This window comes from Pinus tabuliformis, chromosome 7, assembly GCF_031772625.1.
Source record: "Pinus tabuliformis cultivar Carrire ecotype Pingquan chromosome 7, CPIR1, whole genome shotgun sequence".
Lineage (NCBI taxonomy): Eukaryota > Viridiplantae > Streptophyta > Pinopsida > Pinales > Pinaceae > Pinus > Pinus tabuliformis.
In genome coordinates, this window is record NC_142293.1 from 1,665,847,780 (window position 1) to 1,666,136,137 (window position 288,358).

The window sequence follows — 288,358 nt, forward strand, 5'->3', positions numbered from 1 at the left end:
GTATTTAATTTAGAAATATACAGACCAGTTCGGAAATAGTTCCAGAGTTAGGTTGCATACTGCAGGAATTGAATAGGAGTCAAAATATTAAATTTGAGAGACAAAACAGATATCAAGAGACCATGAGCCCTCCGCAACCGAGATCAAATTTCGAAAATTTGATCAATCATTTTGATAATGAATCTTAGAGGGTTTGAAACTTTAATCAACAAATAATTATGAAAAATATTATAAAACATATATTCCTCGAGACAAACATATAATTATAACGTGATTATTAATCCGAAAATATTATATAACATATATATTGTTCAACTAGATTGAATCCATAATTTGACTGGATTGAATCCTATGGAAAGCCTTGTAAGAAGACCCACACCACAAATAAATACAATGGATTGAATCCTATCAAGGTAGAGAAACCAGTGATCATGATCAGACACAAACCTAGAGAAATGAATGAGGAGTATGAGAGTTAACTCGGAAAGCTCTTAATATGTTCAGTAAGGCAATCCCTGTAAAAAAGGAATAGAGCATACGAACATAGAATGAAGGAAATGCATTGAATGGTGCAAATTTATAGAGCTTGAATTGTGAATCATGGTTAAGGCCTCAACCTGGAGTAGAGATTAGTCAACGTCCATACACTACATTGGACCCTAAAGGTTGAGCGCACACAAGTGTTAATTTCACGAAAATTTCACTCTGGTGGAATCCTCATCTTCAATGTACACACGGGTAAAGTTTAGTCACCATTCCTACTCTGCGTTCATTGTTCATTATCTGTTGGAATCCTCATTGTCAACGTACAACACACACATTAGGTTGAGGCCTCAACCTTAGTTGAGTTAAGTGGTCAGGGTTTCATATTTTAAGATTTCCCTTTCAGTGGTGAGACGGATTGGTTTAGTGTTAAGGTAAACCGCCCTGACTCCATCCGCCGTGGCATGCAGGGACTCCAATTCTAGCCCCTCAAGGCCCACTCACCGCAACCCTGCGCCGGAGGAAAACGACTTTTATATATATGTATATATATAGAGTTGTCCATTAAAAGTGTTAAGGTAAACCGCCCTGTCTTCATCCGCCGTGTGGAAGGCAGGGACTCCAATTCTAGCCCCCTCAAGGCCCACTCACCACAACTCTGCGCCCGAGGAAAATGACTTTTATATATATAGAGTTGTCCATTAAACTTTTAGAAAACTTTGTCTTTATATTAAGAGGAGCGATATTTGCTTATATTTTTTTAATTTATTAAAAGAATATTAAATTGGGAAAAAAATAAAATTTATGCATTTTAAATTATTTTATAAAATAATTATTTTTATTTAAAATAAAAATACATTAAAAATAAAAGATTTGATAATTGTTTAAATAATTTTACATAGCTCTCTATTTATGTATACTAGTAGCAAATTTTCTTTCTTATACATTGTTTTTTATTTATTAAAATAATTTACATTTTCTATTTATAAAAAAAAATTATTATAATTACATTGATGCAAACAGCATAATAATAATAATAATATTTATTTTTAAGGTCACAGCCAAGCCAGACACCAAATTGGTGTATGAGAACCCCTTGTTTGTGGGACAAGGGAGGTTGCGCAACGATTTGACTGCTAAGTCTACGAAGGCATACATACTCTACCCCCTTGCAATTTGACCGCTGCTGCAAAGTCTACGAAGGCATACATACTCTACCCCTTTGCGATTTGATTGCTGCCACTAAGTCTACGAAGGCATACATACTCTACCCCCTTGCGATTTGACTGCTGCCGCTAAGTCTACGAAGGCATACATACTCTACCCCCCTTGCGATTTGACTGCTAAGTCTACGAAGGCATACATACTCTACCCCCTTGTAATTTGACTGCTGCCGCTAAGTCTACGAAGGCATACATACTCTACCCCCTTGCGATTTGATTGCTGCCACTAAGTCTACGAAGGCATACATACTCTACCCCCTTGCGATTTGACTGCTGCCACTAAGTCTACGAAGGCATACATACTCTACCCCCCTTGCGATTTGACTGTTGCCATACTACTCTACGCGATTTGACTGCTGCCATACTACTCTACCTTGTGATTTGACTCTACCCCCTTGCGATTTGACTGCTGCCGCTAAGTCTACGAAGGCATACATACTCTACCCCCTTGCAATTTGACTGCTGCCATACTACTCTACGCGATTTGACTGCTTCCATACTACTCTACCTTGCAATTTGACTGCCATACTCTACCCCCCTTGTGATTTGACTGCTAAGACTATGAAGGCATACATACTCTACCCCCTTTGGTTTTGAACCTGTGACCTCTTAGGAGGAAACACATGCTCTTAACCATTAGGCCCACTCAAGCTGTATATATGAAAGCATATGACATGCTCCATATAGTAAGGGCTTTGATGACCAAAAAAAAGAACATTTGTACGGGAAGGTCCTCACGGGGTCCCGAATCCCGACTGAGTCATTGCGGTTAGGTCTTGTTAGGTTGTGTATACTTGACACCTTCTCTTGTCAGTGAGAAAATCTCTTTCATTTTGTTTTGTTAAATGTCTTACAGATGCCTAAGGGTATTTGTATTTATATTGTGGTTTCATTATCAATATTGCAAGGACTAGATTTGGAAGCAATTTTACAAAGGCCCAAAGGGAAAAAAATAATGTTAAATTATTTCAGTTCTAATCATGTATTTCATTTCGAGAATCATGTTGTAGAATATATCAAGTTCATGTAGCACCAACAACACTAGCCAAATTCATGGAGATGTAGCACCAACAATACTAGCCAAATTCACTGAGTGTGTGATGGGCCTAGCAATAATCCAAAATAGTGTGGGCCTATATCTTGATGATTGGAATAAAGCCTGGACTGATAGAAAACATCACATCCTTGGCTTCGTTTCATGCACAAAATTGTCATTTCCGGAGAGTTCACATGGCCTAGTTGGTCAAGAAGAATGGAGGGCCAAGGAAGCTCCCTGATTGCATAACCTTCTGAACAATTGTAATTGATTTAGGTTGTTTGATAGGATTTTTAAATTGGAAAAGTTGTACTTTGGTTTGAAATAATAATTGTTGTATTAGATTTAGGTTGTTTAATGTATTTATGTTAAAATCGTAATACACAATTAAAATAATAATTCAAATATTGAATGAACGTTAACAACCATATTATAATAAAATCCGTCATCTTTTAAAAATATATTCAAAAAAATTACTATAGTACATCTAAATGTATGAAAGGATATTAACAAAAATTATTTATAAAAGACATGATACTTTCTAAATGTATGAAAGGATATTAACAACAAAATGTTAATAAAAATATGAAAAAATATTAACAACAACAAAATGTTAATAAAAGATATAATATTTCATATCAATAAAATTTAAAATTTTGTTCATTTTAAACAATTGTTTAGTGAATTTAATTATCCATGCTTCTACCCACTAAGAAAAGTACCTCTTTAATTGTCACATAAACCATCATTGAATTCAAAATGGCACATTACTTCGAACGTTTATATATTTTTCCAAATAAAAAGAGAGTAACTCGTAATCATGAATAAAGCACGACCATATGAAAAGAAATATCCCAAATTCATTGGCTGGTATCAAGTTCACACTAGACCTTTTCATTTTTTTAATTAAATATGAAACAACATTGTCGAGCCTTCGAGCCATCTTATTGTTTTAAGTTTGACTTAGATTTCACACAAAGCAACAATTTCGAGCCTTCACGCCATCTTGTCGTTACTCTTGAGGCTATCATTGCATCGTAAAATTTTATGTTACATAAATCTTGATTCTAGATATTAAAAATATTAATATTTAGTTCTATCTACTCTACAGGAATTACCATTCTGTGTAACTAAGGTGCACTATAAATCCATAAATGTCAATAGATTCACATATAGGGAAAGCAAAATCAAGTGCTTTGACTACTATGACTTTGGTTGAAGATCCAAAAGATGTGCCTAACATCAAATACATAGGATTAATTGGAACATCCTGTCTTCGTTGAGACCATATTAGTGAAGTGTATAAGCAACTTAAGTGGCATTCGAGGCATGTGAAGCAATAGAAGAAAGGCTAGATGAAAGTTTTGAAGTTAGTTATTATCCTGTAATAATACTTTTCAAAGAAATATCTTAAGTTGAGGTCAATTACCTACCCAAATAATTTTACTCATAATGTCATGGATGGCGGTTTTAATAATTAGAACTTTCCCATTTTGTGCAAAAAGATAAACTTGTCATATTATTAGAATAATGGAATTGTCTTCAGTTGTATGATACATTAAGATTGTATTTGAATGACATGAAATCAATATGAAATATAGAATATAAAACGCTACCATCCAATTCTGTAACTTTATCAAGGGCCTTGGCTAATCCCCTATTGAAAAGTTGAAATATACTTTTCATCCCCACACATTGCAAATAATTCTAAATTTGCAGAAGACATAGAATGTGACTGGATATAAAAGTTCACCACATGGAGAATACTAGAGGATTTCATCACATTTTAACCCTTCATTCTAATAATTTATTCTTAGTCCGAATGGAAAATATCATGAAGGAAAATTGAAATGCAACATAGAGACATGATTTTAAGCATACTAACCTTTGTGGGAGTTCCATTCCCTTGTATGACAACATCAAAATTGTCATCTCTTTTCCAAAGCTTTGTTTTTAAAAGGTCCCCTAAATTACCATTCATTGCACAACGTCCATACTGTTGTGGGATATAAGGTGGTATATCTGGTAGTAACAATGCAAGCTTCTCCATAGAAAGTATTTTTCTTTGACATTTATTACTGCACTCCCAATCCTTAAATTTGGGACTTTTGCTGCAAATGCACATGCAATTCACATATTTTGGTGATAATTCATTGAGGATGTTGTATGCAAAACCACAAGAAAAAATTGGCACTTCAAGCACAACAATGAAAGACAATCTTCCCAAATCTTTGCCACATGATCTTCCCAAATCTTCCATACCTTCCGTGTATCTTTGCACCTTTAGGGGAAATTGCTAGTTATAAAATAATTATAGTGGGCAGACTTGAAGGTAATAATTTGGCACCTTCATGTTGGCTTTTATAGGTTATATCTTAAACTTAATATTATTTTTAAAAGGATCAAAACTTCTTTGAGCTTTATGGTTGACATCAAAGCCATGCATGTTTTTAGATATAACAATTATGAAGTGGATATACTAGCAAATTGAGAAACCTCATATGAAATTGGAGTTCTCCTAATCAATGATTGGGATACTCATCACTCAATTATGTGATATGTGCTTAGGTGGTAGTAGACATGTTGGGTTATACAAACTCTATAATGAAATAGGTTGAAAGGGTCTAACACATAGCAATGGAATCCATGGTTTAGGACATTGTTGAGCAAAGTAAATTGTGGGAGGATAAGGTAGATTTGATGTAGCAAAGAAGCTATATGCTACAAGCAAAGGTTTCATACCTTGTGGGAGTTGATGTAGCAGAAGGGTTCTTGTGTGTGTGTGTGTGTGTGTGTGTGTGTGTGTGTGTGTGTGTGTGTAGATATCATTAAAGAAAAAACAAGGTTATAACATTTAAGTGCATGTGGCAAAAAAGTTGGGATTATTATGTTACGTGCACTTTATATTTATATATATATATATATATATATATATATATTCTAAAGGTTTCATGCAAAGTTGATAAAGGTTAGATGATGCATGCATTGAAGTGTTGGATCATCAATAATCCATAAGAGCACTAAATCCAATGGCTTATATAAATCATGCCCCCATTTGTGGTTGATGTTTAGTGGGGGAGAGGAGTCATGGTTGGGATTCACACCAAATCACCTACATCTGATCAACATATGAGATTGATTGTAGGGGCCCCTCTCCCCAAATTAAAACCACTAGGTGGGTGTGCATTATCAACTGTATTTCCAAGGGTGGTTTCACATATCATGATAAGATTTGGAGCAACGAGCAAGGACAACGTTGGCGCACATCCATAGGCTAGAAGGGAAGTGTTATCACAAAATATGACCCTGATAGGCTGCTAATCAAGTAGACTTTGAGTAACTATTTCAAACCAATCTTTTGGTTGAGGTTTAGCCTCCTCAACTTGAGAGGGCTCTCTCAATAGGTTTAAGATTTTTGATTAATGATTAGATGACTAACTCTAGGAACAAAATGGACAAATGTATAACTAGTTGACTGGTTGAATCAAAGATTAGAAAACATCTATTGGGCTATGGAGTCAAAATAGTCTTCAACAAAACAACATGGTCAACAAAACATGGAAGTCAAGGCACTTAGAGTTTAAGTTTATAAATAAAACAATAACATGGTGAATCAACACAGTTTACAAGCATGTGAAGGAAGTTAGAGCATTTTCCAATGAATTCTAAGTATCACAAGCTCATACCACTGCAAATAAGTAATTGAAAAATTCCATAAGAACATAAAACACATAAACTCCTTGTAAATCTTGAGTAGTCAAACTGATCTCTGTATTAATTTTGAAAAACCACAGTTTCTTACAATAACACAACTTTCTTTTGCTAATGAAATTACCAACCATGAGGAGTTCAACCTCATGCTTCATATAGAGTCTTTACAACCTTCGATTCTATGATCCATCCTTAGGAGAATTCGAATTTCTAAAATTGACACCTATGTACTCATAAAACAAACTCTTAATTACAAGCTGACAGCTAACTGTCTTTTAGGAGTCCTAATACAAATAGGAGTGAAACTCCTAAAACATGTTTCAAAAACCTTATCTAAGACTTCAATACATTCTTTGAAAACTGCTAATCTATGTCTTCGACCTTTATGATGCCTCTAACATTGTTACCAACCCTATTGATCCGTGACCTAGCTATCCAGAAACTGTCTTTGAGCAACATGTGTAAAACTGGAAAATTCTAGTTTCTGAAAATATGGCTTCAAAGAAAGCCTTGTTTCTCTCAACTAGTAACACTTTTGAGGAAATTGAGAGAGGTTATTGTAGACGGAGATTTAATGAAGAGAAACCTCTTTCATAATTCTAAAATACTTTTTAATTTGGCCAAAAACTGATCATGAAGTGAACTACTAAAACCAGACATCAGTGTTTTTCTCTCAATGACTTTCAGTAGTTTTGTAGCGCACGTTGGGTCAGCAATTTCTCCCACCTCATAATGAATTTAAAGAAATTGAGAGAGATTTTTATGGTTAAGTATGTCCAAAAGAAAAACCTCTTTTAGTTTTAAAAAATGAGTTTTAAATTCCTCAAGAAACCCCTTGGAATTTGACTACTAAAAACATAAAAACAGGGTTTTTGCCTCATTAGCTTGTTTTCGTAGTGCAGATTTTATACCACTGTGAAACACTTCTTTGACCATTCTTTATTCTGCTTTTCAATCTGAATCTTCATCTATGATCTTAATCTTTCCATAAGCAACACCAAAATTTGAAAACTAACATTGTGTCAACTCTGCTTTTAGTCATGATTTCAAGGAGGTGTAAAAGTCATTTTAGTCTTGATAAAAGGGTAGGTGATGGGTTAAGAGTCTCAAAAGTCTCATTTTCATATCAAAATAAATTTTAACAACCTTATTCCATGTCTTGGAAGTCTCACATTTTGTTTAGAACTCACATCTTAAATAATTTTGAAATATTTTTTTGGAATTAGCCCCGAAACCACGTTTTCATAGCGCAGACAATGTAAAAGGTCTATTTTGCACTACGAAAATGCTGCTCTTTTCATAGCACTTTTCCACGAAAATACTAAGCGCGCTACAAAAGCATAGACTCGTAGGTACTCCTGTCAAAACATCAATTCGTTCAAATCTCGTTAAATTTTTCATTATTAGGTGTCAGCTAGGAGTCAGTTCTTAAGCATGAAACCATCCAAATCCATCATTTCAAATGTGGGGGTCATCATGATAGGTAATTTCAAATTCAAAAGGGTTGGCTGGTTTCTTATTGCAGTTTGCATGCAAACACTCAAATATACTGTTTTCAAATGATAAGCTTATGGTAATCTCTTACCAAAGCTTCTCTCATCTGTAAGTAAATGAGGCTGATAAACATAAATTAAAGAGAGGCTAATTTTCTACAAGAATTCAAAGGCAAAGATGGCAGATAAAGTGCAAATGAAATCTCAAGGACATGAAACCTCCCTTTTTCATCATGGTCTAATTAAACTGATAGTTTTACATGAACTCAAAAGGATCAACAGAGAATGGTCTTCATTTTTGTTTTTATATGGTTTTGGAATGGAAAATCAAGATACAGGCATTAAACCTAAGGCTAAATAAACTCCACCCATAGAAATCAGTAAGTCTGTAATGATCAAGTCAAAAATATTTGTCAAGTTGAAACCTAGAAATCATGTGAAAGAGCAAGTGAGTAAAAAAACAACGGTTATTCGCAAGACTCCTCAATATACAAAGCAAAAGATAGCTGAAGTTAAAGAAATGACACAAGATCAGTCAGATGTCACCTTTGAAAAGTTAACTTTGTGACAAACAACTTGCTATCCAAATAGTTCTTTACAACTATCATATTTTTAAGAGGGTAGTTTGGGTTATAAAGGTAAACTGCCATGAAGGTTAAAGCATAAAAAGAAGGCTATGTGTTTGATAGGAGCCTATAGAGCTTTATGATCATCGACGACCTCAGCTTCACACAAGCTTTCATCCAGACAGGTTACACGTATTTCTACCGAGAGCTGCAAGGGGATTTGTGTGTTTCTTGGACTGTTTTCGGCTGTTGGTTTCAAAAGGAATTTTTAGGCAAATGAAGATAAGTTTCAAAATATGAAGGAGGGTTTTTCTAAGAACATAACAAGGAACAAAAACCTCTTTCGAATTTCTCCTAGGTGCCACCAATTTGGAGATTTGAAGTTTCCTTTGAGACCTATTTTCAGAATTCTGAATTTTTCCTGTTTTATATATGATTTTATAATGCAGATTCTGGACAAATGAATCTAGTTTTCAACAAACCGAGAGAGGTTTTTCTTATAAACATTCTTATCTACAAAATCGCCTCCATTTTTGTAACAGCTATCAGGGATCAAAAGATATAAGCTCTGTCTCAACACCTATTTTTCAGATAAAAATAGTGCAGAAAATGATAAATTTATAGGTCAGTCTTTCATTAAGGTGAAGACCAAATTTTGAGGAAAAACACTTTTAAAGGTCAAGTTGTTATGCTTTTTGATGTTGACACCAATCCTTGAAGAATGTTAAATATCTTCAAACTGTAAATTTCTGAAAACTGTGTTAAAGGGAGCATACACAGCAGTTTCGTAGCACGCTACGAAACTGCTGAAGGTGAATTTTGGGCATTTTATGCATGTATTTGGGAGGTAAAGACTGTTGGTTTTCAAATTTTGGTGTTGCTGATGGAAAGATTAAGATCACAGATGAAGACTCAGATTGAAAAGCAAAAGAAAGAATGGTCAAAGAAGTGTTTTACAGTGGTATAAAAGTTGCGCTACGAGAACAGGCTATTTTCGTAGCTCAAAACAGAGTTTTGACAACAAGGTTAGATTTCATCATTAATTTTGGGTAGAGGGAGAAAGGTAAAACATACTTAAAATCAGTACCACATCAACAGACAAAGAGTATCAGAGCATGACAAAGAGTATTAGATCAGTCATTTGACAAGTGGAGATATTCATTTAAAGGAAGAGTTTGAAGACACTAGTCTACATGTGCCAGGTCATCAAACAAATATCTCCTTAACGATAGGCAGAGTAACTTCACGAAGGTAGTCAAAATATTAATGTTTGGTTGATGGCCAGCATGGTTAAAAGATAGGATTCCTTTCGAGGAAGATTTGGATCAGTTTGGTTTAAATGTAATAATTAGGTGTTTGAGTCATAGTAGGACTCTAACTCTTAATTTGAATAGGTGTCAGTCCTAGTTTTATGAATCTAGTTAGTAGTTAGATTTGGTGTCAGTTGTAAAGTCTAATGGTCTAGCCACTTGGCAGACTTGTTGTAAAGGCTAGATGCTTATAATTAATGTAAACTTCGATGTACACAGGGTTGGAAAATGTTATAGAAAATGACTACTTTTGTAAATGTTGTGAAGGGACTGATATATACAGAAGCAGTTTAACTTTTCTGAATCTGAGATTCTTAGTGCACTTCAGTGAACTTTATCTTCTATCTTTGATATGTTTTATTTCCATGGTCTTAATGCTTATTACTCAGAATTCATGGAGGAACATGCTTTGACTTCCTTTAAGTGTTAAACTATGGTAAATTGAGTTCTTGGGTCCTATCTTTGGATGTTTTTCTTCAACGTTTTAATACCTATTACTCAGAATTCATGGTTATTCATGCTCTGACTTCCTTTAAGTATTAAACTTTGATGAATCGCTTTTAATACTTTCCTTTTGAAATACCTTGATGTATCATTACTCAGAATGCGTGCCCACATTCTTTGACTTCTATGAACTTTGAGTTATTGAGACTTTCCTGAATGTGTTACTCTTTCATTGAAGTCTATACAAGCCTTAGTTTTAAAAGAAGAGCTATTTGTTATCTTTATCTCTATCACTGACTCCATAGCCCAATGGTAGCAAGTCTCCATCTTTCAACCTATAAACATATAGAATCACAAACCATAGAGTTAGCCATTTATCTATATCTTTAATCAATATCATTAACCCTTGAGAGAGCCCTCTTAGGGTGAGGAGGCTAAGCCTCAGCCAAAAGATTGGTTTGAAATAGCTACACTAAGATTGACTTGATGAGCAGCCTATCAGTATCTTATTTTGGTGATAACATTTTTACCTTAGAAATTCAAATTCTCCTAAGGATGGATCATAGAATCCAAGGTTGTAAAGACTCTATATGAAGCATGAGGTCGAACTCCTCATGGTTGGTAATTTCATTAGCAAAGAAAGTTGTGTTATTGTAAGAAACTGTGGTTTTTCAAACTTAATACAGAGATCAGTTTGACTACTCAAGATTCACAAGGATTTTATGTTCTTGATGTTCTTATGACCCTGTTCAATTACTTATTTATAAATAAAACATCAAAAAAACTTCTAATAGGCTGACCCTGATAGGCTGCTAATCAAGTAGTTTATGTGATAGGCCTATTAGGAGTTTATGTGTTTGATGTTCTTATGGCCTTCTTTTGTTTCACTTGCTCTTTCTTTAGATGGTTGCATGCTTAAGAACTAACTCCTAGCTGACACCTAATAATGAAAAAATTAACGGAATTTGAACGAATTGATGTTTTGACAAGACTGCCTACGAATCTGTGCTTTCGTAGCACGCTTAGTATTTTCATGGAAAAGTGCTATGAAAAGAGCAATGTTTTCGTAGTGCAAAAATGACCTTTTACACTATCTGTGCTACAAATACGTGGTTTCGAGGCTAATTCCAAAAAAAATATCAAAATGATTTAAGATATGAGTTCTAAACAGAATGTGAGACTTCTAAGAAATGGAATAAGGTTGTTAAACTTTATTTGGATATGAAAATGAGACTTTTGAGACTCTGAACCCATCACCTACCCTTTTATCGAGACTAAAATGACTTTTAGACCTCCTTGAAATCATGACCAAAAGCAGAGTTGACACAATGATGTTTTGAGAATTTTTTGGGTGATAACAGGTAGGTGGCGCAATGGACAAGTAATCAAACACGTTGAATATATACATGAACAAGTGCAAGGAAGTTTACATGGACAATTGATGTGGCATCCCATGTCAACATGATATTATCAATGAAGTCACCAATGAAAATACTTTTTGAAAGGATTTTGAAGTTCATTCCCAAAGGAAAAGAAATGAGTTGATAGAGGAGAAAGGGGGGAAGGTATTCTATTATTTTATTTGTGAAAGGGAATGACAACAAGGGTCATTATTGTAATTGTTAGACAATAATTCTTGTACAAGCAACCATTTTCACTCCTAGTTATGGACATCAAGTCATCTAACATGCAATTAGTTTTTACCTATCTAGATTTAGTGATACAAGATACTTCATGTATCCATCCTTTCTTGTATACCTCATGTTGTATTTCCAAGTCATAAATTTTTCTGGTTTGAGCCTACAAGTTCATAATTCTAAGGGTGAGCAACAATCAGTGATCTACTAGATTTCCATTATGATAACAAAGAAGAATGATGAAGCTTTTTTCAAGCTATCTCACACATTTTATGTCTATAGCATTTGTAATTTTTTTAGATATCACTAAAGAAAAAACAAGGTTATAACATTTAAGTGCATGGGGCAAAAAAGTTGGGATTATTATGTTACGTACACTTTATTATATATATATATATATATATATATATATATCTATATCTATATATATATATATATATTCTAAAGGTTTCCTGCAAAGTTGATAAAGGTTAGAGGATGCATGCATTGAAGTGTTGGATCATCAATAATCCATAAGAGCGCTAGATCCAATGGCTTATATAAATCATGCCCCCACCTGTGGTTGATGTTTAGTGGGTGAGAGGAGTCATGGTTGGTATTCATGCCAAACCACCTACATCTGATCAACATATGAGATTGATTGTAGCCCCCTCCTCTCCCCAAATTAAAACCACCAGGCGGGTGTGCATGACCAACTGTATTACCAAGGGTGGTTTCACATATCATGATAAGATTTGGAGCAATGAGCAAGGACAATGTTGGCGCACATCCAAAGGCTAGAAGGGCAGGTGGCTCAATGGACAAGTAATCAACCACATTGAAGATATACATGAACAAGTGGAGATAATAATGTTGACAAGGAAGTTTACATGGACAATTGATGTGGCATTCCATGTCAACATGACATTATCAATGTAGTCACCAATGAAAATACTTTTTGAAGGGATTTTCAAGTTCATGCCCAGAGGAAAAGAAAGGAGTTGATAGAGGAGAAAAGGGGGAAGGTATTCTATTATTCTATTTATGAAAGGGAAGGGCAACGAGGCTCATGGTTGTAACTGTTAGACAATAACTCTTGTACAGACGGCCATGTGCACTCCTAGTCATGGAAATCAATTTAGTTACAAGCCAACCATCTCCAAGAAATATTTTCGAGTATCTTCTTTCATTGCTCTTTGTTTTTTCATAATTACTAAGTTTAAATATGAAAACCTTACTCCTCAAGACCCTATTAATTTAGATAATATACCATTAATTGATCATGAAGTAGACATATATGACACTCATTGTCACCTTGACCTATTTCAAGTTAGATAAGAGCATTTAAGTAAGTTTGACCATTCAAATAATACCTTTAGGTGTGAAAATATGGTCTAACATTTGTCACCATTCTTCAAGTGTATGAGTTCCTCGGTTTGTTTCTCGATGTGGAATTTCTTACATACTAAATAGTCAAATTATTGTTTCTAGTGATGGTTGTATTCTCCTTTAAATATCATCTGAACATATCTATGATATATTACATTTTTCGTCTGTTGAAAACCTCTAGTCACTCAGAAACATAAGTTTAATTCAATTATATAGGGATTTATTAGAAGTTGGAAAGAAAATTATGTTGGAGTCTATGTTACTTGTTGGTTGCACTATCCCATAATTAGCCCCAGCATGCCAATTGAGTATGTTCTCTGAATTTGTTCAAGAAGTCCCCTCTACCATTTTTGTATTTTGGGCCTTGATGATATACATTTTGTTGATGAAAAATTATTAGGATTTTCCAGTGCTCTTCCTTCCATAAGAAAGACAAATGCAAATTATTATTTCGCTATGTACATCTGACATGTAATTAATTTTTACCTATCTAGATTTAGTGACACAAGATAGTTCATGTATCCATCCTTTCTTGTATGCCTCATGTTGTATTTCCAAGTCATAAAATTTTCTGGTTTGAGACTACAAGTTCATAATTCTAAGGGTGAGCAACAATCAGTGGTCTACTAGATTTCCATTATGATAAGAAAGAAGAACGATGAAGTTTTTTTAGGGTATCTCGCACATTTTATATTTGTACCATTTGTAATTTTTTTAGACGAAGTTCCCCAAATAATGTTTCCATAAATCAAGCAAATTATATAATTAAGTCCTGATACAAGTGTGGGGAGCTGGTACATGTATAAAAACCACACTAAAAAATAAGAATATATGGTTCATAAGTGCCTCCTTATCAGTCTTGTATTCCTTCCTATTAAAATTTTTGCATTATAATATATCAAGAAAAGGATAAATTTGGGCCTTGTGCATTTTATTCCAAGGAAGCAGGAGGTTACCTTAAAGCTTAAGCAATAGGTGGGTCCATTCATTGTGAACACTAGACATGCTTTCAATATTATTCTCAAATGTTAGCCTTAATGAATTTTTCCAAAGGAAAAGTGTGGGTTAATGATCCATACAATATTATCTCCAAAAAATGTTGAAGTTTCAGTCAGCCCCATATGAGCATGATAACCAGCTAGATATTAAAAAAATAGAAAACAAGGATTCATGGGTTGAAGAATAATCAAATTTAGAGAAACCTATAGAGATTTATTTGGATGGTCAGAACATAGTTATTAATAGAGAATTTAGATAACGATTCAAACAACCAACCTACAAAGAGCCAGTGGGAGAATCCATCTCAGGAGACTTTGGTTTTCAAGTAGAATTATTGAGTCCTATAGTAACCTCTTCCTCTATAGAAAAATTGGAAAAGGGAGTATCCAAACCTATTCCTCTTCCTTATTTAGAGTGGAAGGTTCATATATTTTTATATTCTCTACACTAACCATTGGGTACATGTTCACTTATCGGGGTAGACTAAATATATGCATGTTATCTCCAAAATTTTCCATTATCTCAAAGGACCATACCAAAAAGTCTCGATTTTCTTACTAGGACTACATAGTATGTCCTTGTTCAATTATAACCATACTCTATTTTCCACTCTAAATGAATTCTTTGTTATATGTTGATTATGCTCAGCGTTGTACTTTTCCCATGACTTCTACAACATCTCTTGTACCTATAGATGGATTTGTCATATCTTCTCAACAATTTTGTTTCCCTTAAAATATCCCTATGAAATCCTCCCTCACTCCTCGTTGTTTCCCATATGTAATATCCAAAGGTGAAGGTGGTATATATCAAGAATAAGTTTCAAACAGGGACTTACCAATATAAGTGTAGAATTCTCTCTTATAAAAGTGTTGTATATATACCATATTTTCAACCAAGGCCTTTGAATTCTTTTGATTATAACCCCTCAAAAGTTTCACCAAATTCCTATTGACTACTTTTGTTTGTTCATCTTTCTATGGATGAAATGTCTAGACCTATTAAACTTTGTTTCAATATTCTCCCACAATGTAGTCTAAAATACACTAAGAAATCTTGTGTCCCTACTGAAATGATGCTCCTTGGTAACCCAATGTGTACGAAGACTTGTCAAAACAATAATTTTTCTACTTCTCACCTGCTTGTGGTATTCTTACAAGGCATTAGAATACACATTACTAAACCTATCAACTACCATGAATAGGTTGTCATGTCCCTTCCCGGTTTCTGTTAAACCTCCCACAACGTCCATGGAATTTTTTTCCCAAGGATAATTGGGTACAAGAAAGAGATGATATAGACCATATTTCTGATTACTAGGCTTGTTGGTTAATAAATTATGCATCCTCTTATCAACCTAGCTACCTCTTCTTTCATCCTGTGTGAGTACACATTCCTTTGCAAGGTTTCCACTATGTTCCATACACCAAAATGATCTGCAACCTTAGAGGTGTGAGCCTCTATGATTAGTTGTAGTTGATCATGTTTAGTAACATGTAACTTATCTAACCTATAGAATAACCCATTCTGGAGATGGTATTCAATTTTGTTGTCACCATCGAGCACATGCATCATCCTTTGTATATGTGTTCTTTATATGCATCATGGAAGAAAGGCTCGATGTGCACTAAAGTTCCCAAGGTTGTGATCTTTGACGTGGGTGGCCTTGAAAGGATTCCAACCAACCTATTTGTGCTACATTTCTTAAACTTGATCACCAAATGAAAATGTTGTATAAATCCCATCCACTTGTAATGCCTAGCCTATGGTAGATTACTTTAGGCTTGTAGGTATTGTAGTGGATGGTGATATGTGTGGATTATTTTATTCTTTCCCATCATTTAGTGTTTCCACTTCTTCATAGCTTGCACCAAGGCATAGATCTCCTTGTTGTAGGTTGGGTAGCTGATAATTTCCCCATGAAATACTTGTAGCACACAAGCCATCCTCCTTGTATCAAGATCGATCCCATAGAATATCCACTCGCATTTGTCTCCACTTCAAAGGGTTATTATAAGTTTATTAATTCCAAAACCAATTCTTTAATGATTTTCTTCTTTAACTCCTCAAAGGCCTTGCACTAACACTTTCCTTAATGGAAACTCTTACCACTTGTTATTTTGGCGTGAATGGTGCTACAACTATAGAAAATGAGGATATGAATTTCCTTAGGTATTGTGCTACCCCAATGAAAATTTTGACCTCAAAAACATTGGTGCGATCTATTCAGTTCATGATGGCCTCCATCTTGGCAAGATATATCTTCATCTATCTTGCGAATCACATATCCTAAACACACTAAATACTATTGTGCAAACTCACACTTCATGAGATTTTCCAACAGTTGGTGATTCTTCAATGTCTCTAGCACCTACATTAAATGTGAGATATGCTCCTCTGATGTAACATTGTATACTAGCATATCATTCAAATAAATAATAACAAATGAATCTATAAAATGTCCTGGTATATCATTCATTAACGTCATGAATACAATTAGTCCATTACATAGGAAAAATAACCTAACTAACAGCTCATACAAAAATTTCTTGGTTTTGAAAGAAGTCTTCCTAGTATCTTCTTCTATGAATCAAACTTGGTGATACCCTAAATTTAAGTCCATCTTGGTGAAGGATTTGTTTTGGTACAACTCGTCCAACAAATCATCTATATTGGTGTTGACAGTGCTAAAAATTCATCAACTAAGGCGGTCTCCCATGTCTTCTTCTTATCCTTCAGAACCTCCATTACGATGATTTTAGCAACCCATGGTGATAGAGGTTTTCTTCCAAATTGGTTGCCCTTTCCTTAGTAGCTATTGACATTTTCATCAGGGACATCTTTAAATAATATGGAAAATTCAAAGGTTGACATTTTCATCAGGGACATCTTTAAATAATATGGCAAATTCAAAGGCTTATCTTGAAAATGTGCGAGAATCCAAATGCGAAATAAAAACGTGAGCCCAAAGCTACCTTCGCATGTTATATATTTCTGCAGGAAAAATAACAGGTGTTGATACTTATTTCTCAAGAAGTCCTGCAAAATCCCTTTGGTCCAATCAGGGTTTGAATGCTCCTTCCAGAGAAATGACATGCACATACCCTTATTGAAATATTGATTCTTAAACCAACATTCCCCCTCCTGTGGAATTCAGCATGCTCGAGCCACGAAACCCTATGTTAATTTGAACTGGACATTCCCTAGTTGTGCTTTGTCACCATTCAAATTCAGGGCGAAGGAATTCGTAACCACACAGATTATCAGATAAAGACAATCAAGGTAGAAAAACAAGTGATCATGATCAAACACAAACCTAGAGAAAGCTTACAGAATGATCATGGTCGGTACTATTATAGATGAAGGGGCTTCTGTGAGTATCCTTTCCTCAACTGCTTGGAAAGAACTTGGTTCGCCATCGCTTTTGCCTGAGATTCGAAATCTGGTAGGCTTCGACAAAGGAACCAGTCAACCGTTAGGGATCCTTCCAAGTTTGCCTATAACTTTGAGAAGGAAAACCGTTCATCTAAACGTGATGGTAGTACAAGGACCTTTAGATTACAATCTACTCCTTGGGCGTGACTACATTTATAGCATGGGAGCTATCATTTCCTCACTCTTTCGAGTGATGTGTTTTCCACATGAAGGCAGAGTGGTCCACCTAGTTGACCAGCTTTCATTCCCTGTTCAAACACAGCTATTAGTCAAATGCCATCCCTAACTAGTCTTTTTGCGCAAGGAATGTCTAATCAATTTCCAGTCTGTCCACCTCATGATCATGAGTGATTCGGTGATTGTGACTGAAACCCAGGAGGCATGCGCCCTGGTCTGCTTCGGTAGGAAAACCCCGGATATAAGGTAGGTTTCCACGTAGGAATATGACTAGTTTGACAATCATGTCCGTTTAGGAAAATGGATCAGACTGGAAAAGGATTCCCCCTGTACCAGGTTATGTGATTGGCACTGACAAAAGTCACCTTTGTCCATTCCGATGGACATCGCCAAGGAAGTGTTTTGTCTGCAATGCAGATGGAACAATCTTTCTAATGCGAGAACTTCCATATGGTGACCTAGAAACTCTACTTTATACGTGGGGGCATTCAAACCTTTTTTCATGCAAGTGAAAAGGGACCATTTATTTTCTTAGTTTGTAGGTTCTTAACCCTTTAAACTCGTAGGTTGGTCATTCCTAGCTTGCATAATGAAAGGCTCCAAGAGAAAAGTTGCAAACAGGGCAAGCTCCCTAAAAGATGAACCTACTGATGAGACATCCTTATTATACGACTGGCACGAGCAGTTTTACACAAAGTTCAAGCTCGTAAAAAAATAAACCTCGCCATGAGCAATTTTACACGAAGTACAATCTCGTTAAAAAATAAACCTAGCAATGAGCAAGTGTTCCCATAGAGTTTAAGCTCATTAAAAAATGAACCCCACCTTCGGTAAATACCATTGCGATCGCATAATTATCAGCTTTTGAACCTTGGTCGTGTTCTCACCATCACCTCCACTTTTTTTTAGCCAATCATACGCTTCCATTTGATTGTTTACCCTTTTGAGGAACAACTGCGATGAGTGATTCTATTAGCCACCTTCTTTACACTGCCATGATTGAAAATTTCCAAACCTTACCTAGAACCAGTTGCTATCCAAAAACATCACTCGTTCCTCAAAAAATGAGTCTCCTTTAAGCTCTTTTCAGCTGACTCATAAAATATGAAAAGATTGTCGAGCAATTGGCCTCTCCAGCTCATTAAAGTGATTGGAAGTGCCATCCCTCCTCTAGATTTTAATATTTTTGGACCTGAGGGATCATTACACAAAAAGATTGAGCACTTGTCTTGCTCGACTCGTTAAAACTATCGAAAAGACATCCCTTTCATATTATTTTATAATTTTTTGGACTTAAGGGTTTACATTACGAAAAATGACTACTGGATTTGCCTTTACGTCTCTTTTTAGACTCTCTAAAATTGAAAAGGACCAAGTTATCTTTGTCATTAAACTCGTTAAAACAATAGCGACAAACTTGTCCATGCAGTGAAGAGAGAGTTTCACTATTGCTAGGCTCGTTAAAACATAGCGACAGGTTTGCCCGAAGGGAAAATTATAGAACAAGCATGTGTTATCCTCCTCAAGCTTGACAAAAATAAAGAGGTACTGGTCAGCAATGACAAGGGAAAAAGGGAAGAAAACTTGAATAGCTTCATTGGTAGCAGGTCGCTCTTGAACATGACACTTTCACTCTGTCACCATGATTGAGTCGAGTTGGGTTATTCCGTTCACCGGTCATATCACCATTGGTCCACCGTACCATTAATTTTTGGGGTCAACGCTACCAATCCATTTCAGTGTTTCCGATATGTTCAAGAGAAGTCGCTCAGAGAATTCACCAACCTAGCTAACGTCTTATCCGCTGCAATACCTTAACTCTCCATTTTTCATGACCGCCACCGTGAACCTTGTATCATCAGATCATTTTCACCTCCACAAAATCATTTGATCCGTTTTGTGTCGTAGATGTGAGATTCATTAAGACCCTCCTATGATGGGTCACTTCTTGTCCACATTAGCTCATTATCCAAGAAGTTGACTTAGGGACAACCCTTTCAGTACTTTGAAGATTGCATGCCTCAATGGCAAGTTTCTCACTTCCGGCGACAGGTTTACATCAATGGCCTTTGACCGAAAGATTTTACGTGGTTTTCAACATCAACTCATGTATTCACACCACTTGAATTGTATTGCAGTACCTTGAGGGTCATCATCATTATTAGTGATTCCTGTCGCGCCTGTTAATAGCTTACATCATTGGGTGGTAATCAGGCGATGTCTTTCCATGTTCAACATCAGAACATCTTTTCACATGGATCAACTTATACTTCAAGCGAAGATTGAACGAGTTTGAAGACCCCAGATCTAGTTTCATCCATCTGGGCTACAATATATTCAGGAAAATAAAGACATCAAATGTACATCACAGCTACACAGATAATCATCCAAACTAAAGGATGATGGCTCTACCAGAATCATCAGTCTGCCACACAGACGATTGTATGTCTTATGTACACGAATATGAATTTATAAAGGCGAGCATGGGAATGCCCGCCTCAGCTAGATCATGAAAATATTGTGAAGATAACGCATTGTGTTGTATCTTATTACAGGTCACCTTCCAGTTCGAAAAACCTTGGATCCTCATTATAAAGCATTTCACCCGACATCAAAAGATTTACGACCTCATGCTTTAGGGGGCAACTGTTATAGACATATTTGGGCACTACAACCCCAATCACATATGTCCATAAACCAAGGGCTTATAAACCCCTAAAAGTGTTGTTTCATACCCTAAAGGAACAAGGTCAGCTGACTAAATCATCTCCCAGAAGTTCTCCATGAAAAACTACTCAAAACTGGTCAAAACTGGACCATACAGACTGCTCCATGCATAGGGTACGATTCATCTCACCTATTACACACGGGGGGTGTGATGCATACTGAAAATCCCTTCTATAGGGTGTGATGAGCGAGAGCAGACAAATGGCAGAAGCAGTTTGCTAGGTGGAAACCCAGAGAATCTTCTAGAAACTGCTCATATGACACTTGCCTCTCTGAATTCATCCAGGGATGAGTAAGAGATCTGAAATCTCCAAGTGGAACAAAGAAATATCAGTGAAATGACACTAATCAAAATCCTAGAAGTTGACTCACTCTCCTGTAAACATCTATATATGTATCCCTCATCCAAGAGATCCAAAGGCTGGAATTTTGTAATTTGCAAGGAGTGTTGTTGGTTTCTCTTTGAAGACATTGTTGGGTGATCTTGCTTTGTATGAGGTGAAGATGGATTTCATGCTGGGAGGATGATGCTGGATTAGACAACCTGGTTGTAATCCTCTCTTCTACTACTTCTATCAATAAAGCTATTTGAGTTTTCCTCCATATGCTTGTATATCTCTGAATCTTGTGTTTGTATATGCATCTATATGGTTAATGTATATATGATCCTACATTATTTATGGTTATAGATCTCTATGCTTTGATGGTATTTTGCTGCCTTGACTCTACAGGTGTTCTTTGAAGCAGGATGAGTGAGAAAGGAGTGGCGAAATATCTATCAAGGGAGAGAGGAAACAAGCAAGGAGACTAGCAAAAGATTGAGGTTGGTACTCTCTGCTTCTCTCTCATCTATCTCTCATAAATGAAAACACAAGTGACTTTAGTTTGTTTGTTTCTAAGATAGCTACCCATCTTAGTGGGACTAGCAACTCTGAATGGACACTAGTTTTCCCAATAACACCTGGGCTGTGTTATTACAAGACTTCTTTTCCATGCTTGATGAGGAAGATGGATATTTTGATGAAGAGGCCAATCTGATTCTTGCATACATACTTCACGAATCCCCACAATGGTGGTGTTGCATCCTACCAGCTAACAACGTACACTCACTCGAGTAGTTCTATGATATCATTGAATCTACTTTATGTCATTTTGATCCAGAACCTCTTGATCGAAAAATATTACAGCAACGGAAGGCCCTGCATGAATCACCTATGGATTTTTGGCAGCGCTTCCATGTTTTGCAGTTTGAAGCTCCGAAAAGCCAGATGAAATTTCCTTATCTTTAGGATAGATTTGAGTATTGTGTTAACAAATAAGTCCATCCCAAGAAGAATTTTGAGCTCAAGCCTCGCTCAACATACTTCAGTGATGGAGCTACGCAATCATAGACGGATACAGTCACTGTCACTAGTGACTGTGCATTGTCCCCTCATCAAATAGCTCCATCACTGCAGAGTGATGCGGGAGAATAGACACACATTTGGTGCTAGATATATGAAACAATAAAAAAGTGATGATAATTTGTAATTGATGAATTTATGGGTACTACTTGAATCAATCGACATTGTTACCTTTTTCATTTTGATATATCCTTCTATCTTGAGGGTTTGTGGAGTATTGATTCCAGTTGATGCATGACAAGATATTGTTGGAGTAGTCTATTCTAGCTCTAAATATTTTGATGGGACCAATTCTTGATCTTCTTCATTTTCAGAGTATATTTATAATCAATTCTTCTCATCACATAATGCCTCTTACTGTACATTCTATCATAGTTGAAACATAGTCCCTTTTCTCTTCTTCCATCCATTTGTTAAGGAGTCAACCTTGTAGGTTTAGGAGAGGGAGCATGATCTTTGCTATAATTATTAGTGACTAATTTTCTAGTGGCCATATTTTTACTTTCAACTTTCCTTACCAAAATGAAAGCACACTTTATAGATTTAGGTTCAAAGAGATGCACCTCATGTTGGATGATTTCCTTTAAAGTTCCCATGGACAGGTCTAACGTATTATCATATGAAATATTCTTTAACTTGAGACTCAACTTTTGGAAATTTTAAATGTGCTCTATAATTCAAATTGTTTTTCTAATATTTACCAATTGATCGAAGAATGTATTGCTCTTATATCGCCATAATGTGCTATTAACTCCTCTATAGAAATGGAACAAGATATAACATAGCTCTTTTTCCTTTCATAAATCCATTGATACCATATATGTTGGTATTTTCCAAAATAATTGATGTGATATTTATCTATTATAAGGATGCCACCCGTTGTCAATCAAAGTATTACTCCATCTGAAATATCCATGTTACTGGATCATTACTAACAAATGTCCTCATATTGATCTTCAAAATGTAGTAGTTCCTTGGTGCTGACTTGAAGACTCGATGATGTGGATCTTGGATTGAAATTTCATGATTATGGGTTTCATGATTAAACATTTTTTCCCTCCCATTGTGATCACATAATCCTCATATGAAATTAATTCTCAGCATCATGCTTCTCCTTATGTTCATGATTTCCTTGTATCTCCACATCTCTCTTAGGAAGATCCTTTAATAGAATATTTTTTCAGTTCTTTTACTTCTTCCCTGAAGGATTTTTGCATTTCTTCATTATTTCTATTCATCTTATTTTCTATTTATCTTTTAACATTTTCTGAAGAACGAGATAAATACACATTTTTCAACATAGTACCATCTATTTCATTAAATTTATTCTCTAATTGAGATAACAAAAATTCTAAGTCTTCACTTTCTTCATGAGTTAAGGATGAGCCTTCAGTAGATTTAATTGGTGTAGTAACTTTCTTTGAAGGCATATTGGAAATAGTAATAGTACTCCTCTTTATCATAATTTTCAGCCACCAAATAAAAGGGATCTTTTAATCAACAATTAGGTCAATTTTTACATACCTTAATTTGGATAAACTTTGAATTGATGGAGTTTTTCTTGCTATATCTCTAATATTTGAGCCCTTCCAGATATGAAAATTTGTTTTGTAATACTATTATATATATTTTCTACAATTCCATGGGTGTGACTATAATTTGATTTGTCGAATGAAAGTTATAGTAACTTTCCCTAAACATTTTAATTTTTGGCCTCTTCCAATGAGCAACTTGTATAGCATGCCATGTGTCCAATTATTCAAGTATATTTTTGAAATTTGCTTTTGAGGAACTTATGTTTGTCTCCTAAACTTTCGGAATATTTCATAGACTAAGAAGTCTTCGACAGGAATATATAGAAAAAATACGGAGCGTACTTGTTTAAAATTTATTTCAGGATTGTTCACAAACCATAACTCCCACATGGTCTAACTCTGAAAGTATATCAACCCCAATTTTGAAAATTGAATCAGATGTTCCTTGAGATTTATCCTTAATATGGTCCAATTTTCACTATCTAAAACCTCATAGACAAAATATATTGTGAGAAAGTGAACTAAGATATGAAATTATAGTGAACTAAGATATGAAATTTGAACTAGATGTTCACTAAGGTTTCACCTAAATGTGGTCCTAGTTTCATGGTCTGAAACCTCATAGAAAAAAGTTCTAGTGAAAATTATGAACTAACCCATTTGAGACTAATTTCAGAAGCATTTAGAAAGCCTAACATCCTTGAAACATATCTCAAAAAATATAGTGAAAAAAGATCTCTCGTATGCTTTGGCTAACATATTTTAATATTTTCCCCCTTTCTACTTATTCTTCATATCCTTGGAAGCTTCTTGACGCACCTTCTTCTTTAATCCACTTGATTTCCCTTTCTTTGGTGTATGTTCTCTAGGTATTGTTTCTATAGGCATGCCTCATATTCCGTTCTAGGTTTGAAAAAAATCACTTGCTTCTGTACATGGCTATGTAGACCCCCCAGATACTTGAGATTTATGGTTGGGTTCTTTGGGGATATATCTAACATTATTACCATCTTCCTAAATTATGTGATGTACTCCTATCCACTCTGCCCTTGTCTTCGTCTAAAGTATGCCACCAAATACACTGATCCTCTACATACCCATTAGGGTAGAACTGTGACCTTATGAAAAGTTTGAAATGCATCACTTAGTCACTAAAGGATCTCCATTTAGTATTGGATTTTTTGGGTAGTTTTTCCACCAGGCTATGATATGGCCCTCTAATTTTAGATATGCAAATGAAATTTTATGTTCTTCCTCTATGAGGTGTACACTAAAATAAAAAATTAACTATTTCTACTAGGCATTTAACTTCGAAGTGTTCATATCTATAGATATATATATATATATATATATAGATATAGATATATATATATATATATATATATATATATATATATATATATATATATATATATATATATATATATATACATACATATATCCTCTTTTAGCTACTTTTCTCATCTATGTAACAAAAAGCACTTGAATAGAATGAAACTCCTTTTCCTCATGGTGGTCTAGTTATAATATTAGATGACAACCTACTAATGGTTAAATTTGACCCATTTAACCCTTAATCTGAGTCACAAATCGAACCTTCTAGAGTCTTCTTCATAGTGCCCCTTTTCCATGAGTAATGGGGGATCATGTGGCATCCTCTCAAATTATGGTTTTCAACTTTGATAGGTCAAGTTCTAGGAGGCATAAATTTCTCATACAAGATCTGATTAAGGTGATTCTTATGCCCTTGGAAAGGTATCGATGTGTATATTATGGAATATAGGTGCTCAGTTAGAATTGGACAACAAAATGTGGTAACATAAGGCCTCAAAATGGCTCCTAAAGTTTCTCACACTAAAGTTTCCAAATCAAGATCGTTGGTAAAAATGACCTTGCAAGTTGACACCTCCAAGTTTCCCACTCTAAAAATAATCTGTATATGAAACTTCTTGAGGATTATGATAAATTGCAATTGATTAAATTAGAGCTTTTAGCCTCTTATGTCAAATTTATAAACACATAAACATGAATTAAAAGTTTATTTTTTTCAAAAAATAACAGAAAACATCACCATAACAGAAAACACAACACAAAAAAATGATGAAGGAGTTCACCACTCCTGGGCTACATCGTTTTTCTCCCAAAAACCTGTGTCTAGCCTCTTTCTGCTCCCAAAATGACCAAAAATTGAGAAATTTATGCCTCTTTCCTCCTTTTCCCGAATTCTGCACCCAACTATCCTACAATTCAGCCAAAACCTGCCTTGAGAGCCCCAAATGCGAAACTGTCACAATGAACCTAGCACAATTCCCACTAGGTGGGTGAATTGGTAGGATGGATAAGGGCGCCTTTAAGCCTCCAGTCCCGAAAATCCTGGTCGCATGACAGCCATACGACCACAAAATGTGTCGATATTACAGGGCCCTATCTATCCCCCTTTGCTGGTGCATGCCCTTGGTATTATGCTCCTACATGTGACCTTGGCTTGGCCACTAGGGGCTGGCCCCTCTGTCCCCCACGCTCCTTGCCATATGGTGGCATGTGACTGTGGCTAGGGCTAAAACCTAGCACCTTCCAGATTTGAACCTTTTCCTACATTGTTGGTCACGTGGGGGTCTATATGACCTGGTGTTGGCCCCCTTCAAACTGCTCTCCACTTGTCTTGCGCTATGGGCATATGGTGGCCCACACAACTTGGGGCTAGCCCCTGTTTCTTTGTGCTTACCTCATCAATCCTGTGGTTCCGTCTGTCGATCGTGGCTGGTACTGTTGAGGGCCGTGACCTTGACTGTGGTCTGGGCTAGGCCCTAGCGCTTAGCCCCCCGCCCACGGTCCTGTGGTGCTGGGGTGGCTAGGGGCTAGGCCTTAGCTCAACCCCCTCCCCAAATGCACCGAAACCAAACTTTATATAACGTTTTATTCCCATATATAACAAGGAACAAGTGTGAAATACTGGTGAGGGCCGCGGTTAGTTTGAATGAGGTGATGGTTTTGAACCTTGTGGGGTGTTGTTTTCCCTTAACAAAATTTTAGTGGCTACCAGGAGGTCATGTGGCAGCCTTTGGTTGGTCCACCTCAACCAACACATAATTAATAAAAATGCACAGATTTCAACCAATCATCCAACCAATGAAAATCGACCACCTTGCAGCCAATGAAATCCTGCCAAGTGTCAAGCAACCATAGGCCATTAAAATTTGAATGTTTAAACCAATCAGGAGAGGCCACATGGTAGCCTGCGACTCACCCAAAATGCAGAGTCAGTTGTCCTTTTTTGGCCAAAATTTGCATGTTTGACAAGTCGATCAAAACTTGTTTGTGGGAGCATACGACGCTCTTTTTTCGCGAAAAAAATGGCAACATATTCAGAATGATGAGCTATACGCAGTTGTTCAGGTTTCGAACCATTCCGACAACTTTGAAATTTGAGCTTATTTTTTATCCACTAGATCAAAAAAGCACCTAGATTAATGAAATATAATATATTGATCATATCTAGATCACATACATTATGTCTACTTGTGAAAACCCACACTCTCTTATTCTAAACCTGTATGGAGAGGCTTGTTTGAAGGAGACAGACTTTTGAAAATATCAGACTTAAATTGTTGAAAAAAGTGGATAATGTCATCTTTATTAGGTGACATTGAGACTCCCTTATTCTATGAGGTCACTTTATCATCAATTTAAAGTTTTGGAGGATCTTCTACTTATAGAACTTCATTGATAACATGTTAGGTTTTTCCATGTTCATAGTGTCAATATCAATACTTATATCCTTTTGTTGGTACTTTTGTTCTTCCTTCTTCTCTTTCTTTAACTTCTTCTGATAAATTTCATCATCTTTGGTTGATATCTTTTTATTGATACCTTTTTATTGACACCTTTAATCTCTCATTTTAGATCATTTTTTATGTTGTTAATTTGTTGCAACCAATTTATTTGTTGTTGGAATTTGTGAATTTTTCATTATTCTCCAATTCCCTTCAAGTATGCACAAATTTTCCATCTTTGTTGACGATGGTTTTGTTCAAATCTTTAATTTTCCTTTCTAAGTCATCATAACTCTCTTGTGATTCCTTTGTCATATTGGATTCTCACAATTTGTATAGGTATATATATTCTAACGATGGAATTTTTGTCTATGACTTCACCGTAGAATCATGTAAAGTTATCCTCTTTCCCTCATAGGACATTGTCAAATATTTGCTTTTCATATTTAGAAAGAATGTCTTGAGTGTTTCTATCCAATTAGAACCTAGAACAATGCTAGCAATATTAAAACTATTAAAATTTTAGACATTAAATTGAGATATGATTGTATAATCATTAATTGATGGTATTAATTCATAGATTTCAAATTGTTTGTAACCATGGATACAGTTTTTAACAAATATACTTATCATGGAAATAACAATCAATTTGTCAAATTGACATCAATATATTTTTCTTTATTTTATAAACAAATATCAATGATTATGCTTGCTTTTGAATAGTCTATTTGAATTTTAAGAATCTAAAATTCTATATTTTAATGCTTATATTAGAGAACCTTCCTTCCTTCTCTTTATTAAAATCCATTTTTCTAAAATATTCCACATAACATCAAATTGATACAGCTTTATAGGACTTAAATAATACATTCATACTGGTTTCTTTCTTCACTTAGAAACACTTGGAAACACCCTTTTTTCAATGGCTTGTTTTTTATTTAAATTACTTATACTAACAATAACAATTATTATTTATTTTATTTTATTTTTATTTTTATTTTTATTTTTATTTTTATTTTTATTTTTATTTTTATTTCCTTTTTAAGTTGACTATTTTCTTTGAATTTGTGAAGAATATAAAACTTAGAAATTATTATTTATTTTATTTTATTTTATTTTTATTTTTATTTTTATTTTTATTTTTATTTTTATTTTCCTTTTTAAGTTGACTATTTTCTTTGAATTTGTGAAGAATATAAAACTTAGAAAACTAAATTTCCAAAATTTTGTGCCAATTTTTTTCAAAATCCTGTCCGAATTTTCATTATTTTCCAACTAAATTGTAAATTTATTAGAATATGGCCATAAACATATACTGTGATAACGAATTGTGAACTCGGTATACGGCGACCATAAACATATACTGTGATAACGAATTGTGAACTCCGTATACGACGACCATAAACATATACTGTGATAACGAATTGTGAACTCCGTATACGGCGACCATAAACATATACTGTGATAACGAATTGTGAACTCCGTATACGGCGACCATAAACATATACTGTGATAACGAATTGTGAACTCCGTATACGGCGACCATAAACATATACTGTGATAACGAATTGTGAACTCCGTATACGACGACCATAAACATATACTGTGATAACGAATTGTGAACTCCGTATACGACGACCATAAACATATACTGTGATAACGAATTGTGAACTCCGTATACGACGACCATAAACATATACTGTGATAACGAATTGTGAACTCCGTATACGACGACCATAAACATATACTGTGATAACGAATTGTGAACTCGGTATACGACGACCATAAACATATACTGTGATAACGAATTGTGAACTCCGTATACCCCCGAAAACAAAAAAAACATATAGTGTGAATTTGGCCAGCGCCTAACGAGCCATATATAGGGTATTAAATGTCCTTGAAGATGCACGAGACATAACCCGTTAACACAGGAATTGCGAAATTCGCCACTAAATAAAAAAGGCAATTCGTGTGTTAGCGGGCTATGTCCCGTGCATCTTCAAGGGCATTTAATACCCCATATATGGCTCGTTAGGCGCTGCCGTGAATTTGAATCGTTTAAAATACGTACCTTAATTTGGTTAAAATTGGAATTGATGGAGTTTTTCTTGCTATATCTCTAATATTTGAGCCCTTCCAGATGTGAAAAATTGTTTTTTAATACTATTATATATATTTTCTACAATTCCATGGGTGTGACTATAATTTGATTTGCCGAATGAAAGTTGTAGTAACTTTCCCTAAACATTTTTATTTTTGGCTCTTTCAATGAGCAACTTGTATAGCATGCCATGTGTCCAATTATTCAAGTATATTTTTGAAATTTGTTTGTCTCCTAAACTTTCTAAATATTTCATAGACTAAGAAGTCTTAGACAGGAATATATAGAAAAAATACTGAGTGTACTCGTTTAAAATTTATTTCAGGATTGTTCACAAACCATAACTTGCACATGGTCTAACTCTGAACGTATAGAGACCCCAATTTTGAAAATTGAACCAGATGTTCCTTGAGATTTATCCTTAATATGGTCCAATTTTCACTATCTAAAACCTCAAAGAAAAAATATATTGTGAGAAAGTCAATCTGACATGTTTGAAATTGATTTCCACAACATTGAGGAACCTGGAAATCCTTAGAACATATATCTAAAATTATAGTGAACTAAGATATGAAATTTGAAGTAGATGTTCACTAAGGTTTCACCTAAATGTGGTCCCAGTTTCATGGTTTGAAACCTCATAGAAAAAAAGTTCTAGTGAAAATTATGAACTGACCTATTTGAAACTAATTTCAGAAGCATTTAGAAAGCCTAACATCCTTGAGACATATCTCAAAAAATATAGTGAAAAAAGATCTCTCCTGTGCTTTGGCTACCATATTTTACTATTTTCCCTCTTTCTACTTATTATTCATATCCTTGGAAGCTTCTTGACGCACCTTCTTCTTTAATCCTCTTGATTTCCCTTTCTTTGATGTATGTTCTCTAGGTATTATTTCTATAGGCATGCCTCATATTCCATTCCAGGTTTGAAAAAAATCACTTGCTTCTGTAGATGGCTGTGTAGATCCCCCAGATACTTGAGATTTATGGCTGGGTTCTTTGGGGATATATCTAACATTATTTCCATATTCCTAAATTATGTGATGTACTCCTATCCACTCTGCCCTTGTCTTTGTCTAAAGTATGCCACCAAATACACTGACCCTCTACATACCCATTAGGGTAGAACTGTGACCTTATGAAAAGTTTGAAATGCATCACTTAGTCACTAAAGGATCTCCATTTAGTATTGGAATTTTTGGGTAGTTTTTCCACCAAGATATGGTATGGCCCTCTAATTTTAGATGTGCAAATGAAATTTTATGTTCTTCCTCTATGCGGTGTACACTAAAATAAAAATTTAACTATTTCTACTAGTAATTTAACTTCAAAGTGTTCATATATATATCTATATCTATATATATATATATATCTATATATATATATATATATATATATATATATATATATATATATATATATATATATATATATATATCCTCTTTTAGCTACTTTTCTCATCTATGCAACAAAAAGCACTTGAATAGAATGAAACTCCTTTTCCTCCTGGTGGTCTAGTTATAATATTAGATGACAACCTACTAATGGTTAAATTTGACCCATTCAACCCCTAATATGAGTCACAAATCGAACCTTCTAGAGTATTCTTCATAGTGCCCCTTTTCCATGAGTAATGGGGGATCATGTGGCATCCTCTCAAATTATGGTTTTCAACTTTGATAGGTCAACTTCTAGGAGGGATAACTTTCTCATACAAGATCTGATTAAGGTGATTCTTATGCCCTTGGAAAGGCACTGATGTGTATATTATGGAATATAGGTGCTCAGTTAGAATTGGACAACAAAATGTGGTAACTTAAGGCCTCAAAATGGCTCCCAAAGTTTCTCACACTAAAGTTTCCAAATCAAGATCGTTGGTAAAAATGAACTTGCAAGTTGACACCTCCAAGTTTCCCACTCTAAAAATGATCTGTATATGAAACTTCTTGAGGATTATGATAAATTGCAATTGATTAAATTAGAGTTTTAAGCCTCTTACGTCAATTTTATAAACACATAAACATGAATGAAAAGTTTATTTTTTGCAAAAAATAACAGACAACATCACCATAACAGAAAACACAACACAACAAAATGATGAAGGAGTTCACCCCTCCTGGGCTACATCTTTTTGCTCCCAAAAACCTGTGTCTAGCCTCTTTCTGCTACCAAAAGACCAAAAATTGAGAAATTTATGCCTCTTTCCTCCTTTTCCCAAATTCTGCAACTAACAATCCTACAATTCGGCCAAAACCTGGCTTGAGTGCCCCAAATGCGAAACCGTCACAATGAACCTGGCACAATTCCCACTCAGTGGGTGAATTGGTAGGATGGATAAGGGCGCCTTTAAGCCCCTAGTCCCTAAAAGCATGGTCGCATGATGGCCATATGACCACAAAAGGTGTCGATATTACAGGGCCCTATCTGGCCCCCTTCGCTTGTGCATGCCCTTGGTCTTATGCTCCTACATGTGACCTTGGCTTGGCCACTAGGGGCTAGCCCCTCTGTCCCCCATGCTCCTTGCCATATGGTGGCATGTGACTGTGGCTGGGGCTAAATCCCAACGCCTTTCGGATTTGAACTTGTTCCCATGTTGTTGGTCACGTGGGGGTCTATATGACCTGGGGCTAGCCCCCTTCAAACTACTCTCCACTGGTCTTACGCTCTAGGCATATGGTGGCCCACATGACTTGGGGCTAGCCCATATTTCTTTGTGCTTGGCTCGTCACCCTGTGGTTCCGTCTGTCAGTTGTGGATGGTATTGTTGAGGGCTGTGACCTTGACTGTGATCTGGGCTAGGCCGTAGCGCTTATCCCTCCGCCCACAGTCCCATGGTGCTAGGATGGCTAGGGGCTAGGCCTTAGCCCGATCCCCTCCCCAAATGCACCGAAACCAAACTTTATATAACGTTTTATCCCCATATATAATAGGGAACAAGTGTGACGTACTGGTGAGGGCCAATGTTACTTTGAATGAGGTGATGGTTTTGAACCCTATGGGGTGTTGTTTGCCCTTAACAAAATTTTAGTGGCTATAAGGAGGCCATGTGGCAGCCTCTGGTTGGTCCACCTCAACCACCTCATAATTAATAAAAATGCACAGATTTCAACCAATCATCCAACCAATGAAAATCGACCACCTTGCAGCCAATGAAATCCTGCCAAGTGTCAAGCAACCATAGGCCATTAAAATTTGAATGTTTAAACCAATTAGGAGAGGCCATGTGGTAGCCTGCGACTCACCAAAAATGTAGAGTCAGTAGTCCTTTTTTGGCCAAAATTTGTGTGTTTGACAAATCGATCAGAACTCGTTTGTGGGAGCATACGACGTCCGTTTTTCGTGAAAAAAATTGCAACAGATTCAGAATGCTGAGCTATACGCAATTGTTCAGGTTTCGAGCCATTCTGACAACTTTGAAATTTGAGCTTATTTTTTATCCACTAGATCAAAAAAGCACCTATTTAAGTCATTATTTAAGTCGTATAAAGCTATATCAATTTAATGTGTGAAGGCATTATTTAAGTCACTAGGTGTGAAGGCATTATTTAAGTCACTAGGTGTGAAGGAATTATTTAAGTCCTATAAAGCTGTATCAATTTGATGTTATGTGGAATATTTTAGAAAAATGGATTTTAATAAAGAGGAGGAAGGAAGGTTCTATAATATAAGTAGTAAAATATAGAATTTTAGATTCTTAAAATTCAAACAGACTATTCAAAAGCAAGCATAATCATTGATATTTGTTTATAAAATGAAGAAAAATATATTGATGTCAACTTGACAAATTGATTGTTATTTCCATGATAAGTATATTTGTTAAAAACTTTATCCATGGTTACAAACAATTTGAAATTTATGAATTAATACCATCAATTAATGATTATACAATCATATCTCAATTTAATGTCTAAAATTTTAATATTTTTAATATTGCTAGCATTGTTCTAGGTTCTAATTGGATAGAAACATTGAGGACATTCTTTCTAAATATGAAAAGCAAATATTTGACAATGTCCTATGAGGGAAAGGGATAACTTTACATGATTCTAGGGTGAAGTCATACACAAAAATTCCATCGTTAGAATATATATACCTATACAAATTGTGAGAATCCAATATGACAAAGGAATCACAAGAGAGTTATGATGACTTAGAAAGGAAAATTAAAGATTTGAACAAAACCCTTGTCAACAAAGATGGAAAATTTGTGCATACTTGAAGGGAATTAGAGAAGAATGAAAAATTCACAAATTCCAACAACAAATAAATTGGTTGCAACAAATTAAAAACATAAAAAATGATCTGAAATGAGAGATTAAAGGTGTCAATAAAAAGGTATCAATAAAAAGATATCAACCAAAGATATCAACGTAAGACCAGTGGAGAGCAGTTTGAAGGGGGCCAGCCCCAGGTCATATAGACCCCCACATGACCAACAACGTGGGAAAAGTTTCAAATCCGGAAGGCACTGGGATTTAGCCCCAGCCACAGTCACATGCCACCGGATGGCAAGGAGCGTGGGGGATAGAGGGGCCAGCCCCTAGTGGCCAAGCCAAGGTCACATGTAGGAGCATAAGACCAAGGGCATGCACCAGTGAAGGGGGCCAGACAGGGCCCTGTCATATTGACACTTTTTGTGGTCGTATGGCCGTCATGCGACCAGGATTTTCAGGACTAGGGGTTTAAAGGCGCCCTTATCCATCCTACCAATTCACCCACCGAGTCGGAATTGTGCCAGGTTCATTGTGACGGTTTCGCATTTGGGGCACTCAAGCTAGGTTTTGGCCGAATTGTAGGACAGTTAGTTGCAAAATTTGGGAAAAGGAGGAAAGAGGCATAAATTTCTCAATTTTTGGTCTTTTTGGGAGCAGAAAGAGACTAGACACAGGTTTTTGGGAGCAGAAAGATGTAGCCCAGGAGGGGTGAACTCCTTCATCATTTTGTTGTGTTGTGTTTGCTATTATGGTGATGTTGTCTGTAAGTTTCTGCAAAAAAAAAAAATCATTCATGTTTATGTGTTTATAAATTTGACATAAGAGGCTTAAAACTCTAATTTAATCAATTGCAATTTATCATAATCCTCAAGCAGTTTCGTATACAGACCATTTTTAGAGTGGGAAACTTGGAGGTGTCAACTTGCAAGGTCATTTTTACCAACAATCTTGATTTGGAAACTTTAGTGTGAGAAACTTTAGGAGCCATTTTGAGGCCTTAAGTTACCACATTTTGTTGTCCAATTCTAACTGAACACCTATATTCCATAATATACACATCGGTACCTTTCCAAGGGCATAAGAATCACCTTAATCAGATCTTGTATTAGAAATTTATGCCTCCTAGAAGCTGACCTATAAAAGTTTAAAACCATAATTTGAGAGGATGCCACATGATCCCCCATTACTCATGGAAAAGGGGAACTATGAAGAAGACTCTAGAAAGTTCGATTTGTGACTCATATTAAGGGTTGAATGGGTCAAATTTAACCATTAGTAGGTTGTCATCTAATATTATAACTAGACCACCAGGAGGAAAAGGAGTTTCATTCTATTCAAGTTCTTTCTGTTGCATAGATGAGAAAAGTAGCTAAGAGAGGAGATATATATATATATGAACACTTCGAAGTTAAATGAGTAGTAGAAATAGTTAAATTTTTATTTTACTGTACATCGCATAGAGGAAGAACATAAAATTTCATTTGCACATCTAAAATTAGAGGGCCATACCGTAGCCTGGTGGAAAAAATACCCAAAAACTCTAATACTAAATGGAGATCCTTTAGTGACTAAGTGATGCATTTCAAACTTTTCATAATGGGTATGTAGAGGATCAGTGTATTTAGTGGCATACTTTAGACAAAGACAAGGGCAGAGTGGATAGGAGTACATCACATAATTTAGGAAGATGGAAATAATGTTAGATATATCCCCAAAGAACCCAGCCATAAATCTCAAGTATCTGGGGGATCTACACAACCATCTACAGAAGCAAGTGATTTTTTTCAAACCTAGAATGGAATATGAGGCATGCCTATAGAAACAATACCTAGAGAACATACACCAAAGAAAGGGAAATCAGGTGGATTAAAGAAGAAGGTGCGTCAAGAAGCTTCCAAGGATATGAAGAATAAGTAGAAAGGGGGAAAGGATTAAAATATGGTAGCCAAAGCACACGAGAGATCATTTTTCACTATATTTTTTGAGATATGTTTCAAGGATGTTAGGCTTTCTAAATGCTTCTGAAATTAGTCTCAAATAGGTCAGTTCATAATTTTCACTAGAACTTTTTTTCTATGAGGTTTCAGACCATTAAACTAGGACCACATTTAGGTGAAACCTTAGTGAACATCTAGTTCAAATTTCATATCTTAGTTCACTATAATTTCAGATATATGTTCTAAGGATTTCTAGGTTCCTCAATGCTGTGGAAATCAATTTCAAACATGTCAGATTGACTTTCTCACAATATATTTTATCTATGAGGTTTCAGATAGTGAAAATTGGACCATATTAAGGATAAATCTTAAGGAACATCTGATTCAATTTTCAAAATTGGGGTCGCTATACTTTCAGAGTTAGACCATATGGAAGTTACGGTTTGTGAATAGTCCTAAAATAAATTTTAAATGAGTACGCTCCGTATTTTTTCTATATATTCCTGTCTAAGACTTCTTAGTCTATGAAATATTCAGAAAGTTTAGGAGACAAACATAAGTTCCTCAAAAAGAAATTTAGAAAAGATACTTGAATAATTGGACACATGGCATGCTATACAAGTTGCTCATTGGAAGAGGCCAAAAATAAAAATGTTTAGGGAAAGTTACTATAACTTTCATTCGGCAAATCAAATTATAGTCACACCCATGGAATTGTAGAAAATATATATAATAGTATTAATGTTATAGACATATTTGGGCACTTCAACCCCAATCTTATATGTCGATAAACTAGGGCCCTTTAACCCCTAAAAGAGTTGTTTCATACCCTAAAGTTTCATGGTCAACTGATTACATCATTCCCCAAAAGTTCCACCTGAAAAACCATCCAGAATTGGCCTAAACTGGACCACACTAACTGCTCCACTGTCAAGGTGCGATGCATACTGACTTCTACACTAGCCAGGTGCGATGCATACTGATGAGGCATTCTGTAGGGTGCGATGAGCGAGGATGGACAAATGTCTGAGACAGTTTGCTAAGTGGATGCTCATGGAATCTTCTAGAAACTTCTCCTATGACACTTGCCTCTTTGAAGTTGCCCAAGGATGAGTAGGAGATCCAAGAAATCTCCAAGTGGAACTAAATGCAACAAGTGGAATGACACTAATCAAAACCCCAGAGATGACTCACAACCTTGCACACATCTATAAATGGATCCCTAATCTAAGAGATCTAAAGGATGGAATTTTGTAATTTGCAAGGAAGTGCTAATAGTTTGTGGTTAAGAAAGATCATTGTATGGTTGGTATGATCTTGCTTTTCATGAGGTGAAGAGGGCTTTGATGCTGGGAGGATGATGCTGGACCAGACAATTGGGTTGTAATCCTCCCTTCTATTTAATAAAGTTGTTTGAGTTTTCTTCCATATAACTGTACAATTTGTGAATGTTATTGTTTATGAATGCCATTGTATGTTCATTACATTTTTGATTCTATAATGCTTATGATATAATAGATCAAGATGTTTTGATGGTTCCTTGTTACTGTGTTTTTGCAGGTACTCTCCAAGTGGGATAAGTAAGGAGAGGAGTTGCAAGCTCTGTCAAGGGGGAGGGAGATCAAGCAAGGAGTTAAGCGGAAGATCCAGGTTGGTTCCTTTGTCTTTCTCTTGTCTATTATCAATAGGAGAAATCGCAAATTGATTTAAATTGTTGTTTCTAGGGTAGCTGCCAAACCTAGAGGGCTAGTCGATCGAAAAGACACTAGTTTTCCTAGAAACAAAATGGCGACTCCACTAGGGATCGAATAGATGTTTGTCTGTTGTTGTTGTTTGTTTTATAAAATATAGACGGAGCATGAATTCGTCCAGATAGCCTTCGAACTTCTCTTTCTCTACAATTGCATAGTAGATGAATGTTGCTTCAGTTAATCTCCAGTTTAGTTTATGAATTGAACATTTGAATTACAAGCATTCTAGATGCCCTTTTGGTAGCTCAGTAACCTCCCAAGATCATTCCTCTGTACTTTTCTCTTTACTGTCCATCATAGCTCAGCTTAACTCACTGAAATCAGCTGCAAATTTGAGCCAAAACCCACCTCAGATGCGCTCCCTGGCCCATCTCACTGTCTGTCACTGTCAACCAGTATGCGTCGCACCTCCCGAGCCTGAAAAGTTCGATTCATCCCTGTTTCTGTGAAGCCCAGGTGTGATGACTCACTGATCCTATTTCCCTTCTTGAAATTTGGGGATTTTGTCCTTGTTTTCAGTTCTGTTTAGTTGATTTGCTGCCTATGAACAGTGCCTTCTTACTGAAGCCTGCTTGCATCACATAGATTAGCCTCTATTGATTAGGATTAGTAAATGTTTTTATGTATTTTTCCATCATTTACAATCCTTTGTCTAAAGGTTGCTTAAATCAATTTGTCATTTTGGTACAAAAAAGTGTCGTAACTATCGTTTTGTGTCAAAAAAGAGAAGTGTCATGGAGTCTTCCTTCCCTGAATAGTCTATTGAACTTTTTGTCAGGTATTTGATTTGATTTGTTGTTATTTGAAGTCTCGAAAGCATTTTCTATTTGAAATTGAAAAGTGTCATTTAATCTTCCTTTCTATTTTGAAAAATAAATTGTCGAAATGTTGCTTTGAATGAAATATTTCAGATCTTTGCTATACTTAGTTTTCCTTTTTGGCATTTTTCACATTAAGGGGAACGAAAAACAAATACATGCATTTGAATTTGCATTTAGCTTGTGTGCGAAAAATGATTTAAGAAAGTGCATTTAGTGTGTGCTCTTTGCTCTTTGTTTGAAAGAATTGTAATTTTCTTTCCCTAGTAGCTAGGATTTTCATTGATCAAAATAAACAACGATTGTTTATCATTGTAGATTGCATTTTTAGGAATTTTAAGTCAACATCACGTAGTGAACCATTGAAAGGAAAACTTTTAAACAAGATCAACCCTAAAATAAATCTCAATGAACCTAACAATGCTTTGGAACCTAACGCAACACATCTAGAGGTCTAGGCTAGAGACGTGTTCCGATGTCGTAAAAACTAGTAACTATTGTTTTCTTCAAAGGTTGGGTGATTCCTCATCCTTGATATGACAAGTGATAGCACGCACTTGTGTTCCCTGTACCGTCGAGTATATATTGGGAGACCACAATAGGCTTATATCCTTTATCCATAGGAAGCCGTGTCTGCCACCCTATCGATCACAATGCACTGAACACAGCATTCGGGAAGATTGACTGCCATACATAAGTCCTTGGTAATTTCTCTTTAATTTATCACCAAGGTGTATATTGCAGTTTTGCGATTGGTTTGGTAATCCCTCTGTCTAGATTTCTAGAGTAGTCACTTTCGTTCCTTTTCGACTCTTTAAAAGAAAAGGTCCATCTGAGCACTTGTCACTTCAGGCTCATTAAAAATTGAAGGGGACTAGAGTCATCTTTAGCTTTTTCTCGACTCTTAAAAATTGAAAAAGCAAAGTTGTGTCCAAGCATCTTTAAAATTTATTAAATTCGGAATAACATCATTTTCCCCTTAATTTTGAGTTGACCAAGTAATCTGCAATCATGGAAGAAAGTCAATCAAAACCTCGTCGTTCACGGAGACTAGCGAGTCAACCGTCTTTGACTCCGAAAACGAGACCATTTTGGGCAAAACGGTCTCGTTTAACTGAGTCCAATTCATTTGGTTTATTTGAAACTTTTGTTTCAACATCATCAGAGACTACAATTACTCCGATCTTTTCTGGTACATTTGCCTCTAGAGAAGAAGTTCCACAGTTGCAAGAGGACATTAGAACTAATACTAGTGTAATGGTAGACACTTCTATACATGAAACAACTCCATCTAGAGTTGATCCAAAGACTGAAGTTCACTTACCTGAACATCCGGAAGTTGAGTTCCAGAATTCAGAAGGTGTCACCCCTCCGGTATCTGTCACTACAGAAGTTATACCTTCTTTGGCTCGAGAAATATTTTACGGACCTGACGGTCTGCCTCTTCCACCTGGACTAATTGCTATAGAGGAGAGAGTATAGGATCCTCCATCTAGTACCCCATTACATTTTGGGACTGGGATTCATCTATATCCTTCTACTCCTGAAGTTGGTTCTTTTAATCATCCTTCATCGCAAGTTCCTGTCGAATTGCTAGGAAATCTTTTGGATAGACTAAACATGTCTGAGAAACCATCAACATCTAGGATTGTGTCATCTGATACAGCTACAACAGAACTTCTTGCTGCCATTCCTACAATGTTTGCTAGTATACCATCTATCCCAGCTAGTTATCAATCACTCGCTGGAGTACACTCAGGGACTGTTTCGATGTGATGGTCTGCTCCTATTTATTCATCCGAAGTCCCATATGGTATTTCTTATGTTGAAACTCAACAAATTGATCCTGCATGCCAGTATCAATTTGGATAGACCAGTCTTCAAAGACCGATATATCCTTTGAACACTGGATTGCCACCATATGGAGGGCAATATGCTTTTTCATTGTTCCCTCCTGGAGAACAGCCATATGAAAGTTTACAACAAAATTCAGGTCAAACTGGAATTACATCCAGCGGTTGGGTACCAATACTGCCTCAACAACGAAGGGTTGTATACTCAATGCAACTAATCCAACATGTGTCAAATATTCCCACTACACCTGCTATTGTGACTGTGTCGCAAGTACAAGCACTGCCTATTGTGTGTCAACCTCAAGTCTCTCAGGTTGCAATACAGTAGCCTCTTATTTCTATGGCTCAATCACAACCTCAAGTCAGTGCTTCCTTATTGGGAATGACTCAGGCTCAAACGGGTATTATCACTCCACATCTTGGTCAATCTTCCAGTATTGCGCAACAACAAATGGTCTAACAACCATGGCTGGTACAATACCAACAACTGCAATTCCAGCAAACCTACCAAGGGCCTGAGCAATAAGGCTTTGGAGGTAATGGACAACCGCATTTTCAAAACGGTTATCAACAACCACACTATACTGGTTATGTCCAACAACCTTATCAAAGTTACCAGCATCAGATACATTATGCTGGTATGAAAAGACCTACTACTCAGGAGATTCCATCTTATCCTGGGTATGCTTCACCCAATCTGAATTAGCAGTTGCCTTTTGTAGCAACTCTAGAACTACCAAATTTAAACTGGCTAATGAATGATCCAATTGCATATGCCCCTTGGTGGCCAGCGATTCATCATAAACTTCCCTCCGATATTCCTAAATTCAATGGAAATCCAGGTGAAGATCCATCGAATCACGTAATGAATTTTCATTTGTGGTGCTCATCTAACACCCTAAATGATGATTCGATTAGGCTTTGCCTTTTTCAGAGAATGCTCACTGGTCCGGCAGCGAAATGGTATATTGAATTGCCTAGAGCTTCGTTTGATAACTTCAACACCCTTGCCACTACTTTTCTAACCCACTTTTAGTTACCCATAAGGTACGAAATGGGAACAGAACTCCTTACCAACTTTAAACAAACCACGACTACTCACATATCTGATCATATTCATGAGTGGCGACGTTGTCATCGAATGATAAAGACGTATGTTCCTGATCAGTGTTTGGCTGAGTGGTTAATTAATTCCTTATTACCATCTATGACTAAGGACGTGGCAAAAGGAGGAGTTGTCACTGAAGAGCAAGTCATTGCTCGTGCCCAATATTTAGACATGATATGTACTCAGTCTTGTACACTCTACGAAAAAATTCCTAACACTCCTAGACTAGAACTTTCCGTTCCTCCCCCTCCTAAATCGAACAGGGACTCTCACGCCAGTGATGGCGTGATCGGTACCTTAAGCATGCAAATTGCAAAGGCTCCATCTGGTAAAGCCCTTGCAGTTTCTAGTCAAAAAGAAAATGACAAACCTCTTGCCTTGGAGATTAATGCCGTGTGATCTGACAAGGGCAAGAATCCAAAGCAACCAGGGGGCAAGAAGAAAGGGAAAAATAATAAGAAGAAACAAGAAAATTCAACTCCTAAAAAATCTTCTGAAAACCCTACTGGGCCAAAGAAACCTTGTGTTCCTTGTTACATATGTAATGAGGATCATTGGACAAAAGATTGTCCACATCAAGCTGAGGTCGCGAAATTTTTAAAGACTTCAAGTACCTCAGCGATGTTGACTGATCCGTTTCCAAACCCAGAAACTAATCTAGTTGCTATCGATCATGCTTCCACATCACAAGTGCTTATGCTATCCGTCTCAAAACATCAAAATGATGCTTTGATATCGACAAGGAACAAAGATTATGGGAATCCACTGTCGTTAAACAATAAGGCTACAGATCAACCTAGTAGTTTGACGATGACTTCGCCAGAAGTTGTTCCACCTGTTATTCCTGAATTAACTATAAAGCCGCCAAAGGGATTCGTACATAAATTGACATTTAATCCTCGTGCTCAAGCTGCACAAAATTATAATATAGTGGAGGACCTGGCTCAATCGCCATCCGCTATGTCGACACTTGAAGTACTGCAGAATTGCCCCTCCCAAAAGCAGGCTTTGTTATCAGCAATAGGTGGGATTGATCCAATGGATTCCAATCTTGTGGCCTTTAACCATAAATGATACGCAGCTCAGTTACCAGCCCAACACACTTTCCTTATATAGGTAAAAGCCCTCAATAAAACTGTTCATCAAACAATCATTGATGACGGGGCATCTACCTGCATTATGTCAATGAGTTGCTGGAAAACTTTAGGTTCACCACCCTTGTCACGATCATCAACAACATTAAAAGCATTCGATGGAAGAACATACACGCTGTATGGGATTTTAAGTAACTTGCAAGTTGAACTGGGGGGCAAAACAGTAGAGATTGAAGTCGAGGTCATTGATGGAAACCTTGACTACAATATCTTACTTGGAAGGCCCTGGATTTATGCTATGGCTGCCGTTGTGTCTACATATTTTAGAAAGATTGCATTTCCCTTCCAAGGTGGAATTACAATCATTGACCAACTAGCCTTCTTTCCTAACAATTCACAAGCTGCTGGAAGCATTCCATTGATCCATGTAAGTTCTCAATCACTTCAAAATGTCGGAGTAGGTCTCCTAGAAAACCCTTCCTTAATGGGTACTTTTGCCCTCCCACCTCCAACTGGACTTGCAGAGGTGGCCACAGTGGAAACCTGTCATATGATCTCTTCTACATCATCTAAGATTAAGAAGAACTCTGACCATTTTGATAGGCTGGATGAACGCGAGGTGTTGCCCCCAAGCCCCATAGAATCTTTGTAGCAATCAATTTTATGGGCCTGGGCGGAAAACCCAAATCAGCACTCAATGAGTGCTTGGATAGATAGGTCTCTAGAGTATGGTACCTCTTCCGATCCTTGGTCTCGTATACATTCTACAGACGAAGGAATCATCCAATCAATGATGATAGGAGAGACGTCATGGGAAGATTGCCACCATCGTTCCCACCTTCAAGATAACAGTGAAGATTATTCAAGCGACCTTAATCATCCTTCAATTTTTTATTTTCTATCAAATACTGTAAAGATAGTGGATTCCGAGCGAAATCTGTCCAATATTGAAGAAACTATCACCATTAATATCTCGACCAAACCTAATGTCGTAGAGAATATTCATGTTGGCAAATCTTGTTCTCCATCAAAACTGGAAATTTACTATGCTCTCTTTCGTGAATTCAGAGATGTCTTTGCATGGTCATATGAAGAAATGCCAGGCATTGACTCGAGAATTGTTGAACATGAAATCAAGATGTATCCAGATGTCAAACCAATATGACAACGGCTTCGACCTGTCCATCTGAAGAAAGCCACTGCCATTAAGGTAGAAGTTGAAAAACTTTTGCATGCTGGTTTCATTTACCTTGTTCCTCTCACTGATTGGGTATCGAATATTGTTCTTGTAATGAAAAAACAAGGAACAATTAGAGTGTGCGTCGATTATAGAGATGTAAATCAAGCGTGTCCAAAGGACAACTATCCTACACCCTTCATCGACCAGATAATTGATGAATGTGCCAGATGCAAAATCTTTTCATTCATGGATGGGTTTTTCAGATACAATCAAATCAATATCTACGCACAAGACCAGTCGAAGATTGCATTTATATGTCTGTGGGGCACATTCACGTATCGTAAATTACCTTTCGGTTAGAAGAATGCAGCGGCAAATTTTCAGAGGGAAATGAAATATGCCCTCCATGACATCAAACACATTGTTCAACCGTATCTCGACGATCTACCGACTCATTCGCGAAAGCGGACTGATCATCCATAGCATTTGAGAGCCATATTTCTATGTTGCTAACACTATAAGATACGACTCAATCCACACAAGTGTGTGTTTTGTGTTGGTTTTGGTCGATTACTTGGTTTCATATTTTCTAAGGACGGAATTTGACTCGACACATTTAAGGTTCAGGTGATCCTTGACATGCCTCCACCTTCAAATTTGCTTTAGATTCAGAAACTCCAAGGGAAAGCTAACTTTATGAGGAGGTTCATTCCACATTATGCTGAACTCGCTAAAGGTTATACACATCTGTTGAAAAAAGGAGTACCCTTCCACTGGGATTAGGTTGCGCAAGCTTCCTTTGATGCTTTAAAAGGTTCCCTGATAAAAGCATCATTAATGTATGCTCCTGACTATCAAAAAGACTTTAACCTATATCTTGCCACTACAGATACAACCATCGCCATGGTTTTAGTGCAAGAAGATAATGGAATAGAACATCCTATATATTATTTAAGTCACAACCTTAATGATACAGAAAGAAAGTACTCTTATGTTGAAAAGCTGGCTTTAGCAGCCGTTCAAGCAGTACAGAGATTTCGACACTATGTTCTCTTTCGCAAGACTACCATTGTGTCAGATTGCAACCCTATGACCTACATTCTGTCGCGTCAATTACTAGGGGCAAATATTCCAAATAGATAGCCATTTTGCAAGAGTTTGATCTGGAATTCACCAAATCCAAGTTAAAGAAGTCTCTTGTCTTCGCGGAGTTACTGTGTGACCTTCCATCGTCATCCAACGATTTAACATCTAAAGCATCAATTGTGGATGAGACTCTGTTTCTGATATTGTCAAGCGATCTGTGGTATGGAGATATACTGGTCTATCTTCAAACCCAAACTTTTAGGCCTAACACCTCTCACTCTAAACAACGACGTACTCGATACCAAGCCAAAGATTACATGATCATTGGCAATACACTTTACCATCTTGGTATCGATATAGTTCTACGAAGGTGCATCACGGATGAGGAGGCCGAAAAAGTTTTGAATGATTGTCACTCAGGTGCTTGTGGAGGGCATCTATCTGGTTACGCTACTGCAAAAAATATCTTACGAGTAGGTTACTTCTAGCCCACCATATTCAGAGACTGCATAACTGCAGTCAGAAGTTTCCATGCTTGTCAGATTTTTGATTGCAAAACCAGATTACCTCCTACACCACTGTATCCAGTAGTTGCAATTGGGCCATTCGCTAAATGAGGCATTGATTTCATGACATGTAACCCCACCTCGGCCGGGGCGCACGGGTATATTATAGTCGTCATCGACTATTTTACAAAATGGGCCAAGGCGATGCCTACATTAAACAACAGCGGTGAAACAACTGCTCTTTTCTTTTTTAGTCATGTAGTTTCTAGATTTGGTGTTCCACAGGCCATAGACACAAATCATGGATCACATTTCTGCAATCACATGATGGTTGAATTGACTACCAAATTAGGACTGTCCCATGATATTTCTACTCCATATTATTCGCAACCTAACGGACATGTTGAGGCAATCAACAAAGTCCTTAAGCGCATGCTGCAGAGAATGATTGGAGTCCACAAACGGAATTGGCATTTAATCCTGTACTCAGCTCTGTGGGCATATTGGACTTTGGTGAGAAATGCGACCAGATTTATGCCCTTTTAGTTGGTGTATGGTCTGGAAGCTGTCTTACCAATTTAGTGCAAAATCTCGTCCCTCAGGCTAGCAATTGATCTGCTTCCCGAAACTTTTGAAGAATAGGCTCGTTTCCTGGAACTAATCCACCTGGACGAAACCCATTGTGATGCCACACTAGCTAACGAAGCACATAAGAAATGCGTCAAGGCACAATATGACAAAAATTTCAAGCTTCATGTCTTCTCAGAAGGTGACCTAGTCTTACTTTATGATCAGGACTCTGACAAATTAGGAGCAGGTAAGTTTGAACTATTATGGATGAGCCCCTACATTGTTAAATGAGTATTGACAAAAGGAGCCTATGAGCTGGTCAATTATGATGAGATTCCACTGTCGCAGCCCCGTAACAGGTTGTATCTCAAATGTTACTACGCTTGATTAAGTGTAGTAAACTCATTGTATATATGTTTTTATTTCATTTTTGAGTGTGTTTTCTTTTAGAGTTGTCATTTTGGTTAGGTAATCTGCTTTGCTTTTGTTGCAGATGTCAGATTTTTTGGAACCATTTGTTGGGTATACTGATGGAGCTAGTCGTAGTACGTGGAACCTATCCTCAGTGATCTGGGCCATTTTTGCTCCAAGTGGGGAGTTAGTGAGTTTCAGGGGGATATGTATTGGCTGATCAATGAACAACATCACTGAGTATAACGTGTTGATTGAACTTCTCTCTGATGCCATTTCATATGGCATACGCCGACTCGTTGTCAAGCTAGATTCACAACTCGTCATTCAACAGCTTATTGGCGTTTATTCCATTTGGAACCCAGCCATTTATCACATGTTCCTAAGAGTCAGGATTTTGGAAAGACAATTTGATTCCATTCAATATCAACACATTTCCAGGAACTTAAACACATTGACTGATTCATTAGAAAACTATGTGTTAGATAGACATTTGCAACATTTGTAAAGAAAGCATTTTACATTAACATTTGCATTAGGATTTCATAACTTAACCAAAATCAAACTTTGAAAATCAAAAATATATAACTGTTTATAGTTTTTACAAAATGTTTTGTGTCCAAGAAAAAATCGGTCATATGACCAAGAAACTCAAAAAATGAATGCATACTAGACTAATGATGTTGGTGATAACATGTCACCGCATGTGCAATCATGCGCAGGAGCCTAGTCCATCGACTTGGCACACCAGTAGTATGGCGCTATAACCTCAAAGGTAACTCATCGGTCCTGACATCCTGAATACTGAGAGTGAGGCCCTCGATCTAATCCTGCAACACTGCCAGGGTCTCCAATATGTCCAAATCCCGAAGGACGGCCCTCCCTACAGCCTCTCCTACTGGAGCGTCATTTGCCGCCCACGGGCGTGCCACTGGTCGCACTGGTCCAATCTCTGCACACGCATATAAGTTTGATTAGTCTTGGTAACATTTAAAAACACAAAAACATTATAAAATTCATAAACAAAGATGTGGTCGAATCATTTTACCTATAGCAATCCACTGCTCGCTAGCTGGTAGCGCCAAATCCAGGTTGCCTCGGAAATCCATCTCGACGTATGGATACTCTGCAAAGACCATATCCTGACGGTCGAACCACTCAAAAAGGCATCACAGAAGGAAATATGTGACTAACCGGCATGTCTGGCCATAAGATCAACCCGTCTTTGCATCCGTGGTTCGCTCAGTTCTGGCAATCCAAGTGAAATGTTCTGAGGCTGCATCATTGGAATCCTCTCCAAAGAAAAAGCAATCAATATGGAACCATAGCCAAAATTCTTGGTTCTTCCATTCTTTACTTTGGAGAGTTGTTCTTTTATGATAGGAAGTACCGCCTCGCACCAGTTGAACACCTTCGGTTCCAGGCATTCCAGGGCATACTGCATGTAAGATCTATTTGCCAAATGCAAAGCTGCACTACCAGCCAATCTAGAAAAGGTAAATAAAATGGTCCTCAGGGGCCGATCAGTGACATCCCAGATATTGTTCTTTCCATCTCTGCTGGGCTAAGATCCATCTCTGTAGTACTGATGAATGTAATCTTTCACGGATTCGCCCCCATGAGCGAATCTTGAAAGTGAAAGAGGGGCACCACGCCTCAACAACCCCGTCAGAAAGTAAATGTCCTCGACTGTCAATGGAATGGATTTACCTCTAATTTGGAATAATTGGTCAATTGGATCCCGAGCATCGAGAAAATACTGCAACAAACTGATTTGTTGACTCATGCTAGATATGCGGAAGAACTTTAGCAAGCCACAGTTTCATAATGCAGCAACTGTTCCCTGGTTGTGTAAGGCAATCATGTCCTCTTCTTCATGTTCACATTCACGCCATGTGACAACCACCTTGATCCAACAAAAATTTGAAATGCAAACAAGAGATGAGTTAGGATCAAAATTTGAGCAAAAACAGGCAAAAATTTGATGAAAAATCACTCTGTAAAGATGTCCTTCTGCGCCCATCGCACCCTGCCTTTGAGCAAGGTGGGATGCACACTGACTGGCCAGTTGGCAGCTTAGTATGAATCACACCTTTCGATACTGGCTAGGTGCGATGATTGGGGAACGAGATCTTCAAACCCCAAGGGCCCAAAAATGTGGAAAAGCTTGCTCAGAATCAAAGAAACATGGAATGAAAATGAAGAGCTCAGTGTTAGCTCCTACCTAGTCCTGACGATGCGGAGAATAGTCCACTAGATCTCCCGAAATCAACTGATGTAATTTGAGGGGGAAAACCACTCCAAGATCTCCAAAATCCCAAATTTGAAATAGAATGATGAAAATGAAAGGTAAAACTACATTTTATGTTTACTATTCACGTACTTCAAGTAAAATGCTAGTTTTAATTCATTGTTCATACGTATATATGTATTTCTAATCGATTTGATGGAGTGATTGAGCAGGTTGAATGATCAACAAAAGAATATGATGTGCTAAATAGTGAATTAAACATTTTTGACCACCGACTGAGCATATGTTATCGCATGGTTCAAGCTCGTTAAAAAATAAACCTACCACTGAGCATAGTTCCCCACGGTTCAAGCTCATTAAAAAATGAACCCACCTTTGGTAAATAACCTTTGTGATTGCCATGCTATCAGCCTTTTGAGCCTTGGTTGTGTTCCTACCATCACCTCCATTCTTTTGGCCGATCATACACTTCCACTTGATTGTTTACCCTTTTTTGAGGAACAGCCGCGACGAGTGGTTTTGTTAGCCAACCTCTTCACATCACCATGTTTTGAGAAGTTCCAAGCTTACCCGAAACCAGTTGCTACCCTAGACACCACCTGTTTCTCAAAAAACGAGTCTCCTTTAAACCCTTTTCAGACTCGTTAAATATGAAAAGATTGTCGAGCGCTTGTCTTTTTCGGCTTGTTAAAGTGATCAAAAAGTCATCCCTTTCATATTATTTTATCCTTTTTCAGACTTAAGGTATTATCCTACGAAAAAGAACTGTTGGAGTTTCATTTTTGTCCCTTTTCAAACTCTCTAAACATGAAAAGGACCGAGTTATCCTTGTTGTTAAACTCGTTAAAAAAATAGCGACAAAATCACCCACCCAAGGTGAGACAGAGTCCCCTTTTCGTCCCTTTTCAAACTCTCTAAACATGAAAAGGACTGAGTTGTCTTTGTCGTTAAACTCGTTAAAACAATAGCGACAAACTTGTCCACCTAGACAAGAACGAGTTTCATTGTCACTAGACTCGTTAAAACATAGTGACAAGTTTGCCTGAAGGGAAAATTATCGAACAAGCATATGTTATCCTCCTCAAGCTTGACAAAAATAAAGAGGTATTGGTCAGCAATGACTGGGGAAAAAGCAAAGAAAACTTGAATAATTTTATGGTAGCAGGTCGCTCTTGAACATGACACTTTCACTCCATCACCTTCATTGAGTCGAGTTGGGTTATTCGTTCACCAGTCATTTCACCATTGGTATTCCACACCATCCATCTGTTCAGGTTAACGCTACCAATCCATCTTAGTGTTGCTGATATGTTCAAGAGAAGTCATTCAGTTGAGAAACCACCATCCAATTAATGCCTCATCCACTGCAATACCTTCACCCTCCATTTTTCATGACCGCCATTCCTAAACCTTGTGTTGTCAGATCGTTTTCACTTCTAGAAAATCATTTGCTTCATTTTGTGTCATAGATGTGGGATACATTAAGGCCCTCCTACGATGAGTCACTTCTTGTCGACATTAGCTCATTATCCAAGAAGTTGACTTAGAAACACCCCTTTCAGTACTTTGAAGCTTGCATGCCTCAATGGCAAGTTTCTCACTTCCGGCGACAGGTTAACATCAATGGCCTTTGACCAGACGATTTTGCATGGTGTTCGACATCGAATCATATATTCACACCACGTGAATTGTACTGTAGTACCTTGAGGGTCATTATCATTATATGTGATTCCTCTCACATATATTAACAGCTCACATTATTGGCTGGTAATCAGGCGATGTCTTTCCATGTTCGACTTCAGAACATATCTTCACATGGATTGACTTGTACATTGGGCGAAGATTGAACGAGTTTGAAGACCCTGGATCTAGTTTCATCCATCTGGGCTGCGATATATTCAGGGATATAAAGACATCAAATGTACACAGAAGTTGCACAGATGGTCATCTAAGCCAATGATGATGACTCTACATACGAAGAATCACCAGTCTACATATGCAGACGACTATCTTTTCTATGTACATGAAATGAATTTATAAAGCTGAGCATGGGAATGCCCGCCTCAGCTAGATCATGAAAAATTATAGTATGATGATGTATTGTATTGTATCTTATACAAGTCACCTTCTAGTTTCGAAACCTCAGATTCTAATGATAAAGCATTTCACCCGACATCAAATATTTACGACTTCATGCTTTAGGGGGAAACTGTTATAGACATATTTGGGCACTTCAACCCCAATCTTATATGTCAATAAACTAGGGCTCTTTAGCCCCTAAAATAGTTGTTTCATACCCTAAAAGCTCATGGTCAATTGATTACATAGTTCCCCAAACGTTCCACCTGAAAAACCATCCAAAATTGGCCTAAACTGGACCATACTGATTGCTCCACTGTCAAGGTGCGATGCATACTGACTTCTACACTAGCCAGGTGTGATGCATACTAATGAGACCTTCTGTAGGGTGCGAAGAGCGAGGATGGAAAAATGTCCGAGATAGTTAGCTAAGTGGATGCTCATGGAATCTTCTAGAAAATTCTCCTATGACACTTGCCTCTCTGAATTCACCCAGGGATGAGTAAGAGATCCAAGAAATCTCCAAGTGGAACCAAATGCAACAAGTGGAATGACACTAATCAAAAGCCCAGAGAGGACTCACAACCTTGCACACATCTATAAATGGATCCCTCATCTGAGACATCTAAAGGCTAGAATTTTGTAATTTGCAAGGAAGTGCTGATAGTTTGTGGTTAAGAAAGAGCATTGTATGGTTGGTATGATCTTGCTTTTCATGAGGTGAAGAGGGCTTTGATGTTGGGAAGATGATGCTGGATCAGACAACTGGGTTGTAATCCTCCCTTCTATTTAATAAAGTTCTTTGATTTTTCTTCCATATAACTGTGCAATTTTTTAATGTTATTGTTTATGAATGCCATTGTATGTTCATTACATTTCTGTTTCTGTAATGCTTATGATTTAATAAATCAAGATGCTTTGACAGTTCCTTGTTACTGTGTTTCTACAGGTACTCTCCAAGTGGGATAAGTAAGGAGAGGAGTTGCAAGCTCTATCAAGGGGGAGAGAGATCAAGCAAGGAGTTAAGCGGAAGATCCAAGTTGGTTCCTCTGTCTTTCTCTTGTCTATTATACATAGGAGAAATAACAAATTGCTTTAAACTGTTGTTTCTAGGGTAGCTGCCAAACCTAGAGGGCTAGTCGATCAAAAAGACACTAGTTTTCCCAGAAACAATTACAAAACAAATTTTCATATCTGGAAGGGCTCAAATATTAGAGATATAGAAAAAAAAACTCCATCAATTCAAATTTTATCCAAATTAAGGTACGTAATTTAAAAGTGACCTTATTGCTGAGTAAAATATCCCTTTTATTTGGTGGCTGAAAATTATGATAAAGAGGAGTACTATTACTATTTCCAATATGCCTTCAAAGAAAGTTACTACACCAATTAAATCTACTGAAGGCTCATCCTTAACTCGTGAAGAAAGTGAAGACTTAGAATTTGTGTTATCTCAATTAGAGAACAAATTTAATGAAATAGATGGTAGTATGTTGAAAAATGTGGATTTATCTTGTTCTTCAGAAAATGTTAAAAGAGAAATAGAAAATAAGATGAATAGAAATAATGAAGAAATGCAAAAATCCTTCAAGGAAGAAGTAAAAGGACTGAAAAAAAAAAATTATTAAAGGATATTCCTAAGAGAGATGTGGAGATACAAGGAAATCATGAACATGAGGAGAAGTGTGATGTCGAGAATTAATTTCATATGAGGATTATGTTATCACAATTGGAGGGAAAAAATGTTTAATCATGAAACCCATAATCATGAAATTTCAATCCAAGATCCACATCATCGAGTCTTCAAGTCAGCACCAAGGAACTACTACATTCTGAAGATCGATATGAGGAAATTTGTTAGTAATGATCCAGTAACATGGATATTTCAGATGGAGTAATACTTTGATTGACAACGGGTGGCATCCTTATAACAGATAAATATCACATCAAATTTTGGAAAAATACCAACATATATGGTATCAATGGATTTATGAAAGGAAAAAGGGCTCTGTTATATCTTGGTCCATTTCTATAGAGGATTTAATAACACATTATGGCGATATAAGAGAAATACATTCTTTGATCAATTGGTAAACATTAGAAAAACAATTTGAATTATAGAGCACATTTAAAATTTCCAAAAGTTGAATCTCAAGTTAAAGAATATTTCATATGATAATACGTTAGACCTGTCGATGGGAACTTTAAAGGAAAGCATCCAACATGAGGTGCATCTCTTTGAACCTAAATCTCTAAAGTGTGCTTTCATTTTGGCAAGGTAAGTTGAAAGTAAAAATATGGCCACTATAAAATTAGTCACTAATAATTATAGCAAAGATCATGCTCCCTCTCCTAAACCTACAAGGTTGACTCCTTAACAAATGGATGGAAGAAGAGAAAAGGGACTATGTTTCAACTATGATAGGAAGTATAGTAAGAGGCATTATGTGATGAGAAGAATTGATTATAAATATACTCTGAAGATGAAGAAGATCAAGAACTGGTCCCATCAAAATATTTAGAGCTAGAATAGACTACTCCAACAATATCCTGTCATGCATCAACTGGAATCAATACTCCACAAACACTCAAGATAGAAGGATATATCAAAATGAAAAAGGTAACAATGTCGATTGATTCAAGTAATACCCATAAATTCATCAATTACAAATTATCATCACTTTTTGATTATTTCATATATCTAGCACCAAAGCTTCATGTAATGATTATAGATGGAGACACCATAAATTGTGCAGGGTAGTGTCATAGTATTAAGCTCAATATGGAGGAGTATTTGTTGGAAAATCCCATGATTGCAATACAAATGGGTGGTGTTTATGTTGTATTAGGGGTCTAATGGTTATAATCATTAGGAACAATGACCTTTAATATTCAAGATCTATTCATATTATTTACCTTAAAAGGAAAAGAAATTGAGCGTAGAAGTATCCAAGGGAAACCCAGTAAACTGATAAGCTCTAACAATATGAGAAAATTACTCAAAAATGGGCACTACGGTGTAATGGAAAAATTATGCTTACTAAATCTTCAAGCGTCAATATCATCTGTGTCAAGGGATCTCTATAAATATATCAATAATCATCCCAAGGTATTTAGATTAATGCTTAAGGATCTTTCACCTAATCAACATCATGACCATGTTATTCATTTGTAGTTGGCAATTGTACCAAAAATAAATGAAGAAGGGAAAACTATACTAGAAGTAGAAACAATCATTGAAACAAAGATTAAGTAACCCAGTAACCTAGAAATTATGGAGTACATCATCAAACAAAAAAACCTACCAATAGAAGAGATAACATGGGAATATGGCGTATTAATGTAGAATCACTAGCAATTAGTCATGTGTTGAGGGGAATACTTGTTTGAAGTGGAGGGGAATGTTAAGCACTATATAAGGCCCATATTAACCATAAAACCCCTTATTAGTCCCTCGATATGGAATGATTGCATTTCTATTTCTATATTCTTATGTAGGAAATAACCCCTCATGTTCCTGTTTTATTATATTTTTACCCCTTGTCTCCTATATATACACAGCAATATACACGAAGAAGACCTAGTCTTAGAATAATCAAATATTGTCTTTTGTAAATTGTATTCAATGTAAAAGGATATTTCCCTTCTAAAGAGTACTATAATTATTAGGTTCTTATCATTTTTAAGGCATAAGGATCATAAAAAATTCTCATGCCCATAGATTTGAGTAATCAGGTGGAAAGCAATTGAGACGTAGATGAGAAGATTGTATGTAGATCAGTGTAGAAGGGGTTGAATCTGAGTAGTATTTAGCAACATTAAGAGAAGGAAATTACCAAAATATTCCATATAAAGATACAAGTCAAGAAGATGGAAATTAATGCTTTATTCTACTCAAGGCCATAGGAAAATATCACAGTAATAAATCTGGTCAAGAATCTAGGAATAGAGGCTTATGATGATCCTAACTCATATCCATTTGGTTGGGTCAATAAGAAGGCAAACATAAAGGTAGAAAAATAGAGAAGGATCAAATTTTCTATTAAGGTTGATTTTATTGATGAAGTAGAATCAGATGTTGTTCCGCTTGATGTATGGGGGGTTATGTTTGGGAATCCTTACATGTACAAGCAAGTGTGATATTCATGAATAAATCCAACTAATATCAGCTCATCAGGGATGAAAAATTCTTCATCATCAGTGTGAAAAAGGGAAATCCAAAGATATTTCTAGTAAGTTCAAACCAATCCAAAAAGTTGATGAATTATAAGAAGAAATATGTTTTGTCATTTTAAAGAGAAAATCACTCTGTAGAAGAGTTCATGAGAGCTAAGTTATCCCTAAGGGGTAACTAAGGAATAAAATAAAAATGGAAGAGTTTCTAAAGGCATACTTGGATGTGTTTGAGGATCCTAAATGGATACCACCCAAAAGGAAAGTGGAGCACGAGATCCAACTATTTCTATATTTCTTGTTACAAAAATTTAGGATATATATGTATTCCATTATAGAGGCAAACAAGATGAAGGAGCAATTGCAACAACTACTAGAACAAGGTGTCGCTCGACGATGTGCCTCACCTTTGGATCACCCATCCTCATTGTGCCAAAGATGTATAGGACTTAGTAAAAGCATATTGATTACAAGGCATTAAAAAAAAAATAACACTCAAGAACATGAATCCCCTGCATAAGTGTTGTCAATGCAAAAAACACCCTCTAAAATTTTCCTTACACTTAAATTTTGGAGCATACTAAGGATCTTGTGATCTGTAATTATATGGTCACTTCGTAGTCATCTAATGTTTTGTAAATTATTGAGTCTTCTTCTAAGTGTAAAGGTCACTTTCTTATGCATGCTCGGTTTTTGAATAATTCACAAGTGAGCTTCCTTCGATGCAACCTTACATAGGCAATGTGCACCTCTTGAAGATAACTAGGGTTGCACAATCACTTGTGACATTGACTGTGCAATCTATAAGCACAATGTCCTACACAAGACATGTCTATAGTTAGTGCACACTTTCCATTGACATTCTCCCTCACTTTCATTGCAATTGTACTTCTATTTTGGTGACCCTTCTCAATTATTTCTCTGGCACACCTTTGTTTTCGCAAGTGCTTCTTTCCCATTCATGCCTATTCTTTTGTCTTGATTTTACTTTAAAAAGTGTCATTTTCATGTTATATTTTCTCCGGAATGTGTCACTTTCAGCTTCTTTAATTTTTTGTAAGTGTCCTTTGCACTTTTATCTCACTTTACAAAGTGTCATCTTTTGGCATGGGAAATTTTGTACATCACAAAAATCGGAGCCATGGTTCATTTCAAGTAGAAAATTTTCTGTCAATGGGTCCCATTTACCATGTACACATATACTAGACCCATTCCCAAAGTATTATGCATTTTCGTACTAGTGTCGTCACTGTCGTCATAAAGTGTATCTTAAGTGTCACATCCAGTCAAAGGGAGTCAATTGTACATTCTTGAAGGATAGTTCTAATGCATTCTCATGCACTACTATGTTTTATTCATCGTAAAGACATGCAGTAGACATATTCCCCAGGCCTTGAGCATATTTCAATAGTTTCTTCATAAAGTGTATTTATGTGTCGCACTTGGAGGAGAGTATTATTTTGTTGTCACATTAAAGGGATCATGTTGTTTATGAGTGTTGAGTGTTCAATTTTATGTCTTCAGTTGTTCTGAGTGTGTGATCATGTTCTAGGCTTACCTTGGTTTCATATCTGCTTCACTGAATGTTTCACTTTTAGTTTCTTTTTTCTTTCTCTGGAATGTGTCACTTTCAGTTTCTTTAAGTTTTTGTAAACATCCTTTGCACTTTTATCTCACTTTACAAAGTGTCATCTTTTGGCATGGTAAATTTCGTACATCACAAAAGGAGGAGCTATGGTTCATTTCAAGGGGAAAATTTTATGTCAATGGGTCCCATTTTTCCATGTACACATGTATTAGACCCATTCCCAAAGTATTATGCATTTTTGTACTAGTTTCGTCACTGTCGTCATAAAGTGTATCTTAAGTGTCACATCTAGTCGAAGGGAGTCAATTGTACATTCTTGAAGGAGAGTTCTAATGCATTCTCCTGCACCACTGTGTTTTATTCATTGTAAGTACATGTAGTAGACATATTCCCCAGGTCTTGAGCATATTTTCAATAGTGTCGTCACTATCGTCACAAAGTGTATTTATGTGTCGCATTTGGAGGAGAATATTGTTTTGTTGTCACATTAAAGGGACCATGTTGTTTATGATTGTTGAGTGTTCAATTTTATGTCTTCAGTTGTTCTGAGTGTGTGATCATGTGCTAGCCTTACCTTTCTTTCATATTTGCTTCACTGATCCCATACTTAGTCAAATTTTGGAAAGCCTCATGAATGACTAACCTTGGCCTCACTTAACCTCCTTGAATTGTGCATTGCATAGAAGCAAGCCTCAAGATAATTCCTTTCCTCATGGAACTACGCAATGCACATTTTATCCCTCCAAGAAATACTCATTGTGTAGACACAATGCTCAAGGATTGCCTCTTTACCTCCATAACTACATAGTTTTTCCCTCCATCCAATCTCCTTCTATGCGTTGCATAGTGGCAAGCAACCAGGTGTCTCCCTTCCTTCTTGATTTCCACAACTGTGTAAACCTTGGCCTCTTTCTCTTATGAAATACACATTGCACAATCTCATTGGGCAAGCCGGCCCCGCTCAGCTCCCCAACTACACAATATTCCTGCCTAGGCCTCTAGAACTGTGAATGGCATAGTCATAAGCCTCAGTCCTCCTCTCCCGGCCTCTAGAACTGTGCATTGTGCAATCCCCGAGCCTTTCTCTTAGTCTAGTACCGATCTAGGTGGATATTGGTGGCCACCCTCCTATTCCACTTGGACCCCCACCATTGTTTATTTCAGTTTTTCAGTTTCCTGAATTGTAGCACTATTTACTATTTTTGGCAGTTTTCGGGTCCTAAACTTCTGGAGCCATTTTGAGGCCCTAAATGACGTTTTTTGGGAAAACAGGGGCCAACATGGGTCCCAAATATTTATCTTCCATTCAAAAGTTGTAGTCCTCGGGTAGATCTTTCTAACAAGGTATTGTGCACATCAAACAGAGATCGTATGCCAAAGTTACGACCCCGGGTAGTTGATGTACGGATTTATCCAAACGGGCCCCATAGCTTGGCACTTCATATCCTAGGGTTAGGTTTTTGGATGTTTAGGGTTTTCCATTGTTCCTCAACAATAAATAGGCATTTGAGCCTCATTGTAACATAGCTCAGAGGCATGTAGCCACCACATCTCTTCTCAGAGATAAGCTACCATCGCCCTAGCTAATTTATTTCCATTTCTTCTTGTAAGCATATTTTCAGTATTTGATATTAATAAATTGAAGTATTATTTATGCTGCATCTTTGTATTTATGGTTATATCTGTCATTTGTTGTGTTCCTGTTTAAATCTAGATAGTGGTATCATAGCGGTCTACTCTTTCTATGTTTTTCTTTGCATGCCCCCAATGAGGTTGGGATATAAGGAGTTAGGGCTTGAACAGGTCGAACCTTTGCAAGACCAACCTCAAAAATCCCGACGGCCTCTTTTGGCGGAAGAAAAGAAAGATGAGGAGGCAGGAGATCCTATCAAAATCTTGCTTGAAGAAGCCCTCAAGTGACAAAGGAACACGATGTTGGACAATTTTTCCCAGATCCTTGAACGGCTACCCAAGGGTGACGCATCTACTTCCAAAAACTACTCTAGAAATTCCACACCCTTTAAGGTACAAGTTAACTTTTAAATCCCCATATTCGAGGGTCAGATAGATGCAGATGTTGTAGATAAATGGTTAAATCTGCTAGAAGGGTAATTTTTTGTTCATGATTCTTCCAACCAGGAAAATATTACTTTCACTCTTCTCAAAGTCGCCCCCCACGTCAAGGATTGGTGGGAAACCTACTGCGAGAAGAAGGATGAAAGTATAGCCTTACTATTTTCAGTTGCACCCACTTGGAATTCATTCCGAGATGCCATCAAGGAGTAGTACTACCCTGTCGGAAGCTATGAGGATAAATACATAAAGTGGACCATGCTATGGCAGGGAAGGGACCAAGACATGCCGAAGTTTACCAATATTTTTCATACCCTTCATAGAAAGTTGGGTATCAAGGATTTTGAGTGGCATTTGGTACTCAAATATTGCGGCTACCTACACAGGTATATCCAAAACGAGATAGAGTTCCTATACATCTCCTTGCTTGGCACGACATACCGATACGTTGTCTAGATTGAGCAGAAGTTTAAACAAAATAAGAAAGACTTTGGATCCGCAAATCTGAAGCATGGGAAAGGCTTCCCCAAACCACATAACCAAGTACAAAGCCAAGGCGGGGTGACCCAATACAACCCGTAAAAGCTGCAATAAAATAACAAAACCATGAACTCAAAGAAGGACACATGAAAGTGGTGTGATTTCCATAGGAGCCCCACTCATAACACAAGTGAGTGTCGAGCTAAGTGGTCGCTGGTGGCCGAGTTGAAGGCTTCATAATCATATGCATGTTCTGATCCTGAGTTAGAACCTGGCAAGAAGAATGACAAAGGAAAGCACATCATTGATGTGGAGCCTAGCACCACTGTTGCCACCGCCAAGATCCAAAAGAATGAGCCCGAAGATCCAGAGGAGCGAGAGTGTCTTTTCCACTCACAAATGTGGGTGAAGGATTCGCCACTGCAATTCATTGTCAACAGTGGAAACCAAAAGAACTTCATTCTAGCAGAGGTCGTGAAGTAGCTAGGCCTACTGACCATACCAGACCTGTAACCATACAACATCAAGTGGCTTCACCAAGAACGAGATCTCCGAGTCCGCCAGCAATGTCGCCTTCCCTACAACATCAAGCCCTTCACAGATGAGATATTGTGTGATGTTGCACCTCTTGATGTTTGTGATGTATTATTAGGCCAACCATACTTGTGGAAGTGACATGTTGTGTATGAGTTAAGGCCTCGCATTGTTATTATTTCTTTAAGTATTTCATTATACAGGATATTGGAGGTAGCCCGACCTACCGCCACCTCTTTGATCTCTACTAAGAAATGCAGTAAGATCAACTCCCAGACTAGGAAATTCATTTTCTTTCTTGTTCGCTCTCAAAGTAAAGGGAAGATTGTAGCCACAACCATGGCCCTCAGGAAGGGTTCCTCCACATAGCAGAAGTAGATGGATACACTCACGAAAGAATACAGGGACATCTTCTCCTCACCCACAAGGGTATCATTGCACTTCCAGGTTAAGAATTCATCTGATCTGAATCTCAAAGCACCTTTACCCAACAGGCTGATATATCATCTCTCCATTCTGGAAAATTCCAAGTACAACCAGCGACATGATCAACATCGAGTGCCACACAAGTTTTAGGTGGGCGACAAAGTCTGGTTGCATTTCCAAAAAGAACACCTTACAAGAGCCCATCGAAAGCTTAGACCACTCTGATATGGTCCATACAACATTACCAAGGTTGTGGGAAACAATGATTTGGAGCACAACATTTCCCCATTCCTTGGTTTGCATTGAGTGTTCAATGTGGACCACCTTCGACCATGCTCCAACCATTATGGACACATCAGACATTGCAGAACAACTCACACCAGCAAAAGCTTCCTCATCTCATGGAGGAACTCAACGGATAAAACCATTGCTTGTAGCATATGACTTCTTTGCTACATCAAATCTACCTTATCCTCCTACAATTTACTTTTCTCAACAATGTCCTAAATCATGGCTTCCATTGCTAAGTGTTAGACCCTTTTGACATGTTTCATTATAGAGTTTGTATGCCCCAACATGTCTACTACCACCTAACCACATATCACATAATTGAGTGTTGAGTCTCCCAATGATTGATCAAGAGAACTCTAATTTCATATGAGGTTGCCCAATTTGCTAATAAGTCCGCTTCATAATTATTATGTCCAAAAACATGCATGGCTTTGATATCAACCATAAAGCTCAAATAAATTTCGTTCCTTTTAATAATGATATTAAGATTAAGATCTAACTTAGAAGAGTTAACATAAAATTGTTACTTTCAAGTCCCGCACTATAATTAACTTATAGTTACGAAGTGCAATTGCTTGAAAGAGAGGGCATAAACCTCTCCCTAATTATTAATAACCTTCCCTAACGTGATAAAAATGATAATTCTAATTGTCCTTGAAAGTACACTACACAATGCAATTCCACGGCTAAACATTTACTTATTATTTAAAAACTAAAACTTTATATATGTGTGTGTATATTTATTTATGATAGAAAACAACATATATATATATATATATATATATATATATATATATATAATAAAAAAACTATTACCTTTTTTTGCTATATTTTGATGGAGGTTCTTGGTTGCGGGGCCTGTAGTTATTCAAAGGATGCCCAATGGGATGCTTTGGCTGGCCCTACTAATTGGGTCCCTCTCTGAGCTCTGAGTAAGTCAAGGGACATGTAATATTGTTTCCGCTTGATGTCTCCAACATGTGGAGGCTCGTTGGCAACATCATTGTCGTATCATTACCTTTCTTGATTTTGTGTTCCGCCGACATCAGGGGTTAAATTTGATGCCCGCATACCCGTATTTGGCTTTTTTACACGTAAAACACTTTCTAGTTCCAAATCTCCACGCCATGTGTAACTTGCCAATAATTTTTAAGAACGTCAATATGATGGGCATATTTAAAAATGAAAAGTTAAAAAAAAATTATATATATATATATATATATATATATATATATATATATATATATATATATATATAACCTTGCTCTGAATGGAGAGTGAATCATTTTGAATAGTGATTCTTTAACATTATTAATATCTAATTTAATAATCCACCTGTATCGCAATTTCCCAAGTGACCACTATCCGGATTCCGGACTAAGTCATAAATGTCACTTTCTAATTTTCAATAGGTAAATGGTGTGGTATTATTGGTAATTAATTCCTAGCTACCCACTGCCAAGTTATGTTACTAATTTATGGTGTTTCGTTTGCAAGTTGCAACTTCCAATTCGTGTCAAAGTCCAATCAACAACAATCTGTAAGTTATTCATTGTTGAATGTGGTGACTCTGGAGAGGAGCAGGGCATAAGAAAAACTATGCAAAGTCTGGAACTTCGAATGCCACAAAACCAGAACTCAGCTGACCAAGTAACCAATAAGTGATAGCCTATTAGCCATAGATAGTGTTTCACACTACTTATATTTGAGAGATGCTCTGCTCTATTCTTTTTTCTATGCATGCTTGTTGGATATATGTATTCATTTTTCTATGCATGCTAGCTAGATATCTCTCTGAGGTAGTAGTGTTTTGTTTTTAAATTTTTAATAAATTGAATTTTTCTCTATCTTTACTTGGCTTTGTGTATTTTTATTGGTGGAAGTTTCAGTCCTCATCTGTGAAAGCTACTCTTTTAAGGGCAGCAGAAGCTCATGTATGTTTCCCTTGTCTTTTAGGCCTTCTTTGCAATTTGCTATCATTAGGCTTAAATCTTGTGCCTTGTGGAAAAGTCTTTCTTTAAGAAACCCAAGTTCCTTATCAAATATTTTGACTGCATCATAAATCTCTTGAGGATTACTTTTGTTCCCATTAATCCACGAAGATCTTCACACAGTGGTTGGTTAGCTTCGATCTTTAAGTGGAAGGGGTCTATGCTCTTCTATAACTCAGGTTTTGGGGGTTCTGCTTCAACTGATCTTATCTGACTACAGGGAAATCCTTTCTCAGAAGACTGCCCAGCTGAATTTTTGCACATCTCTCTCTAGTTGTACATTTATCCTGCTTGCACAGCATTGAGAGATGTGCACTACTGAGTTGAGATCAATATGAACTCTTTTTTTTTGTACTTAATTTCTTTTGGTTGCCAGTGAAGCTTCTCTAGGACTCCCAAATTCCTCTTTCAACAAACCTTGGATGCTTCTTTGGCTAACTTGTCAACAATCATATACATTTCCTAAGAGTTTTCTTCTTCTTTATATTCTTGATTGTCTTAAATTATCTTAGAGGCCTCTTGGAAGAAGGTTGTGGAGTCAAGGGTCCCTTGGTGTGCCCTTGCCTTTAGCACCTTTATCAGAAGTATTAAGTCTCCAAATATTTATGATTTCTCAATTCTTAGAAGACTTATTCTTCAATATGGGCAGACACTTTTGTGACATGAATTGAAGTGCATCTAAATGCTACTTTTGTAACATGGCTTGAAGTGCATCCAAGTCCAAATTTGAATGTGGGAAGAGAAGTTGTCTACCCAAGCCAAAATGAAGGGATGTAGCCTGTTACACCACTCCTGTAAGTTAAAAGGCACTCTCGAGTCCCAGTGAATGATTTAGCATATTTAAACAGATCAACTAGTTGGAAATTGGACCATTAAGGTCATGACAATTATGTACTTTATGTACTTTTTTAATGTCCATCCCATACATTTAATTGCTGAAATGCATGGAAATGGGTCTACTGGATTTATTGAAAAGTCAAGGTCCGTTGTTCATATATGGGGAAACAGCGTTCATATTTTATATATAATGCATGGCTATCGATATCCATTTGTCTTTGAAGTTATATATTAATCTGTAACTTCACATCAATTCTTTTTTAGGACATCTGTTCATCATATGCTTTGATTATTTGAGTTGAATTCTACTATATTTTTGTTAGATTGTTTAATTGATAATGTGCATAGATTGATGAAATCGGATATATATGAGCCATGATTGAAACGGACGAGGAAGTAAGGTTACTATGGAATCCTTATCAAGATCGATGGTCAATTAAGGATGGGGTTCGCTCAATTGTCATGCCATGGTCATGCAATCATAGGTTGTAGTGGTTTTCAGATGTAGTTATTTTCAGTCTTCCCTTGCTTTCTTCAGAGGTTTAATATATTCATAATGCATCTTAGATCACTTTTCAAAGCCCCTGTTTTACTTCTTTTCAGTCCTCCCATGCCTTTTTGCAGGGATTGAATATATTCACAATGCATTCACTGTGAACTTGGGAAATGATCACATACAATGGTAGGTGGTCTATCCAATGGGAGAGGGACCCTAGTTACACCTCTCCCTAGTCACACTGTCTTGAGCTACAAGCATGGAATGACTGAAAAGTATAGCAAGTAATGAGTAATAAATAATCTTTGGACACATCATTACTATGGTTTTGTTTGCCTTCGCCATCAATTCACTGTGATTTGTTACCATGACCTAGCCGGGACTTATTCCAATATCCCTCATTGGCGTATTTGGAAACACTCTCTGTTTCCAAACCAGGACTTATTCCAATTTCCCTCACTGGCGTATTTGGAAAGAATCTCTGTTTCCAAACAATGCCATTGTACGCCATCATGTGACTATCAACGCTTTTGAGTGGCCCGAACTAAACCTAACATGTGAAAATCTCATAGCAAAGCCGGAAGAGTAGGAATAAGTTTATGAATTGCATACTATAATTCTATAATTCAAGTGACAGGGGTCAACATATTTCCAAATTTGTAAGTCTCGGTTTTCACACTTGTGTACACACTCGTATTCAAATATCTGTGGCATAGTTTCATAGTCAGAATGACTTTTCTAAAAAGTTGATGGCATATACCCTGCCTTTAGGATCCCATAACCGAAGATTCAAAGCATGAGGGCATTTCAGAGATTGTGTTTCCGAGCATCTCGTCCAAAAGCGTAGAAATAAGTTTGTGAAATAATTATAATATTATAATGTGCAGAGCAAGGTGTGACAGGAGGGGTATATTTCAAACTTGGTAGGCTAGTGTTTAACACCACAAAGATTCTCATGCAAATTGATCTGCACTATTGACCCAACAACACAAGAAATACAATTATTTTCTGCTTCACCCAATTGACCATACTTCGGTCAATTGATAATGGACGCACTTCATTGAAAATGTGATGGATACTGTGGCTTTTCCCTCTATATAATCATATTCAAAACTAATTCCATAGCATTGTGAAAGAGATTGAGTTGGGGGTTTTCTCTGAACCGGTGTTACAGTTTCTTTTTCAATGATGGGGAAGAGCTTTTCTAGATTACTATTTGGGTGATACGATGATGTTAGCTCTAATTTGGGATCCCCTAATTTCTAAACAACTCTGCTTTTTAGTTGGAGCATGATTGATTTCTCACATATTTGATTGTTCCATCAATCATCGCCAAATATTTGGCTATCACTTTTTGAAGCCCCTGTTTTACTTCTTTTCAGTCCTCCCATACTTTTTTGTTGTAGGGATTGGATATATTCACAACGCATCTCTGCTCTCTTTTCAAAATCTTTTTAGCCAACCATTGGAGCATTTTGGTATATATTGTTCATAACGTAAAACATAACCTGAAGTTAAATGAAAATAAATATGAGTATGTCAGGGAATTTTTCTAAATCTTTTTGGTATCTTTTCAAATTTCAGAGATTTTTAATAGGGTTGGGACCTGGGTATATGGTTCATAATATACTACAGAAAAAGGAATTAAATGAAAATAAATATAATTAGAAGAAGAATTTTTTTTTTCTATTTTCATAGATTTTTTGGTATATTGGATAGATTGTTCATAATAGAATACATAACTAGAAGTTATGTTTAGAATTTTTACTGTTTTATGTTTATATAGTATGCTGCTCCTTAGTTATTTGAATTTATTTTACTATTTTATGTTTATATAGTATGTTTCTCTTTAGTTATTTGAATTTGTTTATTTACGTGTTAGTTTTACTATTTTTTTGTTATAATTTTTTTTAAATAGAAATAAAAAATTTCATTATTTAAAGTGTATTTTTTAATATATAAATTAATTATTTTAAAAACTTATATTTTTGAAGATATAAATTGATCATCTTAAAAGAAATGTTCCACATTTATTTATCTTCAATATTTAGTAAAAATTTACAATGAAGATTTACCTCATACTTTTTGTTGGCATTTCAAAAATAGTTAAATTTGTTGTTTTGATTTTGGCCACAATAGGACAACGACCACAATTCTGAAAATTTTTTAGTCCAAGCAACGAGAGAAACCTACTTTGTGGGCAAATTTCAACAAGTGTTTAAGAAGCAGTAAATCAATTCATATATAAATTCATTTATTTTTATGTGAGAAAAAATTGTATTTATATATGGATTTATATATGCTAAAACATTCAACTTTTTTGCCTTCACAAATGAATGAAATAGATAGAAAAAATAGACACTTTATTGTAAATATTGAAAAAAAGTTTATCTAGACTTGAGAAATTATTAAATATTATAAAGAATAAATAGGTATATTCCCTAGTTAATATCATTTCTTGAATCATTGCAACATTATTTTTTTAATATGGTTTTAGTTGATGAAATGAAATTCATATATACTAAATACTTTATTTTTATTATATAGGTATTATATATCAAAAATGTCTTCAAAAAAAGGGAATCAACTTTCTATCAAAAAATTCTTTGGATGGTCTACTACATCTCAAGCTTCATTGCCCGATAAAGAAGATCATGATTTTGATCTAAATGAAGATTTAGATGTCTTGGGGCATAATCAAGAATATGATATCTTGGAGCATAATGAAGAAAGTGATGAAGAATTTCACCACGGAGAACCTAGCACCCAAAAGAAAAGAAAAAAGAAAGTAAAAAGAGAGTTTTGTGATCAGTGGAAAACTAAGTATAAGTGGTTGAGAGAGGCAAAGCATGAAGGGAAAACAGTTATGAAATGCATATATTGTGAAATGCATAAGGCAATGGGGCCATGGGGAATTGGGGAATTGGGGCTGGTTGCTCTACATTGCAGCATGATTCTATAATTGTTCATGCTAATTCAAGTATTCATAAACTCTCACGGGCAAAGTGGATATGTGGAAATGAGAAGAAGGCAGAGTCTATTATAGAACACATTGCATGCATTGATGATATGAACAAAGAAAGGGTCATCACTACTATGAAATTAGTATATTGGATGGTGCAAGAGGATCTACCACTGTCAAAATATGAATCTCTTTGTTTGTTTACAATGTCTTTACACACGCCAAATATGCCAAAGAACAAATATTATACATCATATACAAATCACATGGCTGCAAAATAATTCCTTTTTTCTATATCTCAGTATCTTGAAGAGCTACAAATTTCCAAAATGCTAGATAGACCTTTTTTTTCATTGACATTAGATGAAAGTACAGACAGTAGTTTAGAAAAACATCTTGTGGTTTATGCCATGTTTTTAAACTCAAAAGGATTGGGTCCTCCAATTTCACAGTTTTTAAAGCTCATAAATGTTTGTGATGGAAGAGGGAAAACAACTTATGATGCAATCAAACATTTAATGGAATCAAGGGGCCTTTCAACAGAAAGATTGATAGGAGTTTCCACAGATGGCACTTCTTCAATGGTTGGTAATGAAAATAGTTTTATCACGTTCTTGAAGAAAGATGTACCTAATATTGTAGGTGTTCATTACCTTTCTCATCGTGAAGCCTTAGCCGCATCAGATGCTTCAAAAAAAATGCCTGAATTATTATTTGTTGAGAAATTAGCAAATAAGGTATATTCTTGGGTGAAAAATTCTACGAAAAGAAATAGTCAACTTATTGCTCTACAGGAACTTATGCAACTTGAAACTCTTCAAGCTCTTCAAATCCATGGAGTTAGATGGCTTTCAAGGGGAAAAGTCATTTAAAGACTTGTTGTACTTATGCCTCCCATATTAACATTGTGGAAAATGAAAGAAAAGACTCATGGTATGATAAGACAAGAATCTTTTCAGTACAATTTTGTTTACATATGCTTGCAGATATAATGTGTGAATTAAACAAGTTGAACAAAAAATTCCAAGAAGAGTACATTGATGTCAGCTCTTTAGGGGCAGCCATAGATGTCATGGTAAACACTTTGAAAAGGTGGTTTTTAAGAAGCGACACATTTGTAGATGGCACATGTATTTATCTAAATTTATAGATGCCTCTAAATTTGGCTTTCTAGAAATTTGTGATAAGGAGGGGCTTGTTCACAAGCATGAATTACGATTTGTAGCAATTCCACATGCATATGTTGATTGTGTTGATATACAAAAACAATCATGGAAACCGTGTATTGAAGGTTCAATAGAAAGTTGCAAACAACTTGCAAAAGATTATGTTCAAGCTCTCGTAGAGAATTTGAATGGAAGATTCCTTGATCTTGCATTTTTCAACTCAGCAAGGTTGTTTAGCCCTTGCCATTATTTAGAGGATGTTCATGGCAGAGAACGAAATTCAAAGCATTGGCTCGAAAATATTTTTCAACACTTACAACATCCTTATTATCAAAGTGAAGAAAACAAAACTACATTTGATTTTGAGGCTTGTTTGAAAGAGTTGCATCCATTTGTTGACATTGTTCGTGTTAATTGCGAGGGATCATCCACGAAAGATGCATGGAGGGTCTTTTATGTTACAGCGTTGCATACAAATTTTCCTAACATGTCAAAATTATGGCAGGAAATACTTACTACTCCTGCAAGTACAGTTGCTTGTGAGAGAGGATTCTCAAGACAAGACATAATAAAGGGTGTCCGAAGAACAAAGCTATCATTAGTTGCATTGGATGCCTTGATGCGAGTGTCTCTAACAGGGCTTGATTCATCGATGGTGGAATGGGATAGGGTATTTGACATCTGGAAAGATGCTAAAGAAAGAAGAATCTTAAATATTTAAAGTTTTTGCTTTTATTTCTATGTTTGTAATGGTGGTGTTTTGACAATTACCTCTTTTGGTGAAACTATCCAAAATTTAGTTTGTGTACATGATGATATTGAATCTGCTTTTTGGATATTTATATAGTTCATGCACATTATGTTTTTGGTTTGAAAATTATTTCACAACTATTGTTCTTTTAATGGGATTAACATGGTAGTGACTTAAATGGAAAACATGGTATGTGTGAGTGAATTAATTTTGTCAAATTTGTTGCAACAATATTAACATTCATTATTTTCATGTGAGAGTAATTATGAATATATATTTTTTCACTTTATAATATTATTTTTTGTTGTTTCTATATATATTTCCCATCTATTTTATCACTATTTCCATCTTAAAAAAAAAAAAAAAACTCAGAACATTTCAACAATCTGGAAAATTTGCAGAAAAGTTTGATCAATAGGTCTCAAAACAAAGTGTAGCAATGAGACTTGAGCCGAATGGTACAACAAAGAATGGAAAATTTGCAACAATTATGAGTACAATTTGAAATTAGATGAAACTTGTACAAATAAATATTAGAAGTCATATGATGGGTAGTTTAAAAATAAAAAAGTCATAAAAAAATTCCTTGATGGGTAGAGTCACCCGTCAAATTTAACCCTTGCCGGCGAGCCTCCCTTGACTTAGAGCTCAGAGAGGGACCCAATCAGTAGGGCCAGCCAAAGCATCCCATCGGGCACCCTTTGAAGAACTACAGGCCCAACAACCAGGAACCTCCATCAAAATATAACACAAATAGGTAATAGTTTTTTTATTTTATATTTATATATCTATAAAAAAGTTGTTTTCTATCAACATATATATATATATATATATATATATATATATATATATATATATATATATATATATATATATATATATATATATATATATATATATATATAGATATATAGATATATAGATATATGTATATAGATATATAGATAGATAGATAGATATATATACACTGAGTTTTAGTTTTTAAATAAGAAGTAAATGCTTAGCCATGGAATTGCAATTTGTAGTGTACTTTCAAGGACAATTAGAATTATCATTTTTATCGAGTTAGGGAAGGTTACTAACAATTAGGGAGAGGCTTATGCCCCCTCTTTCAAGCAATTGCACTTCATATTTATAAACTAATTATAGTGGGGATTTGAAAGTAATAATTTTATGTTAACTTTTTTAAGTTAGAACTTAATCTTAATATCATTTTTAAAAGGATTGAAATTTATTTGATTTTTATGGTTGATATCAAAGCCATGCATGTTTTTAGACATAATAATTATCTAGCAGACTTATTAGCAAATTGGGCAACCTCATATGAAATTGGAGTTCTCTTGATCAATTATTGGGAGACTCGTCTCTCAATTATGTGATATGTGGTTAGGTGGCAGTAGATATGTTGGGTCATACAAACTCTATAATGAAACATGTCAAAAGGGTCTAACACTTAGCAATGGAAGCCATGATTTAGGACATTGTTGAGAAAAGTAAATTGTGGGAGGATAAGGTATATTTGATGTAACAAAGAAGTCATATGCTACAAGCGATGGTTTCAACCCTTGTGGGAGTTGATGTAGCAAAAGGATTCTTGTTTGTTTTTGTGTGTGTGTGTAAATATCATTAAAAGAAAGGTTATAAGGTTTAAGTGCATGGGGCAAAAAAGTTGGGATTATGATGTTACGTGAACTTTATAGAGATTTGAGAGAAAAAACATGAAGTCCCACCATGGAAAGGACATGATGGACAATGCATCATAATTCAAGAAATTAAGATTGTCCAAAGCAAAACCGATTTCCAATCTAAATTTTCTTAAAAATTGCAAAGATAACAATCTCATTCCTAAATTCACTACCTGCGAACATCCTCTTGGTTCATAAAACTCTATAACAGGTCATTTCTCCTCTATTTAAAACTTTCCTCACCTATATGGATTCATTATTTAATAACATCAAGTCCTACCATGGAAGGGACATGATGGACAGCGCATCAGAATTCAAGAAATTAAGATCATCCAGAGCGAAACTAATTTCCAATCTAAATTCTCTTAAAAATTGCAAAGATAACAATCTCATTCCTAAATTCGCTACCTGCAAACATCCTCTGGGTTCATAAAACTCTATAACAGGTCATTCCTCCTCTATTTAAAATATATTTTTTTCCAAAGGTTTCATGCAAAGTAGATAAAGGTTAGATGATGCATGCATTCAAGTGTTGGATCATCAATAATCGACAAGAGTGCTAGATCTAATGGCTTATATGAATCATGGACCCCCTGCGGTTGATGTTTAGTGGGGGAGAGGAGTCGTGGTTGGGATTCATGCCAGACCACCTACGTATGATCAATAGATGCGATTGATTGCAAGGACTACCTCTCACCAAATTAAAACGACCAGGGGGATGAGCATTACCAACTGTATTGCCAAGGGTGATTTCACATATCATGACAAGATTTGGAGCAATGAGCAAGGACAATGTTGTAACACATCCAAAGGATGGCAAGGCAGGTGACTTAATGGACAAGTAAGCAACCGCATTGAACATATACATGCACAAGTGGACATAATAATGTTGATAAGGTAGTTTACATGGATAATTGATGTGGCATTCCATGTTAGCATGACATCATCAATGAAGTCACTAATGAAAATACTCTTTGAAGGGATTTTGAAGTTCATGCCCAATGGAAAAGAAAGGAGTTGACAGAGGAGAAAGGGGGGAAGGTATTCTATTATTCTATTTGTGAGAGGGAAGGACAACAATGCTCATGAATGTAACTGTTATACAATTATTCTTGTACATGGAAGCATTTGCACTCATATTTATGGACACCAAGTTAGTTACAAGCTAGGAGTCTCCAAGAAATATTCTCAGGTAACTTCTTCCAGTGCTCTTTGTCTTTTTCATAATTACTAAGTTGAAATATGAAAACCTTACTTCTCAATACCCTATTAATTTAGATAATATACCATTAATTGACCATGAAGTAGACATATATGACACTCATTGTCACCTTCACCTATTTCAGGTTAGATAAGAGGCTTTAAGTAGGTTTAGCCATTCAAATGATACCTTTTGGGTATGTAACACCCTCCTCCCACATCTACCCAAGCAACCAGTCAGTCAGAGTAAACATGCGATGAGAGGCCACTATTATATTATTCAACCTCCTAAGTCATGTTAAGGAAGTGGAACCAACGGAAGCACACCATACAAACATTCAACATCAGCATCAGGAACCTCATGAACTAATCCAACCTTTCTGCTAACTAGCCCCTGGGTCCCACTGAGCTTTTGGACCACTTGACCTCTGGATGCTCTCACGCTATGGGCATGTCAGGTTTTAGGGACCTCTGGACGCTCCCACAGGCCTGCAAGCTAGCATCTAGGGACTCTTTCGCACAATGTTGCGCCAGTGTCCCTGAGATTTGAGACACTTTTTTATGCCTAGAGCCCAAGGTACTGCCCAGAATTGAATCACATTTTTAGAGCAATAAAATAACAAGGAAATTATAGTATAAATGAAATCACTTGAATGAGACCTTGACTGGACCCCTACTAGACATGATAGGCATTTCGTTAAGCATATCGTGAATATGTAATATACAGGTGTAAATAATAGATCTGAGCATTTGGGTCTCATACTTAGCTGAGAATCACTAAGAGACATTGAGGCCTCAACATATTAACTCCCATGTCATCCATTAGGTCATAGATACATTGTTCATTCATTTACAAAAAAAAAAACACGATGAGAACCATGAATAGCTACTGTCATAAAACACATACGTAACCAACATAATAGCAGTATAAATACCAATGAAATCACAACCATATAAACCATGTATAGTCTAGTATAATACTCATAGAAATACAAGGAGAAATAACCTCATATTGATGATGAAAAATCCAAAGCTGGGATGGGACTTCCACATTCCACCCGACCGTAGAATGGATGAGCCAAATATATCTTCAGTCATTCACCCTCATGCCCTATCCCAAGCATGAATGTGGGATCTCATAGAACACATCATTGCAAAACCATCCAAGGCTTCTAGAGGCCATCCACCTCAACCCATCAAATAGTGATTCAGCCTCATGGTGGGACATCACCAAATCATCATCGGATTGGTCTCTATCTAGGACTAGTAACTCAAACCCACAACTTTTACCAAGCTTCCAGAGCATTTGTCCAACCAGGGCTTCCAGGGCTAGTAACTCAACCCACCAGGGGATTCTAGAGTGTTTTTCCAACCAACGCTTCCAGGACTAGTCACTCAACCCTAGTTGTTATGGGGCTTCCAAAGCGTTTGTCCAACCAGGGCTTCCAGGACTAATAACTCAACCCACCAAGATAAGGAAACATGAGAACCAACTAAAACAAACCACAAATACACCCACAATCTCCATGGCTATCAAGGAAAAGGCAAGGCTAGGTAATCCACTGTCAATCACGATCATTCTCCATGCCAATGACAGATCACAACCAACAAACCACATGCATATTCCATGCATGCCAAAACTAGTGAGGAAAACATACATGCAACTCGGTACATGCAAGCAAAATTCGTTGTAACTACTAATCTCGATGTCCTCTTACACTTCCTTGCTCTTCGTTTTTCTTCTTGCTCCAAAATCCATGTATGCCACCCCCTCCAAGAGTACTCCAAGAAAACTCTAAGTATCCAAGAGTATGAGAGAGAGAGAATAATGAGAGAGCTCCAACACTGAACTGAAAAAATGTTAGCAACTGATCCTTAGGAGCAATTTTATTAATGGGGCCTCTATTTTCTTCATTTTCCATTATTTTGCTTCAATTTCCTCCTCACATGCAACCTGTGACCTTTCACCTCCCTTTCTCCTAATTTCTATTATTTTCATATATAAATGTTCTAAAAATGCCATTTTTCCTTTTCCATTGCCCTTGCCAATTTTCTTAGCCATTAATAACCAAATGAACACCCAATTTAGGATTTCTTGCCCAACATTCAGCTTGGAATCAATGTCCCATCAATCGTGGTTATTATTTTACCTTTATTAAATTTTATTACAGGGAATTTTCACGAGCATTGTTACAGAACTCTCCACCTTGGGGGAACACTGTCCTCGGTGTTCAACAACACCTATAACCACAAGACTGATGTAAGTAAAACATACTACCATACTACGGATGGAGTTTTATAACTTAGCTTGTTGTATAATTTACAATGATCAACATGCTAAGAAGCAAACCATCATGAAAATATAACAAACATAACATCATAATGACATGAAACCCATATCGCTTATTGGAGCTTTATAACATAGCTCATTGCAATATTTACATCCATATAAATATGTACATATACCAAACATCACCAAGACATACCAAAACATATACCGAGACATATACCAAAACAACATACCAACACTGCTTTGCCTCAACCAGAAAATAAAGAAGGATACATATCCCACATCTGATCTGTCATCTCCCATGTAGATTCATCGGGCCCAAACTACTTCCATTCCACTTTAACTTACTCAATTGCTCCGTTTTAGAGCATGAGCACCTTTTTCTGCAATATACACTGAGGTTCGGCTGTAATTCTCCATCTAGTTCCACCTGCAATATAGACCAGTCAATCACATGATCAACACATGGGGGCTTCACTCAATGAACCTCTAACCTATCATGTGTGTTCGTGGTATATTAAACAATTCCCTTAATTTGACTACATATTGGAAAATACCCCTAAAATTCACATTATTTAACCCCTTACAAATACAAACCTAATACACCTTCCCAATTTAAAAAACCCCTACTTCCACTGCATATTGTAGGTGTCCATTTTTTCATTAACATTTTTTATACCCCTTTATATTTTTTCATTGACTTTGAGCTCCATTTTTTATACATGCCAATATAAAAATCCTTTACCCCCTATATATCCCCCAATAAATTATGCCATTTTTTCCTCAATATATATCCCCCAATATGAACCCACATGGTATGGTATTGGTCCCTGAGTGAAACCCCTGTGGATCAACATCTCTAACATACTACTTAAGTAATGACATATGGAAAACATCATGGACTTTCACTTTCAGAGGCAGTGCAAGTCGATAGACTACTAGCCCAATCCTCTCAATACTAATGAAGGGTCCACAAAATTGTGGTGCCAACTTGGCACATGATCCAATCCACAATAGGAATAGCACACAAGAACCAGGAAGAGGAATCAAGCATACGAACATAGAATGAAGGAAATGAACTGAATAGTGTGAATTTATAGAGCTTTCATGAAAAATTTTGCGTAAACTTGATTATACTTGAACTCTAAAGGTTGAGCAGTAGCACAAGTAATCTGAATCATGGTCATTGTCCACCTGGAGAAGAGAATAGTCTTTTTCCACTTGGAGAAGAAATTAGTCGTTGTCCACCTGGAGAAGAAATTAGTTGTCATCCACCTGGAGAAGAGATTAGTCATCGTCCATACTCTATGTTAAACCCTAAAGGTTGAGCCCACACAAGTGTTATTTTCATGAAAATTTTACTCTGGTGGAACCCTTGTCTTCAATGTACACTCTAACTTACAGTTAGATTCCTTGAGTTATTAATAGATTTTCAGTGATGTAAACACTAGGATCTACTTTGGTAGAATTATTACGTGGAAGTGTTAGCTGTTTGGTCGGGAAAAGAAATAGGTTTTATATGAATTGTTTGAATGTTTGCAATGACATGACATGCATCCTCTTCGTGACTTACTACTCGTTTATGTAATGTGACTAAACCTATTTATTATTCCCTCTATTTATTCCAACTGCTTTTATGAATGATGGATTTGAATTTTAGTAGCCCCACGGGGGTAGGCGAGTTGGTAATCACAATGCGGTGAAGTTTGTTAGAAATGCGGGCTCCGTACTGAAGGTCACGAGTTCAAATCCCCCGAACTAACCCAGAGCTGTGGAGAGGGGTGGGCGCAGTTTCCTAGGGGTTATAGTGGTAGCAGCCAAAATCAACCCCGTGTAACACGAGTTGCGAGGCTGCCCCAGTTGCCGATTCCTCTGTTAACAAAAAAAAGATGGATTTGACTTTTAGTGTAGTGACACTTGGGTTGGGTGGAACTTTCTAAATGTGTATGTTAAATCCTTAATGCTGAGTATTACTTATAATATAAGAAATAAAAAGTAATATCTATCATGGAATTTGAAATGGAAAACATCGCTGCAAATATTTCATTTACGGTGAATTAAAATTAAAAAATAAGATGAAAAGTAATTTTTTTTCATTACTCAAAATTTAATAATTGAAATGTATTAATTATAAGAATGTTATATTGTAATTTAATTTTGAAGAAAAAATATTTTTAATATTAAATAAGTTTGGTTTGCATGTCTATATATTTATTTCCAATATTAAAATTTTGAAAAAAATATATTTTTAATATTAAATTCAATGATAGATTTGGTCTACATGTATATATATATTGATTTTTAATATTAAATTTAATGATGTGTTTGGTGTCTCCAAACACACCTATATATATATATATATATATAGATGATCATCAATAATCCACAAGAGTGCTAGATCCAATGGGTTATATGAATCATGGACCCCCTCTACGGTTGATGTTTAGTGGGGGAGAGGAATTGTGGTTGCGATTTGCACCAAACCACATACGTCCGATCAACATATGAGATTGATTGTAGGGGGGCCCTCTCCCAAAATTAAAACCACCAGGGGGGTGAGCATTACCAACTGAATTGCCAACGATGGTTTCGTGAATGCTAGAGTCTATGTTACTTGTTGGTTCCCCTATCCCATAATTAGCCTCAACATGCCAATTGAGTATGTTCTCTGAATTTGTTCAACAATTCCTCTCTACCATTGTTGTATTTTGGGGCTTGATGATATACATTTTGTTGATGAAAAATTATTAGGATTTTCCAATGCTCTTTCTTCCTTAAGAAAGACAAATGTAAATTTTGATTTCACTATGTACATCTGAATGCAATTAATTTTCAGCTCTCTATATTTAGTGATACAAGATACTTCATGTATCCATCCTTTCTTGTATACCTCATGTTGTATTTCCAAATCGTAAAATTTTCTAGTTTGAGCCTACAAGTTCATAATTCTAAGGGTGAGCAACAATCAGTGATCTACTACATTTCCATTATGATAAGAAAGAAGAACGATGAAGTTTTTTTGTAGGGTATCTCACACATTTTATGTATGTAACATTTTTTATTTTGTTAGATGAAGTTCCCCAAAGATTTTTTCAAGAAATCAAGTGAATTATATAATTAAGTCCTGCTACAAGTGTGGGGAACTGGTACATGTATAAAAACCACAACAAAATAAGAATATATGGTTCATAAGTGCCTCCTTATCATTCCTATATTCCTTTTGGTTAAATTTTTTTCATTATAATATATATCAAGAAAATGATAAATTTAGGTTTTGTGCATTTTGTTTCAAGGAAGGAGGAGGTTACCTTAAAGCTTAAGAGAGAGTCGGGTCCAATCATTGTGAACACTAGACACGCCTTCAAGATTGTGCTCAAATGCTAGCCTTAATGAATTTTCCCAAAGGAAAAGTGTGAGCTAATGATCCATACAATATTATCTCCAAAAAATGATTGAAGTTTCAGTCAACCCCATATGAGCATGATAACCAGCTAGATATTGAAAAATTAGCAAACAAGGATTCATGGGTTGAAGAAGAATCAAATTTAGAGAAACCTATAGAGATTGATTTGGATGGTCAAAACATAGTTATTAATAGAGAATTTAGAGAACGATTCAGACAACCAATCTACAAAGAGGCCGAGGTGTGAAGAAAAAAAGGCAGCAATGGAGTCAATGGATATTTAAGGTTAGCCAGTGGGAGAATCCATCTCAGGGGACTTTGGTTTTCAAGTAGAATTATTGAGTCCTATAGTGACCTATTCCTCTATATCAAAATTGGAAAAAGGAGCATCCAAACCTATTCCTCGTTCTCATTCAGAGTGGAAGGTTCAGAGATTTTTATATTCTCTATGTTAACCACTGTGTACATGTTCACGTATTGGGGTAAACTGAATATATGCATGTTATCTCCAAAATTTTCCATTATCTCAAAGGACCATATCACAAAGTCTTAATTTTCTTACTAGGACTACATAGTATGTCCTTGTTCAATTGTAACCATACTCTATTTCCCACTCTAAATGACTTCTTTGTTATATATTGATTATACTCAGCCTTGTACTTTTCCCGTGATTTCTACAACATATCTTGTACCTATAGATGGATTTGTCATATCTTCTCAACAATTTCTTTCCCTTAAAAAATCCCTATGAGATCCTCCCTCACTCCTAGTTGTTTCCCATATGTAATATCCAAAGATGAAGTTGGTATATATCAAGAATAAGTTTCAAATAAGAACTTACCAATAGAAGTGTATACTTCTCTATTATAAAAGTGTTGTATATATACCATAATTTCAACCCATGCCTTTGAATGCTTTTGATTATAACCCCTCAAAAGTTGCACCAAAGTCCTGTTGACTACTTTTGTTTGTCCATCTTTCTATGGATGAAATGTGTAGACCTATTAAACTTTGTGTCAATATTCTCCCATAATGTAGTCTAAAATACACTAAAAATTCTTGTGTCCCTAATGCAATGATGCTCCTTGGTATCCCAATGTGTACGTAGACTTGTCAAAATAATCAGTTTCCTACTTCTTACCTTCTTATGGTCTTCTTACAAGGCATTAGAACACACATATTACAAAACCTATCAACTACCATGAATAGATTGTCATGTCCCTTCCCGGTTGTTGTTAAACTTACAACAACATCCATGGAATTCTTTTACCAAGGATAATTGGGTACAAGAAAGAGATGATATGGATCATATTTCTGATTACTAGGCTTGTTGGTATAATAAATCATGCATCCTCTTATGAACCTAGCTACCTCTTCTTGCATCCTATGCAAGTACACATTCCTTCGCAAGGTGTCCACTGTGTTCCATACAAAAAAAAGTCCTGTAACCTTAGAGGTGTGAGCCTCTATGATTAGTTGTGGTTGATCATGTTTAGTAACATGTAACTTATCCAACCTATAAAATAAACCATTCTGGAGATGGTAGTCAATTGTGTTATCACCATTGTGCACATCCATGATCCTTTGTATATGTTTCTTTATATGCATCATGGATGAAAGGATCCATGTGCACTAGAGTTCCCAAAGTTGTGATCTTCGATGTGGGTGGACTTGAAAGAATTTCAACCAACTTCTTTGTGCTACCTTTCTTGAACTTGATCTCCAAATGAAATTGTTGTAGAAATCCCATCCACTTGTAATGCCTAGTCTATGGTAGATTACTTTAGGCTTGTAGGTACTATAGTGGATGGCAATCTGTGTGGATTATTTTATTCTTTCCCATCATTTAGTGATTCCACTTCTTCACAGCTTTCACCAAGGAATATATCTCCTTGTAGTAGGTTGGGTAACTGAGAATTTCCCCATGAAATACTTGTAGCACAAAAGCCTTCCTCCTTGCATCAAGGGTACTCCCATAGCATATCCACTCACATCTGTCTCCACTTCAAAGGGTTATTGTAACTTTAATAATTCTAAACTAGTGCTTTAATGATTTTCTTCTTTAACTTCTTAAAGGCCTTCCACTAACCCTTTCCTTAATGGAAACTCTTACCACTTGTTATTATGGTGTGAATGGTGCTACAACTGCGGAAAACGAGGATACAAATTTCCTCAAGTATTGTGCTACCCTAATGAAAGTTTTGACCTCAGAAACATTAGTAGGAACTATTCAGTTCATGATGGCCTCCATCTTGGCAAGATATGTCTTCACTTATCTTGTGAATCACGTATCCTAAATGCAATAAATACTATTGTGAAAACTCATACTTCATGATATTTTCCAACAGTTGGTGCTTCTTCAATGTCTCTAGCACTTGAATTAAATGTGAGATATGCTCCTCACAGGTAACATTGTATACTAGTATATCATCCAAATAAATAATAATAAATGATTCTATAAAATGTCTTGGTGTATCATTCATTAATGTCATGAATATAGCTAGTCCATTACACAGGACAGATAGTATAGCTAACCACTCATACAAAAATTTCCTAGTTTTGAAGGAAATCTTCCTTGGATATTATTCTTTGACTCAAACATGGTGATACCCTAAATTTAAATCCATCTTGGTGAAGGATTTTTCTTGGTACAACTGGTCCAATAGATCATTTATATTGGTGTTTACGGTGCTGGAAATTCATCAACTAAGGGGGTCTCCATGATGTGAAGTCCCAATTAGACCTCACACCATTTGGAATAGGAGTCCCATTCGGAGTATCGTCCTGGCCACCATAACTTAAAGGTTTTCCTCAGCTGAAATGAATGACATAAGAGAGTATGCACATAACCTTTGGAATCAACAAGAAAGTTGACACTATGAAACACCAATTTTAGTGCGTAAAAGGAGACTTTCACGAGGGGAGAGAGAGGAGCGAGTCTTTGGAAGGAAGTAATAATACTAACCTAAGAGAGACACATGAGATCATGAAAAGATTCGTTGTTTTTCTAGTGAAGTAGTTCACATAGACACAACGAACATTAAAGAAAATACAAAACACATTCAACATGATAAGTGCCAAGGCTAATGAAATAGTTCAATTTCCTTAGTACATATGAACAAAACATATACCAGAAACATATAAATAATAGTCTTACTAAATTCATGATACATGCATGAAAATATGTTGGCTCATCGAGCTTCTAATTATTAGGTGAAAGATCCAAGTACACAATTACTAAAGTGAACCACTAGTTCCAATAGTGGAACATTATGTCACTTCTTCCTTCTCCAAAGAATGATCTTCTTTACTATGCTAAGCTAGAGAAGCCAAGGCTAGCTCTCCAAAGGCTAAGCCTCAAAAAGACCCTTTGTTTGAGTTACGAGGGTGTATTTATAACAAAAGGAATGAACTTTCATATCCCCATGTCTCTTGAGCTTCCCTCATGACTCTTTGACTTCTAATGTGACCTTCGGACTTCTATATGACTTTTGGACTTTTCCGAACGACTCTTTTGTGCATATATGACTATGTGACTTTTCATATTTTGCATATGACTCTTGGAACTACATATGTTACATTTTGTCCTTTCCTTTTTATAATTACATCATTACATCCACAAATGATGTTGCAAGACACATGGACACACATGTCATTGTGATGACATTGGCACAAGTCACAACTTAACAATCATAACATGGACTTCATGATGAGATGGAAATGCCAAGTTGTTATTCTTATTTCTTTGTCTTTAATCTTCATGAGAGGTCTTCTTTGTTCTTCAGTTTACCCTCCAAGTGGTTGAATGATATGGAGTCTTTACTATTATCTTGATCTTCCAACTCTCGTTGCAATCTAGTGCCCTTTCATTTTATTGCTCGATGATGATAGCATAATAATGATTCTATAATGCGGAATAAACACTTTAAAGAATCGAAAAAACTTTAATGCCCAAGAAATCATACCTCCGACCATTGATGCTTGCTCACACTCTGATATCAAATAAAAGCAAGATTGCCTATAACTTGCTCTTTCATGGTAGTTACCCCAATATGCTGTTGTACGGGATAATGGAAGCGCCGAAATAAAGCTACCCGGACCTCTAGCATCAACTGCCTTTGAAAAAACTCCAACAACTGCCTTTCAAAGCTTCGAACCCTCAATATACAAGATCGGAAAATGAAACTTGGACTTAAATGTCCAATGCAATTGTAGGCCTCTCTTCTCTCCTAAATTAAGAGCTCTGCTTTAAATTCCTTGGCCTCCAGGCACTTCAAAGACTCAAAAATTGCATAAGAAGGAAAATGTTTTAAAACTTGAAGCTTAAAAAGCAAACGCAGAAAGAGCTTGGAATGGCTCAAATTCTTAAATGAGAAATGATAAAAGGGCTTGCTCGTCAACAAGCGCTGAGCCAAGTAGAAAACCACTAATTTTGGGAAAACAGTGAAGTGAAATAAAGCAGGATGTAGAAGACTAGGGGCTTAAAGGATTATATAGAGGCAGGCAGATCATTCCCAAATCCTGTTTGGCACTTCCAAGCTCTGCACACTTTGATTTGATGGTGTAAGGCTGAAGGGGATTGAGTGGTGAGCTTGGGGACCAAACATAAGTCTTTATAGCCAAGCTTCCATCAAGCTTTGTTGGCTATGTATCAAGTGTTCCACAGAACATGGTAGAGAACTGCAGAGGGAGTAATGGACCACTCCAGGAGCTCCCAACAAGAAACTAATCAACTGCAGTCAGTTTCTAAATTGTCGGCGGCTAAACGGCAGTCGGTTTCTAAGTTTCTAAATTGTCAGCGGCCGTTATGGGAGCCGTAAAGGGAGCTAAAATTCTCCCACTTGGTCCATACTTCCAATCTTAATGTCTCATATTAAAACCCATTGAAAATATGTATTAAGTAATAGATACATGACGCATGGCAATAAGTCCTCTAATGACGAGTATTATCTTCCATGTATTACTATGTATTTATTTCTATTATAATTTATGTGGCAACAATTTCTTAATGAATAAACCTTATGTTTATTCTTGGTCCTACACAGATGAATTCTCTCAAATCAAATTAAGGTGCACATAAATATGAGGAAAACATCACAACAATTAAGAATTTCATTAAAATAACATTGTTCGTACAATGAGAAACTACATAATGGAACCAAGTCCCATATTCATTACATGATCCTTGAATTTAAACGATGGCATGCCCTTAGTCAAAGGATCAACGATTATCAACTCAGTGATGACGTGCTCAATGACCACTTCCTTTTCTTTAACACATTCCCTTATAGCTAAATACTTAATGTCGATGTGTTTACTTCGACTCCCACTTTTGTTGTTTTTAGCCATAAAAACAACAATTGAATTGTCGCAATACATTCTCAATGGCTTAGAGATAAAATCCATAATTCTAAGTCCAAAAATGAAACTCTTAAGCCATACACCATGTAAAGTAGCCTCAAAACAGGAAAATAACTCGGCTTCCATAGTGGAAGTGGCAGTCAAGGTCTGCTTGGCACTCCTCCATGATACAGCTCCACTGGCCATCATAAAAATATATCCTGATGTTGATTTGCGTGAATCAATACATCTAGAAAAGTCAGAATCTGAGTAGCCAATTACTTCCAAATTGTTCGTCCGTCTATACATAAGCATGTAGCTTTTGGTTCCTTGAAGGTACCTCGTTACTTTCTTTGCAGCTCTCCAGTGGTCTAAACCTAGATCACTCTGATATCGTCCCAACATTCCCACAACTAATGCAATGTCAGGTCTTATGCAGACTTGAGCATACATTAGGCTTTTGACAGCAGAAGCATATGGAATGTTCTTCATTTGTTCCCTTTCAAAGTCGTTCTTTGGGTATTGGTTCAAATTGAACCTATCACCCTTCACAATGGGAGTTACACTTGGTGAACAATCCTTCATCCGAAATCTCTCTAAAATTTTACTAATATAGGTTTCCTGAGACAAACCCAAGATGCCTCGAAATCTGTCTCTATGGATCTTAATGCCAATGACATAAGATGCCTCACGCATATCCTTCATATCAAAATTTTTAGAGAGGAATTGTTTCACCTCATGCAGAAAACCCTTATCATTGGTTGCTAGCAAAATGTCGTCCACATATAAAACAAGAAAATAGATTTTACTCGCACTGAATTTCAGGTATATACATTGATCCATAATGTTTTCTACAAAACTGAATGAATAAATTACATTATGTAATTTCAAATACCATTGGCAGGATGCTTGTTTTAAACCGTATAATGATTTCTTGAGCTTGCAAACCAATTGCTCACCATCACTAGAGGGGAATCCTTCAGGTTGTTTCATGTAAACCTCCTCCTCTAGATCTCCATTGATAAATGTCGTTTTCACATCCATTTGTTGCAACTCCAAGTCAAAATGGGATACTAATGCCATAATAATGCGTAAGGAATATTTCTTAGCTACATGAGAGAAAGTCTCCGTGTAATAGATTCCTTCTTTCTGAGTGAATCCCTTAGCAACGAATCTTGCCTTGTATCTCTCAATGTTGCCCAATGAGTCTTTCTTTGTCTTAAAGACCCATTTACATCCAATGGCTTTTGCACCATTACAAAACTCAACAAGATCCCAGACTTCATTACTCTTTATAGAATTCATCTCTTCCTTCATGGCATCATACCATAATTCTAATTCTTTGCAACTCATGGCTTGTGAAAAGGACTCGAGATCATTTTCGGCTCCAATGTTGTAGTCAGATTCTTGCAGATACACAACATAATCATCAGGAATTGCTGATCTATTTGGTCTAATCGATCTTATTAATGTTGTACCACCATCTTCCTAAGAAGTATGTGGTTCAAATCATTGTTCAAAAGTTCTTGGCAACACTTGAACTACCTCATCTACTGGAATGTCATCAACAGCTTGTGGAACTTCAACGATTGGTTGTTCAATACCAGTTTGTACTTGAGGGGTGCTGTGAACAATAATCAATATATCACTTGAGGTGGAAGATTGAGATTCTGAATGATCTTTCTCAGAAACTATGTTCCTGGTTTGATCGCTCCCACTGATCAAATCATTTTCAAGAAACTTTGCATTTCTTGATTCCACCATCCTAGTGCTGTGAGATGGACAATAAAATATGTAACCTTTAGATCTTTCAGAATATCCAATTAAATACCCACTAATGGTCCTTGGGTCCAGCTTCTTCTCTTGTGGATTATATATTCTCACTTCAGACGTGCATCCCCAAACGTGCATATGTCGCATACTCAGTTTCCAACCTTTCCATAATTGAAATGGCATTTTAGGAACATCCTTGGTTGGAGCTCTGTTTAATATATACATTGTCGTCTTAAGTGCTTCAGTCCACATGGATTAAGGAAGATTGGAGCTGCTAAGCATACTCTGCACCATTTCCAATAATGTTCGGTTTCTTCTTTCTACTACACCATTCTGGTCGGGTGAACCAGGCATGGTGTATTGGGCAACAATCGCATGCTCTTGAAGAAATTTTGCGAATGGCCCAGGTGCTTGTCCATCTTCTATGTATCTACCATAATATTCTCCACCTCTATCTGATCTCACGATCTTAATTTACTTGCCACATTGTTTTTCTACTTGAGCCTTAAAATCTTAAAGGCATCTAATGCTTCGTTCTTTTTATGAAGCATGTAGAGATACATATATCATGAGTAATCATCTATAAAAGAGATGAAGTATCTCTGACCATGTGAGTCCATGTCTGGACTACATATATCAGTATGTATGATCTCTAATATGTCTGAACTCCTATTGGCACCTTTCTTTGACTTGTTGGTCTGCTTTCCCTTTATGCAGTCAACACAAGTCTCAAAATCACTAAACTCCAGAGTATTAAGTACCCCTTCATTTACTAATATTTTAATTCTTTCTATGGGGATGTGACCTAATCTCCAATGCCATAATTTAGAGTACTCATTAATAACACATATTTTAGTGCCAGTGTGAGCATGCATTGAATCATAAGTGACATTGTTTTCTAAATTAATGCAGTAAAGACAGTTAGACAAAATATCATTCCCAACACAATCAGATTTATAAAATAAACTGAAAGATGTTTCTGAAAAGTTAAAGGAATATCCAAAACATACAATCCTTGAAACTGAAATCAAGTTTCTAGAAAAACTTGGAACATAAAAGGTCTTTTCTAATTCTAAAACAAAGCCACTACTTAAAGTTAAATAGCATGTTCCTATAGCTTCCACATGCGAGCCCATCTTGTTTCCTGATAAGATGCTTTGGTCACTTCCAACTAGCTTCCTTAGGTTTTGCAAACCTTACAAGGAATTCAAAATGTGAATTGTTGATCCAGAATCAATCCACCAGGTATTAATATCGACATTAACCATATTAGATTCATAACAAACAAATGAGATTGGATTACCTTTTTCCGCAAGCCATTGCTGAAATTTGGCGCATTCCTTATTCATGTGTCCCTTCTTTTTATAGAAGAAACACTTGGAATCCTTCTTGATATCGGCTTGGGGAGGAACTTTACCTTTCCCTTTTTGATTGGCTTGAGATTTTCCCTTTCCACGCATTGTCAGCATTGCACTTTCTCCTAGTTCCATCACCAGTCTCCCTTCCTCTTGAACACACATGGTCATGAGTTCATTAACTGACCATTTATCCTTATGTGTGTTGTATGAGATTTTGAAGGGTCCGTATTGGTGCAGAAGGGTGTTTAGGATGTAGTGCACTAAGAAAGACTCGGATATTTCAACCTCAAGTTTCTTCAATTGAGCCACAGTGTCCCTCATTTGCATGATGTGCTCGTGTACACCTTTCACACTGGTGAGCCTTAGGGATGAGAACTTCATGATTAGGGTGCTTGCTAGTGCCTTGTCTGAAGTGATGAATTGATCATCAATGGCTTTCAGCAAGTCTCGGACCTTTTCATTCTGATCAACGGAACCACGAATACCAGCTGAAATTTTAGTCTTAATGAACATCATGCTTAGGTGATTAGATCACTCCCATCGTTCATAAAGTGTGATGTTTGCTGCAGTGCTGGTAATAGTGAGTGTTGGTGGTTCATCTTTCTTAATAGCATAGTTTATGTCCATCCACCCCAAATGAAGGAGAACTCTCTCCTTCCAGAACTTATAGTTATCTCCCTTAACTTCAGGGATATCACAATGAATATCAGAGAAATTTGCAGGTCGTACAACTGCATAAAATTAAAGATCACATGCTTATGTTAAAATTGAGGCCTAAAAATAAAATTTCATGCTTTACCAATGTAAATCGTGCTTAAAATTGAATCTAATGACAAAAAAATTGTCTGTGGACTAAATTTTCAATTCAAGCAGATTCAATTATTCTTTATGATAGAATTTATCAAATTATTCACTTAATTCATAATTCTAAAGGGTATATTATGATTATAATTTGATATAAATTCTATCTTAGATTTGAACTTTATGATAAAACTATTAATTCATAATTCCTGTGGGTAAGTTATGAATAATTTGATATTTTATCCTAATTAATTATATAAATATAATAAAAATTCTTGTGGGATAAAATTTATTATATTTAGTATAATAATTACAATTAATGTCTAAATATTCTTTATGTGATCCTAATCAATCATAATATATAATATTATTTAATTAGAGATGTTGTGGCTATTCTCTAATCAATTAAAAATTATATGGATCACTAGACATTATTTCTTTTATGCATAAAAATTAACTTGATATGAGAATAATTATAAATTGCATAAATTAAAAAAAATTAAATATTATAAGCATAAAAATTGAGCAAAAATTTAGACATATTTCCAAATAAATACCTTAATTCAGAAAATTCTCAAAATATGGCATTGAGCCAAATAGAGCATGTCTATAAACACCAAGGTAAAGATAAAATGCTCTGATACCAAATGATAGCATAATAACGATTCTATAATGCAGAATAAACACTTAAAAAAATAGAAAAAACTTTAATGCCCAAGAAATCATACCTCCAACCATTAATGCTTGCTCACACTCTGATATCAAATAAAAGCAAGATTGTCTGTAACTTGCTCTTTCACGATAGTTACCCTAATTTGTTGCTGTACGGGATAATGGAAGCGCCGAAATAAAGTTTCCCGGACCTCCAACATCAACTGCCTTTGAAAAAACTCCAACAACTGCCTTTCGGAGCTTCGAACCCTCAATATACAAGATCGGAAAACAAAACTTGCACTTAAATGTCCAATGCAACTGTAGGCCTCTCTTATCTCCTAAATAAAGAGCTCTTCTTTAAATTACTTGGCCTCTAGGAACTTCAAAGGCTCAAAAATTGCATAAGAAGGCAAATGTTTTAGAACTTGAAGCTTAAAAAGAAAACGCAGAAAGCACTTGGAATGGCTCAGATTCTTAAATGAGAAATGCTAAAATGGCTTGCTCGTCAGAAGCGTCGAGCCAAGTAGAAAACCACTAATTTTGGGAAAATAGTGAAGTGAAGTAAAGCGGGATGTAGAAGACTGGGGGCATAAAGGATTATATCGAGTCAGGCAAATCGTTCCCAAATCCCGTTTGGCACTTCCAAGCTCTGCACACTCTGATTTGATGGTGTAAGACTAAAGGAGATTGAGTGGTGAGCTTGGGGACCAAACAAAAGTCTTTATAGCCAAGCTTCCATCAAGCTTTTGTTGGCTATGTGTCAAGTGTTCCACAAAGCATGGTAGAGAACTACAGAGGGAGTAATGGACCACTTTAAGAGCTCCCAACAAGAAACTAATCAACTGCAATCAGTTTCTAAATCGTCAATGGCTGAACGACAGTCAGTTTCTAAGTTTCTAAATCGTCGGCAGTTGAACGACAGTCAGTTTCTAAGTTTCTAAATCGTCGGCGGCCGTTATGGGGGCCGTAAAGGGAGCTAATAGATGAGACACTTGTATTTACAAATTTGTGAGTGTCTTCTAGCATAGTATCCTTCTCCTTTTATTCAATCATGATCCTGTCATGTTAAGATATAATACCTGTAAGTGGAAATCACTCATGACAAGACGACATCGACCCGAAAAACTCTTGGTATAACATGCTTGAAGAAAATCATTGAATGAACTAGAATTGAGTACTAGACTGAGGAAAAGGCTCAGGGATTACACACTGCATAGCTCCATAGGGCGGGAAAGGAGGATTGAGGCTTATGACTAAGACATGCGTAGTTCTAGAGGCCTGGGAAGGAAAATTGTGCATTTGAAGAGCTCGGTGGGGTAGGATTTCTTGTTGAGACTATGCAATGCATAGTTCAAAAGAGAGAGAGGCCAAATATTTTGTAGTTGCAACACTCAGGAAGGTAGGGAGACAACTTGTTGCTTTCCACCGTGCAATGCACAAAAAGAGATCGATTGGAACACAAAATTGCATAGTTGTGTAGGTCAAGAGGCAATCCTTGAGCACTATGAATGTGCAATGCACAATTCTTAGAGGGAAAAACTACGCATTACGTAGTTCCAGAAGGTAAGGGATCAACTTGAGGCATGCTTCTATGCAATGTGCAGTTCAAGAAGGCTAAGTGAGGTCAATGGATTGGTATGTCCCTAAATCGAGCACATTCGAAGTCTGGTGCCAGTTCACTGCCGAGATTCTCGTGGTTCTTCCCAAATGAAAATGCAGCAGAATGTATCTGGTTTGGATTGCATTAAAATGCAGGGTGAACCATGAAAAAACAAATCAGAACTCTCTATTTCTCTACGATTTTTTTTAAACATCTCTCCTTGAATGAAGAGAACCATTATGTTTGAGTTGTGATGTTAAAATGCATTAAATTGAAGGGTGCACCATCGAAATATTCAACAATTGATGCAAAGAAATGAGTGTAACGACCATGGAATGCTCCACGTAGAGTTGATGACAACAAGGAAGAGTTAATTGTTGTGGAGTGGAATGGACGAATTCCAAGTCACATGGTTAGGTCGATGGAATTGATTGGAAAGTTGACAAGTTAGAATGTAGTGTGACTTGAAATGTACACCAAAATTTACTTCGAAATTTTGAAATATGGTGTCGGTAAGATTTAAACAAATATGACTTCTAATTGAAAAGTGATGAGTTTTATATAGATGAAAATCGACGTGAGGATGCCTTTGGTTGAAGGCGTGAATTCGAGTATTAGATTTAGTATAACAATAACTCTATACATATATTTACAAAAATGATTTATTTATATATTTATAAGTTAATGTAAGCCTTTTTAATGCGTTAGAATATATGTAATAATTTAATTTCCTAATATATTAAAAATAACGTTTTACATTAAAGTAGAATATTTACAATATTATTACAATATATCTAGCATGTAGGTATATTACTTTTATTGTTACAATATTTATAATACAATATATTTACATGATATACATTATAATACAACTAATACATAATAATATGTTACAATTAATATAGGTACATGAAATTATTAATATAAAATATTTTTACATGTTTTTAAGTTTAAAGAAAAGCCATGTGAAATGAAAGTCATACTAAAATCTATCAAGAAAATAAAAAGAATGATTATCTGCAACGAGATGTCATAAAAAATAATCAAGTTTTCAAAGGGATGTGCCTAGATTCCATGTATGAAATAAAACATTGAGATTATTCACCATCAAGAATTAGGTGACCAAAGGGCGATGATAGAGGCGTAGCCAATTAAGGTGATGTGGAGGAAATGATAACGAGCAAACCAAACGCAAAATGTGAAGTGATATGGTAAAATGAGACCAATGATGCAAGCGTTGCTTTGAGGAGATGAATAATCATGTCGTAAGTGTCACAAGTGGCATCATGTGAGAAAAGGGTTGAAGGCGAAAAACATCACTTAATGCAAACGATAATAAGACCAAAAGCAATATTGAAATCACGGTCAATCAAAATATAAATAACTTAATCACAAAGGTTACCATCCATATCAATGATAAATTCCTAGTGTTCTACCTACATGTTATCCATTGCTGCATAGATACGTGGAACACTCTGACCAACATACCCAATAGTCTGCACCTCTTGTGCACTATATATCTTACGTCTGCCTCCTTGATTCTGTGAACAATCTCTCTTAAGGTGTTCCTTGCCACATGTCCAACACTCCAACCGACCAGTGCCCTCACCTCTATGTTGTTGTTGCTGATGTGACCCATGTCCTTGTTTAGCTGCATTAGATCTCTTTTGCGGTGCCAAATTCTCTTTCTCATCTGCATGTGAAGGCATTGTCCTCTTAGGCTCTCATTTACCTTTACCTATGTCCCTCATTTCCATCTATTCTGAGATTCATTATTACACTTTGATTGTTCATAGAAATGCTTCAGTTTCCTAATGACTTCCTCAAGTTGTTAAAGTTTCTAAGATTACTTAGTTAGAAACCCTTCATGCACTTTTTCTGATTTATTCCTACCTACTTGTTATTTTTTATTTAACAAGTGATTTACAATGTAAATACTAAAAATAAACACCAGTGCATGCTCAACATATTACATATCAACAACTAAAAGAAACGAGAACAAACACACTACATGACACCATTATTTTTGGACCGATGTCCCCAGAAAAAGCCAATGTGGGAAAACTGGTGCAGCTATTTAAGGGTTTTCTTATTAAGCAATATCAGAGTAAAATTTGGGTGTCGAAACGGGCCTACCCAATAGATAATTTCCTTAGAAGCTATACCTCACATTTTGAGAGAAATCTCCTGGCCAAAACCCTGGAAAATCCTTCCGATAGCTCTTCAACACAAAATTGCTTTGCAACCCCAACATCTGCCCAATCTGGACTGTGTCAGCCCCTCTCTGTCTCATGATGGCCCTATGTCAGCCTTTATTGGCATGTGTCAGCCCCAGGAGGCCCTGCGTCAACTTTCTGGGCCTCTGCGTCAGATACGCTAGCCTCTTTGGTGCTCTGCGTAACACTTGGCTGCCTCTGCGTGGCCCTGAGTGAGCCCTTGCTAGCTCTGCGTCACTCTTCTTAGCTGCTGCATTGCTCTCCTGACACACTCTCTGCCTTCTCTGTTTCTCTGTACTCAATGCCCCTCTGCTGCTCTCCCAATCACCAATTCTATCTCTCTTAGCAAACCCCGCTCTAGAGAATAGAATGATTGATCACTCTGGTGTATTCTCCAAGTGACCCTTAAGCCTCCTCTTATAATTTTCTTGTTGACATCTCAACGGTTGAGATTAATTCCCTAATCAATGGTTAATATTAGATCTGGCTTGATCCATGTCTTTTGGGCCACTCTAACACAGATTTCCATTAAAAATATTAATTATTTTAATATCTCGTGATCTGTTTAGAATCTGCCTAAGCCCTTTCTAGGTATTGGAGATCTCATTTTCCCCAACCTCTCCACCAAATTTCGTGGCTAGAGCACATTCGATGCTACCCCAAATCAACACTCCCTCTTAGTGAGGACTGTGCTCTAGCAATACTCCTCACTGAGTATTACTTTGATCATCCGGCATCAGTACCTGTGTTGATGATAGGCCTTCCTGCCCAACATCCTCTGCACTACTACCTCCTATAATGTTGCCCATGGTTCTGCCACTACCACTACTACATCTATACGATAGCTCCCTCTACATCCGTGCTGTAGCTGGTCCTTCCTCCCAGCATTGCATCTACACTGCACCTCCTCTCATAATGTTTCGTCATTCCGCCCACTACAGCATTGCAAATCAATTACTGAGAAGTAAGTAAGTGATCTCCTAATTGACCTCCTTGTTGGGCTAGAAACACACACTGATGTTGAAGCTCCCTCTATCGCTGACAAGTGCTCCCTCTCTCTGACCTCTACACTGCTGCAACAACTCCCTGCATCTCGCATCGTTGCACACCTCTCTTGCCTTCCTGCACTAGTGCAACACTCCTGTGCCTCTCACACTACTACAACCTGCTAGCTCTGAGTTGTCTCAGGACTCCTACACTGTAGCTCCCTCTGCTGCTCCATCCGCATCCGTCTCTACCCACTCAGCCAGTCCTGCTACTCCTCATCAGGGCTACCATAGAAAGGTCTAATCCAAGAGGCTGGGTACCTCAAGGATCCTGCCCCTCATTGCCTGTAGTCCATTTGAATGCAGCTCAATGTCTCCCCACTTCTGCTCAAGTGGTGCATGTGCACTCATGGCATAATCATTGTCTATCAAAACTTCCTTCTCTCCCCATGCTGGAACTGCCTTAGTCTGAAAAGACTCTCCCTTATTCTTCTTCCTTAGGCACTGGGTTGCATAATGACCCATCTCCCCATAGTGGAAGCAGTTTATCTTGGAGAGATCTTTCTTCTTCTACTTCTCCCGCTTTCCCTTAGATGCTAGGGCCACATCCTCCTCCTCCTACTTGACCTTGATCCCTTTGCTGCTGCTACCTGTCTTTGACTAATGTATGATCTCTTCCTGGAGAAGAGCTACCCACATCTTGTCCCAAGGTGGGAGAGTCCCTCTACCCAGAATACTCTGGACAAACAGTTCCCAATCTTCTGAGACAGCATTCAAGCCTGTCCTCACCATAAGCTCCTGATCTGGTGTCGCTCCTATAGCAGTCAACTAATCTCAGATCACATTCAGTTCTCCGAGGAAGGTGTCAATCGATTGACCCTTCTTCATCTGATATGACCTCATCTGGTTCTCGAGCAACATTCTTCTCTGCACAGAAGTATGCTGGTGCAGGTTCTTGAGAGCCCCCCACATCTCAACTGTCGTTTCCTATTCATCTATATGTGGTACCACATGATCCTTGACCCCGTCAAGGATAATGCACTTGGGCCTCGCCATCGCCTCTTTGTACATGTTGTCATCATTGGGGTCTACTGGGATAGCTATTACCTTTAAGGCGAAGTTCTTGACATGATTTCTGTCAAGCACTGATAAGATTCTGGCCTTCCAGAATACGAATTTCGATGCTCTGTCCAGTCTGTCCCGGTCTCTTACCTCATGTAGTGCCATGATGCTCCTCTACTTCCCTCCTGGAAGTCCTCTGTTCGACTCCTCTGAGTCTCTACTTCCCATCTGGAAGTTTTCTTCTGGACTCCCTCTGAGTCCTAATTTCCCTCCTATAAATCCTTTTGTCGCTTGTCAAGATGGCCCCTACTCTGATCATCTTGTGCAACTGCACTGCTGATTCGGGTTCCTCGGCTAGAAACCCTCAGCAACAACTCCTTTGGCCCTGCTCTTTCAGGTATTGTTCTGACTACAGTACCTCACCAGCTCCACTTTGCAATATTCCTGCAGCCTTCTAGACCCCAGCAACTGCCTCTCTGTGAATTGCGTCAGCCCCTCTCTGCCTCACCCTGGATCTGTGTCACCCCAAATGGGTCTGCATTAGCCCTAAGATGCCTTGCATCGGCCCTCTGGCCCTCTGTGTCAGCAATTATGGCCTCTCTGAGGCTCTACGTAGTTCTCGGCTTCTTTTGCATGGCTCTAGTTGGCTCTATGTCACACTTCCTTGGCTTCTGTATTGCTAGAAACAACTTCTGTCACCTCGGGACAGCTATTTTCTACTACTATTGCTCTGCTCAGTTGATGTCTTTTAGTCCTCATGTGATCTGCAACCTCCCTCTGACACCATGTTGAAGTTTCTAAGTTTACTTAGTTAGAAACCCTTCATGGAATTTTTCTGATTTATTCCTACCTACTTGCTATTTTTTCTTTAACAAGTTATTTACAAAGTAAATACTGAAAATAAACACTAGTGCATGCTCAACATATTGCAGATCAGCAACTAAAAGAAACAAGAACAAACACACCACATGACACCATTATTTTTGGACCAATGTCACCGGAAAAACCCAATGCGGGAAAACCGGTGCAGCTATCTGAGGGTTTTTTTATTAAGCAATATTAGAGTACAATCTGGGTGCTGAAACTAGCCTACCCAATAGATAATTTCATTAGAAGCTATACCTCACAGTTTGAGAGAAATATCCTGGCGAAACCCCAGAAAATCCTTCCAGCAACTCTTCAACACAAAACTAGTCTGCAACCCTAGCGTCTCCCCAATTTGGACTGCGTCTGCCTCTCTCTATATTATGATGGCCCTGCGTCAGCCTTTCTTGGCCTGCGTCAACTTTCTGTGCATTTGCGTCAGATACGCTGGCCTCTCTAGTGCTCTGTGCAACACTTGGCTGCCTCTGCGTGGCCCTGAGTGAGCCCTTGTTGGCTGTACGTCACTCTCCTTGGTTGCTGCGCTGCTCTCTCGACACACTCTTTGCCTTCTCTATTTCTCTGTACTCAATTCCTCTTAGTTTCTATCCCGATCACTGATTCTATGTCTCTTATCAAACCCTTCTCTAGAGAATAGAATGACTGATCACTCTAGTGTATTCTCCAAGTGACCCTCAAGCCTCCTCTTATACTTTTCTTGTTGACATCTCAATGACCGAGATTAAGTCCCTAATCAATGACTAATATTAGATTTGGCATTATCCATGTCATTTGGACCACTCTAACACAAATTCATATTAATACACGTTAATATTTTATTTTCCCTAAGTTTAGACTTGGGGACTCCATTAAAAATATTAATTATTTTAATATCTCCTGATCTATTTAGAATATGCCCAAACCCTTTCTGGGTATTGAAGATCTCATGTGCCCCAACCTCCCCACCAAATTTCATGCCTAGATCACATCCGATGCTACCCAAAATCAACACTCCCTCTTAGCGAGGACTGTGCTCTAGCAATACTCCTCACTGAGCATTACTTTGATCATCTGGCATCGGTACCTGTGCTGATGCTAGGCCTTCCTACCCAACATCCTCTACACTGCTGCCTCCTATACTGCTGCCCATGGTTCTGCCACTTCCACTGCTTCATATGTATGACAGCTCCCTCTGCATCCATGTTGTTGCTGTTCCTTTCTCCCGGCAATGCATCCGCACTACACCTCCTCTCATCATGTTGCATCGTGCTACCCACCGCTGCACTGCAACTCAGTTACTGAGAAGTAAGTAACTAATCTCCTAGTTGACCTCTCTGTTGGGCTAGAAACACCGATTGATGCTAAAGCTCCCTTTGCCACTGACAAGTGCTCCCTCTCTCTGACCTCTGCACTACTGCAACAACTCCCTGCATCTCACACCATTGCACACCTCTTTGTGCTTTCCTGCACTGGTGCAACACTCCTGTGCCTCTCGCACTACTACATCCTACTAGCTCTGCACTGTCTTGGGACTCCTGCACTGTAGCTCAGTCTGCTACTCCATCCGCATCTATCTCTACCCACTTAGCCAGTCCTACTACTCCTCGTCGGGGCTCCTGTAGCATGGTCTAATCCAAGAGGCTGGGTACCCAAGGATCTTGCCCCTCATCACCTGTAGTCCATCTGACTACAGCTCGATGTCTCCCCAGTTCTGCTCAAGTGGTGCGTGTTCACTCATGACACAGTCATCATCTGTCAAGACTTCCTTCTCTAACCATGCTGGTGTTGCCTTAGTCTTGGAAGACTCTCCCTTATTCCTCTTCCTTGGGCATTGGATTGCATAATGATCCATCTCCCCATAGTGGAAGCACTTGATCTTGGAGAGATCTTTCTTCTTGTGCTTCTCCTTCTTTCCCTTAGATGCTAGGACCACATCCTCCTCCTCCTGCTTGACCTTGATCCCTTTGCTGCTACTACGTGTCTTTGACTGCCGTCTGATCTCTTCCAGGCGAAGAGCTGCCCACATGTCGTCCCAAGGTGGGAGAGTCCCTCTACCCAAGATACTCTGGACAAACACTTCCCAATCTTTTGAGACAACATTCGGGGTTGTCCTCACCATAAGCTCCTGATCCAGTGTCGCTCCTATAGCAGTCAACTAGTCTCAGATCTCATTCAGTTCTCTAAGGAAGGTGTCAATTGATTGAGCCTTATTCATTTGATACGACCTCATCTGTTTCTCGAACAACATTCTTCTCTGCACAAAAGTATGTTGGTATAGGTTCTTGAGAGCCTCCCACATCTCAACTATCATTTCCTTCTCGGCTATATGTGGTACCACATGATCCTTGACCCCGTCAAGGATAATGCTCTTAGCCCTCACCATCGCCTCTTCGTACCTGTCATTATCATTGAGGTTGACTGGGACAACTATTGCCTTTAAGGCAAAGTTCTTGACATTGTTTCTGTCAAGCACTGATAAGATTCTGGCCTTCCAAACTATGAAGTTCGATTCTCCATCTAGTCTATCCTAATCTCTTACCCCATGTAGTGCCATGATGCTCCTCTACTTCCCTCCTGGAAGTTCTCTGTTCGACTCCTCTAAGTCTCTACTTCCTATCTGGAAGTTCTCTTCTGGACTCCCTCTGAGTCTTGATTTCCCTCTTGGAAATCCTTCTGCCGCTTGTTAAGATGCCCCCTTCTCTGATCATCTTGTGCAACTACACTGCTGATTCTGGTTCCTCAGCTAGAAACCTTCGGCAACAACTCTTCTGGCCCTGCTTTGTTAGGTACTGTTCTGACTACAGTACCTCACCAGCTCCACTCTGCAATATTCATACAACCTTCTAGACCCCAGCAACTGCCTCTTTATGAACTACGTCAACCCCTCTCTACCTCACGCTAGCTTTGTGTCACCTCGGATGGGTATGCATCAGCCATAGGATTCCTTGTGTCAACCCTCTGGCCCTCTACGTCAGCAGCACTGGCCTCTCTGAGGCTCTGCTCAGTTACTGACTTCTTCTGTGTGGCTCTGGCTAGCTTTGTGTCACACTTCCTCGGCTTCTGCGCTGCTAGAAACAACTTCTCTCACCTTGGGACAGTTGTTTGCTGCTACTATTGCTCCACTTGGCTGATGTCTTTTAGTCCTCCTGTGATTTGAAACCTCCCTCTGATACCATGTTGAAGTTTCTAAGTTTACTTAGTTAGAAACCCTTCATGCACTTTTTATGATTTATTCATACCTACTTGTTATTTTTTCTTTAACAAGTTATTTACAAAGTAAATACTAAAAATAAACACCAGTGCATGCTCAAGATATTACAGATCAGCAACTAAAATAAACAAGAACAAACACACCACATGACACCATTATTTTTGGACCAATTTCCCTGGAAAAACCAAATGCGGGAAAATTGTGCAGCTATTTGAGGGTTTTATTATTAAGCAATATCAGAGTACAATCTGGGTGCTAAAACTGGCCTACCCAACAAAGAATTTCCTTAGCAGCTATACCTCACAGTTTGAAAGAAATATCCTCACTGAAACCCCAAAAAATCCTTCCGGCAACTCTTGAGCACAAAATTGCTCTGCAACCCCAGTGTCTGCCCAATCTGGACTACGTCAGCCCATCTCTATCTCACATTCACCATGTGTCAGCCCCTTTCTTGGCTTGCATCAGCCCCAAGAGGCCCTGCAACAGCTTTCTAGGACTTTGCGTCATATACGTTGGCCTCTCTGGTGCTCTGTGCAGCACTCGGCTGCCTCTGTGTGGCCCTGAGTGAGCCCTTGCTAGCTCTACATCACTCTCCTTGGTTGCTGTGTTGATCTCCCGACACACTCTCTGTCTTCTCTATTTCTCTGTACTCAATGCCCCTCAGCTACTCTCCTGATCACTGATTCTATCTCTCTTAGCAAACCCCATTCTAAAGAATATAATGACTGATCACTCTAGTGTATTCTCCAAGTGACCTCAAGCCTACTCTTATAATTTTCTTGTTGACATCTAAATGGCTGAGATTAATTCCCTAATAAACGGCTAAGATTAGATCTGGCTTGATCCATGTCTTTTGGACCACTCTAGCATAGATTCATATTAATACACATTAATATTTTATTTTCCCTAAGTTTAGACTTAGGGACTCCATTAAAAATATTAATTATTTTAATATCTCCTGATCTGTTTGAAATCTTCCCAAACCCTTTCTCGGTATTGGAGATCTCATGTGCCCCAACCTCTCCACCAAATTTCATGGCTAGAGCACATCCGATGCTACACCAAATCAACACAAGTGAGCAAGGCTCATCATACTCAATCTGATCTCTAAATGCTGATGTCAAACCACTAACAAATCGTTGAAATTTAGCCTTCTCATCAGTTATATATGGTATATACCTCAATAACTCCAGAAAATTGGTCGTGTACTCTTCGTCTGTCATTGATCCCATATTTAGTTCATAGAATTCATTAGCCTTACTATCGTAGTACCTTTGTAACAAATACTTCTTCTTGAAAATCCTCTTGAACTCCCTCAAACTCAAATCATTTGTCTTGATGTCTCTGACCTGCTTCACATCTTCCCACCAGATGTCTGCTTGACCTTTCAAGATTAAGATAACTACTATGGCCTTCATGTTATATGTGTACTCATGCAACTCAAAGAATTTGTTCATTCCCAGTATCCAAGTCTCTGGATATTCCGTCTTCTTCACATCTCCATCAAAAGTAGGTGGTTTTTCTTTCTGGAATTCATCCAATAAGTATCCCCTATCATTCCTCCTGTAAGGATGATAACAATGATGATCATGATATCTATCAGAACTAGAACTAGAATAGTACTTGTAATCATCACCCCTCTTATCTGAAGTGTCCAAAAAATTTTCATGTCTCACTATATCAGATCTATCTAACCTGTGTCCACCAGGGGACCTATTGCCATGTGCCCCATTAGTTCCATCCCCATGTACATGGATGATTCGAAGTGGCCCTTGTCGCTGCAAGTCTGACAATCTCTGAAGTATAGCATTAACCTCTGCTCGCTTCTCTTGTGCTTGTATGATCCAGTCATTATCTACCTTACAACTCCTTATCTCTTCCTTCAAACTTCTCAATGTAGCTGCCAAAGCGGAAGAGTTACCAACACCATGCTTCTCTTCTGATTCATAGGGAGAGTCTTTGTAGTCGACCATCTTTCTAGCCATTCGATATTTCTTCCTGCAATGCATAATATGTTAGATATATCAAATTACATCATTCTAGCTAGGGTCCAATCATCAATACAAGGCCATATCAACAATGCATGCTATGCCCTCATGCATGAGAAAAACCATTAATGCATTGTCCACGTTGCCACTTGCAACCAAAAACATGTATGAGAAATTCCTAATCAACTACACATATGCATAAACACATGTAGTCGAACATAAGTGATCAATTCTTATAATAAACCTACAAGACTGATACATGTAATCAACATATTCAATAATGTAACCTAACATACAAGGATGTAAGTAGTGTTGAGATTGCAACAAGATGATGGAGCTTAGTGAAAAGAGTCGCCTTCACTAAGTGGGCCCGCAGGCAAATTATGGCGCAAGTTCTATTTTTGGATCCCAGCAGGGATGATCATAGCAGGAGTGACCATAGCAGGGATGATCACAACAGGAGTGGCCACAGTAGGAGTGATCACAGCAGGAGTGATCAAAGTCTATTTTTAGACTGGCTGTCCAAAATAGAAAAGTCAAATATTATTGTCTCATAATAATATTTGGACTATAAACTTGATCTTATTCTCTTGGAGCACTTCAGTTTGAGCTGCAAATGTGGCCCATGCAGCTGTCAGAAGGAAGTACGCTTTTCTTATGAGTCAGTTGAGTTGTTGCATGCATGGCTTCAGTTAGAACTCAATCAGTTGAGTTTGGTGGAGTTGATTGTGGAGTTGATGAAGTTGTGTTCAGTTTGACTTGGTTAAACTAGTTGTAATTAGTCTAACTGCAAATAGACTAATGATGAGTTGTTAAACTAATTATTAACTCATAATACAACTATAGAATACATCAGTTAACTCAGTTGCATGTCAGTGCATGTTCAGTTCAACAGGGACAGGTGTTAGAGAATCAAATTACTATTAGTTGTGACTATAGTTGTGCATGAGGATTTGCACAATCAAGGGATTGAGTATGCCAATGAGTTTGCTCATGTATTTGCCCAGTATTATAGCCTCTTCTCACGTCTTACCCAATGTGAGTGATTCTTTGGAGGTGAAATACGAGTTTGGTAAACCATTCTCACTCATTCTTGAGCAGGTATTGAGCAGTGGAGGCAGGCAAGCAGTGGAATAGATTTGGAGATCAGATCTTAGCTGTATTGTGTGTAACAGGTGGAGCTGGTACTGGATTGCTTGTGATAAGCATTGTACTTTGTAATGTTACATGGTCTCAATCATTAATGTACAGATAGTTGGGGTTTTTAGCGAGATGCTTTCCCCGGGTTACATACTGTGTTAATGTGTGAATGCTCTTGATGTTTTATTGTTATTGATGCTGCTATATTGATGATCAACGTAGAGGAGCTTATGTATTGTGTATGTATTCCGCAATAGTACATGATCAGGATAATCTCTATTGAATATGTGTTAAATTATTCAAAATTTCTACATGGTATCGGAGCTAGAAGATTTGTAGAAAAAGTTTCTACATGGTATCAGAGCTATTGATCATCAGATCTACTATTCAGGAAGTGTTTACATTTTATTTCTTCAGGCAGAGTCTGTAATCGGGCCAGGAATCCTCTGGATTCATCCTTCCTTTGGAAGGTGAGATATCCGGTGAATGCCCATACAGTCAATCTCTGTACGAGAAATATTGTGTTCTCACGAATCTTAGATCCGAGGCGGTTGAGTTTGAGCTGGTGGAAATCGAATTTGCAGCAGTGTTGTTGAAATGTCTTTCAACAGATTGCAAATGTTATTCCAAAGCAAGAGCGACCTGGCGCTCAAGGATAAACTAAGAAACAATAAAGGTGAGAATGGATCTTCATCAAAGGTATCTGATGAATAGAATTGCGCTTTGGCTGCCAAAGCAAAGAAAGGGAAGAGAAAGAAAGCTTCTTAGTCTGGTGCGAAAGGAAAGAAGCAGGATATGTCCAAGGTGAAGTGTTTTGACTGTCACCAGCACGGACACTATGCCACTAATTGTCCGCAGAAGAAGAAGAACAAGCAGGCTGCTGGATCTTCAGTAGGAGAGGCTCTAGCCTCACAGTTTGAGCTTGATTTTTCATTGATCGCATGCTTGGTTTCAAGTGTGATGGGATCAGTGTGGTTCTTGGACAATGGTGTGTCTTTTCACATGACGGGAGATAGAGATTTGTTCTCTGATCTGGAGGACAAAGATCTTGGAGTGCACATCGAGATGGGCGATGATGGTAGATACAGTGCGACCGGTATCGGTACCATTTCCTTTGAGAGGGAGTTTGGTAAACACTTCGTATTGAAGGAATTCATGCATGTTCCAGGATTGAAGAAGAATCTTATCTCAGTGGCGATGTTAGAAGACAAGGGGTATGATGTTGTTTTCAGCGAGGGAAAGGCTTTCCTGCGCAGCAAGACAACTGGTGAGACCCAGAAGATAGGGGTTCGAGTGAGGAACCTTTATCAGCTGCATGTAGATGGATGCGCAGCAATGGCATGCAAGGCAGAAGGATTGGTGAGCCGGGATGATGGCGAGTTGTGGCACAGGAGATTGGGTCACCTTCACCATGGAGCCTTGAAGATACTGTAGCAGATCACTACAGGGCTTCCTAAAGGCACACTTGCGCAGTCAGATCAGTGCAAGGGGTGTACTTTGGGGAAGTTTGTGAAAGCCACCTTTCACGAGAAGGATAGTCGCGCCACGACGATCCTTGAGAGAATTCACACAGACGTGTGTGGACCTTTCTCAGTTGCTTCGACATCAAAACACAGGTATTATGTGATTTTTGTTGATGATTTCTCTCGTAAGTGCTGGATCTTCTTCATGCAGAAGAAGAGCGAGACATATTCAAAGTTCTGTGAATTCAAAGCACTGGTCGAGAAGGAGTCGGGGAAGAAGGTGAAGGCTCTTAGGAGCGATAATGGTGGTGAATACATCTCGGACGAGTTCAAGGATTTCTACAAGGCAGAAGGGATTCGAAGAGAGCTCATAGCTCCCCATAACCCACAGCAGAACGGGGCAGCTGAGTGGAAGAACATAACGATTGTGGGTGCTGCACGAGCAATGTTGCATGATCAGGACCTACCCCTTCACTTGTGGGTGGAAGCATGCAATACAGCAGTTTCTGTGCAGAACTGTTGTCCTCATAGGATACTTGGCATGAGTACACCCGAGGAGGCTTATTCTGGTAAGAAGCCTGATCTTTCTCATTTGAGGATTTTTGGTGCTAACGTTTACATGCATGTGACGAAGGATGCCAGGAAGAAGTTGGAGCCGATCGCAGAGGTTGGGATATTTGTGGGGTACACTGATAAGCCCCACAACTATCGTGTGTATTTGCCAGACAGTGGTAAAACTGTTGTGCGACGGGATATAAAATTTCAGGAGGAGAAAGCCATGAAGTGTTCACTTGAGAGGGAGCTACACTTGCATGCAGATGAGGAGCTATTAGTTCCTAAGGATGAGCTTCAGGATGTGGATCAGCCACAGGACGAGGTTCATGGAGTGGAAGAGACCACTCATGCAGCGCCAACCATCAAAGGGCGAAAGCGCTTGACAAAAGCTGAGCGACTGGCTCAAGATGCAGAGAAAGTTGTAGGACCACCTACAGCCCAACGCAGGCAGAGACAGTCACCTGATCGGTACACTGGATACATGGCTCTTATGAGCAAGTGTGTTGTGACTGAGCCATCCTCTTTCGAGGAAGCTGTGGAAGATCCCGCATGGGCAGATGCCATGGTGGAAGAGTATGATTCTATTGTCAGAAACAGTGCATGGGAGATTGTTCCTAGACCGGAAGGGAAATCAGTTGTGGGTTCGAGATGGATCTACAAAGTTAAGCAGGCAGCTAACGGGAGTGTAGATAAGTACAAGGCAAGATTTGTTACCCGAGGCTTTTCACAGATAGAGGGGATTGATTATGAGGATACCTTTGCACCTGTCGCAAGTTATTCTCCCATACGGACGATTCTTGGTCTCTCAGCGCAGATGGGATGGCACATTCATCAGATGGATGTGAAGACTGCGTTCCTCAATGGAGTCATTGAGGAGGAGGTGTACATTGAGCAACCCGAAGGCTTTGAGGTCTTCAGCAGTGAGTCACATGTGTGCAGGCTCAAGAGAGCGCTGTATGGGTTGAAGCAAGCACCACGTGCTTGGTACACACGGATAGACAACTATTTCACAGGACTTGGATTCTCCAAGAGCGAGGCAGATCCTAACCTATACCAGATTGTGGTGGAGGGTAAGTTGCTTATCATTGTACTGTATGTTGATGATTTGATTCTAACGGGTGATGAGCTGTTGATACTGTCATGCAAGAAGGATCTTGCTACATAGTTTGAGATGAAGGACTTGGGCCTCCTTCACTATTTCCTAGGATTGGAAATATGGCAGTGTAGTGGTGGACTGTTTGTTTCTCAGGGCAAGTATGCTCGGGAGATACTGGAGAAGTTCAACATGCATGCATGCAAGCCTGTTGATACTCCTCTTCCTGGAGGTTGGAGGAAGGAGGATGCCACTTCGAGAGAAGAAGTGGATGCCACTGTGTATCGACAATTGGTGGGGTCGCTGATGTATTTGGTCAATACACGACCCAATATATGCTATGCAGTTAACCAGCTTTCACAAGCTATGGTTAAGCCTACCAAGCTCTTCTGGAAGGTGGGCAAGCATGTATTGCGCTACTTGAGAGGCACATCGGGATATGGATCTTGGTACAGACAGGGGGATGCAGATTGGGCAGGGAGCTCAAGAGCCCAAGTATATGGTAGTATTGACATCAGGTACCATCATATCAGAGATTGTGTGCAGTGGAGGATCGTGTTGCTTTCATACATTCCAACAGAGGATCAGGATGCTGATATTCTGATGAAGGCTCTCACCAGGAGAAAATTCGAGTACCACCGAGGCAGGATAGGGGTTGCTGATAATCCATATCTTGTTGAGAGGGAGTGTTGAGATTGCAACAAGATGATGGAGCTTAGTGAAAAGAGTCACCTTCACTAAGTGGGCCCGCAGGCAAATTATGGCGCAAGTTCTATTTTTGGATCCCAACAGGGATGATCACAGCAGGAGTGACCACAACAAGGATGATCACAGCAGGAGTGATCACAGTAGGAGTGACCACAGCAGGAGTGATCATAGCAGGAGTGATCAAAGTCTATTTTTAGACTGGCTGTCCAAAATAGAAAAGTCAAATATTATTGTCTCATAATAATATTTGGACTATAAACTTGATCTTATTCTCTTGGAGCACTTCAGTTTGAGCTACAGATGTGGCCGATGCAGCTGTCAGAAGGAAGTAAGATTTTCTTATGAGTCAGTTGAGTTGTTGCATGAATGACTTCAGTTAGAACTCAATCAGTTGAGTTTGGTGGAGTTGATGGAGTTGTGTTCAGTTTGACTTGGTTAAACTAGTTGTAATTAGTCTAACTACAAATAGACTAATGATGAGTTGTTAAACTAATTATTAACTCATAATACAACTATAGAATACATCAGTTAACTTAGTTGCATGTCAGTGCATGTTCAGTTCAACAGGGACAGGTGTTAGAGAATCAGATTGCTATCAGTTGTGACTATAGTTGTGCATGAGGATTTGCACAATCAAGGGATTGAGTATGCCAATGAGTTTTCTCATGTATTTTCCCAATATTATAGCCTATGCTCACGTCTTACACAATGTGAGTGATTCTTTGGAGGTGAGATACGAGTTTGGTAAACCATTCTCACTCATTCTTGAGCAGGTATTGAGCAGTGGAGGCAGGCAAGTAGTGGAATAGATTTGGAGATCAGATCTTAGCTGTGTTGTGTGTAACAGGTGGAGCTAGTACTGGATTACTTGTGATAAGCATTGTACTTTGTAATGTTACATGGTCTCAATCATTAGTATACAGATAGTTGGGGTTTTTAGCAAGATGCTTTCTCTGGGTTACATACTGTGTTAATGTGTGAATGCTCTTGATGTTTTATTGTTGTTGATGCTGCTATATTGATGATCAACGTAGAGGAGCTTATGTATTGTGTATGTATTCTGCAATAGTACATGATCAGGATAATCTCTGTTGAATATGTGTTAAATTATTCAAAATTTCTACAAGTAGGTGACATAAAATCAACATGTAAGTGGCATATAATCCATATGCAACCAGTCACAAGCTCTTGAAAAATACATTTCACGAAATCAATATCAAATTATCCATAGAAACAATACTACAACCATAATCAATCATCAAGAAAATGCAACAAGTACATGGAATGAAAGTGTAAGAGACACACATGCAACTGACATGCATGCATGACCCACACACATTGCCCATCAGTTTGAGAGTTGAACCATTCTATGATACCACTCTGTAACACCCTCCCCTCACATCCACACAAGTAACCATGCCAACTAGGGTAAACATGAGACAAGAGGCTACTATGATCAGATTCAACCTCTTAAGTGACCGTAAGGAAGTGGAATCAATGGAACATCACACATAATCATCCAACATCATAAACATAACCCTCAGGAGATAAGTCATCCACTTAAATAGCATGTCCCTTGGTCCCACTGTTGTTTTGGATCTCTTAGGCCATTTTCACTCTCATGCTATGTGCAAGGGAGAGACTAGCAACCTAAAGTTGCTCTCATAGGTTTGTCTACCAGTGACCAAAGACCAAAATTTCCAGTTCTGTGCCAATGACCCCGAGGTTTAAGACACCTTTTTAGGCCCAGAACCTAGGCCCTTGCCCAGAATGGAATGGTAGCTTGAAATTAGTAAAAGTACAAGGAAATAATGATGTGAAAGAAATAAACTAAACAAGTCCATAACCAGACCCCTACTAGCCATGCCAAGCATTTCATAAAACATATCATCAACATGTAACCTACAGGTATAAGCAACATAATTAGGTGTAGGGATCTCATACTTATTTGAGAAACGCTATGAACCATTGTTCCCTCATGTCATTTGTTGCATTATCATCTATTAGGTCATAGACACATTATCCATTCATATACAAGTAAAAACATGATGAGATCCATACATAACTACTGTCATAAAATATACATATAACCAGCATAATAGGAATAGAAATACGATAAACATATCGGACATCAAAATCCACATACATTAATATATTTACACATGAAAATAAAGGGAATGAATTTCTCATTAATGAATGTAATAAACCATCCAGAGATGGGACTACCATGTTCCACCCAACCATAGAATGGCTAAGCCAAATCTCTCTTCAGCCATTCACCCCCATGCTATATTCCAAGCATGAATGTGGGACTCAAACCAAAAGAACCAAACAAGGCATACTGAGGCTAAACCACCTCGCCTTCATCAATAGAAACCATGGCTTTACCACAATCCATCCTGGATCACTAGGCCAACACAATGAACACTTCATAATAGGCTTTACCATGACCTCCACCCGATCACTAGGCTAAACAAGAATGGATGCCACAAGATTTTTCCACCTACACTGTGAGGAATTTTCCTATCTCCTAGTCTCTCAAGCTTTACTGCAATCCAAACTTGGATCACTAGGTCCTAAACCGAGACCCACTCTCCAAGCTTTACCACATATCCCAAAGCTAGGATTACTAGGCCCAACAGAGAGAAAACCACCTTTAGGCTTTACCGTATATCATGCCATTGACTAGAAAGGATTCCTAGGCCATCTTAGGCAGCACAATCCTGGATTTACCACAACCCACAGTCTGGGTCAGGGGTCACTAGGCCAATGGATTTATCGTGATCCACAGTTCGACTCAGGGACCACTAGGCCATATGCTTTTTTTTTAGATATCCACCCCACTCAGCTTCAAATCCATCTGGCAATCCACCTCAACCAAAACATGAGAACCTCGTCACACCATGGCTATTCAGAAATGACAAGGCTAGGCTGAAAACAATGTTACACTTAGAAAATCCCATGCCAAAACAGCAAAAGAACCACATGCAATACCATGCAGGACAAATCTAGCAAGTAAAATACACATGAAAATCGATATCTACAATCAATATTGATGTAGCTAATTGATCCTGCCTTTCCCTGCTTGCTATTTTCTTCCTCTTTCCTTCTTTTCCTTTCTTGCTCCAATACCAAAATGCTCCAAGAAAACTCTATGTGTTGAAGAGTATGAGAGAGAGAGACATAATAATGAGAGAGCTCAAAAACTCATCTGACAAAAGGTTACCAATTGATCCTCAAAAGCCTTTTTATGAATGAGGCCTCTATTTTCTTCATTTTCCATTATTTTCCTTCATTTTTCTCCTCACATGCAACCTGTGACCTTTCACCTCCTTTTTCTCCTAATTTCCATTATTTTCATAAATAATTGTGCCAAAAATTCCATTTTGCCTTTCCAAAGCCTTAGTCATTGCCTTTTCCAATTTCCTTAGCCATAAACAACCAAATCAACACCCCCTAGGATGTCTTGCCCAACATTCAGCTTGGAATAAGTGTCCCATCAACCGTGGATATTGTTTTTAACTTTTATTACATGGAATTTTCACTAGGGTTTTTACACACACACACACACATACATATCCGCTCTTAGCTACTTTTCTCATCTATGCAACAAAAAGAACTTGAATAGAATGGAACTCCTTTTCCTCCTAGTGGTCCAGTTATAATATTCGATGAAAACCTACTAATGGTTAAATTTGACCCATTCAACTCTTAATATGAGTCCCAACTCAAACCTTCTAGAGTCTTCTTCATAGTGCCCATTTTCCATGAGTAATGGACGATCATGTGGCATCCTCTCAAATTATGGTTTTCAACTTCAATATGTCAACTTCTAGGAGGCATATCTTTCTCATACAAGCTCTTATTGAGTTTATTCTTATGCCCTTGGAAAGTATCGATGTGTATATTATGCAATATAGGTTCTTAGTTAGAATTAGACAACAAAATGTAGTCATTTAAGGCCTCGAAATGGCTCCTAAAGTTTCCAAATCAAGATCATTGGTAAAAATGACCTTGCAAGTTGACTCCTCCAAGTTTTCCACTCTCAAAATCACCTAGATTAATGAAAAATAATATATTGATCATATCCAGATCACATACATTATGTCTACTTATTAAAATCTACACTCTTAGATTCTAAACTTGAATGGAGAGGCTTGTCTCAAGGAGAGAGAGGCTTTTGAAAATATCAGACTTAAATTGTTGAAACAAGTGGAAAATATCACCTTTATTAGGCGACGTTGAGACTCCCTTATTCTATGAGGCCACTTTATCATCAATTTAAACTTTTGGAGGCTCTACTTATACAACTTCATTGATAACAACGTTAGGTTTTTCCATGCTAATTGTGTCAATCTCAATACTTATATCCTTTTTTTGGGATTTTTGTTCTTCCTTCTTCTCTTTCTTTAACTTCTTCTGATAAATTTCATCATTTTTTGTTGATATATTTTTATTGATACCTTCAATCTCTCTTTTGAGAGAATTTTTTATGTTGTTAATTTGTTTGTAACCAAATTATTTGTTGTTGAAATTTGTGAAATTTTCATTCTTCTCCAATTCCCTTCAAGTATGCACAAATTTTCCATCTTTGTTGAAGAGGGTTTTATTCAAACCTTTAATTTTCCTTTCTAAGTCATCATAACTCTCTTATTGTGATTGCTTGTCATATTGGATTCTCACAATTTGTATAGGTATATATATTCTAACAATGGAATTTTTGTGCATGACTTCACTCTAGAATCATGTAAAGTTATCCTGTTTCCTCTTAGGACATTGTCAATTTTTATTTATTTTTATATATTTAGAAAGAATGTTATTCATGTTTCTATCCAATTAGAACCTAGAACAATGTGAGCAATATTAAAACTATTAAAATTTGCAACATTAAATTGAGATGTGATTATATAATCATGAATTGATGGTAGTAACTCATGAATTTCAAATTGTTTGTAACCATATATGTATTTTTTTACAAATATACTTGATTATGGAAATAACAATCAATTTGTCAAGTTGACATCAATATATTTTCCTTCATTTTATAAACAAATATCAATGATTAGCCTTCCTTTTGAATAGTCTATTTGAGTTTTAAGAATCCAAAGTTCTATATTTTACTACTCATATTAGAGAACCTTCCTTCATTCTCTTTATTAAAATCCATTTTTCGAAAATATTCCACATAACATCAAATTGATACCACCTTATAGGACTTAAATAGTGCCTTCACGCTAGGTTTCTTTCTTCGCTTAGAAGCACTTGGAACCACCCTCTTTCCAATCACTTTTTTTTGTAACCATCTACGAGGGAATTTAATTTACTTATGCTAATAATAAAGTATTTATTTGAGTTTTTTATGTGTACCATTAAGGATAATTGGAAAATTCCTAGTTTATTTTCAAGTGTGCGCGCACACACACACACACACATATGGTTTTGACCATAAACCTCAAAATTATTTGAATAACTTTTTTTCGTTCTTCTTCTCCTCTTTTTTTCTTTTTTAAAAAGGGTTGTGTCTAGAGGAGCATGTGTTGCAAAGGACTAGATCTTGATGAAGACTTAACTTTGTAGAGATTGAAATAGGTACTTATTAAGGGCAAGTGTTAGATTTATTAAGTTTTGTTTGTCTTATAATTTAATGTGTCATATTTAAACATACAAGAAGATTTTGATTTGTTATTGTATTGGTTATTGCAATGTAGAGCTTGTTTCTATTTGAGCACTTTGATTCCAAAAATTTATTAAATTCAATTGGATATAATAGACTCTTTTGAAGTAATTAGCTTCTAATTTGATGTGTAATTGAGATATTCTTTTAACATATTATTAATGTAATAAAATCATGTATCTATTTTAAATAAAAATTGGTATATTTATATGGGTAACATTTTTACTCAATGGGAGTACTCGTTGGATGTGGAATTTAATTCCTCATATAAAAAGTATCTAAGTTGCATACTTTCAATGGACCTTGCCATAAAAAAAAATGAGAAACACCTGGAAAAAACATAATTGTACCATCTTATCATATCATATTAATTAAATAAACGAACATAATCATAATTAAATACATCACCCAATATAATATTTTAATCATTAAACAAACAATGTATACTCTCCCACTCTTTTATATTTTTTTATTAAAATATTTATTATCTAATGACACAATATCTCCACAATACATTACCATAGATAATATTAAACTCACCTATGATCATTCATTTTCATAAAACAATGTACTTGTGTAATAAACTCAACTATTTGTTGAAATTAATGGACAATATGTATTATTGGAGAGAGTTTGTTCATTACTTGTGTGTGTGTCCTAGTTTAAGATTAGTCCTTCTTTCTAGGAGTTAGTAAACTTATATATTCTCGATGTTAATGATTAATGAGTACAACGTTCTCATTGAGGCAGAGCAGTCTTGAGATGCAAATCGTTCACCTGTGAGGTGCTAAATTTCAAAATATATTTGATTTCTTTCATTTTTTAACATGGTATCAGAACACAAGTTGTGGCCAAATAATTGAGTGCCCTTGGTGGTGAAGAAAAGCTCAAGTGTGGAACTGTGGTAGCTAGCCAGAGATAAAAAAAACATTCCTCTCATACAGATGAGGATCAACGCATATATCACTTCAAATCCCGCGTTTGTCAAATGAAATGAAATGATATTTTAAGGTCCACGAGACTAAAAATAGTCTATGAGACCATTAGTTCCCTGTTTTTGGCTCTTTGCAATTCAGTCCTTTTCTGATTCAAATTGACGATGAGCTGACCCAACCTTCCAACAATTTCCTAACTAAAAAGACAATGCCAAGAAACTGATGCTAACATGTTCTCATAACTTTCTCTAATGTCTTTGAATGCATCACATTCCAAAATGAAATGTATCAAATTCCAAAATGAAATGTTTTTCCTATTCCACAGCCCTGACGTGCAAAATGTACACACCCTTTCTTCCCAAACTTCTTTAGGCCTTTTCCACCGCCCTGTTTCACACCGAAGTTGATGTGAATTGGTCCTTAATTTAGCAATAAGAAACTTTGCCCTCTACGAAATGCTAGCTCTAATGAACTCTTTTTGTTGTAAATCACACTTAAGTTGAATTCTTCTCTACCCAACTCTTTTCCCCATAACTTTTTACGAAAGGTAGTTAAAGTAAGAAGTAACGACGCAGTTACCCCGGAATACGCGTTGATCCTTTACTTAAGACGAATCCTCGTCAGCAAGGGTTCCCATCCCGAAATTCACGCTGGTTGACTTTTTCAAATGTCGTGTATTTCTCGTGCGTCGCCAAGGCAGGTTGCTGAGTAGATTGAGTGGGACAAAGTGGCAGATGGCCGAGTGAATAGAGAGGCAGATAGTGGAAGGTCGTGTGGACTGTTCCGGAGGAGCCAAAGGTCGATATAGATCCGCGATTGCAGTGGCAACGTTGATCGGAGGAGGCACGATATTGATCTTAGGAGGAACGATGTTCACGCGGGAGGCAGAGTAGGCATTGCTGCAGATTGGTTCAGTGGCGAGTTTCAAATCTGGTAGTGCAGCGCCAGGTTCGTTTGCGCAGGAGGCTGAGCAGGTGTGGTGGAAGCGTTTCGTGGCTGCAGTGTAGCTGTCGGGCGTGGAGAAGTTTGGTCCAGTGAGAATCGTTTTTTTTTCTTTCTCTCGGCGCTAGTTGTCTTGCTGGTTGGTCGAATTCCACAGATCGCCAAAGTTTGGTGGATTCATCTGAAAACTATAATGTGGCCGAGCAGATCAGCACTACTATGTACCTTTTAGATCAGTGGTAAAACCCTGTTCGAAGACATGGTGCTGTATTTTTCGTGGGTGTAGATGTGATTCCTGCGTGTTTTTCTTTCTTTCAAGATTGGTGGATTGGTGGATCTATCTGGATCGGTGCGGATCTTGTTGCCTTGAGGCCAGAGGAAAAATAGTACATAAAATATAAAATAACTATTAAAATGCCATTTCCCACATATTATAACTATATATATATATATATATATATATATATATATATATATATATATATTTCTTTGTTTTTATAAATAAGTTTCCAAATTTCTTTATCCTCTTTTCCTTAATTATATAAATCTCATCATATCTAAAATATAATATTAATAAATTTTTATATTCACATAAAATTACTAGTATTAATGAAATTCTATAATTTCATAATCTCATGACTGCAATTTTTAGAAAAATACTCATGTGTTGGTAATTCTCCAATTTTAAAAAACTGTTAAAACCATTACACTAAATTATATCTTAACAAATCTTATATAAAGACATTATTAATTAATCAAATCTCCCACTTTACACAAAAACATTATCAATTATACCTTAGCAAATGTCTTATAAAAACATATAAACCTTACCCTTGAAAATGTAAAACAAAAATTACCAAGTAAAAAGATATTACAAGAGATGAATAGGAATGTCCTGATTCATCTTATAAGTAAATTATTTTTTTCCCTTTAATTTTATTTCAATATTTTACTTAATCATACATCTATATATATATATATATATATATAATGGGTAAGAGCATGTGTTTCCTTCTAAGAAGTCATAGGTTCAAAACCACAAAGGGGTAGAGTATGTATGTCAAAATAAGATAATAATAATAACAATCTATATAAAACCAAAACCAAATAATTGCTTGTTCGTGACAATACTTTTTGTAACCTTGATTCTACTTGAGTTTCCGTTATACTATAAATTGGAATCTAAAGGTTGAGTAGCAGCGTAAATATTCTGAATCATGGTTAAGGTAGCACAAGTATTCTGAGTCACCGTCCATACTCTAAGTTGGATCCTAAATGTTTAAAGTGTTATTTTCACGAAAATATTACTAGGGTGGAACCCTCGTCTTCAATGTACAACACACACATGTTTAAGGCCTTAACCTGAGTAAAGTTTAGTTTGTGACCCAAGGTTGAGCTGGAAAGAAAGTATTATTCGCGTAAAGTTTGGTGGTCGACCCTAAAGGTTGAGCCAGAATGAAAGTATTATTCGTGTGAACAGTTCTGTCGACAATGTTGGCTCCCCATTAATGGCGGTGTAGAAGGTCAATGCTCCCTGTGTGTTTCATGGCATGTGCTTAAATCTAGCGATATGTCTGTTTACTAACACCTGCGAGTTTTGGTGTAACGACAATCGTGACTCCAACAAGTGGTATCAGAGCCAGAGGTCTTGAGTTCGAAACACACTGGGCTCACGTTAGGGGGGGAGATTGTTGGCTCCTCATTAATGGCGGCGTAGAAGATCAAGGCTCCCCATGTATTTTGTTGCATGTTCTTAAATCTAGCGATGTGTCTGTTTACTAACACCTGCAAGTTTTTGCGGGTTTTTGTGTAACGACAATCATGACTCCAAAAGACATCATCAATGTACAACACACACACATGGTTAAGGCCTTAATCTAAGTAGAGTTTTAGTCACCGTACATACTCGACCTTTGACCCTAAAAGTTGAGACTGAACGTGTATTACTCTCATAAACATTTCACTTTAGTTCAATCCTCATCATCAATGTACAACACACACATGGTTAAGGCCTCAACTTGAGTAGAGTTGAATAGCCATCAAGGATATAAGGTTGAGCCCACACAAGTGTTATTTTAATGAAAACTCTACTCTGGTTGAATGATGGTCAAGGCCTCATTCTGAGTAAAATTGAATCCCGTGTCTATGATCTACATCAGATTTGAAAGGTTGAGCCCGTAAAAGTGTTATTTTAATCAAAACTTTACTTCAATTATTATTATTATTATTATGGATGTTGTAATTCATAATTGCCTTTATTTGGATGGATTTAGATTGATTTGGAATTATTTGTTTTTGGATTGTTATTATATATGCCGTAATTAATAATTGGATTGATTTGGAATTAATGGTAGGTTGATTAAAAATCAAAGTATTATTTTGAAAATAAATTTTGGGAAAATAATATAATTATTGTTAGATTTTAGACTTTTGTGATTTATATTGATAATAGTATTGTTTTTATGATTAATCATATTCTTAAGATTTGGTGAATGTTTTGAACCAACTCATGTGGTTAATTCTTGGGATAAAGGTGAAAAAATCAATATTCCAAAATACTTACATAGCAAAGAAGCATCCATACCCAAAATTAGCCATTAAAAAATAGCAATTATAAACTGGCCATTAGGAAGGTTGTTAAAAAATCAATTATTTTGTGAAATTTATTTACTTATTTATTTATTTTTTTAAATTAAAGATGAGAAAGAAATAATATAATATAATAATAAATAAAAGTATGATAATTATAATAATAAATAAAGGTATGATGAGAAGATGAATAAAATATGAGAGGGAGAGGAGCAGCGATGGCAGCTAGGGTTTGAAGAAAACCTGCTCAAGTTGTAGTCACAGTACCAAATCTAGAAGAGGACAGTGCCAGAGCGGCAGAGCTTTGCAGAAGAGGGTAGGTTCTAACTCAATAGATGAAAAACACCGGGTCCAACGGGACCCCAACTTATAACAGGCAATGATGCACAAGGATAAAATTGCGCTGGACGGGCTACAAATCTCAGGTTCGGAGAAGACGGGAAAGGAGGTTCTGCCCAATAAGGGAAAGCTAAAAAACGAGGGCAAAGAAACCCAGAAACTAAAAGAAATCAATGGCAGCAACAACATAGCCGATAGAGATAGGAAAAAGCCTCATATGCAACTTTACAGAAGAGATACACCTCCTATGCTAGAATCTGTGTCGAAATGGATGTTTCGAGGGCTCTGCATGAGGGTCTGTGGTTGGAATACAGAGATGAAGTGTATTTTCAAGCTATAGACTATGAGCAGATCCCTTTTCGATGCATGGAATGTCATGAACATGGACATTTGATCAGAGAATTCCCATTGAATAGAACTACGGAGAAACCCAAGGAAAACACAAGGGGTAAGAATAAGGAGTCTTTTATTCAACCTCATGCTAGATAGCGAGCAAACAAAAGGCAACATAATAAAGCAAGCACATCCATCAGAAGCACAGGCAATGCATTTGAGGTCTTGGAATCAGAGATGGAACCAGAGGACACCAATCAAGAGCAAGAGCCACTGCTAGACAGCAAAACCACAATCACACCAAGGACACAAGACCACAATTCCAATCCATCAAGCAACATCCCAATTGCTCCTGGCCCAATAGAAGGAATGGAAGAAGACTAAAAAATGATGGCTATCAAAATGGGGCTCAAGGATATGGAGCTCAGTGACATTCTAGACCAGAAAGGTATGGATCTGCCAAACATGGTAGAACAATGGAAAAAGAAAGGCATAGAACACATATCTGAAGAGGAGGTGAATAGGTTCAACACGTTATTCGTAGCAAGACAACAAGCAAAAGTGGACATGTAGAGGAGAGCATTGGGAACAACAAAAGGTCTAGGGGTGAGAGCCCAAGGACTGCATCAAACCACAACCAACCCAAAGCACCGAAAAAAATGGGGAAGAAGAACAAACAATGAAGCATTACAAGAGCTCGCTCAAATGCTCCTAAACTCAGGTAAGATGAAAGCCCTTGAGGTGTTCACTCTCACTTCCTAAAAATTTGTTAATCATGAAAGTACTTTCTTGGAATGCTAGAGGGTTAAATAGCCTAAAGAAGCAGCGATTATTAAAGAAAAAGGTAAAAAAGGAACAACCATATATGATTTTTTTGCAAGAAACTAAATGCTCAAGCAAAACAATGGAAAACATCAGTAAAAAATTGGGAAAAAGAATGGACTACCTAGAAATAGAAAGAAGTGGAATGGAAGGGGGCCTGGCCATTCTTTGGAATCCTTAGGTTCTCCAGCTATTGTCTTTAGAAGTTGCCAGATCTCACATCTCAATAGAATTCCAGATGGTAGGAAATCCAGATACCTATCTTTGCATAAATATCTATGGCCCTCAAAAACTAGAGGCAAAATTGCTAATGCTTAGAAGTCTATCCAACTTGCAATAGAGAAATCCCAAAGCAAAAGCAATTTTCGAAGGAGATTTTAGTATGATCACCTCACTCATGGAGAGAAAAGGAGGCATCAGAACACTCAACCGGGATGTGGAAGCTTTCAAAGATTTTATCAAATCAGCCAAGCTTGTAGACATCTTCCCCAAGACCGGAGCTTTCACATGGAACAATAAAAGAGGAGGTGATAGGCAGATCGCCTTTAGATTGGATAGATTTTTAGTGACAGAAACCATCCTTCTGGAAGGGATTATTGTTGATTCGAATGAATGCAGCAATCCTTGGCACCCCAAGGAATAAACCCTTCAGATTTGAATAGTACTAGCTTATTCATCCTGAGTTCACTTCGAAAATAAAACAATGGTGGAGCAAACCGACAGGCATAAGAGGAACCAAGATGTACATTCTCCAAGCTAAACTTAAACATATCAAAAACAGGTTAAAATCCTAGAATCAAGAAGTCTTCAACAAAATATTTAAAGAAAATAAGGTACTGGAGGAGCAACTGGAACAGATTCACAAGGAATGGATATAGGGGAATATAAATCAAGAAACAATGAACATCGAACAAACACTCATGCATAATTGGCAGGCTAGATGCCAACAGGAGGAAACTTTGTGGAAGCAAAAATCTAGAATTCGATGGCTTAAGGAAGGTGAAAAGAACACAAAATTATTTCACCGATCAACCATTGATCACAGGAGTGCTAATAAAATATTGAGAATAAAGGATGAAAAGGGGACTTCTTTTCAAACACATCATGAAATATCAGCCCTCCTCATAAACAATTTTAGCCAAATTTCTTTGGAGCCCAACATTAACAAAGAGGATGCTATTCGGTATTTAACGACTTCTATTCCCAAGCTTATCATAGAGGATCAAAACAAGGCTCTAAATCGAGCGGTAACCATGGAATAAGTAGAAGAAGCAGTGAGAGATATGCTCAATGGTAAGGCGCGAGGACCGGATGGTTTCACCATCAACTTTTACAAAGCATGTTGGGAAATAATCAAATAGAGGATTGGGAAGTGGTGGAAGATTCTCGGCACTCATCATCCATCCTAAAATCCCTCAACTCCACCTTCCTAACCCTGATACCAAAGGAGGAGGAAGAAAATACACTGTCGAAGTTTCGGCCAATTGCATTATGCAATGTGCTGTACAAGATTATATCAAAAGTCATAGCTAACAAATTAAAGCCAATTCTTCGAGGGATCATTTTGGAAGAACAATCTGGCTATGTAGAAGGAAGACAGATTATGGATAACATATTGCTAGCGCAAGAGATGATTCACACTCTCCAAACTCAGAAAAAAATGGAATGCTAATGTAGCTGGACCTCTCAAAGGCTTATGATAAAGTCAGCTGGAACTACTTGGAGGCTATTCTGGATGCCTTTGGCTTTGCGAAGAGATGGATAACATGGATCCTAGCCCTGATTAAGTACACTAGCTTTTTCATCTTGGTTAACGGAGCTCCCACAGCCCAGTTTACACCAACTAGAGGTATACGGCAAGGGGATCCCTTGTCCCCCTTTCTGTTTGTCATACTAATGGAAGGTCTTAGCTGACTGATCAGAAAGGCTAAAGAGGATAGTGTAATTCAGGGACTCCAACCCTTGCCCTCATGCCCTACAACCACTCATCAGTAGTTTTCTGATGATACTATGCTGCATGGTACGCCTTCAGTGAAAGAAGCTCTCGGTTTCAAAAGCGTTCTCAATCGCTTCAGCCTGGCTTTAGGTATGGAACTCAATCTCGCTAAATCTTCCATATTATTTTTTAATACGCACCTAGCTATCCAGAAGAATCTTTCTAATGTCCTCGGGTTCAAGAGGTGAAACCTCCCTTCCAGATACCTAGGCATTCTGCTAACAGATAAACCTTGGCGAAAAATTCATTGGGATAAAATGCTAGCCAATCTAGAGAAGTGGTGTCAGTGTTGGACCCATAGAACCTTGAACTTTGCAGGTTGCCTAGTCCTCACCAAATCTGTACTCCAGGCCATTCTGCATTTCATGTTGTCTATTCTCATGGCACCTAAAGGTGTTCTACAGAGAATCCAACTCATTCAAAAAACTTTCCTGTGGTCAGGAAACTCAGTTAAACAGAAGTGGTCTTTAATGGCTTGGGATGAAATTTGCAAGTCCAAGCACCTGGGTGGGTTAAACCTTCGGGACCCTTACACCATCAATCGAGCATGTGGAGCCAAGTTACGGTGGAGATGGGTTAAAGAACCGAACATCCCCTAGGCTAAACATTGGAAAGCCAAATATGCAACTCATTATAGCCCTCAGAATCTGATCAGGTTGTAGGAACCTCTGGAAGGATCTCCAATATGGAATCTAGCAAGTGCTAACCGAGGCATCATTCAGGAACACAGCTTTTGGGAAATCCGTGATGGACAGACTACTCTGTTCTGGGAGGATGCTTGGCAGCAATTACATAAGCTTGAAAGCCCAGATCTCCTCACCATCCAGAGAAGATACCAGGAACAAGGGAAGATAACCATAAATCATTACTGGAATCCTAATACTACTAATAAAGCATGGAAACAATGGATCTTCAATGATACTTTGCAACCAGAAGAAAGGGACAATAATATGATGGCACTGCAAATAGAGCTGGTAAAAAGGAAAATAAGAAACGCTCATGATGCAGATCAACTGCGTTGGGGCAAGCTCAAAGGGGGTACCTTCTCCCTCAAAGAAGAAAGAGTCTGTATTGAAGAACGAGACCAAGAGGAAAAATTCAATTGGTATAACAGAGTATGGGATGCTGAACTATGGCCGAAGATTAAAACCTTTCTATGGCTCTTGATGCACCGAAGGACTCTTACCTAGGAGAACCTCCAAAAAAAAAGGTTCATAGGCCCCTCAAGTTTCCCCCTGTGTGGAAATGAGGAGGAATCCATGAAAAACCTCCTCAATATATGTAATTGGACAAAAATTCTTTGGAACTGGATGGAAACCATCTTTAAGAGTACGGACAAGAACAAAGACTCAATACAGGAAAGCATAACAAACTGGTGAAATAATTTTTCCAAATCCCAAACAATCAATACATTATGGAAACTAATCCCTGGGTTCATAGTGTGGTCGATATGGAAAGAATGAAATAGAAAGTGTTTCAAAATGAAGCTAAAACCATTGAGCTTATCAAATCCGCCATATTGTAAAACATGAAGGAAATGGCTTTAACCAGATGGAAAGCATAACAGAACAAGGATCTTTCGGTGACTGACTTACAAATTCTCCTGACGTTTGGAATTTAGGCAGGTACCATCTCCATTTCATCTGAACTGCGGCAACAATAAAGCACCTCTATGAATGCTTGGCTATAGACACCAACAGGCTTTCACAAACTGAACTTTGATGGTGCCTCTCGAGGCAATCCTGGACCGGCAGGTATAAGAGGGGTCCTCCGAAATTACAAAGGTGACATTCAACTCATTTTCAGTCAAGCTATGGGAGAAGGTACCAACAATGAGATGGAATTCACGACTTTAGAGCAAGGGCGCCGAATACTAATTCGCCTGGGAATAGGAGAAACAGTGGTGGAAGGGGATTCTCTTTTGGCTATCAATGCTACAAGGAAAATGCAGATGGGTTCAAAACCGGGTAAGGTAACGAAGCATTGGAGGGTGGCCAAGGTCACAGAGCTCATAGCAGAGCACCTCTCAAGCCTCGATGGAATCATTCTGCAAGTGGTAAGAAGAACGACAAATGTGGTGGCTGATTGTCTGGCCAACTACGGGATTGATTACCACATTACTTACCCAAACACCTATTGGCATGATGTCACATGCACAGAACTTCGGGATAAGTGTTTACTTCTTTCAAGAAAAGACATTTGGTACAGGGAGGAGGGATGTAGTAGTGCGACAGGACATGCCTTAATAATGAATGAAGATAGCCATTAAGGCTTGCCTACTGGATCATTATACCCCAAATTGGATTAAGGAGGGTAGGTACCATCACCCGCAGTAAATGATGAAATTTTATGACCTCATTTCCATGACAGGACTATGGAGGTTGGGTCAATGATATTAATACTTCCTTCTACCCTTAGTATGGGCTATGGGATGGATCGGGGTTATTACATAGGGATTATAATATTAGGGTTTATAATATAGGGTTTAATAGCCAGCCATGGTTGACCAAAGTCAAACACTCTCAACCTTAGTCAACTAAGGTTTATAACATTTAGGTTTATAGTATTAGGGTTTAATATACATAATTTATAATATTATAAAATTATAAAATTTAATATTATAAAACCTAATTATTATTTATATAATTATTATAATTATATAATAATTAATATTAATATTAAATCTCTACCATGCACCTAATAATTATTACTATGGTTGTGCTAGTTTAAAAAATCACATGCATTATACAATCATGATAAGAGAACTTTTTTAACATATATATAATTTTTAATAATTTGTTATACATATATGTAGTTTTTAATTTTAGATAATAAATAATTGTTAGGGGTTAGAACAACTAGAACTATTACTTTTATGAAATTGTAGGAAGACTACCAATAATCAAGCAAAGGTTTATGCCCTTCTTCAAGGCGTTCTCTGAGGAATTGCACTTAATATCCAGACACTAATCATAGTGGGGGACTCCAAGGTAATAATGTTGGCATCTTTATGTTTCATCTTCTTTGTTAGACCTTAATATCATTTTCAAAAGAATTGGAACTCATTCGAGCTCTGTGGTTGACATCAAAGCCAGACATGTCCTTAGACATAACAATTATGAAGGTGAATTGTTAGAAAATTGGGTGACCTCATATGAAGTCAGAGATCTTGTTATCAATTATTGGGAGAATCATCACTTAATGTTTTGATATGTGGATAGGTGGTAATGGAGATACATTTTGGTATGGGGCTATGAAGGTTATGCATATGATCCCTTAGTTAGTTGACATGTTAAGTCAGACAAACTCTATAATGAAACATGTCGAAAGTGTATATCACTTAGAAATTGAAGCCATGTTATAGCACATTGTCGAGTTGAGTAAATTATGAGAAGATAAGGTGGATTTAACATTATGAAGAAGATACATTCTACAAAAAATAGGTTCATCCCTTATGGGAGTAGTGATTAAGGGATGGATTGAGAACATTCAGACCTCCACGGGTTTACAATGAAATTCTAGATTGCTAGTCTCTTTGCTCATGTGTGAAAAATGACTCTGTTAGAGTCGATCTGGTCAGTTCTCCGTCAGAGATAAAAAATCTTTATGCATTTCATTTTTAGGTGTCCTGCTCCATTCACTCAGCTGCATTCCGCTAGAGGCATGCCATAATCTGACGGAGAAAGGTCATGCTAGTCATTTCCCCTCATGTCTGGCTCCTGCTGGCTTCGGTCTTTTGTCAATGATCACCAAAGTCCATGACAGTCAAGGTCTGGTCCTTTAATGGAAAAAAGTCATTTTTGATCATTAGGTCTAGGGATTTATCAGTTTGGTCTTTAAATATGTCCAGTAAAGCCATGCAGGCCAGAGAGAGGCCCTTACAAAATAATGATTCACAGAGTTTCATCGTCATATTGATAAACTTCGACTGTTCTTCAAAACTCTGTTTTGAAGAAAAGTCAAACAGTGTCATTGGTGATAAAATTTTCAAAGAGATCAACAGTTGATTTCTCCAGGTGCAGTCATGGTTTCCGTGGCCAAATTCCCTGTCATGCAATCCCTGCAAAGAGTGTCGAAAATTTCATCATTTGAGCCAAAATTTCAAAGGAAAAGTGAAAATCAGTGTTGATTTAAGTCAGTGAAAAAGTGGCAAAACATGACATTAGAAAAATGGGTTTTTGAAAAAGAAAAATTTAAATCATGACCTCCAAGTCTTTATACACAAGTTTACATCAAAAATCAAAGTCATTGTGCAATCAAAGGCATAGGGAAAGCATTGCAAAGTCATGGAGTGTGCATTGTGCGTTTTGGAGCAAAGTTGGAGGCGATTTCAGCGCACAGTGCATATAGACTGGGGCGCGGCGCACACAGAGGGCGCAGCGCACACAGAGCCGGCCCATAGTGCAATTTTCCAACGGGCGCGACGCACACCCAGGGCGCGCTGCACTGGGTTTTGCGTGCAGCGCACATAGAGGAAGCGCCAAAACACTACCACCCTCTTTCCAATCACTTTTTTTTGTAACCATCTACGAGGGAATTTAATTTACTTATGCTAATAATAAAATATTTATTTGAGTTTTTTATGTGTACTATTAAGGATAATTGGAAAATTCCTAGTTTATTTTCAAGTGTGCGCACACACACACACATATATATGGTTTTGACCATAAACCTCAAAATTATTTGAATAACCTTTTTTCGTTCTTCTTCTCCTCTTTTTTTCTTTTTTAAAAAGGGTTGTGTCTAGAGGAGCATGTGTTGCAAAGGACTAGATCTTGATGAAGACTTAACTTTGTAGAGATTGAAATAGGTACTTATTAAGGGCAAGTGTTAAATTTATTAAGTTTTGTTTGTCTTATAATTTAATGAGTCATATTTAAACATACAAGAAGATTTTGATTTGTTATTGTATTGGTTATTGCAATGTAGAGCTTGTTTCTATTTGAGCACTTTGATTCCAAAAATTTATTAAATTCAATTGGATATAATAGACTCTTTTGAAGTAATTAGCTTCTAATTTGATGTGTAATTGAGATATTATTTTAACATATTATTAATGTAATAAAATAATGTATCTATTTTAAATAAAAATTGGTATATTTATATGGGTAACATTTTTACTCAATGGGAGTACTCGTTGGATGTGGAATTTAGTTCCTCATATAAAAATTATCTAAGTTGCATACTTTCAATGGACCTTGCCATAAAAAAAAATGAGAAACACCTGGAAAAAAACATAATTCTACCATCTTATCATATCATATTAATTAAATAAACAAACATAATCATAATTAAATACATCACCCAATATAATATTTTAGTCATTAAACAAACCATGTATACTCTCCCACGCTTTTATATTTTTTTATTAAAATATTTATTATCTAATGAGACAATATCTCCACAATACATTACCATAGATAATATTAAACTCACCTATGATCATTCATTTTCATAAAACAATGTATTTGTGTAATAAACTCAACTACTTGTTGAAATTAATGGACAATATGTATTATTGGAGAGAGTTTGTTCATTACTTGTGTGTGTGTCCTAGTTTAAGATTAGTCCTACTTTCTAGGAGTTAGTTCTAACTCTCATATTCTTAAACTTATATATTCTCGATGTTAATGATTAATGAGTACAACGTTCTCATTGAGGCAGAACAGTCTCGAGACGCAATTCGTTCACCTGTGAGGTGCTAAATTTCAAAATATATTTGATTTCTTTCATTTTTTAACATGGTATCAGAACACAAGTTGTGGCCAAATAATTGAGTGCCCTTGGTGGTGAAGAAAAGCTCAAGTGTGGAACTGTGGTAGCTAGCCAGAGATAAAAAAAACATTCCTCTCATACAGATGAGGATCAACGCATATATCACTTCAAATCCCGCGTTTGTCAAATGAAATGAAATGATATTTTAAGGTCCACGAGACTAAAAATAGTCTATGAGACCATTAGTTCCCTGTTTTTGGCTCTTTGCAATTCAGTCCTTTTCTGATTCAAATTGATGATGAGTTGACCCAACCTTCCAACAATTTCCTAACTAAAAAGACAATGCCAAGAAACTGATGCTAACATGTTCTCATAACTTTCTCTAATGTCTTTGAATGCATCACATTCCAAAATGAAATGTATTACATTCCAAAATTAAATGTTTTTCCGATTCCACAGCCCAGATGTGCAAAATGTACACACCCTTTCTTCCTAAACTTCTTTACGCCTTTTCCACCATCTTGTTTCAAACCGAAGTTGATATGAATTGGTCCTTAATTTAGCGATAAGAACTTTTGCCCTCTACAAAATGCTAGCTCTAATGAACTCTTTTTGTTGTAAATCACACTTAAGGTAGAATTCCTCAATGCAATATTTCTTCTTTCTACCCTACTTTTTTTCCCATAACTTTTTACGAAAGATAGTTAAAGAAGGAAGGAGCGCGGCGGTTACCCCGGAATACGCGTTGATTCTCCTTTACTTAGACGGATCCTCGTCAGCAAGGGTTCCCATCCCGAAATTCGCGCTGGTTGACTTTTGACTTTTTCAAATGTCGTGTATTTCTCGTGGTTCGCCACGCAGGTTGCCAAATAGATTGAGTCGGACAAAGTGGCAGATGGCCGAGTGAATAGAGAGGAGATAAAGGTCGTGTGGACTGTTCCGGAGGAGCCAAAGATCGATATAGATCCGCGATTGCAGTGGCAACGTTCATCGGAGGAGGCACGGTATTGATCTTAGGAGGAACGATGTTCACGCGGGAGGCAGAGTAGGCATTGCTGCAGAGGCAGCATTCAACCTGTGTGAGCATCATCGAATCGTGGTCGAACTGCTGTGGAATCGCTGCATGCATCCCGATCCTTGTTTGAGTGTTGTGAGCGTGGAGAATTCAACATCGACTGCTGACCGTGGGACTCTGCCTGGCCTGTGGTTCCTCTGATGGCTCCAAAATTGTCTTCACAGGGTGCGAGGATCACTGGGATCGCTGGTGAAGCTTGGCTCAGCTCGATACCACAACTTGAGCGGATTGGTTCGGTTGCAGAGACCAGAACGTGCAGCTTGAGCGGATTGGTTCAGTGGCGAGTTTCAAATCTGGTAGTGCAGCGCCAGGTTCGTTTGCGCAGGAGGCTGAGCAGGTGTGGTGGAAGCGTTTCGTGGCTGCAGTGTAGCTGTCGGGCGTGGAGAAGTTTGGTCCAGTGAGAATCGTTTTTTTTTTCTTTCTCTCGGCGCCAGTTGTCTTGCTGGTTGGTCGAATTCCACAGATCGCCAAAGTTTGGTGGATTCATCTGAAAACTATAATGTGGCCGAGCAGATCAGCACTACTATGTACCTTTTAGATCAGTAGTAAAACCCTGTTCGAAGACATGGTGATATATTTTTTTCTTCGTGGGTGTAGATGTGATTCCTGTGTGTTTTTTTTCTTTCAAGATTGGTGGAGTGGTGGATCTATCTGGCTCGGTGTGGATCTTGTGCCTTGAGGCTGAGGAAAAATAGTACATAAAATATAAAATAATTATTAAAATGCCTTTTCCCACATATTATAACTATTTCTTTGCATATATATATTTCTTTGTTTTTATAAATAAGTTTCCAAATTTTTTTATCCTCTATTTTTTAATTATATAAATCTCATCATATCTAAAATGTAATATTAATAAATTTTTGTATTCACATAAAATTAGTAGTATTCATGAAGTTCTATAATTTCATAATTTCATAATCACAATTTTTGGAAAAATACTCTCATGTGTTGGTAATTCTCCAGTTTTAAAAAGCTGTTAAAATCATTACACTAAATTATATCTTAATAAATCTTATATAAAGACATTATTAATTAATCAAATCTCCCATGTACACAAAAACATTATCAATTATACCTTAGCAAATGTCTCATAAAAACATATAAACCTTACCCTTGAAAATGTAAAAAAAAAATTACCAAGTAAAAAGATATTACAAGAGATGAATAGGAATGTCTTGATTCATCTTATAAGTAAATTATTTTTTTCCCTTTAATTTTATTTCAATATTTTACTTAATCATACATCTTTTATATATATATATATATATATATATATATATATATATATATATATATATATATATATATAATGGGTAAGAGCATGTGTTTCCTTCTAAGAGGTCATAGGTTCAAAACCACAAAGGGGTAGAGTATGTATGTCAAAATAAGATAATAATAATAACAATCTATATAAAACCAAAACCAAATAATTGCTTGTTCGTGACAATACTTTTTTAACCTTAATTCTACTTGAGTTTCCGTTATACTATAAATTGGAATCTAAAGGTTGAGTAGCAGCATAAATATTCTGAATCATGGTTAAGGTAGCACAAGTATTCTGAGCCACCATCCATACTCTACGTTGGATCCTAAATGTTTAAAGTGTTATTTTCACGAAAATATTACTAGGGTGGAACCCTCATCTTCAATGTACAACACACACATGTTTAAGGCCTTAACCTAAGTAAAGTTTAGTTTGTGACCCAAGGTTGAGATGGAAAGAAAGTATTATTCACGTAAAGTTTGGTGGTCGACCCTAAAGGTTGAGCCAGAATGAAAGTATTATTCGTGTGAACAGTTCTGTCGACAATGTTGGCTCCCCATTAATGGCGGTGTAGAAGGTCAATGCTCCCTGTGTGTTTCATGGCATGTGCTTAAATCTAGCGATATGTTTGTTTACTAACACCTGCGAGTTTTGATGTAACGGCAATCGTGACTCCAACAAGTGGTATCAGAGCCAGAGGTATTAAGTTCGAAACACACTGGGCTCACATTGGGGGGGGGGAGATTATTGGCTCCTCGTTAATGGCGACGTAGAAGATCAAGGCTCCCCATGTGTTTTGTTGCATGTGCTTAAATCTAGAGATGTGTCTGTTTACTAACACCTGCGGGTTTTTGTGTAACGGCAATCATGACTCCAAAGGACATCATCAATGTACAACTCACACACATGGTTAAGGCCTTAATCTAAGTAGAGTTGGTTTTTGTGTAACGGCAATCATGACTCCAAAAGACATCATCAATGTACAACTCACACACATGGTTAAGGCCTTAATCTATGTAGAGTTTTAGTCACCGTACATACTCGACCTTTGACCCTAAAAGTTGAGACCAAACGTGTATTACTCTCATAAACATTTCACTTTAGTTCAATCCTCATCATCAATGTACAACACACACATGGTTAAGGCCTCAACTTGAGTAGAGTTGAATAGCCGTCAAGGATATAAGGTTGATCCCACACAAGTCTTATTTTAATGAAAACTCTACTCTGGTTGAATGATGGTCAAGGCCTCATTCTGAGTAAAATTGAATCCCGCGTCTATGATCTACATCAGATTTGAAAGGTTGAGCCCGTAAAAGTGTTATTTTAATCAAAACTTTACTCCTATTATTATTATTATTATTATGGATGTCGTAATTCATAATTGCCTTTATTTGGATGGATTTAGATTGATTTGGAATTATTTGTTTTTGGATTGTTATTATATATGCCATAATTTATAATTGGATTGATTTGGAATTAATGGTAGGTTGATTAAAAATCAAAGTATTATTTTGAAAATAAATTTTGGGAAAATAATATAATTATTGTTAGATTTTAGACTTTTGTGATTTATATTGGTAATAGTATTGTTTTTATGATTAATCATATTCTTAAGATTTGGTCAATGTTTTGAACCAACTCATGTGGTTAATTCTTGGGATAAAGGTGAAAAAATCAATATTCCAAAATACTTACATAGCAAAGAAGCATCCATACCCAAAATTAGCCATTAAAAAATAGCAATTATAAACTAGCCATTAGGAAGGTTGTTAAAAAATCAATTATTTTGTGAAATTTATTTACTTATTTATTTATTTTTAAAATTAAATATGAGAAAGAAATAATATAATATAATAATAAATAAAAGTATGATAATTATAATAATAAATAAAGGTATGATGAGAAGATGAATAAAATATGAGAGGGGGAGGAGCAGCGATGGCAGCTAGGGTTTGAAGAAAACCTGCTCAAGCTGTAGTCACAGTACCAAATCTAGAAGAGGACAGTGCCAGAGCGGTAGAGCTTTGCAGAAGAGGGTAGGTTCTAACTCAATAGATGAAAAACACCGGGTCCAACGGGACCCCAACTTATAAACAGGCAATGATGCACAAGGATAAAATTGCGCTGGACGGGCTACAAATCTCAGGTTCGGAGAAGACGGGAAAGGAGGTTCTGCCCAATAAGGGAAAGCTAAACAACGAGGGCAAAGAAACCCAAAAACTAAAAGAAATCAATGGCAGCAACAACATAGCTGATAGAGATAGGAAAAAGCCTCATATGCAGCTTTACAGAAGAGATACACCTCCTGTGCTAGAATCTGTGTCGAAATGGATGTTTCAAGGGCTCTCCATTAGGGTCTGTGGTTGGAATATAGAGATAAAGTGTATTTTCAAGCTATATACTATGAGCAGATCCCTTTTCGATGCAGGAAATGTCATGAACATGGACATTTGATCAGAGAATGCCCATTGAATAGAACTACGGAGAAACCCAAGGAAAACACAAGGGGTAAGAATAAGGAGGATTTTATTCAACCTCATGCTAGACAGCGAGCAAACAAAAGGCAACATAATAAAGCAAGCACATCCATCAGAAGCACAAGCAATGCATTTGAGGTGTTGGAATCAGAGACGGAACCATAGGACACCAATCAAGAGCAAGAGCCACTGCTAGACAGCAAAACCATAAACACACCAAGGACACAAGACCACAATTCCAATCCATCAAGCAACATCCCACTTGCTCCTGGCCCAATAGAAGGAATGGAAGAAGACTTAGAAATGATGGCTATCAAAATGGGGCTCAAGGATTTGGAGGTCAGTGACATTCTAGACCGGAAAGGTATGGATCTGCCAAACATGGTAGAACGATGGAAAAAGAAAGGCATAGAACACATATCTGAAGAGGAGGTGAACAGGTTCAACACGTTATTCATAGCAAGACAACAAGTAGAAATGGACATGTAGAGGAGAACCTTGGGAACAACAAAAGGTCTAGGGGTGAGAGCCCAAGGACTGCATCAAACCACAACCAACCCAAAGCACTAGAAAAAACGGGGAAGAAGAACAAACAATGAAGCATTACAAGAGCTCGCTCAAATGCTCCTAAACTCAGGTAAGATGAAAGCCCTTGAGGCGTTCACACTCACTTCCTAAAAATTTGTTAATCATGAAAGTACTTTCTTGGAATGCTAGAGGGTTAAATAGCCTAAAGAAGCAACGATTATTAAAGAAGAAGGTCAAAAAGGAACAACCAGATATGATTTTTTGCAAGAAACTAAATGCTCAAGCAAAACAATGGAAAACATCAGTAAAAAATTGGGCAAAAGAATGGAATACCTAGAAATAGAAAGAAGTGGAATGGAAGGGGGCCTGGCCATTCTTTGGAATTCTTAGGTTCTCCAGCTATTGTCTTTAGAAGCTGCCAAATCTCACATCTCAATAGAATTCCAAATGGTAGGAAATCCAGATACCTATCTCTGCATAAATTTCTATGGCCCTCAAAAACTAGAGGCAAAATTGCTAATGCTTAGAAGTCTATCCAACTTGCAACAGAGAAATCCCCAAGCAAAAGCAATTTTCGGAGGAGATTTTAGTATGATCACCTCGCTCATGGAGAGAAAAGGAGGCATCAGAACACTCAACCGGGATGTGGAAGCTTTCAAATATTTTATCAAATCAGCCAAGCTAGTAGACATCTTCCCCAAGAGCGGAGCTTTCACATGGAACAATAAAAGAGGAGGTGATAGGCAGATCGCCTTTAGATTGGATAGGGTTTTAGTGACAGAAACCATCCTTTTGGAAGGGATTACTATTGATTCGAATGAATGCAACAATCCTTGGCACCCCAAGGAATAAATCCTTCATATTTGAATAGTTCTAGCTTAGTCATCCTGAGTTCACTTCGAAAATAAAACAATGGTGGAGCAAACCGACAGGCATAAGAGGAACCAAGATGTACATTCTCCAAGCTAAACTTAAACATATCAAAAACAGGTTAAAATCCTGGAATCAAGAAGTCTTCGACAACATATTTAAAGAAAATAAGGTACTGGAGGAGCAACGGAACAGATTCACAAGGAATGGATACAGGGGAATATAAATCAAGAAACAATGAACATTGAACAAACACTCATGCATAATTGGCAGGCCAGATGCCAACAGGTGGAAACTTTGTGGAAGCAAAAATCTAGAATTCAGTGGCTTAAGGAAGGTGAAAAGAACACAAAATTATTTCACCGATCAACCATTGATCACAAGAGTGCTAATAAAATATTGAGAATAAAGGATGAAAAGGGGACTTCTTTTCAAACACATCATGAAATATCAGCCCTCCTCATAAACCATTTTAGCCAAATTGCTTTGGAGCCCAACATTAACAGAGAGGATGCTATTCGGTATTTAACGACTTCTATTCCCAAGCTTATCATAGAGGATCAAAACAAGGCTCTAAATTGAGCGGTAACCATGGAAGAAGTGGAAGAAGCAGTGAGAGATATGCTCAATGGTAAGGCGCTAGGACCGGATGGTTTCACCATCAACTTTTACAAAGCATGTTGGGAAATAATCAAATAGAGGTTTGGGAAGTGGTGGAAGATTCTCGGCACTCCTCATCCATCCTAAAATCCCTCAACTCCACCTTCATAACCCTGATACCAAAGGAGGAGGAAGAAAATACACCGTCAAAGTTTCGGCCAATTGCATTATGCAATGTGCTGTACAAGATTATATCAAAAGTCATAGCTAACAGATTAAAGCCAATTCTTCTAGGGATCATTTTGGAAGAACAATCTGGCTATGTAGAAGGAAGACAGATTATGGATAACATATTGCTAGCGCAAGAGATGATTCATACTCTCCAAACTCAGAAGAAAGATGGAATGCTAATGTAGCTGGACCTCTCGAAGGCTTATGATAAAGTCAACTGGAACTACTTGGAGGCTATTCTGGATGCCTTTGGCTTTGCGAAGAGATGGATAACATGGATCCAAGCCCTGATTAAGTCCACTAGATTTTCCATCTTGGTTAACGGAGCTCCCACAGCCCAGTTTACACCAACTAGAGGTATACGGCAAGGGGATCCCTTGTCCCCCTTTCTGTTTGTCATACTAATGGAAGGTCTTAGCTGACTGATTAGAAAGGCTAAAGAGGATAGTGTAATTCAGGGACTCCAACCCTTGCCCTCATGCGCTGCAACCACTCATCAGTAGTTTTCTGATGATACTATGCTGCATGTTATGCCTTCAGTCAAATAAGCTCTCGGTTTCAAAAGCATTCTCAATCGCTTCAACCTGGCTTTAGGTATGGAACTCAATCTCGCTAAATCTTCCATATTATTTTTTAATACGCAGCTAGCTATCCATAAGAATTTTTCTAATGTCCTCGGGTTCAAGAGGTGCAACTTCCCTTCCAGATACCTAGGCATTCCGCTAACAGATAAACCTTGGCAAAAAATTCATTGGGAGAAAATGCTAGCCAATCTACAGAAGTGGTGTCAATGTTGGACCCATAGAACCTTGAACTTTGCAGGTTGCCTAGTCCTCACCAAATCTGTACTCCAGGCCATTCTACATTTCATGTTGTCTATTATCATGGCACCTAAAGGTGTTCTGCAAAGAATCCAACTCATTCAAAAAGCTTTCCTGTGGTCGGGAAACTCAGTTAAACAGAAGTGGTCTTTAATGGCTTGGGATGAAATTTGCAAGCCCAAGCACCTGGGTGGGTTAAACCTTCAGAACCCTTACACCATCAACCGAGCATGTGGAGCCAAGTTACAATGGAGATGGGTTAAAGAACCGAACATTCCCTAGGCTAAACATTGGAAAGCCAAATATGCAGCTCATTATAACCCTCAGAATCTGATTAGGTTGTAGGCACCTCCAGAAGGATCTCCAATCTGGAAACTAGCAAGTGCTAACCAAGGCATCATTCAGGAACACAGTTTTTGGGAAATCCGTGATGGACAGAGTACTTTGTTCTGGGAGGATGCTTGGCAGCAATTACCTAAGCTTGAAAGCCTAGATCTCCTCACCATCCAGAGAAGATACTAGGAACAAGGGAAGATAACCGTAAATCATTACTGGAAGCCTAATACTACTAATAAAGCATGGAAAATATGGATCTTCAATGATACTTTGCAACCAGAAGAAAGGGACAATAATATGATGGCACTGCAAATAAAGCTGGCAAAAAGGAAAATAAGAAACGCTCATGATGCAGATCAACTGCGTTGGGGCAAGCTCGAAGGGGGTACCTTCTCCCTCAAAGAAGCAAGAGTCTGTATTGAAGAATGAGACCAAGAGGAAAAAGTCAATTGGTATAACATAGTATGGGATGCTGAACTATGGTCGAAGATTAAAACCTTTCTATGGCTATTGATGCACCGAAGGACACTTACCTAGGAGAACCTCCAGGAAAAAAGGTTCATAGGCCCCTCAAGTTTCCCCCTGTGTGGAAATGAGGAGGAATCCATGAAAAACCTCCTCAATATATGTAATTGGACAAAAATTCTTTGGAACTGGATGGAAACCATCTTTAAGAGTACGGAAAAGAACAAAGACTCAATACATGAAAGCATAACAAACTGGTGAAGTAATTTTTCCAAATCCCAAACAATCAATACATTATGCAAACTGATCCCTGGTTTCATAGTGTGGTCGGTATGGAAAGAATGAAATAGAAAGTGTTTCAAAATGAAGCTAAAACCATTGAGCTTATCAAATCCGCCATATTGCAAAACATGAAGGAAATGGCTTTAACCAGATGGAAAGCAGAACAGAACAAGGATCTTTCGGTGACTGACTTACAAATTCTCCAGACGTTTGGAATTAAGGCAGGTACCATCTCCATTTCATCTGAACTGTGACAACAGCAAGGCACCTCTATGAATGCTTGGCTATAGACACCAATAGGCTTTCACAAACTGAACTTTGATGGTGCCTCTCGAGGCAATTCTGGACCGGCAGGTATAGGAGGGGTCCTCCGAAATTACAAAGGTGACATTCAACTCATTTTCAGTCAAGCTATGGGAGAAGGTACCAACAATGAGATGGAATTCACGACTTTAGAGCAAGGGCTCCGAATACTAACTCGCCTGGGAATAGGAGAAACAGTGGTGGAAGGGGATTCTCTTTTGGCTATTAATGCTACAAGGAAAATGCAGATGGGTTCAAAACCGGGTAAGGTAACGAAGCATTGGAGGTTGGCCAAGGTCACAGAGCTCATAGCAGAGCACCTCTCAAGCCTCGATGGAATCGTTCTGCAAGCGGTAAGAAGAACGAAAAATGTGGTGGCTGATTGTCTGGCCAACTACGGGATTAATTACGACATTACTTACCCAGACACCTGTTGGCATGATGTCACATGCATAGAACTTCGGGATAAGTGTTTACTTCTTTCAAGAAAAGACATTTGGTACAGGGAGGAGGGATGCAGTAGTGCGACGGGACACGCCTTAATAACGAATGAAGATAGCCATTAAGGCTCGCCTACTGGATCATTATACCCCAAATTGGATTGAGGAGGGTAGGTACCATCACCCGCAGTAAATGATGAAATTTTCTGACCTCATTTCCATGACAAGACTATGGAGGTTGGGTCAATGATATTAATACCTCCTTCTACCCTTAGTATGGGCTATGGGATGGATCGGGGTTATTACATAGGGATTATAATATTAGGGTTTATAATATAGGGTTTAATAGCCAGCCATGGTTGACCAAAGTCAAACACTCTCAACCTTAGTCAACTAAGGTTTATAACATTTAGGTTTATAGTATTAGGGTTTAATATACATAATTTATAATATTATAAAATTATAAAATTTAATATTATAAAACCTAATTATTATTTATATAATTATTAGAATTATATAATAATTAATATTAATATTAAATCTCTACCATGCACCTAATAATTATTACTGTGGTTGTGCTAGTTTAAAAAATCACATGCATTATACAATCATGATAAGAGAACTTTTTTAACATATATATAATTTTTAATAATTTGTTATACATATATGTAGTTTTTAATTTTAGATAATAAATAATTGTTAGGGGTTAGAACAACTAGAACTATTACTTTTATGAAATTGTAGGAAGACTACCAATAATCAAGCAAAGGTTTATGCCCTTCTTCAAGGTGTTCTCTGAGGAATTACACTTAATATTCATACACTAATCATAGTGGGGGACTCCAAGGTAATAATGTTGGCATCTTTATGTTGCATCTTCTTTGTTAGACTTAATATCATTTTCAAAAGAATTGGAACTCATTCGAGCTCTGTGGTTGACATCAAAGCCAGACGTGTCCTTAGACATAACAATTATGAAGCTGAATTATTAGAAAATTGGGTGACCTCATATGAAGTCAGAGATCTTGTTATCAATTATTGGGAGAATCATCACTTAATGTTTTGATATGTGGATAGGTGGTAATGGAGATACATTTTGGTATGGGGCTATGAAGGTTATGCATATGATCCCTTAGTTAGTTGACATGTTAAGTCATACAAACTCTATAATGAAACATGTCGAAAGTGTATATCACTTAGAAATTGAAGCCATGTTATAGCACATTGTCGAGTTGAGTAAATTATGAGAAGATAAGGTGGATTTAACATTCTGAAGAAGATACATTCTACAAAAAATAGGTTCATCCCTTATGGGAGTAGTGACTAAGGGATGGATTGAGAACATTCAAACCTCCATGGGTTTACAATGAAATTCTAGATTACTAGTCTCTTTGCTCATGTGTGAAAAATGACTCTGTTAGAGTCGATCTGGTCAGTCCTCCGTCAGAGATCAAAACTCTTTATGCATTTCATTTTTAGGTGTCCTGCTCCATTCACTCAGCTGCATTCCGCTAGAGGCATGCCATAATCTGACGGAGAAAGGTCATGCTAGTCATTTCCCCTCATGTCTGGCTCCTGTTGGCTTCGGTCTTTTGTCAATGATCACCAAAGTCCATGGCAGTCAAGGTCTGGTCCTTTAATGGAAAAAAGTCATTTTTGATCATTAGGTCTAGGGATTTATCAGTTTGGTCCTTAAATATGACCAGTAAAGCCATGCAGGCCAGAGAGAGGCCCTTACAAAATAATGATTCACAGAGTTTCATCGTCATATTGATAAACTTCGACTGTTATTCAAAACTCTGTTTTGAAGAAAAGTCAAACTGTGTCATTGGTGATAAAATTTTCAAAGAGATCGATAGTTGATTTCTCCAGGCGCAATTATGGTTTCTGTGGCCAAATTCCCTGTCATGCAATCCTCACAAAGAGTGTTGAAAATTTCATCATTTGAGCCAAAATTTCAAAGGGAAAGTGAAAATCAGTGTTGATTTAAGTCAGTGAAAAAGTGGCAAAACATGACATTAGAAAAATGGGTTTTTGAAAAAAAAAAAAATTAAATCACGACCTCCAAGTCTTTATACACAAGTTTACATCAAAAGTCAAAGTCATTGTGTAATCAAGGCATAGGGAAAACATTGCAAAGTCATGGAGTGTGCATCGTGCATTTTGGAGCAAAGTTGGAGGCGGTTTCAGATTGCGGCGCATATAGACTGGGGCGCGGTGCACACAGAGGGCGCGGCACACATAGAGCTGGACCGCAGTGAAATTTTCCAACGGGCACGATACACACCCAGGGCGCGCCGCACTGGGTTTGCGTGCGGCGCACACAGAGGAAGCGCCAAAACACTACCAGACTTCCTTAAATTTTTTTTGAAGCCCATCAAATTGGCAGGTAGGCTCTGTAACATCTCTTGTTCATCAAATTTTATGAGTGATATGGTGGTTTATGCCCATGATTGAATGCAACAAATTTCATAAAACCAACCACAAGAAAATGCCGAAAAGTCATTGTTGCTAGGGTTGTATCTTAGTGGTGTTGATGCCAAGGTCCCATTTTCCCTTCCTTACCATTTTTCCTTATTCCCCCATGCCATTTTCCCTATTATCACTACCTTAAAACACTGCCAAAGCCTATTCCCTTCCCCCTCCTCCTATTGGTCAATACAAACCCCAAACCCTACCTTATAAAAAACCCCAAACCATACCTTGTCAAACCCCCTACATATCCCTAAACAAACTCCCCCCCATAACCCCTATTCCCATCACATTACTTGTTGGGTCCCTATAATACTAGTGATTACCCCATTACTATTGTAGTTATACCCCTTATTTATATTGATGTACCCATGTAGTGCCCATATTGTTACTATTGTGCCACATAGAAGCCCACTATTGTTATTATTGTGCCCTACAATATTATTGTTATGTAGGCTTTGATTGTATTGGGACCACTTAGACTCCTATATATAGAAAGGAGGTATTTTCATTTGTATAATCCAAGAATTGTTCATTTATGTAATGTAAAGGAGGTTTCCCCCTTGAAGAGGCTGAATTCTAAGGCGTGTATCTCTCTTTTCTATCTTTTTGTGAGCTGGTTTCATAACATTTGGTATCAGAGCTTTGGATTCTAGGGTTTCGCTGCTCCAAACAGGTCATCGTGGAATTTTTGCTATAACTTTTTTTCTGTGACGTTTCAGAAGTCGAAAAACAAACCCATTTGAGAAGAATTGGCGCTAAACCTTGGGTCCGAATTTCAGAAATTTTCGCGTGATATTTTCGGATATATGATCTAAGGAAGTTGGACTTTTTGCAGACTCCTGAATTACATTCAAAACAGGTGACCTGGGGAAAATCGTCATAACTCTCTCTCTGAGGATCGGATTGAAATTTTGTAAAAAGGTGCAGAAAGAGGACGGACTGTAGTTTTTGGTATGTGTGTTTTAGATTCAAAGGTTGAAACAGTGGATCGTGGCACGTCGTACAAGTTTGCTCTACTGAACCAGTCTAAAAGCAAGTCACTGTGGGAGATTTCACATAACTCTTCCTTGGAGAATCCAATTTGGCTCAGACTTGTGGCATTGGAAAGAGGACGCAGAAGGCTACTACAGGTAGCAATTTCAGAACTGGATGATTCTAAATTACAGAGACACATCAGATTCAATATCAGGATTCTATAAAGTGAAAAACAGGTGTGTAGTTTTTTTTTAATTTTTGTGTAAGCTTGGTTTAAAGGAATTCAAAGGGCATAGTAAAGAATTATTATCGGTAACTGATGCCCCGAGGAAAGAAAATGCAAACACCTAGTAAGGAACCTGAAAGCTCTAGCATGACTCATGAAGAAGAAGAAGAAATGCTACGTGATATATCAAAATTACAAGAACAAGTGCAACAAATGTCACGATCACAAAAGCTAACAGAAGCTAAGATAAGTAGCGTGGAATCTAAGATAAAGGGCATGGAAGCTAAGATGGATGATTCAAAGACAGATTTGAAGAGAGACATGGCAGATTTGAAGATAGATTTGAAGACAGATATGGAAGAATTGAAGAAGTTGCTACAAGAAAGTGTCACTAATGGTGAAAAGGTAGTAAAGGAAACTCATGATGAGAACAAAAGAAATGTTAATCATGATACCATAGACGCTAATGTTGGATCGAAGACTCATCATGTTCCAAAAATAGATATGAGGAAGTTTGATGGCAAGGATCCCGCCACATGGATATTACAGATGGAGCAATTCTTCGATCTCAATAATGTGCAAAACACACAAAAGGTACGTATGGCAACTTTATATTTGGAACCAAATCAGTTTGTATGGTATCAATGGCTTTGTTCTCGTAAACAATTTATCACTTGGGCAATTTTTACGGAAGAATTGATAGCACATTATGAGGATACAAAAAGCAACACTTTTTTTAGCCAATTGATGAATCTCAAACAAAAGGGTTCAATAATGGAGCACATTGAGGAGTTCCAAAAATTGAACATAAGGATAAAAGATATTCCAGAGGAGCATAGGATTGATGTGTTCATAGGGTCTTTAAAGGATAATATCCAACATGATGTGCGCCTTTGGGAACTTGATTCATTAGAGAAGGCATTCAGGTTAGCAAGAAAAATGGAAAGCAAAATTATGGCAACTAGGAAGCATACCATTCACAACTATAAAGATGGAAGTGTTGTTGCCCATAGTCTTCCACAACCTACAAGGTTGACACCACAACAATTGGAAGAAAAAAGAGCAAAAGGGCTTTGTTACAATTGTGATAGCAAATACACAAAAGGTCATAAGTGTGCTGAGAAGAAATTATTCTACATAGATTGTGAAGAGGAAGAAGAAAAGGAGCAAGAAAGGTCAAAAGAAGAGGATATATTCCAGGAACAAAGCCTATATGAAGAACAAATAAATCCGACCATATCTTGTAATGCATTGGCGGGAATTACCACTCCTCAAACCATCAAGATAGAAGGACAAATCAAGAAGAAAAAGGTGATAGTGTTGATTGATTCAGGAAGCACCCACAATTTTATTCATTGTAGGGTAGCAAAAGAATTGAATTGCTTCCTATATCCAGCACCAGAGTGTCAAGTGATGATTGCAAATGGAGGAACAATAAATTTCTCTGGAAAGTGCCATAATATCAAGCTATCCATGGGAGAATATGTATTGACTAGCCCAATGCTTTCCATTCCAATGGGAGGTGCTGATGTTGTACTAGGAGTCCAATGGCTACAATCCTTGGGTACAATAGCTTTTAATTTTCAAGAACTTTTCATGAAATTTTCTGTGGAAGGAAAGGAAGTTGAATTAAGGGGTATTGCAGGGAAACCAGGAAAGATAATCAGCTCTAATGGTATGATGTAATTGCACAATTATGTTCGCTAGATGTTTCCACATTAGAATCATCTATTTCTCCAGATCTCCAAAAAGTCCTGGACAATCATTCCAAGGTATTTGAGACTCCCAAAGGTCTCCCACCTATGCGTGATCATGATCATGCTATTCATCTGATTCCAGGAAGTGTTCCTCCAAACATCAGGCCGTACAGATATCCCTATGTCCAAAAAAGTGAAATTGAACGTATGGTTGCAGAAATGCTAGAGGCTGGTATAATTCAACCGAGTCAAAGTTCTTTCTCTGCTCCAGTAGTATTGGTGCACAAGAAGGATGGATCATGGCGCATGTGTCTGGATTATAGGGAGCTCAACAAGCTCACTATTAAAGATAAGTTCCCCATTCCTGTCATTGATGAATTACTGGATGAATTGCATGGATCAATTTACTTCACCAAGTTGGATCTTCGTTCAGGATATCATCAAATCAGAATGAAGATTGAAGACATTCCGAAAACGGCATTTAGAACTCATGAGGGTCATTATGAATTTTTGGTCATGCCTTTTGGCCTTACCAATGCACCTTCAACATTTCAAGGTTTGATGAATTCAATTTTCAAACCATTCCTTAGAAAATTTGTGTTAGTATTTTTTGATGATATACTTATCTACAGCAAGTCTTGGAAGGATCATGTTGAACATGTTGACAGGGTGCTACAACTATTGGAAGAGAAACAATTATATGCCAAAAGATCCAAATGTTTCTTTGGAGTCCAGGAGGTGGAATATTTGGGTCATATTGTATCTCATGAAGGAGTTAAGGTAGACCCTACCAAAATTAAAGCCATTAAGGAATGGAAAATCCCCACATCCATAAAGCATTTGCGCGGATTTCTTGGGTTGACAGGGTATTATCGCAAGTTTGTTAAGAATTATGGGAGAATAGCAGCACCTCTAACGACATTATTGAAGAAAGATGCATTTTCATGGACTCCGGAAGCAACAAAGGCCTTTGAACATCTTAAAGAGGCAATGTGCCAAGCACCGGTCTTAGCTACACCGGACTTCACAAAAACCTTTATTGTGGAATGTGATGCTTCAGGAAATGGAATTGGTGCTGTTCTAATGCAAGATGAAAGACCCATTGCTTTTGAAAGTCGTCCAATCAAGGGAAAGTTTCTAAGAAAAGCTATTTATGAGAAGGAAATGTTGGCAATACTCCATGCACTTAAGAAATGGCGACCCTACCTAATGGGAAGACACTTCAAGGTAAAAATAGATCATGATAGCCTTAAATACTTTTTAGAACAAAGATTATCCTCTGAAGAGCAACAAAAGTGGGTCACAAAGATGTTGGGTTATGACTTTGAAATCATCTACAAAAAGGGGAAGCAAAATGTGGTGGCAGATGCACTCTCAAGGAAGGATGAGGATGTGGAAGCATTGTTGTGCGCTATTTCTATCATCCAACCAGATTGGATAAATGAAGCAAGGGAGGAATGGAAGAATGACGAAGAAGTATGGGCACTTATTCGAAAGCTACAACAAGATTCCAGTACGTCTGATACATTTAGCTGGAAAAATGATTCGTTATGGTACAAAGATCGCTTATACCTCTGTAAGAATTCCCAGCTAAAACAAAAGATTCTTATGGAATTGCACACTTCTCCCTTAGGAGGGCACTCAGGATTTTTAAAAACTTACCACAGGGTGAAGAAGGAATTTTTTTGGGATGGCCTTAAATCAGATATTCATAAGTTTGTGGCAGAATGTTTGGTTTGCCAGCAAAATAAAGTTGAAACAATTAAGACACCGGGTCTATTACAACCTTTATCCATTCCAAGCCAACGTTGGGAGGAGGTATTAATGGATTTTATCACAGGTTTACCCAAGTCTGAGGGAAAGAGTGTCATCATGGTGGTAGTTGACAGACTTACCAAGTATGCACACTTTTGTGCATTATCACATCCATTTAAAGCCAGTACAGTTTCTACTGCATTTATGGAAACAATTCAAAAGCTACATGGAAACCCAAAGATTATTGTAAGTGACAGAGATCCCATTTTCACTGGAAATTTTTGGACATAATTATTTTCTTGTCTTGGTACTCAGTTAGCTCATAGCTCATCTTATCATCCTCAATCTGATGGGAAAACTGAGATAGTAAACAAATGTTTGGAAGGATATCTTCGTTGCTTTGTATCTGATAAACAGACACAATGGGTCAAATGGTTGCCTCTGGCTGAATGGTGGTATAACACTTCCTTTCATACAGCAACAAAAATGACCCCATTTATGGCACTTTATGGGTATCAACCACCATCCATCACATCATATTTAAGAGAAAATTCTAAGGTTCAGGCAGTGGAACATCACATCGAACATCAACAACAAGTCCTCCAACTCTTAAAGGATAACCTTGTGTTGGCACAGAATAGAATGAAACAACAGGCAGATCAGAATCGCAGTGAAAGAAGTTTTGATGTAGGTGATTGGGTATTCCTACGGCTACAACCATATAAGCAAATGTCCCTCAAGCAAGCTAAGAAGGATAATAAATTATCACCAAAGTATTATGGTCCGTACAAGGTGTTGCAAAAGATTGGTACTATGGCATACAAATTGGAGCTTCCTGCAGCTTCTCGATTGCACCCAGTTTTCCATGTTTCATGCTTAAAGAAGGTTATAGGCGACAAGCTCCCAGTTCAAACAATATTGCCAGAACTTGACGAAGAAGGAAAAATTATATTGGAACCGGAAGCAGTTATAGAAACAAGAACTCGACAGCTACGAAATCGATCAATTCCAGAGTACCTTATCAAGTGGAAGAACTTATCCGCTGAAGATTCCACATGGGAGGACGAGAATTTTATGCAGAAGTATCCTGAACTACTCAAGCGTTGAGGACAACACTTTTTTGAAGGAGAGGGGCATGTTGGGTCCCTATAATACTAGTGATTACCCCATTACTATTGTAGTTATACCCCTTATTTATATTGATGTACCCATGTAGTGCCCATATTGTTATTATTGTGCCACATAGAAGCCCACTATTGTTATTATTGTGCCCTACAATATTATTGTTATGTAGGCTTTGATTGTATTGGGACCACTTAGACTCCTATATATAGAAAGGAGGTATTTTCATTTGTATCATCCAAGAATTGTTCATTTATGTAATGTAAAGGAGGTTGCCCCCTCAAAGAGGCTGAATTCTAAGGCGTGTATCTCTCTTTTCTATCTTTTTGTGAGTTGGTTTCATAACATTACTCCCTTCCTAATATTCCCTTTGTTTCATTATTCCCCTTGGTGGAAAATATCACAAACAACACCCAACTTCACCATCATCAAAGGGCAGCCTAAGTACAGTATATAAACAACAACCATGGCATCTGAGGGTTCATTAGAGTATGAGGTGGAAACTCACAGCGATACAGCTTTAGGAGAACAGGCTCCTAGGAGACATCACAGGAGTGGCAAACATGTTAGGGATAAGCCAAACACCCTCACTGAATTGCAGGCATGCCCTCTTACTATGTCATGTTTCCAGCACCTAGCATGTTTTGAATTTTCTCAAAGGGTGGAAAATGTTAGAGTTCATCATGAGTTGGCCCGTCTTTTTATGCTTCATCTACATGGAGGTCAGTCTATCTTGGCCAGGGTCACCTTCACATTGACACCTGTAACTATCTCAGTGGCAACAGGCATACCAAATGTGGGAGAACAGTGCCATAAGAAGAAGAAGGTGGATAGGCAATACTATGAGCCTTACATTAAGGCCAGTTGTTTGAGGCATCTCACAAGAGTCTTCCCATTTAGATATTTGAAAGATGAGTATGCTCCGCTCATGAAATTGATCATGAAGTACTTCAGTTGTGAGGGGAGGTTCTCTCGCCTATATGCCTATCACATTAAGTTGCTCATGCACTTTACCAGGGTGCGGATGATGAACCTCCCATTTTTCATTTGTAGGAACATAGAGAGGATGAACAATTTCATGCAACATAAGACCCCTAAGCAGTAGCTTAACAGTGTTTATCACTTTGCTCTTATTTGGATTTTGGTGGATCATCAGTTGGGATTGCAGGGCATTGCTTGGGAGGACTTCATCTCCCGTGACTTCTTCAGCACTCCATAGGTAGTATCAGAGGTAGAGCATGAGATAGGTGGTCCTTCTCATCAGTATGAGCGCCATGAGACCGCTACTATGCCAGTATTCATCACCTATCAGAGAGGCAGTAGACATTTGTTTGCAGCAGCAAAGCGAGTGTTATCTCCACCCGGGGTGGAAGGGGCATCGCTTCCTACATCGACGACACAGGAACATGATAGAGGTAAAGAGCCAATGCATGATGAGGGTCCTTTAGGTGAGCCATCAGGTGAACGAGAGACAAAATTCGTTCTCCTTCATGATGATGAGACAGATACAAAACCGACAAATGCAGAGCTTAGAGAGATCATCCAGGAGCAGCAATCAGAGATTGAGGCCTTATCCCTTGACTTGGAGAGGGTTAAGTGGAACATGAAATACTTGGAGTAGAGAAACAAGCAACTTGAGGATCAGCAGGCGATTATGGAGATACAAAACATTCGTGAGCATCACCAAGCTGCACAAAGGAGAAGAGTTGAGCTCACATCATTGGAGCAAGAGATCAATGAGGACCGGGAGGCCCATCTCGAGAGCATTAACATGCACCTGGAGAGGTTGCTGGACAAGGCCGACAAGGACCAAGCCTTACTGAGACACATGGATTTCCATTACAGGGCACGAAACATGAGTGCAAGGGCCCGGATAAAGAGCTTGAAGGAAAAATTGAGCAAAGCAACAAAAGAGGCAAAAGAGGCAAAAGAGAAAGATCGACTTCTAACCTTGGCTAAAGCATCCTTGGCACAACATAGAACTTCATAGAGGAACTACAGCCCAAATTTCAAGAAATTTGGGGAAATTTTGTTCACATGACAAATTTTTTGGCAAAACAAAGGTTTTTTTCCCTGTGGCGTGGTGCTAAAAATTGGGAGATCCAAATGAAGAATGGTTTGCATTTTTGGATTCAACATGAAAAATCATGACTACTAGTGCTTGGAAAATAAATTTGGGCAAGATCTGAGTGTCTAGGAGGTCAAAAACACCCAAAACATGACCTCTCTACCCCTATTTTGACACACAGGAAGCAGTCTTGGGAGAATGAAGATTTGGAGGGGCAAATGAGCACCAAATTCAGAAATTACACTTGGGTTAGAAAGTAGACAGGACATTCTTTCCAACAAGAACACTTGGGCACATTTTGTACTCCTGAAAGTTCCTCAAAATAGGCTCCAAAGTGGCGCAGCGCATACAGGAAAAAAAGCCCAATTTTACCTCCGTTTCGCGAAATTTTGATTCGCGACTTCTCCAAGTGGGCCCGCTCATATACATTTCAGTTTTTTGGCACCTCAGGTGGCATTTAAAGTATTTTCAATCCAGATTGGCTTCTATCCAAGTGGCAAAGGAAGGCAAACGGTCACCCAGGCCATTTGTCATGTTTGTAACGCTGCACCTGTAGCTAATGGTTGGCTTTCCACTTCCATTTTGTAATGATTCGAGTAACTCCCCAACCCATGGGTGTTCTATCTCTTCATGGCACATTGTATATATTGTATGTAAACTATTTGCAAAGGGTTGGTTGGCTTGTAACTTCTGGGAGACTGTGGGAAAGAAACTTTGTTTCTTCACTGTATATTTTTGATAGAGAATTAATGAAAGGCAGCGGCTCTGTTTAATGAGATTCATGTGGTTATGAGTGTAGTAAATGTGTCTCTTATGTTTCATATGTATTTTATAATGTTTCATAGTTCAAGTCATATCCATTTCCAGTGAAATTTGCTGAGTTAGATAAGGTAGAATTCAATTGTATTGCTCTGCTTGTGGGAAAATTTGATGTTCAGTGTTCTTCTTCTATTGAAAAGGATTCATGAACGTATGCCCTTTTCACTCTCCTAAGCAATCTCTCCATTCCGTGTTATTTCGAACTAAAATTGCTACACTTTCCGCCTGTCTTGCCTCACGAAGTAATATGTGCCTTTGTATTAAATTCTCTGTTCATTGTTGTCCATTGGTCCCATAACATCCCAGAAGCTCAGTCATTCATAACAATTGTTTCTTGTATCCATATTCACTTACTAGCCTAAGATAAATATTTCACTGTAAGTCATCTCAGATCGTTCCGTTCTATCCATTCACTGAGCGTGACTCGGAGAGAGCCCTCTCCTGTGCTGGTAGGGGTAGCTACCAAACTGAGCGTGGTTTGTGGTTACCCTGAATTTTTCCTTCCTTCAGCCTAAGGCAGATTTAGGTGCTAACATAGTGGCAACTCCACTGGGGAAGAAAATGGTTTTCTTGAAGATTGTTTTTCCCCAGTACATCTATCAAGCTCAGATCAGATGGTTGATGGTGAACAACGATCAGACATAAGAATACAGCTGAAATCATTCACTTGGCAACTCCATTCACTGAAGAATCCAGCAATCGGTGCTTCATGGTGACTCCACTGCAGAGAGCTCAGTAGCTTTGATATTTTCAAGATGGATCGAGTTGCAAGAAGATATGCTCCCATGAGTTGAGATCACATTCCAGGCTTTCCAAATAAGATTCCGAAAGTAGATTGGTCAAGGAATTTGCCTATGTTTAAAGATGATGGTAAGAAGGACACTGCTTTACATCTAGTTCGATTTCACATGCATATTCGCAAGTTGAAGGTTGATTTTCCTGAAGATTGCTTAATGAAGATATTCATGGCCACTCTAGAAGGTGAAGCCCAATCTTGGTATGAAATTTTGTCGCCTGCTTGTATTTACTATTTAAAGGATTTTCATGCCATGTTCATTGAAAGATATAAAGACTCTTATCCATCATTAAATCTAGTTCATGACTGTTGCAAACATGCTTCTACTTTTATTGAAAGCCTTGAAAAATACTATGAGGATGATAATTTTATAGATGATGAGATCATGGAAGCCCTGGATGAAAATCCCTTTCAGCAGCGTAAAGACAATCATGAAAATTTGCAGCATGATCAAGATTGTAGTACGATGGAAGAGGAAAGAATTTTGCATCTTGACAATCAACAGGAATTACATGAAATGGATCAACAGTATGAGGAATATTTATATACACCTTCGCTTGAAATTAATGAAGACAATCACTGTTTGAGCGAAAGGAAACAAAAGGTCTTATCTCCTTTGTTTGAAGACGAGATAGGTCAACTCTTGCACGGTTATGTTCCAGCTCAAGCTAAAGCGGATTTGTAGTGCACACATGGTCAAGAAAGTGTTGGTGAAACTTCTTCCTCTTTTGAAAAGGATGACAGTCCGGTGAACAACTTTATAGATCAGCAAGTTGAAGAATTCCATATGGCTGAAAGTGATGAAAGAAAAAGTGTCATTTCGGATCTGTCCATAGAAGAAGACAGCATGCAGGGAAGTCCAGTTCTACTTTCAGAATGTGATAACGTTAAGTCAACCCTTTCAGATCCAGATTCGGATTATGGTGACCAAGAAAACCTTGTACTAAGTCCCATGAAAGAGAACTCTGCTACTGAAATGATCTGGGATGAAGAAGACAGATTTTTGGATCCAAATTTTCTCATGTCATCAGAACACAGTCCTCATGAAGAGGTAATCTAGTCAGCTCATGAACAACAAGATGAGAATTTTGTTCAAGTAAGTGAAAAAGGTTCCTTGGATGAATCGTTGGTAGATGATAGAAATGTCATGCTTGGGTTTCAAGAATCATTCGAAGTTTCTTTTCTCATTATTGATGAATGCAAAGACAATCTGGTTGTCATATCATATGAAGGTGACCTACAATACATTCAGGCTACCGAAGAGAAAAACATTCAGGATTGTCTTTCAAACTCTTCCTCATATGTTTCATGTTTTGAAGTGTTCTTTGAAGAGGAAATCCGTTCATCTACTTGTTCAGAATTTTTTGAGGACCAGGAACATACTTTTTCTGAAGTACATTATGAAGGAAGATCAGAATCAAAAGAAAAATACATCTTGTTTCCTTAGCAGGAGGTAAATCTTCATGTTTTTCATGATCCAATGGCAAATCTGTTACAATCAGCAGTGAAGGTCATTATTGCAGTATTCAGCAATGAAGGAGATCATGGTCAATTATGTTTTTGGAGGTCCAGTTACCAGTATCTGTTGTTGACCAGAAGATCTGATCCGGAGAATCAATCAAGGAGGCATCTACTTGATTGGTTACATTGGAAGACACATTACACATGATTGTACATATTGCATTAGTACACAAGTGGCTGTCATCATGATTTGAAACCCTCGAATCTTGATGGACTGCTACCATTGAATAAGTTTTGTTAGTTCTTGTTTTAGTTAAGTCAGTCATGAGTCATTTCCTTTTGCATTGAGTCAGTTTTTTCAGTCATGTTGGTTTCATAATTAAGTTGGTTTAAGTCACGTTTCAGTCAATAAATGAGTCGATGTCTTGTGTTGTTTGTCGAAATAATGACTCCATAGCCCAATGGACGAAGGCACTGTCTAGCTCTTCCAGAGATCTGCAGTTCTTGGCACCTCCAAGGAGCTACCATCCCCCATTGGAGCCAATGTTAGAGTCGGTCTGGTCAGTCCTCCGTCAGAGATCAAAAATCTTTATGAATTTCATTTTTAGGTGTCCCACTCCATTCACTCGGCTGCATTCCACTAGAGGCATGCCATAATCTGACGGAGAAAGGTCATGCTAGTCATTTCCCCTCATGTCTGGCTCCTGCTAGCTTCGGTCTTTTGTCAATGATCACCAAAGTCCATGATAGTCAAGGTCTAGTCCTTTAATGGACAAAAGACATCTTTGATCATTAGGTCTAGGGATTTATCAGTTTGGTCTTTAAATATGTCCAGAGAAGCCATGCAGGCCAGAGAGAGGCCCTTACAAAATAATGATTCACAGAGTTTCATCGTCATATTGATAAACTTCGACTGTTCTTCAAAACTCTGTTTTGAAGAAAAGTCAAACAGTGTCATTGGTGATAAAATTTTCAAAGAGATCGACAGTTGATTTCTCCAAGCGCAGTCATGGTTTCCGTGGCCAAATTCCCTGTCATGCAATCCCCGTAAAGAGTGTTGAAAATTTCATCATTTGAGCCAAAATTTCAAAGGAAAAGTGAAAATCAGTGTTGATTTAAGTCAGTGAAAAAGTGGCAAAACATGACATTAGAAAAATGGGTTTTTGAAAAAACAAAATTTAAATCATGACCTCCAAGTCTTTATACACAAGTTTACATCAAAAATCAAAGTCATTGTGCAATCAAAGGCATAGGGAAAACATTGCAAATTCGTGGAGTGTGCATCGTGCGTTTTGGAGCAAAGTTGGAGGCGGTTTCAGGGCGCGGCACATATAGATAGGGGCGCGACGCACACAGTGTAGAAATTTTGAATAATTTAACACATATTCAACAGAGATTATCCTGATCATACAATTTAAGCGGAACATGTATAATACATAATCTCCTCTACGTTGATCAAGAATATAGCAGCATCAATAACAATAAAACATCAAGAGCATTCACACATTAACACAATATGTATCACGGGGAAAACATCTCGCTAAAAACCCCACACTATCTGTATATTAATGATTGAGTCATGTAACATTACACAACATAATACTTCTCACAAGTATCTCCACCTCTGTTACACACAATACAGCTCAGATCTGATCTCCAAATCTCTTCCACTGCTTGCCTGCCTCCCCTGCTCAAGAACTGATGAGAATAGCTTCCCAAACTCGATTTTCACCTGCAAAATAGTCACTCACTCTTTGTGGACGTGAGAAAAGGCTAAAATGTGGGCCAAATACGTGAGAAAACTCATTGGCATACTCAATCCTTTGATTGTGCAAGATCTGGTGCAAAACTATAGTCACAACTGATAGCAATCTGATTCTCTACCACCTGTCCCTGTTGAACTGAACATGCACTGACATGCAACTGAGTTAACTGATGTATTCTTTAGTTGTATTATGAGTTAATAATTAGTTTAACAACTCATCATTAGTCTATCTATAGTTAGACTAACTACAACCAGTTTAACTAAGTTAAACTGAACACAACTCCATCAACTGTACCTCCAGTCCACTAAACTCAACTCACTTGAGTTCTAACTGAAGTCATGCATGCAACAACTCAACTGACTCATAAGAAAAACGAATTTCCTTCTGACAGCTGCATGTGCCACTTCCGTAGCTCAAACTGAAGTGCTCCAAGAGAATAAGATTAAGTTTATAGTCCAAATATTATTGTGAGATAATAATATTTGACTTTTCTATTTTTGACAGCCAGTCTAAAAATAGACTTGATCACTCACACTGATCACTCACACTTTCACCAAAAATAGAAGTCCATCTATTTTTCCCAACTTGATCAATCATCCATAAACATAGACATGATCCATATGTCTAAAAATAGACATAGTCTAAAAATAGACTTGCGCCAAAAATAGCCTGCGGGCCCACTTAGTGAAGGCGACTCTTTTCACTAAGCTCCATCATCTTGTTGCAATCTCAACACTCCCTCTCGACAAGATATGGATTATCAGCAACCCCTATCCTGCCTCGGTGGTACTCTAATTTGCTCCTGGTGAGAGCCTTCGTCAGAATATCAGCATCCTGATCCTCCGTTGGAATGTACGAAAGTAACATGATCCTCCGCTGCACACAATATCTGATATGATGGTACCTGATGTCAATATGTTTAGATCTATCATGAAATACAGGATTAGCCGAGAGTTTAATGCAACTCTGGTTATCACAGTAAATCACAGTAGGATCCAAATGAGAACCGAACAAACCAACCAGGATCTTCCTCATCCATATAGCCTCGCATGCAGCCAAACTTGCTGCCATATACTCGGCCTCCGCTGAACTGAGTGCCACGGATCTCTGCTTCCTGCTGTACCAAGAAACTGCTGTCGATCCGATACTGAAGACCCCTCCTGATGTGCTCTTTCTGTCTGTTGGGCTCCCTGCCCAATCTGCATCCGTGAAGCCACATAGCTTCACCTCATCCTCCTGTCTGTACCACAAACCATATCCCGAGGTGCCTCTCAAGTAGCGCAATACATGCTTGCCCGCCTTCCAGAAGAGCTTGGTAGGCTTAACCATAGCTTGTGAAAGCTGGTTAACTGCATAGCATATATCAGGTCGTGTATTGACCAAATACATCAGCGACCCCACCAACTGTCGATAAACAGTGGCATCCACTTCTTCTCCCGAAGTGGCATCCTCCTTCCTCCAACCTCCAGGAAGAGGAGTATCAACAGGCTTGCAACCATGCATGTTGAACTTCTCCAGTATCTCCCGAGCATACTTGCCCTGAGAAACAAACAGTCCACCACTGCGCTGCCATATTTCCAATCCTAGGAAATAGTGAAGGAGGCCCAAGTCCTTCATCTCAAACTCTGTAGCAAGATCCTTCTTGCATGACAGTATCAACAGCTCATCACCCGTTAGAATCAAATCATCAACATACAGTACAATGATAAGCAACTTACCCTCCACCACAATCTGGTATAGGTTCGGATCCGCCTCGCTCTTGGAGAATCCAAGTCCTGTGAAATAGCTGTCTATCCGTGTGTACCAAGCACGTGGTGCTTGCTTCAACCCATACAGCGCTCTCTTGAGCCTGCACACATGCGACTCGCTGCTGAAGACTTCAAAGCCTTCGGGTTGCTCAATGTACACCTCCTCCTCAATGACTCCGTTGAGGAACGCAGTCTTCACATCCATCTGATGAATGTGCCATCCCATCTGCGCTGAGAGAGCAAGAATCGTCCGTATGGAAGAATACCTTGCGACAGGTGCAAAGGTCTCCTCATAATCGATCCCCTCAATCTGTGAAAAGCCTCGGGCAACAAATCTTGCCTTGTACTTCTCCACACTCCCGTCAGCTGCCTGCTTAACTTTGTAGATCCATCTCAAACCCACCACTGATTTCCCTTCCGGTCTAGGAACAATCTCCCATGCACTGTTTCTGACAATAGAATCATACTCTTCCACCATGGCGTCTACCCATGCGGGATCCTCCACAGCTTCCTCGAAAGAGGATGGCTCAGTCACAACACACTTGCTCATAAGAGCCATGTATCCAGTGTACCGATCAGGTGACTGTCTCTGCCTGCGTTGGGCTGTAGGTGGTCCTACAACTTTCTCTGCATCTTGAGCCAGTCGCTCAGCTTCTGTCAAGCGCTTTCGCCCTCTGATGGTTGGCGCTGCATGAGTGGTCTCTTCCACTCCATGAACCTCGTCCTGTGGCTGATCCACGTCCTGAAGCTCATCCTTAGGAACTAATAGCTCCTCATCTGCATGCAAGTGTAGCTCCCTCTCAAGCGAACACTTCATGGCTTTCTCCTCCTGAAATTTTATATCCCGTCGCACAACAGTTTTACCACTGTCTGGCAAATACACACGATAGTTGTGGGGCGTATCAGTGTACCCCGCAAATATCCCAACCTCTGCAGTCGGCTCCAACTTCTTTCTGGCATCCTTCGTCACATGCATGTAAACGTTAGCACCAAAAATCCTCAAATGAGAAAGATCAGGCTTCTTACCAGAATAAGCCTCCTCGGGTGTACTCATGCCAAGTATCCTATGAGGACAACGGTTCTGCACATAAACTGTTGTATTGCATGCTTCCGCCCACAAGTGAAGGGGTAGGCCCTGATCATCCAACATTGCCCGTGCAGCACCCACAATCGTTCTGTTCTTCTGCTCAGCTACCCCGTTCTGCTGTGGGTTATGGGGAGCTATGAGCTCTCTACGAATCCCTTCTGCCTTGCAGAAATCCTTGAACTCATCCGAGATGTATTCACCACCATTATCGCTCCTAAGAGCCTTCACCTTCTTCCCCGACTCCTTCTCGACCAGTGCTTTGAATTCACAGAACTTTGAATATGTCTCGCTCTTCTTCTGCATGAAGAAGATCCAGCACTTACGAGAGAAATCATCAACAAAAATCACATAATACCTGTGTTTTGCTGTCGAAGCAACTGAGAAAGGTCCACACACGTCTGTGTGAATTCTCTCAAGGATCATCGTGGCGCGACTATCCTTCTCGTGAAAGGTGGCTTTCACAAACTTCCCCAAAGTACACCCCTTGCATTGATCTGACTGCGCAAGTGTGCCTTTAGGAAGCCCTGTAGTGATCTGCTGCAGTATCTTCAAGGCTCCATGGTGAAGGTGACCCAATCTCCTGTGCCACAACTCGCCATCATCCCGGCTCACCAATCCTTCTGCCTTGCCTGCCATTGCTGCGCATCCATCTACATGCAACTGATAAAGGTTCCTCACTCGAACCCCTATCTTCCGGGTCTCACCAGTTGTCTTGCTGCGCAGGAAGGCCTTTCCCTCGCTGAAAACAACATCATACCCCTTGTCTTCTAACATCGCCACTGAGATGAGATTCTTCTTCAATCCTGGAACATGCATGACTTCCTTCAATACAAAGGGTTTACCAGACTCCCTCTCAAAGGAAATGGTACCGATACCGGTCGCACTGTATCTACCATCATCGCCCATCTCGATGTGCACTCCAAGATCTTTGTCCTCCAGATCAGAGAACAAATCTCTATCTCCCGTCATGTGAAAAGACGCACCACTGTCCAGGAACCACACTGATCCCATCACACTTGAAACCAAGCATGCGATCAATGAAAAATCAAGCTCAAACTGAGAAGCTAAAGCCTCTCCCCCTGCAGATCCAGCAGCTTGCTTGTTCTTCTTCTTCTGCGGACAATTTGTGGCATAGTGTCCATGCTGGTGACAGTGAAAACACTTCACTTTGGACATATCCTGCTTCTTGCCTTTCGCACCAGACTGAGAAGCTTTCTTGTTCTTCCCTTTCTTTGCTTTGGCAGCCAAAGCACAATTCTCTTCATCAGCTCCCTTTGACGAAGATCCGTCCCTGGTACTCCGCCTGATCTCCTCCTGCACAAGATCTGACCATAGTCTTTCCCATCCTGGCAACTTCCCCCGACCATTGACAGAGTCCTGATAGGAATGCCAACTCTTCGGAAGACCAAGGAGAGCCAAGCTCACCAAGTCCTCATCATCGACAGTAACCCCCACACTTCCCAGCTCATCTCGACACTGAGTGAACTTCGTGAGATACTTGGGAATACTGTCTCCCTTCTCGCATTTGATGTTTCTGAGTTTATCTTTGAGCGCGAGCTTCCTCTGATCACTCTTGCTTTGGAATAATTCTGTTAATGATTTCCACATCAAATATGGAGTAGCCTTTCCATGGAGGCTGGACACAATGTGATCCTTCACGCCCTCCAACAGAATTCTTCGACATTTTGCGATCTTCTTTTGCCAAGCATCAGCTTGAGTAGCATCAGTAGGCTTTGGGATATCTGTATCTATGAATTCCTTCAGCCCGTTATCATCCAATACTGCCTCCATCCTGTCCTTCCATGCAATATAGTTTGAGCTGCCCTCAAGAGCATACTCCAATCGCAATCCATTGAAAGACATTGCTGCGTTGTCACCAAGAAAACACTGTTGCAAATTCGAATTCCACCAGCAACCAACTCAACTGCTTCCGATCAACCCTCGCTTGATATCCTATAAAAATCTCTTCTACAAATCAAGCTGCTCCGATACCATGTAGAAATTTTTTCTACAATTATCTAGCTCTGATACCATGTAGAAATTTTGAATAATTTAACACATATTCAACAGAGATTATCCTGATCATACAATTTAAGCGGAACATGTATAATACATAATCTCCTCTACGTTGATCAAGAATATAGCAGCATCAATAACAATAAAACATCAAGAGCATTCACACATTAACACAGTATGTATCACGGGGAAAGCATCTCGCTAAAAACCCCACACTATCTGTATATTAATGATTGAGTCATGTAACATTACACAGCATAATACTTCTCACAAGTATCTCCACCTCTGTTACACACAATACAGCTCAGATCTGATCTCCAAATCTCTTCCACTGCTTGCCTGCCTCCCCTGCTCAAGAACTGATGAGAATAGCTTCCCAAACTCGATTTTCACCTGCAAAATAGTCACTCACTCTTTGTGGACGTGAGCAAAGGCTAAAATGTGGGCCAAATACGTGAGCAAACTCATTGGCATACTCAATCCTTTGATTGTGCAAGATCTGGTGCACAACTATAGTCACAACTGATAGCAATCTGATTCTCTACCACCTGTCCCTGTTGAACTGAACATGCACTGACATGCAACTGAGTTAACTGATGTATTCTTTAGTTGTATTATGAGTTAATAATTAGTTTAACAACTCATCATTAGTCTATCTGCAGTTAGACTAACTACAACCAGTTTAACTAAGTTAAACTGAACACAACTCCATCAACTGTACCTCCAGTCCACTAAACTCAACTCACTTGAGTTCTAACTGAAGTCATGCATGCAACAACTCAACTGACTCATAAGAAAAACGAATTTCCTTCTGACAGCTGCATGTGCCACTTCCGTAGCTCAAACTGAAGTGCTCCAAGAGAATAAGATTAAGTTTATAGTCCAAATATTATTGTGAGATAATAATATTTGACTTTTCTATTTTTGACAGCCAGTCTAAAAATAGACTTGATCACTCACACTGTGATCACTCACACTTTCACCAAAAATAGAAGTCCATCTATTTTTCCCAACTTGATCAATCATCCATAAACATAGACATGATCCATATGTCTAAAAATAGACATAGTCTAAAAATAGACTTGCGCCAAAAATAGCCTGCGGGCCCACTTAGTGAAGGCGACTCTTTTCACTAAGCTCCATCATCTTGTTGCAATCTCAACACACAGAGGGCGCGGCGCACACAGAGTCGGCCCGCAGTGCAATTTTCCAACGGGCGCGACGCACATCCAGGGCACGGCGCACACCCAGGGTGCAGCGCACTGGGTTTTGTGCACGGCACACACAGAGGAAGCGCAAAAACACTGCCAAACTTCCTTAAAATTTTTGTGAATCCCATCAAATCGGCAGGTAGGCTCTGTAACATCGCTTGTTCATCAAATTTTATGAGTGATATGGTGGTTTATGCCCATGATTAAATGCAACAAAATTCATAAAAACCAACCACAAGAAATTGCCGAAAAGTCATTGTTGCTAGGGTTGTATATTAGTGGTGTTGATGCCAAGGTCCCATTTTCCCTTCCTTACCATTTTTCCTTATTCCCCCATGCCATTTTTCCTATTATCACTACCCTAAAACACTACCAAACCATATTCCCTTCCCCGTCCTCCTATTGGTCAATACAAACCCCAAACCCTACCTTATAAAAAACCCCAAACCCTACCTTGTCAAACCCCCTACATATCCCTAAACAAACTTCCCCCCATAACCCCTATTCCCATCACATTACTCCCTTCCTAATATTCCCTTTGTTTCATTGTTCCCCTTGGTGGCAGATATCACAAACAACACCCAACTTCACCATCATCAAAGGGCAGCCTAAGTACAATATATAAACAACAGCCATGGCATCTGAGGGTTCATCAGAGTATGAGGTGGAAACTCATAGCGATACAGCTTCAGGAGAACAGGCTCCCAGGAGACATCACAGGAGTGGCAAACATGTTAGGGATGAGCCAAACACCCTCACTGAATTACAGGCATGCCCTCTTGCTATGTCATGTTTCCAGCACCTAGCATGTTTTGAATTTTTTCAAAGGGTGGCAAATGTTAGAGTTCATCATGAGTTGGCCCGTCTTTTTGTGCTTCATCTACATGGAGGTCAGTCTATCTTGGCCAGGGTCACCTTGACATTGACACCCGAAACTATCTCAGTGGCAACAGGCATACCAAATGTTGGAGAACAGTGGCATAAGAAGAAGAAAGTGGATAGGAAATACTATGAGCCTTACATTAAGGCTAGTTGTTTGAGGCATCTCACAAGAGTCTTCCCATTCAGATATTTGAAAGATGAGTATGCTCTGCTCATGAAATTGATCATGAAGTACTTCAGTTGTGAGGGGAGGTTCTCTCGCCTATATGCCTATCACATCAGGTTTCTCATGCACTTTACCTAGGGTGCGGATGATGAACCTCCCATTTTTCATTTGCAGGAACATAGAGAGGATGAACAATTTCATGCAGCATAAGACCCCTCAACAACAACTTAACAGTGTTTATCACTTTGCTCTTATCCGAATTTTAGTGGATCATCAGTTGGGATTGCAGGGCATTGCTTGGGAGGACTTCATCTCCCATGACTTCTTCAGCACTCCATAGGTAGTATCAGAGGCAGAGCATGAGATAGGTGGTCCTTCTCATCAGTATGAGCGCCATGAGACTGCTACTATGCCAGTATTCATCACCTATCAGAGAGGCAGTAGACATTTGTTTGCAGCGGCAAAGCAAGTGTTATCTCCACCCGGGGTGGAAGGGGCCTCACTTCCTACATCGATGACACAGGAACAGGACAAAGGTAAGGAGCCAATGCATGATGAGGGGCCTTCAGGTGAACGAGAGATAGAATTCGTTCTCCTTCATGATGATGAGACAGATACAGAACTGACAAATGCAGAGCTTAGAGAGATCATCCAGGAGCAGCAATCAGAGATTGAGGCCTTATCCCTTGACTTGGAGAGGGCTAAGTGGAACATGAAATACCTGGAGTAGAGAAACAAGTAGCTTGAGGATCAACAGGCATTTATTGAGCTACAAAACATTCGTGAGCATTGCCAAGCTGCACAAAGGAGAAGAGTTGAGCTCACATCATTGGAGCAAGAGACCAATGAGGACCAGGAGGCCCATCTCGAGAGTGTTAACATGCACTTGGAGAGGCTATTGGACAAGGCCAACAAGGACCATGCCTTACTGAGACACATGGCTTTCCATTACTGGGCACGAAACATGAGTGCAAGGGCCTGGATAATGAACTTGAAGGCAAAATTGAGCAAAGCAACGAAAGAGGCAAGAGGCAAAAGAGAAATATCGAATTCGAATCTTGGCTGAAGCTTCCTTGGCACATCATAGCACTTCATAGAGGACCTCCAGCCCAAATGTTAAGAAATTTGGGGAAATTTTGGTCACATGACAAATTTTTGGGCAAAACACAAGTTTTTTTCCCTGTGGCACGGCGCTAAAAATTGGGAGCTCCAAATGAAGAATGCTTTGCATTTTTTGATTTAGCATGAAAAATCATGACTACTGGTGCTTGGACAAGAAATTTTGGCAAGATCCGAGTCTCCAAGAGGTCAAAAACACCCAAAAAATGACCTCTCTGCCCCTATTTTGACACACAAGAAGCAGTCTTGAGAGAATGAATATTTGGAGGGGAAAATGAGCACCAAATTCAGAAATTCGACTTGGGTTAGAAATGAGATAGGACAGGCTTTCCAACAAGCACACTTGGGCACATTTTGGACTCCTGCAAGTGCCTCAAAACAGGCTCCAAAGTGGCACAGCGCACACAGAAAATGGTGTGGTGCATACAAGAAAAAAAGCCCAATTTTACCTCTGTTTCGCGAAATTTCGATTCGCGACTTCTCCAAGTGGGCCCGCTCATCTACATTTCAGTTTTTTGGAACCTAAGGTGGCATTTAAAGTATTTTCACTCCAGATTGGCTTCTATCCAAGTGGCAAAGGAAGGCAAACGGTCACCCAAGCCATTTGTCATGTTTGTAACGCTACAGCTGTAGCTAATGGTTGGCTTTCCACTTCCATTTTGTAATGATTCGAGTAACTCCCCAACCCTTGGGCATTCTATCTCTTCATGGCACATTGTATATATTGTATGCAAACTATTTGCAAAGGGTTGGTTGGCTTGTAACTTCTAGGAGACTGTGGGAAAGAAACGTTGTTTCTTCACTGTATATTTTTGACAGAGAATTAATGAAAGGCAACAGCTCTGTTTCATGAGATTCATGTGGTTGTGAGTGTATTAAATGTGTATCTTATGTTTCATATGTATTTTTTAATGTTTCATAGTTCAATTCATATCCATTTCCAGTGAAATTTTCTGAGTTAGATAAGGTAGAATTCAATTGTAATGCTCTGCCTGTGGGAAAAGTTCATGTTCAGTGTTCTTCTTCCGTTGAAAAGGATTCATGAATGTATGCCCTTTTCACTATCCTAAGGAATCTCTCCATTCTGCGTTATTTCGAACTAAAATTGCTACACTTTCCGCCTGTCTTGCCTCACGAAGTAATCTGTGCCTTTGTATTAAATTCTCTGTTCATTGATTTCTGTTGGTCCCATAACATCCCAGAAGCTCAATCATTCATAAAAATTGTTTCTTGTATCCATATTCACTTACTAGCCTAAGATAAATATTTCAATGTAAGTCATCTCAGATCTTTTCGTTTATCCATTCACTGAGCGTGACTCGGAGAGAGCCCTCTCCTGTTCTGGTAGGGCTAGCTACTAGACTGAACGTGGTTTGTGGTTACCCTGAATTTTTCTTTCCTTCAGCCTAAGGTAGATTTAGGTGCTAATATACTCTACAAGTTTTATGTTCCTTAATGTTCTAGTTTGTGGAAAATTTCACTCTCCTTTCAACTATATTGGTGGATATGTTGATTTCATGTGAGAAAAATAGTCTACAAGATTGGTGGAGTTGATATGACTTTGATGCTCCAACATTACCCCTCCAGAGATGAGCGTTGGAATTTAATATGATTCAACATAGTACTACATCCCCTCATGTACCTCTATATGTTGAAACATTATGCCATAGAGATTGGGAATTAAATTACCTGATGATGTACCACATGTTCCTAGGATGCCCTTAGGCCTACCTCAATCTTGTATAATGCTCCATCTCACCCCCTTGGTCTTCCTACACTGATGAGAGGTGTTACTTTAAACTAACCGACCTCCATGGTCTCATTATGAATATGGGGTTACAAAAATCCTCCTTCTCCAAAGCTTACAAAATTAAATTTTGACAACACCATTGCATTTAACTCATTGATAGTTATTCAGAAATATAAATTTTATCCCAATCTGATATTTGGATTCAGAGTTATGTCATTTTAAATATTAACCAATTAAGTCTTGCCACACCAAAAATATGTTTCCACTTGGTAGCCATGAGTGACCCACATGACCCTGCCATGTCATCCAAAACACTTATTAGGCATCCATGTATTCATGGTGTTATGATTCTTTGATGATTCAAATGAAAAAACCTCCTTTCTATATATAGGACTCTAAGGAGTCACAATATAACCGAGCCGATCTAACAATAATAATATAAAGGCACAAAAATAACAATAGAGGGATTCTATGGGGCACAATAATAACAATGTGGGGACAATAGGGGCACAATAATGTTAATAAGTGATATAACTACAATAGTAATGGGGTAATAACTAGTATTATAGGGACCTAACATGCCCCTCTCCTTCAAAAAATTGTTGTCCTCAATGCTTGAGTAGTTCTGGATGCTTCTGTATAAAATTCTCATCCTCCCATGTGGAACCTTCAGTAGATAAGTTCTTCCATTGATGAGATACTCCGAAATTGATCGATTTCGTAGCTGTCGAGTTCTTGCTTCTGTGACTGCTTCCGGTTCCATTATAATTTTTCTTTCCTTATCAATTTCTGGAAATATTTCTTGAATTGGAGCTTGTCACCTATAACCTTCTTTAAACATGAAACATGGAAAACTGGTTTCACTCGAGAAGCTGCAGGAAGCTCCAATTTGTATGCCATAGTACCAATATTTTGCAACACCTTGTACGAACCATAATACTTTGGTGATAATTTATTATCCTTCTTAGCTTTCTTGACGGACATTTGTTTATATGGTTGTATCCATAGGAATACCCAATCACCTATACCAAATGTTATGAAACCAACTCACAAAAATATAGAAAAGATAGATCAACGCCTTAGAATTCATCCTCTTCGAGGGGGCAACCTCCTTTACATTACATAAATGAACAATTCTTGGATTCATTTCTTCTTTTTCGATGTGATCTTTCACTTCTTGCACCTTTTTCTACTTGATATCTCCTTCTATCTTGAGAGTTTGATGAGTGATAATTCTTGCCAATGCTTTACAAGATATGGTCTGATTCATTTCTTCTTTCTCTGGGGTTGGGTCCTAGGGTATATCCTCTTCTTTTGATGTTTCTTGATCCTTTTCTTCCTCCTCTTCATACTCTATGTAAAATAATTTCTTCTCAGCACACTTACGACCTTTAGTGAATTTGCTATCACAATTGTAACAAAGCCCTTTTTCTCTTTTTTCTTCCAATTGTTGTGGTGTAACCCTTGTAGGTTGTTGAAGGCTGGGAGAAACAACACTTCCATCTTTATAGTTGTCAGGAGTAGACATCCTTGTTGCCATAATTTTACTTTCCACTATGTAACAAAGCCCTTTTACTATTTCCAGTTGTTGTGGTGTTTCTCTAAAAAAGGTGTTTCTCTTTGTATGCTCATAATGTGCTATCATTTCCTTCATGAAAATTGACCACGTAACAAGTTTTTTACGAGAACAAAGCCCTTTATACCATAAAAATTTATCTGGTTCTAAATATGAAGATGCAATACATACCTTTTGTATAAGTGGTACACCATGTATATCAAAATATTTCTCCATCTGAAGTACCCAATTTACCAGATCCTTGCCATCAAACTTCCTCATCTTGTTTTTTCTTGATTTTAGGAGCTCGATCTTGAAACAACTATAACTCTGTACTTTCGGATCTTTAAGTTCTAAAATTGCGACCTGAAATAGCCCTCTGCATCCTCTTCCCAATGCCACCAGTCTGATCCAAATTGGATTCTCCAAGGACGAGTTATTCCAAATCTCCCACGGTGACCTTCTTAGGAAATTTCAATCCGATGCTCAGAGAGAAAGTTATGACGAATTTCCCCAAGTCACCTGTTTGGAATGTAATTTAGGAGTATGCAAAAGGACCAACTTCCTTAGATCATATATCCATAAATATAGCGCGAAAATCTCTGAAATTTGGACCCGAGGTTTAGTACAATTTTGTCTCAAATGGGTTTTTTTCCACTTCTGAAACATCGCAGAAAAAAATTATAGTGAAAATGCCACGATGACCTATTTGGAGCAGCGAAATCCTAGAATCCAAAGCTCTGATACCAAATGTTATGATTCTTTGATGATTCAAATGACAAAACATCCTTTCTATATATAGGAGTCTAAGGAGTCACAATATAACCCAACCGACCTAACAATAATAATATAAAGGCACAAAAATAACAATAGAGGGATTCTATGGGGCACAATAATAACAATATAGGGACAATAGGGGCACAATAATATTAATAAGGGATATAACTGCAATAGTAATGGGCTAATCACTAGTATTATAGGGACCTAACACATGGTCTTACATCCATGGCACTTCCCACTTCAACCACACTCACAAGTACCATACAACCCGACCTCTTTGTGTTTTTCCTCACTTTTTCATTATATTCGATCATGAGGGAAATATATGTGCATACTAAAATTCCCAAGTGGCATCTATGCCAAACCCTCAGACCTCTGACTCTCCAAAATTTCATTCAAAGAATCTTCCTCGTGCCCACATCTAGGGACTCATGCATTTGTGTCTTTCCCTCACCCCTGGATGTCTCAAATCCCAAATACATCTGCCATTTGTGAGGTAATTTGGCTTCACACCAATAAGCATGTCTATGGAGCCCACTCTAAATACACATGTGGAATCTGGCTTGCGACTGGATTCAGCGTCATGTATTCGAAGACACAAGTGGGACCCACCTTGAATATTACCTTGTCACTTACTTCTCCACAAGATATCTAAACTATTTTGAGTCTGATGCTTCCACAACACACACAAGCGCAAGCTATTTGGGTGTCAAGATTCCAGGATATATGTTTTGGTCTAGAACTACATCCAACATGGATTCCAAATACTACTAGAAAATTATATGACCCAGTATACAAGCTTGATCATTGTGATACTCAGACTTAGAAACTTTTGGTCTAAAACTACCTTGAGGTCTAGCATTGCTCAGAACATCAAATTATAGAGGGATAAAATGCTTATCAAAAATTTATCATTCAAGGAATTATACACATTCATATCGCATGTAATGGACCTAATAATCATGCCTAAAACCATGCAGTGCAACAAGAGAAACCATAGCCAATATTTCACTGTAAATTTAGATACAACAATGTTATCCCAAAATTTTGTACACCTCTTATACAGGTGATAATAGGACATTAGCATGCCAGAAACAAGTTCAAGCATAATTAAAAGTGTTCCTTGGTGAAAAATACTTCCTAATATATGAAGATGTATATGAATAAATTAAAGTTTCATCCAAAGCATGAGTTTTATTCAATAAACTCACACAACACCACACAAGTATTCTTCAATAAACTTGTGTGTCATGCCAATCTTGACCAAAAAGTTGCACGACATAATTTTTTGTGTTTAAGATTTCCCAGTTTGTAGATTTGACAGTGTCTAGTATCACATGTCGATATTTTCTCATTGTGGTTGAGGAAACATCAACCCTAGCTCAACAGTTTCCACTAAAATGACATGTTAGTGGTTATAGAAGGTCTTCCAGAAAGTTTATCCACTTAGGTCTATAAAAAAATGAACCCAACCAAAGAAAAGACAAACATTCAGAGCAAATTTATATTGCACTTTTATGCAGAAGGAAGGAGGATTGACAAATAGAGATAGAGACAAGGCTCATCCCTTCAGAGAGATTGAGCTTCTCCCCTAACAACCTTTTATACAACAAGGTGAAGTTGCAGTAAATTCTATGAGCAATAGTCTTATTTCTTGTCTTTCCTTTTGGGTTGCATTTGTAAGATGATATTTTCATGTATTTACTTTAAATGAGTAATTAGGATTTTTTATTATCTTATAAATTATGGATCTAACTCAGTTTTTATATTAACAATCGACATGTTTCATGCTACCATCTAACAAAGGGTTATTTCATCTTTGTGCACATGCCTATGAGAAATAACTAACAATAGGAGTGGAAACTCCACTGGTTTAGATCTTAATTTATTTTTCTTTTCCTCATTTGTTTTATTTTTCTCTTCTCACACTTGCTTACAAGTACCTTGCATGTCCTTCTATATGTTGCCTTGTTGATTTTTTTGTAAGAATCGAGTTGAAATCACTCGCAAAATTTTATCATGTAGAAACAGTGATGTCTCACACATATATGCATGACCATGCATATATTATTGTAACAGCTGCACAATTGAGATAAAACCATGTGGTCTGAGTCTATGTCATGTACCAGTGTCCATTATCTTGTTTGAGACCTCCTTTATTTCTATTTTGTGCAATCGGTGAAATCAACAACCACAATCAACAAACATTAATTTACCTCAAATAGTCTAATTAGGGGAAATTTTCACTTAGATTCATAAGTTTTATTTAATTGGTGGTTCAATGCCACCCTAACTAGAGTTATTTTTGTTTTCCATTTACAAACAAAGTACATATTTTATTTCAAAGCAACCATACAATTCTAGTTTAAACATTACATACACAAAGAGGTCTCACTCCAAAATAGAATAACACTTGTGCTCTTTTCCCTATTCTCCTATGAGTGATCTCTACAAAACAACATTGTATTCTATTTTTTTATTCACTCCCCTCATTTAGTGAGATATTTACGTTATTTAAGTAATTAAACAATTTTTAGTGTAGGAACAATTGTTTAATACCTAGTACTTATTTATTAATTTCTTCCATATTCTTACATTCATATACATATCACTCTTCACATAAATAACTCCTTAATTCAATTTTCCTTTAAAATCAACCCACAATCTTAATTCACCAATACTAAACCTCCATGAGAGGGGCACAAAATAATTGAGTAGTTTAAGTAGGACACTAGGGTTAGGCATCCAAAAAACACCCCTTTTTTATTTACATATGAAACATAAGTCAATTGAGTAAGGAGGTAAAAGATCCTTCATAACCAAATCGAAAAGACTACCCCAAAAAAGTGGCATCGTGTCACCAGGAGGTTAAAATAAGGATATGTTGGTTAGTTCACTCACTTAGTAGCTACCCACCACTTTGATTTTGAGTCGATCACATACCATTCGAGGGCCCATTGTTTTTGGTATTGTAGTATTGGCATTGATGTCAACAGGGTCATGGTTCTACTTGTCATATGTCTTATGTCAGTCTGATGATGTTGGTAGTCCTCCTCATGGTGAGTGTGATGAGTGATGGGTCGTAGCAGTGGTCAACTTGCTAGTCGGAATTGATGTCAACTTAGTTGTGGTGTGATTTAGTGCAGGGGTTTGGAGACTAAGTAGAGATAGTTGTGGGGTATGTTATGACGACTTCTTATATGTTGATGATGATTTTATAGGTGTTGGAAGTATTTTATCTACTAATACTTGTGTTGGAGGTGCCTCGACATGTGTTGGAGGTAGTTGGATGACTTGATGCTACCACTATAAGTGTTGGAGATGCTGCTATAAGTGCTAGAGATGTTGCTATAGGTGCTAGAGGTGTTTGGACAGGTTGTTATTGTTCTTGAGGAGTTGTAGGTGTTATTCTTGATGAGGAGTTTGGCATACTAGGGTTTGCATTTCACTAACTTGTTACAGAGTTTCTTGGTCTATGTCATCAGTTGTAGACTTGACATAGAGGTTTGAAGGTGTGTTTTGGAGGTTATAAAGGTGTCCCTAAAGTTTCATAGATCTCTAATCTGATTTGATTGATTTTTCTCCATCCTTTTACCCAACTGCACTCATGCGGGCTTGTGTGTGTGGTTGATAGGCTCCAACCACTGCGAGAAAGTGTTGTGTGTGTGGTTACAACATAAAATTGGCAATTTTGAGGGTGAGGTTGAGACCTAAAGCTTGTTTTTATCTACATTCCTCGCACACATCGGATGTTTATTTATTTTTTGGCTTGTCTTGATCGAAACTCATCATGTAAAGGCCAGAAAAAGGTTAATGAGCTTCTATAATGTCATTAACATTGACATTATCCTTCATGAAGTGGATTTAGTAGTATGATCTAATTAAGGAGTTGAATTCGGATCAAATCAAGCATATGAACAAAGTTTTTGGATCTCAGTATTTTTTGGTAATTATTGAGTTGAAAACCTTAGTTCATCTATATATTGGAGAAAGAAAAATGATAGTTTGGTTTGATATGTTAAATATTGAGTGAGTGTGATTTTGGAGGATTGTGTGCAAGTTGTGAAGGTTGTGATGCAAATTTTTTGAGGAGAATTTTAGGTGTTGCAGAACATGGTAGGAGTATGTTTCAACCAACATTTTGTGTAGTGAGTGAGGAGATGAAATAAATTTTTGATTGCAGGTGTATTTGGATATTTTTTCTCTTAATACATTCTCCATTTTATTGTTTGAATGCAACATTTAGTTGTGAGTAGTTTTACTTGTAGTGAGGGTTTTAGTTGATGTGTTGATCAGATTATTTTATGCAGTGCTTGGTGAGATTGTGATGCAATTTTTGGTGTAGTTTTGGGTTTTGATTATGTGCCTTGAAGATATGTTGTTGTGGTGTTCATGTTGAGCAGTTCTCAGTTCTAGTCTAAAAATGTATGAAACAAGAACCACATAGAGGAGTGGAGTTGGAGGACTCAGGTGAGATTAATATAAGTGGGCATTTTTATCAATCCAATGGTAGTTGGATAATGCAGAAGAAACTGGGAAAGGCTTGTTGGTTGTGGTGGCTTCCAACAGATAGGAGTATGTAGAGTCATTTGATAGTTTAGGAGTAACTGGGCGAGGATAGTTGGATATGGTGGCTTCCAGCGAATCGTAGTCTGTAGATCCACATGAGAAAGAGATATCCATTTGATAGTATCTAGAAGAATCTATATGTAAAGAATTTTCTTAGAATAATAAAATTTATTGAGCAATGCCTTAGTAGCAAGGGTGGTTTTCCACCATAAAATTTTTCTCTCTTTTGTTGAATGGTTGGATTATTTTACCTGTGTTTGATGCTCTTATCTTTTCTTATGTGCTTTAGTTTATGAATTTTTTAAGGGTTTAATTAATTGAATAAAATGTTATAAGTTACTTGACTACTAATTCATCCGCCCTCTCCGTAGTAATCTAATTTCCAATAATTGGTATCAGTGTCGGGGCTCTAAATTGTAGCTTAATTTCCGAAGAGTGGATCTGAGGAGTATTGGAAGAAATTTTGCAATTTTTATTCGAAAATGGATCGACAAGGAGTTCTAGTTCTTAACAAAGGTAAATTTTCAACTTGGAGAGCGAACTTGGATTCATATTTTCTATCCCTTTACGAAAATATTTTTCTATCACTGGAATATGGAATTAAAGATGAATTTAATGATTTGGATAAAAAATATTATCTTGCATGGGATTTCAAGATCTAATAATTGTTATGTGAGGAATTGTGAGGCTACAAAAGAGATGTTAGACAGGTTGCAAAGTTTGTTTCTTGGAGGAAAATTGCAGATTTTATAGATGAAGAAAAATGCAAAGGATTCAACACATATTTCAATGGTAAATCAAGCCTCCTTATAAGAGGAAGATGGAAGTACCAATCACTCACAAGATGAAGATGAAAGCCCTAGTGATAGCAATGATGGATCAAACATCGATATAGATAGACAATAAGTTGAGATTAGTAGAAAAGATGAAGAGTTATCCAAGATAAGGGTCTTAGAATCAGAGATCAAGAGGCTCACAATTGAAAATAAAGATCAACAAATGTTGCTACAATGTTTTGATGAAAAGGAGAGTGTCCTAAAAGAAGAAATTTCAGATTTGAAAACTTAGCTGGAAGAAGGAAGAAAAATCGAAATTGGAATGAAGAAGCAATATAAGGAGTTGGAGGATGAGTGCCAAAAATTGAAGGTTGAAGAAATGTCTTCATGGAAAGGATTATAGAGGTTTACATCTAGCACTCAAGTATCTACAAGAAAATCAGAAGTTGTTGGAGAAGCTAGTAGCAGTGAGGAAAAGTAAATCAACAACCATGCAAGAAGCAAAAGAAAAAATGAAGAAGTTCAAATAAGTAAAAATAGAATTGGGAGATGCTATAACTATGGAATATGTGGAAATATAGCATCAATTTGCAGCAATGAAGAGATCAAACCCTATCATCAAAAGGATAATAAAAAGGAGATGCAACCTCAAGCATGCATGCAAAGAAGATCACTAGTTGTCAGGTATAATATTCATTTTTATGGTTACTATTTCTCATGCAATGATTTTGGCCATAGGGATATTAATTGGAGGTCACATGCAAGGAATAAAAATCAATTCAACAAAAGATACCAGCGTATTCCACAGTTCCTTGGTCACATAAAATGTTTTATGTGTGACAATATTGGTCGTAAGGCCAAGGATTGCAAGTTTCCCATGTGTTATAGGAGATCTAATAAGAGAGAAAAATATGCAAGGTCAATTGTACAAGAAGAAGGAGGCTCAACATATTAAAGTTTGGAGGATAAAAGAGTAGTAAGGAACTCCCATGAAAAAATGATGCTTGCGTGGTCTCAGAGGGAGCATATGGTTGCATCTTGAGTTGCATGTATACCTTGGATATGAAACAATATTGAAAATAGTTCTTGAAGACAAATATGCATATTGTAAGAAATGCATGTGTTCAAGGGGAGTTCATCAGGTTTGAAGTATTGTCTCTATCTTTTGATTTTATCTTTATCTCTGTTTGTCATCATTTGGATCAGCCATGTACATCTATTGATAGTTTTGGAGCAACTATATTTTTGGTTTCTATTGATGCTAATGTTGATATTCCAACATTGTATTGTTATTCACATGATTATGATGTGATGAGGAGATCATACATTCAGGGGTAGAATTTGTGATTCCAAATGGACCTGTAGAGTGTTAGTGTTGAGGAGCTTGTTGTGAATATATTTGACTCTGATTTGATGTAGGGAAGAATTTTTTTGTTGCTAACATATATTTTAGGATGGTGTCCTTGCATGACATATTTGGTATATTGATTATTCTCATACTAGTAGATCATATTTGTGTCATGTATTTCCATGCATGTGTAGCCACCATGGAGATCAAATGATATGTTGGATTTTTTTCATCTAGAGTATGCATATTATTGCTTATATTTTCTTTTCTAGATGTATTATGTTGTTGTTGATATGTATTTGGATGGATGATTTGTGATGTTGTTGTTGCTTGTTCATTTGTTGCTCAGAGCTTATGTTGATGCTACTATATTGATGAGCCTCACAGATTCTTTGTCATGATGAGGATGTGTATTTTTTGTTGCTTTTATGAAATATTGCTATGTTGTTGTTGTCAATTGATTTTGTTGCTAATGCATATGTGGATAATGGTGGTTGCTAGTGGTTATCATGAGTTTGCTTCGGGATCTTCATTGTTGGGATGGTTATGGCCAAGGTGTTGAGTGAACATGCACTAGCATATGGTTTGGATAGTACTTCTATTTTTATTGTTGGATATTGAGATCTTATTCCATTTCCAATGGAGGCCATGCATTTGATGCACATGCCATGGATTGTTATCATTGTTGTTGTTGTATGGAGCATATAACATTGCTCATTGATTCCATGTACTCATGATTATTTCATATCTTGGGCATGCATAGAAGAGAGTACTTTTGTGCATAGTTGTAAAAGACATGTATTATCATTGTTTCATCTTTCGGGTGTATTGGTCATGGAGATAACCATTGTGTCATTAGCTATGTATGGCCCTAATGGGTGTCAACTCTTATTTTGTATATCATTGATGTAGCCCCATTACATTGGGTGCATGTTGTAAACTTGGACTGATAGAAGTCTTGGTTGATGATAGGTGTATAGGAGTCATATGTCAGTCCTATGTACTTGTCATAGCTCCATGAAGCATTATATATGTATTGTACTTCATTGTACATCATTACTCAAAGTCAGTTGGAGTCATGGTTCATAAGGATTAGTCTCTTACACTTGGAAAGGAGGATTATTATAGTGAAGAGAATGTGTTTCTTAGACAAAAAAGAGAGTGTGTTTATAGCCCCATTACATGCTTAGGGGGGGAATGTTTTCATAGATTGCATGGCACTTGCTAGAGACTTGTTGGAAGCTGAGTTATTTGTTCTACATTTTTATCTTGTGGGAGATTTTTCTCTCATCGAACACATTATTGGCATTTTTCTTTAGTATTGGTATGGCCATTTTCCACTGATGTTAAAGGGGGAGAGAATTTGGATTGATAGAGATCAACTTGAATGTTGTAGCTTCATAGTTGGAGAGTGTATGGAGATCAACCCCAGATGTTGGAGATGAGACTCAGGTTGACATCAATGCTAAAGGGGGATCTTTTTGGAATTGTAGTGTTGGCATTGATGTCAACAAGGTCATGGTGTTTCTTGTCACATGTCTTATGTCAATATGATGATGTTGGTAATCCTCCTCACGATGAGTGTGATGATGTTGGGTTGTAGAAGTGTTCAGCTTGTTGGTCTTTTTGGCTGGCATTGATGTAAACTTGGCTGTGGTATGATTTAGTGTAGGGGTTTGGAGACTAAGTAGAGATGGTTGCATGGTATGCTAGGTTGGATTCTTATATGTTGACGATTCTTCTACAGGAGTTGGAATTATTAGTGTGGCTACTAATTGTGTTGGAGGTGCCCCTACAGGTGCTGGAGACAGTTGAATGACTTGATGTCGTTGTTTTAGGTGTTGGAGGTGTTTTTACATGTGCTAGAGATGTTGCTACATGTGTTGGAGGTGTTTGGACATGTTGTTATTGCTACTTGAGGAATGAGGGTGTTGTTATTGATTAGGAGTTTGGCAGACTAGGGTATACACATCATTAATTTTTTTTAGAGGTTCTTGGTGTTAGCGCTTGAATTTGGCCTCAGGCTGAAAAAGACAAAATCCAAGGCAACATCAAACCACTTAGCCTCGTAGCTAGCCCTACGGGGATAGGAGAGGGCTCTCTCCGGGTCTATCTCGGCAAACGGTCTTCAAAAGGGTGGAGATGACCAATAAAGAACACTGATTTTAGGCTAGTAAACTGATAGGGAAAGTTTGATTTTAATTTTTTTAGGGTTTTGTTGGAAAAATGAGCACGACAATTTTGGGTGCGGGGATGAGACACAGCTTTTGCAGAGGTCTTTTTGGGGCAAGGTAGGAGATTGTTTTGATGCCTTTGAAATAAGTGAATGGATGGATATGACCGGTGAGGAGTCAAGGAGAGAAAGAATCCATCAAGAGTTCTCCTTAAACAGATGAAAACATTGATATTAAGCAAACTTAAAGGCAGAGCATAGAAACCATGAATTCTACCTTAACACTTCATTTACTTAATTTTCAGAATAGAAGAGTAGCAAAATGATGCACATAACAAACTTACAAGTACATGAGAGAAACACACTATCAACACAAATAACCACAGGAATCCCAAATAGTGCCGCAAAACCTTGGTCTTTCCTTTACCAAAATTGCAGAGATACAAAGAGTAAAACAGTCTAAGCTTATCCCTCAAGAGTCCAACCTCTCCAACCCCTGAAAATGATTGAGAAAATACATAATATAGACCATTCCAACCCACTCCCTAGCCTCTAGGGGTCTAGCTCATCATCCTAGGAGCTGTTTCAACCAATTCTAAACAAAGAACTATAATCTAGGCAGTCAAAACAACTTGCCTCTATAAGCTAGGAAACCAATTCATTCATAAATTGTTTGCTATTTTATGAATGAATCTTCTAGAATAGGTAAATAAGTGTCATGTAAACATGAAATTACATCAATTACATCAAGGAGGATGAAAAATCCCACCAAAAAGTCAAAACTAGTCAATGCTGCGTTTTCCTGAGCTGAAGGTGCAAAACTGGTAAATTTTCCCAATGCGTAGCGCGCCTTTTAGCCCACTTTTGGGGCACTTCCCGGCATCCAAATGAGGCAAAAGTGGGCTCGTTGGAAAGGTATGGATGTCTACTCTCCAGCCAAAGTAGAATATCTCAATTTGGTGGCCATTTTACCCTCCAAAAATCAAATCTCCCAAGACTGCTTCCTGTGTGTCCAAAAAGGGGCAGTGAGGTCATTTTTTGCATGTTTTTTGACCTTTTGGGGGCCCAAAACTTGATGAAATGTCTTGGCAGTGGCTAAGCAGGTGTATTTCATCATGAAAAATCCAAAAATTCAAACCTTTCTTGAATTGGACCTCCCCAACTTAAGGGTAGTGCGCGGCGCGCTACGCGTTGAGCCAAAACCCTGACCCGTAGCGTGCCTGAGCCCTACGCGTAGCGTGACTTTCAGATGCTTTTTGGAGGCCTTACCGGTGTCCAAATTGGGCGCAAGATAGCTCGTTAGAAAGGTATTTGAGTATAATTTCCAGAAAAACTATAATTTTTTAATTTAGAGTTCATTTTCCCTATCAAAAATCAAATCTCCCAAGACTGGTCAAAATGTGCCAAATGAGGCCGCCTCAAGGTAGAGTGCTGTTGCAGTCAACGTTTGAATGCCTTCCTCAACTCCAAATTGAGCTCATGATAGCTCATTGGAAATATCTTTGTGTCTAGTTATCATTTGACTCATCACAAAAGTCATTTGGCCAACCAAGCTAGGAGAAAACTTGATTTTCCCAAGGTCACTTCAGAGGTGCATTCGATTCTCCTGAGGCAACGATATTTTTGACATTTCTCTAAAACCATGACACCTGTGAAAAAAGTGAAGGAGGTTTTTCTTCTTTGGCATGTTGTGGAAAAAAAATTCTCTCAGTTTTCATAAATTCATTTTTGATTGCTCAGAAACATCTTTTGAGTAAAACCTACCCCGATGTGAGGAACAAGGGATTTTGTCGAAATGAAGCGACATGAAGGGGATAAGGGGCTTCTAAATTCTTGGGGAAATTTTTGGAAGTAGGGAGGGATGTTAGGAAGCAGGGGAAAGTGGAATCGCAAAGATCGAGTGAGGGGAAGGGGTCCAAAAGGGCAAAACACAGGCCCAACCTAGAAAATTGCCAAGTTGTAGCAAGAAACTAGGGTTTGTGCGAAAATGAGGAATTTGGGGGATCTCAGAGATGGGAAGTGTTTGATAAGGTATATGAAGGATAGGGGAAGGTGTATGAACATCTGGATACAAGTTTTGCTAATGATTTGACCATCCAAGAGAAATTGCCTTCAAAACCCTAGGAGAGGGAAATGAACCTTGCCTAGGCGCAACTAAAGCATGAACAAGGTGTAAGATGACTCATTAGACACTGACATGATAATGAAAACTCTATGAATGATGATAGACTCAGCTAAATAGTGACATAGATTGGCATTTGGGCAATTTTAGAAGGAGTGAAAGCAAACCCTAGACCTAATGCCTAGTGACCAAATTTTGCTTGAAGACTCTTTGAAATGACAAAATTTGACCTTGACACTCTGAGACCACTTTGTAAGAGCATATTTGATCACTGGAGGAAGGCTGGAAAGATTGACACTAACACTTGGTTTATCTCATTAGTTGTAGAGTTGTCACAGAGGTTTGGAGGTGTGATTTGGAGTTTATGACGGTGTCCCTGAAGTTTGGCAGAGCTTTGATCTAATTTCATTGATTTTCATCCATCCTCCACCCCAACTACACTCATGCAGTCTTATGTGTGTGGTTGAAAGGCTCCAACAATTGGGAGAGAGTGTTATGTGTGTTTTTACAACCAAAAATTGCCAGTTTTTGGGTGCAGTTGAGGCCTAAAGCGTGCTTTTCTCCACTTTTCTCACACACATCGATTGTTTATTTATTTTTATAGCTTGCCTTGTTAGGGACTAATCGTGTAAAGTTTAGAAAATGGTTAATGATATTCTAGAATGTGATTAACATTGACAATATCCTTCATAAAGTGGAGTTAGTGGTATGATCTAGTCAAGGGGATGAATCTGGATCAAATCAAGCATATTAACAGAGCTTGTGGAGCTTAGTAATTTTTTGTAATTATTGAGTTAAGCAGCTCATTTCATATATATATTGGAGAAATCTCAATGATAGTTGTGTTGGATATGTTATATATTAAGTGAGTGTGAGTTTGGGGGAATGTGTGCAAGTTGTGAGAGTTGTGATGCATATTTTCTGAAGTAGTTTGCAAGTGTTGTAGCAGATGGAAGGAGTATGTTCCATCTAAATTTTTGTGTAGTGAGTGAGGAGATTAAATAAATTTTTTATTGTAGGTGTATTTGTAATTATTTTCTCCTAGTACATTCTCTAGTTTTCTTGTTTGGGTGTAACATTTAGTTGTGATTTGTTTTACTTATTGCAGAGAGGGTTTTAGATTATGTGTTGTTCAAATTATTTTATGAAGTGTTTTGTGAGATTGTGATGTAGTTTTTGGAGTAGTTTTGGGTTTGATTGTATGCCTTTAAGACATGTTGTTGTGTTGTTCATGTTGAGTAGTTTTTGGTTCTAGTCTGAAAATGTATGAAATCAGAACTATATAAAGGAGTGGAGTTGGAGGACTCTGGTGAAATCAATATAAGTGAGCATTTTTCTCAATCGAATATAGATAGTTTGGAAGAAAATAGTCAAGGCTCATTATTCATGGTGGCTTCAAGAAGATATGAGTCTATAGAGTCATTTAATAGTTCAAGAGTAATCGGGCGAGGATCATTGGTCATGGTGGCTTGTAGCAGATGATAATCTATAGATCAACATGAGAAAGAGATACCCATTTAATAGTAGCCAGAAGAATCTCTATGTAAATAATTTACTTAGTTGTCTCTTTTATTGAATGATTGCATGTTTTACTTGTGTTTGATGCTCTTATATTTTCTTATGTGGTTTAGTTTATGCATGGTTTAAAGGTTTAATTAATTAAAGAAATAATTATAAATGCCTTCACTATTGAATCACCCCCCCTCTTAGTAGTGGTCTAGTTTCCAACAATTGCTTCTCCCTAGACCCCCATCTAGCGAAGGTCCCATATTGGCCAGTCATAGGAACTTTATCTTACCCTATAGGTGACCATTATGGGAAGCAACAATACCTATATAATATTTCCATGGTCACTGGTACACACCCCACTCTCCATCACTATAACCATTTTTTCACCAAGTATGTGAATTGTTATGATCTTAACCTAACCCATTTATTAATATAATAAGCCCAAGAGGCCCTGTAAGAGTCATGATTAGTTAGTCTAATAAATAAAGCATATAAGCATTGTAAGTGGTTGACCTGCATTATAAGAAGGGGACCATAGTTAGTTATAATGGGCCATAGTTAACAAATAAAGTGGTCAACCCACAATTTGTGAGGGACCACGAGTAGTTAGGGTTTTAGGTCTCAAGAAACTATATAATGTCTAAGATAGTAAGGAAAGTCTTGTGTTGTGTTGTGTAATTAAGATCTTGATCTGAAAATAACCCTTGAGTGACCTCAGTTAGTTAAGTCTTGTGTTGTGTTGTGTAATTAAGATCTTGATTTGAAAATAACCCTTGAGTGACCTCAGTTAGTTAATTAATGAATGAAGGTATTATAGACTCCTGTGTTGGTGTGTCTCTATGTTATTTTAGGAAACCGATCGACTAGATTGAAAAATACACAGACACTGGAAAATGGAAAACAACAGAGAAACATAGTAAGCAAATACAAGAACACAACAATTAATAAGGATTTCACCCTATCCTTCAGGGCTACGTCTCCAGTCTAGCTCTCAATGGTGGCCTTCTTTTATTGTGTCTTTAAAGCAGAGAATTATAATGAGGAGCTCAATCTAAGTCTCCTGAAATAGAATTGCTTGGCAAGGTGGTTCTTGGATTCCCCAAGCCACTAGAGTGCATAGACGCTTTTCCTTATCAGCTCTTGACCTTTCTGGTCTTCAAGGGGAGGAGCCCAATATGGCACTCGATTCCCGACAAATCCCCTCAGGGGTGGCTTGAACTTTTCAAGCTCTCTGGTGCTCGACGCTGCCTGTGGTTAGCTCGGCCCTCTATCTTTCTGCTTTTGCTTCACTATCTTTTCTTCGTTTTCTCTATCTTCTTCCTTTTCTTCTCTTCTCCATCTTCAGTATCTTCTGCTTTGTCTATTCATGGGTTTAAAGCCAATCGATCTCATGACTGTTCGATTCCACTTCTTCCTCCATCGGATCGCCTACTACTATTCGCTTGGAATTCCCTATCTTGGCATCATCATCAACGACTCACATGGAGTGGCCACTTGTCCTCTTGCGAATTGTGCCAGCTTTTCCTCGTCAGTTCAGTTCTTTGGTTACATCATGGAATGAGTCATCCGCCACCTCAATAGTCAAATCAGACCTCAAATCCTTATAGATCTCGACTTAGTCGTCTATCAAATCTAGTTCTTTCATCGGGCACGTTTTCAGCCGTTATATTTGGAGCCTCCTTATCCAACGTCATTCGCTCATTTCGCACAGTTGACTTGCTCGACTGTTAGCGTGAGATGAGTAGTAGTTTTCTCTCTCCTCTGCCTGCCATGCGTCGGGTGTTGAATGGAATTGCTAGGTTTCAGCCAAATCCACTTACTGCCCAAGGGTACCCCCGATATATACCGCCGGTTTTTGGAGTGCCGGTCTCGCCTTTAGCCTTTTGCACTTTTCCCCACAGTTTTCTCGGCTTCCATGTGACCGAGCACTTTGGGGCCTTTCCATCTCAAGGGATTTTGCCCAGCGATGCATGATTCAGCTAATCGAACATCATAAACTACCTCCTTTCCCAAATCTAGGCTTCCCAGGTGCCAGTTTCGCCTCCTACACAGTCTCCATGGGCCTCGATCAGCACGCTTTCACCGAGGTCCTTGTCATTCCACGCTGGCTGCCAACTGCCACTGTTCAGAGGTTTTCCTGATCACTCTGTGCTCTTGAATTTGAAGTTTGTCTCGATCTGATACAGTCATGTTACTTTGATTATTCTTCATGGATCCAATTCGAATTATGGCCTTCCCACTGAAAAAGCTTTTGGACCACCAGAAGTTGGTTTTCAAGCATCAACTAGGTGAGGGTACTGTTGTCTCACTTGTCCAATCTCAATCCACTTTTCACTGCTCAGCTTTGAACCCTTGAGCCCTACTCTGAGGTACTCAACATCTCCTCTACACGTCGTCCTCACCTGCCTATCCAGAACTGTGTCTTCCTGCAATTCATTAAGATATTCAGGTAGCAGTTCAACAATAGAAGGCAATTGACTCTGCTCTTCGGGATCCTCAATTAGTGAGGGTTCAAACAATCTCAAGCAATCTGCATTCACGACTGAGTAGATGTGCATTAAGCTGGTAGGTTAAGGTGAAAAGCATTCTCACCAATATTCTCAAGTATTTTGAAAGGTCCATACCTGATAGGCTTTAGCCTTTTATCTTCACCTTGCATCCTGTCCTTGCTGATGTACAACCAGACTTGGTCACCAACTTGGAAACTATGCTCCATTCGATGCTTGTCATGCCTAGCCTTGTATGTGGCTTGGATCTTTTTCAACTGTTCTTGTACTACCTGGTGGATCTCCTGGATTTGTTCAATGAACCTAGTTTCCTTGTCCACATCACTATGTCCCTCAACTTTGGTATCTTTACCAAAGACAAAATCCAAAGGAGACCTTGGTGTGAAACCAAAACAGGTCTCAAAAGGAGATCTTTATGTAGAAGAATGTTTTTCTCTGTTCTAAGCATGCTGCACATAACACAAATGTTCATCCCAAAGCTTGGGATGTTTATTGCAATATCCTTTGAGTAACTGGATCACTGTCTTGTTAACTACTTCTGTCTGGCCATCAGTTTGTGGATGAAAAGTTATGCTTTTCTTCAGTTTTGTGTCCATCAGTTCCCACAAACTTGACCAAAACTTCCCCACAAATCGGGTGTCTCGATCAGATACAATGGAAGTGGGTAATCTAAAATGAACCCATACATGTTCAAAGAACACTTTTACAGTTTCTTCAGCTATAATCTATTTATTACAAGGTATCAAAATACACATCTTGCTAAGCCTATCCACAACAACATATAGATAATCATGACCTTTCCAAGATTTAGGCAGTCCTCCAACAAAATCCATGGAAACACTTTCCCAAGGGTGAGAAGGTACTGGTAATGGAGTGTACAAGCATAGTTTTTTGTTACTGGGCTTGCTTTTAGCACACATAGTACACCCTCTTACATATCTAGAAACTGTCTCATTCATTTTTGGCCAATAATAAAATATTTGCAGTTGTGCAACTATTTTACTTACCCCAAAGTGACCTAATATCAGAGAAGTGTGTGCTTCTCTAATTATCTTTACTCTCTCAATTTGAGGAATGCAGAGTTTCCCACAATGGTATAAGAGTTGTTCCTTTACATGATAATCCAATTCTTCTACCCGTATGCCTTGACTCAAAGTTTCATATACATCCTTGAAATCTATATCTTGAGCATATTGTTCAATGTAACTCTCATTTAACACAGAATTATGCTTAAGTATAGTAGATGCATTTATAATGGATCTAGATAACATGTCTGCAACTTTATTGTGTATGCCGTTTTTATATCTGATGACTAAATGAAACTGTTGTAGAAAACCCATCCATCTGTAGTGTCTTGATTGCTGCAACTTAGTTTGGGAGTGTAGATATTGAAGTGGTTGATGATAAGTATGTATTATTGTCTCTTTTCCCATTAAGTAATGTTTCCACTTTTTCACACTCTGAACTAATGCATACAATTCTTTATCATATGTAGGATAGTTAACTACTGTGGGATTAAAAGTCTCAGAATGATAACATATGGGTTTACCATGTTTTTTCAACACTGCTCCCATGGCATAGTCACTGGCATCTGTTTGGATCTCAAATGGTCTTTGCAAATCAGGCAGTGCTAGTACAGGTGTTGTACTAATCTTTTCTTTCAAGGTGTCGAAGGCTTTTTGATGTTTGCCTCCCCACTAAAACAACTTGTTCAATCTTGTTAAAGCGTGTAAGGGAGCTGCAATTGAGGAAAAGTTAGAAATGAACTTCCTCCAATATTGTGCTGCCCCTAAGAAGCTTCTCACTTCTGTAGCAGAATTGGGTTTAGGCCAGTTTACAATGACTGCCACTTTAGAGGGATCTATCTTCAATTCACCACCACCTACTATATGACCCAAATAATTTAGAGATGTTTTGACAAATTCACATTTTGAGAGTTTAACATGAAGTTTTTCTCTTTTCAAAACATCTAATGTGTGCTTAACATGCTTTAAGTGTTCTTCCCATGTTTTACTAAAAATCAGAATGTCATCTAGATACACAATAACAAAATCATCAAGAAAAGGTCTGAGTACATCATTCATTAATCTCATGAAAGTATCAAGAGCATTAGTTAAGCCAAAAGGCATATCCAGCCACTCATACAATCCCTAATTTTTTTTGAAAGCAGTCTTCCATGCATCTTGTTCTGCCACTATGACCTGATGGTATTCACTGTGCAAGTCTAGCTTGGTGAAATAAATAGCTTCCTTCAATTGATCTAAAAGATCATCTATGTGAGGAAGGGGATAATGATTTTTTATTGTTATCTTATTGAGTGGTCGGTAATTGATGCACATTCTCAAAGAGCCATCTCTCTTTCTCACCAAAACGATTGGTGACCCAAATGGTGATGTGCTAGGCCTGATGAACCCCTTCTCGAGTAACTCATCCACCTGCTTCTTGATTTCAGCATTCTCTAAAGCAGACAACCTGAACATTCCAATGTTAGGAAAAGGAGCATCTTGCTGCAAAATAATATCATGTACTATTTCATTTTTGGGTGGCAGACCTTTAGGTTCTTGAAACAAGATATCATACTCTGAAACAACCTTTTCTAAATCAGCTTGTTGTTTAGCATTATATCCCTCAAATACATTGGTTTTATCAAGTTTCTTTTCCTTTACAACCATCAGTAAGAATTGTTTGCATGAATTTATCATTCTTTTCATCTACCCTGAGTTTATGAGAGTATAATTATTCTTGAGCTTATGAGCTCTTACAAAGTATTTGATTCCATCTTTAACAAGTAGATACTTGTTCTCGGCTCTATAGAAAATAGCTTTTCTATCATACAAGTAAGGACTTCCTAAAACAATTCCACATATATCCAAAGGAATTATGTCTAACTCAACCTCATCTACAAATGTTGACCCAAAAGAAAATTTGAGTTTGCACTGTCTACTCACTTGTAGTTGTGCTTTGTCATTCAACCATCCTAATGGGTTTGGTTTCTATGAGGTGTAGTTGCTAATACCAATTTCTTTACAATTGCTTCAGAAATTAAATTTACTTGTGAGCCACTATCAAACAAAGTATCAATCTTTTGATGTTTGGAAATAACTCGAATATGGAAAAACTCATGTCTTTTTCTCTCATTTTCTTCATCAGTGAAAGATTGTATAGAATTACTAGTAGATGCTTCAGAATTCTTACCTTTTATACTTGTGACTGCAATGGTTGTTTCATCTCCCGAGTCTGACCCAAAATCTTTCTGAATAGCTGCAGTAGTCTTCTTCTTCTTTCCCTTGGACTTATTAGGTCTTAGCTCTGGATGCAGAATCCAATAATGCTCATCATCATGCCCATCCTTTTTACAGTGAGTGCATGAAGCCTTGCTTATCTGTGCAGTGTTAGCCTTCCTTTCTTTACACTTCTGCTTTCTTTTCTCCTTGTTCATGCCTGTAGTGGGTTAGATGGTCCCCCAACTTCTGGATTTCCATTCTTTCCTCTAGCTTCTAGATGAGTAGCTTGTACATAGACCTCATCTATACTAGTGGGATTAAACATGAGGATGGTATGCCTCATGTAGTTGTGTAGACCACCAATGTACTTCAACAAAGTCTCTAGTGAGTCTAATGAGATTCCTAGAATCAATGCTCTATTTCTAAATTCTTGAGTGTACCCTTGCACACTTTGCCCTTTCAACTGCCGAAGAGTTTGCCAACTCATCATGGCTTGTTGCATGTAGACCAATGGATAGAACTGCTTTTTGATTGCAGAAACAAATTCATTCTAGACAGAGATAGTCTTACGATGTCTTTTCATGTCAGATTGGGTTCTGCCTTCCCACCAAACCAAGGCAGTTCCTCCTAGGCATAGGCTTGCCAGCTGAATCTTTCTCTTGTCTGAGTTGATGTTCTGCACTTTGCAATACACATCAATTTGTCTAATCTAATTGTCCAACTTTTCTGCATTTAACTCTCCATCATATATAGGCAAATCAAGTTTAACATCTAACTTGATCAAAGATGCTTTCTTATTATGTATAGGGCTATTAGGAGGTGTGAGAAATATTTCCTCTTTCCCTTTTCCTTTTGAGTGGTCATGGAAATGTGATTCATCTTCTCCTTTGTCTTGTTTAGAGCCTGATGAATCTTCATCCTTGTGTTTTCTAAAGTCCTTATACATTTCTTCTACCATGGACTTTATGGCTAGGAAACTTTCTATGAATTGAGGGTCTGGACCCATAGGACCTTCCTCTGACATTTTCTTCCGAGGATAGACTCTCCCAATTTCAGGATTAGTTTCGACCAACTCTCCTTCTCCTAATTTGAGCTTTGATCTAGTGAGCATTCACAGCTAAACCAACACAAGCTTGTCTAATCTTAATAGCCTAAAGCTCTAATACCACTTGATCTGAAAATCACCCTTGAGTGACCTCAGTTAGTTAATTAATGAATGGAGGTATAACAGACTCCTGTGCTGGTGTGTGTCTATGTTATTTAGGCAATGGATCGATCAGATTGAAAAATACACAGACAGTGGAAAATGGAAAACAGCAGAGAAATACAGTAAGCAAATACGAGAACACAACAATTAATAAGGAGTTCACCCTATCCTCTAGGGCTATGTCTCAGGTCTAGCTCTTAGTGGTGGCCTTCTTTTATTATATCTTTAAAGTAGAGAATTACAATGAAGATCTTAATCCGAGCCTCCTGAAACAGAATTGCTTGGAAGGGTGGTTCTTGGATTCCCTAAGCCACTAGAGTGCAAAGACTCTTTACCTTACCAGCCCTTGACCTTTCTGGTCTTTAATGGGAGGAGCCCAATATGGCACTCAATTCCTGACAAATCCCCTCAGGGGTGGCTTTAACCATTCAAGCTCTTTGGTGCTCGACGCTGCCTATGGTTAGCTCGGCCCTCTGTCTTTCTGCTTTTGCTTCACTGTCTTTTCTTCGTTTTCTCTGTCTTCTTCCTTTTCTTCTCTTCTTTGTCTTCAGTGTCTTCTACTTTGTCTATTCATGTCTTTAAAGCCAATCCATCTCATGACTGTTCGATTCCCCTTCTTCCTCTATCGGATCACATGTTGTTGTTTGCTTGGAATCCCCTGTCTTGGCGTCATCATCAATGGCTCATAAGGAGTGGCCACTTGTTCTCTTGCGAACTGCGCTAGATTTTCCTCGTCGGTTCAGTTCTTCGGTTACATCGTGGAATGATTCATCTGCCACCTTGATGATCAAATTGGACCTCAAATCCTTATAGATTGCAGCTTAGTCCCCTGTCAAATCTGGTTCTTTCTTGGGGTGCATTTTTAGCCGTTAGATTTGGAGCCTCCCGATCCAATGTCATTCACTCATTTCGTGCAGTTAACTTGCTTGACCATTAGCGTGCGATGAGCAGCGGTCTTCTCTCACCTCCGTCTGCCACGCATCAAGCGCTGAATGGAATCACTAGGTTTCAGCCAAATCTGCTTACTGCCCAAGGGTGCCCCCGATATATACCGTCGGTTTTTGGAGCACGGGTCCCACCTTTAGCCTTTGGCACTTTTCCCCACGGTTTTTCAGGCTTCCATGTGACTGAGCACTTTGAGGCCTTTCCATTTCGAGGTATTTTGACCAGAAACTGCCTCCTTTTCTCAATATGGGCTTCCCAGGTGCCAGTTTCACCTCTTGTGCAGTCTCCATGGGCCTCGGTCAGCACACTTTGACTGAGGTCCTCGTCGTTCCATGCTGGATGCCAACTACCACTGTTCAGAGATTTTCCTGATCACTCTGTGCTCTTGAATTCAAAGTTTGTCTCGATCTGATACAGTCATGTTGCTTTGATTATTCTTCATGGATCTAATTCGGATTAGATCTACTCTATTGGAGGTTTCCCCCTCAAAGAGGCAAATGAACACTATTTGTTGTAGATCTTAATAGAATATTTATGTTGTTCTCATCTCATTGTGTTATTTTTCTATGGTATTTCTTGCATATTCTCTCTTTTGATATTTTCTGCATGTCAAGCAAATTACATGAGTACCATCCATTTCGAAGACTTGAGACCCCCATCAGTGGTGACTTACTAAAAAGTTCCATTAATTATTATTGAGTGAATAGGAAGTGTAGGTGTTTATGAACACTTTTTTTTTTGTTGCACAGATAAGTGAATTTGAAGTACTTGATATTTGTTTTTAGTATCTTAAATGCACCATTTTGCATAAGTTTTTCTTGTCATTTAAAAAAAACATGTGTATTAATTGGGAAAAAGAATTGAATCTACTTGACATCTCCCTGTATTCAATTTACTTATTACCATTGTAGACCCTAACCCATTATGTCAGTCCTGGAAACTTCAAAGTCTCCCTCCCTTAGAAGGGGGAGTTTATCCCCTTCCCACCCATAAAAAGGAAACCAAACAAACTCCATCTCATTCCTTAGTATTTGGATCCTCTTTGATAGTTTATTTGTTTCTTAGATCCAATCAAGGGACTACTCCTCAATCACCTTCCATATCTACCTCGACGTCGACTCCTCTAGGAGCACTCCTGCTTAACAATATGGCTGGATAACAAAAAAATCCTCCTAGTCCCACCACTTTTCCCTTTATGGCATGTCTGAATTTTATAGACTTGACTAAACTCATCAATGATCTTATTCTTCATGATGTTGCTTGGCCCACTATGCCAACCAATATTCTCGTAGACATTCAAAATTTGAGGCTAAAACCAAGGAAGATCCCACTAATCATGTGATGCAATTTCATCTATGGTGATCATCTAAGACTTCACAAAAAATATTGTTCACCTTCACTTGTTCTAGCGAACCCTAACAAGTGACTGTGCCAAATGGTATGTTGATCAACCTACAGAAAATCACACCACCTTCAATTCATTGGATCTAGAGTTTCTTAACTACTACCAATTGCCTATCCATCATGACCTTGGAATCAAAATTATCTTAAATTTTCACCAGACTATGGTTGTCCACATTTTGAACTACATTCAGGAATGGAAGTAATTCCATAACCTCTAAAAATTAAACACAATGATTCATTCCTGCTCAATTAGTTTTTGAAATCCCTCCTCCCTCTAATCGCCAAATAGTTCGCTTCAACCATGCCCACTACTAAAGTTGAGGCCATTACTAAAGCCCAATAATATGACTTGATTTACTCTCAGTTGAGATATTTATATATTTTTCTTCCCAATGTACCATGGAATCACACCCTTGAGTCAACTACACCTAAATCATTCTGTGTTGCCGATGGTCTCATCTACTCAATTTCCAAACCAACGGATCAAGCCATTCCACGGGGATAGACAACCACTTCACACAAAATTTTTACTCCACCATAACAACCCCTTGTTGCTTCCACCATGGTTATACCTCATACTCATGGAGTGATACTATTCTCACCTTCCTTTCACAATTCCTTCAAACATTTGGGTTGACTTTCCTTCTTTAAATGGGTCCGCCTAGAAGACCCCTAATATACCTTTCTTCTTCAAATGGGTCTGCCTAGAAGGAACGAAGTTCTCGCCTACCTTTGTAAGTATTGACCCCAAATGGCCTATCTAATTACCCCTCCCTTTTCTAGGTATAGTCAACCCACTACACATGCAGTAAGTTGTTCATTGGTAAGGAGAATTCATAAAACATGTCAATTCTATCCTAGTCATTTACTCTTTCCAATCAGTAATTGAGAAGGCATCTATGTAGCAGTTAGAATTTCCCTCGCACATATTTTAACCCATATTATCATTTCCTAAGACCTCCTCAACCTCTTGTGCAACCCTATACAAGAGTTAAATTTGTTTAACCATGTCCCCAAGCTTAGGCTCGGTCCTTCGAGTAGCTTAAATTTGTGAACCACTCAAACCCTAAAAAATAGGGGCATAATTTCAATAAATTGAAGAGGAAATCAGAACCCACCCTAACAAGGAATGCCTCAATGCCAACCCAATGTGAACAACCAACAACCTATGCAATATTTTGTTCCTCCTGCACCTAACAATCATTGGGGACAAGGAAAAGGATAGGGCTAGTCATGACACAAGACCAATTTTCCTTGCATTATTTGTGGATCAATGGAGCATTACATTCCCCATTTCCCTTAGCTTCCTGAAATATGGTAGCAACAAGAAGCTAAGTAGCGTCAAGAAAATCCCACCCAGAGTAGCATCATTTCCGTGCATGTTTGTAAGAAATTAGGTTTTCCCAAACTAAATTCTTCTAACATCCCATTATGTGCTTATAATGGATGACCATCCAAACCCCACAGGGTATATTAGAATGTGCCGGTTGAACTGGAAGGGAAGAAAGACCCAATAGACATCAACATAATAAATGCCCCTTTAGATTGTAATATCTTGATAGGATGAAGTTTCATGTACACCACAAAGATGGTAACTTCCTACACATTTCATGTTATTATGTTTGTCATTGATGGACATGTTATCCTTATTTATCATCTCACTTATTATGGGCCTTGTTCCTCCATCAATTTTGACTATACCTTAACAATAGTTGGGAAATTCCCAACTACTTTTCCTATACAAGACATTGGACTTGGACTTTTTAAAGAGTTGTCTTTACTTGGAGTCTACTATGATGCTCCTCCCTATATAAAATCAAATCCTCATTAGTCTATGTGTCAGGTCGTAATATTTGACGATTCCATACCCGCCGAAGTGACTACCTATGTTTTGGAACCTTCTGTGATGTTTCCCACTTCTACAACTGGTCCTTCGTTTGACACCACACACCATCCCTCAAACATTAAAGTAACTCCTTTTGTTTCATAACCTTATACGAGGATTCTGACCCACACATCTAGTCCTTTTCTTGGAAATAGTGAACCACCTATCCTTTAAGTGTCTTTTATATGTCCCATACCAAGTTAAGCAGAGCATCCTATAATGGCCACTCTTACATTCCCTAGTGTCACCCTTAGCATTCTTGTCTAGTACATGACACCATCAGACAATCCCCCTAAGCCATACATCCATGTGATCCTTAATCATATTAAGACACCACCATCTGTGTCACAACCTTAGATCCCTTGCCCACCAAAACCTCTTTCCATGACCCCTACAACAATCCAATGAAGGAATTGGGAAAACGCTCCCCAAAGCATGGAACCACACATAATAAATGAAGGTATCCAAACACCATCACACCTATCTATCAATCCTCCTTGTCCTTAAGTTATTTTTAGTGTTAGTGGGCACACCACAATTAACTTCCTTATGTTACCAACAATACGAGAGGCCTTAAATTTGCCTCTTTTTTCACCTGGTCCATGCCAAGAAGGTCAGAAACAAATTTATGGGTTTTGTACTAACCACCCATCTTTTATTTTTATGTGTATAGTCATTATACTCATCATTGTTTAAAAATACCTCGTTATCAGGATGTTCTTCTCATTCTCAATTAATCTACAATGTTCATTCCCCAAACCCACACTCCCATAGAGACTACCAAGGATAGAAATCATGTCAACCAAATGTTCTATATTTCTTCCAACTCGGAAGGTGAGAAGTCTCCACCCCATTATGTACCATACTCATCTATCATTCCTCCTGTGATTCCTCTACTTCTCCCACCACCAACACTACCCGAATCACCAACCTCAAAAGGGATATCAGCACCATGGTAGCATCATACAATAGTGAACCGTCACAATCCCAAAAGACTCAAAAGAAGTCAAAATAAGTGGTTCCCTACATGAAAGGACCCAATACTCCTATTCATATTCTCCTATCGTTTCCTCGAGGCTATTAATACATAAATCTAGAAGAGTGATGCCCTATGCAACAAATAGTAACCATCATTCCTCTTTCTTCTTACCTGCACAACCCATAAGGACATGTGCCTTTTTTGTGACCCCCATAAGGGTGAGCACCTATGTCACATCCCCACGAGGATGTATACACCATGCCACACAATTGAGGAAACCACTACATCCCACATTCACCTCCTATACTTGTTGACAACCTTGCACTATCTGTGAATACATGAACCATACCACATTCATGTGTGAAGCTCATGTCCTAATGGATCCTGATGAGAACCATTTTCGAAATGGAATAATGATAAACCTATACATTTTCGATAATGAGGTTTATGAAGAACACATTCTCCCCCATAATGATCTCTTTTACATTTCCTATGATAGACTCAAAGAGAGTTATTGCTTCTAGCAACTAACATTCTCACCTCAAGCCAACTCCTCTCCTCCCTTGGACCATGTAGGGGGGCATGATAGTACCCCCTCTTTGTCTTTACCACATGAATACCTTACACCATCCACTCCACAGTTGATCTCCTTCCTGAAACACCCCCAATTGAGCAATGATTACTTACCTTGGATCACTTGGGTGAAAACCAACATGATTTTCTATATAAAAATGATTCCATGAAGCATCATTACAAGGTTCAATATGCCCAACATGTTCGTCTCCACATTTTTTATGGAGACTTTTTTCTCGCCTACCATAAACTAACTTCACATATTGGCATTGATAAGTTCGAATCCAGATGGTGTGGCCTCTACATCGCCCACAAGTGTCTCCACAAGGGGTCATATGTCCTTGCCAACCATGATGGAATGTTTCTTCCCCACCCATTAAATGGGTTGTATTTGAAATGTTTCTTTCCTTGAAACTCATAGGGTTTGATCCCACCTATATATTGTTCTTTTTATTGTTTCCCTTTCTATTTGCACTTTTATTTTCCAGTGTTGGATTCCTTCCTATGAACCCTTTGTCATGGTATCTCCCATTCCACATTTTGGATAGTTTCATCTGTTGGAAAATATAACTAGTTTCATTCTTCATAATTGTCATTATGTATATCATATGTTACAAGCAAAATAAGAAAGAAAATTATCATTTTTAAGCATGGGTTTCATGCTCCATTTGGATGGTCAACTAGGTCAAGCATGCATTTCATGCTCCTAGGATTTTTCAAGTCATAAGAATATTTTTCATGAGTCAAGTGACTCAATATAATTTGTATAAGACCCTTCTGGGCAAGTTGTAACATGTAAAAGAATTTACTTTTGAGTCTATAAAGTCAAAAATACCTCCAATACCAAGTGGCCCTAACTATGAAAAGTCAACCTAGAAAAGCGCTATTTCACCTCATGAGAAGCATATATAGATATATATATATATATATAACGAGATTTGAACTCATTAGAAAATACTTTTGTAGTTCGATCTCAAGCAATAAAGAAGAACAAAAATGGAGCGAAATTCTAGGAGAAGGCAACATCTCAAGAAGAAATCAATTTTTTTATTTTTGTACACATTTATGCTCACACATATGAAAGGATAGGGGGTCTATATAGTTGTTGTAGGGACAAAAGTTGCAAACTGAAGTCTTAGGCCAAAATTGATGGTTAAAACTTTGATTGGAGCAGACCTTGAAGGAGTTGAATTTCGTTGACTTTGGTAGACCTTGTATTGTCTTGAAGAAGATCATTTAGAGGGTTGACTTGGTGATTGGAGGAGGTCTTGACTTTGGTATTTTGGTCTTATTTTTCTCATTTGATCCAATTCTATAAGAAGAGAAGAGATTGTTTTTGGTTTTTCCCTTTGGAGGAGCTTTGCCCTAGATTGGAGCCTAGTTCTTGTGTCTATTGTCTTTATATTTTATTTTCTTAATAATTGTTTGATGATAGAATCTAATAAATAACAATAGGAATATAAGTAAATTTCACAAGAAATTATTAAGGATAAGGATAATTTTTTAAATAGATTCCCTACTTGATTCTCCAACATGGTATCTGAGCTAAGGTGAAGAAGAAGGAAACTTGAAGATCATCTTGTTGGCATAAGAGAAGGTTGCTTGTCAAAGAGAATATTTTTCTAAGGACATAAGGAAGAGCATAAGGAAGAACACATCACCATCTTAAGAAGGATCAAATCTCATTTAATGAGGGAAGGCTACTACATCAAGCAAAGATCTCATCTTCTAAAGAGAGGACATCTATCTTTCTCCCTCTTGAAGGTTCTTTGCTATTGAAGGACATATTTTAAGTCTATTGGATTTTCTTAAAGGCATCAAGACATCATCAAGAAGGAAATTTGTTTAACAAACAAGTGTCATATTGTTCTCCATGTCTCAACCTACAAACCAAATGACTTGTTTTGCAAGGAAAGTAACACGTGTGTCGAATCAACAAACTTCCTAGCATGGAAGAAAAGGATTGATTTGGTGCTCATAGAAAATGAATCCATGGAATATGTTCATGGTGAAGTTATCAACCACATAAAGAGAAGACTCAAGAATTAGCTAGATATAAGAAGGGAGAATTTAGGACACAAAGGATTCTGATTGAATCCTTAAAGGATCATCTCATTCCCTTTGTTTCTGATTTGACTACATCTAAAGAAATCTATGATAAAATGGTGAAACTTTACTCTATAAGTCCATTAGGTCATAAAATATCCTTGTCCTAAATTCTGATTGAATCCATAAAGGATCATCTCATTCCCTTTGTTGTTGATTTGACTACATCTAAAGAAATCTATGATAAATTGGTGAAACTTTACTCTATAAGTACATCAGGTCATAAAATATCCTTGTGTTAATTTACCACTATTCTATGCTATTAAAATCACTTTAGCCCAATTCTTATATTTAATTAACAATCTTCCAAAACAATTTAATCACCCAATGATCAATAAAAATTGTGGATAGAATAGTAAATGCAATGAACAATAAGAGACAAATAAGAGACATTAGGTTTGGCCAAAGACCAAGGGAAAAACCCAGAATGGAGAGAACCCTTTCAAATGATTATTCTTAATATATTTTCAAAAAATGTTTATCAAAGAAAGAATAGACTATTTTAATTCTTCAATCACAAGACTATCTAGAAAAACAAACCAAAGAATATCCATGAGATGACCCCAACAATAATATTGATCAAAGTCAATGATTCAAGCATGTAGTCAACTGTCAAGATCTGTAATCAACTGCCAACATAAATCCTAGGTCCCAACCTCATGGAGCTAGTATCTTGCATGTGTCTAAAACGTTCTAGCCATAGGGAGAACCTTGTATGTGTGCGGTTCAAGTCAATATTTTCATGTATTAACCATGTGGCTACATAAAAAAAACCCTAATCCATATGTGTGAGTTTAGACCCTGTAGTTTTGGACATGTATGAACCAATTTCTGCAAACTAACTTTAGACTTGTGCAATCCAAACCAAAGAATAGAGAAGAGGAAGATGCTTGATGATGATTTCCAAATGAGATTCTCTTGACTTGTATTTATGGCCATCCAAGGGTTTCCAATGTCTCTTTAGGGACGAATTGACATTTTGTGCACATTTGGGTTTTTCATATTAAAAATGTATTTTCCCTTAACCAAATTAAATTCTTCCAAGGGCTACAATGGGCCTTTCTTGATGAGGAAGATTGTCTAAAGGAGTGAATTTTTCACTGAGCTATCAAATTAACACTAACTATTAGCTAGGGATAAATTATTGGTTACAACATGTTTCCATCTCAAATATCAAATCAAAAATCATCTTTGCTCATATCTACTCATATGTTGAACACTATTGAATCCAAAAGAAGAAGATTTTGACATCATTGGGGGAGCTCAAGCTACCACCATCTATCCAACAATCGTCATAGGGGAGTTCCAACTCAACCCACATGATTAGGGATCTTGGCTTAAACCACTATCATAGGACAATATAAGGAAGGATATGACTTACCTTGAGAGGTAAGGATTACAACTATCCTATTGTCTATTGCTATTACCATCAAGACCCTCAAGGGTAAGTGGTAGAACACCAACATCCATAACCTTGGGAGGAGATACACACTTAACCTGAAAGGTAAGGATCAGACACAACCCGAGGCACTTGGGGGAGATACACACTTTCCATGCACGATAAGGATTAGATGCATCCAAGTCATCATCTCAACCCATTGGCCACATGTGGAGGAACAATCCCAACAACCCCAACCTGTGGGTAGGATGCATACTCGGGTATCCTCGGTAGAGGGAGATACACACTTATCGTGAGGTAAGGATCATACATTCCTATAGATGATAATAGGGGAGATACATAGTTACCATGAGGTAAGGATCAAACATGCCTATTGTCCACGTGTTCCCTCAATCTCAAGAGCTCTTTGACTCAATTCCTCACCTTGGGAGATCATAGAGGGGGGAAATAGCACAACTTATTGTCCTCGATTAGCTGGGACCCTTACCCAGGAGGGCCACATCCATAACTCTAAGCTACTCTCTGAAGACTAATAACTTCCCTTTCAGCAAAGGCTTGGTGAGTATGTTTACAATCTGCTCATCTGTCGCAATATGACAGAGTCTTATGACTCCTTTCTACACCATGTCATGTATGTAATTATATTTGATCTCATTATGCATGGAATTATCATGAAAGAAAGGATTTTTTGCCAATCATATCCCACTCTAAAGAGCTTCCTCAACCAAACCACTTCACAGCTAGCCATGCTAGCAACAATATATTGATCCTCTACCATACATAAATCCACTATATCTTGTTTCCTTCTCAGGCAATATATCATGGCAATTCCCAAGCTAAAGCAATACCTAGATGTGCTCTTCCTAACAATAACATTTCCAGCCAAGTCAACATTAGTGTATCCATGTAGCCATATGTCACTTGTAGTATATCTTAATCCAAGATTGATCAAGCCATGCAAATATCTCAAAATTTTCTTGGTGGAAACCCAATGTGAATGAAGTGGTTCAATCATGAATTGACTCAAAGTGTTTGCAACAAAACATATGTTTGTACGAGTGTTCACAAGAAACATCAATGCTCCAATCAATTGGTGATAACTTGAAGGGTTAGCCAAGTCGGTTTCAATAGTATCTCCGCATAAATTCTTGAAATTGATCTCCATGGGGGTGGCCAAGGATTTTCATTTTGTCATTCCAAATATTTCCAGTAACTTCACGATATATTTTCCTTGAGAAAGGAAAATCTCTCTAGATCTCTACCAAAATTTTATTCCCAAAACGTAATGAATCATGCCAAGGTCTTTCATTTCAAACTTAGAGTTCAGCTCCCTCTTACACTTGATCATTAGAGGCTCACTACTTGTCAAGAATATATCATTAACATATAAAACAAAACTCAAAGGCATGGCTTGGACTACCTTGAAATAGAGGGTGGAATCAGCACTGCTTCTTGTGAATCCAAGCTTCACCAGGTAATTGTCAATGAGGGAATACCAGGCTTAGGTATCTTGCTTCAAACCATATAATGATTTTTCAATATGCAAACATGAGTTTTCCTATCCTTTAATTCAAATCCCTAAGGTAGCTCAAAATATAATTCTTCTTGTAGAATGCCATGAAGAAATGTCTTCTTTACATCCATCTTGTGAAGGGTCCATCCTTGACCAGTAGTAAGGGAAACAATCAATCTAATGGTGGTTATGGAAGGAAACTGGCACAAAGATATCATCATAATATTCTCCCTCTTTATAGCAGAATCCTCTAGCCATGAACCTTTCCTTGTACTTTTCAATTCTTCCATCAGGTCCATGTTTGATTTTGTACAACCATTTCAAGGTTACGATGAAATTTCCTTTAGGTCTTGGAACAATATCCCATACATCATTCTTCATAAAGGATTCATACTCTTCGGCCATAGCATCCTCCCAAACTTGTTCTTTCGCTACTTCTTCAAAGGTTAAAGGCTTAGCCTATATCATTGTGCTCATTGCTACAATGCACCCTTGATACCTGATTGGCTTCTTACTTTCTCTAAAATTCCTTTTGGAAGGAACATATCTCTCAGCATCCGATACAGTATCACGAAGCCATAATGGTATTTTTTTGGCAGGAGGATCACTTTGAGGAGGGTCCAAGGGTTTCATGAGTTCCATGGGATCATCAACAATATCCTTCTTAGATTCTAACATAGAAGGACCTTCTAATATGTCCACGTTCTTTCACTTTGTTTACCAAATGCTCAAATTTATTCTCTATTGCAGCAGAGAAAGAATGTGTTGCAGAAGCTATAGCAAGAGGATTGTTCATAGTATATGCTACTATATCCCTTTTTGTGGTCATTGAGATCGGTTTGGTTATCTCACAAGCTAAGCATTTGTTCCTTTCTTGAACAATCTTGTTTTAGCTATGATCGAATCTGAAACTTGAAAGGTATAACACTCGATTTTCCTCTTCAAGTGAGATTCCCATATTCCCAAGTGTTATATTTCCTCTGGTGAGTGACGTAGGAGGCTCAATATCCGTGGGAGGAAATATGACTTCTTATTCCTTTTGAGCTTGCTCCTTTTGTCTAGCTTCTTCCTTTGCTTTCTTATTTACCATCTCTCTTGAGAGTATTTCTTATTTAATCTTCCTTGCTCCTTCCTCTTATTTCTTTTCTCCTCCGTCTAATTTGTAACAACCCCAGGTTAAAAATTCATGTAATAAAGTTAATAAAGGTAAAATAAGACATCATGGGACATGTATTCCATGTTGAAAGTTGGGAAAAAAATCCTAGTTTGGGTGTTCCTTTGGTTTATTATGGCTAAAGAAATGAGAAAGAGAAAAGGAAAAAGCATTTAAAAAGGCATGAGGCATTATTTGGCATTTTATTTATCAAAATAATGGAAAATAGGAGAAAAGCAAGGTGAAATGTCACATGTTGCATGTGAGGAGGAAAATGAAGGAAAATAATGGAAATTGAATAAAATAGAGGCCTCATTGATAAAAAGGATTATGAGGATCAGTTCAAAACTTTTGTCATTTTTACCTTTTTGTCAGTTCAGTTTTAGAGATCTCTCTCTCTATTCTCTCACTCTCATACTCTTGCACACTTAGAGCATTCTTGGATCACTCTAACATTGGAGGAAGGAAGGCAAAGGAAGCACAATAAAGCAAAGGGAAGCAAAGATCAAGCAAGGAAAAGTTGGATCAAGCGGCTACAACAGGATTACTTGCAAGTATCAAGTTTCATTTATGATTTCCTTGCTAGTTTTGGCATGCATGGTATATGCATGTGTGTATTTGGTTCGCTTGTTGTCATTGACATGGGTTTTTCCAGGTGTGTCATTGGTTTTCATCCTTTTCTTTCCATTTCTACATAGCCATGGTGTGATGTGTTTATTTTAGTTAGTTGAGATGGATTGTCGGATGGTTTTGAAACTGAGTGGGGTGGTCTCAGGAAAATTCCCAAAGGCCTAAGAATCCCTTAACCAGTAAATGTTGGGATAAATGATAGACCCTAAGGGTGGAGATGGGAAAATTCCTCATGTTTTAGGTGGAGAGATCCAGAGGCATCCATGCTTATTTAGGGCCTAATGATTCCTTGGCCGGTATATTGAGGGATTTTGGTAAAGCCTATAGTTTATGTTTATTGTTTGGCCTAGGAATACCTAACCAATAATGGCAGGATACACGATAAAGCCAAGATGTATAAATAAGGATTTAATGCCTAGGAATCTCCCGATCGGTAATGATGGAATACATGATGAAACCTGAGGAATCCTTATTTGGTTTTGTTCTGAATCCCACATTCATGATTGGAATATGACATGGGGGTGATTATCTGAAAGAAATATTTAGTTCAACCTAATATATGGTCGGGTGGTACATGGAAGTACCTGACTTGGTTAAATTTTGCATACATTAATAAGAGATATTTTCCTCTTGTACTCCACGAGTATTTATACTTGTTATTATCTGTCTTTAATGGTTGTTCTATCATTGATATCTTGATAGCTATATGTTGGTTATGAAGATGGTTTATGACAAACTTAAGTTATGGATCTCATCATGTTTTGATTAGTAAATGAATGAATAATGAATGTATGACATAATATATGATAATGCATATATTATGAGAGGGTGTTAGTCCTTCTTAATGATTCTCATATAAGTAGTAAATCCCTATGTTCAGATTTGTTGTTATGACGTGTAGATTACATTTTTGTGATGTGTTTGATGAAATATTTTTCATGGCTAGGCCTTGTTAGGTTAGGTTCTTGCTTAAGATTTTTATGGAAGGATTTTTCCTTGTGTCATTGATGGTTTTGGAAAGTTTCATTAAGTTATGGGCAGAGGTTAGGATCCTAGCTTGAAAAAGTCGCTTAAATCTCATGGTCGCAGGTACATAACTAACTGAAAAAGATTACAATCACTCCCTTGAAGGAATCATGCATGTGACTGTAGGGTCACAATTGAAATCTTGCAGTGTTGTGCTAGTGTATGGGAGATTAGGGCATTGAAATAGAGTCTTATCTCAGGTCTTGGGCACCTAGAAGGGTGGTTTAGCCCTTGGGAGTCTTGTAGCACCTGAGGAATGTTAACAAGGTTTAGTTTTATCGATTCCAATTCCTTAAGGTGATCTAGGAGGCTGAATCATATCATAGTAACTCTTCAACACATGTTTACCCTAGTAAGTCGGTAACTTGGGTAAATGTGGGAGGAGGGTGTTACATAATGGTATCAGAGCATGGTTCACCCCTTGGTCTAGATGGGCAGAATGTGTTTTTCATGCATACATGTCAGTTTCATATGGGTTTATTATGCTTGTGGTCTATGTTCTTGTTGTGTATGCATGGTGATGGTCATTGTTATAGTTGTATCATCATGAGGAAGTTGATGGTGTTTTTGTTGGAACATGGTCATCATGAGTGCATGTCGGTTATGCATTTGTTATACGTGTTAATGTCTATATGTTGTTATGCATGCATTATCATGGTTATGGTTGTCGTGCATGAGTTCATGGTATGTAGCTAGTATTTTCATGCATAGTAACTTGATAATGATTAAGTTGATGTTGATATATTGTTATGACTATGGTTATACATGTATCATGCTAATCTGGTTGATCTTACAAACAAGATATCCTCCCCTGAGCTATATTGAGGTATGTTGATTATGTGTATAATTTGGTTTAGCTAACATGATATACTTGCAGGAAGAAGATCAAATATGACTAGCAAGATGGTAGAATATAGTTCACGAGACTCTCCCTACCAATCATATGAGAAACATGGTGATGAATACTACCCTCACATATTATACACCTTGAGAAGTTTGAAGGTAGAAATAAGAAGTTGCAAAAGCAGACAATTATAGGATCATTAAATCACAGGAGAGACTTGTCAGAGCACAGGAGAAACAAGAAAAGGTTCATGAATTTATCCTTCAAACTTTGTTAGACTTGCAGAGACATGGACAACCATGGGGCCTCAGTTATGAGCAGGAGGAAAGGACGAATGGGGAATGAGGTAATAGGTCTCAAGGTGGGCATAGGTAAGATAGGGATGACACAATCAGAGATGTTAGGTTCTTGGATACGTTCGATAGGAGAGGTAATGGACACAGGTTCTATTCTAGTTCTGGTTCTGACATGTACCATGGTCATTATCGTTATCATCCTTACAGGAGGAATGACAGGTGATATTTCCTAGATGAGTTCAAGAAAGCTAATCCACTTACCATTGATGGAGATTTGAAGAAGCCAGAAGATGCAAAGGAATGGTTACTTGGGATGAATAAATTATTTTACCCACATGATTACACAAAGAACATGAAGGCTAGAATAGTTATCTTCATCCTCAAAGGGAATGTAGACATCTGGTGGGAAGATGTGAAGCAGGTTAGAGACATGAGGACAGAGGAGTTGAGCTGGCATGAATTCAAGAGACTCTTCAGGAAGAAGTATTTGTCAGAGAGGTACTACGATAGTAAGGCCAAGGATTTGTATGATATAAATATGGGATCGACGAAAAATGAGGAGTATATGACAAAGTTCTTATATTTATTGAGGTATGTACATTATCTAAAGGATGAGAAGGCCAAGGTTTAGAGATTTTTCAGTGGATTACCATCGGCAATTAAATATTGGATTGAGTATGATGAGCTGGCAATTAAAGATTGGATTGAGTATGATGAGCATGGTCACTTGAATAAGTAATTAGGAAGTTGAAACACTATTATGGCAGTCAAAGCATAAGACAAAATATAAGCAAGGTTGGAAAGGGAAAGACAAGACTAAAGGTAAATGGGATCCTAAGTGAAAAAGACCCCGGGATGCAGGTGAGAAGGAGAATATTTCTCCTTACAAGAAGTTTAATATAGTTAGACGGGGACATGGATCACAACCTGGAGGGAAGCAGAATAAAGGTGATGGTAAGGGACAGTTACAGTGTTGGATATGTGGCAAAGAGAATCTCAAGAGGGATAGTTTTTTGTATCAGGGTGGTACGCCTTATATTTAGAATGCATAGGAAGCACAGAAAATTGGGGATATTTGGAAGAGCATTCGACGGATCTATGCAACATTGGATAATAGGCAGGTGGATCACTAGTCATCTATTATTGAGTTGGATGGTAATCTTTTTGATCAAGTTGTTTCTATTTTGATTGATCCTAGATATAATTATATTTATGTTAACCCTAACCTGGTGGACAAGTGTGGTTTGAATAAAGAAGTACATGTAGATTATTGGTTAGTGTATTTAGCTACAGGTACAAATAAGATAGTTCATCACTAATTAAGAGCTTGTGCATTTGAATCGAATAGTATTCCTACATCAACACATTTGAATGAAATTTCGTTGGGATCAAACAATATGCTTCTAGGTATGGATTGGTTGTATCTTCACAGGACTAAGGTGGATTATTATGAAAAGGCTATTGATTTCTTGGATGACAGTGGGCAATAGAGAATCTTGTAGGGTAAGAGGAAGGATACATCGTTTAGAATGGTTAGATCTATGCAGGAAAAGTGTGGTTGCAGGAAAGGGTGTGTGTTATTTGTAGTGCATATTTCTAGTGATAAAGGTAAGGATGTTGAGGATGCTAAGGTATTGAACATGTACCTGGTTTTACAATTGTTTCAAGATGTATTTCCCATAGAGATTTACAATTTTCCTTTTCGTAGAGAATTGGACATTTCTATTGAGTTGGTACTAGGGTTAGTACCAGCATTAAGGGAACCATACTGGATGAGCACACCAAAGTTAGTGGAACTCAAGTTGCAGTTGGAGGAAATTCTTGACAAAGGATACATCAGGATAAGTTTGACACCCTGGGGTGCACCAATGGTGTTTGCAAATAAGAAAGATGGTACTCTTAGGTTATGAATTTATTAAAGGTATTTGAACAAGGTAATCATTAAGAACAGGTATCTATTGTCGAGGATTGATGACTTGTTTAATCAGTTGAAGGGACCAGTAGGGTTTTCAAAGATTGATCTAAGATTAGGATATCATTAGGTATGCATCAAAGAAGAGGACATTTATAAGGCTACTTTATGGACCAGGTATGGGCATTTTGAGTTTGTTGCAGTTCCATTTGGTTTGACTAATGTTCCATCTACTTTTATGTGCTTGATCAATAGTGTGTTGCATCCTTATCTGGACAAGTTTGTGATAGGATTCATTAATGACATCTCAATATATTCTAAGAATGAGGAAAAGCATGAAAAACACTTAGCCACTGTGTTGATATTGTTGAGAAAGAATCAGTTGTATGCCAAACTTAGCAAATGTGGTTTCTTTTAGATAGAGGTACATTACTTGGGACACGTTGTTTCCAAGGAAGGGATAGTAGTGGATCCGGAAAAGATAAGGACTATTATGGAATGGGAAAATCCTAGGAATGTAGATGAAATTATATCATTCATGGGGTTAGTAGGTTATTGCAGGAGTTTCATTAGGAACTTCTCACAGATTTCCTATCCTATCACATCATTGTGGCGAAAAGGGAGGAAATTTGAATGGACAAAGGAATGTGCAACAAGCTTTGAGAAATTGAAATAATTGTTGACAAATGATCTATTTATAAAGATTACAAATCTAGATAAAGATTTTGTGGTATGTAAATATGCTTGTAAGAGAGGACTTGGTGGAGTCTTGATGCAGAAGGGAAAATTGTTGTGCTATGAGTCATGAAAAATAAATGAGCACGAGAAGAACTATGTGACGCATGATCTTGAGTTGGTATATATCATCCATGCATTAAAGATGTGGAGGCACTATCTTCTTGGCAAGAGGTTTGTATTAATGATTGATCACAGTGGATTGAGGTACTTATTTTATCAACTAAATCTAAATTCTAGGCAAGCTAGATGGTTCACGATGATCAATGAATTTGAATTAGAGATCAGGGACATTAAGGGAAAAGAAAACATGGTTTCAGATGCTCTTAACAGAAGAGTGCAAGTGAATCATATAGAATCTATGAGTTCTTATGGGATAGATTTACAAGATCGGATATTATAGGCAGGATAACATGATGACAAGTATAGGGAGCTTAGGCATAGGTTAGAACAGGGTATAGGTGAACAGGATGTGGAATATCGTCTCAGAATAGATGGTTTGGTCAAATTTAGGGACAGGATCTATAGTAAGCTCAAGAATCGTTTCTTGAGAGAATTTCATGCTAATATGTATTCAAGTCATCCAGGATATCAAAATAAATTGACAACAATGAAAAAGTTCTACTATTGGTTGATTCTGAAGAAGGAAATGGCATAGTTTGTGGCTAGATGTTTGGATTATCAACAGGGAAAAGCAGAAAGTAAGCATCCAAGTGGTTTACTATAGCCAATTTTGATTCCATAGTGGAAATGGGAGGTAATTTTCATGGATTTCATTATAGGTTTGTCGAGGACATCTAGACAACATGATTCCATCATGGTTGTGGTGGACAGGTTGAAAAAGGTAGCACGCTTCATTCCAGTGAAATCTACAAATTCGGCTAGTGAGGTAGCACATGTCTTCATCAAAGATATAGTGAGGTTACATGGTGTTCCTAAGAAGATTGTATTAGATAGGGATGATAAGCTCACATTCAGGTTCTTGAAAGAGTTATTTGCAAGATTGGGTATAGATTTGGCCTTCAACACATCTTATCATTCGCAGATAGATGGACAGACAAAGAGGGGCAATAGGATACTAGAGGACATGCTGAGGATGTATGTGATGCATCAGCAATGGAAGTGGGAAGACTGTCTTCCACTCGTAGAGTCTTCTTACATAATGGGTACCAAGAGTCACTAAGGATGAGTCTGTTTGAGGCACTTTATCGGCGATCGATGATCAACGAATGGGATCACAACCATATAAAAGAGTCGTGCATTGCGACATGTGATAAAGTTCAGATCTGATGAGATTATAAACTTGATTTCATAAATTTTGAAATCCAGATTTTCGAATTTTCTGTGTATTTCCCATGTATTGGGTTTTTGGCCATACGCTTGTGCAATCGTGATTTGTGATGACAGGACGGACCTAAGAGGGATATAGATGTGATTGAAGGCCATTTGAATTCCGGGCTTAAAGCCCATGATGTGTTTTCGCGTATATCTCTGTGTATTGGAATTTTGTTCCGTTTTCGGGAATTTGCCCAAAGAAAGGCTGCCTATGTATTTTATTTGTAATAGCTCCCATTCTCCTTGCCACGCTGTAAGCAGGCGTTTGTAGCAAGAATGCGTTATAGAACACATAGAGCCACAGGGAGCAGAAGAAACCGTAGAGCTATAGAGCCAGAGGGCCAGACGCAGAGTCAGAGAGCTACAGAGCTAGAGGGCCAGACGTAGAGCCACAGAGCCAATAAGCTAGAGGGCCAGTCGAAGAGACAGGGAGCAGAAGAAGCTGCATAGCCACAAAAGGATGATTTCATAGAGAGGAACAGACATGAAGCCGCAAGGCCGGAGGGATGCATCACAAAAGCCAGAGAGAACAATTGAAAGAAAAAGTTTTGGAGTCGCTTGGAGGTCGAGCAAAACCAAAAGCTCAGAGAGCCAGAGTAGATTCGAGAGCCAGAGCCAAAGCCAAAGCCAAAGCCAGAGCTAGAGCCAAAGCCGGAGCCGAGAGCTAGAGCCAGAGCCAGAGCCAAGAGCTAGAGCAAGAGTTGAAAGCCAGAGCCAGAGCGAGATCGAGAGCCAAGAACCAAGAGCCAAGAGCCGAGAGCCGAGGGTCGAGAGCCAAAGAGCCAAATAGCTAGGCATAAAGACGGCATTCTAAGCCCATTGGTTCAGTTGTAAACCAATGGAGTTAAGTGTAGCACTTGTAAAAGAATTGAAGCCATAATCCCAAAGAGCCTAGTCGAGTTGATTAGTGCTCAAGGAGACGTAGCCCAAGATATTAGGGTGAACTCCATATTATATTGTTGTCTCTTGTGGTTTGCTTATTTGCTTCTTTATTTACTGTTATATGCATTTCATATTAGTTTAAGAAAATGAACATAAGCACTTAACAGTTAAAGGCAAACAAAAGCATACACCTATTTCAAGTCCTTTAATTATGAAAATTGTCAATTATAAGCATAGATCTTGGGAATATATAAGCTTTGGAGTGGGAGAGGTTCTTGTAAGTTGACAAGAAGCCTTTAGTGACCCATTTTAGGTCAGTTTGAGGCACTTTATGGGCTGATTTGTAACACTCCCATTAATTGGAGTGATCCAGTGAATAGGGTGTTGATAGGACCAGACATTTTGGTAGAGATGGAACATGAAATGCGGGTTATAAAGAAGAATCTAAAGGCAACATAGGATAGGCAGAAGAGTCATGCAAATAAGCATAGTTTATTTAAGGAGTTTTAGGTTGGGGAACATGTGTACTTGTGCATCAAGCCCAAGAAGAGATCCTTGAGTATAGGGTCATGTGCGAAGCTAGCACCTCGGTATTGTGGTCCTTTCAAGATCCTTGAGAGGCTTGGACCAGTGGCCTACAAATTTTCACTACCTCCGACAATGAAAGTCCATAATGTTTTCCATGTTTCATTGCTTCAAATATATGTAAAGGATGTCGATCATGTTATTGATTGGTTTGTATTATAGGTCAAGCCAGAAGGATAATTCTAGCCAGAACCTCAGTGCATTTTGTAGAGAAAGATGCTCATGCTCTGAAACTAAGAAATCGATCAAGTTAAAGTGTAGTGGAAGCACTTTCGGCCCAATGAAGCTACATAGGAGATGGCTGATCAGATGCGGGCTATGTATCCTTCCTTGTTTTTCGGTTGAGGGAAAGTTGTTTTGGTATATGTATTTGGATGTAAATATCGCCATGAGTTGTGTTATAAAGCTCCAATAAGAGGTATGGTTGTCATGTTGTTATGTTGTCATGTTGATTATGTTGGTTTTATTTTCAGCAAGTTATTCATTGTAAATATTGCATTGAGCTAAGTTATAAAGCTCCATGGGCAATATGTTTTGTTTTTTAGTAGTCTTGCTAGTTATAGGTGTCATTGAATACTAGGGACGATTTTTTCATAAGGGGGAGAGGTTTGTAATATCCTTGAGTTAAACATACATGTAATAAAGTTAATAAAGGCAAAATAAGACGAAGATCATGGGACAAATATTCCAAGTTGAATGTTGGGGAAAAACATCCTAGTGTGGGTGTTCATTTGGTTTATTATGGCTACAAAAATTGGAAAAGGAAAAGGAAAATAAATTTAAAAAGGCGTGAGGCATTATTTGGAATTTTATTTATGGAAATAATGGAAAATAGGAGGAAAATGAATGAAAATAATGGAAATTGAAAAAAATAGAGTCCTCATCGATAAAAATTCTTCTAAATATCAATTCACAACTTTTGTCAGTTTCACCTTTTTGACAATTTAGTTTTGGAGCTCTCTCTATCTCTATTCTTTCTCTCTCATACTCTTGCACACTTTGAGCACTCTTGGAGCACTCTAGCATTGGAGGAAGGAAGGAAAAGGAAGGAAAAAAAGAAAGGAAAGCAAATATCAAGCAAGGAAGAGTTGGATCAAATGGATAGAACAAGATTACTTGCAAGTATCGAGTTGCATGTATGATTTCCTTGCTAGTTTTGGCATGCATGTGTGTATTTGGTTCTCTTGCTATCATTGGCATGGGTTTTCCTAGGGGTGAATGTGGTTTTTAGACTTTCCTTTAGATTTCTGGATAGACATGGTGTGATGAGGTTCTTTTACTTGGTTGATATGGATTTCTTAATGGTTTCAAAACAAAGTGGGGTGGTGTCAGGAAAATTCCCAAAGGCCTCAGGACTCCTTGACTGGTAAATGGAAGGATACATGGTAGAGCCTGAGGTTGGAGACGAGAAAATTCATCATGGTTTAGGTTGAGATATCTAGAGGAATCCATGTTTGTTTAGGACCTAGTCATCCCTTGACCCATATATGGTGGGATTGCAAACAATGTAAACTTTGAAACGGGAACTATAAACTCAAAACGGGAACTCTAGCCAAAAAATCCCGAAATAACATCTAAACCAATGCTAAAAATGAAAAGTGTGTATACTGGAACGATGGTTTTTTTTTAGGGTCAATTTTGAACATGTTTTAAAAATGGTAATGAAAAATAAATTTTTGTGCAAAATACAGCTTGAAAAGAAAAAAGTGATGATACTGGAACGATGAATTTTTTTTAGGGTTAATCTTCAAAAAAATTTAAAAATGCTAGTAAAACTAAATTTTTATGTGCCAAACAAAGTTGTTAATGAGGAAAAAACACACTAATGTTTTTGGTAGAATATCATTTTTCTTTCCTAAGTATAAATTCAACATGTTCTCAACCATAACATGCTAGATACAAAAGAAACTAAATTTTTTTCAACCATAAAATTAAAAAACCATGACATTATGAACAAATTACATCACTAAATGAATTCAAAAGTAATTATTTGTATATTGAATGAAACATACATTATATCTCTAATTTAATGTTGCATTGTAGATATTTTAAACAATAAAAACTATCATAATTAAGACATATAATCCAACAACATAAAAAGGCCTCATAACTTCTCATTTAACACCATATGGAAATCAAAAAATTTATTTCAAGATACGATGCATACATCAGTTATATAAATTGTCTTAAACAATTATTCAAAATCACTAATATTTTCCTGCACACCATCAGAATTCACATCTTCAGATGAGTGACTGGATGTTGATGAAGATGTTACATATTCTTCTCTTTCATCAACTAGTGCCCCATCTGAGTCCACATGCATTCCCACCATTTCAGGTTTCAAAATTCTTCTAGATCTACGACTGGTTTCACCAGACTCCCATCTAAACATTGTTCCGTCTGGTAACAACCTTTTTAGAATCTATATCGTCTTGAAGCAAAGATTTCCTCTCTTTGTTAAATTGAAGTTATAAACAAGTATGTCAACATCCTCCAATTTTAATATGTTTGTGTGGCGGCAATTTATATTTGTACCCTTTCTTTTTCTCTTTCCGCCATTTTTTTGTCAACTACCATCTCTAGCTTATACACACCATTGAATGGGTGTTTATTTGTGGCATACCAATGTACTTCAACACTTGTAACATCCTCATTTTTTGTAAAGACCTTTATAACTTTAGCAACCCAAAATGGATAGCCATTGGGATCTCCATCTGCTAGCACTGCGATCATGCAACCCTCCTTAATATCCTATATTGAACTCCTTTAAAGGTCTTCCATGGCTTCACGTTGTGCATGAGATCTTCTGGAACCAATATACATCTCTCTTTCCTCTGCTTGTGAAGAATTAATAATACCTTGAGATTGTTGTTGTTCAACAATATTTATTTGCTCATGTTCATTCAACACATTTTGTGGCCAAATAAATGGATTTTTCAAAGGTATATCTTCATTTGTTGTTGTTGAAATGATATCACTTTGATTATTGAAAAATGACTCCCACCAAACTGAATCAACAATGTCAAAGTACTCATATGTATATCTAATACATTTTTTAATTTCTTCTAGGCAATCAGAATAATTTATATCTCTATTTTGTCTACGTGCATTATGAACTTCACCAATTGATTGTAATAACAATATTTTTGATGCAAATATTGGATGATCTGGAATGAACTTCAAAAATTGCAAACCTGATGACGGTGCCCATTCTACAGTAGTTGAATACTTCTTGCCCCATATTAATGTTTTCCCATCAATTTTTTTGATATGAAATATGTTGGAAGCTAATGTCATTAAGTTGTTAATGCATTTCCCCTCACCATATGATCCCAGAATAAACCTTCGCATGTCAACAGTTTCTTCCAACACATCAAAAGTAGGCTCTCACATGTATGATTTCTTAATACATTCAATTAATGATGGAAAGCTCCCAACTTCCTTCCTCCTCAATGTGACTGAAAAACGACTGAACATCTAATCAATATGGTCATGAGTGTGCCCAACAAGAAGGAAACCAATCTTTACCTTTTGAAAAATTCTCATTTCAACAAGCATGTTTAGATATCCAAAAACAACCTGATTTTTGTTTTCATGGCAAGTGTTGTCCAATTGTATATACAAAACTTCAGGAAGATTACCAGACCAATGAGAAAGCACATCATGAATTATGGTTATGGTGAGATTTGCACCATTATGAATATTTGGAGCTGTGAAGTACACCCTTGGCAACTTTTTCCCATTGAAGGCCATACAACTGACCAAATGATACTGAATAAAATTTTCCTCCTGTAAATTTTTGGGTGTGTGAACAAAATGTGGTAAAAGTGTTTTCTTCTGGTCCATACCATCAATTTCAAACCCAAATATTTATTCAGATTATCCTAACACTTCTTTCAATGCTTGTACAACTTTTTCCTTTTGTTTGTTTATTGTTCGTGATGCTCCTGAAGTTCTTTGGCAATTGAATCTACACAACATAAAAGAAAGCCATTAAGAAATATGTTTTCATAGTTGATGACTACACAATTTTAAAAGTTAAAGTTATGAATGCTTACCTCTTTCTGACCCTTCACATTTCTCCCTTTTTGATTTAAGAGAAGCGCATGTACTGCAAATCCCCATCCTTGTCTTCTTAGGAATATGGTCATTGTTGAATTCTTTCTTCCATACCTTCACAAAATATTGATATGTAATAAACTGGCCATGTCCCTCAGCACCTTCTACATATTCTTTTTATAAGTTGTAAATTTCTCGTCTTGAAAAATTATCTGTAATATGTATTTTCTCTTTATTTGGCATACATTCTCCATGATTTGAAAAGAAATCTTTCATCCATGACATTGCAGTATTTGATAATGGCCCAAACTGTCTTTTATGACGTACTTCTGAATAAAATGTGGGATCCTTTTCCAAATTTTCTTGAATTCTCGAGAGACGAAAATTCCCAATCGAATGAAACATTTTGAAAGCTTTTCTACAGATAAATAAAGTCCTAATATGAGAATCATAACCTGAAAATGTAGATTGCATGCACCCAACTAAATAATAATTTTGCATGCTTTTATTCATTGACAAATATCTCTTCCTTCTCTCTAATGCAAATTTGAAATCCATATGTTTCAAGAAATATTTTTGGAAACATTCACTTGAAATGAGAGTGCTGATAGAACTTCTTCTCGTCAGATATTCTACTCTACCGCTTGTATAACTAGAACATCTTGCATTGATACGAAAAGGTTTGCTCCTACTCCTCGATACAATATTTCTTGGCAACATCTCCATCATTGGATTATCATTTGTATAAGGATTTCATCATCATTAAGAGGAATGTTATCCACACTATGATTAGCTGTGCTTTTCAAATACTGACTTGGAGGATTCTTCATCTTCCCCTTCTTGAGTGCTACTGTCATAGTCCTTAGAATTCAGACTGAATGGAAAATTTGACTTGATGTTTAATGGATATTCTTCCTGATGTGCATTGTCAGTGCTTCTCTCATAGTCCATAGAATTAGGACTACGTCGAAAATGTGATTGTTTACCTACTGAAGATGCTACATCCTATCCTTTATCACTGCTACCTTTATACTCATTATAATTAAGACTAACTGCATCATCTTGTCCTTCATCACTGCTGCTCTCATAGTCCTTAGAATTAGAACTAAGAGGACACTGTGACACACCATTCTTTTGAAATTCATCATCATGCTCTTCATCACTGTTGCTATCATAGTCCTTAGAATTAGGACTAAGTGGACACTGTGACACTCCAATCTTTTGAAATTCATCATCCTGCTCTTCATCACTGTTGCTCTCATAGTCCTTAGAATTAGGACTAACTAGACACCGTGACACTCCATACTTTTGAAATTCATCATCATTCTCTTCATCATTACTGCTCTCGTAGTCCTTAGAATTAGGACTAAGTGGACACTTTGACACTCCATTCTTTTGAAATTCATTATCATGCTCTTCATCACTGTTGCTCTCATATTCCTTAGAATTAGGACTAAGTGGACACCGTGACACTCCATTCTTTTGAAATTCGTCATCATGCTCTTCAACAATGCTACTCTCATAGTCATTTGAATTAGGACTAAGTGGACACCATGAAACTCCATTATTTTGAACTTCACCATCATGCTCTTCATCACTGTTGCTCTCATAGTCCTTAGAATTAGGACTAAGTGGACACCATGACACTCCATTCTTTTGAAATTTGTCATCAAGCTCATCATCACTACTACTTTCATAGTCCTTAGAATTAGGATTAAGTGGAATCTATGACTCTTTATTTATTTGAAGTTCTCCATCCCCTCTTTCATCAATGTTGTTCTCATAGTCCTTAGGATCAGGACTAAGTGGAAGAATTGACTTTCTATTCATAGTGGAAGAATTCCCGCTATATTCATCAATATGAATAGAGTTGTTACGCGATGAAGATGTTGATGCTGTATAAATTGAAACTTCACTATCAAGATAATCCATCCCTTTCAAATAGAAGATGTTGAATGATACAAATGGAGAGTCTCCTAAAGATATTGTATAGCTTAGAGAATTAAATTTTGCCTCCAAAAAGTTTCGCGAAAAGATTTCCCTCCAAAAAGTTTGTTAGATTTATTTCCCTTCATTATTTTATTCTACAATTTATTGAAAAAAGTAAACTAAATTTTTTTATGAAATAAATCATTAAAGTTAAAATTGTAAACTACAACTTTTACATTAATTATTTTAATAGCTAAAGTATATAATATTTACTAAACAATTGAATGTTTTCATTAATTTTTATAATAAATTCTAAAACAAATTAATCCCACATTCACCCCACTGTAAAACAATTCTATAATATTTACTTTATCATATTTTCCTTTGTCGCCACAAAAAAATTAACATGTTAAATTTTTTTAAAACAAATTAATCCCACATTAACTGTACGGTAAAACATCTCTGTAATTTCACCTATATACTAAATTCCATTATCACTATTACTCACATCACATCAAGGTTTTCTGAGATTCATTGAAAGACTTGGAGCGAATTTGTGGAGCAGCTACATTGTTATCAATAACATATTCAACGAAGAATTCTCATAATTAAAAGGTTAGTTAAATTTTTTTCCTTGAAAAATTTCATATTAAATTAGTTTAATGAAGTAGATTTTTTTTAAATTAATACTTTTTGTGAGCCAAATTAACTAATACGTCCGTCGTGAGCATGGTGGGCTTGGTAAAGCTCATGATGGAAACCCACCTCGCGCCACCCTGGCGGCCCACCCGCCCGCCCGGTAGGCTGTTGGGCGATTCTGGGAATCACCCAATAGCCACCCCGAGCGGGTGGCCAGGGTGGGGCTACGGCACACCACCCCGCGCCACCACGGCAATGCGCCCGCCTGCCCGGGGTGGCTGTTGGGCGATTCTGGGAATCACCCAACAGCCACCCCGGGCAGGCAGGCAGACCGCCGACGGGGGGGCTACTGCAGCCCTGCCCCGCACCACCCCGGCGACTTGCCCGCCCACCCAAGGTGGCTGTTGGGCGATCCCGAGAATCTCCCAACAACCACCCCAGCAGGTAGGTGGGCCACTGAGGTGGCGCGAGTTGGGCGTCACAGGCCCACCCCGCGCCACCCCAGTGACTTGACCGCCCCTTGGGGTTGGCTGGGCGATTTCGGGAATCACCCAACCCCTGTGGGCGGGCGGGTGGGCCGCCGAGGTGGCACGGGGTGGGGCTGTAGACCCCACCCCGCACCACCTCGACGGCCCGACCACTCGCCCGCTCGCTGGGGTGGCATAGGGTGGGCCGCGACTCACCATCCCGCGCCACCCTGGTGGCCCGCCCGCCCGCCCATGGGGTTGGGTGATTCCGGGAATTTCCCAACGTCGCGGGCAGGCGGGCTGCTGGGGTGGTGCGCGGTGGGCACCGCAGCCCCACCCTGCGCCACCTCGATGGCCCGCCTGCCTACCCACAGGGTTGGGCAATTCTTGGAATCGCCCAACCCCACAGGCGGGCGGGCGGGCCACCGGGATGGAGCGGGGTGGGCTGCAAGTCAGGTTGGCACGAGGTGGGGGGCTACGGCCCACCCCGGCGGCCCGCCCGCTCGCCTGCGAGGGTTGGGCAATTTCGATGCTGCTACCCCACCCCGCGCCACCCCAGCGGCCTGCCCACCTGCCTACGGGGGTTGGGCAGTGGCGCTGAAATCGCCTAACCCCTGCGAGTGGGCAGGTAGGTCACCAGGGTGGCACGGGGTGGGCACCGCGAGTAGGTCACCGGGGTGGTGCGGGTGGGCGCTGCAACCCCACCCCGTGCCACCCCTGCGGCCCGCCTGGCCCCCGGGGTGGCTAGACGAATCTGAGAATCACCCAGCCACCCCGGGGGGGCAGGTGGGCTGCTGGGGTGGGGGGTGGGCGCCGCAGCCCCACCCTGCACCACCCTTGCGGCCCGCCTGCCTGCCCGCGGGGTTGTGCAATTCTCGGAATCGCCCAACCCCCATGGGTGGGTGGGTGAGCCGTCGGGGTGGCGCGAGGTGGGGAAACATGCCCCACCCCACGCCACCCTGGCAGCCTGCCTGCCCACCCGCGGGGTTGGGCGATTCCCGGAATCGCCCAACCCCGTGGGCGGGCGGGCATGCCGCTAGGTTGGTGCAGGGTGGACTGCGGCCCCCCACTCCACGCCACCGTGGTGACCTGCCCACGGGGTTGGGTGATTCTGGGAATCGCCTAACCCTGCGAGCGCGCAGGCCGCCGGAGTGGCCCAGGAATCTCCCAACCCCCACAGGGTGGTGGGCAAGCCGCTGAGGTGGCGCGGTGTGGGGCTATCACCCTGCGCCACCATGGCAACCCGCCCGTTCGCCCGCAGGGGTTGGGAGATTCTCGGAATCAACCGCCACCCCACGGATGGGCAGGCTGGCGGGGTGGTGTCAGGGAGCTTCTACCATTTCTCCTGATATTGATCTCCTTCTTTGTCTTCAATCTACCCCTCAAGGGGACACTGAGGGGTAGATTGAAGACAGAGAAAAGAATCAATATTAGGAGAAATAGTAGAAGTTGTTGCCACAACCCCCCTCATCCCACCTCACCTGGCAGGCTGTCGGAGTGGCATAGGGGGAAGGCTATGGCAGCCCCCCATACCACCCTGGCGGCCACCCCACAGGCAAGCGGGTTGCCGGGGTGGTGCAGGGGGAGGCTGTGGCAATAGCTCCTGCCATTTCTCGCCCCATTGATCTCCTTCTCCATTTTCAATCTACCCCTCAGCCTCCCCCTTGAGGGTTAGATTGAAGACAGAGAAGGAGGTCAATGTGGGGAGAAATGGTAGAAGTTGTTGTGACAGCCTCCCGCTACGCTAGCCTGGCGGCCCGCCTGCTCGCGTGGTGGCAGGTGATTTTTTTAGTGTTAATATTTTTTAAATTTCAATTATTTGATTATACAAATTAAAAATTTATGATATATTTTCGTTGTTAATTTAAGTTAATAGGTTTTCGTTATTTACTGATTTATGTGTTTCTATTTTCAAGAAAATTGCATCAAAGAAGATTTCTGTTAATCTTTCTGGACCAAAAACTCTTAAAGGTGCATCTTCAAAAAACATTGGTGAACGAACTCCACGTGAGATCAAGGCTACAAATCTTTCAAGTGCCTCAAATGATAAGAAGATGATTTCATACTGGAAGAATTCAAAAGAAGTGAAATTTCCATTGAGAATCTGGTATGTGGAAGAAAGAGAAAGCCAAAATGTGAATATATATCTATATATTGATATACCGAATGAGAATGGAATTTATGAGGTGATGGGAAGAGTCATAGATATATGTTCGGTACCGGACACTGAAGTTGTTTACATACTTACAAAAGCTCCCAAGTCACATGAAAGGATTAAATACTGACAGTCATATTCATTGTATGACACGAGAGATGTATCTACAAAGTTGTTTAAACAAATCGTAAATGAGATGAAACAAAACATTGTAAGTATTGTTATTTATATTTGTATTTTGCTTTCTTGAAAGTGTCTCGCTATATTTTTTTAACTTTTGTTTTATTGACATATGATATTTTGTTTGGAAGAATGTTGTTGAAAGTTGTTTAATTAGGTTGGTAGGCATTCATTTCATAGAAATATTATGAAAGTTTTCAGCAGTTTTTACTCAGTGTCAGAAGAAAATATGGAAAACAAACAAAATGTAGTAATTGATGATGCTACAAAACTACATCCAAAGGATCAGAAAAAAAGGCCTCTAGTGGATAAATCTAGCAAGTGTAGAAAAGTTACTTTTGAGGATGATGAATTTGAAACTGACAGTGAAGCATATGTTGCCGTTACTAAAGATGACATTGGAACTGAGAAGCATTGTAAAATACCAAAAGTAACAATGCCCAAGAATAAATATATTGAGAATGTTATGAAGAAGAAAAGTAAAGTTGAAGATTTTGAAGTAATCATTACCAACAGTCAAGAACCTAGTGAGACTTCAAAAGAAAGCAGAGAAATCATTACACCAGGAGCTGATTTAGAGGATGGCATTATCACAACAAAACAAAATGCCATTCAATAAAGTTTGACAAAGAGAAACTTAATTGATAGTGGTCGTACATTTCAGCTTAATGTCAGACAAACCTACAAGGCAAGGACAATGTCAATATCAAGTTAGAAAGCCACATCATTTGTATGTTCACAACTTGAAGGCATTGATGAGGTACGATCCATATGCTTATGTGGTTAGTTATGTGCTTCTTGTTGATTGACTTCAAGTTCCCAACAAAGAAGCATTTTATAAGTCAAAATGTTTTAAATACAATTATTATGTGCTTGAAGGGAACTATTATGTAGAAGCTCAAAGACAATTGATGGAGGAATATCCTAATAACCCACGTTTTGAAACAATGAAATGTATCATTTATGCTGATTTATCAGATACAGAAGCAAAGTTAGTGGCATGGGATCATAATTCAGATAATGAATATAGGATGTCTATGACTTTCATCCAAAGGGTTAGATTTATTCATAGTGAATTTCAAGAAAAATGTGGTGGGGATAGGATAAATATTACTGTAGATTTCCAAAAGGAATGTTGTATGGAAATAGGCTATCAAATTGAAGTCAAAACCAATTCAAAAGATGGAAAAGGCAACAAAATTAGTGATTTATTAAGAGATGTTGATAAAATTTTCCAATTGGCATTTAGAACTAGAGATGTTTGGGAGTTGATTGATGAGATTTTTAGCATGTGGGAAAACATTGGCATTAATAACAAGAAGGCCAAAAAGTCTAAGCCATTGATATGTAGTAGCAGTAAATCAACTCCTAAAATGAAACAGCTTCCAGAATATATGACTATCACACCTTGGAGAGCAATGCAAGGAGTGAAAGATGAAAAAATTGTTAAAACAATATTATCTCGTGTGAGGTCAGGGGAATTATCATTGGAGGAAATGTTTGAGGAATTTCAAAAGTAATTTTGTTGAATTATTTTTATTTATTCCTAGATTATAATTTTCTTTTAAATAAAACTTGTTGTTCTTGATAGTATTTGTTATACATATCATTATATTAACTTTTTGTTACTTTATCTATGCAGTCACAAAGTTTACATGAAAATTCAATAACAAATGGTTAAATTGTTGAATGAAGATAGTTGGGATGATGTTGTACGCAACTATCCAGATTCAAGTTCTATATCAACATTAAAAGCTTTTTATCTTGCATTTAAAAAGGTATCTTGATTTATACATTCATTTTTATTCATCTGTGTACTATTTTTAATTTATAACTTACACATATATTTGTTTATTTTATAAAAGATGAAGATGATAATGGAGCACCAGATAGTTTTAGAACTTTTATTGAAAAAATAAAGATCGAAAGACTGAGGAAGCAACATATTAAGAATGTTGAACTTGATCCAACTCTTACTCATTTCATTTGGAATGGGCTAGACACTATTCAATATCAAGTAATACAAGGAGACCGTAAATACATTGCTAAACTCATACCTAAAAGGGATTATGCCCTAGTTATTGCAGATATTTCCCATGGTTTCAATATTCCAAACATTGACTATGACAGTACCCTTATACTTATCAAGCTCTTAGTAAAGTGGTTGCGGGATTTGTAGAAGTCACGTCATCACCATTATGGAAATTTGTGACATTTCATTCAGACACACAATTGGCATTGACATTGTCAAGCTTCAAGGGAAAAACAACTTCAAGGATGTAGCTTACATGATAAGACGTTTAAAATGTATATTTGATTAATGTTGAAAAATTCATTTATGTAGAAGTTAATTGAATTTTTACTATTTTATGTTACAGGCAAAAGTCAAATCTTCTTAACAGTGAAGATCAACAATTTATAAATGATTGTGAGTTCATTCATATTGATAGTTGGGCAAAAGATGATAGCTATATGTCTATGATTTTTAATCGGGTAGACGAAAAGAGTCATAGCCAAATACTAACTTATGATGTTGTTGTGAGAAAACTAACATATGAAGACAAATAAACAAAAGGAGAGATAGTTAAAATTTATCAAAAACCATAATTATTGATTAACTATCTTATAGACATATATTCAAATGAAAGAAATTGGGTTCTGGATTTATTTTCTGGCTTAGGTAAGTTTTATTATATGGAATTGAATTTCAATATGTTATTTTTTAATTAATATGTCATTGTACTAATTTATTTCATTATTTCTTTTGTGTTTGATAATTAAGTACAACATTAGCATGTTGCTTTCAAAAAGGAAGAAATTGCATTGCAATTGAAAAAGATCCAATAGAGTGCAATTTCATTCAGCAAAGAATTAATGCTCTTCAATTTCTTCCAGATGTAATGCAAGAAATTGGGTTGAAGAAAGGGGACTTTAGTGAATCGAGTGTGGAAAAAAAGGCAAAGGAACCCCAACCACCATTACATGGAATGTTTGGAAAGACATACATTGGGAGATCTACAGACATCAAAGATCCATTAGAAGAAGAAAATGAGCAAAAATAAGCAGAAAATATTGTGGAAGAAGACAATGATGAAACTCTGGAGGACGAAGAGTTTGGATTACGTGACATTGTTGATTAAATTTAAGTTATGCTTGGAAACCAAGTTCATTTTTTGTAACTATTAAGTAGTTATACTCGTAACATTTTGACTTTGACATTTTATGAGAAGAATAAACACTCAATTAAGGTTGTTATGCGTTCAATATTTGTAATATGTGATTTTCGCATTAATTTTTAAGTTAATCGTTATTTTTTGAAAAAAAATGATTATTATTATTATTTTGACATGAAATTCATTAAAAAAATTTATTATTTAACCATTTTTAGTTAAAATTTTCGTATAAAAAATTTGATTTTGACATGTCAATTCTAGCAAAAAATTATCAAAACGTGTAATTTTTTAGTTATATTTATGTTAAAAATGGTTACTTTTATATCCATTGTTAAAAAATATTGTTTTTTAGAAACAATTATTTCATGTGGATTGAAAAATTAATTAACGATGTATAAATATGTAGAATATCGAAAATTCAAAATATCGACCTTCTTTAAATATGCAAAACAATAAAAATCTCACTACAAAAAATTAAAATTAAAATAAAAACAAGAAAATATGAAGAAAACACCCACTTCAAAAATTATTAAATTTACAAAATAATTATTTACATTTCATACATTAGAAAATTAAAAAAAATAAAAAATAAAAAGTCTTTTAAAAAAAGGGCCTGGTGTAGAATTACAACTTTTTAAAATCAACATCAAAAACACTACCATTCCAAAATGAAATGTACATCAAAAAAATTATAGTGCCAAAAAATATGCTCTAAAAAACACGTGTGTTCTGCATCACCACTTTTCAAAATCGGGTCACTTTTTTGCTATCTCTACAAAACGGGCAATAGTATGAGTTCCCGTTTCAAAGTTTACATTGTTTGTAGTAAAACATGTAGTGTATGTTTATTGTTTGGCCTAGGAATCCCTTGATCAGTAATGGCATGATACACGGAAAAGCCAGTATGTATAGATGAGGGTTTCGGTCCTAAGAATCCATTGATCGGTAAGGGTGAGTGTTGTAACTTATTTTTTCCCTAATTGTTTTTTACTTTTTGTTGAAAAAAGAAAAATAAAAATAAACAATAGAAAATAAAGAAAAGAAAATGAGAAAAATAATAAAGAAAATAATCAAAAGAAAAGAATAAAGAATATATATGAAAAAAATAAATACAATAAAGAATTCCTAAAGTCAGAAGCAAGTCAAAACTTATTATTTAATCCTTTTATATTGTTCTAGAAAGTTATATTTGATTTTTCAAATTAAAGTGGATATGACAGTTTTGTCGTTATGTGATAAAGTTCGAATGGAAATCGATGGAGGAGGTCATCCCTGTTGTTGGGCCACTAATTTATCATTATTATTATCACTTTTTAATGGCTATTCCATGCATTTCTACCGTTCTTATCACGCCATTTATCATAATTTATCATATAATTCCATTTTATAATTATTTATGCTCTTATGGATAAATACTATTTTTCTCCTTTATTTTTAATAAATTGATGATTATTATGCATGATTTTACCAATTATGGTTTATTAATGAATTTGTTGTAACATCACTCATGATTTTAACCTCCAAGACCTTTTCCAGATTGCAATTTTGATGTCTAGCTCATAATTAAATATTCCAACTCAGAAATTCGTTGGAATAAGAAGTGACAATTTGGCATTGGACGTTTCGGAAAAATGAAGGAGAATCTAGAAAATCTGAAACATGGATTTTGTCTATAACGGACCAAATTAGTTTCATAATGAGTAGTTTTCCAAAATGCGGTCTTTATTAAGAGAAACATAAGGTTCTTCGAAGACAATTTTCTTAGATTTGTTGTTGCAGCCGTTTTCCAAATTCTTCCAATTGCAATACCAAATTCGACTTGTTCCTGCTAAATGTTGATGGAAAGATCTTCCAGATATGATATTTCTGATCAATTTGTTTTGTAAAATCCAAATTTGTAATGGAAATCAGTTTTTAATCAACTTTGTTTTAACTTCCCTTTTCTCTCTATGTATTTAAATGAAAACAGAGATCAAAGAGGGGGATAATTGGAGGATGACGGGGGGATAATGGGGATAATTAGGAGATAGGAGACGGACAATTATTAGATAGGATGTAGGAGAAGAGATAAGAGATGAGAGATGGGAGATGAAAAATTGTGGAATTTTAGGCAAAGCTAAGAACTTCATTTTGTTGTAATAGTTTATCAGAGATCTTTTAATGAAACAACAATCAGTTGTGTTTCTACAATTTTGTTGTTCAATCGATTGAACGCTTGCTATTCAATCAATCGAACATCATTTTTTGTGTTTTTGTATTGTTGTTAAATCGATTAAATGGTTGATGTTCAATCAATTGAACAACACTTTTTGAATGTATGTTTTTCAATCGATTGAACGATTGTTATTCAATCAATTGAACAACCCCGATTTTTCTTTTTATATGTTTGTTGTTTAAATCGGTAGAATGAATAATTGTGATTTTTTTTACTGTTTCATTGCCGGTCATTCTTTTTTCCATTTTCCTTTCTCTTTTATGTTTTGAATAAAAACCATTTTTTTGGATTTGTGCCTAAGATAAAGAAAAACAGTAATGTTAATACCATTATGACCTATGAAACCTTTTGATGGGAATCTCTATTAAAAATCTAATATGGTGCATCTCTATAATGATCAGTTTTATATATTCTCTTTGGACACATCATAAAATGATTTATTATTTTAATACCATGTTGGTTTATCTTTCACACATTCAAATGAATAAATCCCTTTGATATGATGATATGGGGGTAAAAGTATAACTTTCATTGGCATTTGTTTTTACTTCTTACGCCATCCCTAACTCTTAAGAAGTAAATGAGCCTCCCTCTCTTTACAAAAAAAGCATCAAAATATGAAAATATATCAAGCATTGTCTTAAAGAGGATAAGGGGTCTCAGTACGAGCTAACATACCATGATCATAAGGATGTAATGGGTGACATTCCATTATGGCGACCACACCAAGGTAATGACCTTCTTGATAATTAAAATTGTCAGAAGGATAGGGAGTCTCATCACGAGCTAGCCTGATCACTTTGTTATATCCTGGTGAATGGCACTATGATTATCTGGTTACCATGCCAGCGTAGTGTTCTCTTTATAGCAAGAAAAAGAGAATAATCTGAATACTAAAAGGAGGACTCTGGCTCATTTGTGGGGCTACGAACATTTGCTGGAAGCAGTGGCTCTGCTTTTGGTATTGAAGTATTATGTTATACTGCCAAATACTCTTTATCCTATTACCACCTATGGATTCATTTCTAAAGGAAAGTTTCCCATTTGAACAACATTTCTAATAGTCAACATGCATGGTAACCTATATCTTATATACATTATATCATTGTTGTCCAATTACTTTACCGACATTCATTAATATTTATCATTGGTCATGTGTTTGCCACTTTTCCACCTAAGGTAAATATCATTTTACATCATGGTATAAATTTCTATTTTATTTTACAGGCATTACAAATTTTTTGATGTGTAATTCTTTGATTTCCTTTGTCATATTTTACGCCGCTTTTATTTGATTGGTCGCCTGCATTTATGAATCCTCAACATCCTTTCCATTTTTCCTATGTTTTATGGAATTCTCAATGTCCTTTCCCCTTTTCCTATGCTTTATGGTCATGGACTCCCTTTTCTAATTGGAGGGGGGAATATATGCATTATGGGATAGCATGCGTAATAATTACCAAACTCTGCCATAACTTGCTGATTTGACAAAATATTATTATTGCATTTATACAAAAAAAAAAATCTAATTGAAATTTTTGCATGCAGCTTATCTGTTGTTGTTCAAAACTAAAACCATGGATTCAATAAAATTTCATGCAGAATAGTGAATTGTTTACATGAGAAAAAAAAGTATGGGGGGCAATTCTATTTGCAGCGAGCCCACACTATTGCAACTAACAGAAGTGGCTCGAGCAACTCACGAACACAAACAATTGTTCAGACAGGATGTGCTTTCATGGCTTCCACCTTTTGCATCACTTTCAGCATCAGCTCAGCCTACATCAACTTCAACAAATGCCAATCCATATATGTCATTCCATATTTTTTTGGAGGTAAAAATTGAGGTAAAATAACATAAATTTCTGATTTATTAAAAGTTTAGGAAAATTTCATGAAAATCCATTGAGCATTATTTATCATAATTCATTTCACATCTTTCCCACTTCCCATTTTTCAGAGACATAGAAGCTTTCAGTTTGGGGGAGTATTACTTTCATTCATTTATTTATTATTACCATGTCATCATCCATCAATCTCCTTATTCATTCTCAAAACCTCCCTTATTCCATGTTTTTTTACACCAAGCATAGATTTCCACAATGATTGTAGCAACCACCTCAATTTGTTTTCTAGTATTGCATGAGGGCATGCTAAAATTCCAGTTTGGGGGAGGAATTGCTATACATGATGGATGTTTTCTACTTTATTTCTCATTTAAGGCATACAATTTCATTTTTATACAGTGAAAAAAATGATTTGTATATACCTTTAAAACTATGAAATGAATCCTTGTGATTTTTGGATAGAAAAGAGGTATCATTAAAATACACAAACCCAGGAAATTTCAAGTTAAATTAGTTCATAAACTTACAAAAATCATGCACTGTCACCTACAACCATTTTTCTTATATCTCATGATCTGTGCATCAAAACAATCTGATTTTTGGATTAGAGAAGAATTAATATATTAGAAATATTCTTGCAAAATTTCAGCAAAATCTGGTGTTAATGAATTTTGTTTTTACTTATATCATATTTTGCTGCAAACTCATATACATATAGTTGAAATTCAATGTGAAAATTGTTACGCCTTCATGAACATTGCTAAAATTGAATATTCAATATTTTAGGAAGAAGTCATTTGTTCCATCAATTTCATGAGTTGAGATGAACATTTTTGTATTATAGCTTGGTTAATACAGAGACTTTGATTTGCATGAGGACAACCAACATATTCAGTTTGGGGGTATGTTGGGCCACTAATTTGTCATTATTATTATTATCACTTTTTAACGCCTATTTCAGCCATTTCTACCCTTCTTTATCACGTCATTTGTCATAGTTTATCATATAATTCGATTTTATAATTATTTATGCTCTTATGGATAAATACTATTTTTCTCCTTTAGTTTTAATAAATTGATGATTATTATGCATGATTTTACCAATAATGGTTTATTAATGAATTTTTTGTAACACCACTCATGATTTTAGCCTTCAAGATCTTTTCCAGATTGCAAATTTGATCTCCAACTCATAATTAAATATTCCAACTCAGAAATTTGCTGGAATAAAGAGTGACCATTTTTCATTGGACGTTTCGGATAAATGAAGGAGAATCTAGAAAATATGAAACATGGGTTTTGTCCAGAATGGGATGAATTAGTTTTGATAAGCAGTTTTCTAAAATTCGGTTTGTATTAAGAGAAACAGAAGGTTCTTAAAAGATAATTTTCTTAGATTTATTGTTGCGACCATTTTCCAAATTCTTCCAATTGCAATATCAAATTCGACTTGTTCCTGTTGAATGTTGATAGAAATATCTTTCATATATGATCTTGCCAATCAATTTGTTTTGTACAATCCAAATTTGTAATGGAAATCAATTTGTAATCAACTTTGTTGTAACTTCACTTTTCTCTCTGTGTATTTAAATGAAAACATGGATCAAAGAGGGGGGGTAATTGGAGGATAGTGGGGGGGTAATGGGGATAATTAGGAGATAGGAGAAAGGACAATTATTAGATAGGATGTAGGAGAAGAGATAAGAGATGAGAGATGGGAGATGAATAATTGTGGAATTCAGGCATATCTAAGAACTTCATTCTGTTATAATAGTTTATTGAAGATCTTTTAATGAAAGAATTTATCCATTGAGTTCTACATCTATTATTTGTAATCTAATCTAAGTTACTTCTCAAGGCGGCATTAAGTCTTAGGGAGTTGGGCCCACTACCTTGGACGAGGTGTTGCCTTGAACATGTAAATTACTGTAGTTATGTGTTTTTTTATTTGAATTTCAATTGTCATTCCTTGAAGTAGAGTTCCTTTTTTTTAACTAATTTTTTGTTTACTGCATTTTCTAGATTTGTTATTTCATCAAATTTCTAAATTCCGTTTAATTTATTTCTATATATTAGCATTTGAATTGTGTTAAGTGCAATAGATTAAATTTCCAATTCAGGACTGTGTGGTTTAATTTAGCAATGATTCAAGTTGTGTGATTAGCATAATTGTTTTTCTTGTCATTTACTTTCTTATTTTTAATTTTAGTTGTATTATTCAAGTCTTACATTTTATTTCTTGTTGAAATAGCTTAATAGTATAAAACAAAATCATATAGAACCAGTGTTAGTTGTTGGTATTGTTATGCATATATTTTGCTGCTTGCCTTGAAATAAAAAGATGCTCCTCTGGTTGATAATTAATGTCTAGGTGGTTAGTTGTTTTATTTATTTATGAAGCAATTAATTTTCCCCAACACCCGCCCACATCAACGACAGGGGACAAACTCAGGACCCCCCTACAATATCAGAGTTTAACAAGTGGGGGAGGGTTTGAAAAGTTGTTTCCAATTTACCACCCACTCCTACATGGTGCCTCCACAATGATTTCAGGATCCCCCTCTCCTAAACCACTAACTGCCCACACCCCCCCCCCCGAAAACCACTTCACATTTCCGCTCTACCTCTGAGACTTCTCACACCTTTCCACCTGTCCCTCTCCTATTCGCCCACACCAAATAACCCTTATACCATTTAATTCCTTCTTCCAACGTTCATATAACCATTTAATGATTGTTTTTTCTCGCCAACGTCTAATTCATTAATTCGACAGCCTAAAAACAGTTATAACCTCTTTAATCATTTGAATTCCCTATTTTAAAAACCACATATCACTCTACATATTCCCTTTCTCCATTTCAGCTCCCAGCATTGCCAATGCGACCCCGAATTTCACAACTATGAAACAATATTCATACACTAGTGATCACCAATTATCTGGTAATTCAACAACCTGGTCTGTAATTCTTGTTTATGATGTCTTCATCTAAATGCAAGTCAAAATTAGTTGTAGAAATCCATACGTTTCCTTCTATAATTGACCTAAATGAGGTCCCACTGGGAGGTACACAATATAAAATCTCAGAAACCCAGTGTGAGCTCGATATTTATGAACTCCACAACTAGGAAAACCAAGATGTCAGTGATGAATTGAGAATTTTGGATTCTTTCCTTCTCTAATTCATTTTTCCCCAAACCCATATTTTCACCGAATTTTTCACCTGGTGTCATCTTAGATATCTTCCTAGTCAGAGGGTTGTAATTGTCCAAAATAATGAAGTTTTATTTTCCATTACTCCTGAGTCCATATGCCAAGCACTCTAAATAAATCCTTCAGCTTCTCTACACCCTTTTTCTACTGATTCCCTCATTTTGATTACCAAAAAGTCACATTCCTCAGTGAGCCTGAATCTTTGAGTCATTCTTACTTGAGAATTCTAAGTTTCCTAGAACTAATCCACCCTATTTTAATTCAACTTTCCCAAAAATGTCTAGATAGGTCATTTCCATGGTCTCTTGCCTATTAGCTTACCCTACCGATTAGTGGGTCGATGAAGTAATATTGGGATTTTTATTAGTTCTCTATGTGGGCAATAAGCCCTCATTAATTTTTAACCACAGTTTCTTTTTGGCAGAAAGTATTCATGATCAGTTTTTAAATTTTTCTACTGAAGGTGCTTTTAAACATCAGTCAGTTGTTGTGTATTTACTTTTATTTCATCAAGCAGATAGGTTTAAGTTTCCATTGCAGAAGTATGATGCATAAGGAAAGCCTTAGTTAGTCATTCAATGGACTTCCTTGGTAAGGAAGAACACATAAGAGTATTCCTTCAATGATTATTTAAATCAATTTTTGCATATGTCTTTATGTCTTCTCAGCAGTGATTTTATACCAAGGATTTAATCTGAAATTAGAAGATTTATACACCTTAAATAGCAAGCCAAAATTAGAGACTGGTACCTCTACCAAAATTATACATAAATCAGAATATATGGATGTGAAATTCCTCCCTACAGGCTACCAATATTTGTGCCAATTAGGATATTTGCCTTGTAATACATCAAGAAAAAGATGAACATGGATTATCTGCATTTTGTATCCAGGAAATAGAAATCTCAATTCAAGTTAGAGGCACAAGTTGAGCCTTACATTTTCAATACTAGGGCCAGTGAAGGAGGGAGATAATTTATTAAATCAAATGAAATTCAAGTTGAGATTTACATGGTCCTATGATCCCTTGGAGATTATTTCAAAGTTGAGAGTTGAGAAAAAAACAACTCCATATGTACATAAAGCCATGCCAGAGATAGAACATTATGAAAATCAAGAAGAGTGGCAAGAGAATACATTACAAGAAGTTGCAAAACAAATTGTTAGTCAGACATCTTCACAGACTCCAATTCCTCAAGAAAAAGAAACCAAAAGACCAAGAGAAATTATGTCTCCTACAGGCTCAGAATTTCAAGCCACAAGTTTCACAATTTTTAAAAAAAGAAAGAAGACAAATACTAATCAAGAGCCTTCAAACGACAAGAGTTCATAGGAACAAGCCACAGTGGTGTAGTCAGGTTTTCCCACCACTTATTTTCCACATTGAAGAAATTATACATTCTCTTATATCCTCTATTTCTCATGATACAATGCAAAAAAAATATTTTTGTAGATATGGAGAAAATTAAAGGAAGAATGAAACATTAAAGGCCACTACCTATTCAAAATTTTGGAATAAATATTACACTATACAAGATAGAATTATGTCTGCACTTGATACTAAGAAGGGACAGTTCCAATTAGCTTTCTTAGAACCTAAAGTTCTAGTCCCTAATAGTGCAGAAGATTACAAAACATCCATTTTTGCTTTTGACACCAAGAAAATTCATTCCATTGATCAAATTAACCTACATAAGCAAGTTGGTGAAATGATATATTAACAAGTTTAGCTATGGAATCCTACAAACTACAAGCTTCCCTAAAAAATATGCATACATAGTTGAAGATGGAGAGAATGTCATCCCTAGCTAAAGATACCAGAATAAAAGCTCTTGAAGATATGGTGATCAAATTGGGATATGATCCCAGTAATATAAAAGTATTAGAAGAGATGATAAAAAATAAGAATGTTGACAATCAAGCATTAAGAAAGCAACATAAAATTCCTACTTCTGAACATCCACAAGCTAAGGAAGTTGGTCAGCTAGAAAGGGAGAAAGAAAATATGTTCAAATTGATAGTTGAACAAAATGTTCAAATTCAAAAAATGGAAGCTAACATGGAGTCACTCCTAAAATGAAAAGAGAAGCAACTCAGTATTTCAGCTAACATTCCTATAGCTACTACTAAAGCAGGCACTTCAGCAACATGAAAATATATGTCAACAACCATCACAGTAGAAGCATAGTCTATTGAATTAGTAGAACATCTATTAAAAGCCATGGGAGATTTGTATTTGAAAGATCAAGAAATTGACAAACTTAAAATGCAACTCTAAAAGATCCAAGAACATAAGATTAAATATGATAATGCATATTTGGATGAGATTCAAAAGAATTACAAATTAACTCAGCAATTAGAAGTTTATGAAAATGAATCTTTGATTGCACAAATTATTGCTCAGGCCAAAGAAAATATTTAGATAGACATTAATGTATCAGTAACTAAGTTATGTCCTTCCACTGAAATTATTTTTTAGAAGGAAGATTTATTGCATAGGTCACAAGAAGCAATAGTAGAAATAAAAAGGGCCTGGACCACAAACCTGGAGATGCTACAAGGATAATCAAAGTCCTAAACTCCAAGACAAAAGATGAGCTTGAAGAATTCGACATTGAAGACAGAACTAAAGTTGTCTTGGAGGTCAGAAAAGTTTTAACCAAGAGAAATTTGATGCTACAACTTGAGAACAAGTGTTAGAATTTGGAGGTTCAAATTAAGAAATTTCACAGGAAATTCAATGCTTTCATCAAAAAGGACTTCCAACTTTCTAGGATAGAAGTGAAAATATTATCCCTCTTGAAGAGTATCAACAAAGGTTACATGATATAGCAGTGGACAATACTGAATTTTCCAAAATCAGAGGAATTATTACTGGGAAAGCCTTCATTGAAGGTTTAAGTTATGATTTATTAATTCAGCATGAAATTAGGCATTTATATATAACTAGGCCTACTTTTGAAAAATATATTGAAGTCGATGAGTCATATAGAAAATTGTCAAAATTTTCCATCCCTGATCAAAAGAGATGGTATAAACTATGTGAGCTCATTGAATAGAAACAAAATACAAAATTTCAGGAACAAAAAACACAATTTCAGCAGCAGACAGCATAATTTCAGAGGCAGTGAACAGAAAAAAGCAGATTTCTAGTTACAGTCATCAATAACTTCCCTCAAAATCAGTTCAGATCCACTATTTTCAGTCCTATTTTTGTAATATCCTAAATATTTTGGATGATATTATATTTTGCAATAAATTTTGATTCCAGTTTAGATATGTTTGAAAGTCAAATATTTTGTAATTCAAAGAAGAAAGGGTTGAACCCTTGTGATGGCCCAACAAACATGCTTGTAACTTTCTGAGCTATTTCTAAAGATTAATAGAAGGATTCTAGATTCATTCTCAACAGATTGTGTATCTTTTTGAGTTCTTCTGGTATTTGATAATGGCTTCATTTTTATATTTTCATTGCACGTGTTCAAGGTAACATAGAAGTCTAAGTAATATTATACTGAATATCAATCTATCTAAAATATCCTGCAAGGTTATCATTATTTAAAGATATTAAATAACTAAGATTGTTTGTCTTAGTTAATTCCTATAAAATTTTAAATTATTTCATTCTATTATCTCTTGCACATGTATTGTTTGGCTATAGAAAATTTATATAAGCATCTTCTATATATAATAAAATAGATGTTCAATCTGAATATTTAAGGAATTATATATCTTCTCTAGTTTTGCTTTCTATATCATTTTTAAAGCTTAATTTTGTTAATATTGAAGAATCGGCCCTTTTATTTTCTAAAAAATAATTAGGATTTACATATGCTTAAAATTTTAAGCCTTGTTCATCCATTCAAAATTAAAAAAATTACTTTATATTATTTGGCACATTCCCTTAGCCTAGGACTATCTATAAAGGACAACGTCAGATTGGAACTATTGTCAGGGAACAAATATTGAAGATTTTTCCCTAGGACGATGATTATACTTGTCTCTTAATAGTGAATAAGAGGGAGGTAGGCTAAAATCCTTCACCTGGAGGCTTTACTTATTAAATATAGCTTCAAGCAAGCATACCATATCATAGTCAGATCCAGAGTTTTTCTCTCCTTTATCAAATCCAAAGATATTAGTTAGAATTGCATTAATTAGACGTAGGTTAGAAGCCTCTCTTGCTACTGATGCCTTTGTTCTATCTTAAGCATGTTCACAATATGACCCTTCACAATAAACTCCAATACCTATTGAATTTTAAGATCTTCCTCCAAAAGTTTTAGAACTCCTTTCTATAGGAGTAGATCTTCAAACTGCACTTTTAGTCCATCATCTTGAGGATTTTGAACTTCCTTATTCACATTTGGAACCTACTGATAGTGAAGAAGATCCTAAACTTTCTCTTTCTAAGTATAAACCATTTGATTTTAAATCTTCTTTTGTACATAATTATCCATCCACTTCTACTATATCTAATGAGGAACTAAGTATCTATACTAATCATCTAGCTTTTGAGGATCTTGAAAAGGTTATTCCTGAAGTTCAACAGTTAGTTATTAGTCCTCAATTATTCTAGAAGCCCAAACCTTCATCACTTCCTTATTCTAGTAAAGTTTTTTTTCCTAAAAATACAACTCCATCTCATCAAATGGCTAGTGTTCAACCAATTGTGGCAGCACGTTATGTAGCCTTAGTTATTCCACCTACAACCCAACTCCATGATTTTCCTGCGAGATATCTAAAACAATTACCTAGATTTAATGGAGAGGTTTGGCCATCTGTTGAAGATCACTTAGCCACATTCTTAGACTTTGATGATAACATGAATATTGAGCATGGGGATGTATACACTAGACTTTTTGTTCAATCCCTTGAAGGAAATGGTAGGAGATGGTTCAGACAACTTCAAGTTAATTCAATTAATTCATGGGTTGAACTAGTGAATATTTTCAAAAATCAATGGGGAGTCAAAAGAAATATGATGATTGTATCTTAGGAAAGCACAACAAACAACCATTTCATGATTTTCATTCCATAGAACATAGAAAGGTTGAACTCATTCATTATTAATTGTGTGGCCCAATGCATGTTCCTTCTGCAAATGGTAATAAATATATGGTGAAATTTATTGATGACTACATCAAAATGTGTTGGATTTATTTATTGAAGAATAAATATGAAGCTTTTGAAACATTCAAGAACTTTCATGCATGGATTGAAAATGAAACACAATATCATATTGGATCTATTCATACCGATAATGGAAAAGAATATACTTCAAATGAATTTTAAAACTATCTTCACCAACATTGGATCAAACATCAAACAATTGTGCCTTACAAATCCTCAACAAAATAGAGTGGTTGAAGAATGAACAGGACAATCTTAAATATGGTACGTTCAATGATGTTTTTTAAGGATGTTAAGTTGATGTTTTGGGATGATGTAGTTCATGTTGTGTATATAAAGAATAGATTTCCATCTAATGCTATAAAAAAAAAAGGCTCCCTATGAAATGCAGTATGACCACATTCCTTCGGTGAGGAATCTCAGGGCTTTTGGTTCCACTTGTTATGGCTTGATACTACAGAACAAAGAAACAAACTCATTTAAAGGATTAAAAAATGTATCTTCTTTGGGTACTCAGATACCTCCAAAGCATATTGTCTCTATGATGAAGTAAATAAGAAGTTTATAGTCTCTAGAGATGTGATATTTCTTGAATATTCCAAGACTAACAATGTTGTTGAGTGTCAACTTTATCACTTAGATACATTCAGACATGCAAATTATTTTCATCAGTTTGATACTGAGATTCCACATATTAAAGGGGGATCCCTATACTGGGTCAATTTGTGGAATCTCCTTTTGAAGCACTCTCTCCCCCACATGGAGCTGCAACCATTGATCAAGATGACACTCTAAGTGATTTGATTGAGAGAATTAGGAGGCTAAATCTTGATTCAGCCCAATCTTAGTCAACTGAGTAGCGTGTGCCATCTCAGAAAGGTCCTAAAAAAATGGCTCACAAAGATACTTGAAAATGTTCATCCTAATCAGGTTGGAAAGATAGGAACAAGAAGCTCAATCAGAAATAATGGAGGTGATGTAGACGATCTCAATTCGCTTGTTGATATGGATGTTTCTTATGATTGTGAACTAAATTTTTCCGTGAATTTTAAACCAACTTCCTTCAAAGAAGTCGCTTCTCATGATGAATGGAAAGAAGCGATGTTGCAAGTGGGTCTACAAGAACAAGTGTAAAGCATATGGCTCACATGAAAAACATAAAGCCAAATTTGTGGAAAAATGTTTTTCACAGAAGGAAGAGTTCGATTAGTAGGATAATTCCCCCCCCACAAAAAATGCGCTATCATCTAGACACTATTTTCCTTAGCAACTCATAATGGTTGGAAATTCCATCAAATGGATGCAAAAAACTTGTTGAGTGGAGATTTGAAAGAGAATGCTTTTATGTCTCAACTAGAAGGATTTTTTTTGAAGGGTTAGGAACATAAGGTATGTAATCTTGTCAAATATTTGTATGGCCTCAAGAGAACACCACAAGCCTGGTATGAGAAATTGACTGAGCATCTTCTAAAACTCAATTTCAAACATTATGATCTTGTTGATGCAACTTTGTTTGTCAAGAAAGTTGGAAAAACAATTGTATACCTTCTGGTGTATGTAGATGATATTCTAATGACAAGGAACAATAAGAATTGAATTCCATCAATAAAGAAAGAACTAAGGAGAGGTTTTGAAATGACAGATTTCGGTTATGTTCACTATTATTTTGGTATTGAAGTAACCCAAAATCTGAAGTTTATATTCCTCTCTAAGAGTAAGTACATTGGAAATCTGTTGAACATGTTTCGCATGGTTGAGTGTAATCCTTTGACTACTGCAATGGAACAGAACTTAAAGCTCACATATACTGAAGGAAAATAATTTGAGGATGCAACGAAGTATAGACAAATCTTAGGAAGTATTAACTACTTAACTACTACCAGATCATACATTTCATTTTTTTTTAATCCTTTACAGGTTTATGCAAAAGCCTTATGAGGGTCATTGGTCTGTTGCAAAAAGAGTTCTAAGGTAATTGAAGAGAAATCAAGACTTTGGAATCAAGTATACACAGATGGATGACTTAAGCTTGATTGGATACTTTGATTTAGATTTTGATGGAGATAAAGAAAGTGGAGTATCTACTTCATGTTATTTTATGAGTCTTGAATCAAGAGTTATCTCTTGGAGGTCATGCAAACAATCAGTTCTAGCAGATTCCACAATTGACGCAGAATATGTGGAAACAATGGAAGCAGGGAAGGAAATTGTGTGGCTCAGGAAAATTTTGGAGGATTTGCAGGAAAAAAAAGTGCATTCAACTCCTCTTTTGATTGATAACACTTATGCAATAAAGTTTTCCAAGAACCAAAAGTTCCATGATCGAACCAAGCACATCAATAAAAATTGTCATCTAATTCGACATCATGTTGAGGCCAAGACAATCCACCTACGAAAATTGTTCCACATATGAGTAGATTGGAGACCTTCAACAAGGCGCTTCGAAGAGAAAAGTTTGAAATATTCATAATGATGCTTGGACTCACCAACATCCCTTCAAATTAAGGGGGGGAATGTTGACACCTAATTTTTGGGATATGAAAATTCATGTAAAGATTATAAATAGAAAATAAACGACATGGGAAGATGAAGAGACATTGGGATATGAATTCCAATAGTATCCCTCTCCATATGTATATCCATGTTTTCTCATAATGCAAAAAAAATTCATTCATGGAGTTACTCTCCTAGCTTGACACCTTGAAATCATTGGACTTGAAACCATAGAAGAGAACCCAATCCCCCACCTATTTTTTATTTCCTAATGAACTCTTTGTGCTACATAGTCCTTTGTTATTGAAAAAAGATGCTTGGTGTAGATAAGCTTGAGGAAGATCATTAATCTCACTAATTTAGTTTAGGTGGTTCTTTTGATATTATGAAAAATCCATGATTATTTGCAATGTAGTCCTTAATGTTTTTACTTTAGACTCATTAGGAAAGGAAACATGATTACCATACATGAGTTGATGAGTTATGAATCCTATAGTATTTTACCATGTCGTGTGGTAAACCCAAATATCTTTTGGAAGTCTATTATCCCAACCTTCAAGGTGTATTTTCAAAGTTTTGGTCAAAATGGACTCTAGAACTTGATCATTATCCTTCGCTTTCCCATTGTATTATGAATGGCATGTTGTGGTTTTCCTATGTTGTATATGATATTATTGAAAATGCATTGAATGATCTTTGAGTTGAATTATGTAAACCCCTCCATGACAACCTCTTGAGGTACCACAAATTGAACAAATATTTCCTCATAGAAAACTTCTGCTGCTACCTAATATATGGCCCTGAAAGGTGCTTTAGCCTCAACCCATTTGGTCTCTCTAGACAAAGGGTTGATAGCTCTCACAAAGTCTAAGACCAACTTCTCAAAAGGCTCCAGAACAAGCTGAGTTAGAAGTGGAATTTCATTGGATTTGGCATATTGTCCATATTTTGGCTATTGTCACAACTTCTCACGTACTTCATAGCATCTCAAAAAATATTAGGCTAGTAGTGTCCAAGATGCAAGACTTTATGATCAGTCATATTATTGAAAAAATCTTCACCACAAGGCCCTTAATGACAATATTTTATAACGTCATTAATCTTGTCTTATTCAACACAATGTTAAATTATGAGATCCAACCCAAAGTGAAAGAGGTATCCTTGAATCTAGGAATACACAACACTCTTCTTGATGATTCTTTGTTGTTCCTTTGGTGAGAGGTGTGTAGGAAGTTTTTTTGAAGCTAACCAAACAAAAATATTTTCAAACCACGAGGTGTTAGTAAATAATGCAAATAAGTGCTCATCAGGAAAAACATATTCATAGAGAGAAGCATCCACGTCATTGATGAGCCCATAAATGAAATTAGGAACAAAATTATCCCTTCCAAGCTTATCAAGGATGGTGAAATCAAATTCTTGTAACAATAATAACCGCCTAGTCACCCTACCATGAATAATATGATTATTTATTAGGTAGTGAATCAGAGAATCATCAATGTGTATAAACATGAGATAGTTTGTGATGTAATTATAGAAAGTATTAAAAGAATATATTTGTTACTATATATTTTAACTTCTTAGGGGTTGGGTTCTTGCTAATGAAGTATATTACATAAGGTTTTTGTTAATCCCATTTCACATGAACTACTCCAATGGTTATCTCTAAAGCATTAGTAGATATATGAAATGGAAGGGACCAATTTGGCTCTCTTGAGACTATTGCTATAGGAAACGTTTCTCTTATAGTTTCATAAGCACACCAACATTGATAGTCCAAGCAAATTTTACGTTTTTGTAAAGTAAAGAAAAAAAGGTGATGCAATTTTAGGGAAATTTTTTAACAAAATGAAAATAGCAAATAACATGCCCCATGAAACTATGTACATCTTATTGTGCTTTTGGAATAGGAAGATTTGATATTTATCTCAATATGTTTTCAATCCACCTTAACCAATACAATTCCCTTGGCTAGCAACTAATGGCACTTTTCTTTAGTAAGGGAAAGTTTTGTTATCAAAATCCTCTTCAAGTTGATTACTATAGTTTGTGAAGTCATCTGCATATACTTCTACACAATCATGGAGTAAGTCCAAAAAGATGTTGACAATTCCCTATTGAAAGTTATCAAGTGCATTATAAATTCAAAAGGGTAATACTTGGTAGAAAATTGTTCCCAACAAGTAGATGAGAGGTACTTTTGGCCAGATCCTCAGGGTAAATTTGGATTTGATTGTATCCACCAAACCCATCAAGGGAGGAAAAGTATTTATTTCCTACCAATGTGTCATATCCCTAATTGATGAAAAGAAAGGGAAAATTGTCTTTTTTGGGTAGCCTTGATTAGCTCTCTAGTATAATTGATACAAATTCACCCTTCCCATTTTTATTTAGGACAATAACAAATGGTAAGAACCATTGGCTATCAAAGATAGGGTGAATAAAATTCGCAACGAGAAATTTTTTTAACTTCTTTACAATTTCACATGATGTGAGATTCAATTTGTGTTGGAGTTGTCAAATACATTGGGAATCCACTTTTATACAGATGTGATCAATGCAAATATTTGGATGGATTCAATTCATATCTATGTATTTATAAGTGAATGCGTCATTTTTATCTTGCAATAATTTAATCATCCACTCCTTTTATGAAGATTCAAGATTAGAATTGATATTCAATGTCCTCCTTGAGCCTATCTCTACTAGTGTACTGGTGGCTTTTTCTATGCCATAGAGTGGAATGAGTATAGATTTTTTTGGTAAGGATAAATGATCCAATTAATGGTTTTATTGAATAGATCGACCCAGGATATAGCTGAAAATTTGGGAAGTGATGATGTAGATAAATACAGATTGGTCATAAAGCTATTAATTGCACCATCCTTAGTTTCTTCCTTAAAAAAGAGAGACTGGTCTAGTGTAAGCATGTGATGGATATTCTCATCATTTTTACTATCCTCATTCCCCACTCCAATGGACTATGTTCCCAAGTCTCTTACCTCTCAATTTTATTTTTCCCAAGCATGATACAAGCCTCTAAGGGGTGGAGCCGTTGGTTTTCAAATTCTCATAATAGATGGCTAGGATATATTTTTAAGGGCTAATCAATGTCTGTAGCATTTGTTTAGACTTCCTTTTCCACCTCTGGCTGGGAAAAAAATAGCCTTCAGGAACCTTAATGGAGCTACATACCAAAGAAGGGTTCAAGTAGCAACATGCACCACATTGATTAACCTCCATCCATGCTTTCCAACTATCCTTCCTCCCATTTACAATCCTTAAATATTTTTCCAATTAAGCGAGGGGGTTGTATTCAATAGTCCCCATTGATTATAAAATCCTATACATAAGGGTCTAGGTGGAAATTTTTGATTGCAATTAACCATTTATATTAATGGTGGGTGGGATGACATGTTTATCAAGGACTGTTGTCATGCGAGGGATAGATATTTATATTCTTCCTCTCCCTTATGGTCGAGCGACCTTATGACACCTTAAAACTCACCAAGAAAGAAATAATCCACCCTGAAATAAGTGGATGTGGATCTCCTACAAGCCAATATTAGCTCAAAAGAAAGAGAGAGAGAAACCGCTTGACTGAGAAAAGATAATTCAATAGCAAAAATTTCATGTAAAAATGATACAAGTCCCTACTTTCACTTATCGAGCGAGATTCTAGGAATAAATAACAAGCACTTCAAGCTATGTTATTTTGGGTTCTCACTCACTTTCTTGCACAATATGGTTCTCATTCCCCAAGGCAGTAGTAGTTAGTTGGTGCCAACTATAAAAAGAAAATAGGTCATTGTATATGTCACCAATTCTCTCTTATTCCATAGGAGAGAAACTGACTTATCTTGGTTCGCCGTTATTCCCAAGGGAGGAAGGAGCTACTCTACTATTCCATTCCTTCAAATCCCTTCATCTCCGGTCTGAAAAATGAACATGGAATAAAAGCACGTTCAATTCTCAAATCCATGAGGGACGTGTGCTCATCTCACACAATCCAAGGCTTTCACCACCCTTGCTACCATGGATGGATTTGGGTTGGTGGAGGTGCCCATTTTTGGTAAGGCATGGAGGGATTGATAACATTCTTACTACTAGTTAACCCCATTTTTTTGTTGGAAATACTGAGAGGGGGGGTGAATTAGTATTCCTTTTCAATTTTTATTTTTACCAGTTAAATCATTTATATTTAGAACACAAAATGAACAATAGGAATAAATTATTTTATTCATATAATCTTTACAATAAATCAAGTACAATATATATAGGGCTCCAACCCTTGATGAAGATATTGATCTTCAATCTCACAGGCTCCAACATGTTTCCAAGCACCAACTTGGACTATTTGTGAGGCTCCAACCTCTAGGGCACCAACCTTGGATTTAGGAGCACCAAATCCAAGGATACCAATCCTTCCAATTTTGAGGCATCAACCCCAAGGGCTCCGACCCTATATTTTCAAGGCACCAACCTTGGATTTAGGAGCACCAACTCCAAGGACATCAATCCTTCCAATTCTGAGGCACCAACCCCAAGGCCTCCAACCCTATCTTGTCAAGGCACCAACCTTGAATTTAGTAGCACCAAATCCAAGGACACCAATCCTTCCAATTCTGAGGCACCAACCCCAAGGGCTCTGACCCTATCTTGTCAAGAACTGTTTTGATTGTATTACACTACTCTCAAAATATTATTCACTATATTCTATTAATCTAAAGCTTCACTGTAGTCTCCATGCTACATCATCAATTACAACCTATCTTCATACGAAGGAGTCTTCACAACTCTCATATTGCCCAAACCAAGTCTGCAAAGTTACCTCTTATTGTCACAATATCTTACTTCCAAGAAACAAACTCACAAACACTTTAATGCTGGTGTTGTCTACTGCCCCCTTCAAATGATGATAGATGAAGCTTTATTTACTTTCACAAAAATATTCTTCAAATTGCATTTTTTACTTCTTCCATAGATTAATTTATCACAGGTCTGAGACTTTCAAATATTAACCCAATAAATAGAATTGTTTCGTCCTTCAGCTTCCTTATGTCCTGCTGGACCTTCGGCTTCCTTCTATCCTGCTGGACCTTTGGCTTCCTTCTGTCCTGCTAGACACTTGGCTTCCTTCTGTCCTACTGGACCATTAGCTTCCTTCTGTCCTACTGGACCTTAGGCTTCTTTCTATCCTACAAGACCTTCGGCTTCTTTCCTTCTCACTCGATCTTCGTCTTCTTTTGTACCTTCATCTTCTCCTAGACCTTTGGCTTCTCGACCTTTTGACTTCTCAATCTTCGGCTTCCTCCGTCTCTTCAAGTTCACGAGTTGTGAACTTCTTTATGCTCTATTTTTATGCCCGAGATAGATGCTCAGAACTGAAGCTTTTTAACTTTTCTTTATACAAGTTTCACCAATGACCAAAGGACATGTCTATTGGAGGGAGGCCGACTTGTGTATTAAAAATATATATCAGAGAGTCTTTTATCCATAGAATTTATTATTCACGAAAACCATATAAGAGCTGCTATACCCACATGGAGGTCCCACATGCCATGTCATCACCTTTAGTCCCACAATCACAATTTCATGAGAATCGGAGTCATTCCTTTAATCCTACAATCACAACTTCATAAAAATTGGAGGTTTTACAAGTCGTGCTCATGCTCTATTTTCAAATATAGTCGATGCCCTTACTACCAACAGATTGGATGTGATATGATATTAAATCATGTTATAATGGTGTAGCGGGTCCGTAATAATATCGCGATCGGAGGTTTTACGTGACAACCCTATAAGACTGGCAATATGGCAGATGCGATGTTATATTAGGGCTGTTACTATAACCTGTTCAGGTCCTCATGTATTATCGTAATCACAGTTTTAGTGTGACATTCCTTTAATACTGGTGATATGACATCCAACGAGGCAGATGCGATATTACATTAGGCCGTGTTCTATTGGAGCAGTTGGGTCCGCAGCTCAAATCACAATCGAGGAATTTGGTGTAACAAGGCTTCAATACTTGCGATGCAATGGATGCGATATTGTATTGAGGTGTGTTGAATTTGAGTGATGAGGTCCATAATGAATATTGCAATCGAGGGTTTTGAGCAATGTCACATAACTTAATATAATGGAACTGCCGATAAAGTTCCTCCGATATAAATTCTCTGATGCAATGTTATTACATGGTTTTATTCTTGGGTTCTTTCTCCTGTGACTTCTCTTCACTCTTCCACTCTTCCAATAGTTTTTGTGCTTGTGGCATATATTATTGTGACCTCCGATAACTCTTCTGAAGAACTCTTACCCTTGGGCATATGCGATAACCTGCTTCCTTGATGGCTTCTGGTGAACTCTTCCTCTTAGTCTTTGGCTTCATGGCTTCTCCTCTTTACTCTCTCTCTTTCTCTTTTGATGGCTTCCAATATCTTTCCTCCTCAGTTCCATAATTTCTATTATGTCTGTATTCGATCCTTGGATCCTCCATGAGCAGTATTATGATCAATGGGCATCAATGGGAAACCTCACATGTCACAAGAATTTTCCATCACAAACACTGCCATATTGACATCAATGACAACCTAGATTAACATTTTTATCCTATGAACCCCCCTTTTTCTTTATTATTATCCTCTTTTCCATATTCTTGATCAAAAAGTTACTCAAGGGACCACAAGGTAAATTTTTGTTTAAATTCTCTTTTTCCCATTGCTTTTAATGAATTGGAGGGCTTAAAAGTTCATTTTCTATTAATGATAGTTTTATCAGCTAGCACTTATAACATATATAAGGATATAATACCCACCTCCATAGTCAACATGCTTGCACAATTCTAGAGGAAAACCCATGGCATGGGTTTTCTTCCTAGACTTGTTGAGATGCTTCCATGTCTATCAAAGTAATTTCAGGTTGAATGAGGCACGTGATGCTTATTGGTCAAAATTATGGTCAACAAGTCCAAATTTAGTGCATTCAACAAGGAAAAATAAATTATAGCAACAATCTCTACTATTCTTGTACCTATCCACTACATTGTGGTCTCCATATGATTTAGTTTTGATCTAAATTTGTTAGGTAATCCACCGAATTACCCACTTTCGACTTATTATGATATACATCATTTCTTTCAATCCACAAAATAGGGATCTATAGAGTCCATTTATTCGTTGAAATTTGTAATGTAAAACTATTTATATATTAACCACACAACTATGTGGGGATCGATATATTAATAGTAGTAAGAGTATTGGGTTTATGTTGGAATCACAATTGTCGTTACACCAAAACCCGCAGGTGTTAGTAAATGGTTAACGGATCCATAAGAGGTGGTTAATGACATGTTATGAAACACACGGGGAGAACTGGTTTATCCAATATGCAACAATATCCCCTCTAGAGCGAGCTAGGTGTGATTCAAACTCGACACTTTTGGCCCTAATATCACTTGTTGGAATCATGATTGTTGTTACACCAAAACCCATAGGTGTTAGTAAATGGACACATCATTAGATTTAATAGATCCATGAGAGGGGGTTAAGCACATGTCACGAAACACACAGGGAGCATTGGTTTATCCAATGTCCAACAATTTATTGGTTTATCTATGTAATTTTAAGATTGATCTGATTGTTGGGGAAACGTTGTTTGCAAACAATGTATTTTTTAGACATATTTTAATATAAATCATATATTGGTGCTTCTAAGAACCGTCTATGGTGTGGATTGTGCATAATTTTGTAGCTTCCTAGGGTGTGAGGTCAGTTGGGAGGGCCCATATTGCTGTATTTTTCTTTGCAATGTAGTTTAATGTAGTTCAATCTTTTACATTTTCATTGTAGTTTATTTCTCTTAAATTTGTAACCATATTTTATTTCATTTCCTTCAAATGCATAGTTTATTTATTGCTCTATACATCGATTATACTATTGCTTACAATTATTATTTGTTTGCAGAAGTGATATCACTCACTAAAGGGTTCATATATACATTGTAAAATTTCATGGTTGCATGAACATCTTGTTAACTCATAGTGAAATATTGCAACATGTGGTGAAGGGGATTTGTGTTGACACCCCAATGATTAAATATCTCATAGATTATTTCTCACATTTACATTTCTTGTTTGATGTCAGATCACTCTATTAGTGGTTGAGATACAGAATATAACTATTTGTTTGTTGCATAAACACTTTGTTAAATCATAGTGAAAGAAATGAAACTTGTGCATGTGAAGAGGACCTATGTTGACACCCTAGTGATTAGGCATCTCATAGGTTTAATTAATTTATTTCATTTACAAGTATTCCCTTCCTTTGATAGAAAATCTAGAAGTTAAGTTCCATTGATGATTGGGCTCAAGACTCATTCTGTAATTGAGATAGGAATGCTTAAGATTATGGCTAAGTAAAAGACTAGCTCACATGCCTAACAAAACCTTTCTCTGATTTTTCCATCCAATGAACAATACCTATGTAGAATTTCTTCCAAGTTATTTGGTTTTTGAAGAATCATTTCCATTTTGTAGCATAGGTTATATATCCCATTAATTCCATAAACTCTACACAAAAGGTGTTAGTATCTTGCATTCTCCACCCTGAGATTAATAATTTAATTTCTAGGATTTAAGCCAATTCAATTGATTGATACTTTTGGTACCATTGTCAGGGAGATATGAAAACAGGTCAGTGTATCTATGGTATATTTTTCTTATCTATTTTATATTTTAAAATTTTTGTATGTATTTCTTTTCTTTTAATATTGACATTTCAGATATAGTGAGATAATGATGGTAAAACACAAAGTCAACCTCAATTCAGAATTCTCTAAAGTGTAACAACTTGACACATTCACTTTAGTGGGTCTACTATCTCTTTGGTTCTAAATAAATTATATTACTGTATGAATAGGGATAGAGATAATAAGGTTATATTTAAATGAATGGATAGAATATTTATTTCATACTAAAACACCCTTCAAATGCTAACCTACTAGCAAGACATTTTATAAGAAGAAGGCAAGTAGGTAGGACTCCAGTGACCAATCCAAAGCCTGTGGCAGGTAGGTCAAAAGGTAAAATGTCTAAATAACAAAGCTCATGAACTTTCAAGTTGACCATATATTAGTGGAGTAAACATTATAAATTCAGCCAAGTTATCAATCATAACCATAAGTGGATTTCAACCTAGCCAGAGACCTAGAAACTCAACCGCCACAGACTGAGTATAGCTTGATTGGAGGTAGAAATATGGTAGAAGGTGAAAGCTAAGAGTATGCTAATGGAGAGGTTGAAACACATGCAAGAAATGAATAGAAGGTAACTTTTTGTTTCCAATTGTATACCATACTATAATAGTGCAAATGAATAATATCCGTCCATAAGTTTTTCCTCATTTTCATGGTATGATTATTGAAGTTTCTGAAATATTTTTTTTTTGAGTTCGACATATTATGCCATAGTTATGGTATTCAAATGATGTATTTAAACTCACATTATTTCATGCCACCCTCAAAGACTCAATCTTGAGTTGGTTCATGGGGTTGGTAGGAAATACGAGTCAAACATAGGATGAAATGCATAAAGCCTTTCTCAAGAAATACCAAGAATATTGGAAGTCTAAATATTTAAGAGAAGAAATTCTTAAAATGACACAAAAATAAGAATAAATTCTAAAGGAATACCTTGAAATATTTTTGTACAATCTCTAATGATTTAAGGAAAAAAATGATCAAGATACTATTAGGACCAAGTTTTTAAGAGGTGTTTCAAATGAATCTATTAATATTCTTAATTTGATGGCAGTTGGAGATTTTTCACAACTCACTTTTACAAGAATTAGTGATATTTATAGGAAATACTCTATAAGTCAAGCTAGATCTAGTAAGGGAATTAGAGATACTTATCCTAAAATTACCAAATCTGCAACAGGTATTGTGAGTAGAGCTAAAATATGACATTTATTATAAAGTTTTAAGACTAATATACTTGGCACTCTTAGTGTATAATTAGATAATTTACAACTTAAAAAGAAATGACAAGATGAAAAATTAGCTTTTTATTTTTAATTTTAAATGTAGAAATAAACACGCCCTTAGAGAATGTTCCCTAGACAATATTGATATTTGTGCTATTTATAGAGGAGAACATTTGACAGGACAATGTCCCTCTTTACCTGAGTTATAATTTATCAAGGGGGGAAATAAGTAAAAAAAAATTGTGTACACTAGATCCAAGAAGACCTTGACAACTAAGAACCTTAGGTATACCTTCAAATCTTGCATCTCAATTTACTTCTTACTATGGTCACCAATATTAACTGCAATTTTTAAATTCAATATGATTTAGCAAGTATGTCCTCCTCAACAAGTTCAAATTCATTCTTGGCAACAAGAATGGTAATGACCTAGCTATGGACACATGCCTTCTCGTAATTATCCTATTTAGCCACAACAATCATACCCGACACAATATCAAAAAAAACATATCCTCCACAATATCAACAATCACAAATTTAGTAGATGGAACAACCCCAGCAACTACAACTTCCAAACCTCAAAAATTAAAAATTACCTTTGAAACCAACCCAATTACCTACCCAACCAATTCTTAACCAAAATAGTAAACTAAATCAGTCTATTTTTAACAATAAGTTACAACCCTTTCCCACTTATTTGATCACCCCAATATAACTACAAGATGTACACTTAAGGTCAGGAAGGGTGCTTAATAAAAATTATCTTGTAATTATTGAAGAACAATCAAAAGAGAAGACCTTATAAAAAAATGCATAACAATGTTAAAATAAAGTAAGCCCCTTCAACTTCATATATTCCTTAGTAGTCCAAATTACCTCCCTATTTGGAGAGGTTAAACTTGGAAAAACCCATTGCCCACTCTAGATTTGATTTGATTATATAATTGAATAATGTTTGCATCAAATTTCCCCTATTACAAGAAATTTGGGACATCCAAATATATGCCAAGACTATTAGCGAACTTTTCCTAAAGAAACCAGGAGGGAAGAAAATGAATTAAAAAATATTAGGGAACTAAAATTCGCTTAATCTTTGTCCTACACCCATTAACATAGAGTTAGAAAATAGATCTAAGATAAAACTCGAGGGTAAATCGGATGAAATCATTGTCCCCTTAGACTTGGGAGTATTCTATTGACGTTATGATTTTACAACCTAAAGTTTATTCAGGATGACATCCTATGATCCTAGGAAGGCCATGGTAAGTTATTTTTCCTTTTGATCTAGAAACATGATTATCTCACATGGTAATTTTTTATCCTCTCACTAAAACCACCCACGAAGGCACTTTATCAATTGAAAACACCAATAGTGATGAAAATTATATTTTGTTAGGAAATTATATATTAAAAAGCAATGGAACACATAGAATATAGCAAAAATATAAACACAAGAAACACATAAAACCAGAGAGACACAGATATACGTGGTTCACCTAGTTTGGGCTACGTCCACCCCAAACAGCCAGTCCTTCCTTTTTATTATCAAGCAAAATGAAGAGACACAACCTACAGCAGATTTTCTATAATATCCTCTATCTTCTCTCACAGTCTCACCTCTCTATTTCTCGCTTGGAGAATACACATATATTACACAGCGTCAATACAATCCCCTCATACAAAGAGAGGGGTTTCCTTCTAGGGCAAAAAACCGTAAACTAAACATAAGTTCTACCGTCAGATCATCTGCCTAATGAACAAGGCCAGATTGACAAGAAATTATTATACTTTTACAAGTCAATTTTACATCTAGTTTTAGCTTCGGGGGCGCTGCCCCCGAACCCCCCACCAGGGGACCACTAGCCCCCGGACCTTGTTGTGGGGAAAAATGCCTATGCAGGACGATCCTATCCACCTAAGGTGTGACAGTACCTTAGCAACAAACGAATACAGCTACTTCAATTTCTTCCTTTATGAAATATGAAAGAGAGGAGATTGGTAGACTTACCGTTATCTTCCGGTTGTCCCTCGATCTTAGATCCTCTCCTCTTTGGGTGTCCACAGCTACTTGCCTCCTCGCTTGCTCAAGAGAACAACTACTTGATTCCCATGAGATCACAAGAGAACAGCTACCTATGACAAGAGAACAGCTACTTGCAACAAGAGAAGGACACAACACAAAGGCAAATATACATATTCATAAATGATTCAGGATTAGAAGTAAATCAAATATACTAATGCAAATCATACAATATACACCAGCATATAGGAAAGAACCAAGAAGCTTTATTGATTGATAAACAAGGTTCAGGAAGAGATACAACCCATAGGGCTCCAACCCAACATCTCCTTCCCAGCAGAATGGAATTCCTTCTTCAGCCCCTTTCAAAGCATAAACACCCAATGATCCAACCACAAACCAACAACAATTCTTTGCAATCACAACATTCCAGCCTCCTGATCTCATTGAGGAGAGATCTATATATAGGAGTTTTGGAGAGAGGATGAGTCAGCTTGAGGCTGGTATGAAGCTGACTAGTGTCCTCTCCCTCTTCAGTTCTTGAGTCCACTTGGAGATTTGGAACCTCTTACTCATCACCAGTCGAATTCCCTGATGCAAGTGTCATTTTGGAAGCTTCCTGAGCATTGACACCTTGAGAAATGAGCCTGCCACTTGTCCAGTTATGCTCAGCGCAAGTAGCCTTTGTTGCAGTTGACATTCAACGCAAGTAGACAGTGGAGCAGTTGACATTCAGCGCAGATGCTCAGTGGAGCAGTTGACATGATCCAGAATTGGCCTGTTTTTGAGTGTTTTCAGGTGGATAACTTCAGTGAATTGTTGTGGTTTGCTGGCCTTGTTCCTCTAGGGGTAGGAACAACATGTTTAGGGACTTTGGATCCCTTTATTATTGAAATTTCATGCTCAGTGATGCAAGTCACAAAAATGTCTATAACAGTTGCCCCCTAAAGTATGAGGCCATTTATCGGGTGAAATGTTTTATCCAGGGGAGTCCGAAGTTCATCCATTTGCTGGGTGGAGACCTATAATAAGATACAATACAATACATTATGATTCATACTGCTTTCATGACATAGCTGAGGCGGGCATTCCCATGCTCAGCTTTATAAATACATTTTGGTACATAGAACAGATGATCGTCTAATGGTAGACTGATAATTCTGGTGAAACTATCATCCTTTGAGTAGGATGATCATCTGTTGCAATGATGTACATGTCAAATGTCTTTATTTTTCCTGAATATATATCGCAGCCCGGATGGATGAAACTATATCCGGGGTCTTCAAACTCGTTCGATCTTCACTCTAAGTACAAGTCGATCCATGTGAGAATTGCGCTGAAGTCGAACATGGAAAGACATCGCTTGATTACCGGTCAATGATGTAAACCGTTAACAAGCGCGAGAGAAATCACCGATAATGAAAATGACCCTCAAGGTACTGCAGTACAATTCACGTGGTGTGAATAAAGGACTTGGCGTCGAAAACCACGCAAAATCTTCTGGTCGAAGGTCATTGATGTATACCTGTCACCGGAAGTGAGAAACTTGCCATTGAGGCATGCAAGCTTCAAAGTACTGAAGGGGTTGTTCCTAGATCAACTTCTTGGATAATGAGCTGACGTCGACAAGAAGCGATCTGTCAAAGGAGGGCCTTAATGAATCCCACATCAGTGACACGGAACGGAGCTAATGATTTTAATGGAGGTGAAAACAATCTGTGACATATGATCCAGGGTGGCGGTCATGAATGGATGAAGGATAATGTATGGTAGTGGATGGGACCCGGTTGACTCTTTCTGAACGACTTCTCTTGAACATAAGGCGACACTGATGCGATGGATTGGTAGCATTACCCCAAGTATGGATGGTACGGCGAGACCATGGTGATGTGACTGGTGAATGAAACAACCCAACCCGATTGTGGTACGGATGAAAAGTGTCATGTTCAAGAGCGACCTGCTACCATCAAAGTTTTCTTGATTTTTCCCAATTTTTCCCCAGTCATTTCTGACCAGTACCTCTTTATTTTTTTCAAGCTTGAGGAGGATAACATATGCTTGTTCTATAACTTGCCCTTCGGGCAAGCCCATCGCTATGTTTTAACGAGCCTAGCGATAGTGAAACTCGTTCTCGTCTAAAGACAAGTTTGTCGCTATTTAGTGATTTTAACGAGTCTAACGACAAGGAAAACTCGGCCCTTTTCATTTTTAGAGAGTCTGAAAAGGTACATAAAGTTAACTCCAAAATTCCTTTTTCGTCATCTAATCCCTTAAGTCCGAAAAAGTATAAAACAATACAGAAGGGATGAGTTTTCGGTATTTTTAACGAGCCAAACAAAACAAGCGCTCGATCTTTTTGTGCAATAATCCCTCAGGTCCAAAAAGATTAAAATCTAGAGGAGGGATAGCTCTTCCGGTCGTTTAACGAGCTGGAAGGCCAAAACTCGGCAATCTTTTCATATTTTACGAGTCAATAGAAAAGAGCTTAAAGAAGACTCGTCTTTCGAGGAACGAGTGATGAACAGGGTTAGCAGCTGATTCCAGGTACAGGTTGGAATTTTCCAATCACGGCAGTGTCACAAGGATGGCTAGGTGAAATCACTCTTCGCAGTTGTTCCTCAAAAGGGGTAAACAATCAAATGGAGGAATGGAGGTAAACGATCGGCCAAATGAATGGTGGAGGTGACGGTACACAAACACGACCAAGGCTTTTATGGTTGATCAGGTTACATACTCAATGGTTATTTACCGGGATGGGTTCATTTTTTTTTTAACGAGCTTGAATGCACCAAAACACTGCTCAATCTTATGTTTATTTTTTAACGAGCACGAACTATGTGCTAAAACTGCTCGGATCTCGCTTTTCTATTTTTTAAAGAGCATAAATTCCGCGGTAAAACTGCTCGATTATATGGTCAAATTTTGATTTTTTACCATTATTAGCTTTTCTCTTTTCAAGGATAGTACTGCATTTTCAATTCCTGCATCAAAATTAGTTAGAAATGGTAAAATGAGAGGTAAAAACACCTTTTAAATGACTTTTTACGTAGGGGAAAAATGCCTATGCAGGACGATCCTATCCACCTAAGGTGTGACAGTACCTTAGCAACAAACAAATACAGCTACTTCAGTTTCTTCCTTTATGAAATATGAAAGAGAGGAGATTGGTAGACTTACCGTTATCTTCCGGTTGTCCCTCGATCTTAGATCCTCTCCTCTTTGGGTGTCCACAGCTACTTGCCTCCTCGCTTGCTCAAGAGAACATCTACTTGATTCCCACGAGATCACAAGAGAACAGCTACCTATGACAAGAGAACAGCTACTTGCGACAAGAGAAGGACACAACACAAAGGCAAATATACATATTCATAAATGATTCAGGATTAGAAGTAAATCAAATATACTAATGCAAATCATACAATATACACCAGCATATAGGAAAGAACCAAGAAGCTTTATTGTTTGATAAACAAGGTTCAGGAAGAGATACAACCCATAGGGCTCCAACCCAGCATCTCCTTCCCAGAAGAATGGAATTCCTTCTTCAGCCCATTTCAAAGCATAAACACCCAATGATCCAACCACAAACCAACAGCAATTCTTTGCAATCACAACATTCTAGCCTCCTGATCTCATTGAGGAGAGATCTATATATAGGAGTTTTGGAGAGAGGATGAGTCAGCTTGAGGCTGGTATGAAGCTGACTAGTGTCCTCTCCCTCTTCAGTTCTTGAGTCCACTTGGAGGTTCTTGCTTCCACTTGGAGATTTGGAACCTCTTACTCATCACCAGTCGAATTCCCTGATGCAAGTGTCATTTTGGAAGCTTCCTGAGCATTGACACCTTGAGAAATGAGCCTGCCACTTGTCCAGTTATGCTCAGCGCAGGTAGCCTTTGTTGCAGTTGAAATTCAACGCAGGTAGACAGTGGAGCAGTTGACATTCAGCGCAGATGCTCAGTGGAGCAGTTGACATGATCCAGAATTGGCCTGTTTTTGAGTGTTTTCAGGTGGAGAACTTCAGTCAATTGCTGTGGTTTGCTGGCCTTGTTCCTCTAGGGGTAGGAACAACATGTTTAGGGACTTTGGATCCCTTGATTATTGACATTTCATGCTCAGTGATGCAAAGCAAAAAAATGTCTATAACAGACCCCCCAGCCGGGGGGGATCGGTCCCCCCAAACCCCCGCGGGGGGGGACAAGTCCCCCCCGCACCACCCCCCCGCATGGAGGGGTGTGCAAACTTCCTGGGGTATACATCTAGCTGAAACAAGACCTCTAAACAATCATGCCCCATACTCAACATATTTAGCCTATCTATATAGATGATCAAATAGTGTATTTCAAAGAATTCATTGAAGAAAATATTTTCTTGCTAAATTGGAATCTCTACGAATCTTGATATTTTTTATCACATTGTTAGTACTAATTTTCAAGAAAACTGTGATCCAAATAATCCATAATAATTACATATTTTTATATAAGCCATGCAAATTTCAGATTATTGTATTATTCCTATCGAAATCATACCAGGAAAAACCTTGCATATAAACTTTCAACTTGATCAATCTCAACAAGAACAATTAATGTTGCAAAAACACACTAATGGATTTGCTTGAAACTATCATGACATGAAAGGAATCCATCCTGACACACGTGCACATCATATCTACACTTCAAAATTTGCTTCCTCGATTAATCACCCTCAAATATTAATGAACCCAACCTTAAAATAGATTGTTAAAGAGGATTTGCAAAAATTATTAGATTCGAATTTCATTTCTCTAATTTCTGGTAGCCAATGGGTTTCACCCCTGGTAATAGTGTGTGAAAGGAATGGTAAGTGGTATATTTGTGTCAATTATAGAGATATTAGTAACGTCCATTGAAAGATTATATCCCTCTTCCATTTATTGATCAATTTTGGATACACTAGTTGGTAAAAAGTAATTTTTTTTCTTAACAGTTACAATGATTGCAACTAAATACAGATTACACTTGAAGATTAGGACACCTTTACAAGCTCTTCGTGTACATTCTCCTATAGATTGTTTGCATTTGGGATATGCATTTCCCTTGCCACTTTTCAAAAAGCAGTGCTAGACATATTTTCTGATCTAATTCTTGATTGTGTAGAAATATATATGGATGATTTCTTTGTATAAGGTGATTCCTTCCATGAAGCATTAGAGAAACTATAAAAAAAAACTGATTAGATGTCAACAGACTAAACTTTCTTTGAGTGATATTAAATTTTTTATGTTATAAGGATTATTCTTGGTCATCTCATACCCTATGTGGGAATTCAAGTTGATCCAAAAAAGATTGAATTCCTTTCAAAACTACCTATTCCAAAATCTCCGAAAGATGTAAGAAGCCTTTTTAGGCCATGTTAGTTTTTATAGAAGATTGATAAATAATTTTACAAGAATAGTCTCTCCTTTGTTTAAACTTCTTTATAAGGATACTAATTTTTTTGGGATGAAATTTTCCAAACTACTTTCGAGAATTTAAAAGAAAAATTAACAAAGGCACCCATCTTGGGGGGCCAAATTGGTCTCTCCCATTCCTTTTTTCAACTGATGCCTCAATTACAACCCTTGGATCTATTATGGAGAAACAAGAAAATAAATCATCTTATGCCATTTACTTCATTAGCAAGAACTTAATGCATGTTTAATCAAACTATACAATCACAGGAAAATAATTTTTAGCAATCATGCATGCAAGCAATAAATCCATGCATTATATCATTGGGTATTAGGTTTTCATCTATAAATATCACTCTTTCATATGATATTTGATGAAAAAATCTATAACTAATGGTATAATAACTATATGGATTTTGTTGTTGCAATAGTCTAACACTATTATTCTAGGTAGACCTAGAAAATAAAATCTCATAGTAGATTTTATTTCTAGTATTCATAGAGAAGGACAAGAAGCTCATGTAGATGATGATTTAACTAATAAAATTTTGTTTGCTATGTCCACTAACTCTCCTTGGTTTTTAAAAGTGGTTAATTATTTGGCTAAGAAAAATCACCACAACATCTCTCACCTAGGGAGAAACAGATGATCCTCATAACCAATGCATCATGTACCTATATTGGACGAGACCTCTTCCACATGAGATATAATTTGATCATTATAAAATCTGTAGGAGAGGATGAGATGCTTGGTTTGTTAAAATCCTTCCATGATGAGCCATGTGGAGGGAACTTGATTAACAAGAGGACAATATATAAGGTCCTCCACTCATGGTATTAGTGGCCTACCCTCTTTAGGGGCTCTAAAGTCTATGTTCATAGATGTGAAAATTGTCAATGGATAGGCCACCCAATACAATCCAATGAGATGCCTCTACAACCATACTTACCCATTGAGCCTTTCGAAAAATGGGCTCTATATTTTATAGGGTTTATTGCTCCACTATTAATGAAGAAAAGGTATATCTTGGTTTGTATTTATTATGTAACAAAATGTGTAGAAGCTAAAGCTCTTTTTCATCCCACTGAACAAGAAGTTGTAGATTTTCTATATGAGGATGCTTTTACCCATTTTGGTGTTGAAAATAGAAACAATAAATGTTAAAAATAACATCAAGAAAGATCCCGATTTAATTTTCCCTTGAATTAAATTGGGAATAAAATTGTAATTCCACATCTCATAACTACCTGTATCAGTTAACTAAGCTAATTTGACTTAGTTGGATCAGTTAATTCGAGTTGAGAGTCTAACTAGAGTCATGTAGAGTGTCTCCTACATTATATGAGCCCCAGTTGAACTTATTTTGAGTTTTAATTAATTAATTCAGTCTAACGGAGTTAAAGTCATTTAAACTAGTTCCAACTGATGGAGGAATTAGTGTGAGGTCTAGTAGTGGCGTGCAGCTTGCAGTAGTGGGGTGCAGCCTATAGTAGTGGGGTGAAACCTGCAATAGGGGGGTGCATCTTGCAGTAGTTGGGTGTAACCTACCATAGTGGGGCGTTTCCTATAGTAGTGGGGTGTTGCCTATAGTAGTGGGGTGCATCCTGTAGTAGTGGGGTGATTCCTTTCGAACAGTGGGGTGTTTCATGAAGTGCAGCGTGGTCTTGCCTATAGTGATCAACAAGTAAACTGAAGATTCAGTTATAATTAACTCATGCATATCATATTAGAGAAAGACCCAGTTGAGATTGGAGTTCAAGGACAATGCACTATCATTTGTATAATAATCTAAATTGTACAGATGGTGCATGAAATCAAAGCAAGAGCCTAATGGAACTACACAATTCAATGGAGGAAAATTCCTATTAAATAAGGGCCTAATTCATATGAAATTGGCTAAGTGTTGGCCAGAGTCAGCCTATGAAGTTGTGAGATAGATAGAGATAGTGTTGAGGTTGATCAGGCTTGAGAAAAGCATTGTAATCTTCTCATATTTTCTAACTAATGCAATATACATATAGGAAGGGATTTTGAGCATCAAAATTTCCCCTTATATAAATCTTTGAGCATATGTGATTGAATCTTGTCTCATGTGCATGTGTGATGTTTCATTTTGTACGTCTATGATTCTTGTTTTAGATGGTGAATTAACTTCTACAAATGAGTAGAGTAGCTTCAAGTAGTGTGATTTAGTAACTTTCATGAGCAGTTTTGAATCTACAAGGAATTTCTACATGGTATCAGAGTTGAAATCACACTAGAAGAGGAGAATTTGAAGTTGCCCTTGCAGATTGATGGAGCTCTAGTTTAGGAAAGATCTAGAAGAACCTATGTGCAGACTTCTTAATGGAGCAAGAAGGTTACTAGTGGGCATATCTGTGAGCGAGTGTTTAGTGACACAAAAAGGATTTGTGATCATTGATATTGATAAATTAAGGAGTAGAGATATTTCCCACAAGGATATTGAAACTTAGAGGGAGTTTAGTTTCAAAGGGAGTAGCCCTATGGAAGATAGTACTTCAGGATCTGGGGAGATCATACTCATTATTGCAGTGTTTCTAGAAGTAGTGTGAAAGCAGTAGCAGAGCAGTAGAAAAAACAGTATGAGTAGATAAAATTTAGCTCATGCATGAAAAGCCTTGAGGAGAAAGGAAAGGACTAGAGATTTGGTGGTTGAGAGGGAGCATGAATTACCTCTCAACATGCATACTCAGAAGAAGCCTTAGGAAGTTGTGGAGCAGCCATAATTGGAGAAGCAGATAGGAGACAGAGTCGAAACATCCACTAAAGTAGATACCTCTAGTAGGGGGAATGTCAAGCCAATTGGGCAAAGGGAGCATATTCATCTATACCTCTAGGAGTGAGGTGGAGCAATGCAGACTCCTAGTCCAAGAGTTGCAACAATTTGGGCAGGGTCCATTGAGGTGTGTTTGTCACATGGATCATTACCCTTGATATAGGGGTCCATAGTATTTAGTAGTAGGAGGATCAGTGCTAGTCATATACTAAGGAGTGCAAAGAAGAGTTGACAGCAAACCAGGAGGCATAGTTTCAAAGTGAGCAGCAGAACATTTTTTCCAAGTAGAGAGTTGCAGACATAGTTGACTTAGTTTATTTTGTTTAGATAATTTTTTGTTGCAGATGTTGCAGTAGCAACAACAACAATGACCAGAGTTGCATGTAGAACATTCCAAAGGTATTAGATTGGGATAGATGTGAATTCCTCTCTTGTTGAGAGGGAGTGTTGAAAGTAACAACAAGAAATGTTAAAAATAGCAACAAGAAAGATCCTGATTTAATTTGTCCTTGAATTAAATTGGGAATAAAATTGTAAATCCACATCTCATGACAACTTGTATTAGTTAACTAAGCTAATTTGACTTAGTTGCCTTCGTTAGTTGGAGTTGAGAGTCTAACTAGAGTCATGTAGAGTGTCTCCTACATTATAGGAGCCCTCGTTGAGTTCATTTTGAGTTGTAATTAATTAATTTAGTCTAACTGGGTTAAAGTCACTTAAACTAGTTCCAAATGATGGAGGAATTAGTGGGAGGTCTAGTAGTGGGGTGCAGCCTGCAGTAGTGGGGTGTAGCCTGCAGTAGTGGGGTGCATCCAACAATAGTGGGGTGTTTCCTGTAGTAGTGTGGTGTAGCCTACACTAGTGGGGTGTTTCCTCACGAACAGTGGGGTGTTTCCTGAAGTGTAGTGTGGTTCTGCCTGCAGTGATTGTAGAAATTCCCATTGTAGATCCACAGATTATGCAATATACTAAAACACAGTACAAGATCTACTTCTACAACACTTTGCGGAAGCTTAATCGAATTGAGCAAGATCAAGAGAACACATATAACTAAGAATGAGAAATCAATCACACATAACACAGAATAAATATCACGAGGAAAGTCTCAGCCTAAAAACCCAACTCTGTTTTATCATACAAGTGGAAATCTTGTTCAAGTTACAAAAAGAATCAGCTCTCAAGCTATCCTTCTTTCTCTGCAATCAAACAATATAGCTCACAGATTGAATAGACACTGTATATGTCCTCCTCAATCCCTCCAAGCATCCTATTTCCTTGTGCAATTTTTCTTGGGGTCCAATGATGTCACATGTGTGAAATTGGCCTCATCACACTCACTAAACCTGAAGAAGTAACTGCGTAATTCTCAAGGAAATAATTCCTTCTGCATGCAAGGAATATTCACAATGGAATATTCTAGCAATTGATAGTACACTGCCCCTCCATCTGAACTCAATTGGGTCTCTGTCTAAACTGACATGCATGAGTTATTTATGAGAGAATACTCAATTATCTAAAGTGCGGTAGTTACATGCATGAAAGCATTAACTAACTGAACTTACATTTATTCAACAAACTGTTTCAATTAATCTAACGGGACTTGACTCAGTTAACTAAGTCAACTAATTACAACTCATCCTTATCTCTTTAACTGATGGATAAATTCCTCAATTAATGGAGAAACTGTTGCATGTCCCCACATAGACTCCAAGTTTGATTTTCCTTAACTAATTAACTCAAGATGAATTAATTAATTATTTTACAAACTGCTGCTAAGATCAAATTCGAATTTTACTTCACTATTTTAGTTTAGGGACTGACTAAAATTGGAAAGTATCCCGAAATGATATTTATAGAATGCTATTTTTATCACTTCCATTTTTCCATCCATTGTTGCTAAGATCAATGCTGGCTAAACTGCTATTTATAGCAGTGCTATTTTTAGCAATTCTATTTTTAGCATTTCTTGTTGCTATTTTCAACATTCCCTCTCAACAAGAAAGGGATTATCAGTAACCCCAAACCTATTTCTATGGAACTTGAACTTGCATCTTGACAATTCCTTCGTTAAGATATCTACATCCTGTTCCTTGGTCAAAACATCAGCAACAACATGATCCTCTTGACCACACAGTCTCAAAGATGGTGATACCGGATATCTATGTGCTTGGATATATCATGAAAAACTAGATTCTGAAAGAGTTTGATACAACTCTGGTTATCGCAGTAGATCACTGTAGGATCCATCATCTGACCAAACAATCCCACTAGAATCTTCTACATCCAAATCGCCTCACATATAGCCTAACTAGTAGCCATGTATTTATCCTCTGCTTAGCTAAATCCAACAAATCTCTATTTCCTGCTGTACCAAGAAACTGCAGTTGAGCCAAGGTTGAATATTCCTCCAGAAGTGCTCTTCCGGTCTGATGGAATCCCTGCCCAATCCACATCTATGAAGCCTTGAAGCTTCACTCCCTCTGTCTATTTGTACCACAATCCGAATTGAGATGTGCCTCTGAGCTATCTCAGCACATGCTTCGTTTCCTTCCAAAATAGCTTGGTAGGCTGAACCATAGCTTGACTCAGCTAGTTCACCGCAAAGCATAAGCTGGGTCATGCATTCACCAGAAACATTAGTGAACCCACCAGCTGCCAATAAACAGTAGCAGCTACTACCTCACCTAAAGCAGCATCCTCCTTCCTCCAATTCCCAGCTAGAGGAGTCTGCATGGGCTTGTACTTCTCCATGTGAAAGCGCCTGAGTATCTCATTGGCATACTTGCCTTGAGACACAAATAGTTCACCATATTTTTGCCACACCTCCATGCCTAGAAAGTAGTGCATAAGGCCCATGTCCTTCATCTTGAACTCTCTTGCAAGGTCCTCCTTGCAAGACTGTATCAGCTAATCATCACCTGTCAAAATCAAATCATCGACATAAAGAACAATGATCAATGGTTTACCTTCTACCATGATGAGGTAAAGGTTCGCATCTGTTTCGCTCTTGGTGAATCCCAAACTGGTGAAATAGCTGTCAATCCTAGTGTACCAAGCATGGGGTTCTTGCTTCAACCCATACAAAGCCCTCTTGAGTCGGCACACATGCGACTCACGATCGAAGGTCTAGAAACCCTCTGGCTGCTCAATGTACACCTGATCCCAAATGGATCCTAAAACCCTCTAAGTCTTCATATAGTTAAAAAACTATCGCAAGGGGAAAACCTTTAAAACTGGCGAATAACACTATCAGGCCTAAAAAACATTGAAAAACAGAGCGATCGGGGGCTTAAAAATGTTGTCAACAAGAGCCATCAGATCTAGCCGATCAACGGTCCAGAATCGATTAGCATATCGCAATAAACGATGGTAGGAAGAGGCTATCGGAGGCTACCATGGGAACATTGTAACAGTGATCAGCGCAAGTCAACGAGGACCGTCGATCAAGCACGCAGATTGATGGCCTAGGTTAACCCGCAATATCGCATCGGAAAAATACAGTGGAGCACTTATACAAAGGCCCAGGGACTATGCGATGTGTGATTGCGATATCACAATATCGCATCGAAGCAATGCAAAGGAGTGGGGTGATAACAAATGCGACTGTGATAGCCAGATCTGATAGGATTATGGATGAAATTTAATATATTTTGAGTTCCGTAAAAAGGCGTTTTTTAATGTAAATTCACATTTTTGTTAAATAAATGAAAACCAAAGGAAATGTGAATTGGGCGATATAACGGACCCGAAATGGTTTTTAGATGCAATGATATATTTTTTGAGTTCCGAAATGAGTAGATTTCAGGCAGGCCATAGGCGATAAGTGGTATTGGTCAGGCTCCGCCCAAGCCCATACACTTGCTACCACGTGGCTAGGCACTGGAGAGAGAAAACCACCCTTTTTGGGCGGGTAATCTATGGGCGCATAAGCCACCCGAAATGAATAGCAACCATTGGATCAATGATCATATATATCAATGGTGGACATGTGATAGCGATGTAAAGGCGGACCTGATGGAGTTATAAGGCGAAATTAATAATATTTCAAATCTAATAGACTGTGTTTGGGTGGATTTTCTCATGTTTTCTATGTATTCTCTGTGTAAAAAGAGAACTACCATTTTGGGGATTTCAAAGGGCATCAATGGTCCCTTCCTTTGCAGAACAGGTGATCACCTTCCCTAAAGGTGTTAACAAATGATTACTTAACGCTAAGAGGGGGATTTGAACGGACAGATGTTGGGAGCCAGAAAGCCCAGAAGAGGAAACGAACAGACAACGTCAATTGGCTTAAAAGCCACAGAATGATAGAGACAAAGGAAAGCAATGCTAAGATACAGAGAAAACAGAGCCAGAGAAGGAGAGAAAGAGTCTGTGTACTCAAAGAGGTTTGAGGGATTCAAACAAACTCATGTTGTTTTGTATATGTTGTGGTGAGACTCAATTTGAGCTCACATGTTGTAAAACTCTGCTCTTGAAGACATAATACAGAGGTCACCACTGAAGGCTAGACTAGGAGATGTAGCCCAAGAGTTTTGGGTGAACTCCATATTAAACTTCTTGTGTTATGTGTGTTTGTCTATTATGTTTCTTTAACTGCTTCATTGTCTATGTTGTTTGCAATCTTATCGATCCGTTGCACTAAGTAATATGGGAAAATCCATGCACATGAGTCTATAATACCTTAATATTAGTCTAAGATCTCATTTTCAGATCAAGTGGTATCAGAGATTTAGGATTGCTAAGGTTAAACAAGCTTGTGCTTAGTTGTTGAATGCTAACTAGGTCAAAGCTCAAACTAGGAGAAGGAGAAATTGTTGAGACTAATCTAGAAATTGGAAGAGTCTATCCTAGGAGTAGAATGGAAAAACAAACCCCATTGGAATCAGAATCTCAGTTCATGGACAATTTCATGACCATGAGAGCCATGGTGGAAGAAATGTATCGAGAATTTAAGAAAGGTCGAGGGGAAAGTACTTCAACCTCCGAACAAGACAAAGGAGTAGGGGAACCTTCTCTAGATGCCCAATAGGGCAAAGGGAAAGGGGAAATCTTCCTCCATCATCTCCTCCACCATCACCTCCATCATCCTCATCTCCTAGCCCATAAAAGAAAAGGAAGAAAACATCTCTAATTAAATTAGATGTGAAATTTGATTTGCCAATCTATGATGGAGAATTAAATGCAGAAAAGCTAGATAATTGGATTAGACAGATTGATGTATATTGTAGGGTGCAGAACATTGATTCAGAGAGGAGAAAGATTCAACTAGCTAGCCTTCGCATTGGAGGAACTACCCTAATGTGGTGGGAAGGTATGACACAAGTTGATTTGAAGAAGCATGGTAGAATTCTTTCTACTTGGAATGAATTTGTTTCTGCCATTAAAAAACAATTCTATCTACTAGCTTATATGCAACAATCAATAATGAGTTGGCAAACTCTTTGCCAATTAAAGGGCCAAAGTGTACAAATCTATACCCAGGAATTTAGAGAAAGAGCTTTAACTCTAGGCATTTCTCTAGACTCACCTGAAACTTTGTTGAAGTATATAGGTGGTCTACATAGCTATTTGAGGCACACCATTCTCATGTTTAATCCCACTAGCCTAGATGATGTATCAGTTTAGGCTACACATCTAGAGGCTAGAGGTAAGAATGTGAACCCAGAGATTGGGGGATCATCAAAACCCTTTGCAAGCAAGAACAAGGAAAAGAAGAAGCAGAAATGGAAAGAGAGGAAGGAAAATGTTGTACAGAAAAACAAACCTTCATGCACTCACTGCAAGAAGGATGGGCACGATGATGAACACTACTGGTCTTTACATCTAGAGCTAAAACCCAAGAATTTTGGTGGTAAAAAGAAGAAGAATATTGTTGCTATTCAGAAAGATTTGGAGTCAGAGTCAGGTGATGAAACAACAATCATAGCCACATGTATAAAAGGTAAAAATTCTGAAGCATCTACAAGTAATTCTATATAATCTATTGATAATGAAGATAATGAGAGGAAAAGGCATGAGATTTTTCATATTAGAGTTATTTCCAAGCACCAAAAGATTGATACTTTATTTGATATTGGTTCACAAGTAAACTTGATTTCTGAAACAATTGTAAAGAAGTTGGGCTTACTAACAACACCTCACAAGAAGCCATATTCATTAGGTTGGGTATGTGATAAAGCAAAGCTACAAGTGACTAGACAATGTAAACTTAGGTTTGCTATTGAGTCAACTTTTATAGATGAGGTTGAGTTAGATATAGTTCCCTTGGATATATGTGGTATTGTCTTAGGAAGTCCTTACTTGTATGATAGAAAAGCCATTTTCTATAGAATTGAAAATAAGTATCAACTCACAAAAGATGGAGAAGAATATATTGTAAGAACTCATAAACTCAAAAATAACTACACTCTCATAAACTCAAGGTGGATAAAAAGAATTGTAAATTCATGCAAGCAATTTTTACTAATGGTTGTAAAGGAAAAAGCCCTTGATAAAACCCATGCATTTGAAGGTTGTGATGCTAAACAGAAAGTTGATTTAGATAAATTTGTTTCAGAATATGATATCCTATTTCAAGAACCTAAAGGTCTGCCACCCAAAAGGGAAATAGTACATGATATTCATTTGCAACAAGATGCTCCATTGCTTAACATCAGAATGTATAGGTTATCCTCTTTAGAGAATGCAGAGATCAAGAAGCAGGTACAGGAGCTGATCGATAAAGGGTTCATAAGACCAAGCACATCACCATGTGGATATCCAAATGTGTTGGTGAGAAAGAAAGATGGTTCGTGGAGGATGTGCATTGATTACAGATCACTGAATAAAATAACAATCAAGAATTGTTATCCTCTTCCTCGCATAGATGATCTATTAGATCAGTTGAAAGAAGCAGTTTACTTTTCCAAGTTGGACTTCTGTAGTGGCTATCATTAGGTCAGAGTTGCAAAACAAGATGCATGGAAGACTGCTTTCAAAACAAAGCAAGGGTTGTATGAATGGCTGGTTATGCCTTTTGGCTTAACTAATGCTCCTGCCACTTTCATGAAGGTTATGAATGATGTACTCAGGCCTTTTATTGATGATTTTGTAATTGTATATTTAGATGACATTCTTGTTTTCACTAAAACATGGGAAGAACATCTGAAGCATGTAAAGCAGACTCTAGATTTTTTGAAAGAGAAAATATATATGTAAATTTATCAAAATGTGAATTTGGAAAAACATCTTTAAATTATTTGGGTCATATTGTAGGGGGTGGTGAATAGAAGATAGATCCCTCTAAGGTTGAAGTCATTGTGAACTAGCCTAAACCCAAATATGCTATAGAAGTGAGGAGTTTCCTAGGAGCAGCCCAATAATGGAGAAATTTTATTGCTAACTTTTCCTTGATTGCAGCTCCCTTACATGATTTAACATGATTGAACATGGTGTTTTAGTGGGGAGGCAAATAGCAGAAAGCCTTTGACGCCTTAAAAGAAAAAATTAGTATAGCACTAGTACTAGCATTGCTAGATCTGCAATGACCATTTGAGATTGAAATAGATGCCAGTGACTATGCCATGGGAGAAGTGTTGATGAAACATGGTAAACCCATATGTTATCATTCTGAGACATTTACTTTTGTAGTAGTTAATTATCCCACATATGATAAAGAATTGTATGCATTAGTACAGAGTGTGAAAAAGTGGAAGCATTACCTAATGGGCAAAGAAACAATCATACATACAGATCATCAACCACTTCAATAATTACACTCACAAACTAAATTGCAGCAATCAAGACACTATAGGTGGATGGGTTTCCTACAGAAATTTCATCTTTTCGTTAGACATAAGAAGGGAATACACAATAAGGTTACAGATATGCTATCCAGACCAATCATAAATGCATCTTCTATACTTAAGCATAACTCAATATTGCATGAAAGCTACATTGAACAATATGCTCAAGATGTAGATTTTAAGGATGTATATGAAACTTTAAGTCATGGCAAACAAGTAGAAGAATTGGATTATCATGTTAAGGACCAACTCTTATATCATTTATGAAATTTATGCATTCCTCAAACTGAAGGAGTTAACATAATCCGAGAAGCACATACTTCTCTAATATCAAGTCATTTTAGTGTAAGTAAAACAGTTGCACAGCTGCAAAGGTTCCGTTATTGGCCAAGAATGCATGAAAGAGTTTCTAGATATATTAAAGGGTGTACCATGTGTGCTACAAGCAAGCCCGGTAATAGAAAATTAGGCTTGTACACTCCACTTCCAGTTCCTTCTCATCCTTGGGAAAGTGTTTCCATGGACTTTGTTGGGGGATTGCCAAAATCTAGAAAGGGTCATGATTATTTATATGTTATTGTGCATAAGTTCAGCAAAATGTGTATTTTAATACCTTGTAACAAGCAGATTACAGCTGAACAAACAACGAAGTTGTTCCTTCAGCATGTCTGGGTTCATTTTGGGTTACCCACTTTTATTGTATCTGATCGAGATTCCCGATTTGTTGGGAAGTTTTGGTCAAGTCTATGGGAGTTGATGGACACCATATTTAAGAAGAGCACAACATTTCATCCACAAATAGATGGCCAAATAGAGCTGGTCAAGAGGGCAGTGATCTAGTTGCTCAAGGGCTATTGCAGGAAGCATCCCAAGCTTTGGGATGATCATTTATGTTATGTGCAACATGCTTACAACCATGCTAAACACTCTTCTACACAGAGATCTCCTTTTGAGACTTGTTTTGGTTTTACACCAAGGTCTCCCATGCATTTTGTCTTTACTAAAGACATAGCAGTTGATGGACACAGTGATGTGGAAAAAGCAACCAAGTTCATTGAACAGATCCAAGAAATTCACTAGGCAGTGCAGGAACAGCTGGAGAGAAGCTAGGCCAAGTACAAGGTAAGGCATGATAAGCATCGAATTGAGCATAGCTTCCAAGTTGGTGATCAAGTCTGGTTGTACATTAGCAAAGATAGAATGCAAGGTGAAGGTAAGAAGATGAAGCCAATAAGGTATGGGCCTTTCAAGATACTTGAGAAAATTGGTGAAAATTCTTTTCACCTTGATTTTCCATCTTATATGCATATCTATTCAATCATTAATGCGGAGAATTTGATACTATATTAACCTTCATTAATTTAAGATCCCGAAGAGCAAAGTCAATTGCCTTCTATTGATGATCTATTGCCTTAATATCTCAATGAGTTGCAGGAAGACACGGTTCTGGATAGGAAGGTGAGAACTACGCGCGGAGGGGATGTTGAGTACCTCAGAATCGGACTCAAAGGTTAAAAACCAAGCAGTGCAAGATGGATAGAGATTGGACAAGTGAGGAAGCTGTATTCTCAGTTGATTGATGCTTAAAAACCAACTTTTGGTGGTCCAAAATATTTTTCAGTGGGAAGGTGTGATCCCAAATGGATCCTAAAACCATCTAAGTCTTCATATAGTTAAAAAAATATCGCAAGGGGAAAACCTTTAAAAATGGTCGATAACCCTATTGGGCTTGAAAAACAATGAAAAACAGAGCTATCGGGGGCTTAAAACTACTTTGCATGAGAGCCATCGAATCTGGTTGATTAATGGTCTAGAACCGACCGGCATATTGCAATCAATGATGGCAGTCAGAGGCTATCAGAGACTACCATTCGAACGTTGCAACATTGATCAGCGCGAGTCAATGAGGACCATTGATCAAGTGCACAGATCGATGGCCCAGGTTAACCCGCAATATTGCATCGGCAAAATACAGTGGAGCACTTATACAAAGGCTCGGGGACTAAGAGATGTGTGATTGCGATATTGCAATACTGCATCAGAGCAATGCAAAGGAGCAGGGCTGATAACAAATGTGACTACAATAGCCAGACTTGATAGGTTTATGGATGAAATTTAATATATTTTGAGTTCTGTAAAATGGCATTTTTTAATGTAAATTTGCATTTTTGTTAAATAAATGAAAACCAAAGAAAATGCAAATTGGGTGATATAATGGACCCGAAAGGGTTTTTAGACGCAATGATATATGTTTTGAGTTCCGAAACAAGCAGGATTTCAGGCGGGCCGTAGATAGTAAGTGGTATTCACCGGGCTCTGCCCGAGCCCATACACTGGCTGCCATGGGCTAGGCGCCAGAGAGAGAAAACCACCCTTTTCGGGCAGGTAATCTCCGGGTGCATAAGCCACCTGAAATTAATAGCAACCATTGGATCAACAATCATATAGATCAATGATGGACATGCGATAGCAATGTAAATGCGGACCCAGTGGAGTTATATGGCGGAATTAATAATATTTCAAATCCGATAAACTACGATTGGACGAATTTTCCCGTGTTTTCTGTGTATTCTTTGTGTAAACAAAGAATGACCATTTTGGGGATTTCAAAGGGCGCCAATGGTCCCTTCTGTTGTAGAACAGGTGGCCACCTTCCCTGAAGGCGTTAACAAATGATTACTTAACACTCAGAGGGGGATTCGAATGGACAGAGGCTGGGAGCCAGAGAACCTAGAAGAGGAAATGAACAGATAGCATCAATTGGCTTAAAAGCCACAGAATGATAGAGATAGAGGCAAGAAGTGCTGAGATAGAAAGAAAACAGAGCCAGAGAAGGAGAGAAAGAGTCTATGTACTTAGAGAGGATTGAGGGATTCAAGAAAACTCCTGTTGTTTTGTATATATTGTGTTGAGACTCAATTTGAGCTCACATGTTGTAAAAATCTGCTCTTGAAGACATAATAGAGAGGTCACCACTGAAGGCTGGACCAGGAGACATGGCACAAGAGTTTTGGGTGAACTCCATATTAAACTTGTCATGTTATGTGTGTTTGTCTATTATGTTTCTTTAACTGCTTCATTGTCTATGTTATTTTCAATCTTATCGATCTGTTGCACTAAGTAATATAGGAAAATCCATGCAAATGAGTCTGTAATACCTTAATATTAGTCTAAGATCTCATTTTCAGATCAACACCTCCTCCTCAATCTTCCCATTGAGGAATGTTGTCTTCACATCCATCTGGTGGATCTTCCACCCCATCTGAGCTGATAGTGCCAACATCGATCTAATTGATGAGTACCTTGCTATGGGAGCAAAGGTCTCATCGTAGTCGATCCCCTTGACTTGTGAGAAACCCAGGGCAACAAACCTTGCCTTATGTTTCTCAACACTACCATCAATTACCTGCTTTACCTTGTTAAGCCATCTGGAACTCACCACTGACTTGCCCTGAGGCCTTGGGACAACATCCCACACACTATTCCAAATGATAGAGTCGTACTCCTCTCCCATTGCATCAACCCAAACTGGTTGCTCCACTGCCTCCTCGAATGAAGAAGGTTCGGTATCTACACACTCCCCAACCAGGGCCATGTACCCAGTGTGCCACTCAGGTGACCTCCTCTGTCTGTGCTGGGAAGATGGTTGTCCCACATTCTCTCCCGAATATAGCATCAACCTGTCAGCTTCCCTTGAGTGTTTCTGCCCATCTCTGGAAGTATCAGCATGAGTGGATGTTTCCACTCCTGGTCCTCTGCATGCGGCTGCTCCCCATCAATCTGAGGCTTCTCATTCTTAGGAACTGAAATTTCCTCATCTGCATGCAACTCGAGCTCCCTCCCAAGTGATAAGCGCATTTCTTTCTGCTTGTTGAACTTTAGATTCCTGTGTACCACAGTCCTCTGAGTGGAAGGCAGGTACACCCAATAGTTGTGGGGTGTATCTGTGTACCCCACAAGTATTCCCAACTCAACTGTTGGGTCTAGCTTCTTCCTGGAATCTTTGGCCACATGACAATAAACTGATGATCCAAATATTCGAAAGTGACTTACATTAGGTCGCCTCCCAAAATAGGCCTCCAGAGATGTCTTCATCCCCAGTATACGGTGCGGGCTTCTATTCTGCAAGTTTACTTCTGTATTGCATGCCTCAACCCACAAATGCAGTGGTAGGCTTTGGTCATGCAACATCGCTCGAGCTACTCCCAAAATTGATCTGTTCTTCCTTTCGGATACCCCATTCTGTTGTGGGTTATGGGGTGCCGTCAATTCCCTTTTAATACCTTCTGCAGCACATAATTCTTTAAGTTGTTAGGAGACATACTCTCCACCATTGTTTCTATGCAAGTATTTTATTTTATTTCCAAATTCTTTCTCTGCCAAGGCTTTAAAATCACAAAACCTCAATAAGTTATGATCCTTCTTTTGCATAAAGTAGAGCCACCGTCTACGAGAAAAATCATGAATGAAAATAACATAGTACCTTTGTTTAGCAGTGAAAACTGTAGAGAAGGGCCCACAAACATCTGAGTGAACTCGCTCCAGGATTACTCCAGCTCTACTACCTCGATTCGAAAAGGAAGATTTTGCATGCTTACCTAAGGTACAATCTTTGCATGTAGTCGTCTACTCAAGTTTTCCCTTGGCTAATTCGGTAGAAATATGCTGCATGATCTTCAGGGCTCCATGGTGCAAGTGGCCCAGTCTTCCATGCCATAGCTTGCCAACATCTTGGCTCTGCATCATCTTAGCTTTGGAACTCAAAACAACACAGTTGTCTACCTCTAGATTGTAGAGATTCTTGACTCGAATCCCTATTCACTTTATCTATCCATTACCGATATGCCTCAGGAATACCTTTCCTTGACTAAAGACTACATCATAGCCTTTATCTTCTAGCATAGCAACATACACAAGATTCTTCTTCAGACCTAGTACATACTTTACATCAGTCAAGGTGAGGGGAGCTCCATGCTCCCTCTGAAACACAACCGTACCTTCACCTAAAACACAGTACTTTCCATCATCGCCCATCTTGATCTGCATCTAGAGATCCTTCTCTTCCAAGGTACTAAAAGGATTCTTGTCACCTGACATGTAGAATGAAGCTCCACCGTCCAGGTGCCACACACATCCCACCATGGATGAAACAATGCAAGTGATAGACGAGAAATCTAGCTGAAATTGTGAGGCCAGTTCCTCACCATCAGATCCCTTTGAGGAACCCTTCTTGGATTTCTTCTGTGGACAATTCGTAGCATAATGGCCCACTTCATGACAATGAAAGCATCACACTTTCGATTTGTCAATCTTCTTCCCACCATGGGAAGAACTGGATTTGGGATGGGACGCCTTCCCTTTCCCTTTCCTCACCTTACTCATTAAGGCTAGATTTTCCTCATCATCTTGCTTCGATGAGGATCCATCTCTGGTGCTTCTTCTTATTTCCTCCTGCATCAGATCCGACCAAAGTCGTTCCCAATCTGGAAGTTTTTCTCTTCCTTTAACCAAGTCTTGGTAGCTATTCCAGATCTTAGGAAGATCGAGGAGTGCAAGACTCACCATGTCATCATTAGTGGTCATGATCCCTACACTTCCAAGATCATCCTTGCAATTGGTGAGCTTTTTCAGATATGTAGAGATCATGTCACCCTTTTCACACTTGAACTTACGAAGCTTGTCTTTCAGCGCCATCTTCCTCTGATCGTTGTTGTTTTGATATAAATCTTTCAATGTTTTCCACATCAAAAACGGAGTTTCTTTCCCATCTAGGCTCCAAACAATGTAGTCTCGAAATCCCTCCAGGAGGATTCTCCTTGCTCTAGCCACACATTTCTTCCATTCTACCAGTTGAGTAGCATTAGTTGGCTTGGGGACTTCTTGATCAATGAAGTCCTTTAGACCATTATCCTCTAATACTGTGTCCATGCAATCCTTCCAGGCTATATAATTTGAGCTACCATCAAGGGCATACTTGAGTCTTAAACCACTAAACGCCATAGGTGAAATTGAGATGTGATAAGAACTCGATTTCTATATTCAAGAACCACAAACTTTGAACTTCTCCTTCTTGTATACTGTTCTTCACCTTGATCACCTTCACTCTGATACCATGTAGAAATTCCCACTGTAGATCAACAGATTATGCAATATACTAAAACACAATACAAGATCTACTTCTACAACACTTTGTGGAAGCTTAATAGAATTGAGCAAGATCAAGAGAACACATATAACTAAGAATGAGAAATCAATCACACATAACGCAGAAGAAATATCATGGGGAAAGCCTCAGCCTAAAACCCCAACTCTGTATTATCATACAAGTGGAAATCTTGTTCAAGTTACAAAAAGAATCAGCTCTCAAGCTATCCTGCTTTCTCTACAATCAAACAATACAACTCATAGACTGAATAGACAATGTATATGTCTTCCTCAAGCCCTCCAAGCCCCCGATTTCCTTGTGAAATTCTTCTTGGGGTCCAATGATGTCGCATGTGTGAAATTGGCCTCATCACACTCACTAAACCTGAAGAAGTAACTACGCAATCCTCAAGGAAAGAATTCCTTCTGCATGCAAGGAATATTCACAATGGAATATTCTAGCAACTGATAGTACACTGCCCCTCCATCTGATCTCAACTGGGTCTCTATCTGAACTGACATGCATGAGTTATTTATGAGAGAATACTCAGTTATCTAAAGTGCAGCAGTTACATGCATGCAAGCATTAACTAATTGAACTTACATTAATTCAATAAACTGTTTGAATTAATCTAATTGGACTTGACTCAGTTAACTAAGTCAAGTAATTACAACTCAATATTACAACTCATCCTTATCTCTTTAACTGATGGATAAATGCCTCAATTAATGGAGAAATTGTTGCATGTCCCCACATAGACTTCAAGTTTTATTTTCCTTAACTAATTAACTCAAGATAAATTAATTAATTATTTTACAAACTGCTGCTAAGATCAAATTCGAATTTTACTTCACTGTTTTAGTTTAGGGGCTGAATAAAATAGGAAGGTATCCCAAAATTCTATTTATAGAATGTTGTTTTTAGCACTTCCATTTTTCCATCCATTGTTGCTAAGATCAACATTGGCTGAACTGCTATTTATAGCAATGCTATTTTTAGCAATTCTATTTTTAGCTTTTCTTGTTGCTATTTTCAACAGTGATCAACGAGTAAACTGAAGTTTCACTCATAATTAACTCATGTATTTCAGACAAAGATAGACCCAGTTGAGATTGGAGTTCAGGGACAATGTACTATCAATTGTATAATCATTTGAATTATATAGATTGTGCATGTAATCAGAGGAACAACCTAAAGGAACTACGCAATTCAATGGAGGAAAACTCTTATTAAATAAGGGCCTAATTCCTCATTGAACAATGCAAGGAAGTAGGAGCTTGGAAGGCTAGGAAATTGGCTAAATGTTGGCTAGAGTTAGGCTAGGAAGTTGTGAGACAAAAAGAGATAGTGTAGAGGTTGCTCGGGCTTGAGAAAAGCATTGTAATCTTCTCATATTTTCTGACTAATGAAATATACAAATAGGAAGGGGTTTTGAGAATTAATCTTTCCCCTTAGACAAATATCTGAGCATATGTGATTGAATATTGTCTCATGTGCATGTGTGATGTTTCCTTTTGCATGTTTATGATTCTTGTTTTAGATGGTGAATTAACTTCCATTGATGAGTAGAGTAGCTTCAAGTCTTCTGATTTAGTAAATTTCATGAGCAGTTTTAAATCTATAAGGAATTTCTACATTTGGTGTGCCAAGAGAAATCGTAATAGATCAAGGAATGTAGCTCACACAAAAATTGGTACAATCCGTCACTCAAAAATATCAAATCAAGAACTACAAATATTCTCCATACTATCCACATGAAAATTTCATGTGGAGTCCACTAACAAGGTCCTTGAATAAATTCTAACTAACACAATGCAACTACATCATAAAGATTGGGCAGATAAACTTCTTGAAGCACTTTGGGCCTATAGGACCAAATGGATCAATATGATCATGTTTACACCATATGAGCTAGTATATGGAAAACAAGTTCTTCTTCTAATCGAATTACAGGTGAAAACCTTCAAGATTGTAGTTTAGTTGGGCATGGATCTTCTAGATGAAAAACAACAAAGAATAGTTCAACTTAATGAGCTAGATGAGATATGCCAAGAATCCATTCAACCAACCATTTCCGTCTAGAAATAGAGAAGAAAATGGCATAACAAACTCATTTGAAAAAATGTAGTTCAAACTAGGTGATTGGGTTCTCCTTTTTTATTACAAATTAAAAAAATTTAAAGGGAATTTCTCTACACGATAGTTAGGCCCATATGAACTTGAATATTTCTTTGATAATGGTTTAGTGAAAATTAAAACTATTGATGGGGAAGGAGTTTATCTCTTATTTAATGGGCATAGGATAAAATTGTATCATCAACCTATCCATTAGGAATAATCTATTCAACGTGTCTTATAGGAGCCTGAGATGGAAATAGTAGGAAGGGAAGATCCCCAACTTATTGCAACCTCACCTTCATTCACTCTCTTCCTTGAAATTAAAAAGAAAAATTAAAAAAAAATTAAAAAATACCAGGGAAATATAATAATAATAATGTTCAACTGTGAAAATGAGCCCTTTGACACATTTGAACATGAGTATTCCTCAATTTTAATTTAAAATAAAAGGGATATTGTTAATAGTAAAAAAATAGGTTAGTTTTCTTCAAAAAGTGGAATTTTGTATGCAAGTGATTATTCTAAGGAACAACATCAAACAAAATGAAAATTAGATATGTAAAAAAACATTCTCCTTATAGATATAAAGACTCATCCATTCTTGTTGTTCTTTCCACCATAGTTAGCATCCATCTTTGTTGTAGTTGTTTTCTTGCATCAATATCCTTGAATGAGACACATTTCAGTGCCTTCATAGAGTTAAAGAAATACTAATATTATTCAACAAGTCATCACAATAACAAGTACTTTTATTTTTTTTGTTCTACTTATAAGCTGGGAACATAATTGGATCTTTCCTCAACATGGCCACATTCAGAATCCAAGTTCTAGTTTTCTCTAATCTTGACGGTGATTTTGGCATTTAGGATGATGATTCTATAGGTGATTAGCAACAGAAAATATCTACAAAAACTTATGTAGTAATATTTTTGTAGCTATATGCTTTCCCTTAACCATCACACAATCCAATAACCATTATCCTCAATAGTTATAGGATCACAATAACATTTACATGATGACTTGTGACATGTTGGTTTTGACCTACTTCACAAATCAAGACCCATATAATGATAATTGGATTTAGGATGAGAGTTTAGGGTTTCCCAAGAACCTCTAGTCTCTTTTCCCTCCCCATTTCTCATGTCTTCATCAGTAACATTCATCATTCTTGGTTGCAGATTCAACACAATAGTCATCCTAAAAAATCAAGCATCCATAAATATTTATCTCAAATTTAGAACAACATTCAACATCATCATTGGTCTCATCACTTTACTATGGTTCAATTCAATGGTATGAAAACCTCATATTCAATTTTCCTCATCATCATGCCCAGTAATTCAAGGCATACATCAATTCTTAATATAAAATTTGAAATAAGGGAAATAACTTTAAGTCTTTTCGATGGGAATCACTAAACAAGAAAGCCTTAGGACTATTTTAAATGTCTATGTGACTTTTTTATAGCTTAATCCACTCCTTTATGACTATCATTTTGATTTTCTACCTTAATTTCATCTTATCATATAACCACTCATATTGTTATATGATAAGATATAACAATATGATATGAAAAATTCACTAATTCTCATGGTCTATATACATGCATGACCTCTCAACCATTCATTTCAATGATTCCTACCGCTGAATCACCCATCGACTGGAAATGAATACCTGACCTACACATTTTTCGACTGCATTCTAATGGTCTTGACTCCCTTGTTGGTAATAACGAATTTTTGAGAGACAAAGTACCTTGGAATACACCATAAATAATTGTATCAACATAGGAAAACTTAGTGTTTTCATGCCAGATAAATGGTCACTAGTGGCCTTATATTCGTATTCCACTTCTAAACCTTTTCTCAAGGCCTCAAGGTGGCTCCCTTTCCTCAAAAAATTCCATGGAAACAACGATGTTATTACCAAACAAGTTACACAAGGGTTTGATGGGAAAATTGCTCTAAATAGTTTCTTGGTGATGGAAGTGGCAGAGGATTATGTAGCCCAAGCAACTAGACTCCCATAGATAACAAAACATGGTTTAAGAATAAGAAAGTTGAAAAGGGATTATTGTTGGGTAGCAGATCCCCCCGCGTAATGTTTTGGGGCTCAAAGCCCACAATTTTGGGTATTAGTATTGTAAAGGCTCCGCGAAGTGCACAGAGCGTGAATTGTAATGGTTCAAGTCTAAGGGTAGTCCACCCTAAAATATTGTAATTTAATTTAGAATGTGTCGGCCTACCCATGGTCTGCGGACCATAAATAGAGCGAGGCTCTAAGTATAGTTGGTAGCCTTTTGGGTGATGTAAGAAGTAATATGGGTGTCTAAATATGATAGTAGGTCTGAGTTTGTAAGTCTGAGTTTTGGGTTGTAATAAGAGATAGAGGCTCCGCAGCTGTGTGTGCGGAGGCCTAGTAGAGTCCACAGCTATGTGCATGAATCCCTGCAGCTATGTGTGCAAGGCAAAGAGTGGATTGTAACTAGACAAAGGCATTAATAAAGATAAGTTGGTTATGAAATATTGCATATCTGTTCTGTATTCTGGTTTATGCATCTGTTTACGGTTTATGATTGTGCGCATGTTTGTTTATGTTAATTGGTAACTGAAAGTATTGTGCCTTTGTAAGTTAATTCAATATCTATAATAATATTAAGCACAGAAAAGATAAAGAACATTCACGCTCGTCCTTCAAGCCGTGTGAAGGTAGTCACTCTGAAAAACGACTGCACAGAAGCAGTGCAATGTGTAGGCTCGGTTCGTGCACCTTGAAAACCACATCTAGACATCCCTAGGGTGCGGAAACCTGGTTCCAACGCCCTCCCATACTACCTTGGGTGAGACCTCAGTCTACTCTTTGCGGACTGTTGCGGAAAGGGCTAGTAGTTTCAGGATTTGTTTGGCTAAAACACTTTTGAACCTAGGTCAAGCCCCAATAAGCCAACAAATGGTTTCGTTGCCGGGACCAGGATTTTCCTAAGGGATGTTTGATTTCGGAACACTGGAACCCTATGAAGAAGGAAATTGAAGATTGGTTGGAACAAAAGTTTCATGAGTTCATAATACAGGAAAACAAAACCCCGTAGATATCTGAGTAGAGGTGGTTGGATCGCTACATATATACAGAAATCCACGAGATCTTCTTCGTAACCTTCTCTTCAGAGCTGTATGATTGGATCGCGAGGCTAGCAGACAACTATGGAAGGTGAAAGCTAGATCAACCAATAGTGTGGACTCCAAAGCTGATGTGCAGCCTAGAGGCATCTGAAGATAAGATTGCACGGGTCGTAGACCATTCCCTGGATCGGATAATAGGAGGGTTCATCATTAAATTTGCGATAGACACGACTATTAGCTACAGCGAAGAAGAGAGACATTTTCTCAAGGGATCGCAAGGTAAGTACATCAAATCTTTGAATACCTGGATTAAGATGTTGTTATGTGAAAAACGGGTGATGCAAATACATTAATGAGTGGAACAACGCGAAGCGGAAAGGCCTACAAAAGTATCGAAGGGTTATGAAACAATCCTTTAATTTCACCTCTGTGAGAAAGCGAGGAAGGGTTTCGCCAAGGAGTGCGTTCAGTTTGATAAGGTAGTGCATTCCACAGTTATCACCTCCATTTATGCCATCCCCCACTTCACCTACTTCACCCCCTCCTTCAACCACCCCACCTCCGCCAAGCCCACAATTTAGCATGGCGAGCGTGATCAAGCTGCCTGTATTCAAAGGAGTAGGGAATGAAGACCCAGATTAGTTTTGGTTTGTGGTAAGAGCAGTGTGGGAAGCACACCGGGTTACGGATGACAACATTAAGAAGGCAACATTGGGAAGTGCGTTGTAGGATCGTGCTCTGACATGTATAGCAAGCACTCAAATGATCACCCGAACACCGGAATAGCGGAGATCCAAATAGCATTGAAAAGAGAATTTAGCCAGCTGAAATCCGAGATGCAATCAATCATCAGATTTAAGGGGATCGCGATGCTTCCAGGCGAAACCCCTGGGACCTAGATCAGAGGCTGAAAAGTACGATCTGCGAGGCTAATATGACACTGACAAATGCGCAGCACTGTGCATGGTTTGTGGTGTCTTTGACACCACACTTGAGGACGACATTGTTGCAACAGAAGCTCTCAACCCAACAGAGGCATTGGAAATGGCGATGAGGTTGCATGAAACACTGATACAAGATCTGGGGTTGGGAGTCCAATAAATCCACGCACAGATACAAAACCTATGCTTGGAGATCCAGAGTTTGAAGCATGATAGGGCACCCCGGCCAGAGGCGCGCGAAGAAGTGTGGTGTATAAAATGTAAACGCTACGCTCACGATAAGGATCACTATCTAATATTTGCGAACTATTTGGCCAGAGGGGTACTGATGCCATTGAGACCAGAGGTAAGTAGGGTCGAGTGCGGCACCCACACTCTGGTGCGCAATTTGTCAGGTGGGAGGAAAGCACGTGACAGACAACTATCACCTATTGCAGAAGTATACCCAGACTCTGCAACAACTATATTGTAATTTCTGTAAATCAGTGAGCCACGATGAGCAGACATGTCGGAGATATGAGCTAATGATGGATAGGACCCCAGCTTATCAAATGCAGACGGAAACGCGAGGCTTCAATACAGCCACAGCAATAGCGCAGGGTGGATTTCAAGGGCGAGATCAGGGATAAGGAGGAATGGGGCATGGAAGGGTCGTGGACAGCTAATCTGTTACAATTGTGGAGGACCCGGGCACTACGCATGTGATTGTACCAACCCAACAAGAATATCTTGCTCGTACTATGAACAGTTTAATCATGAAATGTTAGATTGTTCAACATTGATCGCACAAATGAGTGAAAAAGGGGTGCTACAGCCTACTCCGATGCAAAATATCCAAATGATGAGGGCCAAACCACGCAAAGAAGACCCCAACGTGAACATGATGCTCAGAAGTGGCACGACCACAGGGGAGGATAAAGGGAAGCAGCCTGAAGAAGATACCTGGGTATGCAAGGCTTCTATAAAGAAACCTGAGTTTGAATTGGAACGCGCAAAGGAAATGTTTATGGAAGCTAAGAAGAGATTCGTGGAGGTCTCTACTTCAGATAGTAAGGATCAACCAGAGACGGGCCTAGATCCTTCTATGCTAACTACCTTTTTAGAGACATGTATGAAACTGTTGCGCGACAATAAGGTAGTTAAAGGACTACAAGAGCTAATTGCTGGATGTGTAGGATCGGGTGAACCGCACATAGTCTGTAAATTAGGAAAGCATGCACTGTGCACCGAGAGGGAAACGAGATTGACGACGCAGATTGGCGAGTATGAAATGGATCAGGTAATCTTAGACTTGGGGTCGGACACAAATGTGTTACCGAAACATACATGGGAACGCATGGACCGACCCGTATTACATTGGTCTCCTATTCAATTACGAATGGCGAACCAAAAAAATATCTTGCCCATGGGAAGATTGAAAGGGGTAAAAGTGGATATTGAAGGTGTGAGCACGCAGACGGTCTTTAAGGTAATAGAGATTGTGGATGATAGTAACCCTTACCCTACATTGTTAGGGATAGACTGAGCCACGGATATGAATGTAGTCATCAACCTGAAGAAACGAAAAATGATTTTCGAGAAAAAGCCCCCTACGTGTAGTAGTTCCACTAGATCCAGTCGAAGGAACATGCTACACTGAGCCTGTGCATGAGGATGACAACGATGATGAGTTGGATTGCATTTACTAGATAACAGCGCAAGACCAGGATCAGGTGAACCTGACTGAAGATGGGAGAATATCATGGGAGCGTGACAGTTCCTGTACTTCGGATTCAGATGAAGAAATAGAACACTGGCAGAACCAGTTGCATGAAGTAACCACGTTGAATTGCAACCTGATGATTCGATCACTACGGTGCATGATGACCGAAGCAAGGGAAATTCTAATAGATGAAGGGGTAACAAGATTGGATGAATCCTTAAACAAAGTCAAAGGTACCATACCAGAATGGAAAATGCCGGTGCGCAGTAGTATTACAAGTGAAGGACCTAACAAGATGCAACGGCAGGTCGCACTACCAAGTGCGAAGGGGGGAGCGTTCGCCAAGGTATGTGAAGTCTTGAATAAGGGTTGGTGATACAATGTAAAAAAGGGGATCTGCATGTCCCACGAGTCAGATGGGCATATATGGCGTTATGCAAAAACGTGGCCACGAAGTCGAGGCTACAGAATGGTACAAGAAGTGAGGTCCCTTAAGCACCTCTGCAAAAGGTCATGGATGTAGTAATATCAGAGAAGAGAACAACGCGCAAAGTCCAGACTGAAGGGCTCATACAACTGAGGGAAGAGGAGTATGAAGGGATTCAGGAAGCCATTCGGCAAGGGAATGTGCAACTTCACGAATTGAAAAGAAATAGGGTACTACTTAGAATGCAGAATATGATGATGGATGTGGAGATTAAACAGCTGGAAAAAGAACTAAAGGGGGACTTTCTGAATGAAAAACCTAGAAAGTTGCAGCTGGATACGCACAACCCTAAGGATGAATTGGAAGAACATGACCACAAGGTAATTGGTTGAATACCGTGGCTAAGGTTGCGTCTCACCCTCAAGGGAAATCAGGAGAGTGTGCTGCATCCAACATCACGCATAACGGTGACAACAGAAATTGTGTCGTGGGATGTTCACCAGGATGCGCTAGCATTGTACCAAGGGGGTGCGACCACTTGACTAGCCGAAGAGGAGACAGTCTCAGTGCTCCAGACAGTTGAAAGCAAGTGCGGGACAATAAAACAGTATCTTAGGGAGCTGCACGACAACAAGGGTGCACGCAGGGTTGGTACATCCCAAGGGTCATGATCGCGCAAAATGGGCTACACTACTACGCAGACAGATTGGAAAGTGGTCATTGAGGACATCGTTCATGACAAGATGGTCAATTTAATGCAACGAGGAGTGGACGGCGGGAAATTAAGACATAAAGTCAGCACTAGGTTTGAAATGATCTACTGCCAATATTGCGTTAATGAGCCAGAAAAGGGGGTAATGGTCGAATTTGAATTTCATCAGGTCTATAAATTACAGCTGGTCATCCATCGAAAAAATCATGGCATCTTGAGGCTTAAGCTATTATGCTATTCAATAGGTATGAACTTGTCGAACTTCGACGACTCGAGAGTAAGCCCTGTGGTTGCGACATTGCTAAAAGAGCCGTAGGGCCTTCAGGACAGCGTAATGTCCACCGCCAAGGCTACAACGCCGAATCTAATGTCAGCGGTGGGAGAAGCACCAAAAATCCCTAGACAGATAGGAGGACCGGTCCAGATGTCGCCGCGAAACCTATGGTCTGGTAAGCGATCTATGAAAGATAAGGGAAATATGGTGCATCTCGGGATAAAAGACAGAATTCCACTGAAAAATGTGTCCCTGGGCTACGTGCCCATGGCGAAACTTGAAGAACCTCGTGGACAAAAACATCTCTATTGCAAAAATGCAACACAAAATTCAGCAGACAATGAGTATATTGGACCAAAGATCGCAAGCTTGCTGCTCTTGCATAAAGAGTTCGTGCCTTTAGCGTGTCAATTAGAGCTAAAATCCTATGAGGGGTTGCTTTGTGTTAACTGAGTAGAGTAGAATGAGCATCATTGGTTAAGAGAATTAGTAGAGGCCATGGAGCAGGAGCTTGAAGAAGTGTTCCAAGAGGCAAGGATGGAGCAACAGAACATAGTGCGTCACTCACAGGGATGGTGGACTGCAAAGCCTTGGCAGTGCGTCACTCACAGAGATGGTGGACCGCGAAGCCTTGGCAGTGCGTCTCGCCACATCGACGAGTGACTCGGGATGAGTCACGATGATTGTGTTGGGGGTCTGTTGGGTAGTGGATCCCCCGCATAACATTTTGGGGCTCAAAACCCACAATTTTGGGTATTGGTATTGTAAAGTCTTCGCGAAGTGCATAGAGCGCGAATTGTAATGGGTCAAGTTTAAGGGTAGTTCGCCCTAAAATATTGTAATTTATCTAGAATGTGTTGGCCTACCCATGGTCTGTAGACCATGGGAATGTATAAATAAAGCGAGGCTCTAAGTATATTTGGTAGCTTTTTGGGTGATGTAAGAAGTAATATGGGTGTCTGAATACGGTAGTAGGTCTGAGTCTGTAAGTTTGAGTTTTGGGTTGTAATAGGAGATAGAGGCTCCACAACTGTGTATCTGAAATATTGTGCATCTGTTCTGTATTCTGGTTTATGCATCTGTTTACAGTTTATGATTGCGTGCATGTTCGTTTATGTTAATTTGTAACTCAAAGTATTGTGCCCTCGTAAGTTAATTCAAGATACATAATAATATTAAGCACAGAAAAGATAAAGAACATTCGTGCTCGTCTTTCAAGTCGTGCGAAGGTAGTCGTTCTGACAGATGACTACACAGGAGCAGCGCAGTGTGTAGGCTCGGTTCGCGCACCTTCCAGACCACATCTAGACATCCCTAGGGTGCAAAAACTTGGTTCCAGCATCCTCCCATACTACCTCAGGTGAGACCTCAGTCTGCTCTCCGCGGACTGTTTCCGAAAGGGTTGATAGTTTTGGGATTTGTTTTGCTAAAACACTTCTGAACCTGGGTCAGGCCCCAATAAGCCAACAATTATGGACCTAGTTTTTGTGTTCCACAAAGAAAAACCCAAATTGGGGAAAATGTGTGCCTTGGACCTAGATCATAGAGAAATGAAGAAACTTTATATTTGTCTTATAGAAATACATAACATTTGAGGGAAGGTATGACATTACATTCCTTTATCATATTCGCCACATTCTCCACTTTGAAGAAAACAACATTTTGAATTTTTCATTGTACCTATGTAAAAGTCATTGTCAAATGGAAAAACATATTCAAACAAAACCTCAAAATGCTGGTTGTAGCCTCTACCGTCATGGTCTAATTAAAATTCTAATTATGGAATTGTTATAAAGGATAGGTGATAAATGGGATACCTTCCTAGTTCATAACATTTTTTCTAATAAAGGCATCGTACTCAGGAAACACCCAGAGAAGTATGCGAGTATGGACGCAGGGAAACACCTAGAGTGACATCTAGAGAAGCCAATGAAGGTTTTGAGCATAAAAATGGGAATGGCAGTGAGGATCGTATTATTCACAAAGTGGAAGGTTTCACTCCATGTTTGGAAAACTCCAAAAGAATAAAAAGGTGACATGGATAGCCTGTTATCACAGCTAGGAGGATTAATAGAAGCATGGTCGAGAAAGAACCTCCAAAATAGAATGAGAGGCATCCATCACTTAATACCCCATGCACTCCTAAATATGCCACTTTTGAGCCTATGCCAACTGGGAAAACCATGTCCAGCAAAAGGAGTCTATAAACCTGTTAGAAAATTATATATTACAGAGCAATGGAACACATAGAATATTGCATAAATATAAACATAGAAAACGCATAAAACCAGAGAGACACAGATTTACATGGTTCACCCAGTTTGGGCTACGTCCACCCTGAACAGCCAGTCCTTCCTTTCTATTATCCAGCAAAATGAAGAGACACAACCTAGAGTAGATCTATTGTAATATCCTCTGTTTTCTCTCATAGTCTCACCTCTCTGTTTCTCGCTTGGAGAATACACATCTATTACACAGCCTCAATACAATTCCCTCATACAAAGAGAGGGGTTGCCTTCTAGGGAAAAAAAACCCTAACCTAAACATAAGTTCTACCATCAGATCATCTGCCTAATGAATGGTCCAAATTGACTAGAAATTACTATACTTTTACAAGGCAATTTTACATCTGTTTTTAGCTTCGGAGGAGCTACCCCCGAAACCCCCACCAAGGGACCGCTAACCCCTGAACCCCCCAGCCGGGGGGGATCGGTCCCCCGAACCCCCACGGGGGGCACAAGTCCCCCACGAACCCCCGCAGAGGGGGAAAGTCCCCCCCACACACCCCTGCGTGGAGGGGTGTACAAACTTCCTGGGATATACATCCGGCTTTAACAAAAGCCTCTAAATAATCATGCTCCACACCCAACAAAACCCTCTACAATATAATCCTAGGACCAATTGTTTTTTAGCCCAAGAGTCCTTTCTACCATTTCTATGACTTGGATAGTTCATCGATGCCAACGCCAATGAATTTGACAATTTTGCAAATTATTATGAGCCTATGAATCCAAATATGTCTTCCACTACTTTAAGTAGGCCTTCCTCTTCCAAAATAAGAAATAAAAATAAGAATATTGAAAATTTAAAGGAAGATATCAAAGAATTCAAAGTTCTAGATAAGTATGTGAAGAATGAGAATCCAGTTTTGAAGGTTAAAAGTGCCCAGTTGTAGAAGGAAAATAAGAAGTTTCTTAAGCTTGCTAACAAATGGCTTAAGAAAAATGAGTACTTGGCACTACAAAATAGGAATTTATTAAAGAAACCATGGGCATAAAAGAAGATAAAATGGGCCAACGTATTTATCTCAATTGGAACCTATTGATTTTGTGAAAGCATAGACAATTTTGCTAAGTTTTTAAATAGGATTGTCACTAAGACACCAACTAAATATTTTGTTTGTGTGAGGACACACAAAGACTTAGACATGAGGAAGTTTTTAGGGCTATAAATTAATGTCATTCTTTCTTCCAGCTAACCCCCTTTTGGATCCCATAAACCCCCTTTTTTCTTAATTATTATCCTCTTTTTCATATTATCGATGTACTCAAGGGACTATAAAGTAAATTGTTGTTTAATTGTTGGTTTTCCATTTTTTTAATGAATTAGAGGGATTAAAATTTGATTTTGTACCAATGACAATTTTATCAGCGAGGTCCTATAACATATACATGGATTTGGTAACCCACCTCCATGGTTGGCATGCTTGTGCACATGTATAGGAAAAATTATGAAATGGTTTTTCTTGACTCATCGAGATGTTTCCATGTCCATCATAGTAGTTCTAGGTTGAATGAACATGTGATATTTTTTGGTTAAACCTATGCTCAATGGGTTCAAGTTTAGTGCATTCAAGAGGGGAAAATGAGCCATGGAAATAATCTCTACTATTCTCATGTCACTCTAATGGATCATGGTCTCGATATGATTTAGTTCTAATATGAATTTGTTAGGGAATCCACTAAATTACCCACTTTTGTCTTATTATGATATGCACCACTGTTTTCAACACACAAAATAGGGGGTTCACAAAGTCCACCTATTCGTTGCAATTTTTAATGTAAAATTATATATATCTCAACCACACAGTCATGGGGGGGCTGATTGATTAATAGTGGTATGGATATCGAGTTTCTTAGTTTTTCTATGTAATTTCCATATTGATTCGATAATCGAGGCAATGTTATTTGCAAACAATGTATTTCTATCGAGGACATATTTTAATATAAATGATATGTTGGTGCCTTTGAGAACTGTCTATGGTTTGGATTCTGCATAATTTTGTGGCTTCGTAGGCACCGTGATGTTAGTTGGGACGACCCACCAACTTGGCCCACATTGCTTTGCTCGTTATTTCTATGTAATGTAGTTTAGAGTATCTTGCTTTACTTTATGATTGTAGTCTATTTCTTTTGATTTCATAACTAGGTTTTCATTCGTTTCATTTTAAAGCATAATGTATGTATTTCTCTATCCATCGACTATTTTATTTCTTACCATTGTTGCTTGTTTGTAGAAACGAGATTGCTCACTAGAGGGCTGAAATATTGATGGTAAATATTCATTGTTGCATGAACATCTTGTTAACTCATACTGAAAGATTGAAACATGTGATTGTGAAGGGGCTAGTATGAAAGATTGAAACATGTGATTGTGAAGGGGCTCTATGTTGACACCCTAGTGATAAAATATCTCATAGATTTCCTTTATTACTCACATTTACATTTACATTGCCTTTTTGTAGAGGTAAGATTACTTTCTGAAGGTTTGAGATATACATTGTAACTACTTGTTGGTTGCATGAACATTTTTTTAAATCATAGTCAAAGCAATGCGGCATTTGCATGTGAAGAGGCCCTGAGTTGACACCTCATTGATCAAACATCTCATAGGTTTAATTTATTTGTTACGTTTACATGTATTCCCTTCCTTTAGCATATCCAATAGGCTATTGTCCACTGAGATTGGGCTCAAGAATCATTTTGTAATTGAGATAGGAACACTTACAATTATGGCAGAGTGAAAGACTATCTCCTATGCTTAGCAAAACCTTTCTCTGATTTTTCCATCCAATGAATATGAACTCTATAGCATTGTTTCTGAATTATTTTGTTTTTGAAGCATTGTCTCCATTTTGTAGCATAGGTTTAAAATCCCATTAATGCCCTAACATCTCCACATATGGTGTTAGTATCTTGTAAGTTTATGCCCCTAGAATGACCATTTAATGTCTATGATTTAAGCCAATTAAATTAACTAACATTATTGCATTTATGGGTTAGTCCAATAAGCATAATAAGGTTGTAGAAGGTTTGTTGTGGCCACAACACTCCCATTAATTTTCAAAAAATTATAGGGACCCTTCATGTAAATTTTGGTCAAATCACTTCTTTAATGTTTTAATTTTGTTAATTTTGCGAGATTTTCACTTTTCTTGGATTTTTGTTTTGATTGCTTCATTGCGTGCATTTTGTCGCCACCTTTCAAATAATTCAAATTTCATCTTATTTTGGAAAACATCTTTGGTCAAAGTTTGTCAAATTTTAATGTCTAACCATAAAATATGTAAAAATGCATTTCACTATATTTTTATAACTTATAAATAAAAATACTCTTAATATATTTTAATTAATTAATTTAATTAATAATATATATATATAAAGGAATACCCTGGGATGACGTTGGAGGAGCATGAATAACATTATACAAGTTATAATTAAAGGGGGTCTTATATTTATCAATAGGTAGATGAAAAAGATGTTGGAGTGGGGGACCCGCACTCCATTCACAAGCCTCCACCTACTCCTCATTACCCTGAGCATACACATACAACCACTTCAACCCTCATTTAAATGCCCTCCATTATATTTAATATTTTGTTATTTCTTTTACATTGTATTCCAATTCCTTTGTTTTATTTTTTAATTATTATTTTTAATAATTTTAATATATTAAAAATTATGATATTTAGTTTTAATAATTTTAATTTATTAAAAATTAAAAATAACAAAATGCCAAGAATTGTACATTTTTCAACAAACAATTAGTTTTGACTTAATTTTGAGAGGCTTTATCTTGAGTTTTACTCAGCCAAATGAGAGCTTGTTGGAAATCTACATCCAAGGAAAAGGATCTATAAGTGATTGTATAACCAGATTTGGTCATGGTTAACAAATCCAAAAGATTAGCAAAAGTTGCAGCTCTGAGTTTGCAACAAAAAATAGTTTTCTGAGTTTCTTTTGGAAACTTTCGATTTGCCTCAAACTTCTTACTGATGAGAATTCGTTCAAGTTTGTCAATTTTCCCAAATAATATCTCCGCAGGGAAGCAATGAGAAGCTGGAATTTGATTTTATTATTTTCCAAATAGGATATGATTGGTAATTTTTGCTTTACACAATTTAGAAATCCGATTTTTTTCTTTATTTTTAATTGTTTTAATTTTATTTTTGCAGAAAATTTGTTGAAGAGATCTAGCCTAAGGGATTGGGAGCAATGAGGTTGAAACAACAAAAATAGAAAAAGGATTTTTAGTGCTCCAAAATCAAGGATCAAATATGTCTTTTAATAACCTTCCTTTTGGAGATTCATTTTGTAAATTATAAATAGGATTTTGAGAGAAAGAATCAGAGTTCCTTTTTTCTACAAATATGAGACTCTTAGTACTTTTGTGAGGAGGATTTTTGTTGTAGGTTGAGAGGAATACTCAGATCTGAGATTTGAGGGGTTTTCTTTCAAGACCAATCTCTGCCTTTGAAGTAGATCTTGCACTATTACAACTATTTTCTCAAGTGGTAGAGCTGAAATTCTTAAGAGGATTATTGGAGATCTATTGTAAAGCAGAGAAAGAGATATAGGTTTTTGTTTGTATTCAAATATTATTATTTGTCAATGTTAGGGTCATATCAGTTATAAGAGCAATTGATGATTATCTTTTGTTTTTCTCCTATGACATGTTGTAAATAATAATTTTATTCTGCAAATTATTTTCAAAGCTTCAAAGAAAAAAGAAAAAAGAAAAAAAAAAATAGGGAATATAAAAAAAAAATTGATATATATATGTGAAAAAACAAAAGGGATGAACAAAAAATTAGAAAAGTAAAAAAAATGGGCCCCTATAGCAAGCCAATCAAAATGTTGCTTTCAAAATTCCAAAAGATGTCAAATTATAAGGTTTTAAACCTTGGTTATTATTGTTTATTTTTTTTTTATGTTTTATACTATGTAATAAAACGACAAAAATTTTTCGTCATGTATAAATAAGGATTGCGCTGGAATCAAGAGTCGTGATCGACTCTACCGTAATCTACGGGGGAGGGGTGTTTTTGTCTCCTCCCCACCCCCCCCCCCCACAACTCCCGACAATTAACACGAGGCGGGGGGGGGAGGGGCAAAAATATGTTTCCGCCAAAACCCCTTGGGCTAATGTGGCAGCGCCTAGGGCATTTTCAGGGGTCCCCTTCCGATACTGCTTATTTCCTGCCCCCCCCCCGGCCCCCAAATATTGCCTTTGTCTTCCACCATAGCTCGTCCCTCTGTCAATTTTATCTTGCCATCTGTCTCTTATTCCGCCACTCCTCTCCCATCACATATCTTCCCCTTCACCACTCATCTCCTGCCACATACCCATTACCCCTTGCCACTCCATTGTTGCCACTTGTCCTGCCACATCTTCCCCCCATGTTATATAATCGTTGAACGTTAAAACATTTCCACGAAATACCAAATGAATGTTATCTCATTAATTCCTGTGGTCTATCCATTTTGCTAATAAATTCCTCCCACTCCACACACGTTAAAATTCTCATTACATAACTAATTGGACTATTATAAAAAACCAGTGAGGCCTGCATTCATCCCTTTCACCACAACATTGGTCATGTAGATGAAGAACAAAATGCTACTAATTGCCAGCCTTCAACAATAGCCTTCCTTGCACACAGTTGACAATTTTTCACTGGTTCTAGTGTTCCTCATCCCTTTCTCTATCAAGATTTTTCCAGTATTGTTCTTCCACTCACCTTTTTCATTGTCACAATGTCAAACCGTAAAAGAAAGGGAAGGTTATAGAGTTAAATCCCCTCATTCCCCCAGTCCCAAATTTTGAAAAATCTCCCCTGATAAACACCTACTATAAGATTTCTGAAACCCAGTCAGAATTTGACCTAACGAGCTCCACAACTAATCAAGGCATAATTTTATGGACAAAAGTGATGACCTGAGTGTTTGGGAATCCTTTCTCCCTCAGTTTTTCTTCCCCCAAACTCACTTTTTCTCTGATTTCTTTGTCTGGTGCCATCTCCAATATTTTCCAAGTCAAAGGGTTGTCATTTCGCATAACAATGAAGTCCTTTTCTCCATTTCCCCTGAAAGTATTTCCCAGGCCCTGCAAATTGAATATCAGGCCTCCCATCATCCTTTTTCTACCGATGTTTTAGTTGAATTGTATAAAAAATTGACATTCCCTCAGAGAGCCCACATTCTTTAGTGTTTTCTTCCAGAAAATATTGAATTACCCCAGACCAATCCCCCATATCCAATCTCAATTGAAATGTCAAGAAGGTAATTTCTATGGTTACCCGACTGCTTGGGTACCATAATGATCAGTGGCTAGATGAGATAGTGTAAGGATTTTTATATATTTTTGTAGTTGGAAAATAGGCATCAATTCTTTTCAATTACATCTAGTTTCTTGCCAACTCAATCCATGACCAGTTTGTCAATTTTAAAGTTGAAGGTGTCTTTAAGCATCAGTCAGTACTAGTTTAGCTTATGCTATATTATCAGTTAGACAGGTTTAAGCTCCCTTTACAGAAGATAGATAGCGAAGGAAACACTTGTTCAGTCATTCACTGGACTTCTCTGGTTAGAAATAACGCAGTGGAGTATTCTTATACTGATTTTATTGAAAAAAATTTACATACCTCACTATGTTTTCTTAGAAATGATCTGATCCCAAGAATCTCACTAGAGAAATAAGTTTTTACACTTGTCAGAGCAATTCAAAGTTGGAGGCTGGTATTTATACTAGAACTACACTAAGATTAGAGTTTATGGATCAAAATTACCTCCTTATAGGTTTCCATTGTTTGTATCAATCAGGATATTTGCATTAGAGTACATTAGGCAAATGCTAAACATGGATGAGCTACATTTGGTCTCCTACAAGAAGAAAGCATGGTTCAAGTTGAAGGCTCATAAAGGGCCCTATATTATCAACACCAGAGCTGTGGCAAATGAAGTGGATGTTATTTTATGTCAGATGAAATTAAAGCTTAGTTTATCTTGGTCCTATGATCCCCTCGGCATCATTTCTAATCTCATATTGGAATAGAAGAGTACCTCCTATGCACACACACCAAGGCCTGAAATTGAACAATATGAAAATCAGAAGGAATGGATAGAGGGTACTTTATAGGAAGCTGAAGAACAACTGGTAAGCCAGTTATCTATGTAAACACCTCTTCCTAAGGAAAAGGAGGGGAAAAGGGAAAGGGAAGCCATGTCCCCTATTGATTCTGACAATCAGGATGAGAATTTATTATTTTTAAAAGGAAGAAGAAGGACCCAACCACTACCCAAAAGTCAGATTCTCAAATAAATCCTTTGTTTAAGCCTCAAGTAATTACTATTCAAGATGAAACTCCAGGGGAAAGGGACACACAAAAAATAGCCACAATGAATTTGCTAGGAACTCCTATCACTTCTTATACTCAAATATAAGAAACAATACAATCACCTACTGCAGAAACAACAGTCCAATCTCCAATATCATCTAGTTCCAAAATTTCAACTCAACGGAATATATTTTCAAGATATAGGGAGATAAAATTGAAGAATCAAGCTTTGAAGGCTTCCACCTACTCTGAATTTTGGAAGAAGACAACTAAAACTCAACATAGATTACACTCTTGCATTTGATTCAGAGAAAGGAAAATTCCAAATGGCCTTCATGGAACCTTTAGTACCAGTCCCCAGGAGTGATGAAGACTACAAAGCCCCCATTTTCTTGATTGATACCAGAAGGATACATGAAATCGATCAAATCGATTTACACAAGAAAATAGAGGAGCTGATTTTCTCAACATTTACCATTTCAGACATGACTACTTCCTAATTACAATATGCTTTAAACAACATGAATTCTCAGTTAAAGATTGAGAAGATTCATCATCTTCTAAGGACAACAGGATCAAATCTCTAGAATATTTGATCATAAAGCTAGGACATGACCCTAAGGATATCAAAGCAGAAAAAGAGCTCATAAAGAGAAAGGAGGCAAACATTCAAGCATTGAGGAAGCAATTGAAGCTACCCTCCACAAAACATCCTCAAGCTAAAGAAGTTTCCAATAGAAATGGAAAAGAAAAATTGTTTACTATAGTGGTTGAGAAAAATGCACAGATAAAAAACATGGAGCAAGGCATGGAAGCACTATTAAAAGAAAAAGAACAGTGGGAAGCAACAGGAGCATCTACATTAGGCATAGGCACAGTAGAAGAAACTTCAGCAAAGACCACAGCTTCACAGTCTACAGAAGAGCTTACCAAAGCTCTAAATTAATTATTGGGAGTTGAGGCCGAGAAAGAGAAACTTTCAACAACATTAACTCGGATGGAGGAGAATAAAATTAAAAATGACAATACCTATTTGTCAGAAATGTAGAAAAATTACAAGCTCATTTAGCAGTTATATAAATATGAGGACTAGTTCTTTATTATTCAAATGTTGGCAGAGGCTAAGAACAACATTTAGTAGAATATAAATGCCAACATAATTGTTTTGGAGAATTTGGTATCTACTGATAAATACTAATTCCCTAGATAAGTAGCCATATCTAGAATAACAGTTTAAATCACTTTAGCCTTTTCCTATAAGCAATAGATAAGACAAAGGATATGAGAAGACTTACTTGTAGCTCCTCTTTCCTCTTGTCTCCTTTGTATCGATCTTGTCGCTCCTTCCCATACTTAACATGCTTGAGAAGTACCTGTAAACGTCAATAGAAGACAAAGAACCGATCAAAGCAAAAGATCTATTCAATACAAGTAAATGGAATTAGATACATTCACACATATAAGCATCATATAACAAGATAAGCATATGGGAAAAAGGTTCAAATACTTTATTGAATAGAAGAAGGAATTACAACCGTCAAGTTTGATTCGAAGTCACTCCTCCAGCTTGGATCCCATCCACATCACATCAAAAGCATGAAAAAATTGTAGCATAACAATACTTGTCTCAAAGTCAATTCTCATAGCAACATTATCTCCTTACAATTCAACATATTCCAACCCCCAATCACTTAGATGAGTGTTAAATTTATAGGAAGATGAAGGAGGTTATGTCATAAATGAGGGTATTGAATGGCCTTCCATACTTAGAATTAGTTCCATGGAGGAAGGGATGAGAGGATAAGATGCATCTTAACTCATTCTTCATCCATTTTTGAGCTCATAGGAGTTGATAAGTGAGGGAAACTTCTAGATGACTCCAAGAGATAAGAATATTCCCTAAACCCTATGTGTATTTCGCTCAATCTCACCCAACACCGGTGAAAGAGGGTCTAAGTTCTCTATAGAGCACCTTGGCATGGACTCAACTGCTCTGCAGTGCACCCTTACATGGGCCTACCTACGCTGGTCCCTTTAGAGGTCATTTCAGGATGCCTTCAAGTCATGAAACTATCTGGGAAGGAGGCATTCAAAAGGGTGAGTTGTTTAGGGCATGTAGCAACAGAAATTAGGGTTTGATGAGCCCTAAAACACTGATCTAGATGATGGGAGTGATGTGCCCAAATGGATCTATAACAGCTACCCCCTAAAGCATCAACTTGAAAAATCTAAATGTCGAATGAAATGCTTTACGATGTGATGAGGAGGTTTCGAAGTGGAAGGTGACCTGCATCAATTACAATACATATATCATGATTTTCTTATTTTTTTCATGAATTTCTGAGGGAAGGCATACCCATGATCAGCATATAAACTTTCATTACATGTACACATATAGTCATCTACAGATATAGACCCATGATCAGAATGACCATCAATGTAAATCATTGTACATATGATTTAGTACCCCTGAAATCAAAACCCATATGGGTGAAACTAGATCTGGGGTCTTCTATCCCGTTCCTCATTCGCTCAAGTACGAGTCTAACCATGTGAATATGTGATCTAAAGTTGAACATGGGAATACACCGTCTGATTACCAACCGATGATTTAAGTTGTTAACAAACGCGAGAGAAATCACCAATAATGATAATGATCCTAAGGGTACTGCAATACGTTTGGCATGGTGTGAATGAATGATTTGATGTCGAACACCATACAAAGTATTTCGGTCAAAGGCCATTGATGTCAACCTATCGTCGGAAGCGGTAAACCTGCCATTGATGTATGCAAGCCTCAAGGTACTAAAAGGGTCTTTCTAAGTCAACTTCTTACATAATGTGCTGATGTCGACAAGAAGCGACTCGTTGTAGGAGGGCCTTGATGTATCCCACATCAATGACATGAAACGAGTGTAATGATTTTGGAGACAGAATTTGACTGACGACACAAGGTTCAGGAATGGCAGTCATGAAAATGAAGGTTTATGGTATTGCAAAGGATGAATTTAAACTGGATGACTTCTCTTGAACATGTCGGTGACACTGAAATGAATTGGTAGCATTGACCCAAAACAAAGTCATGGATGGTATGATAGACCAATGGTATGATAACCATCAAGTTGATAACCCAACCCAAGTAGTCACGGTGATGAAGTGAAAGTGTCATGTTCAAGAGCGACCTGCTACCATAAAGTGGTTTTCCCCTTTTTCCCATTTTCCCCAGTCATTGTTGACCAATACCTCTTTATTTTTTATCAATCTTGAGGAGGATAACATATGCTTGTTGTATAATTCCACCCTTCGGGTGAATCCATCGCTATGTGATGTTTTAATGAGTCTAGCAAAGGTGAAACTAGGTCCTGTCTAGATGGACAAGTTTTTCACTATTTGATGTTTTAACGAGTTTAACAACAAAGATAACTCGGTCCCTTTCATGTTTAGGGAGTTTGAAAAGGGACAAAAAGAAAACTCCACAAGTTCTTTTTCGTAGATTTGTCTCTAAAACTTGAAAAACATAAAACAATACAAGAGAGAACCTATTGACCATGTTCGATCAATGTATTCCTTTTTCGTATTTAATCTATATCAGCCCGAAAAAGGGTTAAACCTATACTAAGTAGATGTCGTTTCCAATCCACTAACGAGCTAAAAAGGACAAGCACTTGGCAATCTTTTCATGTTTAGAGAGTCTCAAAAGAGCTTAAAGAGGACTCCAAGGGGGTTCCTTTTTCGTTATTTAATAGAGCTCGAAAAAGAGATAAAAGTATGCTCTGTGGTCAAAGGTATAATTTACAATAAAGCATGACAAATTCTATACATCAACTACAAAACCTACTCAAAACACCACCAAATGGATTAAAAATGCATGTTTCATAGGTAAAAATAGGAAAATACTAATGTTTACTCGATTAATGAACATGAAATAAACATAAAACAAGTTTTTACTATGAAATTTTTGCCATTTGATACTTACCATTCAGTTTTGTGCTCTGGGCTAGTTTTTTTACCTCAAACTTCATCAGTTGATTGCGAGAGATTCTGTGGACCATTTCTCGTGTCGTCTAGACCAGGTAGGAGATCTACCCCTCCTCTTTATTTTCAAGTCATTCTTTTACTGTTTCATGCAAGTTTTAGGGATTTTCGAGCCTCTAGGGTTTGATTATTTTTCCCTGGCACCAAAGCAGGCTTTCACATCGAAAACTGTGCTGAAGAGCACCCTGATAGAAGGTTGTTGTCTCTATGCCTGGGTTGCGCTGGGTGAGTTTCCCAAACTAGATTTAGCTTTTTACTCCAAAATGTGTCCTATTTTTTTCATGGAAAGGATCCTAAATAATCTTATGATTGGATTCCAGGCTTTCATCAGATCAAAATGTCGATTACATGGCGAGAAAGAGAGAATGAAGAACAAGACATGGTTTCCCTAAACAATCCAGGTATAGTCGAGGCCCTCAAAAACTGTGGGTTACTCAAATACTTCAGGTTGTCTAGAATGAGGCAATAAATAGAACTATTGCAGTTCCTTGTTCATGCATGGGATCCAGCAGATCAAACTTTTCACGTAAGGGACAAAATGTTCCTTATTACCATCGATGATATTTACTTTCTTACCGGACTATCGAGGCGAAGTGCCCCCATCTCACTTTCTAGATTTGCCCATGGAGGTGAATCGATGAGGGATTACATTCAAAAATTTTGTCGGCCAGGTACACAGCCTAGCAAGGATGGGAAAATAAAAATCAGAGATGTAGGTGATTCTACCAGTTGGAGCACAATGGGGTGTTATAGGTAAATTGTTTGACCAAAGTGTTTTTTATTTTTCAAGTTTCTTCATGATGTTGTGTTTTTTAATGTTTCCAAGACTAAAATAAGATCATTCTCATGCATGCAGATGTGGGTATTGTTCGACCTGTGGGACACCAACAAGGTGTAGGTGGGGCAGCACGGAGAAACATTGGGACAGAAGATCTCCAGGACTTGGATTTGGCTAAGACCTTGGCAGAGTTGCAGGATCACATAGAGGGATTAACCCTTGGTATTCCAGATGTCCAAATCGAGGAGTTACCTATGAGGCTACAACACCACACTATTGGTGTTCCTAGCCGTTGGATGAGGCTTTTGCGCATGATAGCATAGGCTGTGACCTGTTATCATGAGCATCACTAGGTCTACTTAGGATATTTTGCATGCATTTTGATTTTTTGGGTCAGCTGACCAAACTTGTCTTGGACAAAAATTTTGTAGAAACTTTTAAAACATCTATTTATTTTAATTTCAGAGTTTTCTATGGTTATGTGCAATCCTATTCAACTAATGATGTGAATTGAAAATGTTACTTTTACATGTGTCGCAAATGTCTATTTAACACATAATTTGCTAGATAATCAGTTAATGTGTTAAAGTTTCTGGAAATATGTTGATATTGAATGTATTCAAAATGCCTTTCCAAAATACGAACTCTAAGGAACATATGAAGAATTCTTGGGTTTTGGATGGTATACACACTTATAAGTTGTAGTACAATGCGTTGTGAATCCAGCCTAACAATGATTCGGTGAATGCCAAGTGAAATGGCATCAGAGAGGAGTTTGATCAACGCGCTATACTCAGTGATATTGTTTGTTGAACGACTGATACAAATCCTTTGAAAACTCACTAACTTGCCACTCAGATTGAAAATAGCCCATGCTACAGAAGATAGGTTCTACGTACTATGACTAGAACCATCAGCATAACGAACAAATGGTTCTGAAGATTCCGACATCTGCAACAAATGCAAAGTGGACTACTAACCAAATAAAAAACTCTAAAAGACACACACTGACACACACACATGCAATGAAAGCATATATACAATGAGTTTTACTACACTTAATTAAGTATAGTAATGTTTGACGTATGGCCGTTTCGGGGCTGCGACAATGGAATCCCATCATAGTCTACTAACTCGTAGGCACTTTTTTCCAAAACACGCTTGACAATATAAGGACCCATCCACATCGGTTCAAATTTCCCTGCTCCAAGTTTATCAGCTTCCTTATCGTAAAGCAAGACCAGGTATCCTTCTGAGAAGATATGAGGCTTGATATTTTTATCATATTTCACCTTGATTCATTTCTTATGTGCTTCGTTAACCAATGCGACATCACGATGGGTTTCATCCAGATGGATAAGTTCCAAGAAATGTGCTTCTTCTTCAGAAGTGTTGGGTAATAGGTCAATCGTGAGTTTGAGAGATGAAATTTCACATTGTATCGGTAAGATTGCTTCCAAACCATACACCAACTAAAAGGGTGTGAATCCAGTTGCATTTCTCACCGAGGTTTGATATGCCCACAAGGCAGAGTACAGGATTAAATTCCAGTTTCGTTTATGAACCCCTATCATTCTTTGCAACATTCGCTTAAGGACTTTGTTGATGGCCTCAACTTGTCCATTTGCTTGCGGGTAATAAGGGGTAGAACTATCATGTGATAGTCCTAACTTAGCAGTCAACTCAGCCATCATGTGATTGTGAAAATGTGACCCATGATCTGTAACTATGGCCTGTGGTACACCAAACCGGGCAACCACATGGTTGAAAAAGAAAAGAGCAGTTTTTTTGCCACTGTTGTTTAATGTTGGCATCACCTTGGCCCATTTGGTAAAATAGTCACCAGCGACTATAATATACCCATGCCTCCCGGCCGAGGTGGGGTTACATGTCATGAAGTCAATGCCCCATTTGGCAAATGGTCCAACAAAAATGACTGGATGCAATGGTGCTGGTGATAATCTAACTTTATGGTCACAAATCTGGCATGCATGACAACTTCTGATGACAATTATGCAATCTTTGAATATACTAGGCCAGAAGTAACCGACATGGAGAATTTTCTGCACGGTAGCATAACAAGATAAGTTTCCACCACAAGCACTTGAATGGAAATCATTTAATGATTTCTCAACTTCCTCATGTGTGAGGCACCTCCATAAAATTGTATCGATACCATGACGGTAAAGAGTGTCGCCAATGATCAGATAATCTTTGGCTTGGTATCGGATATGTAGCTGTTGTGAGCAAGAGGTATCAGGCCAGAAATTTTGGGTTTGGAGATAAATCAGTATATCTCCATACCACAGGTCAGATGACGATATCAGGAATAGAGACTCATCCAAAATTGATGGTTCAGATATTGAATAAATGGAGGTCGAGGGAAAGTCACAAAGTAGCTTGGCGAAAACTAGAGATTTTTTTGGTTTGGACTTGATGAATTCCTGATCAAACTCCAGCAAAATGACTATCCATTTTTAGTATTTTCCCCCTAGCAATTGACGTGACAAAATTTATGTCATAGGGTTGCAATCATAAATGACAGTGGTCTTCTGGAGCAGGATGTAGTGGCGAAATCTATGAATAGCTTGAATAGCTGCCAAAGCTAACTTTTCGACATAAGAATATTTACTTTCTGTATCATTGAGATTGCGGATCAAATAATATATCGGATGTTCAATCCCATCTTCTTCTTGGACTAAAGCCATGCCAATGGTTGTATTTGCAGTGGTGAGATACAGGTAATAGTCGTTTTGATAATTTGGAGAATACGTTAATGACGCTCTAATCAAGGTATCTTTAAGAGCATCAAAGGAAGCTTTCCCAACCTAATCCCAATGAAAGGGTATACCCTTTTTAAAAATACGTGTAAAACCTTTAGCCATTTCAGCGTAATTTGGAATGAACCTCCTCAGAAAGTTAGCCTTCCCCTAGAGTCACTATAACTGTAAAATATTTGAAGGTGGAGGCAAATCAAGAATTGCCTAAACTTTTAGCGGATCGAGTCGAATTTTATCTCTAGACACTATGAATCCAAGCAATCAACCAGAACCAACACAAAACACACATTTTTGTGGATTGAGTCGTATCTTGCAGTTTCAGCACCGTGAAAATATTGCTCTCAAATGTTGCGGGTGATCAGTCCGCTTTTGTGAATGAGCATGTAAATCGTCAAGGTAAGGTTGAACAATGTGCTTGATGTCATGGAAGGCGTAGTTCATTTCCCTTTGGAATGTGGCCCCTGCGTTTTTCAAACCGAAAGGGAGTTTCCTATAAGAGAATGTGCCTCATGGACAAATAAAAGTTGTTTTAGATTGGTCTTGTGGGCAGATATTGATTTGATTGTAACCGAAAAACCATCCATAAATGAGAAAATTTTG